Genomic DNA, 254,283 nt, shown 5'->3' with positions numbered 1-254,283 from the left:
GCTCCGAGTAAGCCAACGGCTCTGGCTGAACCCCACCCCACCCCAGAGTTGCATGTGCGCCCCACTGTCTCTCTGTCTCCCAGAGGCTTTTTGGTTATTTGTTTTGTTAGATTTATATGCTGCTCATCTCACCGTTGAGCAACATCGGGAGGCTCACAGTGCTACACGTAGCAAGATAAAACAATTTCAAGTTAAAAGCTTAACCTGAAAGTTAAAACATTAAAATAGGAGGCAGAGCGGATAAAAAGGACTGGTGCGTAGGTGGGGTGTAGGTGGGGTCTCTTCTTAATCTACTAGCTACCTCCAGAATGGGAGGCTCCCAGTGGGGCCCCAAGCCAGTTGTCAGAGCCAGGTTTCCGGACCCTTCCCGAAGGCCAAGCGTTTGCTGCAGGGTAGACCCTACTCCAAACACTTTGGAGGCTGATGGGCCCTGTTTAGAAATCAGGAGATGGTCAATTCTGCTTTAGGAGCAGAAGTCAGTCGCTCTCTCCTGGCCCTAGGAAGAAGGCAAGGGCAAACCGTTTCCAAAAATCTTGCCAAGGAATCACTGGGAGTCTCACTGCAAGGCACCAAAACAAATCAGATAAATGCCCTCGGGATTCATCCTGTCCACCTCTTGTCATCTAAACATAATTTGGCAGCAGCTCTTTACCACATCAAAGGTTGGGCTGCTGGCATTTCTAGGGCCTTTTAATGTTTCCCTTTTAGATCCAGATTTTTCTGCAGTGCGGGGTCCAGGAAGCTTCCCGTCAAAAGTATTTTAACTTATTTTGTTCCAGCCCAAAGGCCCACTGAGGAACAAGGGAATGTTCACGCCATCTCAGGCTTTCCTTACCTGGAGATTCCGCTGTCGTCTTTTACATTGTAATATATGTTTTCTTTAAAATGAAAAAAAATCATTATCAGTAAACAAACCTACCAGCTAATGTACATAAGCAGCAAATTAAGTAGCCCCATGAATTTGTCGGATCTGTCTCACGAAGCACAAAGCCGTCAGCCTGGCCTAGTATCGATTTCTGCAAATATATATTATTTTACACTGTAAGTATCAGGAGCCTGCTGTCATTAATATGACAGTTAAATTTAAAATGCATTAGTTTAATAAAAATGCATAAAGCAGAATAGGACTGCATTAGTTGCCTGGCAAAATTCAATTTCATAAATATTAGCTCATGTTAAGAGGCATTGATTTCCTGGGAAATTGGATTGGTCAAAGGGAATTTATATTTCGTTGGAATGGGAATGTATCCATTTGCATGTGCACAGACACACACACAAACACACATGTGCTTCTAGGTACACACTAACATTTGCATGTGTGCTAGGTTAGTCAAAAGCATTCTCCTATAAAGCTCACGCACAGCAATATGTTATATAGTTAAAGAAGACAGAATGAAGCAAGAGCATTTTGAGGGGAATTACTTCTAGACTGGTTCTCCTAACCTACTCTAAGAAATCAATAGCAAAAAGGGGGGGGAAAGTGCAAGAATTATGCATAAGATATGCCACTCTATGGTGGGGTTTCACGGTAATCATTGCAGATTATGATCACTGTATTTGCCTTCAATGAGATGCACAATTAACCAATTCTGATCGTCTGTATAGGGACCTGATCTCATCCTTGTGAATTACATGACCAACTGGGATCTACTTTGTATGTAATTCCTGCCAGAAAAAAAAATATTGCATATGTATGTGTGCGTGTGTGTGTGTGTGTGTGTGTTTAAATTGTCTTTAACATCAACCACAGCAATAAAGTTAATATCTGGAGAAGCAACCCACCCACAGTGGAGACTGCATTCTCCTCTGGAGTCTCTTCCTTGCTTTAGGATCCCTTGAACTCTGATTCCAGCTGAAGATCCAGATGGAATCAGAGGCTTCCCTCATGCACACAGATGTATACAGAGAGCATAGCAACAGCTGGATTTTTAACAGCATCATCCCATGGTCCAGGAATTGGCAGCTGCAGACCCATCTGGGATCCATGTTGTACCGTTCCTTTTTCAGGACCAAAATGAATTCCGAGAGACAGCAGCTTCTTCCAGGAAATGAGGGTCGGGAATGGGGGACAAGCCGGACTTGGCTGTTATTACCTCTCTCTGGAGAAGCCACAGCTGGCCGCTTGCAAGGGGAGCCTGTTCCACGAGCCAACTCCCAGGAATACGTTTCCCAGGATTTAAACGGAGATTAAGTCAGGCCACATCAGAAGCGTTGTGAAGAGATTCCCAGTTTAGATAAATTCTTTCCACCATCGTGGTTTAAATGGTAAGCTACTTGGGGCAGGGGTCTCTCCCTCCTTTTCCCAAATGCACAATTATTCTGTTCATTAACATCATCCTTATTTGATTTTTCCCACCTGCGTAGGTGAATGCTCGAGGTGACAAGAGGAAAGAAAAATAGCAGGTAGGTCCAGTGGATAAATTCACCCCAAAGTGAGGAGGTAACAGCCCCCCCCCCCGAAATTGCAAAGCTGAACAGGCCCAGCAAGCCCAGCCGAAGAGGCAGGTCACCGAACAACAGAGACACCCAAGTAACAGCAAGAGAGTCAAATACCTCCCTGCTTTATCTGCAGAGGATGCTGTGTTTTACATGAAAAAAAGGCTTTCTAATTAATGGGCCAGCCCTCTTGTAAAAGGTTTGATTAACCCGCTTCCCCCCCCCATCCTCCCCCTCCATTTTGGTGTGTTCTGCTCCTTCCCTCTTTCTTTCTGGCAGGCCCGATAACATTCTTCTCTTTTACAGGAAAAGCGTGATTTATCCCCCCCTGCCACAGGAGAGGGAATTCTGTTATGGAGTCAGCCGGCAGAAAGCTAGCAAGGTTAATTAGTTTGCTTGATTTCCTGTTAATTTATCCACATGAAAGGGCTGACGGCAAGCACAAAAGGGGCCGGGTTTCCCGTTGCATGATAGAAAGCCTGAGAACCAGGGCCAGGCAAACAGAACAGCGGGCCTAGCAAGGGAGGACTCCAGTGTCACCAAACACGGCTTGCATCTCACTAAACACACACACACACACACACACATAGAGTGCCTGTCAGGGCATAAGATCTATGGAAGTGTTGCAACCAAAAGAAATTCACCTGCTTTGAGCAAACCTTGCTCCTCAGCTTCAGAGAAAGACCCCTTTGAACACAAGGCCCTTTCAAAGAGGAAGAGAATCAACCCCAGGGTTACCGAGAACATACGTCCCATCACAAAGCCCAAAGCCAAAAAGGTGGTAGAACTGGCCGTGACTCATTTAACAACAGCTTTGCTTAGAAATGGAAGAAGGGCCCTCTGGATCCCTGAGAACCCTTTTTCCAAGAGGAATTCCTCCAGTTTAGATCGCCAACTCACTGGGATTAGGATCCTTTGACTTGGGCCTTCTGATCAGCAAGGTGTGGACCTCATTTAGCTGCCACTTCAAACTTTCTCATGGTTTGTGGTTCCTTTAAATGTACAAATATAGAAAGTCTGCTGCACTTTGGAAGCTGTTGTGGGTATTTTCAGGCTGACAGGTGAGTTTAGCTGAGTTTAGAATGGAAGGATTGGTAGCTCAACAGGGGCAAAAGTCCAGTAAAGTAGGAAGTTGAAATAAAAACGATATACACATTTCCGTGATGGAATTCTTCCTTCCTTCAACAAGTGTCCCTATTTCAGTTGTCCCACGTTCTTGTAACTTATCTGGTTCCATTGTGGATACTTAAGCACCGTGCAGGTTCAAAAGCAAGGCCAAAGGGCTCCAGCTGAGCTTTTTTTTTTTTTTTATGACAACTCACATTAAGCCATTGCATGTTATTTCCTGGCATTTATAGATTTTTCCTAATGCTGGAAATTAAGATAATTGCACCCAGAGCCAATTAATCTTGCTGAACTCTGGAGGAGAGAAAGAGAAGCAGCCCCCAAAGCTTGATTAAAAGTGAAGGCTCTGGGGCTGTCTCGATCCATGCATTGGGCTAATTTTCCCCTCACTCTGATGATCAAGGAAGGGCCGGGGAGCCATGCAAACAGGAAAAGCAAGGAAGGCTGTGTTTTAACTATTACAATTTATCCTGCATTTTCTTTCTCTTGTATCCTGCATCTCTGATTATTATCGATTTCTAAAGACCCAGAAGCAGATCACTGACAAAGGTTTTAACTTCAAAGCTGAGCACCAGTCACTGAAAGTTAACTCCCTTTCATTTTACACAAAGTAAAGCTGAGAGTTGCTGTTGTTTTTCACAGACAGCATTGGCAGGCAAATGACAGATCTCATCTCCGGCTCCTTTAATGTTCCAGTCTACCAATGAGAAGTCAGAAGCTAAAGCCAGACTCAGAGAAGTGCTCCAGGGTAGTGTGTCTCAACCTTGGGCACTTGAAGATGCCTGGACTTCAGCTCCATCTTTAAGCCACCCAGGTTGAGAAACTCTGCTCCATGGAATCATAGCTCAGCACCAAGGACAGCTCTCCTTGTTACTCTGCTGTTAGTTTTCAGAGTCGACTGATGGCTGCCATAGTTTCTCCAAGCATGGCTGGCTAAGGAATTCTGGGAGCTGAAGTCCACATCTCTTAAAGTTGCCAAGTTTCAAGACCCTTGGTCTAGACCGCAACTACTATTGTGGGATTGATTTCACACAATTTTGTGTTAGAAATTTGAGACTTGGAAGAATTTGCTTTGCCAAAACTGATTACTAGTTCCCAGTTTTTGTGGAAAACTTCAGAGTAGAAATATCAATTCATAAGGACTAAAAATTGATATAAATCTATACCTAAAATGAATTCTGATATGAATACCATATTGCCCCATGATTGGAAAAGTCTCTTCATCAAATTAAGACATCTCTCTCTCTAATTAAAATACTCATTGTTGTAGAAAACTCCATCCAAACTAAGTTACAAATCATCAAACTTCTGTACATCAAGGATACTTGGGAGTCACCTAAAGACTCATGAGCAGCTGCAACATTTTCATAAATGCGTGACGCTGTCAAGTTTGGTGCAGTGAGTGGGTCTTAGATAAAAATTAAAACAGCTGCTTTTTTGACATGGTAAGCCATACAGATCAGATTAAATGCATTTTAAAAATCTAAAAGTGTTATTTCTAAAGCCAGTGCAGTTGAATATACTCCTGGGTATGGCCCTATGGCAGGGCCATAGGCTCTTTTATGACTGGTGGACTTCAACTCCCAGAATTCCCAAGCCAGCCATGCTGAGGGGAAAGGAAAGGTTTCCAAATTGAGCCATGCTGGCTCAGGAATTCTGGGAGTTGAAGTCGATGAGTCATAAAAGAGCCAAGGTTGCCAACTCCTGCCCTATGGTGAGATGAGAAAGAATTATCTTTACGTTGTTGTTGTTTTTTTAATGAGTTTTATTATCAGGTTTCTCCAGAAGAGGGCAGGCAAAGCCCAGACTCCTTTTTCCCTTCTTAAATCACCACACTGTAAATAGAAAATGAAGCAGGCTTGCAAAACTGCCTTATTAGCAACCTCCTTGCCCATGGACGCCTTTTCTATCTACCTTTAATTCACAAGAGGTCCTGAATGGTAGCAGATTTCTGCAGCCTAGTCTACAGTAAAATGTGTTTGTTGTAAACTTGCCATGCAGTTTAATCTGACATTGTTTCTGCTTTAATATATTTGCTGAAGCATCTCAGGGATTTAGAGGTAGTTGCAGGAGAGGGAATGATAATAAAATAATACTACTTTGGAATGAAATTCATGTGGCCATCTCAGAATTCCCTAGCTCATAAAGCATTAATTCCAGTCTAGCATTATCTGGTTGCACCTTTCAAAAATAAGATAGTACAGGTTGGCGATGGGAATGAGAGCCAAAGCTGGACAGTTATGTTTACCGAGGGGATAATCTCATGATGGTGAAGACCTTGCTCATTTTTTCCCACTAGGATCTCTGTATGCAGCCCCCTGCAAACAGACCAGTGGGGCATCACTACAAAAGAATCGTCGGAGATGCGAGAGAGGTACCATCCTCTACTTTCTGTTATCTTTAAGTGTTGGAAATGAAAATGGATGGGGTGATCTGTATACAGGACCACCAGATCACCGATTCACTGGCTCACCCCGCTGAAAAGCCACTGCTGCAGTCTGTCAAATCAGCTACATGGCTTGGCCTGAGTAAGCCATCCGGAAATGTATTCTCGTCCCTCCTTCGTCTTGCATGCTCGGCTTCCCTTTCTATTAAAATCCTTTTTTAAAATGCCTTGGCGCTTCCCCTACCATTGAGCCCCTCTGCTCCAGAAGAGCAGCTTTCCTTCCTTTACTGGAGAGGTGACCCTGCCCGTGTCATATTTTCTTTCTCTGACTTTCTCTCCTTCTCTATCTGCTTGCTGGCAGGAAGGCAAAGCACTACACTTGATAGGTAGGAATCAGCTTTTTGATTACTATTACTATTTTTATTATTTTCGATCCCTTCTAAATTGTTCTTCCTGTTCTGGTTTAAAGTTAAATAGAGCTTCAGCTGAGGAGAGCTGAGGTAGCTTTTTAGGCCTATAAAGCTCTTATGAATTAGCATCGGGCTTCAGGAGAATCCAGACGAAAAAGAATTGCCACTGAATAGGAATGCCTGTTGGGATATTAAAGGCTGCCTTTAAAATGTTAGATTAAACTCTCTTTCTACCACAAAAATAATCTTAAACCTTCCTTTTCATCCTCTGTAGGTTATAACAAGTTTTCAATAAAATCCCTCAATAGTCTGAGTCTTCAGGCCGGGCTTAGCAATGTATGTCCCTAAAATGCAGACGCTTTAAAAACTTTATCAGTTTTCCCCCTTCTTTTTCACTAACTAATTAACCAAGCAAATAAAATCAGAGGGACGAATTGAGGGGAAAAAACTTTGATTTTTACGTGCTAGTAAGGTCACTTATTTCAAAATCTAGATATATATGCAACCTGTGCAAACGATTATCGTAAATACGAGTTTATGCAAAGCAGCCTGCAAATCCCAATTTTTTAAAAGTTCTGGGAATTCTGAAGCTTGCAGGGCCAAGACTCCTTTGGGAAAAGCAACTTTACAGGATAACAATGTAAAGGATGGAACTGGCCTATATATAGATTCCAGCCTATGGGTGGTTGAATAAGAGAATCTATCTTTGTCTGTTTCACAGGGAGATTTAAAGAGTGTGGGGGGGGGATGGACCTCAGTCCAATAGCAGCAGCTGTTCACCCTTGCATCCATTTCCATCGTGTTTGGTTAAGACAGCTGCAGGCAACTGTGAAATATATGGAAGGCATTGTTTGGACTGTGTCATCTTCCCTGTCTGCCCACCCCTTTGTCTAAGTGTATTCCAGTGGGGGGGGAGGAAAAATGCTCAGGAGCAGAGAGCACCGGCTAAAAATACAAGTGCAAAGGAGAGGAAGATGCCTCGCCTGCTGGTCAGCCATAACTGAATCCAGAGAGGCCACTTCGGCCTTGGGACACTCACAGTGGCCTTTCCCCAGAGGGCTAAGATCAGTTTTTAGAAGCTTAGAACTTCGGAATATCTCTTCTCTGCTTGACAAAACAACCCTGCGAGGTAGATAAATCTCCCCTTGAACAGAAGCGGTTTGTTGTTTCTGCCTCTCAGGATTTCGTTCTTGATGATGCTTTTACTTTCCAATCTAGCCTAGAACCTCAGGATCTCCTTGGGGTCTCCCATCCATCCAAGTACTCCCCAGGACTGACTCAGCTTCCCCAAGGTGACTTAGCTCCCCCTCCACTGCTGACATTGAATTCATTGTTTGATTTGACAATCAAAGAAAGGGTTGAGAATGGGGCAGGGGGAATCAGCGCTTGCAGCCAAGTGGGCGTCCTGGAGCCCTAATTGCGAAGATTCAGGCTCCCCCCCATCTGCAGTGCCCCAGTCCTGGGTTCGATGTCTTATTCCCATTATTGTTTGAAGGAACAATCAAAAGGGAGGTCTGTTATATATACATGGAGGCAGAGAATACATTGTTTACCCCCTTGTGGGCTCCCCAACGCACACATTGGAGACCAACTGACACCCACAGGTGTCCGGCTATTCTCTGGCTGCTGGGAGAACGCTGCGTCGACATCTTAAATGGAAAGGCCGTCTGGGCGGCTGGCCTGTCCCTAACCTTGGGGGCCTCTGTTGTTCTGGCATGTCACCACATGACAATGTGGGCTGATATTTAAGAAGGCAGAAGAGAGAATGGAGGGAGGAGAGGATTAACTCACCTATTACAGCCAAAAGAGGAGATGGGTTTATTTATAATCTGGGCTGGGTCTTATTTATTGTCTCCTCGGGCAGAACAACGGGGGCACCCACCGAAGGAACCGTCTCCGAACAGCACCCTGAGCTGCACAATTTGGTCTTAGAAATGGTGAGTAAAAGGAGTGTGGGAGAGACGGAGGGGTCATGAGTTGGAACGGGAAGAAAAGAAACAGGAATTCAAGCATTCCGGATAAAAAATAGGAGGGGGGGGGTTGCCCTTTAGTGAGTGAGGATGTTCCAAACAAAAAGAATTCTAGTATCAGGTGGAATTAGGTTACACGCTGACATCCCTTTAGAAGAAGTGTGGAGAGTAAGTGGTGCACAATAGGCCAGTTAAGTTGGATTTAATTGATAGGACTCGGTTTTAATCACATTTATTCTTTCAAACCTGGGGTTCCAGCGTACTACTACATGTTTATCAATCAGATGATTTTAGTTAGAAGCAATGATTTAATGGCGCCCAAAATTGACTCCATCCATTTTTTCCTTATTGGCTTGACATCGCTGTCAGACCCCTGGTTTGATATCGCCATGTCCCCTTCATGCATTCTATCTCTTTCTGTATTCAAATCCTTTCTTAAAAATCTCCAATTTGTCCTTTTACTTTAAGCACAATTTTTTTACTCCCCAAAATGTCAAAATCTATATATCAGTGCATCTCTTTCTTTTGAGCATCTCTACCTCCACCATCAAATGTGAAATTGTAAACTTCTTGAGTCAGTCAGGGAAACCCCTTCATGGACTTTTTCACGGGGCATTTTCCACAGATGGAAATTCAATAGTCGCTAAATGCAGCCGATCGTGGTCCGATAACCCTCTTGACCAATAAAACAGTAAAAACAGTCTTGTTTTCTGCTTGTGGCTTTGGATAGAAGGCCTGGGACCATTATTTGTCCCAGCAGAAGGTACCTCTAGACCAGGGTTAGGCAACCTCGGCTCTTTTATGACTCGTGGACTTCAACTCTCAGAATTCCTGAGCCAGCCACGCTGAGGGGGAAAGGGAGAGGTTTCCAAGCTGAGCCAAGTTGGCTCAGGAATTCTGGGAGTTGAAGTCCACGAGTCATAAAAGAGCCGAGGTTGCCTACCCCTGCTCCAGACGTTAAGGAGATGCCGCTAATTGTGTTGTGTTTAATCTCCCCAAAGGCACCCAAGAAAGCTAAGAAGAGGACAGATTCTAACGTCTTCTCCATGTTTGAACAGGCACAGATCCAGGAGTTTAAGGAGGTATGTCAACAGAGGTACTAAAATCTTTTGCAAACAGTTTGTATTACAGATCCAAATGAAGCGAATATCTTGACCCAAGAACATGGAAAACGTAGGTAATACACTAACATCCTCTTGGCTTCTGTTCTACCTGCATAATTAAGAGTCCGTATTTGAAGTTCAGTCACGCTACACAATCTAAGGCCTGAGGAATCAAACTCTCAGCCAATCTTTTTTTTTAAGCATGGAAGTCTGTGCTTAAGTCCTAGATGATTCTACATTCTTGTAGATCAAAGGCTGTAATAGCCAATTTAAAAAGACTTTATTGGAGCTTAATCTGAAGCCTGGACTTAGTTCTGGAACCTAGAATGAAATGCCCTAGCTGAATATTGCAGCATAAGGTCTGCCAGATTCCAGCCATGGAAAGTTCATACTGAAATATTATCTCAGTTGTATGTTGGATTGATTTTTATCTTTTCCTAAACCTTATACATTCCCCAACCATCTTGCGGATCCCAGAAAGACCCTGAGTTCACTAATGTATCCTGCATAATTACAGAATAGGGCTGGGAGAATGTTTCAAAAGAGGAATTTGAAAGGCTGGGCACACACTTCTGTGTGAAGACAGCTGGGGGCGACTTCAGAAGCAATTGTGGTAGATCTAACAGTCTGAGATCAGGCACTTCGTACAAGACATGTAGCTTCTCCCCTTTCAGGCTTTCACCATCATGGATCAGAACCGCGATGGTTTCATTGACAAAGCAGATCTGAGAGATACATTTGCAGCACTAGGTAAGCAAAGAAACGCCTTTACATTATGATACCCATCAATGCCCTATGAGTAATTTATACCGGATCTCATGGAGAAAAAAATATTTCAATTATCCTTCCTTGTGTTTGGTTTGGTTTTGCCTGCTTCAGGGCGTCTGAATGTGAAAAATGAAGAGCTTGATGACATGATCAAAGAAGCTCCTGGACCAATTAACTTCACCGTGTTCTTGTCAATGTTTGGAGAAAAGCTTAAAGGTAAGATCGGAGGAGGCTACAACTTGGTTGCAAGCAGTGAGCATCTTTGGTAAGCTGTTTAGGCTCCCATCCACACAGACTTGGTTAGGACCATGAAAAAGTAACGGAAGTGGTCACTATTCATGCAGCAGGATAAACAAACAAGCAAACATATGTTTAAGGTGATGTGGTGCTGGATTCCCAATTCTCCTGGAAAGCTTCCTTGTGTGGCTAAAGGAGGGTTTTATTCTGGTTCACCTGCCCATTTATTTTCTGTGTAGCCTCCATGGTGACACACCTTCCCACAAACATTATAAGAAGGGCCACTTTTACAAAGTATTCAGCTTTCTGAGACTTTCCCTCCATCTCCCCTCCCCTCCCCTCCCCCTTTTATTTCCTTTTAATTTTCCAGGAGCAGATCCAGAGGAAACCATTCTAAATGCATTTAAAGTCTTTGATCCAGAAAGCAAAGGCTTAAAGGCAAACTAGTAAGTATCTTTGGATCTTGTCCGCTTAAAGTGGTCAGAAGATCCTCAGAGCCCTTTCTGCTTCTCTTCACCCTTTTCTTCTCACTCCCTTAATAAACATTCCTTTAGCATCCTCTCTCTTGGGACAAACTGTTGTGATGCAAATGTACAATCAGCCTGGCTGCTTATCCTAAACTGCAATTAAGAACTTGTTGGTCCATCCCCATGTGCTCCAGCCTGGATTTCAGAAATGAGAAAGCTATCGCCTCTATTCTTCACATGGAGTGATGGGTGGAATTGAGACTGATATTCCTTTGCATCTAATCTGGGTTTTTATTTTTCAGCATTAAAGAGATGCTCATGACACAAGGAGAACGGTTTTCAAAGGAAGAGGTAAGAAATTTCTGAATCGCTCAATGGCCTTTCCAGGAAATGCAATTTGGGAGTTGGACTGTCTTCGAAATGAAGATTTGCAATCTTACCAAGAGCCACTGAGGTATAAAACATCAAAAGGAAATTTCCTGGCTTCTTTGTTCTTCCAGGTAGACCAAATGTTTGCAGCCTTCCCTCCAGATGTGACCGGCAACCTTGACTATAAGAATTTGGTGCACATCATCACACATGGAGAAGAAAAAGATTAAGAAATGGTGTGGAGCCACTCGGTGTGTGATGACAGAAGTGATACCTTCTCTGGCCAGCTAAGCTGGGCTGTTGTGTCTCTCCTGTCTGTTGTCATCCTCTTGGCAGTTCCAGCCCTTTGTCTGTCCTATCTGTAGAAAGAATGCAGCCATGTCTGGAGAAACCTATTTCTAAAACTGCCTTTGTATTGAATTATTCAGAAAGTCTGAGCAGCCCTTGATGAATGATTATGGATGAGGGAATGGAATAAGCTGTACTCACAGCAAGCCGTGTGTTTCTTTTCTGATGCCAGAGCAGGGTGCGTTTCTCACTTAACACACAAGGCAAAGAGGTTGTCCAACAACAGTATGTAGAGCTGAACAGGAGGAGGCTTCACCCACAGCTAACATCAAGTAAGGGCCACAAATTTGCCACTCCTGGGTATGGAAATTTGCTAGGAACCCAACACATCTATGGAGGCTTCCTACCTATTATAGCAATAATACTTGGACTTATATATCGCTCCACAGTGCTTTACAGCAGGATTTCTCCCCCTCCCAGTCCCACAATATGGATCTCTTACCCAATGGAGGCACACGGCTGGATCCACACAATTGTCTTTCTGGGTGCATCTAAAGTTGTCCATCATCTGCTCTTTCCAGGTCATGAAGTCAGCTATAACAGACAGGCTCACCCAACATAGATTGAGACCCATCCAAAGTCAGTGACTATGCAGTTTGTGTTGAGGGTCCAGGATTGCAAAACCAAATTTCCAATGTCTACTAGCTTGGTGGTCTACCTTCGTTAGCCTGCCAACCTGAAATGCTCCAGATATATTGGGATTACAACTAGCAGGCGTCTCAAGAGCCACGCACAGGTGCAATCTGTATGGTGTGGCATTTGCTCTGTGTTAACATGCTGTGAGATAACACAGCTCATTCACAGTGGGCTATAAATAGTAAAACTGTCTGGTACCTAGAAAAGCAGGCATTGTTCTTGGATAAATCTGAGTTGTGATCCTACTTCAGTGCACTAATGCATCCTATGTTTCATCCACTCTGCCTATTAGCACTGAAAGGCATTGGACTGAAGGACAGTTTTCCACTTACATATTAAAATATCTTATTGAGATGATCTTCTGTTTTTTAAGATAAAAAAATAAGAAAATTAGAGTTCTCCCAAAGACTTAAAATCTGATAATAACTGGTTTATAATGGAGCCATATTCGTACAATATCAGCCCTATGAAGGACATAAGATAAATCTTGGTTGACACTAGGCCATCTTATGGCTTATTTAGCAGACTGCACTGTGCTGATGAGGATCAAGACGAGAGACCAACATTAATTCAGGCAGGAAGTGGAACTCATGGATTCCATTGCAGGTGCTTCACCTCTTTTCCTACCATCTGGTCTTCGCAGAGTCCTCCTATATGCACAGCCCAAGCACCTTCTTAGAGCTTTGCTTTTTTTTATTGGAAAAAATGAGGTGCCAGAAACACATCCCTGAATCCTCTTTGGCTAATGGAACCTGCCAAACCAGGGAAATGGCTCGACTCTGCAACAGCCACGCAGTAAAAATATAACAACAACAAAATCAATAACTGTGTCAGGTGTTTCAAGGTCAAAGAGGGAGATTCACCCTTCCAGGATGCTCGAGAGAAAATAGCCTTTGCTGAGGCTGGAGGAGCCCTCTTAAGGGTTCTGCAGCCTCTCACACAAAAGTACATCCAAGCAGTTTGTTCTCCTGGAAAGAGGTGAGAGAATGGTTTAACTTCCACAAGATTAAAGCAAAAATCTCATGCAACATAAATGCAGCCCTCATCGAACTGGGATTCTCTGGTTGTGTCAGACTTTCACTTCTGTGTTTCCAAACTTTGATAGCTGGAGGATGATGGGTGATATAGTCCAGTTAGATATTTGAGGGCATACAAAAAAAAAAAAAAACAAGCAGAGAAATTCAGGGTAACCAAAAAGACGACTGCAAGCAAGACAGCGAGCTGTAGAAATTCAAGAGACAAATGCTTTCTTTGTTCATAATTTTTTTATTCTATGCAAAGAAAATCCATCTTGGTATCGCATTTTGTACTGTGGGTATATACGTATATATAAAAGAAGATACATGAGTCTAAGTATATGAAAGAAGCCAATGAGAAAAGATGGTTTCTCGTCCTGCCACCCATTTCTTTCTTAGCCTCTACACCGGTGACAATTTCTTTTTTTCTCTGCCACTCTCCAATCTTTCTGCGATGGAATTCCTTGTGGCTTTTTCCTTCTCCTGGTTTTCCAAGACCATGGCACGCAGATTTTTGTGGTCTAGTGGTTCCACTATTGGGAAAGGAACGAGAAGTTCAACAGGGTTAGTTTGGAGAAGAGGCATTTTCTTCCTTTTTAAAACCACAGTTTCAGTGAACCACATTAACACAGTATGAACACAAGACCTATTTATTTATCAGCTTGGATCAGGGGTTGGATCAGCAACAAACTCTCCCCACCCTTAGGCTCATTTACTGATTAACTTGTTTTTTCTTATTTTACTTGAAATGTCTTTGGGAAAACTCAGGGAAACCAGAAAAAGCTTGGCGGAAAAAAACTTACTGAGACACTGGTCAAACGGACAGCATAAGGGAATTCTCTCTGCCCCTTCAAAAAGCTTCCAAGCCAGGGTTGAATAACCAGACCCTCATTCTTGCTGGCTCCAAATTTTGCATAGCCATCTATTCTTCCTGCAAATACTTACTAGGCTCTGACGTGTCTGCAAAGGGATCCACACTGAGAGAAGGTGGAGTCACTTTAATGGCGTCCATTTTCTTTAGCAGAGCACTCCCACCCAAAAAGGGATTCAGCAAGGGGACGGTGTCCAGCTCCCCTTCGACTTGCTTGTAGCGCAGGAAGGACTCAATCAGCAAAAGGTCGTTGCTTTTCTTTTCTACTAAGCCTGCAGAGAGAGAGAGAGAGAGAGAAGCAAAGGAACCTGTGAGGGAGTGGATGTGCTTCACGTCTCACACAACGCACAAAGAAGGTGGAAGGCAAGGGGACTTCCAGGTCCTGATTTGGTAGGTGTGACTCTTGGCTCTGCAGGGTTTCTTCTCAAATGAGGTTTTCCCAGTAAACTCCGTTGGACACCGATACATTTCTTTGATTAGAAAGGGAATTTCTCATTAAAACTTTACATACAAAGACTACATAAGCTATAAGGCATTGTTTCCCAATGCTGGGACATTTAAGAAGTGCGGACCATAGCTGGCTGGGGAATTCTGGGAGTTGAGGTCCAAGGTTGGGATGAGAGAAATCCCAGATGGAAGCACTAAGACGCCCCTGGAGGACAAATGAGGGAATGTCAGAAGGCTTTACCTGACCGAAGGTCTCCATTAGTCAGTTTGTGTTATTTGCTCTCCCAGCTTGTCACACAAACACAGGAAGCCTCCAGGGCTCTCTAGGAGAAACCCCAAGGTGATCAACTCAACTTGGTGCTTGGTCGTTTCACTCACTGAAATACTGCATCAAATTCTGATCGGTGATCTCTCCAGTCTCTCCCAGATGCTGTGTAATCTTGGTGGCGTCGCAGCCGATCTTCTTGAACAGAAAATCGACTGCGGATTTCAGCTGGTCCAAGATTTTGCTGCTCTCTTTCAGACTGTACGCATAGAGATTGGCGTTTTCGGTGGTCTTCTGCAGTTTTTCCTGTGGGCAGAAAAAGAGGCTGACGGGATTAGAGAGACTGTGAAAGTAAAAGTGTTACCAAGCCCCCCAAAGCTAAGCCCAACTGGCTCTCACCCTGGAGAATCATTTTCTTTTATAAATAAGGGGCAGAGGACACTGCCCTGGTCTCTCTTCCCCCTCTCTCCCCCTCCTCTCACACAAACACACATACACACCAGCTCCACTGCAATACCTCCATGCTTTTCAGACTGCCATGAACTGCAACTTCAGCTGCCTTCTGCTGGGATTTCAGCTGGCTAATTTCATTCTACAAAGTTCAGAAATTCAGAAATCCATCATTTTAGCCTTCAGGCCACTTATGACTTTGCGAGGTGTGTTTCCAAAAAGCACCAGGTTCAGAGGATGCCTGTGAGTATTTATTTATTTAACTTGGAAGGCTGTCTGACTCTCAGATGAACTCTGCCAGTTTTATGTAATAAGAGAGGATTTTTTTTTAAAAAAGCAAAACAGTGAAAGGAGAAAAGGGTAAGCATGCTTGGATAAAATCACCCCCAAAAAGAAAGAAAGAAAGAAAGAAAGAAAGAAAGAAAGAAAGAAAGAAAGAAAGAAAGAAAGAAAGAAAGAAAGAAAGAAAGACACTTCCCATCTCTTAACCCTGAAATGCTTGTAATCAGAAAGTGGAATTCTGATTTATAGAAAAACTTTCTGACTTCTGAACTGTGTTGAACGCAGATCCCAATTGGGAAGACTTCCGACTAGGTTATGCCTTTGCTGGATACGCCCAAGAATGTCTCTGCATGCAGTTAACACCATGCATGAAAAGAAAAGCCTTGACCCCAATTCTGCACCCCAGGGGAAGCCATCATTGGTGGAGACAAAAGGGATCGCTTCCAAGCTGTTTTCAGAGAATTAACCCAGATGGATTTTGCTGCAGTCCCTCCCCAAGCTGTTTGGTGACAACAGTCACCCAGGTTTGCCTATAAAAAAGTGTTTGCTTTTTAAAAATGGTCATTAATATTTTACTGGAAGAATAGCTGACGTGCAGAAGGATTGGACAGCAAAAGCTCAATGTAATGAGGAAACCTCAAAACCTTGAGTAAAAATGAAACTGCCCGGGAGAAGGAGGACCCCACCTGGATGACCTCAATCCTCTTCTGCAGTCTTTCCATGTCATTGTTCAGTTCGGTGACGTAGCTGAAGTAGGCGAAGTTCTTCTCTTCCTTCTCCAGGAAGTCCTCCACCAGCTGCCCAATGTTCCCGTTTTCCGTCAGTTTCAGCAGTCGCATGTAAGCTACCTCGTAGCTCTCAAAGCTCTCCCCTTTCGACTTGGCCCGCTTCCTTGCCTTGAGCGCTGAGAGAAAGTGGGGTGTTTAGGATACAGAGCCAGTCAAGATTTGCTTCCCTACAAAAAAGTGACCCACCCAGACAAAATAGTGCCTATGGTGGTTGTTGTGGTTACTAGACATACACACCCACATCCAATTAAATATGGTAGTAAAGTTGTACTGTGTCTACTGTATAGATTAATAGGTTTTGCACCCAGAACCCTCTTCATATGTGTGGACATCACTTAGAGCACCATACGTGATCGCGCAAAAGTTCATCACTTGCAACACCAGGCAGGACATGTTAGCTTTTTGTGTTTGTGTACATTGGCATGAATCGAGTGACAAAATGGTACCTTCTTCCTTTTTGGCCTGTTCCTCAATTTCAGAGCGATCCACCAGTTTGATGAGCATAAATGCTTTTAGCTTGGTCTCGTGGTTATAGATTCGCTCCAGCTCCCGAAACTCAATGTTGAACTGGGCAATATCCTTGGACCGCCGTTCATTCATGGCAGAGATCCTTGCCAAGGCTTCAACCCTGATAAGAAGCAGAAAAGCAGATAGGAGAGAGAAAGAGAGCGCAAAAATAGGACAAGATGAAGCAGTCCAGGCCAAGATTTTGTCAACTTATTTTGAACCAGCTTATCTCTGAGATATTCCATTCCTAGTCCTGGGACTCATCCATCTAAAACAACTTGTGCAGGATACCTTTCTTCTGAATGATGCTCTTTGCTGACCAATTAAAGAACAAACTAAATCCACAACAGATGGCAGAGTTCTAGAGAGTGGCATTCTATTGCTTTAGATTGCAGCTGATAAATGTCCTTTTTAAAAGCTGCTCTGTTTTGAAAAATTAAGGATGCAGGGAAACCCAGCCCTGTTTGCTTATTCCTGGAAGTAGAATCGGTTTTGTATCTGCAGGGAGCATTTGGGTTGGGCAAAGAAGACATTGGAATTGGAGGTTGCCCTGCCTGGCTTCTGTCATCCCACATTAGCATTTTTCATTGTGTTGCAGAGAAGCACGAGTCCCCTCTTTAAAAAACAAATGTTTACCCAAAGACCCTCCATTAGCAGGGCAGTCTCAAATTTGCCCAAGCAGTCGAAGTTGCAGTCCTGAAAGCGAGCAAAAGGTCACACACTTGGTCCTCCTCCTCACCTCTGCTCGTAGGCTTGTGTAGACTGCTCAATGGATGTATTCATGGTCTTCTTTTGCTGCTCAAGCTTCTTGTGAAGCCGTGAGTAGATGCCTTCAAAGATCGTCTTCTGGCACTGCAGCGTTTCTATTTCTTCACGGAGCATGGCATTTCTGGTCAAGATCGTGTCAAAATGTACCGTGGCCTGGAGGTCAGAGGTAGAATTAGGAAAGGGCCCAGGACATTCTAAAGCAAGATTTTAAAATGTTTCTCAAAGTCATGGAGAAGAGCGACTAATAATGGGGAAAGCCGAAAGAGGGTGGAATTTGCAGAATGCATCACTCTCTTTTTCCTTCTGCAACCCTCCACATCTTTACTCCTTATTGACACACCCAAACTCATGAAGTAGAAGTGATTTATAGGTTTGGGGAAAAAGAGGAGGTCTCAACATCTGAAGCACAAAATTGATGCTGCAGTTACACAAAATTAGGCCAGAGATGTGGTTAATGGATTCCAGTTCTAAATGTATTTTCTGGACTCAGAAGGGAAAGTTCAAAAAAAAGCCACATTACTTTCTATTCACCATCATCCATTATGCCTGATTGTTCTAAATTTGGAGTCTTCTACCCCCTCAACTTTATTTTTAAGGGCTGTCATTGTGGTTCTTATTTCAACTGTTCCCCTCAAGGTGGAGACAGACGCTAATTTCTCCACCACAAGGAAGATGCAAGTCTGCAAACTGCTGCTTACATGATTGAGTTGGTTATCCAGCTTGTGGATTTGCTTCTGAAGCCACTTCCCATCATACTCCTGCCTCAGCTTGACCATCAGATTTTTTTGGGTTTTAATCTTTTTTTCCACCTCTTCTACCTAAAAGCAGAGGGAGAAATATCTCAAAACTCCTTTATACATTGAAAGAAAACGGCTTAAGGAAAACAATGAATAACTGCAGTGCATTTGCTAGTATAAACTCTAAATATTAGATGCTTGTGTGTAGGTAGAGTCCTCGACTTACAACAGTTCATTTAGTGACCGTTCAAAGTTACAGTGGCACTGAAAAAAGTGATTTATGGCCGTTTTTCACACTGCGAATGTAGCCACATCCCCATGGTCACGTGATCAAACTTCAAATGCTTGGCAACTGTCTCATATTTATGATGGTCGCAGGATCCCAGAGTTATGTGATCGGCTTTTGCGACCTTCTGGCAAGCCAAGTCAGAGGGGAAGCCAGATTCACTTAACATTGTTATTAATTTAACAACTGCAACAAATGTCTCGCCTAGAAACAGAAATTTTAGGCCCAGTTGTGGTCTTAAGTCTACACAAGCAGTTCCTGCTCCAAACAAGAACACAGAGCAAAGGAAATGGAGATTGAGAGAGCATCAAGAGAGGAAGAATATTCCCTGAGCAACAGAATTTCCCCAAATGCTTTATTTTTTCCCTAAGGATCTACAGCTGGAAATCCTAGGGTTTATGGTCTCTTAGCTCTTGAACTGGAGACGGTGTTTGCACAGAGATTAGGGCATGCTAAATTAGTTTTGATTCGCATGAAAAGTGCACCGAGAAGTCAAAAGCAGAAGGGAGAGAGGAGCTCGCTGGCAGGCTGTCTATCGTGCTTCACAACCCCCGCTTTGCAAGTCGCACATTCTCCCAAGCACCTTGTCATCAAGTTCTGCGATCAAATTCTTGGTGGCTCTGATCAGAGCATCGTACTCATCTCTGGTCTGCAGAAGGAATCTGAGCTCCATGAAGTTCCGGTCATCTATGTAAAGGTTGCGGGGTGATTTGGTGAGAGTCAGCAGCAAATTAATCTCATCGTATTCTTGTTTCAAGGCCTGGATGTGTCTTCTGTGAAGGAAAAAGAAGGACTCTCTCCAAAGTGCTCAAGCATTCCAAACCAGGGTGGCTGAAAATGTACGGACATAAAGTGTGAAATCCGAAAGCATTGATTACAAGCTAGAGGGGCTTGAATTGGGTATGTCTAGTTTAATGAAAAGAAAGACCAGGGGTGACATGAGGGCAATGTTCCAATATCTGAGGGGCTGCCACAAGGAAGAGGGAGTCAGCCTATCCTCCAAGCCATCTGAGGGCAGGACAAGAAGCAACAGATAAGAGAACCAACCTAGAATGAAGGGGAAATTTTCTGACAGTGAGAACGATCAGCGGAACAGAAGTTGTGGGTACTCCATTACTGGAGGTTTTTAAAAAGAGAGTGGATTCCATTTGTCTGAACGGGGTCTCCTGCTTGAGTACGGGGCTGGACTAGAACAGGGGTCCCCAACCTGTGGGCCGTGGCCCACACCGGTCCATGGCTTATTCACAACCAAGCCGCGTAACTGGCTGGCTGGTGCATGCGTGTGCTCAGGGCCTTGTGTGAGCGTCGAGGGTGCTCTTGGCCCCACTTGCGTGAGCAATGGGTGCGCGTGCATGTGCCCCTCCCACAAACCCATCCCTCTTTCCCCCTCCCCTCTGGGCCGCTAACCCCCAAAATTGGGGAACTCTGGACTTGGAGACCTCTGAGCCTCCTACAATACAGGCCATGGGGAGCATAATGAGGGAACTGACCAATGTGCAAAGGTGACTTAGACAGATTGAAACAGGAGCAGGTATGCCTGCATTCATTTTTCTCAGCTAGCAGAGCATGTATTGGCTGGCATGTATCCACGTTGGTCATGCACATACAGCCCCACGCACCCACGCACTCACGCACACCACAGGGCAGCCCCTCGTTAAATCTCCTTAATCTCCGGCAGACTTACTCCTGATGGAACAATTGCTGCTGCGTTTTGAAACCAAGGGACTTGCGGCTCTCCACCATGATCCGAAACTGTTGCTGCAGCTTCCTCAGTTCGGCTTCTGCCATCATCTCCTTTTCCTTCTCCGTGAAGTCTGAATTTTCGCTCCTGGCATGAGATGCCCTCCGGCGCTGCAGGGCAGATATTTTTTTAAAAGAAAAGGGTGTTTGTGTTTTAACTGGGCTTATGTTTCCTTCAGGATTACAATTTCCCTTTTCCCAAGGGAAGCAGAGTGAAATAAAGAAAAGCTGTTCCACCAGAACGAACTATTAATCTTCCAAAAATCTACCCAAAGGAGGGGCATATTGTTCAACAGTCCTGACGAAGCTAGCAGAAGAATAATTGCACTACCTTAACTTGCAGGGGAGGAGGAGAGGAAGCTGTTCCTAAACGAAATTGAATCCATTCTAGCTTTCATGGATGGAAAATAAAAGTGCACTCTAAAATGTAACCAGCAACCAATAGCATTTCAACACTGCACAATAAGGCAGCTTTCTCCCACATGGTGCCCTTCAGATGCGTGGGATGATAACTCTGTCAAGCCTTTTCCTGCACTGCCTGGAACGATGGGAGTTAAATGCACATCTTGAAGGCAGCGGAGATGGGCCACTTGGCTCACCCATCTAAAATGAGAACCAGGAAGCGGATGGTGGCCACAGGCAGTCAGGCTCCTGTCCCATGGCTAAGCGACTGCAGACGAGGAACAGACTCTACAATTACCCAGGCTTAATGAAAACAAGCATGTTTACCAGCGTCTTCATCTTTGCCTGGATTAAGTCTTGATGCGTCTGTTAAGGAAACCAGGTTAATCCTTCCCAAACCGAAACCTGAAAAAAAAGTTAACAAAAAAGTTTTTATTGCAATAGTTTCTAGCCTCCATTTGCAAGCAAGATCTCTTTCGGGACCTCTTTTCCGCATCAGCGAATTCTCCCTTCTCCTCTCCATTGGTAGGGGCCACATGCCCAGATGGTTTCTGCAGCATATTAAAAGAACACTGACATTATGTCATCAGAGCCATGTTCACTTAAAATTAGGGGGCGGAACAGATGGTTACGCTCCATCCAAACCCATTCAGGACTGGGGTTTCCATAGAGATAACAAGAGAGCACATTGAAACACGGTGCACCCTCTGCTGTCATTTCTCTGGACACCCACACACCAAGTGGACCGGACGGAACATTCTGAGGTGTTCTGGGAACGATGAAGCTCAGCCAGGGTGAGAAAGGAAGATCCGGCTCCAAAGAGAGAATTTGGCAGCTCATTTTAGTCTGCATCTTCCCATCTGATCTGGCACAATCCACACACTTCCCTTAAGACCTTGGTTTAAACTCATAAGGCTCCAGAAACTTTCCTTTTTTACTTTAAAAACCAAACTCCAGTATGTTCTGAAACATGGCTTTAAAGGAAAATTAGTAGATTGAAACGGATGGGACAAATTTGTTCACCAGAAAAAGACGGCAGACTTTAGCAAGGGCCACGGCTGAATGGCAGAGGGCTCAATCTGGACTCAGAAGTTCACAGATTCATCGCTTCTAGTTAGTCCTGAACTGAATTGAAACAGATGATTCAAGAGATCGGAAGTCTAAATAGATCCCTTTCGTTATTTATTAACCTTATTTTGTTTATTCATCAAATTTCTATACTGCCCATCTCACCTACGTGACTCTGGGCAGCTTACAAATAAAAACCATGAAAAGCAACATAGCTAAAAGAGTATTAAAAACAGAGGTCAAAAGTTAAAAGTTACAGAGGTTTAAAAAGTGTCTTCAAGCCACAAACCACACCCAGGGTTGCATGCCACTCTTAGACCCCTCCCCATGCCAGCTGGCAGAGTTGGCTCTTGGTCAAGATATTCCACAGAGCAGGGACATTATGCCTTGCTTCCCTGTAAGGCGGAGCAAACTGGCATTGCAAGGGCATATTTTCCTACCCCGTCCCTTTCTTTTCTCCTCCAACTTTCAGAACTGAGCGCAAACACACTGCTTGGGGCAGAGAACCTGCCTTAAGCCGCTTTGGAAATAAACCGGTGTGCAGTACTAAAGTCCATTAAGGAGCATCAAAGCAGACAGGAATAAGAGAGAAATCGTGGCTAAACCGGAGCTAATGAACACGCGTGCGCCAAGTAACCATCCTAAAACCACCCACAGTATTTGTCCACTATCCCGGCGTCTTTGCGACCTCGAGCTTCTCCCTTTACTTCAGAAAGTCGGATCCAAGCAGGGGACCCCAGCTAAGCTGCAGAGTCTCTCCGGAGCCTCCGGCTCGGCTGAGTGGAACGCGCGGACCGCGGCAAATTCCACGCACAATGCAGGGGCTCTTTGTGAGCCGGCCGCGTCCCATTGGCTGGGCCGGGGGCGTTCCAGGGAGACCCTGTCCGCCCGCCCGCCCGCTCCTTTGTTTTCTGGGCAGGGGCTTAAGCCAGGCTTGGCTCCCGCGCTTGGTTGCTCCTCTCCTTCCCGCAAGGATTCCCGGCATGAATAGCTCCACGAACAAGGGGGGGGGGGCGCGGGAGAGAGGATTTTAGAAATTAAGGATTTGGGGAAAGCCTTGAATAAACACAAAATGAATGGGGTGTCCTAGAGTCGGCGTGAATGAGCACAACACCGGCGGTTCATGAAAACCTTGGGGGTTAAGGAAGAGTTTCTCAACCTTGGCAAGCGTGAAGATGAATGGACCTCAACTCCCAGATGGGAGTTGACCCATCTTCAAGCTTGCCAAGATTGAGAAGCACTAATACTCATGCAACATACGTGTTGTTTTCTGTAGTCGTATTTGTTCTTTGACCGCAACCTGTGGATGCAGGGAGGCTTCGTGGCGCAAAGACAGCAAATGTAAGGTGTTTCAGAGAAGCAGAATTTGCATAAAGGGTGTTCTCCCAATGCTCAAATGAAACATAGTTTTGAGGAAAAACCTTTATTTCTTGGTTGGGCCGTTCTGATGATATTTTGCAGGCGATAAGGGAGTAAGTTCTCCTATCTGCTTCCCCCCAGAAGCAGAAGTTAAGTTGCTTCTGTTTGGTTAAAAAAAACAACAACACCCATCTGTGGCATTCTTCATTGTGTCCAGATTCTATGAGCCCTATTCTCCATTGTTTATCAGCCACGAATAAGCAGTCAATGAAACTGCTGGGAAAGGAACTGATGCAGTCCAGCCTCTTTGTCTGGGTCACAGCACTAGAGAAATATTTGCTTTGACCAACAGAATGATTTTTCTTTTTCTTAAGTCCTGCTTAAAAATGGGTGCGGCTCCATTTCAGTGGGTTTTGGATTGCTACTCAACAAAATAAGAAATGGGCTGTGGAGAGTTTAAAAAAATAATAATCCTGAATAAACCCATGAACCTTGACCCTGTGAGTGCTCCAGCACCGGAGGTTTTCAAGAAGAGACTGGACAGCCAATTGTCCTGAATGCTATAGGGTCTCCTGTTTGAGCAGGGGGTTGGACTAGAAGACCTCTGAGGTCCCTTTCAACCTTGTTATATGGTTAGCACACCATATTGTGGCTTAGTACAAAATGTGGAGTCAGGTTTTTCCCTTTTAGATGAAGAAAGACCTTTTCAAGCAAGGATCAGCACTCTGGGCAGCTCCCACTACTCTCTGCTGCATGCACTCTACAGAAATATTACATATATTATAGCAATAGTCACATATTATAGCAAACTATAGTTTACAGTCCCAATGGTTGTCTGTACATGCACATGCAGGCTGGTTTGCATTCATGCACTACACCCACCCCAAATCAGATAAACCACTTATAACTATGTTACGTGAATCCAGCCGCTGAAGCCCACAATGGAGGACTTATTGTAATGTGAACTACTGGGTCATGGTTTTCAATAAACCACAGGTAAGAAATCCAGTGACTTTGCATAATACATCAAGTTAGCATCTGGGCATTTCTTAAGATCGGGTGTTCTTGGGAAGACTGTGGATTTTCTATTTTGGTAAGCAATCTTATTTCCCTGGCTGTTGAGCTCCGCAGTCCTCTTCTGCATAAATATGTTTAGGATTGGACTATTAAAAGCCCCATGCTACCTGTTAAATTACAGCCTGCCACTAACCACAGATTGTGGAATCCTGCCAGGACAACCAGGTCGAGGCAGAGATTTCTCAATTCAGGAGGCTGCAGTACCACCACTGGTTGCCTAGCAACCTGGATGCAAATTCCCATCCCGTCAGAAAGCATTTGTCTTTCCAGCAACGACTTGGACACGGGAGCTCAAGGGGGGGGGGATTGGGGGTGGGGGGAGCTAATGAGGTGGTTTCAAAAAGGCAACTCCTACGCAACCTTTGGGGAATCTCTTGAAGGCAGGGGATTTGTAGCATACAAAAGAAATGCTTTGTTTGTTTGTTTTTTAAACAGGGCTGAACTAAAAATGGCACAGCGCAAAGATGTTCTCTCACAACAGTTGCAGGATAGCAGTTGATGGGATCGCTGAGTGAAGAATCCTCCAAAATAAATCTTCTGAGGCTCAGTATGGTACGACTAGCTCTCATGAATTGAACTTTAAAAAATATCCTTAATAGTGAAGGCGAATTTGACTTTCTGAAACAAGATGGCAATCTCTCGTGCAGCTTGGAGCAGCAGTGGGCTATCTGCCTTTCCAGTGTATGTCCTATGTCAGTGATGGGGAACCTTTTAGAGACTGAGTGCCCAAAAAATGGCCCCGGCCCTGCTCTGCTGCCTGCCCCCTCTTTGCCCCCACTCCACCCCCCACCCCACCCACCCTGCCAACAGCTGCTCCGCCCCACTCTTTATAAATATAAATATATAAATCCAACAGTTGTGATTTGTTAATCATAGATTGTGGTTGAACACAATGCATACTCCTGGCCATTCTGTCTGTCTTAACAGAGATGGATAAAATGGCAACCTTGCTTAACAAAAGGTGTGAATCTAGCAGGACGTGATGGGGGAAAATGTGCCCAGTCAAAGGGCTATCCAGTCTCTTCCAATGCTTTTGATGGTTCTAAAGACTGGGACAAATTTTGGGAGGATGATAGCACCGTGCTGAGAATCCCTCCTAGCTTGGGCCTAAAATGCAGCTCCTACAAGATTGCTCTGGGAAGAACATCAGATGGTTGACAGTGACTCACTCATTCCCATCTGAAGGGACAGGAGCACCCTGGTGAGCATCTGTTCTGGGGCAGTTTCACATTTTATGCTTGGCCTATTTCATTCCGTTCAGTCTTTTTGGAACAGATGATCTTCTTCGATAATGCCTTTCTGGTCTTTGTGTTTCTGAAGCCCCTGACTGGTTCTTGCTGTTCCATTAATTGAGATTAATGTCTCAATCAGTTTCCTAAAAGTGTAAACGTTACTGGGAGATGAATCTCATGTCCATTGTGGCTCCAGATGTATTTATTTTGTCCTGCAATTAGCTGATTTGTCACAGCAGCTGCCAAAATGAAAGTGCATCAAGAATTGTATTGCTATTGTCAGGACTTGTTTTGGGGGGAAGGATGGATTTTTTTTTTTCATATTTTTGTTAGATCGTTTAACTATTTCAATCCGCCCAATTAGGGCTCAATGAATAATAATTTTTAAAACTACTTGTTACTCTTTCTTTCCTGAAAAGTTTAGTTTGACGACTGAGAGATTAAATATCTTTTCTTAATCTGGGGCTTCCAGATGGAGTTGACTTACATCTTTTATTATTCTTCTAGCATGTTCCCCTAGGTAGGAAAGCTAAAAGATGCCATTCCAGGAACAAGCTGGCCTATATTCTTATTGTGCACTTGGGCCTTTGGGGTACCTTTCATATCAGAAAGTTGCATTGCAAAAAAGAAAACGAATCTTTTAAAATTTAAGTCTCCCAACAGTGTTTTGATTATTTAAAATGTGGTTATGTCACATCTTTCTTTCCTGTAAGAGGGCAGTGCTAGCAGCCGCTTGGGTCCTTGACAACGCCAGATGTAATTCACAGGCACGCTTCATATTTCAAAAGGGGAAAGTTAGGACTGTCACAAACCTTCTTCTCCTTCAGACGGCCACACTGGATGAAGAGGAAAGTTGTCAAGCAGATTGGGGAATAGAACTATTATTTTCTGATTTTAGCAACACCCCAAAAGTGTTATATTTAGCTTCTTAGGATTTATGCAACAGCTCTGACACATAACTTTCAAAACGTACAAGCTGTACAAGCCATACTTCATCTCAAGATTTGATTTGATCAGTTTTATGGCAAGAGAATTTTCTCACAGTCTGGACTCTTCTAACAAGTCATCCTACTCTGTCTAGATTTCCAAAGATCTTCAATATATAACTGACTCTCATTTTTAATGCAAGTTGCAGTACTTGAACAATTAAGCGTCAGAAATATTGTGGAATCCTGACAAAGTTTCTAAAGGCTGCAAGGAAGAAGAAATGATTGCTGAGTGTGGAAATTTCAATAATTTTGAGGGATGTGAAACATCGGTTTAGTAGAAGGAAACCCCTGCTGCTAAAAAGAAAGCTGGACTACAAAAAGAAGGTTATTTGATCCTGAGAGGCTTCAGATAAAAAGCCAGTGTGACAATAGGCCTTTAAAAAGGTGCCAGGAGGAAACAAATAAGGAGTGTTTGTCTCCGGATAATGAAAATACTGTACAGAGTAGGGAGAAAATGCAATGTGCATTTGCACTCTTGTCTTTCTTATTCCTTTATTTCTGGACATTAACAATCCAGGTTGGCAATGCCTTGAGATAATCAGTCTCATCCTGTTAGTAAGCTTTTCAAGAAAGCTCTCAGAGAAGATTTGGAGAGCTGTTTTGATTCCAGCAGGATGGATATCAAAATATTCCCCAACCCCAACAGTTACTCATCCCAACTCATTATGCTTGGCCGCACAGAGTTTAATCTTCATTAGACAAGTGCCTTCCCAAGACTTGCACTTGGCAGAAGATCTTGTGCTTTTTCCAATCAACAGGGTGACTAAATCATTAGCCATAAGAGGCGCCTCTCCTGAACTGATAGTTCTGAGTGCCCAGTTCCACTTAAACTGGAAAGGGGAGGGCAGGAAGGCCTGCTGTGGTGTTTCTGTGAAAAGCATCTACGAATTTTATCTTCCTCACCAATTCAAAGAATCTGTTCTTACATATGCAGTGATGCCAGCGGACCACCCAGGTGCTCTTGTTCCATATCCAGCTGTCAACATCAGATCCCGAGGAAGAGCGGTCTCAGGTCTGGTAATGAATCATGGTTGACTGAGGACTTGAACACCTGTATCCCTTCTGTTGCTGGGCTGGATAAATTGCATATCAAAGCCCAGTTTCAGTGGGTAGACAAAGATAAGGAAAACTGTTTGGAGGAGATCTCAGCTGTGGGCAAAACGGTGTTGCTGTCCTTTTGAAAGAAGAGTGTTTTCTGAGAGTTTTTCTTATCTTTTCTAAATCTACCACTGAAGATACCGGCTGCAAAGGAGGAAAACGGAAAAGGGGAGTTGATCTAGGCAGGTCAAAATCTCCAATTAAATTATCTTTTGTGAGATCAGACATACCACCTCTACCCTCCTACAATTTATTTTCCTTTTACAAATCCTCTATCACAGCAATGAAAACAATCAATACTGGCACACCTGTTTAGACAAGAGAGTCTTCCAAGAGTACAATTGCATAAGGAACCGGGTCCTGCCCACATATTTTCTCTAGTCAGAATCAGTTGGGTGTTTCCAGTTTTTCAGTCTATTTCAACTGCAATGAACATCTATTTAGAGACGTTTGAAATAGGACAGCCTCACTGAACTGGGTGTGTTGCCACATTCTCGGTTAGCCTTAAGTCCTTATTACTTCCAAATTATTGCGACTGATATTGCTGTATTTGGACGACCTGCAGGATCACACACTCCATAAAGGAAAATAGGAATCAAGCTCCCTTGTTTTTTTTTTCTGCTGGAACAGGGAGAAAATGGCACCAGCAAGAATCCTGTGTTCTTCTGGACAGACCTACAGATTGGGGGAGGGGGGCTGGTCACCCTTTCCGATTCTTTTCTACACTCCAATGTCACCAGGGAGGTTACAAAGAGACAAATTTATGAGGGATGTTTAGGATTTACTCTTAGAAGAAGAGCTCACAAATACATAGCTCGAATGCTGGAACTTAGCTGTCAAAAATCAGATAACGAATTGGTGAAAACAGCCCGAGGGAGGGCTATTGTGGGAAAATTAGAGAATTCGGCAAGCATCCCATACAGGGAGAACCGTATGTTGCAAGACACACAGGAGGTTCACAAACCTGTATTTGCCTTCTTATGAAAGGCTGGCAGTTGATTAATTTTCAGAGGAAGGTTAATAAGCAGGTAGAAATCCTACCTTGATTTCCTTCCACATACAGTCGTTCTTAGGGGCCATTACTTTTGCCCTGCCTGGGTGACAAGATTGGACATAAAGTCTGAGGAAGAGAGAGGGGGGCACAGTTCTGCATGGGAGAACAAGGAGGCAGAGGAAGATTAAGATGTTCTGGAGTAACTTCTGGAGGAGGGCAAAGGACTGTCAGGCATTTGCAGAATGTTCAGGAAAAACAGAACCTGCTGGTGTACATCTGGCTGGCTGACACTCCACAACAGAACATTTTGATGCTGTTCTCTCTTGTTTGTGAACCGGGGGATTAGAACCCACCAGCGGCTCGGCTTCGACTGTGATTAGCTTGATGCATTTATTAATACCAACTATTTGTCACAGTGAATTTTGCATTGAAAGGACAGGAGTGGGGAGCTGATTTCCTGCCAAGGACTACATTCCTCCAGGAGCAATCTGTTGGAGTCTGCACATCAGAAGGAGAAAGACAGTGAGCTGCCCAGAGTCACGCATATGAGATGGGCGGCGAAATAAATAAATAAATTGGGTATAGCCGTGACTTTTTTCTTTTATTATCTTTTCTGACACCCCATTTCTTTCCTTCCTGCCATTTCCTTTCCTCCTTCACATTATTTCTCCATCTGTTTAGGCTTTATCTGTTCTTGCTTTCCTTCTCTGCATGTGTTTAGACTGAACCCACAGGTGATTCACTCCTAAAGTGAAACAGCAGGAAGTTTGTACCCGCTGTTAGACTTGCTGAAGTCGGCTAAACCGACAAGAATATATACATACATACATTTATTGGTTATATTTGTTTTGATGAATGCCAATGGCTTTGGCACCGTCTTAGAAAATACATTTTAATTGCCGCTACATATGAAGCTTGAAACTATAATCCCTTATCTGAGTCAGCACAATGTATTAACAGGTTTTTTAAAAAATCAGATGAGGCTCAGCCAGGCTGCTTAGGAAGTATATGTACCACTGAAGAAGGGACAGTGACAGAGCACTTCCTCAGAGCAAACGTGGGATGAGTATTAAAAACACACACCAGGCCAAGCTGTCCTGTTGGCTGGAATAAAGGAGGGAAGGCAGATAGCTCAGGAGCGATGGATGTGCTCGTATTTTCTGTGGAATTGGTTATGCAGCAGAAAGGCAATTCCAAATCTTCCAATGCAGTTATGAAAGAGGCCTAGGGTGAAAAAGCAAAGGAGATGAATAGCTGGCAATATGACAATATCAAGTATCCCAGAGTAGGGCTGAAAATATGCAAATGCAGACTGGAAGTTTCTGTTCTCTAACCACACAGATGCAGCAAAAATGTTAATCCTGAATTGGAGAATGAATTCCACTAAAATAAAAACCTCTTTGCTTTATTTGCTAGACAGGGGCATGAAAGACATTGTGTTATTGTGGTTCAAGCATAGGATCCACGAGTAGGCTAGAAAATCATGCCTCAGGTTTGCACAGGTCTTTTTTCCCTATAGGAAATTACAGGGTGAGAAGGAGGAGCTTAGCACTTTGATAAGTATAGCCAGGAAAGGGAGTGATATGAGAACTTTGTAAGAATGCCCTATGGCATGCAATCATTTGTCTCTTTGCATATGTGTGCAGGAGAGAGAGACTGTATGAGCATATATGAATATTGACATATAGGTATAGAAGAATTTGTTTCACCACAATTCTTCTTTAAAAAATGATATCTACTTTTTTTTCCTTTTGGACAAAAATATCCAATAACATTTAATCTTTGTCATCCTTGATGCTTAACATTGGGTAAACTTAAACATCCATCTTTTATCTGCAAGGAAACTTGGCCAAAGACTGCTAAATTAAATGGATCAGTCAATGTCACTTAAGTGAGATCCTATCTGGGAAAGAAAGGCCAAAATCTATTTACCAAAAAAAGAACACCACCTTGAAGAGAACGACATCTCACAAAGTTTTCTCCACTCTTTATTATAAATACAGTTGTAATTCTGGAGAATTACTTCAAACATTACTAAGTGCACTCAGTAGGACACTGATCCAGCCATGGGCTCTTTTACAATTGTGCCCTTCCAAGCTTTGTATTTGTGAAGACAATTGTAACTTCTTTGGTGTCTTTTAAGGAAACATATTATTAGAAGGCACAAGGGGAAAAAAACAATTTGTTTGTTTTATGACTTATATTTTGTTTGCCGTTTCAGTCTCCAGCTCCTTCTAAATCAAGCTTTTCCAATCTGATGATCCTCAAATGTGTTGGGACTGCAATTCCCAGAATTCCCATCTGGCGGAAACCAGATCACAAGTAAATCATACGCTGCTTGAAAATTCATTGATGGCATCTGTTTGGCTGCAGCTGCAAACAGGAGACAAAGTGGGTTTAAATGGCCATTTTTCTCATCTACTCTTGCTGGTTCTACTGATAGTTCCACATAAGTCAAAATCTATATGATCTGCTGATAGAACTATACCCATTCTTGACGAAAAATAAAAAGTACATCAGTTAGAATGGTTGAAATCTATTGGGAAATTGTCATTTTGAACAGCTTAGACTCTTAATGCAATTCTGAATCAATGAACTAAATGCTGACTCAAACAGAAGAGGAACCTGAATTATCATTGATTTCCCTAGACGATGTTAATCAAAACAAAAAAATGGACAGGAGCTGGCAGAAATTTAAGACAAGCAACATGTCTGCTAGAATTTTAAAATCAAGGGTAGGGCTGAAAGGAAGTCTTTGCCTCAATTATATGATCTGAAGTAATTTTACCTGAAAAATTATTTTCCTTCATGATTGCTCTATGACAATTTTGTGGGGGAGGGAGAAAGCAGTTGTGATGTTTTTAAACAGCGGAGTAGTAAGTTCCAAATTATGGTATCCTAACTTTCACTTTTGAAATGCTGCTGGGGAAAATGTGTTAATTTGCAGGGGGAAAAAAACCAAGCTGGAAAACTTCTCAAAAGCATTTTAAAGCTGAGAAAAATATACGAAATGTATTATGCTTTGATGCAATTTAGTGGTATATAAAATAGGGAATAGGCAAAACACTAAAGTGTTTTTTTCTGAAGAGAGGTCGAACTGGGTGTGATTGCTTTCTTTTTCTAAAAAAAGCACCTGTGCAATGTACAGGGTCACAGTCTGAACTGTGCAACCATTTACAGTATAATATTGCACTACAAAGTATGTTAGCAATTGGAAGTACAATTGTAGAAGTATACTAAAAGTATGAAGTGTGTGTCTCATGCTCAGTTTGTCATGTGCTGTTTCATGAACTTACTGAGCAAGAGTTGGATTTGGGGAACTCTAAGAAGGGAGCTAGCTAGTTATAAGGTTGGCCCCACAGTTATAACTAGCTCACTCCTGGTTGTCCAGAGATTAAGTTAGTATGGATTGTTTGAGACAAGGATAGTAAAATTGACAATTAGGCTTCAAATCTCAGCCAGCTTTCTCACTCATAATACATTCCATTGTCATGACAGTCTAGTCTAAAATATTTTTAAAAAGGGAAATGAAACAACAGTCGATGTATCAAAGGATGATCTAATTCAGAATTCTGTTCAGTCAATAGAATCATATTCTGCACATGGCATATGATTTAACCCAGATGACCTCTATTTTCTTGGTACTGACTCTCTTTTCCTGTCTTATTTCAAGATGAGATGACACTGCAGCTTTTCTCAAGCCCCCTGCCTCAGCTAAAGGACTTACCAGTTCCACCAGTGGTAATGACATAGTTACAGTTAATGTTATTACATAAGCACCTCTGTGTGCCTGTGCCTGTTCCAAAAATAAGTCTTCAGAGGAGAAATATTTACTTTATATTTAAACGCTAGGGCTGACATCTTTTAAGGAAAAATAAAAACATCTTATCCATTCAGGTAGTCCTAAATGCAATAATTAAACCACATTTGGTCTAACATTAAAAACAAAAGCAATCAGAACATTGGACATCCTTTCTCCTTGCCAATGAAATGGAACATATTATTCCCACTTAGTTGATTCTAATTGCTTTGAGGCTTTCCTCTGACAGATTTCTGCTGCATCCCAGCATAAGACTATGAGACCTATTCAGCAGTGGGTCAATTGGAAAGGACATAATTTGTCCTTGACATCTGTCATAATAATAGTACATACTAATAACAAAGTCACTCATGGACTGCCAATCCTTCATCCATGCATCAGAAATAGCATTGGAAAGCCTCCCGGATGCTTGAAGTACCAAAACAAAATAGATTTAGGGAAGAAAAGGTATGGAAGGAAGGGAAAACCTCAAAATAATCCAGGAAAGATTAGGGATGTGTGGTGGCTGCAGAATCTGTGGGTGGGTGTGAAGGGAATACATGATGTGCTATATTAGTGCTGACTTAGAGTTTTTGGATTGAGACTGGCTCTGCTTTCTGTTGCTGATCTCCCATTTGCTCTTAAAATTTTAACCTTCCAAGCCTAGGCGATGCTAGTTTTAGCTGCTTTTAGCCTAGAAATCAGGTACATTTTTGGAAAAAGAGCATGTTTTGTGCTGCAGCTTTCTGGATTCAGGAGCTCTTGATTCGTGTGGAGCTTCATGTAAAAAGATGCAAAGACAAATATTCCTGCTTCAGTGCTAAATACTGCAGATAGGGCCAATTCCAATTACATTATTAAAACGAAATCCTTTACCTTTTGCTAAGTGATTTCTTCTAAAGGAAGAAATGCACAGAAGAGCTTGCATTGCTTGGAGTGGTTCTGTCCCCTGAAAGGAGACAGAACTCTGTGCATTCTCAAGCGTGCTCTTTCCTTTTACCAAGCCTATGAGCAAAACTGTACCTTATCATGAATTTTTTTGAGGGGGGAGGTCACATTTGGGAAAATGGGTTGCAATCCCAGGAGAAAGGAAGGAGGAAAGAGGTTTTCCTTGTCAAGTGGGAAAACCACTTTTTTCTGGAATCTAATATTAATAAATCTTGTCCGTCCATTGATTCACTTAACCAGTTACACTTTTCCCTTGAGCATCTTCCTGCTCCCATTTTGTACAGGGTTGAAACCAGAAATCCTGCAACATGTTTGCATGGGACGTTTGCGGTTGAGGGCTAGAACCTTTTTTTGCAAGAGTTTAATATTTTAGGACCCCAAGACTTCCTGATCCCCCCTTTTCTTTAAGGAAAACCCCCTCCCGGACCTTTGCCACCACGGGGGGAGGGGAGCTTTGGCAGGTGTGGCTATGAGTTCTAATCCTGAGGATTTTTGCACCAACTCACAACTGATTTAATTCAGTGGCCCAGTTCAGCAGCTGGACAGCTTCTCTATTTTTAAGGCTTTCAGAGTTGGTGCATTCTGCCCTTCACTCATCAGGGTGATGGGAGGCAAGTACACCCAGAGAATTTTGCATCTGCTCAAGGGAACTGTTTCCTTTGACCCCCCACTTGATGTATTTTTAAGGCAGGACCCCGAGAGGGTCCTGCCTTAGCCAGAACGCCATTTCCCCTCTCTCCCATCCCTCTTCTTCTCCCTGCATCAGATTGTCATTCCCCCCCCCCCCTTCTTGGGCTTCCCCATCAGAGGCGCCCTGGCAGAGGCAGGGAGAGGGAGAAAAAGAGGGGGAACTCTTTTTTTCCTCCGCTCTCCCCCTCCCTCTTCCTTTCTTTCCATCTCTCCCCAGGCGGAAGGATCGCGGGCGCGCGACTGAGTGAAGGCACCCGGGAGGGAGGGAGAGAGCGAGAGCGCGCGCGCCGCCGAGCGAGGGGGAGAAAACGGGCGAATGCGCGAGGCTGCCTTCCTCAAGCTTCCCGCTCTTGCCCCAGAAAGAAGTCCCGGCTGCCGCTTCCTCCGGTATCCCTGCGCCTCCCACCCCCAGGAGGTAATCGGGAGAGGGGAGGGCCGGGGCGGCCATTTTGTTCGCCGCCGTCGCCGGGGATGCTGCTGCTCGGCTGCTGAGGCGACCGGCGCGGCGGGCAGGGGCGAGAAGGGACCCGAAAGCCCCGCGGGAGGAGGCCGGGCGAGAGGGTCGCGGTGGTGGGCGGAGGCGAGGAAGGCAAGCGCCGGCTCGGGAGCCGGGGGCGGCGGCGGCGAAGGAGGAGGAAGTCGACCCGGCGGGCTCCGGCTTGGCTCCTTCCCCAGCCGCGGAGAGGCGATGGCGGATATTGACAAACTCAACATCGACAGCATCATCCAACGGCTGCTGGAGGGTGAGGAGGGGCGGGGGCGACTGTGAGGGGAGGGGGTCCGCAGCGCAGGGGGGCGCCCGAGGGGCGGGGGGGAAGGGATTTGCGCGCCCTTTTGGAGATGGGGGCGACCCCCAAATTGGGCCCCTTCAGCTGCGCTCCCAGGAGGGGTAAGACCCCCCCCCAAATGATGGTCTTCACTCCCTCGGCGGAGGAGGGGGGTTGAAAATGACACACCCCCAGATATACACCCCATCGGCACCCTCCTCATCGCAGGCCGCCCCCACTTCTCTTCCCCCCCCCCGAAAATCGGGGTTCCCCTCCTACGATCTTGGGGGCGAAGCCTTTGGAGTTGGGGGGATCAGAAGCACTTTGGACAAAGGAAAGCTGGGAAATGGGGGGCAGAGGGCGCGAAGATGACCCTCCCCACTTTAAAGAGAGGGGCTTTGGGGGGGGAAACGCTGTTGGGGGAAACGCTGGTGAAGAGAAGGGGGCTCAATGGGGGGAGGGAAGGCAATACCTGTGTATGGTTTGAATGTAGCCTTGTTGGCGGGGGTGTCTCTCTTTAATGTGTTTTTCTCTGTTCCCCCCCCTTTCTATTATTAAGGATGGATTTTAAGGAAGTCTACTAAGAGGATGGGAGGCTTTGCTGAATGATGTGAGAGGTAGACAGTTCAAGAGGTCTAAATCATCAGCCCAAAGAAGAGTGAGAAAATAAGGGTTGTGTTTGTGTGCGTGTGTGTGCATGTGTCACACCCACACACATTGAGACATATAAATAAATAGGAGTGCTGTATGTAATTAATGAAAAGTTCAAAGTCAGAATGATGCGGGTCTCGTGTGTGTTGCCCATTAGAAGAAAGAGGTCAAGGTACAAATATTGTTACCTTCGCCTCTAATTTTACTGACAAAATAAATGTATTTTGAAATGTTTTTGCAGGTCATGCTTTGCAAGGAAACAGTTTGATGGAAACCGTGGGAATAGGTCTCTGGAGATTCTCAATCATCCAGGTCATGGTTGTCCCAAAGGTGCCTTTTCCAAAAGGCAACTGGACTTTCTTGGGTTTTTTTTCCTTTGAAGCTGCTTCAGATCTGAATTGAAAAGGCACCTTTGGGACAGCCTCGGAATACAGGAGTTTGCTGGTTGGATTGCAGTTTGGGATCTGTTGGATTGCTGGGTTTTGCAACAAAGTGAGAAGCTGCTAAACAAAATTTTATTCGGGTTCTGCCTGGATCTATTTGATTCAAAGCCTGGGTGATGGCACCGTACTTACTTGTGAAAACATAGGCTAAATAGAAAACTTCAATCATTCTCTCTCCGCTCAAGAACCTTACTAAGTTGTTATTATAAGAGAAGAAATTATAGGAGGGAATGCTTTATAGATAGTTTGGTGCTTTTAGGGTGAGATACCACGAAGTAAATATAAATAATGTGGGAGATTATAAGAAGGGTGAGGTGAAAATAGGTCCCTCTGCAGGGAAGGAGAAGCAGAAGAGTAGGAATGGAGGATTTCTGGGGAATGGTGTTGAAATAAATTCCCCTCTTTCCCCATAGGGTGAAAATGCATATGGTTTTGATCTCCTTATCCATGGGCTTCATTGCACTCCTTTGGTGAAGTTGTGAGAGGATGGAAACAAAACCTCCTGGAGGAGTTGCATCCGAGATTGAGAGCCCCAGCATGTCAGTGTCTTTCAAATTGCCCAAAGTTTTTGTACATGACGCATTTTATACTTGGATCGTGGAAATCTTACATGCATCTGTAGCCTGCTCTTTCTTAGAATAGGAGCGTATGTAGTTTGTAGTGTCTGGTAGGGCTCTCATTGTTTTGCCGTCTTAAACATAGGTGGAGTCTTGCTCGGAGGGAAGAAAGAGACTGTTGGTTAGCTTGCCTCCTGACACTGTATGATTGCTGGTCCAGGGAATTATAAGGGCGTAAAAATGTTGCTCACCTGCCTGTGCCTGTCTATTATGGCCATTAACTTTAAAAATAGGCCTGTTTCTTTGAGCTTGAGTGAAAATTTTGCTTGCAAACAAATTAGAGACTTAATCCAAGCATTATGACATCAGTGTGACATTTTGATTACTCGAAACTCTGCTGCTGGGTTCCAGGTGGCTCCTCTCATCTAAATAATTTGGCAGACCGATCCAAGTGCTTCTCTGGGGCATTTCCAAGATGCAACATTCTGTACGTTTGGAGTATTTGTCTCCAGCCTTTGTTGCAGGAGGCTGGCCTTAGGTTAAACTTGAGTTGGGTGAACAGAGCCGATGACCAACATTCCTTCCAGCAACAGGCAAACTTATAAGGCAACTTCTGCGTTGATCCATCCTTATCCAAGTCCATTCTGGATTAATAACTCAATTTGGGAATTTAATTTTCATCAAATGAAAACAACTATCCAAAATAAAATGAACTGGGCCACCTATGTATCCTTTCTATGATGTGCCTTTCTCTAATCCTTCTTTAGGTTTGCTGAAAGACCACTGAAAGAGAATTAGCAATGCAAAAAATGACTGTATTTGTAAATTCAACATGTTTGGTATTAGGCTAGATAGAATTTAAAAAAGGAAACCCTTCCTGTGTTATTAAAGCTGTTCTTGCATGCTTAATAAAAATGGTTGCTTAATCACCTCTCCCATTTGTTTAACAAATTTAAATTTCAGACGTCAACAGCATGAGTTCAATATAGATTAATTTTTGGTGTCCTTTAATGCAACATGAGTTTTAAATTGGCTATGTACACATAACTTGGAGGGATAAACGGCATATTTACACCTCTATTATCTTCTGCTAATAGAACTCTTATTGCTACTTAATGCTTCATCTGTACTAATATATTTTAAATTATGCAGCAATGAGGGATTTTTAAAAAAAATATTGCCTCTTGGAATTGATTAGCTATAAAAAATATCTCATACTCTTTTTCTTCTGTATCGGTCATTTCAACTCCAAATATGAAGTCTTCGAGCTCTAAAATGATTTATCAGCATTTTATTCTAAAATTGCATCTATCAGCACCTTAGAGAACGATTCTTCTTAATTGTGTATTTGCCCTGTTCTTTGAAGAATAGTAATAGGACCAAGCCACACAGTATTCTTAGTTGAGATGCAGTGGGAAACAATGGTTTGTTGCCATAAAAGACCTGCAAAGCTTTAGGCTCTCATGCTTCCTTTCAGATCCAAGAAGACATGAATGAAAATGCTGGTTTTCATTCTACAAGGACAAAGTGCAGTTTCATATAGTTTTTGAACTTTGGAAGGGTGGGATCACTATAAAATATAATTAGAACTGAAACCTCTCTGTTCCGTCTGTACGTTCAAGTTCTTCATATTTGGTTAATGCGGGGAACTCAAACTTTCAACCCCAGGAATACAATAAAAAAGTGGTAGTTTTGCCCTCAGAGCAGCCAGTTTAATTTTCATTTTATAACTGGAAAAACTGCATGTTCTCAGACAAACATTAGTGAGCCTGTTCCAATCTAGATCTTCTGGATTTAGGCTGAGCCTATAGACTATTATAGATCTATCTGATTAGACTGATACCCGGAAAGAAACAGTGTGTACAACCACCTATTTTGTTTGACCAGAAAATCTAGTTATTTACTTGTTTCTCAAGGCTAGTAGATGTTGAATAGCTTAGCCTTTTATCACAAAGCAACATATTTTAATCCTGTCTGGTCCTTTAACAACCCAGATGCAAGTGGAAAATTATGGGCTTCTGGTTAGAAGAACAGGCTTTCATGCTCTCTCACAGTTATACTTCTAAAAATCTAATTTAACCACAGATGACTAATAAAAATGCACACTGCAAACTATTTATGTGGTCTTCTTTGCAAAGATGGACTTGGATTTCCTTTTTCTTCTGCAATTACCGTAACTTGGGCTAAATGTTGTTGCGTGCAAGTTCCACAAACCTGAACTATTGGGTCCCCTGCTTGAACAGGGCTTTGGACATTCACGCTTCCCCTCTGGTGAAGGCCTTTTTTTTCCTATTAGGATTTTTCAGGCCATAATTATAACTATGGTCTGAAAGCACCTAACAGGGAAAAAAAAGCGTAAAGTTGGTGTTCACAGTGCTTAGTGAGTGATGGAAGCAAATTTAAGCCTGCAGAATTAATTAATTTTGATTGTGCGGTTTGTGATTAGTGCTGATCACTAGTAAAAGGACCAGCTATATGCATGTTGCTGATAAATATTTTCCTCTGGAACAAATCACTAATAGGCCACACAGGCCACATCCTATGATATGCGCCAGATGCTTGAAGGAACAAAGCAGGTTTGGCTGGATTCTGCCCACGGGCTCCATCCTTCTCTCCCTGCAGGATAAACAAGTGAAGTTGTAACTAAGGAACAGCTGCAATGTGAAAATATCAATACACGTAGTCCTTGACTTACGACCACAATTGAGCCCAACAACTCTGTTGCTAAGCGAGACATTTGTTAAGCGAATGTTGCTCCATCTCACGACCTTTCTTGCCAAAGTTGTTAAGCGGATCACTGCAGTTGTTAAATGAGTAACACAGTTGAAGTGAATCTGGCTTCCCCCTTGGCTTGGCTTGTCAGAAGGTTGCAAACAGTGAGCCCCAGGACGTGACCCCCAGGACACTGCAGCTGTCATAACTGTGAGTCAGTTGCCACTTTGAATTTTGATCATGTGACCCTGGGATGCCGCAAAGGTCATTAAGGGTGAAAAACGGTCCAAAGTCATTTTTTTCAGTGCTGTTGTAACTTTGAATGGTCACTAAATGAACTGTTGTAAGTCAAGGACTACCTACAGAAAGACAACAACGATCAGATTGAAGCGTGTAGATGTTTTCCTCTTGGCGTGCACAAATGAAACTTGGATTTGATTTGAAGCCAGTGTGGTGCACACAGTACTGACTTGTGCGACTGCACCCTTCACAGCCAAGTTTCACTTGCTCAGCCAGCCAGCTAGCTGTGTCCGTGCCCAGCAGGCCATTCCATTGCCTCCGCCCTCCTCCTCTTGCTGTTTTTCTTTTCCAGCTGATATTCCACATTCTGTGGCACTGATTAAGTTCAGTCCTGGGTGGGCTGCTCTGGAAATTATTTTAAAATATTTTTTGTACTTCTGCAAATGTAATAGTTTCCTAAACAAACTAATGTTACCCATTCATTTCTCCCTGGCTCTGTACAGTATCATTTGTGAAGTTACTCACCACACCACATTGTGCTGGGGAGAATTATAATTTAGACAGATTTTTCCTCCCATCTGATAAATATGAGATCATCTGTTGTTTTTCATATGCCATTTTCTCTGCTGTTTAAATGATTATTAAATCAAAAGTGTCCATGATTAACTTCTGTGTTGTCACTCTTCATAAAGGAAGCCGTGTCCTCCACTAAATTCGGAATATTTTGGTTATGAGTGGTAAGGAAGCTTAAAGAATGGCTTTTATAGAATTTGCCTGGCAAAACAGATATGTGATATTTTTACTCACATGAATTGGAACTAATTCTGAGCACATGCTGTTTCCTCTGTAAAATATTTGGAACAAAGCTTAAGAGATTATTATAGGTTTGAAAGCAACAATAAGTAAGGGTCACTTTCCAGTTATGGGCTTGTCTGTCTATATCTTATCCACTTATCTCACCTTTCAGCTCTCTTTAAGTATAAAATGTTTGCTTGTGCTGTACTAGTTTAAAATGGAAAAAAAATGGAGAGAGAAGTAGATAAGTTAATTAAGGTACCACTTCTTGTACAATGTTATATAAAGGTTACATAACAGCCACCAAAGGACACAACACTGAGAAAGGAGGAATAGGTGATGCAGGATTCTAGCTGAACCCCTAAAAAGGGTCTCTTGGTCTGGCTTCTCTGTCTCTCCTTTTGATGTAGCAAGCTCAGTAACTGCTTATTTATAGAGTTAGGACTGAAGGGATTTTGCCGAGGACGACCGTCTCCTTGACAAACCCAGCCCCAGGAGGCTTGTTTTATATCTCCAACGTTAAAGCACTTCATTTCTGAAAATTGTGGAGGGGATTAGATAAGACAATTTGAATGAAGTCTTGCATACTGCATTAGAGGAACTTGAGAAATTCAGATCAGCTCCTCTGGTACAGTCAAAGCAACAGATAGATGTCAATAGTCTGACATATTAGTTTGCAGGGATAGATGGATAGATGCCTAGTGGAATGATAACAGCTGTTCGAATTTCCAATAGCACATAAATTATGTTGTAGACAGTTGTGAGGACAGTTGTCACTTGGTCATGTTATAAATCAAACTGTAGATCCCTGATTCAACATACACTCCTTTCAGTCTTTGATTGCAAATTTCTCCTAAAGTTTGGTCTTTGGACTTCAACTTAATTTTAAGAATATTTCTTCAACATTTCCTGCCTGGAAAGCTTATTCTTCATTAACACACTTTGCCTAATTCTAATAAAGCATAGGTTAAGAAATACTAATTGTCCTGTTGGCTTTTTGGATTGGTATCTGCTGCTGTTTTGCTGTTAGATACTTGGCAGTTCTGTTAAATACATTTCAGGTTACCTGGTATTAGCTTGGGAGCTGAATTTGAAAAAAATTAGTCACGAATCCCTTCTGCCACAGAGCAGGCATGCTGCAATGCAGAAGGAACTGTTTCCATGAGTTTGTGCTAGGTTATGTGTGTGAGGGATGTTCATTGCTCCTCCAGTATCTAATGTACTGATAATGTCATTGTAAAATGCCAACATGCCTGACAGAATAAGCTAATTATGGGGCAAGTATTGGTCAGGTCACAACTTTTATTTCCTGGGAAATCTGCTGGAAATTTCATCATGATTCTAATATTGACTCAGAGCAAAGCTTATTAAACCTAATCTTTGAACTCTTCAGAACTGTCAGTACAAGTACTTTAAACTGTTTTCTTTTTATTACTGTTACACCTTGTACACAGCTTCGGCTTTGAATATAGCTATGCCTGGATAAAGCACTTTTAAAATATATCCACCTATTGCGTTGCTGGCTGTGGAATTCTGGGAGTTGAAGTCCTCATGCCTTAAAATTGTCAAGTTTGGGAAACACTGACCTATTGCAATGGACTTTACTAATGCATTGGCAGCCGTGGGTTAAATTCACAATTATTCTGAATGGCCATTTTGAATTTAATAAAGTGTGCATTCTTTTTAGAAGGTGCAACTGGAATAAACTGTAAAGTATACTGGATATGTGGTGCTGATTGCAAAAAATATACATCAGCAGCACAAAATACGTTGCCCTCAGCCGGCAGTCACAAAATAACTATGCATATCCTAAATGTTCTGTCAGTGTGAAATGAATTGGCACATGTAATTGAAAGAAGATTTTGGATTAGGATCAAAATCCTTCCTCCTAAAAAAAAAAAGATTGATCAAAATACTTAATTTTCATTTATGTACTATAAATAATCATATTTTTTTCTATGTAGTGAGAGGATCCAAACCTGGTAAAAATGTCCAGCTTCAAGAGAATGAAATAAGAGGATTGTGCCTGAAATCTCGGGAGATTTTTCTCAGTCAACCAATTCTGTTAGAACTTGAAGCACCACTTAAAATATGTGGTAAGCACCATTTTTTTAACGGTCTAATAATGATTCACAGAATTTGTTAGGTAATAACTTTAGGTGATGTATCTGAAGATGCTGAATCTGTTAGAAAATTGCAGTAGTAACCTCTTTCAACCAGGTTGCTTGAGGATAAAACTCTGTCTTTGAATAGACTGCTGAAAGGAACTATTAGATGTAACTAAAAAGAAAGAAATCTCAGGAAGATACTGTACTGACTTGATTTTTGACAACACCGTTGAGGTCTCATAGCTGTTCTGTATATTTAAATAGTATATAATCCCTCTTATTTTGCCCATCCTTGCCATGTCCATGTGAGAGGGGGAAGCAGTAATTTCCTTTTTCAGAAGTATTAGAATATACTTCTTTGATATGAAACTACAGGTGAAATTCACACTTTGATCTAATTTATCTTTAAAAGCACAGCCTTAAATAATGTTCTAAGGTTTGGCATCACGGAAAAAATGATTGAAAACCTGACTGAGGTCTCTGGTTATTTCCTTGATGCTCTTACATAATGCTCCTTTTAATCTGCATATTTAAAATACATTGCTGTGTTCGACTCTGCTTTGCAGTGAGCCAACCTGCCAAACCCAAAGCACTGAAAACTTTTCCTTTGTTTGCTTAAGGCGACATCCACGGACAATACTACGACTTACTGCGGCTCTTCGAATACGGTGGTTTTCCACCGGAGAGCAACTATCTCTTTCTTGGGGACTACGTTGACCGAGGGAAGCAGTCTTTAGAGACCATTTGCCTCTTACTGGCCTACAAGATAAAATACCCAGAGAACTTTTTCCTCCTTAGAGGCAACCACGAGTGTGCTAGCATTAATAGAATTTACGGCTTCTACGATGAATGTAAGTCTGCGTGGGAATGTATTTTAGGGGAGAATGCGCCCTCTTTACCCTCAGAGGGAATTGGGCGTTCATGGGGTGGCAGAGTGGAGAGGCTACTGGAATAAGGTGAGATGTAGCATCTTTGATCTTTTGCATCGCCCTGAAGGCCTCCTGTTTCAAAAGCAGAAAATAAATAATGTTCCTTTCCAGTATGAACCCCATTGTATTCTGAATTTTTAGCAAGGGCTTTTTGTCATGTTCCTTTTTGGTCAAAGTTGTGTAGGGAGTCCTTGACATAATACCACATTTGGGATCAGTATTTCCATTGCTAAGCAAGGGAGCTCTGCCCAATTTTACAACCTTTTTTGCCACATTTGTAAAGCGAATTACCCAGCCGTTAAGCGAATCCACCTTCCCCCTTGACTACACTTGTTAGAAGCTGGTTGGCAAGGTCGCCCACGGTGATCACGTGACCCTGGGACCCCGTTGGGAATAAATGCCGGTTGCCAAGCACAAGTGCAAGATCCGGTTATAAGTCACTTTTTTCAGTGCCACTGTAACATTGAACGGTCACTAAGCAAATGGTTGCAGCAAGTCGAGGACTCTATAGAAATCAAGCCAGTCTTACCTGAAGAAAAGCCAGATCAGGCCTAGGAGTAACTGCGAGACACAGAAAGGAGGGTTTTTTTTTCTGAAACACCCCCCCCCCCCCCGTTCTCTGCCACACTCGATTCTGAAATGACTTCATTGGCTGCTCCACTTCCCCAGGTAAAAGAAGATACAACATCAAGCTGTGGAAAACCTTTACAGATTGCTTCAATTGCTTGCCAATTGCAGCCATTGTGGACGAGAAAATATTTTGCTGCCACGGTGGTAAGTAATTTTGGATGCTATCTTAGGCCGTATAATTGATCAGAATCGAATTTCAAGGTGTGTTTAACACTTGAGATATTTCCAGAGGCAGACTTGACATTTCATCCCTTGTGAGCCCTTTCGATGTTTGGTCTTGCCGTTCCTGCCTTATAATCTAAACATCTGCAGGATGTTTTGAGGCAGAAACCACAAGCTTGCAATGTTGGAGGATGTGAGTGGGAGGCTACAGCTGAACAGGCGTTGAGAGAGAAGAAATGTTTTAGCCCAGCAAGGGCAGGGCACTCTTTAATTTGAGGCAACTGCGCTAAACCAAAGGGATGTCTATTTTTCGAACATTTTATTTGGGCAAAAGGGGATTGTCTTGGAGACAGCTTGCTCTGGAAGGGGCTGGGACTGTGTAGATACATGTGAAATTACACGGTGGTCTTCCTAGCATTGGATCCAGGCTTAGTTTCATTTTAACTACATCCATTTAAATGGGCACAACCCGTGACTTAAGTTTCCAAATTATTCTGCTGAATCCATTTGAAGTCTGAGTGAATCTGGACGCATTATCCAAGAAATGGAACCTCTTAGGGAATTATTTATAATTTCTCGTGTTCTGTCTTACCCTGGTCCTGTATTGGGTCCCTTGGTTGAGCAGCATCTCTCAGATGAAGTTGGCTGGTTGCTCTTCCTCAGAACTGTAGGCGAAACTGCCAGGGCAACAGATCTCATTCTCTCCCCCCCCCCCAGTGTACTTCCCACTGTTTTGCGTTGTGTTTGTGTTATGCATCTCCCAAGTGAGCCAAATTCAAACCAGCTGCCTCTGACTCCTGCCCAGGCTTATCACCAGATCTCCAGTCAATGGAGCAAATCCGACGGATTATGCGGCCCACAGACGTGCCAGACCAAGGCCTCCTTTGTGACCTGCTGTGGTCTGACCCCGACAAGGATGTGCTTGGATGGGGCGAAAATGACCGAGGGGTCTCTTTCACGTTTGGAGCCGAAGTGGTGGCCAAGTTCCTTCATAAACACGATTTGGACCTCATATGCAGAGCTCACCAGGTAGGCGAAGAGTAGAAGTATGAGGAAAAGGATCCCGCCCACCTCTAGCATCCACGTAGCTGCCTGAGTTTAGGACTTGTCTGCTTTCTCTCTCCTGGCTGAACTGAGAGAGGATTTCTTGGGATTTGGTAAAGAAATAGGCTTTCGAGTATGAAAGCACAACCATAGCGAAAATTGGGCAAATCGAGAAGCCGCTGTTTTTTTGTAGCCCTGCATAAAACACCCTATGTTTATGTAGAAGACAGTAGCTGGGGCTCTTTTGCCACCCGTTGGCAGCTTGCATTGTCCCCTTATTGTGAATTGCAGCCATGGTGCCTGGCTGAGTGGCAGTTTCAGTCGGAACCTGTTCACAGTTCTTGCTGTGAAGCCATGACACCAAATGGAACCTTTTGCAGACTTTCAGAAAAGGGGCTGACCGCATTATCCGCAAAGCATTCCATAAAATTTATGCTTTCCTGCCTTGTCATATTTCCCATCCCACCAGTAACAAAAGAACCATCTTTGCCTTTACAGGTAGTTGAAGATGGATATGAGTTCTTTGCAAAAAGACAGCTGGTAACTCTGTTTTCTGCCCCCAATTACTGTGGGGAGTTTGACAATGCAGGTGCTATGATGAGTGTGGATGAGACTCTAATGTGCTCCTTTCAGGTAAAGTATCTTTGAAGGCCCGGGCGCTTTGCTTCCCCTGTTACTTTTTTGTTTTGCTCAGTTACGGGTTTTCTTCCAGTCAGCCTTCTGAGCAGGAGCTATTTGAAGATGCGTTGTGTCTCCTTTACTCTGTGCTGAGCTGCCCGTTGCCATACTAGACCCAGGGTAGCCGTAATAGATTCACCTGAAGAATCCTTTCTCTCCCCGCTGCTTTCTAAAGGGACCTTTGGAGAGGAAGTAGGGTCATCGCAAGCTGTGGCAGGAACACCACAACTGCATCTGAGTTCAGGTTCGTTGGGCTGATCTTGAAAGCCCAAACCGCTCCTGACCTGGGATATCCTCCAGCACCACCACCACCCCCCGGCTGTCTTCTCAACTGAGCCATAGGTGGCTCAGGAATTCTGGGAGTTGAAGTCCACAAGTCATAAAGGGGCCATAGTTGCTGATACCTGGCTTATGGAATTGGAAGGAAATGCATTGATCTTTTAAGAGAGAGAGAGAGAGAGAGAGAGAGAGAGAGAGAGAGAGAGAGAGAGAGAGAGAGAGAGAGAGAGAGATGTGATCCTGGTCCAGTCTGGGTCTCGGATTGAGTAATTTAGCCCTATCATTTCAGGTTTGATCAGACCAGTATAACTCTACCTGTGTGGTTTCTCTGTAGTAGCTGCCTGCAGAACTTGCCGGGCATCACTAAATCAGCAAATTGTCATTCCAGATCTTGAAGCCTGCGGAGAAAAAGAAGCCCAACGCTAGCCGACCGGTAACGCCACCCAGGGGTATGATCACAAAACAAGCAAAGAAATAAGTACTCTCAGGCCTGCCTGGTTGGGACTTGTACTATAGTATATAATCTTCATTTTTTAAAAAAAAAAACAAAAACCGGTAACGTGTATCAGTCAGCTTGCTAAGACTAGATTTAATGTGTTGTGGTTTTTCTTTCTGCTTCATTTTGATGGATGGCATTTGCTGGATGTAGCAGCAAATGAGACGTTCTCCCTTCTCAAGAAGAGCTTTTAAAAAAATAAATAAACAAATAACCGGTATTTGGAAAGAGGAAAAAAAACACAACACCTTTTTCTGTTCTCGATGTTCCGGCTGTACATACTTCACAGCACCTGTCCTGCCATTCTGGGTAATTGTACAACTGACTCCTTGAACCGGTAGAGACCAGGTGATGTGTGACGCCTGTTTTTATTTTAGGAGCTAAGAAGGCACCAGCGTGCCCAGAGACTAGTATGACTGTCAAATTGCATCCTGTCGATACGCTTCACTTGTAAAAAGCTTTTATTTTGTTTCGAAGGGTTTGCATTTTCCTTGTCATGTACACGAGTCCTGTTGTCGACTTTTTCAGCCAACCCTCAACATTTGCCAGCTTCACTAGTGTAATGTTTGTTTTAATTGCAGCGCCCTCCCCTCCCGTATACTTTGAAATCACGATTAAAGCCATGATTTTAAGATTTGTGTCTCTGTAAAAATCAAGGTGTGCAGGGGAAGACCCATCAGCACGGCCCGTAGCGTCTAAGCTGGATTTTTTCCTCTGCAGGAAGGACGACTTGAACTAGCAGAGTAAAGCTGTGATCAGCTGGAGTACAGGATTAAAGACTTTTGATACTTCCCCTATATTCAGTGTCGAAGCGTGCCACTCTGCTCTTTTAGCCAGTTCAGAAAGTTGTAACATGTGAAGAGACTTGCCTGAGAATTAGAATTACTTTAGGTTTTGTTTTATTTGCATCTTGAAGACTTGCTCTCTACAAAGCTTAGAAAACAACCAACTGCGGCAGTGAACCAGTGTTCACCTGTTTCTATGACTCACAGTTTCTTGTGGTTCTTTTTTTTTGTTTTGTTTTTAAAGAAAAACCTGTAATCTTTTTAAACAGATGACAGTGTACAATACAAATGTGGTAAAATGCCTATTAAATGAGTAACTTGTTAAATCTTCTTGGCCTTCATTTTTTTTCAGCATCGCATTCAGGAAAAGTCACGTGAAACTCCCCTCTCCATCCCCCCCCCCCAAAAAAAGTCCTATCTAAAGAGGTGAGAACTTAGTAAAGGGAGGGTCTCTTTTAGAGGCTCACGTGGGGGTCGAGAGGGGCTCAGGCATTTCCCTCTCCTAGGATAAGTAAATTGGGGGCTTTAGGGCTTTGGGTGTTGGGTGGAAGGTGGGGAAGGGTGACCCCTGCCCATCTCTGACCAAGAGGCGATCACAGTGGAGAAGGCCGCCCACTTTTGGAAGCAGCTCCACTGCTGGCTGGAGAGAGGATCCCTCTGGTGTCCCACGGAGGAGGTCTCTTAAAAATGGGATCTTTGCGGACTGCTACCCATACTGGAGCATAACATTGATTCCAAGCCAGTAAAGCCTTCCTACCCCTTAATTTGGGTAATCGGCAGGGATGACCAGGAGGGGCCACCAGGAGGGGCTACCTTGCCGGGCATTTGCAACTGGGAGCAAGGGAGGGTGAAGTTTGGTCTACAGGCAGAGATCCCAGAGATCTTTTAGCTAGTGGCCCTTAACTTGGAGTGGGGTTAGAACTGGGGGGCAGAGGCGGGTTAAGTCAAAACGGGTGGGGAAAAAACCCTCAAGCCGCCCGCTCCACCCCCAGAGCCCTCCCACTTGGGCAGCCCCACGGGGCAGGGAGCCCTGCCGTGGCTTTGGCCCGCGGAGTTGCGGGGCTGGCTGGCCAGCACAACGAAGCCGGCCGCCAGCTGAAGCGACCTTTCTTTCCCCCGGGATCCCCGCACGTCGCTGCTTGGAGCCGCGTCGGCAGCCCCAGCGGGGCTAACGCGGGGCTGGGCGTGCGGGGTGAGCACCGGACGGCGCTTTCTGCACCAATGGGGCGGGGGAGGCGGGGACGGCGGCCGGGAGAGGGAGGGAGGCGGCGGCCCCATCGGCCAGGCGAGGCTCCCGGAGCGGCTCGTGGCCCCGCACGGTACGGCACGGGGGGGCCCGGGAGGGGAGGGGAGGGAGCCGCGTCGGGCAGGGGCAGCCCCGGCGGAGACCCTCCGCGCAGCTTCCCCGCTGCGTGGCAGCCAGGGCCGGGGGGGGGCGGGCGGGGAGGGCTTGGTGGCCAAGGGGGCCGGGCTGCCCCGAACGCTCCGCTTCGGCCCCCCCCCCGAGCAGCCCGGGACGACGCCGAGGTACCCAGCCCCGCGCTTTTGGGGGAGGGGGCGTTTCAGGCGCCCCTGGGACGAGGGGGCGCTTCTCCCGCCCACTCCCCGCTCTGCAGCCGGGGAGCAAAGGGAGCGGGCGGGGCGGGGGGCTCTGCAACAAGCCCGCCAACTCGGCTGGGGGGCCGAAGCCCCCTCCGCTCGGCTCAGCCCAGCCGGACTGACGGACGGAGCCAAGAGCTCCTCCGCCCGCCTGGAAGCGGCTGATGCGGATCTGGAGGCGGGCGGGATGACGACCCGCGCCTGAAAGTAGCTCGGCCAATTCCACCGTCGCATGGTCTACCTCGGGGGTCCCCAAACTTGGTGAACTTCAACTCCCAGAAGTCTCCATCCGACAGCTGGCTGGGGAACTGGAGTCGAAGTCCATCGGTCTTCAAAGTTGCCAAGTCTGGAGACCCCGACTCTTATAGACACGGTGCTACCAGCCAGGACTCCGTTGCAGACGCCGTTGTTCTCCAGGAATGTAGATGCTCTGGCTACACGTTTAAAATGAAGCCCTCCCCAGAGAGGAAAAGTGCCCCCCAAATTTGTTTTTCAAATGAGAGAAAGAGGAACTTTTTTCAACATTAATAAAGAATAAAAAGGCTGCCTTTTGAACTGCGGAAGGGCCTTTCACTAAAAGAAAGAAAAGAAAGGGCAGAGAATATAGATGGAAACTGGGCGATTATTTAGAGATGTTAGTATAAATGACTTCCAACAGGATGTTAGCAAAACTATGAAACAGAGTCGACAAAGGCTTACTTAAGGCTTGGGAAGTATTGCCCAAAAGTGGAATGTTTTGTCATCTGCAACTTTTGATAAAGTGACTTATGTTGAGCCAAAGCAAAAAAAAAAAAAAAAGGAAGAGCCTGGAGAGCAAAGAGTGGCCGAAAGCATAAAAAAAGAGAGGCATTTTAATTGAGGATGGGGGGACAGTTTTCTGGGCAAGCAAGAGGCTCCGCCCCCAAATTCCAGGGAAGAAATGTGAAGAAGGTTGTTGGGGAGGGGTCTTCTAGATCCTAGAAGTTGGGAAAGGTCTTTCTTGGAGGAGGAGCAGACGGATTGCAAGAAAAGTAAATAAATCCCTTGAATTGGTTTCAGTGGAAGACAGAGAATATTTAACTAGGCAGATTTTTCTGCAAGCTTCAGTAAGTTTCCTAGGTGCTTTGGCGTGAACATGTTACGGTCAGCAAAGCTTGGTCAGCAAAACTCACAAGACAGGGGAGATGCCTGCTGGCCTTTGGCTCAGGGTCCCAAATTGGGGAATTCTGGAATGTGGAGGTGCTAGGTTAGGAAGGCAGCACAGGATTGTGACTGTGAGGGACCAAAGATCGTACGATTAGCAATTTGCTTGGGTTCGATAGAGAATTGTGGCTTATTCAACAAATCATAGTTAAACCAGGAGGCAGCATTGCTTGTCAACCAGGTGGCTGCCTGTCTTGGCCTCCCCCTTTTAGCATTGTAGGAGTAGAGCAGCTCTGCCTCTCTTCCCAGGTGAATGAAAGATGGCTAAGTGATGGTTTGTGGGAAGCTAGGATTTCTCCACAATCAACTGGTTTAGTTTGCCAGAAGAATCTTTCTTGAAAATGAAGTCCAGCTTTTCCAGACAGGTGACAGGTGAAACATTCATGGTTTCATGCCTGGAAAGATTCCTTCTTTAGAGTTTGGATGGGGTTAATCTTACAACTTTCCAAGAAAACAAGCAAACCAGAATAGGAGCTTTTTAATGCCCAGGAGACCTCAATGTTCTCCTGCCTCAGCTGTCCCCCCCCCTTCTTTTTTTTTTCCATGGGGCTTAGAGCACTAATTGGAGACTCCCGGAGTAGACAAGGCTGCCACAACATTTTATTCTGAGTTAAGCACCAGCTGTCAACCGAGCCACTGATGTTTGTAATCCATGATTAATGGCTTAGGATGGTTCTTGAACTCAACCACTTTGGGTTTAGTCAAGAAACAGGTATTACTTTCCTTCTTGGAGCTGTCTTATTTTAAGAGCTGGCTGCTATAAATAGGTAAAATCCTGATTTCCGGGGCTGAACTCGGAACTGCTTTCTCTCCTACACAACCGTTTGAGAAGACTGCAGGTTGTGTAAGCTTGTCCTAAGCTGGTGTTCCCACCCATCGGTTTGGTCCAACACGTTCAAGTTCAGGAGGAGGGGGGGGAGGGAAGAACAGGGGCCACTATATGAAGAAAGAACAGACTATTTGCAATTTATTTTGGGAGGAACATCAGAGGTATTTCTTCATGCTTAAAAATAGAACGCCAGCGTTTTGCAATAACCTTGAGTGTTTCAAGAGAATTCCTGGCTGCTTCGGCAGCCCCTGAAGGAAAGGGAGGCTGTTTGTTGCTAGACAGTATTCAGAATAACCCCTTCTGGGCAGCAAATAGATAAGAGGGTTGTAACTCCTGATCCTGTTTAGATTATGATTAGGTCGGAGATCTCTGCATAGCCATGCAAAGCTCTTCTTCCAATCACCTGGAAGCTATTAACCAGCAGGATCATAAACCAGCATTGACTGGAATTTATTTGACTGGTGTGGTACCATAAACAGAGCAAATATTCGTGCCAACTGCTTCTCTCAACCAGAGCTGACTTTGGTCGTAGTAAAACCAATTGGTGGCACTTTGGGCTAGTTTGAGCAAGTCCTGCCCCCTCCCCATGGGTCTTCCTTCTGCAGGAGCTTTCCATCGGGGTTCCTCATGCATCAGGTAGATGCCATCCCAGCCAAGGACAAGGAGAACTGTCCTAGCCATGGTTTGTACCCACAACAAACACAGAGAACTTGTCTAATGGCAGTGATTGGCTAGCCCTGGGTGGGCTTTCCCCTCTCGTTCACCCTCCCAGAGTTTCATCGGCAGAAAAGATTGCGACAGAAATGTCTTATGCAAAATAAAGCAAACAGGAAACGTGGGGGTTTTTTTTTTTGGGTTCTCCTTTGCCTCTCCTACAAGCCGGCAAAGGTCTCTCTAGCAGGGCAGAGGACTCTCTGGGGCGGGCTTCGGGGTCCTCAGGCTTGCTTGAGCTTCCTTGGCAGGAGAGAAACAGGCTGGGCCGGCGGAGAAAGAGAGCTTAAAACACGGTAAGAGGGAGACGGCTTTGGGGGTTCTCTGAGGACCAGGACTGGCTTCCTGTGTGGTTGTGATATTAATTCTCTTCTTCTTGAAGGTAGCATTTTCACACTGCTTCCTCTAAAAGGATCCCTTCTTTTATCTCTCTTCGCAGTGTCTGGAGGACAGGTTGGTTTCTTAATCCTCTTTCCTTTTTTTAAAAAAGGCACATAATTCCAGGGCTTTTTTCAACAGTGATTCAAGGGTAGAATAGTTCGTTAGGGAAGTAGCAAATTTCTTGGTGATGGTGAGGATGATTTGTTAAAACTGTAAGTTATCTGACTGTCAACGACTCTGGGTGGGTGTCTTTGAGCAGAGCCTGGGCTGTTGTTTTCTGCTGGGGAGGTGCCCTACATTTGGTTTTCTACATTGAGTAAGGACCTGGACTCAGTAACCTAAATCAGGGGTCTCCGATCTTGGCCACTTTAAGACCTGTGGACTTCAACTTCCAGAATTCATGCTGGCTGGGGAATTCTGGGAGTTGAAGTCCACAAGTCTTAAAGTGGCCAAGTACGGAGAGCCCTGAAAAACGATCACTTTAGTTGCGTGATTCTTCCTTTCTTCCTCTTTTTATCTGTCCATGAATGCATTTCTAGGAAGGTGACTGACTGAGCCTTGACTAACCAGGATGGCTTGTGATCTGCTTCTGCAGCTGTTCTCTGGGAGGTGATGTACTTTTGAGTGACCACCATGTCGATGTATCTGAAGCACTTCACGGTGGTGGGAGATGACACTGCCCAGTGGAACAACGACTACAAGAAATGGGAGGAGGAAGAGGAAGGAGAAGGGAAGTCACCCGAGGTTGCGGTGAAAGTCGAATCGGCACCCAGGCGTCCAACCTTCAGAGATGTCATGAAGAGGCTGTTCCAGTCCCACAAGTTCCAGGTATGGATGGGGGACTCTTCAGATGACGGTCACCACGGGCTCCCTCATCGGAGTTTGGTTGTCACACGAGCAAAGAGCGATACTGATAATCTTGAGTGCCACCTCGTCGCTTGATTCTGGCGTTGTGTCATTCCACTTGGTCTTAATCATGGATTGTTGGTCAATCTTCACTGGATTGGATCTGCAGAGTTTGTTAACTCATGGACAGTAGTATCCAAATCCCAGGTACGGTTTCTGCCACGTGCTTGTCCAAAACCCCCCAAATCACGTGAACTTAGCCAGTCTTGGTTTATTTAATAAACCGTATAAGTGGCATCCCATGGCTGTGTGCAGATTTTCAATCAGGTTTATCATTGTGGGGTCCTTGCTGCTCTCTGAGGTTGGTTGCTTTCTTGTAGACGTTTCATTACCAAACTAGGTATCATCATCAGTGGTAGTAAAGGAGTAGGGTTTGCTCTCTATAGATTAGTGGTTTGCTCTGTCAGATGAGAGTTGATGGGAGCGGACTTGGTGGTTCCTTGATTGGGTTGTTGTTTATTGTTAGCTTGCTTATCTGAGTTGGGTTATCATTCCTGGTTTTCCAGCCAGGAGTCCAATGCTTTAACCGGCATTTCTCAGTCTGGGCCACTTTAAGATGTGTGGGCTTCAACTCCCAGAATTCCCCAGCCATGACTTGTGTGTTGGACTTCGGTTATATTCACTGCTAACATAAACGGAGCTGACCTCAACCTCTGGTGATGGGTTTCCAGGAACATGTTACTGTTTTTACCCGAATGCTCTCCCTTTTCCTCACAGATTGTGGTGGTTTGCCTGGTGATCTTGGATGCTGTGCTGGTGCTGGGAGAGCTGCTTCTGGATCTGAAGATCATTCATCCCGACAAAGAGGAGATCGCACCAAAGGTGAAAAATGGGTGAACGGAGGAGACTCTCCAGGCAGGAGCGGCCTTAAGCTCAGCCAGAAGGTGGTGTCATCCCCCAAACCCCCCCCCCAGCTGTGTCCTGGGTGGCTTTTTCAGCTACCCACGGCCCCTTCTGTGCCCCCCAGGTGCTTCACTACCTGAGCCTCTCCATCCTGTCCCTCTTCCTGGTGGAAGTCAGCTTCAAGCTCTTCGCCTACCGCCTGGAGTTCTTCCACCACAAGTTCGAAGTCCTAGACGCCCTGGTGGTGGTCGTCTCCTTCATCCTGGACATCGTGGTCCTCTTTCAGGAGCATCAGTTTGAAGCGCTCGGCCTGCTGATCCTGCTCAGGCTGTGGCGAGTGGCCAGGATCATCAACGGTACGTCTTGGAAGCAGGATGGGAATTAAACTCTAAGAACCGTGTCCTCTTTATCCAAGGATGACTGAGACACTTTGAGTGAAAGCTTCCTCCTTCTCCTCTAGAACATTTCCCTTCTTCCCTGTCTACCAAGACTGCCTTTACATAACCCCCCCCCCGCTTTGCCCAAGGCCATTGGTTCAAGGGGTGGGCTCTCAGAGGCCTGATCCTATGGGAGACCCCTGAATAACAGAGCTGGAAGGGACCTTGGGGGTCTTCTAGGGCAAGCCCCTGCTCAAGCAGGAAACCCCATACCATTTCAGACAAATTTATCCAATCTCTTTTTAAAACCTCATGTTGGAACAACCCCCCCCCCCGTTTCTGAAAGAAGCCTTTGCACTGGTTAATTGTTCTCACTGTCAGTAAATTTCTCCTTAGTTCTAAGTTGGTTCTCTCCTGGATTCCTTTCCATCTTTCTGAGAACTGATAAAAGAACTAGAAAGTATTAAGTTAGCCTCCAAGTTTGTCAATGTTTATACCATTCCAGCCCTCCATTCCCCTTTCTGCCATGCCTTCCTAAGCAGGAGGTTTACTGTAAATGTTTTGCAATGCTAATTTTTAAGCAGCCCTCAGGCTTGGCTGATAGTTTTGGAAACTGTTCTGTCCTTCAATTCTCTCTGCAGGAATAATCTTATCAGTGAAGACCCGCTCAGAACAGCAGATCTCCAAACTGAAGCAAGCCAACATACAGCTGAGTGCCAAAGTCCAACAGCTGGAAAGCAGCTCTGCAGAGAAGGTAAGTTTTTAATTTCTTCAAGAGGATTGCCCTGACCCAGCTGAAACAACAAGATTTCTAGCCTACTTGCCACTAAATTTATTCTAATGTAAGGGCACGGCTTTGACTCTGCTCTTAGAAGTGCCCAGAACCCCTCTCTTTTTTTTCATCAAATATAAAATGTAGCCAGGAAGAAATGAAAGGAAAAGAATCAATAATGATAACTGAAAATTCAGATGTCCTATTTTTATTTATTAGATAAGAGATAACTGCTCGTAGGCTTCCTTCAGAACTTTTAAATTCCACTTTCCCTCTTCTGTTCATCTGATTTCCCTCCCCCCCAAATTGGAAAAGGGCTGTTGATAAAAACATGCATCCGAGGCCTGAGGGACACAAGAAACCACCTCATTTCTTTTTCTTCAACAGGAAATAGAGGTTGAAAGGCTGAACAATCTTTTGAAGCAACATGGGTTACTCAGCCAGCCCCAAAAAGATGCCTGAATTGGACCTGGGGTGGCCAATCTCTTCCGTGGATTCTGTTCTGGCCCCGAGAAGTTACTTCACGTTTACAGGGTGACCTTGGTAAAAAAATATCCTTTGGCACATTTCTCAGCACGGGTTCCTGTCCTCCCAGGCTGATGCCCTTCAGATAGGGTGGACGCTGCCTTCTGCCCTCCTCCTAGTCATGCTCAGAGGGGGGGTTGGAGGGCACTTGGCTGGGACTAGATCTCTTTGGGAGACCCAGAGCGGTAGAACAGCTTCAGCGCTATAAAATGACCGGTGCCGTTCTTTCTTGTACGGCCGTACAGTTTCGCAAGACTTGCTGGAAATATTGTAATAAATTCAAATCCATATTCAGAGGTGGCCTCCGATAATTCACAAAAGCTACAGCTGTAGCAGCTGGAAGAGGTTTCTAATGTACAGGGCAGAATCCTTCTCCATCGTCCCCCATTTCAGAATTCTTTATTTTTCTTGTGCCCTTTGAGCAGCTGACATAGGGGCTCCGTTAACTATTGCATTTTACACTCTTGGGCATAGCAAGCAAAGTTCCCCCAATCTGGGGCCCGCTGAATGCATGGATTTCAACTCCCAGCCTTCCCATCTGCGTGTCTCTCTTGCGCAGCAGCACCTGGCAGAATCCGTGCCTCAGTCCGTATTCGCTTATGAACTAGCAGCAGCAGCAAGACAATCTTCCATCAAGCTCTGCCAAGGTCCTCCCAAAGCTGAGGCTGGCAGAAACGGCTTTGGCCTCTGCTCACTTTGATGCAACAGCTGTTTTCAACTTCAGCGTGGATCTGAAGAAAGCTTCCCACTTTTTAAAAAATAAAGCTGGTATCTTTGGATTTTAAACAAACGGGAAGAAAAAATCAAAGGGCAGGTGGGCCTCAATGGTGGGCCAAGCCTTGTATCCTGGCTGGGCAGGGGCAGAGATATCAACAAAGGAAACGGCGCTGAGTATCTGGACGATGCTTTCACTTCCTGAATCGACCTGCAAGAGAGAGAGAGAGAGAGACTCAGTCAGGCCACGGTTTCCCCCTAAATGTGATCTAGACCAATGTTTCTCAGCCTCTGCAACTTTAAGGTGTGTGGACTCCAGTGCCCAGAATTCCCTGGCCAGCCATGCTATAAGGTGCCAAGGTTACCTTTCAGAAGAGAAAGGCAGTTTTATTAGGCACGTGTCTTGACACCCACAGACAGTGCCTTGCGATCACGGAATGAGTGCACCAAGTTAAAAATAAGCTCCCCGCGTTCTTCCATCCCCTCCCTTCACAGAAGATCACCACCCACCTTGGGTAAGGCAGCCGTTGTTATGATCACTGTGAGGCTCTCAATTTTAGCCTGGGGGTTAACCAAGGAGCCGTATTTAGTCCACTTCACTTCCATTTCAAAGGACACGGGGATTTCACAGGTGGCCTGAAACAGTCAGACAGACGTTCGTAGGTCACAAGCCTCTCTTTGCGCAAGGGGGAGGCCCTCCCACCCTGGCTAAGCATGCAGGATGTCACCTACTGCACTTTGTCCCATAAACAGGGCTCGGAGCATCTGAGTCATCTATGAGAGTGCATAAAATTGTTAGATAAGAACGAAAGCTGCACCCAAACTGCTTGGGGACATCAGTAAATTTCCCAGCATCTTTTTGTGCAGTGTTCTGATTTTTATTTTTTTTTACTTTGCCTACATAGGATACATCCTGTTACATAGCCTATTTGCATCCCCCAAAATAGTCTTGGGGTAGTGTTTCTCTCCCAGGACAGTTCTTGGGGTAAAGAAAACATCCATCCAGATGTTAGCCAGGGTTAGTCTGACTTCTTACCGGTTTGGTGGAATTGTAAGAGATTTGGACCCAGTCTGGTCCGTTCTGAGGCAAGGAATCTCCAAAAGAGGCCACATAGTCTGGAAAATTTTGGCCCTTCAACACCCTTAGGAGCTCTGGAGCCAGAAGTGTGCAGTCGACACTGTTGGTAATTCTTCAAGAAAGAAAATTGCCATCAGCAACCCTGGGACGGGTGCCTGTGTAAATTTATATAAATCTGTCTGTGGAAAAGCTAAGCAACAGCAGGCTTGTGTTCTCTGAAAAGTTGGGATGAGGTTACCAATAACTGCCATGACAATGTCTGGACTCAGAAATAAGCAGGGGAAAGATGGAGGGGTCTTCCCCAATGTGGGCAGAGAAGCCCCTCTCCATATCCCTCCACAACCCCCCCCCCCAGCAATTCCTGAGGTCTTCCAGCTATCACATTAGATGGGGTAGCTGTGGCAGTGAACTACACATCTGCCTTCCCAGCATCCAAGTAAGGAGGGGAGACAACGGGTCAGAAAGATAGTAGGCTTAAGCCTTACCGCACTTTGCATCCAGACATCATATTGTACCCAAAGAGTACTGGAGTTCGGCTCCCTTCCGCCCGGAAACAGTCCTGGGCTGTGGTGCTTTTCATCATGGTCAGCTGGCTTCCTTCGTTCAAACTCTGAATGACTCCAGAGGTGGATGCAAGGGAGTGAAGGAAAAACAAGGTTTTGGTGCAGCAGCCGAGCTTAGGCGTGGCCAGAGCTGTGGTTTCGATTACTGAATTAGCCCCCGTTAGTTGGATTTGCACAATATAGAAGTTGTGGCTTGCAAACGCGATGGCAGGACAGGCACAAGAAGGGGCAGAACTGGTCCAGAAACAATACCTGAGCTCAGCTTCGCAATACCAGCTACACAGATCGTCCTCAACTTACAATGATTCATTTAGTGACTGTTCGAAGTTACAACGGCACTGAAAAAAGCGACTGATGATTATTTTCCCACACTTATGACTTTTGCAACACCCATCTTCCAGAGTGAATTTGGCTTAAATAATGGAGGAAAAAAGGATATCCAGTTGATCTAAATCCAGCTCTTATTGGCAACCCAACAAGATAACCTGGGCTTCCACTGAAAGGAACGGGCTGAGTATCTTGCTATTAAAAAAGTAAAAAAAAATCAATGTTGCAAATTAGTGATTTTTTATTCTTTGCATTGAATACAAAGCCACAAATCCCTTAGCACTGTAGGTAAGTAGCTATTATTATGTCAGTGACATATATATATATATATAATTCACATCATTTAGGAGTTACCTGTATGAAACGGATAGCAAAGCTCTGCTGCAGAAAAGCAGCGCTGATAGGAACTGTCCCCAGGACCAGCGAGATGGCTGCCCCCAGGATTTCACCTGCCTCAGTAAAGGTAACGAGGTAACTGGCCTGAAATGCAAGGGTGATTTACTTTATTTGACTTATGTGTTGACCAAACTCCAAATTCACTCGAGGGGGCTCACGGTATAAAAACCAAACCTATTATCAGAATAAAGACCTGAAATGAGAGGGCAAGGGCTGCCTACCTCAAGAACAAGATTGCTGCACGACTGATCATTTAACACAGGGAGCAACACAACATCTGCATTAGCCAGGCGAGTGCGCAGCCCCTCTGGCGTCTGAACTGTGACGGACTGGATGGTGACGTTAACCTGAAAAGATTCATAAGCAACAACCACCTTGTACAAGTTTACTTTGAACACAGGCAGGATTCAGATCCTACGGCTGGTGGTTTAGGCCTAGGATGTAGTTTGTTCAAACTAGTATTAAACCACAGATTGGCATAATGTATGAACTGAACTACATAAACACTAGTGACACAAAAGCCCCAGGAAAGAGAAGGGAAAGTTATTATTCTCCCTTATCCTCTATGTAAACTGACAAGTGTTCAAGGAAAAATTGACATATCCCTTTTAAACAAAACCTCTCTTGGGAAGTGTTTTTTGCTCTGGAATGGGTGAAATGTTTTAAGGTAAATTTTTACTCATCCTGCACTGTAAGAGAAACCTTAATAAGATCAAACACAGGGGTGATTAGTTTCCATTTCCCCCCAGGAAGCAAAGAGAGCAGAGAAGCACCTGCTGCTCTTTCCCCTGTGCCCCATCCAGACGCATCCTTGGTCTGCACCTGCCTGCTTCCAAGGAGAGCAATTCTGCTTTGCAACGGTTTTCAAATTCACCCACAAAAATAGAGATGGCCCTTGGAAGATCCACCTAGCGATAACCGCCCCGTTATTCCTTAATTATAGTGGGAGAGCTGCCATTAAGTATCACTAAGTACAATCTGCCTACAGATGCGTCGCAAGTGGCTCAAAGTCGGAATTAAAATTAAACTTACGGTTCGGCTGGAATTTGGTACCTGATGGGAATAAGGAAAGAAGTCATGCTTCAGGGGAAGCATTGCCACCTATTGTACAAATGACAAGCTGGCCGGCCTTGTCCCAACCTCTCGGCATCCGGGTCAGAAAATCTCTTTTCTCTCCGAGCGACAAATAAACCAGCAGTTCTGACGTCACACCCCTCCCTTCCATTTGTTTTGTGCCTTCTGAAGGCTCCCGAAATAAGTGCTTACTGCCAAAATGCTAAAATTGCTGTAAAACAGCATGCTGAGTTCGGGAAGGGTGGAACATTCATCCATTTTGATCGCCGTGTTGCATTTTTCAGCCTGGGTCATTAAGAAACCTGGAGAAAGCAGCAAAGAAGAGGACTCAGAGGGAAATCTTCAGTTTGGCGAAGACTACGTCCATTTTAGGGATTAAATCAAAAGCCCAGCAATGCTTGCCTTAAGACTGGGCTCCATTGCAACAAGCTGCCTTTTCTAGAACTCTCTCCCTGTGTCCAATATTAATGTACACGTGCTCCCCCTGGTTTACTTAGAAAATGTTCTACTTTTGGGCTCCAGAGGCACCAAAGGAAGTTCAGATTAATTCAGGCTAGAAACTTATGATAAAAAGAAGACTCATTTGACATTGTCTCATCCAAACTTCCGTTCCTCATATCAGGCCTCAGCCCCATCTAGCTGATGGTTGTGGTAAGAAGGATACTCTAACTGGGGGTCAACTTGAGCCAGAGATGAAACGGAGGTGTAGTTTATCAATCCCAGGATCTTCTGCCCACAGCTCAGAAACCTAAGCCCCTGTCTCCTGTTTGTGTCTTATCCATATCCACTAAGTAGGTAGAGATTCAGGTCTGTGTTTCGAAGCAGGCCTGGAACTCTTAGAAACACAAGTCCTTCAAAAATATTGTGCTCTAAAGAAGAAGCTGTTCTCTGACCTGCAGGATTCTCATGAGCACAATGGGAAAAAAGTGGAGCAGGCAGCCTCAGAAAGCCGTTGGTTGTTTGAATGAGATCCTTAAACTGTCAAAGGAAAAGAAAACAAGTTTCATTTTCTACCAGGAAGAAGACACTTGGTCACTGTTCATCCATGGGAAGTTTTTGCTCGGCCCTTCCCAATCCTGAGAATCAGTCTGTGGGAAACTGCTTAGAGCAGGAGTCTTCAAACTCGGCCTGGCTGAGGAATTCTGGGAGTTGAAGTCCATGAGTCATAAAAGGGCCGAGTTTGAAGACCCCTGGCTTAGACGAAGTTTAAGGCCGCTGCATTTGTCCCTTGGACAAAATCTAACGTGGCTTCAAGAGATAGGATGTGCAAAGAGGGTCTCTTTACTTTGTATCTGCTGGTGTCGTTTGCACCAGCCTCCTGCAGGGTCTCAGACTCTGCTTCCGGCACAAGATCCTTTCCAGTAGCAAAGCTGCCCCTGTCAAATTCTTGAAGGAGCCTATCAAAATTCTGCAGAGTGGGTATTTCTGGAGCTTGGAAGGAGAGGCCAGCCTTATCTGGAAAAAGAAAAAGAAGTTTGAGAGGTTTAGTAAATGCATTGGGGCATTTCAACTAGATCCCTGCACATCCTGAGCATTGTGGTCATATGAAAAAAAAAACCTTGCTACCTGTTCAGCATCTTAATTGCTACCCATTGCTACCTTTCTCTCTTCCAAAACGAAAGGCAATACACTGAAACAATAAAGGTTCATCTTTTGGCTTAACTCGAGGCTTCAGGATGGGGGCAGACTATATAGAATTTGTACTGATGTTGCAAGTCATGGACGTGATCAGAACAAAAACCCATTTTATTGGAATTAAATATTTCATATGCTCTCCCAACTTGGTTGGCTGAGGAATTCTGGGAGATGAAGTCCACAAGCTGTAAAGTTGCCAAATTTGGAGACTCCTGATCTAGATGCCCACCTCAACGTGACTGTGTTTTTTCAAACCCTGTGGATTCCCCCCCCCCCAATCCTATCCCAGCAGTCTGCTTATCCTTAGAGGGACTATTCAGCGAGGCTTAATTTTGTTCTACTTACAGTTGGAGGTCTGAAGGCAGAACACAGAAGGGTTGACTTTTTCAACTAGCTGAAATATCCTTTCTGGAGGCTGAGCTGATTGATCTATTGAATAGTGGGCTTCTGGTTGCTTGCAGAAATGCCTGTCACCTCTAGAGAAAAGAGAAGCTTGTCAACGTTTAACCTTTTTTACATACAGGAATGCCTTTTTTCCTACATGGAAGAAAAAAATGGTTGTCGAAACAAGGCACATAAATGATTTTAAAAACCCTCTGAAATCCAACCGCCATGTGCAAACAGTCAGTAGCACAAAAGGGCTTTGAAAAATATTTTAGACAATGTAAAAAGAAAGTGCCAAATATTCAGCTGCATCTTCCAGAAACCTATGCATGCAACCAACCTGTGCCTCTCTATTGATAGGGTGGGTATTTGATTTCATAGGTAAAAATTCATCTAGAGATCGGCTTTAAATCTGGCACATCTGTTCTCAAAATACTGTGTGTAGATGGCAATCCTGGCAAGTAGGAGCCAGGATTAATCCCTGGGGTGGCACAATTCTTGTTTCAAAGAGCAGAGGACAATTTTCTGCAAGGAGACAAGGTGAGGTGTTGTGAGGGAAAAGAAAGCAGTTGGATAAATGAAGCCGGTGGTTTGGACAGACCTGTAAAATAGAGATGGGTCTGTAGAAAAGGCTACAAAATCTGTGTTGGGAGGCTGCAACAGGAAACTCGCTGGCAAATTGGTATTTAAAGAGGACATTGCTAATCCGCAAAGGTTTAATTTGGTTGTCAAATTCACAATGCATAAGAACAACAGAGGTGGAAGAAGCTGTGGAAAGTAGAGCGGGTAGGCTGCCAAAAAGGAAATGGCCTACAGAACAAGTAACAATAAAGCAGGATGCAGATTGTAATGGGTTACTAATAGTGCACACAGTATTCAAAATGCACCCCTAAAAATATCTTGGTAGCCATGGAGGCATTGTTCTAATGTGGAGAACTAGCAAAAATACATTGCCACTGTTGTTTCTGAAACCAGGGACATTAAATTGGGCACAGAAATGCAAGCAAGTGGCAATTCTGTTATGTAAAGAGCTAATGCAGAACTTAGAAAATTTGCATAGTGTTCAAATGGTCGAATTCCGCTTTATACCTAGCTGCAAAAACCTCTCTGCAAGCAAGCCTCACAGGTTAAGAAAAGCTTTTTCCCAGCATGCTGTTTTTCCACTTCACAGGCTCTGCGACTCAGTAAAGCTTTTAATGAAACACCTCTGCCCTCTGTATTCTGCACTGAGACCATTTTGTGAGAAGACTGTCACTTCAAAAGCTGCTTATTTGAACCACATCCTATTTTCATTCTATTAATATACATTTTTTTAATCTCGAGAGGGCGGCATCCTCAATTTGCTATTCTGATGTGGCAAGTTCAAACAGAGTGCATTAGAGATCTCTGTGGAAATATCTAAATGCATATTTGCGTCAGTCTATACTAGCATGTGCACTTACGTGACAACGGGAACGGAACATGCAGTAAAAACACTGAAATCCGCAGCCGTGCAAACAGGATCGCAACAACAGTTTATGTCACATTGATCCTCCAGCAGGTCACAGACGCATAGCTCAGTCACTGAAAAACAGATTTGACAACAATGGTAGTGAATAGTTAAGTAATAATAATAACCTTGAATGCAATTTCAAAACATCTGGAGCACCCCTTGAATGCCATCAGCACCAACAAATCTCATCAATCAATTGCAAAAGGCAGATTGACTCGGAACAGCTGACATCCCATGATGATACCTTTGACACCATCAAAAAACATCTGCTTATTCCAGGTCCTCGAAAGGACTCGATAGATGGATACAAATGCCACATTTAGGCTGAACATCTGGCTGACTGTGCGATGAACCATAATTTATTAAATATACACGCCCCACCTCCCGACTGCCAAAAACAGTAAAAATCATTTTGCATGAACTACTTTAATTCAGAGCAATTGAACGAAAAGAATTTCAGATCAAGGGTCCTTTTCTTATAGCCGTGTAAATCTGGGATTTACCAAGGAGAAAAACTATAGAAATAGGGCCATAGATGAGGCTGCTCTGGCAGAGCTCCAGATGTCAATGACCGACAACTAAGTTTTTTTTTCTTTTTTAAAAATGTCGTATTATTGTACTTCCATTGTTTATTTTTTATTCCTTTGCTATCGTTATCTTTACACTTTTTATCATTTTTCCGTTTTATTCTTATAAGCCGCCTAGAGTAGCCCCATAACAACATAGGCAGCCAATGAATTTAACAAATAAATAAAATAAATAAACTCCCATAATCCTTAGGGCTCGCTTCCTATGGCCTACGATGCTGGGAACTGTAGTCTGACCTGCTACCCTATGAAGGGACAGCAGTCAGACCCTTCCGCTCCTTCCGCCTTTCTGCCGGAAGCGCCCAATCCGGGACTTCGGCATGACTGCTCCTGTCCATGGAGGCTCCATCAGTCCACAGCAGACCCACCCTTGGTCACGGGCGCCGGCCACGAGCCGACATGAGGCGGCGTTTGGGAAGACGTGAGAGGCGGACTGGATGCCTCGACGGGGCCCGGCGTCGAGATCGCCCGGTTCAGGGGCGAAGGAGGAGGGGGCTCTGTCGTTGATCCCGCCACGGTGGCTCCGCCCGGACTGGTGGACGGCTTCGGAGGGGCTTCGCTCGTAGGCCCGGCCGTGGACGGGCAAACCCCTGGCAGCAGCAACAGGAAGAAAGCGGAGCGCCTCAGCAGAAGCGGCGATGCCGGTCCGCCCGATCGCCTCATTTCGCCTGCCAGGCCGCAGCGGCCTAGGCCTCAGTTGGACGCCCTGCGCTGGTAACCATGGAGACGCGCAAGGTACGCTGGGAGCCTTCGGAGCTCTAGGAGGCCATGAACTGCGCTCGAAGCATGTCGGGAAGGCGTTGCCAGGGAACGGCTTGACGTTATAGCCCCCCTCTCCAGAAGTATTTTTCTTCCTTGTTAGGAATTCTGGGACTTGTAGTCTCAGCAGCTTTTGGTCCACTTCCCACAAGGAACCCAGTAATTCTGGTTTATGTTATTCAACTGACAGCACCAGGCTTCGTGTTAGCCAGTCTGGGGGACATGATGGGGCTGCGAGAGGCTTCAACAAGAATGGAGGAGTTACAGGCAGAGATGTTGTTAAAAAACAGTCATTGCTCACTCAAAAGGCTAAGTTGGGGTGTCCAATCTTGGCCAGCCCAAGATTAAGACCTTCCCCAGACAACATGGGACTTAAAGTTGTGATCCTTATAGAAGGGAATATTTGTAGCTCAGAGTTGAAATGAGTCCATGCACTGATGTTGTTACCTAGTTTGGTAATGAAACATCTGCAAGAAAACAACCAAACTCAGAGCCCTCAGGACCCCTTAAAGTTGTGTTTTGGTTTTTGGAAAGCTCAATTAACCCGAGTGGCTGGACTTGAAGAGCACCTGCTGTCTGGAGCAGTGTCCTCTGAACAGTTCCCATCCTAATGTTCAGAAAATGGCTAAAAACACAGCTATTCTCCCAAGTCTTGGGATACAGTAGTTTGAGTTGTTTGAGTTGTCATGGATTGTTTTAGCTGGATATCTCTGACTTTCTTGGTTGTTCTTGCTTTTAAAACTATAAGCCATCCAGAATCTTGTGCAGCCAGGGGCTTCTACATTGTAAAATTAAATTAAATGTTTATCTGGTTATTAAATGAAAAATGCCCTTTGTCGATCAAGGTCCCTGTAGCTTCACCGTTTGAACAGCAGAGGGAGTATGGGACCAGAAGGTATTTTGACAGGCATTAAGGAAGCTAGCAAATACCCGCTGCATAGGAACAAAATGAAGAAACTTTAAAAAAAAAAGTTTCAGCTTATGTACAAATGTCAAATTTTCCACAGCTTCCAAGTCTGGCACCAGTGTGAGCTGATGACTCATTCCTAACCAAGCAAGAATTTATCTATAATAAACCCCAAACTTCTCATTTGAAAAAAAAACACTTTTTGATCTCACATCAATTTTTGGCATTATTTAACGTGCAACTTTTGCACATTTTACAGAAGTACACTTAACTGCTTGCATTTGGTCAGGTTTGAGACACACACACAAACACACACACACCCATGTGCATAGCTGGTCCTGTTGTGAGTCTAATGACTAACAAGCTCAGTATGTGGTTATGTAAATCAGCCTTAGACTTTCCAAAATCTCACAAAATGAGTATGAACCAAGCAGAACTTATATTATTAGGAACAGCAGATCCCCATGGAGCAGGCTGTTCTTAATCAAGTAAATTTCATTCCTATAAGAAGTTCAGGCAAATATCTTCACTGCTAGTACCCCCCTCCTCCCAGATTTTCAGATGTTTTGTTGTGTGACAAAATCACAAACTCGATGACCTGCAATTAAAATGAAGATAAGGTGGATGAAGGACTGCGGAGGGCTGTTGGCAAGCACAGCCATATAAAAACTTTAGGCTGTGTGGACTTCCACTCCCAGAATGCCCGACTCCCCAAGGAGACTGGGGAATTCTGGGAAGTACACATCTTAAAGCTGCTGAGGTTGAGACACTTTGCTCTAGAAAGTAGCAGAAAAGAGGGCGGTTGTGCTTGTGTAACACTTGTGGGTTTATCAGGAATGTGCACTGGGGAATGATGGCATTGTAGTCCCACACCATCTGGAGAGAGTTGATTTATGCAATTCATGTCATTGCAAATTGCCTGGTATCTTAGGAGTGGATGATTTATAAGTTTACATTCAGTGATTCACTGAACACAACTAGGGCAAGAAAAGTCTTAAAATGGGGCAAAACTCACAAATGTTTCACTTAGCAAAAATAAATTTTGGACTCAACTGTGGTCATAATTCAAGCTCATGTATACAAAGAGTAATACTCCTCTGTCAAACAAATTGGCCTGAAATGTTCTCTGATCCTCCCCAATTGCCCCCCCCCAAGGAGCAAAGGGCACGTCTGCAGGAGGGCAACCCTCCCCATTCAAAGTCCACATTGCAGGTTGGAAAACAACATTTTGCTTTGCTAGGAATGTTACATATCGGAGCTGCACTGGGCTTTTTTTAAAAAAAAAAACACACCACAATTTGATTGCAGCCCATAGTACAGGGTGGTCCACAAGAAATTTGAAGCAGGCCAGGCTTGCCTTTGATTCAGCGTTTAAGGAAGAGAAAAAGAAAGTTCAAGCCTCTAAAACAAGGTTTCCTAACCTGGGCAATTTTAAGACATGTGGACTTCAACTCAGTGGGTGCTGGGGAATTCTGGGAATCGAAGTCCACACGTCTGAACGGTTGCTAAGGTTGGGAAATGCTGAAGATAATAAGATTGGTATAGTCAACTCCCAGACCTCTGTGCTTAGGCCTGAAAAAGCTGTAGTGAAAATTGTGCTTATTTTTATAATGGTTTGCAAATGAAGAACAGAGGGCGTCTTCATGCAGCGATCGTTCCATTGTGAGCGAAAGAATCCAGAAACCATTCGAGGCGAGCATTGCAATTAGAGAACGGCAGGAGCGGCTATTAAGGCTGAAGAAGAATGCTGAGACGGATCTGATTAAATATCTGTGGGGGTTAGAAAAGGGTGAGGCGGGATTACAATCTTGCTTCCAAGTCCTCTGGCTTGCAAGTGGCATGCAAAGGAGGAGGAAGGCCACACCTGAATGGAAACAGATGAAGTATGGTGAAATCTCTTCTTGGGTAAAAATTTTATCGACTTCCAGATGCTACTTTGCAAAATGAGGAGGAGGAGATTGGCACTGTGACTGCTCTCCTGTATTGCCCCGTCCTGCCAAAAGAAATCTGGGCACTCATCGCCTCCATTAAGCATCTGGCCCCTCTTACCTTTTGGAGAAATCTGTGCTGTTTTGGTGGCTTTCCTGAGCCAATTAAACCGTCATCCCTTCTTCCGAAATCTGCGAAATCGCACAATCTTTGGGTGCCACCGAGAATTCCCCCGCCTTCTTAAATGAAGGCAAAGCAAAGCATGTGTCATTCTTCCATTTACTCAGCCGGTTTGTTCCGTCTGTCCAGATTTTCTGTACTTGGTCCCTGGCAGATCTTGCCATGCTTTTGTTTATGTCTGTGTTTTAAAAGGAAGATAATTTAGCAATGCCCGATGAGAAATTTAACAGGTTGGCACATCTGCCCTCGTCAGAGTTCCCTTCTATCTCATTTCCTTCTCCCCCCCCGCCATCATGCAAAGAGGCATACGTTGCAATAAACCACAGTTTCTTGAACAAGGCAGTGTAACAACTAGCATTTCTACATTCTGCCAAGCCACAACAAGCAAACCAGTTTATCATTTAGTTCTCCAGCATCTTGGTTGCAAGAATTTGACGCAATTATACTTCTGGAATTCTTCCCGTTTGTTTCCCTCCTGCAAAAGATGTAAGAAACCTCAAAGGAGCCCCTCATTGATTTCCAAGCATCTTTAAAAAACTATATATAGAAAAATTAGATTGAAATGCCATGTTTAATTAATGTGGCGTCTTTTGAAACAGAGAGTAAGAGTCCCTTAGGGACAGAAATGCAGGCATGGTAGAGAGGGCAGCTTTCAACGTACAGCAGCAATCTTTACAAGTGTTACCTGACGAAAGCTAACTGAATCTAGCGGGATTACTTTTGAGTAAATATGCATAAGATCAATGGGCCAGAAATCAACAGGACAGGGTTTCCTTGCTTTTCCTTTTGAAAGCTTGAATTTTTTTACAAGGGAGGAAAACGCCCCTCACTGACCACCTCTTGTGCAGTGTGTCCCAATCTCAGCACCTTTTAAGATCTATATGGACTTCAACTCCCAGAATTCCCCAGCTAGCATTGCTCTTGCTTGGCAGGGAAGAAGGTGACCCGCTCGGAGCCGCGCACGTGCTCCGCTCAGGAAGAAACACCACTTCCCGGCAAGCCTTGCGCCGCCCGAACACGGGGGAAGCCGGCCGCTCCTCGGCCGCGCAGCATGCCGGGACCGGTAGTCCTAGACGCGAATGGCAGGCCGCGAGAGCGACACCCGAGCCGGGCGAATCATTGCCCATCCTGGGGCAGCGTATGTAAATATGTGGGACGCGCCACCAATGAGGGCCTCGCGGGGCGGTGTCCTTCGAAGCCCGGATGTTGAGCGCAGACGGGCCCCGGGCCGGCGCGGAGGCGGAGCTGACCTCGCTCGCCTCTCCTTTCCCTGAAGAGCCGGTGGTGGCAGCGGCGTCGGCTGCGAGGCGGGCGATGGCGGCGGGGCTCCCCCGAGCCGGCGCGCCGGCTGTGAGCGCCTGAGGAAGGGCGAGCCCGGCGAGCGAGGGAGCGCTAGGCCGCGCAGAGCCCCCCCCGGCTCCCCCCTCGGAGAGCGGCGCCTTTGGGGAGGGGGCTCGCGGGCCCCTCCCCCACTCTGGCGGGGGGGCGGCGCGGGCAGGGGCGCCCCCCGGGCCCGGGCCGCGGAGGAGGGGGCTGCCTGCCGGAGGAGGCGGCGGAGGAGGGGGCGCGCCCCCCCCGCCCGTCCTCGGCGGGGCGGCCCAGCCATGTTCTCGGTGCTCTCCTACGGGCGGCTGGTGGCCCGCGCCGTCCTGGGCGGCCTCTCGCAGACCGACTCCCGCGACTACAGCCTGGTGACGGCCAGCTGCGGCTTCGGCAAGGACTTCCGCAAGGGCATCCTGAAGAAGGGCATGTGCTACGGCGACGACGCCTGCTTCGTGGCCCGGCACCGCACGGCCGATGTGCTGGGTGAGTGGGGTGGGAAGCTCTGGGGGGGGGTTGGAAGGGGCCCCCGGACTACCTTTGCTTTTCCTTCCCTCCCTCCCTCCCTCCCTCCCTCCCCATTCCTTCCTTCCCTCCCTCCCTCCCCATTCCTTCCTTCCTTCCCTCCCTCCCCATTCCTTCCCTCCCTCCCTCCCTCCCCATTCCTTCCTTCCCTCCCTCCCTCCCCATTCCTTTCTTCCTTTCCTCCCTCCCCATTCCTCCCCTCCCTCCCTCCCTCCCTCCTTCCTTCCTTCCTTCCTCCCATTCCCCCTCGACTCCCGCCTTTGGAAAGAGCAGCCCCAGGTAGCAGTTGCTGGGCCGTCCAGATTACATATCTAGAGGCGCTGGGAAGAGCCGCCTAATTGCTGATCCAGGCTGCCGCCGCCGCTTGCCTCACTGCTGAAGCTCAGCCTGGTGCCCAGCCACGGCACCCTCCAAGCACCCCTCTCTTTGCTCCCTGGCAGAGCCTGAAGAGGAGCAGGAGCAAAACGGCGATGCCTTCCATTATTCCAAGGCCGCATTGCCCAGTCCTGCCTTCTCTTGCCTGTCTGAAGCACAGTGAGGGGGGGGGTTCCCCCTTAACCTTGAGCCCCAGGCCAGCCCTGTGCGGAAGAGGCTGCCCATCCCTCTGCCCTGGGGTCCTGGCCAGGGGCAAAGGTGAAGAGACGCCCCCGTGACATTGGGTGGGGTGCCAGAGGTCAAACGGGGCCGGCCAGGCCTGCAGGAACTTCCAGGGCTCGCTCCAGATGGGTAGCCGCAGCAAGAGAAACTGCAGCTCCTCTGGGAGGGAGGGGCTTTCCGGGACCCCCTCCAGGCATTTCTGAGACCACCGGATTCCAGGTTGCAGTGTTGGGAGGTATGTTTAATGGCAGCCATTCCTCCTGTGTCTGAAATGTATTTGGTTAACATCACTCTGGTAGCCTTTAGTGAGTAAACACTAAAGAAAGGCACCCATTGCTCTCAGCTGGGGTTTCCAGCCCATGCAGGAGGAGAGAAACGCTGCAGAATCTCCAGTGTGGTGCTCACAGAGGTATCAAAGAGAGCAAAGGTCTACAAGGCAGGTTGCTGCTTCGGTTTATTATTATTTTTTCTTTTATCATCTCTGGGTTTGGGCTAGAAGGCCCCAGGACGCGGAGACCTTGACCTGTGACCTGGATGTCCTTAATTCGGCTGAAACCGAGTAGGCTGTGTGTGCAGTGCTTGCTTTCTGCAGAGGCAACTGGGCCGTGTGTGTGATGGGAAGGCGGGAGGAACCCGGAGTGAACTTGGTGTGATTCATCCTGGTTCTGCACTGCGTTTGAGGGCTGCACCTCACCAGCTCCTTCCCTGCCAGCCCACCTGCCCTGATTAATGGCGATTCCTCTTTAAACCCTTTGATGCCTTGTGACACCCACCCCAATGATTTTCTCCTTTTCAGCCAGGAGGCGCTGCAGATGGAATTGGGGGGTGGGTTGAGGTAAAGGTGGCAATTTCTTGATTCCAGCCCAAAGCCCACAGTAAGGAGGATTCAGGTTGCTGCTGTGATTTCTCGCTTAGATCTTTTTTTTTTTTTTTTTTTTTGTGGGGAGGGTACCTCATGGCATCCTTCCACCCCCTTCTGCTTTTCCTGGTGTCCTGGCTTGACCTCTTTCCTTCCCTACTTCCCATCAGCTCCATGTTTTCCTATTTCAGATGTCTTTAATTTATGCTTCTCAAATGCAGCTGATGACACATCGTTTATTTTGGCACCCTGGACATTTTGATCCTTTCGGAGTGTCTTCAGCCAAAAAGTTGCCTTATTTTGCCTGTTTCTTTTTCCATCTAGGCCCAGTTGCCTAGATGTTTCTCTCTTTCTCTCTCCTTCGGTGGTAGGAATGAGGCAAAAATTCTTTGGCTTTCTCCTTAGAAAGCCTCTGTTAGCTAGGAAAGGCTATGGAAAAGTCAGATGAGCTACTTCTAGGGGGAAGACCTGCATGGACACCTGGAGTTAGCTCAACTTCCAAGCCGTGACCTCATTTGACCAGCAGTTAAAAAAGTACACACAACTTTTGCCTGTTGTGTAATCAGTGTGACCTGTAAAATACGCTCCTCAAGGAGTTGCACTATGCAGGAGACTGAACCAAGGCCCAAATCCTTTTACTTGCAAAGTGGCCCGGTCCGTCTCTGCAGCCAAAAGTCCTGGAGACATGAAGTCCTAAAATTCTTATCCGGGATTTTGAAAGGAGTGGTAGGCTGGCTTTAGATAAGCCATCAGGCTCTTTGAGTTTCAGGCCTCAACTGCAGTGTAGTAGCCTCTGTAACGGACTGGCAGATTAAGTCACCCTGCATATTAAGGCAAACATCATATCTGGGTATCTGGGGAAATCCTTAAAATTTCTCTACGCTCTTGAGCTGCTCTAACTTCTGAGTCCATCCTCGGTATACTTGGTGGCCAAATAAAGGCTTTGCAGGTTAAAACCAACACACATTTGTATGCATAATACCTTCACTCATCTTTGCAAATATGTGGATTTAGGAATTGTATTGTCTCAATCTTTGATTGTCAAAGGCAAATCAATTTCTAGGTGAGAGGGGAAAGCCTGTTCACCCTAGATTTTTCTGCATGTTTTTTTCCTGTCATCACCAGGAACACATTTTTAAAATGCTGCAAGGTGATCCTTCCATGGGGGACAGAATCCCCAAAGGTTAGGGTTACAACGACAAGCATGGACCAGGTCTGGCTGCTTCTCCTCCTGAGTCTTATCTCCTGAGTTAAATTCTAGAACGTCCGTTTAAAAAAAAAACAAAAACTACATGCCGGATCAGTTAGCAATCTGAATCGGGTGGGCCCACCTGGAAAGATAACACATTTTGGAGGAAGTGCCTGATTCATGAGAACAAATGAGGAAGTTGTCGAGCATAAGCATCTTCTGAGAATCTTGGTTGCCCAAGAGGAATCGCTCATGTTAAATAATCAGAAATATTTACTTGAAGGACATTTCCTTTAGCCAGGGAGATGTCCTGAGTTCATGCTTTTCAACTTGGGCACCTTTAAGATGGGTGGATTTCAATTCCCAGAATTCCCCAGCCAGCATAGGGAAATTCACCCTCCTTAAAGGTGCCAAAGTTGAGACCCGCTGATCTAAGGAGACCTTGTCTTCTTCAAGTCTCTTCAGGTAGACCGAGTTGAAGCATAGAGAGTGATGGTTGCAGTGTGGTGGAGGCTGTTAGTGTGTGTTTGCCCTTGAATTGTTGCTGCTCCCAAGTCAGCAAATTAGAAGCTGAAATAAGTCCCTGGCTTTGGATTCTGGGAACTCCTAGCTCTGATTAGAAATAGCAGAAGGTGACTTTGTCCGTTGAACCCAAACAATTTCCTGTTGGCACACGCCTGTTTAGAAGTCCGCGCCATTGTCTTAACACACCTTCAAGGAGGTCTCTCTCCACAATTTCATTGCCGGTTTCATCAGGGCGACCTTGCTTAATGAAAAAAGGAAGACTCTTGCTGATGCAAGCCTGGCCAATTTACTTTGCAAATTAGGAAGTCTCCTTTGAAGGACAGCCCTTGACAAATTAGGGGACTATTCCAGTAGGCTGAAAGGCAAATCACCCAGGGATGCCTTTGAACTTTGCCACTGTGTCAATTATTCAGCCTGGCTGACCTTTGTATTCGGCCTCAGATCTGCTTTCTTATCCTTGAGAAATTGTAGGCCATTTAGTTGATGGAGGCTGCTGGCTGATGCTGGAACAGAGAGTAAATCTTAATAACCCGTTGCCATTTCTAGGCGTCACTGCAGTGTTCCATAAAAAGGTTTCGTGTCCTTCTTGTTCTTAGTCATCAGCGGCTTTTGCAAATGGGAATTAAAAAGCTCTCACCAGTTTGGGGGCGCTGGGAGCTTTCTGCCGATTCCCCAACGCTTCTCTCTTCCTTCGCCTTCGGTTGCTCAGCGCTCTCGTCCTCTGCAGCTGGCCACGTCATTATAATCCACGTATATAACGTGCCAAAAGCAGTAACTCTGGGGACCACGCTGGCCGCCTTCTCTGCAGATTGCAGAAACATGGAAACCGAACAGGAGACAGACAGCAAAAATCCACTAGGCGTATTTCCCTGTTCTTGGGAAATCGGTGACTTCCCACTCTGTGCATTCATAAGTCTGAGAGGCTTTGGGTCAGCCAAGAGGCAGAGATTCTTCCTGGCTTGTAGTTTGGAGGTTTGGCTTGGCTTTTGAGTTCCAAGTTCAACACATACGTGTTTCCTTGGTGCAGAAGGAAGGGAGGGAAGGAAAAGAGAAGGAGGAAAGGAAGAGAAGGAAAAAATAAAAGGGAAAAAAGGAGAGGGAAGGAAGAAAGAAAAGGGAGGGAGGGAAGGAAGGAAGGCATTGCAATTGTGTTTCGTGCTGTCTGGTATAGAGAAGGGGGTCCTATGTTGTGCTGATGGGAATACTAGAAAAGAAATAAACTTTGCACAGCCACACTGCGACTATTTTTGGGGTCAGTTTGATGGTGGTTAGCTGCAACATGTTGGCAGATCACATGGGTCATGCCACCGTTCAGCTTTAATTGCTGTTTCAGCCGGGAACATAAATAAAGGGCAGTTTACAGATTAGTAGGCTTCATTTTATGTAACAAATCAGTTTTAACTTTTTGGCCAGAGATTAGTGGCTTTTTGTTCCAAAGGAGATATGCCCTAAGCAGATTTCCTGATTAGTGACTCATGCAGCCTGCTGAACGATGCTGTATGATGATCTTCATAACTGCAGCAAAAGATTGAATTTTTCGTCCTGTGTTAAATCGGTCAGCTGGCTTTTCCAAAAAGTGTTGCCTTCCATCTTCCCGTATCTGTCTGGTCGTTATTTCTTATAAGCATTTTCATTTTCTGGGACACAAAATATCCTTATTTCAGTTTGGTACTGAAACTGTGTAGTGTCTATTCCTGCAATTATTTCAAAATTACCTTTGGGACTAGGACATTCTCTCCCCTAATGTATCTGTTGTCCCTTTATTCTGCATCTCGTAAACGTGTGGCCATAGAGAAATGGGAATGTCTTTGTGGAAATAATGCCAGAAAAAGAGTTAACGGGGGCTGTCCTTGGTCCTGCTGAGAACTGCTCTGCTTTTTGATTTCTGTGGTCCTTACACCACTGCATCAGTTCCTCCTTTGGGCGTTTGCAATAAAAACTGGTGCTTGTTGCAGTGTTGGCTGGGGAATTCTGGAAGCTGAAGTCCACATATCTTAAAGTTGTGTGGTTGAGAAACACTGCTCTGTTGCATTCATAGAATGACAAGGCTGGAAGGGACCCTGGAGGTCTTCTAGTCCAACCCCCAAGGCAGGAGCCCTCATCCCATCTCAGACAAATGGTGGCCAATCTTTTCTTGAAAACCTCCAGAGGTGGAGCACCCACAACTTCGGGAGGCAAGGCCCGTTCCATTGGTTGTCCTCAATGTCAAGAAATCCCTCCTTATTTCCAGATTGGCTCTCCCTCTCCTGATCTTCTGCCCATTGCTCCTTGTCCTGCCTTCTGATGCTTTGGAGAATAAAGTGAGGCTCTTTTCTTGGGACAGCTCTTCAGGCTTTGGAAGATGGCCATCGTGTTGCTCCTAAGTCCTCTCTTCACTCCGCTAAATGCACCCTAGTACCTTCAGCTATTCCTCCTTATGTAGCAGGGGTCTTCAGATTTGCCAACGTTAAGACTGGTGAACTTCCACTCCCAGAATTCCCCAGCCAGCACTGAATTCTGGGAGTTGAACTCCGCAAGTCTTAAAGTTGCCAAGTTTGGAGACTGCCGCTGTGTGGCGCCAACTCGGAGAGCAGCTAGACAGTGCCTTTTAGAAGGGTTTCTTTGTTTAGCATATGGCCTCTACAGAGGTCGTGCAATCACTGATACACAAACTCAGCTTGAGTTAGAGATGGTGATAAAGCCAGAATAGGCCAGTATTTGAAGGGCTGACATTTTTCTCTCTCTCTCTCTCTCTCTCTCTTCCGAAGGGGTGGCCGACGGCGTCGGAGGCTGGCGAGACTACGGCGTTGACCCGTCTCAGTTCTCAGGGACTCTGATGCGCACTTGTGAACGTTTGGTAAAGGAAGGACGGTTCGTGCCCAGCCACCCTGTGGGGATCCTCACCACAAGCTACTGTGAGCTGCTGCAGCACAAAGCCCCTCTGCTCGGTAAGAAGGCCCTTTGAGATCCGGTGTTCTCTGCTTCTGCCTTGTGGACCTCTGCACATGTTCCATTCCCCCCAGCTTTGTCTCTCTTAGAAATCAACGTCTTCCCATTTTATCTCGAGTGCCGAGGGAAACGGGGAACCTTTGGCCCAGTAACGGCTTTGCTCGCTGTTCACCTGACGCGAGGCTGCTTTGCCAAGAAACCTCTCTCTCTTAATGTGGGTTATTTTTAAGCGCCCTCAGCTAAACCCAAGAGGAGACGTTGCCCTTCCCGTGACACGTCTCACAAACAGCCCCGGCCGGAGAATTGTCTCCTTGGCTCCATTCAGACCCTGGATCCCATGCCGTCCAGCGGGTCTGGGGGCCCAGCTCCTCCTTTAAAGGGCCCCTGGCCAGGAATGGTCCTCTCGAGGAGAAAGCCTGCTCCGATCTGCACCCTCTTTTCCTCCTCCGCGATGGCCACCGAGGCTGTCCTTGGAGAGATGTGCCTTAGCGCCATTTCATTAGAAACGTTCCACTCCTTAATCCCTCGGGATTTCATGGCGGTCTCCAAACACCTGTTCCTGCCTGGGTCCTGCACGGATGGTGCTGCTTCTGTTGTCCGAGGGTTTATCTCGCTTGGTGTGGGTTGAAGGCCGGGAAGAAGACCCCTTCGCTCTCGTTGGAATGGGGTGGGGGGTCCTCCATCTTTGCAGACCCTCAATAAAGGGAGGCTGGGACCGGCGCTGCAAGGAATTCGGCTGGCGGTTTGTCAGTTTGGGGGAGAATTCTGCTCCTGCCTTTGAGGGGCTTCACATCCCAGCTTTTAACCAGAGCGGAAGGAGGAAACAAAGTCTGTTCCCTCAGAACGGCAGGTAGCAGCGGATTAAAACTCAGCTGGAAGCAACTGGCCCAAATTCTCAATTTAGGGCATTTTTTGCCTAATTTGTGCCTCATTCCGGCTTTTGTTCCAAGGTGGTTGGGGTAACCAGGGGTATTTCAGAAGCTGGACTGTGAGCCTGGCCTTTACAGGTAGTCCTTAACCTACAACCACAACAGAGCCCCTAATTTCTGTGGCCAAGTGAGACCTTTGTTAAGCGAGTCTTGCCCCCTTTTACAACCTTCCTCGCCACGGTTCTTAAGTGAATCACTGCCGTTAAGTTAGTAACACGGCTGTTAAGTGAATCCGTTGACTCGGCTTGTCTGAAGGCCACAAAGGGATCGTGTGTCCTCGGGACCCTGTGACCGTTACAAACAGGAGCCAGTTGGCAAGCCTCCAAATTTTAATCACCATGGGGATATTGTATGCTGTTGTAACTTTGAACGGTCCCTGAAGGAGTGAGGGTTGCAGGGGACTCCCTGCCTCAGCTGCCCAGGTAAGAGCAGCCGGAGCGGCGTTCCTCCCAGGTGAACGTCCAACCCTCCTTCCTAGGGAGCAGCACAGCCTGCATCGTGGTCCTGGATCGGAGCACTCGGCGTCTGCACACCGCCAACCTGGGCGACTCGGGCTTCCTGGTGGTCCGGGGGGGCCGCGTGGTGCACCGCTCTGACGAGCAGCAGCACTACTTCAATACTCCGTTCCAGCTCTCGATAGCACCGCCCGAAGCCGAGGGGGTCGTCTTCAGCGACAGGTGAGGCTCTCCGTGGGGCGTGGCGGGCAGGGGAGGCAGCCTGCCCCACCCGGGGTGGGTCTGTCGGGAACGCTCAGGAGAAGCTGCATCTTCAGCTCAGCTTCCCTCTGGCTGGAGTTGACACTCCTGAGAGGTTTAGCTGCTGGTTTTTCTTTCCGTTATGTTTTTTTGTCCTTCCAGTGATGGCAGATGCCGTTTGGTTACTTGTGGCATGGGAACCAGTGTTGGTCAGCCTCGGGAGCTTCCAGATGGGTGGACGTCAACTCCTTGCTGGCTGGGGAGTTCTGGGAGTTGTAGTTTACCCATCTGGAAGTACCCGAGGCTGACAAACACTGGTTTAAGTAGATTGATTTCTTTTGCTAGTGTTGGGGGGGGGGCTATATTCTCAGGCAATACTCCTCACTTCCCTTCCTGTGGCTGATCATCAGTTCGTGGAACTAAGGAGTCAAACGCAAAGCATGGTGCTATTTTTATGCGCTCGGGCCTTGCCTGATGCTTTCTCTCCACAACGGCTGAGGCATCGGATTCAGTCTTTCCTATTTCCCCCCGGGCGACTTGTTTGTAAAACAAAACCACCGTTACGTGTTATGAAGGGAAATATTGACATGACGGCAGGGAGTGTGTTTGGCTTTAAAACCTCGCCGGGTACATACCGTATTGTCCCGGGAGGGCGTAGCTGAGTTACAGGGATGGGAGGTGCAGGAATGTGAGAGAAAAACATTACAAAATGTTGAGGGTTGCTGACTTGCTGATGGAGATGGGGGTGCCAAATAGGTTGTCGGAATAATAGAGATGGAAGGGACCTTGGAGGTCTTCTAGTCCAACCCCCTGCTCAAGCTGGAAACCCGGTATCATTTGAGACAAATGGTTATTCAATCTCTTCTTATACCTCCAGTGTTGGAGCACCCACAGCTTCTGGAGGCAAGCTGTTGCATCCCTCCCTCCATCTGTCTTATGTTTCTTTCTGTCTGTCTATCTATCTATCTCAGAACCATACAATCCTAGGCCTGGAAGGGACCTTTGAGGTCTTCTAGTCCAACCCCTATCCCTTTTCAGACAAATGGTCCTCCAGTCTCTTCTTAAAAACCTCCAAGGATGGAGCATCCACAACTTCTGATAAATTGTTCTCCTCCTTAGTTCTATGTTGGATCTTTCTTGGATAAGTTTTCATCCATTGTTTCTTGTCCTGCTTTCAGAGGCTTTGGGGAAATAGGTCGACCCCCCCCCCCAAATACGGCTGTCATGTGGTGCTGCCTGGTTCTGTCAGGGACCTTCTCTTCATCTCGGATTTTGGAAAGGGTTCTGCTGCTGCTGCTGCTTACATACTCCAGCAGTGAGACGGCACCTCCTGACAGCCAGAAAAGGGAGGCACATGACTACCGCTTGTCTTTCAGACCCCTTGAAAGTTTCCAGCTGTGCTGGACTCCCGTGAACTCCCACTTGGCAGAACCCCAAGCTCTGACAGGGGAGCCGTGGAAAAGCACATTTTGTCCAACAGGAGCCCTGGCTGCAAAGGGCACAGACACCAGGCAGAGAACTGGAGCAAGAGGGAAGAAATGTAGTGATGAACTGATCAAGGGGGAGCCTTTTGGATGCCTTTTGGGGACCCTCATCGGGGTCCTTGCAAAGTGTTGAGCTGGGCAAAGCGCCCTCCTTGGCCCCGGGTGCTTTAAAGCCTCCATCAGTGGCTCAGTCTGGTTCATCACCTTCAGGCGTTTGTCTTTCTCTTTGAGGGCCCTTCAAAACAGGGCTTTGGTCATGGCAGACGTAAAGCCTGTTTCCTGAGAGTGAGCTGCCCTGGGTTCAGCAGACTGGCGTAGGGAGAACTGCCCCTCTTGCACAGCTTAAGCCTTAGACCCCTCAGCATTTCACATCTCTCTCTCCTTTCTTGGCGTCTCCTCAGCCCGGATGCTGCCGACAGCAGCACCTTCGATGTTCAGCTGGGGGACATCATCCTGACGGCCACAGACGGACTCTTCGACAACATGCCGGACTACATGATCCTCCAGGAACTGAAAAAACTAAAGGTCAGAGCTTTCAGTGGGTGCCACCGCAGAAAAATTAAAAATGCAGCAAGATCCCTGACAGATAACATTTGTTCTCCTCCCATAGTTGCAGTGTTGCCTTGGCAGCCTGTTGGCGTTAAAGGGCAGGGTGCAACTTTGGGGCAAATCTTGGTGGGTTTTCTCCCCTGGCAGAATTTTCTGGTCCTCTGCTCCGTGAGTCTGTGGCCTTCTGAATCTTTTCTCCGGGTTCAAAGGTGCAAGCGGGAGCTGAGTAAGAGTTTAAAGTTGAGGGCAGCTTTATCTTTTAATCTGCTCTTGTCCTTCCCCTATAATTCCAAAAGCAGACGGACGGTTATCGGAGAGCTGAAAATCTGCTTTTCAGAATCTGATCCACTCAAATCTGCAGCCTTAGAAAGAGGGGGATTTGTGCTTGGCCTTTTGACTCGAGAAGACACAGTTGCTTTGTGTTAACGGTCCTGTTACACCGCATGCTTGCGATAGGTGAAACAGGCAAAGGCTCTTTAAACGTTCACCATTTCTTTTTGCTGCCTTCCACCCAGAACTCAAATTACGAAAGCATCCAGCAGACGGCAAGCAGTATTGCTGAACAAGCCCACGAGCTGGCCTACGATCCAAATTACATGTCTCCCTTTGCACAGTTCGCGTGCGACAATGGACTGAATGTAAGAGGTAAGAGCGGCTGAGCGGGAAGAAGAGGTCAACCCTCCCGCGTGTTTGCTCTAGAAGGCAATGTTGGCTAGAATTAAGTTTGCAGAAGTGCACGAAACGAGAGAACCTGTTAATGCGGGTGCTAATTTGGTGCAAGACCTTGACCTGTGCATGCATATTTTTATACCTGCCACCGTATCAAATGGTTCAGTTTTATTTTATTTTTTGGTGTGTGCAGATTTGTCTCAATTTCTTGGCAGGTTTGAACTGCTGGAGCACTTAAAGACATTTCCCAAAGAACTTAGAGGAGGCTGTAGATAATTTTGATCCCTTTTGGGGTTAAATTTCCTTTTTCCGACTATGTGTTTAGGGGGTAGGATTGTTTAATTTTGCTCCTCCTGTTTTATAGCACCACATCTTCTAGTCCAACTCCCTGCTTTTTTATAATACTTTAAAAACTTCTCCATGTCTTGCTTTTTAGGTGGGAAACCCGATGACATCACTGTTCTTCTCTCTATAGTAGCTGAATACACAGACTGACCGGCTGTAATGCTCAGCTTTTAAAGACTGGTGTGTCTCCCACTGTACTCAGCTTCACATGGACTATTTTCCTGCGGGCAGGAATTTCTCTCTCTCTCTCTCTTTCTCTCTCTCTGTGCATCTGACCTCAGTGGCTAATCACACCTTACGTCCATTGCCTGTTTTAAGATGCAGTCAAAACCCCTGGCCCCAAACCTCAGCTGGAGGACACCTGGGGATACCTCCAAGCAAGAAATGAAGAATTTTTCAATACTTGAAGCCTGTCTTTCAAAATTGACTCGTAGTTATTGCATAGAAAGCAGGGTGGAGAGGGGACTGGAGAGGGAATAATCTTACTTACAGCTCTGAAGAAAAGGTGAGCAAACAAGAACGCCAGATCGGCTCTGCATAGTTTAATTGGGGGGGGGAGGGGTTGTTTCAAATCAGCAAAGACAACCTCTGCGAGGTCCTGAGAGGGCATGGCTAGAAAAAGGCCAATTCTCACTGGTGGAAGGTCAGTACATCCTGCCCTTGGCTTAACGTGTTGGGAAGCTTGTGTTTGTAGCTGAAGTCTCTGTAGGCTTTCCAAGTGCAGTGAGCCTTTTGGTCTCTCTCTATACATTTCCACCTGGGCAACTTGGAAGATGTGCCAGCTGTGGCGTCCTGGGAGTTGAAGTCCGCACAACTTCCAAGTTGCTCTGGTTGAAAAATATCGGTCTGTATGGTATTAGCCAGGAGCTTTGTTACTCAATTTGAAACACACAACCCGTCGTGAATTGTGGTATGCACGTGTGCGAGAGTGTTTGTGAAGGTGCTAAACTGTTATAGCAGTGGGAATGTTGGCCTGCGGGGGCCCTTTCGTAGCTGGGTTTTTCTCCCAGGTCGTTGCAGAGAAGCCTAAAGATGAAAGAGGGAGATGGAGGAGCGATGCTGAGTGGGCTTCCGGCAGCCGTCATGCTGCATAAGTGGGCAGCGCTTGGTGGTGGTGAGTTTGCGTACAGGATTCCCCAAGAAAACAAATGTTTACGGGCTCTTAACTGCTAATTGGCAATATCGCAGATTTTATTTTTTGGCAGTGACAAAACACTGCAGTCCAATTTCTCAGTAGCTATAATTTCCCCTGCCCCATTTTTCTAAGCTTGTGTAAAAATATATATATATATATAAATAGCTGTTTTTATTTATACATAACGCCTAAGAAGTATGTATAAAAATCTCGGTCAGTTTTTCATAATTTTTTCTTTTTGTGTTTGCAGTAGGAAAAACAAAAGTCCTTTGCAACGAAAAGCCATGTTTTATAGAGCAAGTTGGGTCACGTTGATGTTTAGTTGATAATCTTGGCGAGTAAAAGCAACAGTCCCTTTTTTAAAAAAACAAACAAACTCACAAAAAGGGTTTTTTTTTTTTACTGCCAGGTTACCTCAGCCTGTTTTAAATATTATTTTTGGTGGTTGTACTGTATATTTGCATAATTGTGTCCGGCTTTTATTTATAATGAACATGTACCGTGTACATGTGGCTGTTTCAATGCATCCTGCTTTTAACAGGCATTTCATTTGCGACGATCACGGGCAAAACAATTTCATTTTTAGAAGCTGTTCCAACCAATTTTTCCAGTGTTTTTTTTAAATCACCTGTTTGTTTGTTTTTTGTCCAGATGCCTTAACAACGTAGCTTGATAAAACGGATCGGTTTGGGGGGGTACGGATACAGGGTGGCATACAGTGAAATGACGAAAATCGTATAATATGAAAACACGGCCCATTGTAACGTTGTACAAACCATTTCAACCCCTCCTGTTCCTGATGCTGAACCAGCTGGACCTAAGTATCTTCTGCTAGAAATTGTATATTAATGTGTCTTTATGCAACCTCTTTCTTGCTTCGTCGGAGGAGTAGGTAGCTCTTAATGGGGAGTTTGTGTTTTGCAGGTGCCATCTCTTATTTCGAGCAAACCCCGAGGAGCTACCAACTCTCTCACCATTTTTTCCATTGTCCTGGGTCTCTAGCGATCTTGAAGCAGGCGTTATTGTTGCTGCCCTCTCTTCAGCCTTTCTGTAACTGTTGGCTAACTATAGAGGGGAAGATGATTTAAACACTGTTTGTCAACCTCGGCAGCTTTAAGATGGGTGGACTTCAACTCCCAGAATTCTATGCTGGCTGGGGAATTCTGGGAGTTGTCCACTCATCTTAAAGCTGCGGAGGTGGAGAAATGCTGCTTTCGAAGTAGCCGTGAATTCCTAAGCCTTGGTGGGCTATTCTTGGTTTTGTTTCATTTAAAGCAATTTCTACTCTTAGCCGTATCTGCCAAGCCATTTGTTCCTTAGGACTATTTTTTTTTAGCCATGGTCAAATTGAACTTTTAAACTTGCATTTTCCCCTTCCTCCCCTCCCCTCTGGGACACCAAAGACTCCCGTCCAGTTTGTAGCTTTTGGCCATCTGTTTTTCAAAAGCAATACTGTATGATAAACAAATTCTGTTGCATGCTTCAGATCTCTCCCTCCCCCCTTTTAAGGTGAGCCTTCAAACCCAAAAGGCTCCGGTTTCTTCCTGGGAACTTAAAGCTGTCTGCGCACAAGAATTTTATTTTTTTACAAATAAAAAATAAAAAAAAAAAATTAAAAAGGAAAAGGCGAGTCTCCTGCCCTTGGCAGCAACGACCTTCCCGCTGGCCCCCCAAGCCGTGGGTGCGTTTTCTCGGGGCGCCCTCCGGGGTTAGGATTTGGCCACATTCCATTTTCCCTTCTCTTCAGTCGGGGGATACCTGGACGGACGGAGGAGACCTAGACCCCCAACCTGCTTTGGGGGAAGGGGCACGTGTGAGAACCTCCCCAATTCATTGGAGCAGCTTCAGGGCCCACCTTTGCGTTTTCAGGTGTGAAGAGGGAGGAGGGGGCTCTGCTGCTCCTTAATGAGAAGGGGGCGCTCGTCTTGGGCTCCGTTTTCTTTGCTCAGGGTGGGGGGATGAAAGATCGCCAGCGGGATCCAAAGCGACCTGGAAGGCAGCAAACTGACTTCTCGAGGGTGGGGTGGGCAAAGACCAGGTTTTCCCAGCGCCCCCCCCTTCTCTTTTGCACCTCTGCCCTCAAAATCTGCTGCATTGCAGAGGTGAGACTGCCCCCCCCCCAAAGCTGGGAGTGGGAGCCTGGACATCGTTGCCCACCTCTTCCTTGAAGCGGGGGGGGGGGCTTGGCAGCTTCCTAGTGCCCCCCCCCTTCTGCAGAAGGTTCCCTTCTGCTTTCTTAGGAGCCCCTCCGTATCCTGCTTGATTCCCCATCCGAATAGGGGAAAAAAAAAAAAAGCAACTGGGAGAGAAGGACATCGCGATTTAAAAACCGTCCACAGTGGAAGCAAAGAGAATAAATTACGGGAATGTTCTTTCCCGCGGAAAACCGGACTCAATCCAGACCTGGGGTTTTTTTGGGGGGGGGGGTTGCATTTTTATTTTGTTTTATTTTTCCTTCTCCTGAGACAAGGATAGCTTATCTAATGAGGATGCCGTTTTCTTGTTAAATGAGACTATCGTGACCTGTAACTTGCCTAAAAAAAAGGAAATTTAAATTATGTGAATTGAATGTCTGGAGTATAATTTGTGCAAGAATAGGATCTGTAAATACATTTAAATGAATTGTAAAGATATTTAATAAATATAGTATTTATACAATATATGCTTGAATTGTGACTTGAAGACAAGATCATGGTGCTCTGTTGCAATTATATATATTTTTTCCTATTTTGATCAGTGCTTCCCAATCTTGGCAGTTTGAAGATGCGTGGACTTCAACTCCCAGAATTCCCAGTTATGCTGGCTGGGGAATTCTGGGAGTCAAAGTCCACACATCTTCAAGTTGGCAAGGTTGTGAAATACAGATTTAGATCATCAAGCCTCAAACTGACCTCTCTAACAGTCAAGAAAGAGCTATTCCAAGCATATACATTACATCTACCTTTTCATTTCTTTCACGAAGCAAATTCCTAAAAATGTGTTTAACTGCTCAAGCAGGCCACGTTGAGCGGCAATATAAAAGGAACATATTGATCTTTTGTCCAATATCTGCTTGTTTCACAATGTTTAGCCAATAGTTCCTGGCAGGTCATGACCTCAGCAACAGCGGGCCACTAAAATTAAAATTTTAAAAATCTGTGTACAATGAGGAATTCAGTGGAAGGAGCAAAGGAACATATGTCTTTCTCAAAAAAAAAAAAAACCAATCACATTTTGTGGATGTTTGGGGGAGTATAATAAAGAGAAATTGTTTTTCATTTTATGTTCCTGGTTTCAGTTTGCTTTCAAAAGCAGCCTCCTGTTTCTCTTTCTTCTTCTCTGGAGCAGATCTTAAAGAAGCTGCCCAGGCAGCAGCAGTGTGTGATTAATTGCCTTTTGTTAGGTTGCTGTGGGCAACTGCCAGCGAGAAAGGCTAAAACTGCCAAATGCATCTTGACAACCAAATGCTGAACACGCTTCTGAAACATTCCATCTGGTTGCTGTGGGCAAGCATCCTGAAATGCTTTCAAGTTGATTGTAATATACAGTACTAACCCTGGTTTTTGAACAACCTACACAACGGATAGCCCAGGTTTTCCCACATTGAAGGAAGCTCACTGAATATTATACACAGCTAGACCTTTTAATCACATCTAAAGGATTCTGGAAAAAGCTACAATATCCATAGGTGGAAGGTAAAACAACATTTAGGAAGCAGGAGCATCCATTTGGGTAACTCAAGCCGCTAAAATACGGTAAGCAAAAATTACATTTTCCTGCAAGCCAAACTCGGCTCCTCCTCCTTGCCTGCTTCGCCAACAGACCATTTCCTGCGATTAAAACGTGGGCGAGAGCTGCCCACGGGCGCAGTCCTCTTCTGGGTCGCTCACTGTGGCCAGATTGTGAAGTAAATTGGCGTTGCTTTGCTCATTAGGGGAAACGGCTCCGAAGAACAAGGAATGAAACTGGAAAAAAGAAAAAAAAAATGAACCATCGCTGGGACCTTGAGCCAAACCTAGAAATTCTGCACATCGGGAGGCCGAATTGCAAGCAGCAGTAGCAAAGTGGGACCAAAAAACTGGACCGCGTTGAATTTCGGGATGACTTTTAAGTCCCAGAAAGCCAGCCCCACCTCAGTTCTTGGCAACTTTCTTTTCCAACCCATGTCAGCCAATTAATTGGGATGAGAGAAGCAGTGGATCAAATTCACTAAGGCAATCTGATTCTTCTCCCTTCTTTCACTGGCGGCTTTTAGGTGGCTTTTTTTTTTTTTTTTTACCTTATTATAGCTGGGATCAGTTGGTTCCTCTCCTGTGGAAAAGCCCTCCGAGGGAGCTGTGGATGCGTTTCTCCTGCAACTGACGATGTCTCGATTACGTCTCTCTAAGGCAGAGGCCCTAAAGTGCCATAAAGATGGATCTGTGTTATGATTTTCCCTCCCAGTGGTGGTTTTCAGAAGCTTCAGCCTGGAGCTTCCTCCTGGAGGACCTCAAAGGGCTCCTTGGGGCCTTGTTCTAAGATTATTTTCTTCCCGTCCAGTGGAGGCTCTGCAGATACGTGGCATGCACTATATTTGGGCAGGAAGTTGGCATGATCTGACAGCCACCTTTAATTTTAAGCAGGGAAGAGATTTGTAAAGACAAATCTTGTTTAGCTTTGGAAACAGAGAAATGGAGGCAGGGCTACATATGCCTCTTGGTTGCTTTGCTAAGCAAGTTGCTGATAAAGCGCTGGGTATTTCCTTATTTACAAACTGCACTTGCTCTTTTGGGGGGTCTCCCTTGCCTTAAGCCCCATCTAGCCTGGCTGAACAATACGAGGAGCAGTTTATGATTATTTGTAATTGTGTTTGACCAGACGAAACAAGTCATTGGCCCCAAAGGTCACCGTGAGTGACTTCTCTCATTTAACTTCGGCTCTGGCATGTGGAGAGACCTGCCAAAGGCATGACTTGACTTGGCTGCCTGCATGGCTGCTTGGGATACTCTTCAGATGAAGACAAAAATATCTTTCTAGGAATTTCATTCCCGAGAACGTGACTTTTTCTCTCCTCTCTCCATGCTGAGAGAGACCCTTATCTAAAATGGAGCGTTTTACGAGAAATCTTGCCTGAAAATTATATTACCTGTTTTGGCCTTGTTCAAGGCATGTTGGTTTACTAGCCGTTGTGCAGCTTTCGTTATCGGATAAAGTGGCCAGCACAAAGAGGGCTTCTATTACCGTATCCTCAATGCTGAAGGCAACAGGCCTTGAAATGCAAAAATAAGATATCGTCAGAGAGAGGACTAGAATCTGCATTTACACAGGGGCTGCTTTGCCTCACACACACAGATGCAGAAACGGAATAGTTCCTTAAATTGCATCCATATTTCAACTCCCCCAATCCCTGACGAAAGTATAGCTTGCCAATCCATCTTAGCCCGATATAACAATGTTCCTTGCTAACCTTCAATTTTTCATTCACCAACTGCAAGCCTCAAGATGGCAGAATAATGAAATAAAGCTGTAAATTCTCCCCCACCAATTCAGCAGAATATTTGTATCTTCCCCCATCCTTTTGCCTCTCTTTCTCTCCCCTCCATTCTGTCTCTCTTATCTCCTCTCTTTCCTGCTCCCCTATTTGCCTATCCAAAATAGGATTGGCCTCAGGCTGCACCAGGACCCAAGAGCGATCATGTTCCCTGTTCCTGGCAATGAACAGAGTTGTTCTCAGCCTATGTTCCTTTCTTCTGAAAAAATCCCACACCTTAATCGGGTGCCGTCATGTTATTAGCGCAGGTGCTTCTCTCTTATTATATATGGTTCTTGTATGGTACGTGTAGGGCAGGGGTAGGCAACCTTGGCTCTTTTATGACTTCTGGACTTCAACTCCCAGAATTCCTGAGCCAGTCATAAAAGAGCCAAGGTTGCCTACCCCTGGTGTAGGGTAATCCTTAGAAGTGTGTCTTTCTATACTGTAAGTTCCGCATGCGTACAAATGCATTTGTGGACACTTGAGGTGATTTTAAATCTATTCTCGCTAAGCTTTCAGAGTGTTAAAACGAGGCCGTAAAATATGGCTGCGCTTTCTTAAAAGGAAAAAGATCTACCTACTTTCCAGAAACATCAAAATGAATGGAGACTGGGGCACTGAGAGCCTCTGCAAACACCAGAAGACCCTAAACACAAGGGAAAGAGGGGTGGTTAACTCAGCTCTCCAAAGGAAGAAGGTATGAATTCTACTGCTTATCACTGTAGTGCAGTGTTTCCCAAACTTGACAATTTTAAGGCATGAGGACTTCAACTCCCAGAATTCCACAGCCAGGAACACAACATTTGGCCAGCCATGGCTGCATATTAAATGCTGGATTCTACTGGATATTGGGCTTTGATACAAGAAGAACATCAAAAGAATATCTGAGTAACATTTGCTCCCTTATTCCTCCTTTCCTAATGCTGCTATCCAAATGAGTCACTCCAGCTGGTATTTTATGGGAGGGTACCACTCATCACTTTGAAGTAGGCCCTGCAACCAAGACAATATAATTAACCATATTACCCGCAGCTCTTTAAGGCAAAATGTGACTTCCGAATCCACTCCGACTTGAATATATTCAAATTCGTCAGGACTGAGATGAATTTCCGTATGCGTTGCCTTTGCAAATTCTGTTGAAATAAAAATGGTACAAGATTAAAATGACTTTAAAAAATACAGGTTTGTTGAGAATTCTTGGAATGGTTAATAAAAGTTTGATTAGCATATTAACACGGCTGGCGACCATTTCCATCCCATGGTCACAGGTGAGCTTTCAGCTACCATATGCCTTAAAATGATATATGTGAAGTCAATGCAGAACCATTCCAAATATCAGAAAAAAAGTACAGACCACGACAATGTGTATTCCATAGCTTCCTACTTATAAGCTCTATCAATTTGTAGTAAATTTGACCACCATTATCAGGGTAATTTTGAACGTCTGTTTCATTGTGGCTATTCTTTATTAAAAAATGAATAGGAACAAAATATATTTCACTCTTTACTGTTTTTTTAAAAGCGGTTTTGAGTTCTCTGTACTTTGAATATTTAAAAGACATTTTTTGATTGTATAATAAACTATGTCATGGACATACAGATACATTTTTCTTACAGTAACTTCTTGCATTCAAGATGTAGCAAATTCAAAATTGTATCTTTAATCCCACCACGGAAGCATAATCCTCACCCATCTCATCCTCTAGATAAGTCCTGAAGCAAACTTTCATTGGTGTTACACCTAAAGTTATTTCTTCTTGGTACATCGGAAAATGGATCAAGATGTCAGACAGTTGCCTGAAATGAACAAAAACCTGGATAATTAATTCAGCTTACAAATTGGGCAGCTCCTATTAAATTCTCTTTTTGTCTCTGAATTAATAAGGCTGAGATCTCTTGGGTGACAACCTACCATTCGCATTTAATTCAACACACATGATCAGCCACAACAAAACAGGCCAATTGCTAATATGCCTACTATGTTACCTGGACTGGACTTTCAGTACATTGGTGCACAAATGTTTTGCAAACACAGCTTGAAGAGGTTCACATTCCTGGAAAGCTAAGCTATGAGTTTTCACGACACCTGATGGAAAAGGATACAATTATCAAATCAAAGTCTCTCTGCAGACTACCACAAACAAATGTGAAATGAATTGACTGTCGTATTTTATTTCAGCATGATTAAATAGGAAGTATGCTAATATTATCACTGATGGTGTTACCTAGTTTGGGTCATAAAGCCTCTGCAAGAAAACAGCCGAACACCAAGGCCCCCGTATTTCAACAAATACTCTCCTTTATCGGAAGAGTGCTAAATATCTTATCTACCATGTAAGTGGAGGAGAAAAGGGGGAACCATCTGCGCTCATGAAAGCAAGATTTGGGAATGGCCTTGAGAATTTCTCTCCATGAGCCCATCATCTCCAAAGCAAAAAGTGATGGATGCAGAAGCTTGCTGAATTTAACAGCTGCCCTAGGAACCCACTTAATAACATGGTGATTTTTTTTAATGTACTACCTCTTCATATAGCAAAATCAATCATCTGTTTTTTATAACAGTGGCTACCCAGCTCCATGGCAGACCTGTGCTGATTAAACAGGTCAGCTGTTGCTCTCTGGTGGACAACATGCAAAATAGTTTAAATGTTTCGAAAGGGCTAGGATTTTTTCCCCTAGCAATGGCTTCCATAGCATGCAAACTTAATTAAAAATATAGTGCCAGCTGACCCATCTGTAGCATATTCAATAACTGAAGCAAATGCTAATTATTGATTTAATCCCAGAGTGTTAAGCTGTAAGCGCGCCATCTTTGTAAACTTCCCAATGGTGGGATTCAAATATGTGAACAGCCAGTTCTCTGTGTGGATGCCACTTCCAGAAGTCCACTCTGGGCCTGGGCAACAAAAAATTAGCTACCGGTTCTGCCGAACTGGTGCAAACTGGCTAAATCCCACCACTGAAGCTACCCCATTTTTATCTTGAAAGTTTTTCAGAGGATTCAAATCCAGCAGACAATTTCATTTTCCTATTCGTTAATTTGAGGCAAAACCCACATGCTCCCTTCAGGTACTCAATAATTTTTGGGGACAGCACAGGGACTTCCTTGGAAAATTCCACAGTCAAAATATCTCAAACCCAAAGCAAAGGCATGGTGGAGTTCTTTAGATCCTGACAGATAACATTTTTAATATTGTCTTTCAGGTTATGTAAGATTGACAAGATCATATACTTACCGTGTTTGCAGAATAGCTTAAAAACAATATGGCAATTGCTAACGTCTGTATAAATGTTGCACTCTTCCACATTTCTTTCCAGCGTGTGCAAGCATCGAAACAAAGGCAGAATGGCCTGAAATGAAAAACTGTATTAATGCAGGGATTTCCTGATGAAAAATGATGATTATATTTTTTTCCCAAAGAAAAGTACACATTGATCAAAGATATATTTGAATAAAGTATACATTTGATCACGCATAGCTTCTCTTCGTATTTCACTAAATAGAACTGTATTTTTCTAGCAATGAAACAGCTTTTGGTCCAGTTGGTTGAAACTTACTTTTATTATTAATTTGCATGCGAGTTGAACAGTGTTCCCATTCAGACTCAGTTCAGAGGCATTTCCATAGGAATAATTTTGGAAGAAGGAAGATGAAAAGAAGACACAGGCATAGGCTGATCTAGAATTATTTACCGTCCTCAGGAAAAGCTGTGGATAAGAAGAAATGACTACTAATAAGCAAAAAAAAATTAGAAAAAAAGCACAATCTGGTAACATTGGAAGGTGTTTGTTTGCTTCCAGCCTAACTCTAACCACACAAAATCAGCTGTTAACTTTGTTATACTGTGCTAGGATTTCCCAGATGGTGTGGGGAAAAACACTAGATTTTGCAATATGCGTCTCTCGTTACTTCATGGTGGAAATCCTCGTACACTTTGCACCAATATCAAGTGCGTGTTTGTACATTGCACATCGAATTCTAGGCAACATTTAAGCACAACTGAGCTTGTGCTCTTGGTACAGAGGCTCCCATCCAAGTGAGGCCCTTTGGGGCAAAACAGTGGTTTTCCTTAATGAACAACGGATGCTTGGTTAGCCTCGCCCTTGTGTGGCAATATAGAATGCATTTCTCTGGAACCCATTACTCAATTCGGAAGTTATTTTCTCCTGGATCCAGGATCTACTCACTCCTTTTTCCTTGGGGTCAATCCAAAATTCATCGCTGATTCTCGCAATGGCGTGCAGAGCCCTCCCAAACACTGCAGGGAAGATTGGGGAAGAGGCGTTAATGTTGCACGATGGAAACCATTTTGGAAGGTAACGGGAGAGCTACGTTTAGCTGCAAATCGTGCAAGGAATTTAATTATATGGTTTAGGCTTCCCAACCAAGGTTTCTATTAATTTCTGAATTCAACTCAGCAGAAATTTTGTTCCTTTCAACAGATTCCCTTAAAATAGATGTCATAATCTAAGTTGATTTCACAATCATGTAATAAAATGTGTTTCTCCCCCTCCCCCAAGATTTTATTAGCATGACTGTCCTTTGGGTTGCACTTTATTCTGATTCTTATACTTACAGATAAATTTGTTTAATTGTTGCTAATTTTAATGCTTGGATATTTTATGATTTAATGCTACTGTAAGCTGCACCACAGTTTTATGTGTATGTGTGTGTATATATACATACATACGCACACATATATATGGGGGATCTGGTAGGATTAAACTGCTTTTTTTTCTTAAAGCATTGGGGTGCTATACCTCTGACACGGGCGCCCCCAATGACACACTTCATAATGAAAAGAAGACCGATGCCCCTCCCCAACACGCGTGTCTGGAGAACGTCTGAAAGGTCCCCGTCTCAAGACAAAAACGATAAATATCGCCTGGAGGATATATCGCGAGAACTCAGGGAGGTCATAGAGGGTGAGAATGATGGGGAAAAGAGCTTTCTTCGGTAGAGCTACCACTTCCGGCTCTTTTGCAATGCCGCCATATGCGGGGCAGTTGATAACCCCGCTCCGCCTAACCACTCTTTCCCAGCCCCGATTAGAGTTCCCATCATCTCCTTCTTGGCTAAGCGGCGTGCGATGAAGGCATTCTGAACACTGTCATGCTCAGCCTTTATTTCTTCCACCCTTGCTGGGCTTCCATCCTTCACTCAGCTACCCAACAGCGCCGCTAATGTAGGGTTGCAATCGAAGAACTCTAGGAGCCCCGCCCCCTCAGCCTGCGGTCTGGCTGACAGGCGCCTCCCGCTGCAGTGAGCACTTTTGCCTCCTTTCGGCTTCCGTAGTCGGCACTTCCGGAGTTTTGGGTTGGGCTCACCGGAAGCGGCGAAAAACGGAGCCCGGAGGAGCGGCGCTGAAGATACCGACATGGTGAGTCGTTCTGGGAGGGGGGGCGATGAGGAGCCCCCCAAAAGGGCCGGGGGCTGACTTGGAAACCCAGTCTCGGTCTGTAATGGCCGCGCTGCCTGGGACAACAGCTCCCGTCGTCTCCACCCAACATGAAGGGGTCGCAGCATGGCAGTGGTCCCTTCTTCGTGGGGGGGGGGGGCGCCCCGGTTTGACTCTGTCTCCTGCCATGAACTCAGCACCCCAAATTCAGACAGGCCGTTAATTGGGGAGGGGGAAGCCTTCCTCCCTGGGAAGAGAGAGAGAGAGAAATATGTATATATATTTATATTTATAAAAAACCTTTACATTTCTCCTGTGGGGAAAGTTTTCCCCCTTGGGTGTGCTGGTGCTTCTTCAGAAAAACAAATGAGGGAAGAGGTTAGACCTTTGACCTCTAACCAATTACACATTAATTTTTTAATTCTGAAGTTTTCCCTTCAGTGTTGCTTACTGTACTTAGATTTTGCAGGCAGTCCACTTCTGGGCGTCATTTGCAATTGTTTCACATTTTAAAGTAACATGTCATTTTGTGCTATTTTGTTGTCAAGTTAATATCTCAGTGAATTTTGAGCTCCAGAGGTTTCTCTTTTGTCTTCTGACTCTCCTGCATGACTCCCCTTCCCAGTAGTTCTGACGATCTGCCTGCATGACATACAGGTAGTCCTCAACTTATGACCACAATTGAGCCCCAAATTTCTGTCGCTAAGTGAAACATTGGTTAAGTGAATTTTGCCCCATTTTTCGCCCTTTCTTGCCACGGCTGTTAAGTGAATCACTGCAATTGTTAAGCAAAACTGGCTTCCCCCCATTGACTTTGCTTTGTCAAAGGTCGCAAAAGGGGACCACGTGGCCCCGGGATGCTGCGACCGCCATAAATACGAACCAGTTGCCAAGCGTCCAAATTTTGATCACAGGGATGCTGCAACGGTGGTAAGTGTTAAAAACAGTCATAAGTCCCTTTTTTTTCAGTGCCGTTGTAATTTGGAACGGTCACTAAATGAACTGTTGTAAGTTGAGGATTACCTGTAACTCACCTGCTTTCATGATATGTAAGGCAACGGCGTATCTATCACGATGGTGCTTAGCTAACCCTGGGAAGTCTTACGATCTACCTGTGAAATGAGCCACCATGTGTAACATCCTAGTAGGAAATTCTCTGTAATGTTGAGAAGAAGTGAGAACAAGTGCTAGTAAATCCCAAAAGGAGTGAAATAGCAATCAAACTAAAATCCAAGAATCCAGGTTTTAGAAAACATGATTCAAACTGATATCCATGGTTATTCATGGTTTAATATCCCAGGCTTGGTTTTACACTGGACAACTATATGGAAATCATAAGCTTTTTTCATGATATTTGTTTAGGATATTTTGGTTTGTCTCCATCCCAGGCTTTCCTACCCCCAAAAAGTCTGTTGCTAAAATAAGCAGAATCCACATTGGACCTTGCGTACCGGCTCTGTTCTAATGGATTGTAAAATACACGTGCGAGGTTTCGCTGGTTTATAAACTAACAATAGGTTAAAAAAGGAAACTGCTGGGAAAGTTGATTGGATAATCCATGTAGTATCACTTGCATAAATCAGATTTATTTTTAACCTTTCCTTTGCTAACATTCAGATTTCATTGATGATTTGCCTATTAATTTGGCTTGAGATGTTTTCTTTTTCTGTTGCTTCCTTTTAATTTAACACTGTTCATGTCTCACCCCTATTTTTTTTCCATCCCCATCTTCACCCCTGCTGCCCCTCCACCCTTTGCTCTTGTCTGCAATCAACCTCTTCATCCAATAAGGCTGGGCACAGAGTAAGTTGGTTCATCTTGGCCTCTTGCTGACGGTGGTGGTGGTAGGTGACAAATTCTTTTAGCAGCTTTAAAGAGTAGAATCCCCTTTAAAGGATGGCAATCTGGTCAGTAGCTGATGGAGTGAAAGCTTTGCCCTGTTTCAGCCACTTAGCTTTAACTCATTCTTTTCCAGTTTGGTGCCTTCCAGCATTTCTGCTGGAACCTCAGCTTATGTTGAGTAAAACTTCCTGGAGTTGCCATCTCAACACAACTGGAGGGCACCACGCTGGCTGGGGAATTCTGGGAGTTGAAGTCCATAGAGCTTAAACTTGCCAAAGTTGATAAGCACCACCCTAGATCCTCAAGGCACAGTCTCCGCTCCCTCAGTGAAATCAACTGTAGAGGAAGTGCCACCTTGAGAAGTCAGAAAGTTGGCAATTGCCAATCTGTCCGGTAGTGGCACAGCCAGCAATACCCTTTGGGATCCTGCCTTTCTTCACCAGAGGCCAACCAAGGACAGATGTGGGGCCTAGAGCCAATTTTCAAGCCTTATTGGCCTTGGGTGTAAACGGCATCTATTTAAAACAAAATACTTCAAAGGATGGGATATTTTTTTTTTCTGAAAAAGTAGCTCTGTATAATCCCTGCAACTTTCTACTTGCAATTGTCTCAAACTTTATGGCCTGTTCAAACTGTTGTACGTGGGGGGAAGAAAACTGGAGCAAGTTGCCTGTATTTTTTACAATTCAAAGAAACCATTTGGATCAAGTCATTATTTTTTACTTTCCTCCAGTCTAATATATCCTCACCCTCGTGGTTTTATCCGCAGTGGAATCCAAGTAGCTTATGCTTTAAAAAAAAAAAAATACCCAATTGCAACAGGATTTCCATTTCTTCTAGAAGCTAGCAGGTCTGACGGGCATTTATTTCTCTCCACTGCTGGAAAGTTGGTTGATGCATTGCTAGAATCTTAACTGTCTCTTCTCTCTTGCCCTAAGTTGGTGTTAGTGTTGGGTGACCTTCATATTCCTCACCGCTGTAACAGCCTGCCGGCTAAATTCAAAAAGTTGCTGGTTCCGGGCAAAATCCAGCACATTCTTTGCACAGGGAACCTTTGCACGAAGGAGAGCTATGACTACCTGAAGACCTTGGCTGGCGACGTTCACGTCGTGAGAGGAGATTTTGACGAGGTAACGTTTGATGAGGCTGCTGCGAGCTGGGATTTCTGCCTGGATATTTTATCAACCTGTTCCTGTATCCTTGAGAGCTAGTTTTTTTTTTTAAAGGGTTTACCCTGCAAGCCTCTGTGTATGGAGATTTGTGTTACTGTTCTATCATGTATTGTCTTATTAGTGTTTCTCAGCCTTGGCTGCTTGAAAATGGGTGGACTTCAACTGAGAATTGTGCTGTTCTTTGAAGATTTGTCCTCAAAAAAGAGAGGCCATTTTTCTCTGGAAGGGTTAAAAGAGGATAACGCCAAAGGTCTTTTTTGTTTGTCTCATTTTCACGCTCTGCCTTCAATCCTAGAATCTGAATTATCCTGAACAGAAAGTGGTCACTGTGGGGCAGTTTAAGATTGGGCTGATCCATGGCCATCAAGTCATTCCCTGGGGTGACGTGGCCAGCCTCGCTCTTCTGCAGCGGCAGTTCGACGTCGACATCCTGATTTCGGGCCACACAAACAAATTCGAGGCATTTGAACATGAAAACAAGTTCTACATTAACCCAGGTTCAGCAACAGGAGCCTACAGCGCTTTGGAAAAGTAAGTGATACCTCACAAGAAACTGCTTACCTGGGGATAGGCAGCCCCGATGCCCTGCAAATATGTTGAGCTTGAATCCCTAGTAGGTAAAGGCATCTGGTTTGGAAATGCTGCATTACAGCTTGAATAAATACGACATTTACACAGCTCTTCGTTCCTGGCAATGAGAGATTTACTGCTGCAGGAATTCTCGTCTTCACCTGAGCTGCCTTATGTTAGGACTCTGGATGTCCTCAGCAAAATAATGGGTTGCTTTTTTCCTTCCTTCCCTTTCCCAGCAACATCATCCCTTCGTTTGTGCTGATGGACATCCAGGCCTCTACGGTTGTTACCTACGTTTATCAGCTGATTGGCGATGACGTGAAAGTAGAAAGAATCGAATACAAGAAGTCTTAAAAGCAAGGGGTCCTCACCTAAGTCATTCCAGTCTTTTTTTTTTTTTTTACAATACACACCCAACACTGCAGAGTTTGCAGCCTCGAGAATTGACAAGGTGATTTCTCTTATCCTGTTGTAGGCAACTAAGTTTATCTGACCTCTGACAAAATCTGGCTTGGTTTAGCTTGTTTCCCCCCCCCCCTTTTGGCCTCCCAAAACAGCTCCTGCTTGTAAATACTACTCAAAGTGTGCAGCAGAATTGTACCTGTTCGTGTGAACTGTCTTATTCAACTGTCCTATAATAAATACTACTTCGGTTTGATAAAGATTATTATTAAGATTATTTATGGCAACCGTCCAGATGCGTTCATCTACAGCTTATTTCATCTCCAAGCCACTTGGCCCCGGAGGATATTAATTTAACATGCTCAGGTGCCTTAAACTTCAGTGAAAGAGCAGGAGAGCCATGTTTTCACAGATTTATTTATTTACATTTATTTATTAAATCATGGAGAACCTTTGCATCTCTCCTTAGATAAAAACATTCAGTATTATAATGTTGTCCTGTAGAAAAGGAAGGGAAAAAGGAACACCATCTTTGGAGAAGTTACAGCAGACTTTCTGCCAGCTCACTGAAGTACATCTGGAAGGAAATAAAAAGGGCTGAGGTAAGATTTCTTCCAAGGATCAGATAAAGATAAGTGGAATTGAGTTCTGAAGCCAGAGCAAAGTCTGCATCACCTGATCCTTGCTTTTCCAGGTCATGGAAGTATTCTTTATTAGAGGCTTCTCATATCCTAAGGTAAATAGTTCACCAATTCCTGAATTGGAGGACGAGGGCAGGGGTAGGCAACCTTGGCTCTTTTATGACTCATGGACTTCAACTCCCAGAATTCCTGAGCCTTCTGGGAGTTGGAAGTCCATGAGTCATAAAAGAGCCAAGGTTGCCTACCCCTGGACTAGGGCTATGACTTGGCCTAAGAAATTTCAGCTGGTGGAAGGTGTTTTTGGGAGAAAAACAGAATAGCATACTTCTTTTTTTCCCAAATAGGCCTTTCAGGACGATTTAAAACACACAATGGAGTACCTTCACAATCTTGGAAGCCGCCTGGTTTGGCGGGAGAGACATTGCAGGCTTTTGAAGATATTCCGTTATTAGAGACGCTGCCTCCTCTATCCTGCACAGCCAGAAAAGAAGACGGCGAGGGTTCAGGGGCAGACCTCTTAACTTTGCACGGGCAAAGACACATTTGCATAAAAGAGTCCTCTGTTTTCCTTAAGATATAATTTAGGGGTTATTGGAAAGCTGAGCTTCCCAGGGAAACTTCCCCAGGCGGTTCCGAAGGAGCACTTGACGGCTTCCCCAAGTTCCTGATGGAAAGTGTGATATAAATCTATTAAAGAACTGGGGATTCAGAGGCGTCTTTCCCTCTTCTGTACGGAAATCCAGACCTACCTGTTCTGAGCCACAAGTTTTTCAACCAGGCCTTTCACTTGGCCGGGACGCCTTTCCTGTAACTTCAGTAACGGGAAATATTTGACATCCACCAAGTCCTTTGCCTCGCCTTCGTGTAGAATGTAGTCCAGGATTAAACTCCTGATCTGCAAAGCAGTGGGAAAGTTATTTATTTGTTAGGAAATTTATTCGCTGCCCATCTCGTATCCAACGACTCAAGCAAGCTCTGGACGACGAGCAGGCGAGCCTCTGGCCAGGTACTCTTTAGCCTGACTTTGAAGCCGGGATCCCACCTGTGAAGCCACACTGGCAGCCTCGCCCAGGCTCAGGTGCTCTTCCGTCTGCTGCAGCAGCTGCTCGAGGTCGGACGAGGACAGGAAGGCCTGTCGTGGGAAAACAGGGCCAGCTTGTGAAATCCCATCAGAAACGGCAGGAATATTCCTGGATCTCCTCACCCGAAGAGCATCCAGACTCTGGGAATTGCGATCACCGCACATCGGGAGAGGCACTAGGTGGGGAAGACGGGCGCCTTCGCTCACCTGAATCTGCTGGGCTCTTTTCTCCGGGTAAGGAATCAGCACCAGGCATCCGAGAGCCAAGCCCACCAGGTCTAACTGGGCGTATCGCTTGGAAATCCCAATTAAATCCAGGTCTGGCAGGACGGGACACCTTTGCGAAGTCGGAAAATGGTTACGTTGGCCATAAAAAACCAAACAGCCAGACATCTGGATTGATAAGCCCTAAAACTCAGTTCTTGAAATACACGTCGAGAGGGTGGAGAAATTAGATTGGGGTATTTTTTGTTTTTTTAAATGTTCCCATATATTAACAACTCTTGGTAGATATAGATACAGAGTTATCTGGCTGAGAACAACTCCGTTGCTATTACTGATAGGAAAAAGAACTGATTCCACCCCCCCCCCCACGTTACATGTTCTTTATACAGGAAGTCCTCGACTTAACAAGTTCATTTAGTGACCATTCAGTTACGACAGCACTGAAAAGATCGTCTTTCACACGACGGTTGCAGCATCCGCATAGTTTTGTTCCTCTACTTACATCAGAAGCATCTTGAAACTCCTGCAACAGACTTCTAGTTGGTCGGGATTTGGTGGACATAAAGCTTTAAAAGCAAAAGACAAAGAGAAAAGATTCCTGCAGGTGAGAATTCACTCCCCTCTTGAGACGTTGCTGAATTTCTGCCGTCTGTTCCAAAGACTGGTTCTCCATAGGATGGTTAGTGGCACGAAGGGAACAAAAAAACCAAAATGACAACACTCACCTGAAAGAACCGGTGCCAGAATGACGCTGTGCCAGGCTCGGCTGTAATTTGGGATCTGCAGAAAGTCGGAAAGATTTTAAAATGCCACGGAACAAACTAGAAAATGGATCAGCCCATTATGAAACATGACAACCCCTTTCTGTTGGCGAATCTATGATTATTTCATTAAAATAAGAGAGTTGGTAGAAAGCATTTGTGCCGGACATGGTAAAAATCTACGCACCAGCCATAAGGAATAAATGCCAGAGGTCTCTACTAGAACTTTCCTCAAATAGTGGACCTGAAAAGCAACAGAGTAAAACATGTGAACAGCATCTTATTGAACAGTGACGAAAACCTGAGTTATTTCCCCTCTCCCTTTGCGTAGAATTTAGACTGCTTGGCAACAGTGGAGAGCAAGTCATTAAGCAAGTAAAAAAAAAAAATTAGTAACTGAGGTTTGATTGCCATGATCCTACAGGCAAACCCACCTAACTTGCAATCGGTAGAAGAAATCAGTAAAACACAATACAACAAGAAAGGCAAGGAAAACAAAAACGCTCTTAATGTTAGAAAGATCTCAAAATAAGTGACAATAACCAGCTAATGGTTATAAGGGAGAAAACACGGATCGTTTTTAACCTTTCTCAGCTAAGCGGATGCCAAGACTATCTAAATAATCCTTTTCCTAAAAAAAAGCACACCTCCGCTGATCTTAATGGCTTTTTTTTTTAACTTCTCCCCCCCCCCCAAACATACCAGAGTGAAGCCAATGCTGAAAAAAAAAAAAGGGCCTTACCATTTTGAACCCCATTAGCTTCTGTAGCAAACCGTTCCAAAGCACAGGATCGTGTACTTTGTATTCCAGGCAAAGTTCCGCCACCAGTTTGACTGCCTGAAAATGGAAGTTTTGTGGGAGAGCACTGATTGAACACTGATTCTATATCGGTGCTTCTCAACCTCAGCCCCTTTGAGCTGCGTGGACTTCAACTCCCAGAATTCCCCAGCCAGCGTCGTCACCTTGGGTTCATGACTGTGGTTCTTCCACAGCCCTTTAATCAAGCCTTCCTTTGGTGCCCTCTGGAAGGACTCATAGGTGTAAGGGATGTTCAGAACTTCCAGCTCTGCCAGGTAAATTAAGCACTTCATGAAGTTCCTGGTAGAAAGCAGAAAAGCAGAACGTCCGTGTGTATGGCGAGAAAGATTTATGAGACTCTTACCTTGGCCAGTTAATGTAAAACAGATGACGGTTTTGATTTCGGCAGAGAGACAGACGTGAGCAAGGAGGAAGAGGCAGAGAGGAGCTGGGAAAAGTTATGAGCAGCTACACAATCGTAGAAGTTGGACTGAGGTAGGGAAAGACCAGAATTTGCACTGGGTGGCCTATAAAAGTGATTATCCTTCCTGCTGTATGGACAGGCTCACATTCAGGGGAAGATACTCTGCCACAATTAAATTCCCTTTAATATAATTCAATAAACTCATTTATTTGGAAGTCTAAGGCTAAGTAGAGTTAGAACTAGCATTCGTACCGCCAGTTTGTTAGGTACCAACTAACCAACTTTCCCCACTGCCCAAAAAACCCAGTTTACAGCTGAATTCTCACTTGGTGCCTGAGCGCAGCCTAGGTGTGTGTGTTGTTTTGTTGTTGTTTTTTGGGAAAATGTCACTAAGACCACCCCAAATGGGAGAGGACCCTCACCTGACTTTGTTCATGGGGATTTTGAAGAGCGATTCAACAGCAGCAGGATCGGCCAGGAAGAGCAGACACCGCAACGCTCGGCTCCGGTGAGCGAAGGTCAGCTGGTTGACCCCTATGGGCTGAAACAAGGAGAGACAATGGGTCTTTGGGGGTTTGCGATGGTGGCGAATATCTGCAGCTCAGGTGTTGGATGAGGGTGGAGGTTCATTCTCCGAGCTTTGGGGTTATCGAACGTTTCGTTACCATGCTAGGTAGCCTCTTCAGCTGATGAAGAGGGGATGTCTGTGTTGATATTCTGTTTTAATAAAGGCATCATACTCCATTGATTTACTGTTAAAGTTTCCTTGCAAACTTTGTATGTTCATGGAAAATATACTATTTCAAAAGGGGAATTAGTGTTTTTCAACTTTGGCCATTTTAAGATGGGTGGACTCCCAATTCCCAGAATACCCCAGCCAGCTCTGCTGGCTGGGGTATTCTGGGAAATGGAGTCCACCCAATCTTAAAATGGCTAAGGTTGAGAAACACTGAATTACAGTATAGGAATTAATTATAGGGACTTACAGAGGTGGTAGACATGGCACATTCATAAAGAATCCTTAGCTGATTATCCACTGGGTAAAGTTGAAGAAGGTATATAATTCTGCAGAAACAAAAAAAAAACAAAACCATTTTCTTTCTCAACAATCTTGATTGTTTTCTCTGCGTAGAATAGGAGGTGCTAAACCACTTCCTCAAGGGGGTAAATTTGGAGTAAGCCCAGTTGCCTCATGTCTTGAAACCCTGACGAATGGAACCCTTCCTTTTTCCTCGTGTGATTTTAAATCAGTTTTTTTTTTAAAAAAAAATACAAGCACACAAATGACAATTGTTTTCAAAACTGTGGTCTGGAGATTGCTAAGATCTCTCTTTTTTCCCACCCCTCATAAAACAGCCTATTTCCGTTGAAAGGAAACACACACACACACACGCAACCTTGCGCTAGCTGGCCATTGCTTACCGCTTCAAATCTTCATCCTCTTGGACATTTTCGGAACCCCCAGAGGCCTCCTTTTAAAAAAGCAAAAAAAAAAAAAAACATTCTGGTTTTGGGAAGCTGAATTATGGTGACAAAGCTAATTAAATGAAGGATGTTCTGCCTTGGAAGACCGAGGACCGTTTGCTTCCTCTATGCCAGGTCAGAATTCTCTCCCTAAGCACTTGTATGCAAGTTTTCTAATTTAATTAAGCTTTGCTCCATGTTAAAATGCCTTTTCAAGGATTTATTCCCTAGCTTTTATTGTTTCCCTGGAGCTCGGGATTTAATGCTTTTGAGCAACGATTGCTATTCAGTAGATGAAGACCGTTGTAATAGCCTTACTGACGCTTTCTGCCTGGGTGTGAGCTACAGAATGAAAGCAGGTGCCTTTTAAATGAAATGTGTTAGTCTGAAAAGGTGCTAGCAGGATCCAGACATTTTAGCAAAGGACAGATGATCCCAGCAACTGCTAATCCTGAAGGCCAGGAGGAACTGTCTCTGGTGCCACCTCAGAACACCTGGCTAGCCAGGCAGAAGAGGCCGGACTTACCCCTGTCAGGAGGACGTTCGGACACAGCCACCTCTCCAGCAGCGTGTCCCAGATTTTCTTCAGATCCAGGTTGTTAATTTGTGCAATTTCTCTAGCAGCAGCGTGGATGTCTACCCAGAGAAGAGGACAAGTTGGTGAAGGGCAAAATCTTCCTTTGTCTCAGACCTGTCTCAGCTCAAACCTCAAACTTACCAAGTAAGAAAGGGTCCTTAACACCATTTGGGTGAGAAAGGCACGGTTTAAATAGAAGTAAAGTTCAAGTTGAGACAGGTCTGCCACTTGGCTCACGTCTGTTCTACTCCCCTCGAAGGTCGTTCTTGCCAAGAGGCAGAGGTTGAGCTCACCTGGATAGTCTCTCCCAGTTGGATTTTGGATTCTCTCAGCGATGCTGCTGTGCTGATAAAGCAGAATGATCAGGTTGGCGGGCTTGCCGAGGAGCTTCTGATGGTCCTCCGAGTTCAGTTTCTGGGCTGCCAACACAGCTTCTGTGGCCGCCTTCTTGTGCTGCCCCTGCAGCTTCTTCAGATGTACCTGGGCCTTCTCACGAGAGTCGTCCTTGGAGAAGCAGGTAGAACATCCTTTGCATCCCTCTGCAATCGGGATTCCATCTCCCTCTGCCAATATGCGCCTTTGCACCGGATTTTCTCAGACATTCAGAGGGAAGAGTGGCTTGGGAGGGACCAGCTGTAATCTCTGAATTGTCTTCCTCATTAACCATGAAACACTGGAAGAGTCTAAAACCACAGGTCTATCCTTGTTTACCCCTCTCCCCCATTATGAGTCTGTGGGAAGAGGCCACTGGTTACCATCAAACAGGAACTACCCATCTGCCTAAAAATGAACTACTAAATTTGTTGCGAAAGAAAACGGCAGCAAATGAGTGACTGTGTAGAGCCTGTGACGAAGACTCGCTCTGTAACGCCCTGAGTGTCCGATGATGGAGGGGTGTGTTTGTGTGTATGTGTGCACGACTGAGGGAGTGCAGCAAAGCCTCAGTGGCAGAGTGATACAATGCACTTGAAGCAGCTAAACTGCCAAAGCAATCTGTAGGAGAGGAAGTTAAATTCACCATTGCTCCCAGGGAAGGAACCACAGGTCTGCTAGAATTCCCAGCGCCCTGTTCTTCAGCACGGGCTAGGACGCCGATAGTTAGCAGTTTATATTATGCATCTCTGGATGCAACTCTAACCTGTTCTCTGAAAATATGGAAAGGTTTCACCGTACCGTTACTGTGGGATTCCTCAGCCATTTTTCTGCTAAGCCGAGGCATACTGTCAGAGTCTGGACCTTGGTGGGCCCTGGAAGTAAAGCGAAGAAAAGAACCAGGTTCATAGTCTCCAGCCTGTCCAGACACAAAACCCACCAGATGAGGCAAAAGACCTTCACTGCAGGACCCAAGAGACCTGCGATAGAGAATAGCTGGCTTCATAAGGATCTATAGTTGAGAGGATGGATCTCATGGGAAGCCAAAAAGGGATTTTGGTTTGGCTTGGTCTGCTGAAGAACGTCTGCCAATGGTAGGTTATTTAATAAAGAGCAAACCATGGCTTAACCCGGTTTTAAAGGATAAGGTTCCCCTGTCCAGTCGTGTCCAGTTCCAGGGAACAGTGCTCATCCCCATTTCCTGGCTGAGGGAACCAGCGTTGTCCAAAGACACTTCTGTGGTCATGTGGCCAGCATGACTAGACGCCGAGCTGCACAGGATGCCGTTATCTTCCCACTGAGGTGGTACCCATTTATCTACTCGCATTTGCATGCTTTCAAACTGCTGGAGCAAGGAGTGGGAGTTCACCCCATCAAGCGGTGCTTGGGTCTCAAACTGCCAACCTTAACCGCTAGCATCCCTCTGGAACCAACCTGTTGGAAGCTCTTGAGCTATCTGGTGGGCGAGGGCTGTGGCCCATTCTGGCTTCGTGATGGCCAGCAAGTACGACTGCACAGCTTGCATGGTTTCCTCCGTCCTCTTGTCCACTGGCCATATCTGACCACTGCTTGCTGCTGCTAACAGTTTTGGCTTCAGCTGTTCTTGGAAAATGTGGTTCACAGCAGACACGTAGAGGTTATCCAAGGAAACCTGGGCAGAAATAAACAAACTGGCACCTGTAAGCAGGGCTGACCCCTCCATCCACAACCTCCTCTTTCAGCAAACTTCATTTTGCATCTTTCGCTGATGGACTGAAGCACCAGCCTCAGCTGGGAAGTTGTAGCCAAAGCAGGGTTTTTCCACCTTTTCATTGAAAGCTTTTGTGTTTTCCTCCTTCAGGGACTTTAAAGAAGAACAAAAGGTACCACCTCCTTACCTTCATGACTTTGCATATCAAAAGCAGCTTTGGGAAGGATTCCTGATTGATTTCTGCAGCTGTAGGAGGAAAAAATTATGCTGCTCTTAAATCTGAAGACTTTTTTTTTTTTTTAAAAAAAACCCTTATGAATAACTTTTTTTTTTTTTTTAACAAACGTGTACTCACAAATGATCTTCCAGAAGCACTGGGATGTTTTAAAGAAGATCAGATGGAAAGGCAGCCGGGTTTGAGCAGCTGAGGACAGACAAAGCCCCTGATCAAAGACGAATTGATGCTCCAGATCACCCGGAGGAGAAAGTCTCTTATAGGACTTTAGGTGTCTCAGGAGCATGTTGGCCTGAAAGGAACAGACAAAACAAGGTGAGTTTCTTCTCTGATTTTTTTTTAGAAGCTATAGGTACACAATACACACCACTGAATAACATGACACTCAATATTTACACAGCGTAGCGTTCTAATGGAACACACAGACCAGCATTCCTGGGACAAAACACGGTTTTCAAATATTGGCAGCCTTGTAAGGAAGAAAGAAAAGAAAAGAAAAAAGGAAAGAAAGAAAGAAAACCAGATCGGCTGCCACAATAGGTTCTTGAAAGCTGATGGTCTCCTTATAGAGTCGAATGGATCAGGCGAGGGTCTGCTTCAGCCTTTTCCAAGGTTCTTGCATTGTGGAATTTAAAAACCGTTCAGCCCCTTTCGCTTAGGGAAGGGCTCCTGCGTGTTTGCCTCAAAATGCGTCTTCCTGACTCTACAGCACTGTTTCTGACCCTTGGGAGCCTGTGGTCGTCAACTCCCAGAATCCCCCAGGCAGTCCACAATAATCTAGCCTTTTCTTACCCAGTTCAGTGGGAGGCCTGTGGCGTGCCCCCCACTTCTTTCAATCACGGTCAAAAGAGTTTCAATGGCTTCATAGTTATACGGATCCACCTGTTTCCCCAACCAAAAGCAAAGGAGAATGATCAAAAATGTTGTGATTACAGAGCTTCTCCAAGCAGTTCATCCCTTAATTGCGGTTAGGGGATCCTCTGTCCTACCCCCTCAGCACCCCCATCCTCAGCCTCGAATCAATCCTGTCCTTCCTCTGTGGGCCTTTATCACCCATTGTATTAACCGGATAACTAGGACTGGGAAATTTTAAACCGCGGCTTAAATCAAACCAGCATCGTTCTTTCCGGCAAAACAACATTACGTTACTTTGTGGAGCATTGTGCTGAGGCTGGTCACCAAGCCGGTGGTGCTGCCAAGCAGCGGGATAGTCTCTAGGGCTCTGGCCACCACCAAGGCATGAGGCTCTTCCTTGGCGCCCTGTTCCAATTCCCCTTTCACACGGCTGGCCTGCTGGAGTTGGGTTTCAATGTAGACCTGCAGGGCGGCATCCGTGTCTAAGTGGAAGGCTCTGAAAAGCAGAATAAACCAAAAGGGAGAAAGGAGTTAGGGAGGGAGGGAGGGAGGGAGGGAGGGAGGGAAGGGAAAGGAAGGAAGGGAGACATGAGAAAAGGAAGAAAGAAAGAAAGGAGACATAAGGGAAGGAAGGCAGGGAGGAAGCCAACCCTAACTATCCTAATTGTATCAAGTATTTTGTGACGTGCAATGATTTCTATATAAAAAAGTTATCAGGAAATAGGCCATGTAACTCCAGGGTTTTTTTTTCTTAGTTGTCTGAATCTGGCTTAAACTTCTTGTCTTCGAGGTACAGAACGGCAGGGCATTTTCCGTGCCCCTGTGGACTTCAGCTTCCTTACCGGCAGAATTTCAGGATGAGGCTGGTATCTGCATTTGGGTGTTGCACCAAGGTCCTCAGAAGCTCCTTCTTCCTTATTGACGGCATCCTGAATATATTCTGGAAAGAGATCTTAAACACGAAACACCCATCTCAGCATTCAGTTTAGTAAAAGGGCCTTTACGGAGTCCTGTTTTCTGACCGGTAATTTCAGGTCTTCAATTCTTGATGCGGTGATCGATTGTGAGCTGAGGTTCATCCTGCCTCCTCTGTTTCTTGGGCTCAAAGAACAGAGCCGCACAACAATCTATTTTATTTTTAGCGCCCGTAAAGCAGTTTCTGCAGAATCCTGGGGCGAACAGAAGTGGCTAGAATTCCACCCTGACCTTTTATTCCAAACTTGAATATTTCAGCAAAAGGGACTCACCCCGAGCTTTCCGAGCGTGAGGCCCCACTCGGCGTCCGTGACCAAGTCCTCAAAAGCTTGCTTCTCCTGGGGGTCTTCGTAGTGAAGAGCTAGCTGGCTTCCCACAACAGCCACAGCCTGGGGGGGGGGAGGAAAACAGCCTGGGGGGGGTGGCCTTCCAGGGGTGCCCCCGAGGAGAGGCCCACCAGCTCCAAAGTCCTGCCTTGGGCATCTTTTCCCGGACAAAACAAGCTTCACGACTTACCAGGATCTTTTTGTAGTTCTGTGACGTTTGGTTGATGATGTCCCAAAGTTTTCCAAATATCATCGCTCTGGGCAAGAGGGTGCAGTAGCCAAAGGCCAACTGGTGGTCCACCTGATGGCTGTTGAACACCTAGGAAGAAAGAGGCTTGGTTCCAAAGCCCCCCGATTAACTGAAACGATCCCCCCCATCTTTCTTGCTCCCCGATGGGCACAGACTCACCTTGTGCAACAAAGCCGTCGTGATGCTCTGGATCACCGAGGCCGAATTCTGCCTCATGGCCAGGAGGAACGAGCGAGCTTCCTCCAGCGTTTTCTGGTCGTGCAGCTGATGGACACAAAACCAGAAGGAGGAACCAAATAGACATTTTTTAAAAAATTATATCCTGCCTTTTTATTTTGACCAATTGCACAAGGCGGCAAACATATCCAACACATCTTCCTCCTCCTCCTTTCCCTGCAACAACAGATCTGTGAGGTAGGGTGGGCTGAGAGGGAGGGACTGGCCCAAAACTACCCAGTTGGCTTTTGTGCCTAAAGCGGGACTAGAACTCACGTCTCCTGGTGATTGATTGACTCCAAGTCACCCAGCTGGCTTGCGTGCCTAAGGGGGGGGGGGACTAGAGCTCGTAATTCTCTGCTTTCCAGCCTTAATGGCTAGACCAAACTGGCTTTCTTACTTTTCTACTTAGAGTGAGATCCATGTTGTTGGAGATCATGTGCTGAAGCAGGGACCAGAAAGAGTAGGAGACCAGCCCTAAAGCCAGCTCGTACTGGCTACCTTCTTGGAGGCTGCTAAGCAGAGCAAAGATGGTGTTCTCGCACAAATGGTAACGGTTTTGTCCTACAACAACAACAAAAAAACCATGCTATAACACTAAAGGTTGGGTTTATATACTGGACCATTGGCCTTTGGAGGTTGACAACCAATTGAAACAGCCTGCTGAAAGACATTTCAACAATCAGTAGACTCCGGGAAATCAAAGACAGTGACAGAAGACATAAGCGTGGCTGGCTGAGGAATTCTGGGAGTTGAAGTCCATGTGCCTTAAAGGTGCTGAGATTGAGACATACCGCACAAGAGGAGCCCTCGGCTGTCACTGAGGGCTTGCTTTCCACCCACCGTTGCAGAAATGTTCAAGTTTTCAAAAAGGAAAAGCAAGAAGGTAGGAAAACCTATCCCTCCACTGCTGTCTTGCCCAAACCTCACAAAGATAGCTCGGTCTACGTAATCCTGGAGTTACCTTGTTCAAACGAACAGTACGCCAGGCTGGAAGATTCCAGAGGAGCAGCTTCCCATTCTGCAAGAGAAGAGAATTTCGTCCAGAATGAGGCCAAAAGCTTTCTGTGTTAAATTTTAAATGGGCTTAAAGTGAGTGAAACTCAAAGGAAAGGTGGAGGAGGTTGAAGCTACCTGCCAGAGGCACAAGAGAGGAAGCAATTTTGTATGTGACAGGAACCACGGCGGGGGTGTCGAGAACGGCCCCATCTTCGGTAAAGAAATCCTCAAATGTCCAGTCTGCATAAGGGTCTTTACTGGGGTCAAGAGAGGTTGCCTAAACAGAGGAGAACATCACGTGGGCGAAAGAGGCTGCACTTTCCTTTTTTTCCAGTTATAAAAAACAAAGTTGAAATCCTCTCGGACACAGCCCACCAGGGACAATTTCTTAGTAAATGCAGTGAAACCGAATATTCGCTACTTTACCTGTGGTATAAAGCCAAAATCTTCCATTTGGCATTTTGCATAAATTTCACGGGCAAATGAAGTGTATTTACAAAACTCCGAGATATCTAGAAGAAGATCTGGGAAAGTTGGAGAAAAATAAAGGTGTTTTTAAAAGGAAAACGTTTTCTATTGTCACCCGACAGATTAAATTTCATCCTGAGGCAAATATAGTTTTAGGAGACACTGAGTCGGCACGTAGTACGCAATCGCATCCCTCAGATTCCAGCACGTTTTATTTCTGTACTCCAAAAATCAGCCGAGAGAACTGGCCAATATAATATGCGCTAGATTAAAATGTTCTCAGCAAATTAACAGATCCAGAAAACCTGCATGCAGATTTAAATGGCGAAGGACCATGGGGCTTCTGACTCCAGAGAGACCAAGGTTTTGCTACTAAATTATGTTTTTAATCCTGCCTAATGAGGAACCTTATCCAAGATAACAAATGGGATTTAGAAAAGCTTGTAGAAAAGCTGTATTCAATATACTTCCCTAAAACAGCTTTCTTTTTGAGACATTTTACTGTGCCAAATATATTTTAACGTGAAATATCCCTATACTGGTCCTTCAATTAAAATAAAGGAGAGAAAGCCATCAACTTTGCAGCAGGCCAATTTTTAAAAGTAATTAAAATGGGAACCATGATGTAATTATTTACAGAGGTTTTTTTTTTATTTTTTTTTTTTTTAAGTCAGCAGTCAACAAGCAGAGGCATTTCTAATTACTTACCAGGACTGCAGAGTGTAGCTGCTTGGGAAGCCATTGTGTAGATCACATCTGGAAGATCTTGTCCTCCTGGCAACACCGTAGGAATATTGGACTTCAACATATGACAAAGCTTTTGAGACACCAGGAACAACAGGCGTCCTGTCTCTTCGTTTTGATGGGATTCATAAAAGTAACTTAAGGGAATTGGGGGGGGGGGAAAGGAAGGAGTTGTGCATCAGAAGACAAGAGAAGAAACGAGGGAGGGAAACTAATCAAGCAGAGAAGCAACCTAGAACTAAGGAGAAATTTCTTAACAGTGAAAACAATGGAATAGTTTAGTTCCAGAAGGGGGGGCTGCTCCCTTGCTGGAGGTCTTCTAGAAGAAATTGGACTAGCATTTGTCTTATAGGATCTCCCGCATGAGTAGAGGGCTGGACTAGAAGACCTCCAGGGTCTTAACCAGTGGAAGGGCTTGCCTGCAGAAGTTGTGGGTGCTCCATCACTGGAGGCTTTTAAGAGGTTGGACAACTATTTGTCTGAAATGGTAGAAGGTTTCCTGTTTGTTCGATATTCTGTGTTCTAAATCCCAGGGCAATCAAGAGGATTAACAACAGGCAAGCATCCAGATGCATCGATAATTATCAAGACATCGACTGCAACCCAAATTTTATTTTTTTGTTCACCTGCATATCTGCAGTGCCTCTTCGACCTTTCCGTCCTCTAATGCGTGGAGAGCCAACTCTGCCCCCATTTCAGCGTCTGACTTTTGCAGGAGGAACCCCAATCTGTACAGCCTCGTTTGGGTCAACTCCTCCTTCATGCTGGGGTCTCCCGGCTTGGTGTCCCCTCCCTCCTGATTTTTGTGTCTCCTTGCTCTTTTGTAGGCTTCAAGGTGGTCTTCCAGGAGCTGAACCGTCTGTGAGGGATCGCAATAATCTTTGTGGGAAATACAGATATCGAAACTCTCCTGAAGGCGGAAAAAAAAAATGACGGAAGAATGGAAGTCGGGCAAGGACGACCTTCAGCAATTACATTTTGCAAGGAAAGCTCCTTGCAAAGTTTTTTCCACCCCACATTCGTCTCACCTGCAGAGTTACCAGAATTTTAAAGGTTTCTAAATCTTTCTCACGCTCTTCTTTCTGCAAATGGTTTTCTGTCCAAAATAGGAAGAGGAAAAAAAAAGAAGGAGATGGGAAGAATAAGAAAGATTACTGAATTGTTCCCTGTTTTATTTTATTTTTTTAAAGAAAAACATGAATCATGCAACATTTACCTTTCTGGAGACTAAGCAGGAATTTGAGAATTTCTACCAAAGCCTTTTTCACCTGCAGGTGTGTTTTCTGTGGGTGATACAAATCGAAGCAAAATAAGAAACGAAAGACATTGGAATCCAGATTCTCTCCACAGGAAAAAGACCTCACAACAAAATTCTGTTCTCAGCAAAATAAACCTTTTCTTCAACGGTGTCCACATCTTCCTCCAATTTGATTTTCCCCCAAATCAAGGTTCTCTCAGCAATTTCCACGGCTTCGGATGGAGGCAGAGACTTCAGTAGATCAAGGACGTCTTCTCCCTGTAAGCACATCCCAGGATTATGTTCAACCCTAGCAATACAGAGGAATATTAAACACGGATATTAAAGGCTTCTAGTCTTGAGCGAGTCTCTCTTGAAAGAAACATTTCTACTGCTGGTGGTTAAGAAATAGGATGATTGAAGTGGAGTCCGCAGAATGTTAATTTCTCACACTGAGTCCACTTTGAGCCGGTCAGGATCGAACTGCCGGCAGTGGGCAGAGTCAGCTTGCAATCCTGCATTCTAAGTGCTGTGCCACCGCGGCTTTTCAAGCCCTCTTTGAAAACCTAGGGACTTCCTACTGACCCTGTTCTGTGTGGCCTGTTTGCACCTGTGTTGTGTGTTTTAACTGACAAACCGTGATGAAGCAGTCTGTTGCTTCGCACCGCGTCTGGGCTTAGAGAAAGGGTACACCTCTTTCCCCTTAAGCTGAATATTGTTCTCACCACGAGGTGCTGGAGGGCAAAACATTTGCGTTTCCTCTGCTTACTGCACTTCGATGTTGGAACACGTGAGCCTTTTGGGACCCGATCCGCACCTTTCCTTTGTCGATGAGGTCCGCAATCTTCCAGACGTAGACTTCGGCAGTGGGCAGCATGTACGTCTTTATGAGCTTCAGGGCGTCTTCCAAAGCAGAAGGCAAGTTCTGTTTCAGGATGTATTTGGCCATCATCTGGGGGGGAGGAACCAAGCATCGGGTTAACAGAGCCCCTTCTTCGTTTTTGGGTTTGGGTCAAACCTGTGGGATGTTTCTGAGCTTTTATCAAGAGCGTGTGTGTATGTGTGTGTGTTGTGTCCTTACCAAAATCATCTGCTTATCGTTTAAAAGGTTGGTGTCTCGTATTCCGTAGCTCCGCAGAATCTTCTTCATCTCCATCAGCCGGTGACCCTCCTCCAGCAGCTTCACCCTGCCAGGAAAAGACGGCTCCTTTTCCACGGCTGCTGTGCACTATGGAGATGATTGTCCTGGCTGGCAGGCAGGTCTGGCCCAAAACTCCCACCAAGGAAGGCAACTCCAGAGCTTTTGAATGACGCAGGACCGCCAGCGGGGTCCAGTGGGATGCTGAGCCAATACAGGCAGTCCTCGACTTACGACCACAACTGAGAACCCAATATTTCTCTTGCTAAGTGAGACATTTGTGAAGTGAGCTTTGCCCTGTTTTACGACCTTTCCTGCCACGGTTAAGTGAATCAGTGCTGTTGAGAAGTGAGTCACCCGGTCGTTAAGTGACTCTGACTTCCCCCCATTGACTTCGCTTGTCAGGTCGCAAAAGGGGATCTTGTGACGCCAGGACGCTGCGACCGTCATAAACGTGAACCAATTTGAGTAGGCAAACCTCTCAAGGCTGCAGAACTCTTTCCTTGAGTGGTCTCAGCCTCGTAAGTGGACTTTTGCCCACCCCTCTCTTACTTGGCATGCCCCATGCCCAGGTAGCGCTGCACTAGGTCTTCCACACCTGGGCTCCAAGGAACCACAGCGCTGTGCATCAGGGCCAACACCCCGTCAAAGATCAACTGGAAAGAAAAACCTGATCATTACCCAACTCAACACATTTCCCATCCTCCAGTTTGAAGTGGTAATTCCGACTTGCCTCACCTCTAAGCTGGACATGCAGCCCAAGAGCGCTATGGCTTTGGCTTCCCACGTTGTGTCAAAAATGGACGACGATTGTGTGCATTGGCATAGCAGCAGGTCCTGGGTGCGGTGAAGGATTCAGAAAGAGGCAAGGGAGTTTGGGAGCAAAAAAACCCCCAACCCAACCAAGTCAACCGGAATCGGGGGCTTTCCTCTACCTTTATGTACTGCAGGAGAATTTCATCTTTTTCTAGGTGATGGCGACACATGTACGGTTCAATATACTTCTCTAAAGCTCTAGGAAGGAGTTCGGCTGCCAGGATTTTGTCAAGCATACAGAACACAATTGTGTTTGCGGTTTTCTAGCGGATAGGGGGGAAAACCAAGACTGATCATTTTCAGAAGAGAAGTGGATCCACACAATATGGGCAGCTGAGCACAAGTCTTCTCCACAATGCTCTATTTTTAGATATCCCACTCTCAAGGATTTGGGGATGGCGTAAATATCATGTTATATCCTGAGAGCCACCCGTGAGGGCACCGTTGCTTTAAGGGCCAACAGAGGTTAAAATCTTACGTGTGAGCCCAAAGAAAGGGTTACGCTTGTCGCCCCAACTGCAAAAGCTTTTGACACCCCCAGACTCTCTCCTTACAAATGTCAGCATCGTGTGGGCTTATTTTTTCCTCCTACCTTTTCAAAGTCACAGAGAGCCAGCCTACAGTTATATTTCCTGTGCAGATCTATCAAATTCTGTAAGGCGCTGACCAGATCCACCAGGCTCTGGATCTCCTTATCTTCACTGTCCTTCTGAAAAACCAAACACAACCAAGTCTGGTTTTCTCGAGGCAAAACATGACTTTTGTTCTTGGTTTGCCATCTGCATTGCTTAGATCGGCGTTTCTCAAGCTTTGCAGCTTTTAAGCTCTGTGCGCTTCACTTCCCAGAATTTCCCCAGCCAGCCAAAAAGACTTACCAAAAAATCCCAGTGGGAGAAAGATGTCAGTCCAATATCACTGACATCTGTGCTGGTAAAAAACACCTGTGCCAGCTCAAGGCCGTTTTCTGGCCAGTTGGCCTGTTTGGGAAGCCAAAAGGATAGCATTAGTCACTTTTGGGGTGAAGGATATAGTTGCCTCTGAAGACTTGGGGCAATTAAAATGTGCTTACTTTGTCGGTCAATTCGAGGCTTCGAGCACGATCTTCCAACCACTTTGCTACTGTTTTCTGGAGGAAAAAAAAAGGTTACCGATCTAGGCTACGTATTCATCTTATACCCAGAGGCTGGACTGGACCAACTAGACCACAAGCAAGCCCATAATTTCTGTTGCTAAGCAAGGCAGTTTTGGGGTGACCTTTGCTCCATTTTACCACCTCGTTGTTAAGCGAATCGCTGCATTGTTAAGTTAGTCACATGGGTGTGAAGTCACAGGGGCTTCCCTGGATCTTACCTGCCCGTGAGGTAGAACCCGCCTTACGAAAGGAAGAACCACCTCCTTAAGCCACAGACCCAGCTCTTTGAGAGAAAGAGTCCCAGAGATTGAACTGAGCAGGTCATCCAGCGTTTCGTGGCTAAAGCTTCTTTCCAACTCTGCCTGGTGGAGAAAGAGAGACGTTCTCACAACCGAGGGGTTAAGGTGCTTGTGAATGGCTTAAATATGGGCTGGAAAAGCTGTGCTGGAGGAGACTGGGCAGCTGCTGGCTTAGAGCCTCTTGGGACGAAGGAAAGGTTCAGAAACACACCCTCCTATAAATCAGAGAGAGCCACCAGCCTCCAATATGGAAGACATTCTAGTTAACTCCAACACGGAAGAAGCACACCTGGAGGCCACTTACCTGATGCCTTAACCAGAGATACTGGGCAGAAGAGAGCTTTCCTCCTCTGAGCTGTGAAAGGATGTAGCTGAAGACGTTCTTATTGTTGACAAACTCTAACCACGCCGTTCCACTGGGAAGAAAAAACGCACAATCAATATTCTGTCATAGAGAGACCTGCAAATCCCGATATGAAAAGGGGAGGGTTATTTACAACCAGACACACAAACCCCACCTGTATCTCTCTGGCCCAAAAGCCTCATAAAAGGTAATCAGTTTTGCTTGCGTTCGCAGCACCTGCAAAAAAAAGCAGAAAATCCTTCAACGTTAAAACACCGCGAAAAGCAAAACGCTCCTGAGAAAATGCAGCAACAGGTTCCAAAATTAAAAAAACAGAACTGAACTTAAGACGACTCTCTCTGATCTCAACCACATGGAAAGCACAGATTTGTGATGCGGTTGGCTTCTCCTTACCTCTGTAAGGAGTGAGGCAGGATCCACATTCATGAAATGGGTCACAGCTACATCTTCTTTCTTTTGGGTCTGGGATAGATCAGGAAAATGCTGTCTTTATGTCTTGTTTGGTGCCCCAAAATCTTAAAGACCCTAAAAATTGAGGACCCCGCCCCCGATTCTGCAAACGCACCAACCTAAACCTACCCTCATCCGAGCATAATTCAGCATTTCCTGAGCTGTTTCATAGGTCAGCCAAGGAGTATTTATGCAATACTCAACCACAAATGAGTTGTCCTGGGGAGAAGGGAATTTAACGTTTTTAAAGAGCTCCACCTTCCAAATATTTGTACTTACTATGCACATAGGAAATAGTTACCTTTATTTTATCCAAGGTTTCTTTCGCTTGAAGTACAAGGTTTAGCCAGGCTGGTTGATCCTCACTGCCAGCAGAAACCAGTCCTTCCAAAATAGCATTCGCCTTCACTTTGTAGACAAGCTGTATTTGTTAAAAGAATGGGGCAGGGTGTGAAAAGGGACTTTAGTTGTCCCTTCAAGCTATTCCTTTCCCAGTGTTCAGCTAGCCTAATATCCCCTAAATGGGATGCTGATTAGTTTTAACAAACCTGGCAAGAAACATCGTAAAATGGGGCAAAACTCACCCGACAAATTTCTAACTTGGTGATATAAATTTTGGGCTCAACTGTGGTCATAAGTCAAGGACTGCCTGTACATTACACGATTTGCACAATGTCACAGCGTGCATGACGGGAAGCGAAGGAGAATTATTAGCGGCCCATTACCTCAACTTCCAGTCCAAACTGAAGAGCGAAACTCTCGGCCTCGGCAAACTTGTGCTTGTGGAGTAAACGGCTCAGTCTAAGGAGAAAAACACCGATTCCCAGTCAGAAAAGGCCTCCTTTAGCTCTGTGGTTCTTCGCAGCCTTGGCAATGTTCAGTGGGTGGACTTCAAATCCCAGAATTCTAGTCAGCATAGCCATTGATGTGAACTCTGGGAACTGAAGTCCCACTGCCTGGAAATGGCCCTAGTTGAGAAATACCCCTTTAGCCGTTATTTGGCTGTGCAGTTGCAGGATAAAAGCTGACTTGTTCTGGCTGGGATAAAATTCTGTCTTTGAGAAGGAAAGTCTCAAATCTAAAGGTCAGAGAGGATTTTACTGTACATTCCGGGTTACTACTTGCTTTTCTGCCAAATAAAACAGCCCAGGACCTTCGATCCTATTGGTTTCAAAAGGAAGAATGCGGCATGAATAGGAAGTCTCCCCAAGTGAAAACAACAGGAGTAAAAAGTTGCTTGCTTTTGCCTACTTATGTCCCATCTGGAGTTTGGGTGGGGCCAACAGCCAAAACACACCCCTCACCTGTTCTCAGGTAAGGCTTCCGTCAAGCTTCTCATTAGCAGAAATGAGACCGGATCAGCCGAAGATCTAAAAACAAACACATGGTTCAAAACAGCTGTAAGGACAATGGGGAAGCAACTCTCCTCCCATCTTGATCTAATTCAAGGGCAAACTTACTTTTGATTGTTTTCGTACATTCCCTCCATAAAGTAAATTGTGTCCTGTGGGATAAAGAAGATTTAGAAAGCAATTAGTGGTTCCTTCAATAATCAACAGCTAAGGGGTTATACCTTATTTCATCGTTTGGCTTGAGGTCACCATCTTTTAATTGCGGCTTATTCCCAAATCACCAACACACACACCGTAGGGTAGCATGAAATGAGAATTCAGAAGCCACGAATTGGGATTCCTTCCAGATAGGCCGATTTGAAAGCAAGCCAATTTGGCTTGGATAAAAAAAAGATTGAACTTCCTTTCAAATCCAATGCAGGCTCCCCAAAGAAAGCATTTCCCGTTCATATTTTCCCACTCAATTTAGCATCAAAGACCAGAGAGGTGCCTACCGTATTTATGACACTCTGCACCAGCGAGGAAACGGGGGTGATTTCCAGAGCATACAGCTGCTGCATGGCTGGCAGTGAAAAAATCACAATGCTCTTCATCTAACAAGACAGGAAGATCAAAAGGGGGGAAAAAAGCCCTTCCTGAAATAAGTTTTGTTATTAGTCGGAGACCCAATTTTATAGTCAAAGTCAACCAGGTTCAACTGAAGACAACGTCTTTAATAAAATTTAAAAGTGAATACCTGTTCAACATGATCCGGTGTTGTCAGAGCAACCAGCTTAAGATTGGCAGTTCCCAGTCTTGAGAAAAGAAAGAAAGAAAAAGAAAAGAAGGAAGGAAGGAAGGAAGGAAGGAAGGAAGGAAGGAAGGAAGGAAGGAAGGGCATTCAATGACTCAAATGTTTCATGTCCCTTTGATTTAAAACTATTTCCTTCTTACTGACAAATGATCACTGTAATGAGATAAACTTCCACCCAGGGAAGGCTGACATTTTGAGCCTCTAAAGGTGCTTTTTTATTCCTCCCCATTGCAATTTACGGCCTGTAGGAGAAAGGAGGCCTAAAGATGAACCGGTTTTTCCTACACTTCTCAAGTGTTTGTGCTTTAAGGGGAGACATTACCCTCCTCCTGCTGAAAAATCCGATTCGGAGGTCAAAAGAAATTCTTCAATGTGAACGGAAGGGCAGACCCAAGTCAGAATCAACAACTGGAGGTCCCACAAGGAGAGCACATCCTGCAAAAAAGAAGAAAAACACCTTTTTTGACATTTCATGTGATCCGTTAAGGACTACTTGTTGCAAGTATCTGGGTGTGGATTCCAGGGGGTTCCCCATGTGGGACCAGAATGGAGCTTGGAAAATACTGGCTCCTCTGTCAAAGTATTTCTAAAATAAATGCAAACGTACGTGCCTTGTCATCTAAGACAAACAGCAAGTTCTCCACGGCTTGAAGCTTCCTTGCAGCTGGAGAAGAGAACAAAACACATCGAAACACAAAAGATAAAATTTCCAACTTAGAAAGCCAGGGATTCGAAAAGTGAACCGTCAGGGTCCCAAGGACGGTATTGAAAATAACCCTCATGCTTATTGAGAAGATCTTTAGAAGGACCAGTAAATCTATCCAAAGTTAAAGAAAAAGATTTGGGGCAGGGCAAGGAAAGACTGTTAGCAACGAAAAAATATAAATCGTACCTTAGCCTTTCTTTAAAATTCCCAGGCTTAAACAGAAACCCTTCCATGATCATTAAACTTTCAAAAGCCAAAGAAAAATAAACCAAAGTAACAGCATATGATCATCTGCGTGATGGTAAACAGCCCTGTAAAAATCCGTAACTCTGCAAACGCCAGGAGCCCCTACCTTGAATCAAGCTTGAATCAGCAAAGTTTTGAATAGAAACCAGCTTTTTATTGGGGTTCACTTCCCACACAGACATCACACAGTTGCCGACCCCCTTTAAGAGAGGAAATGTTGGTATCAGAAACCTCAAGGCAGAAGTTTGCCAATCAACCCAACTCCTGTTTCTTCTCAGGTAAGCATCTACAAAGCTGTTTACTTAGACCCGGGAACCTCGAGGCAGATAGATCCAAGACAAATGGAAAGTTTTGCCAACTTTCCCTCTCCTGAATTCAGAGCCAAATGCAGCGTACCGTATGATCATTTCCATGCTTTTGAACAAAGCCAGTTGAAATTGTACCTTAAGCAGCATTCAAATAATGTTTGTGTTACCCCTATTATCAGCGCAAAGGTGTTGGCGGTGTCCATTGTCGCAGAAGTGAAGCAGCCAGCCGTGTGGTAATCTTCCACTGCAATGAAACAGGTTTCCACTTGACTTTGTAACTGTTAAGACAAGACAGCCGTTCAGATAGTCTAGCAATAGTAATCCAGACTTTAGGTAAAATCTGGGATAATTAAAAGAATTCAAGCACAACACACACAAACACATACACTTCCTCAAATCATTTATTAGATTTAGATGCATGTCATTTATTTTTGACGCAAGAGGCCTGCCCAGCTGGGCCTGAACAAAGCATGTCTGAGCTTCAGCAGGTGGCACCATGTGAAAAGAATGCCTATTAAACTGGCATTGGGCATCTGCTATTTTTAGGCAACCCTCCCTTGGCAGCACCTGGCAGATCTTGCACAAATCATTTTTGTATTGTTGCCCCCAGAACAGCCAGAAATAGACCTCACCTTGAAGGAGATACTATATTTTAAAATGATACAACTGGCTTTCTGCCTCGTGAATAGACACATCCATCAGCAAAGCAGAAAAGGGAGATCTAAATTTGGAAAACGCGTGCACGCCTGGCTCCGAGTCCCGCTCAGATTTTTTTTAAAAGCAACATTTGCAATAATATTGATCAAGCACCTCAGATACCTTCTTGACAGCATTGATGTCCATTTCGATAATGGCTGCATAAAGAAAAACATTCATATTTTATCAGAAATACTTTAGAAAAGTTTTTTATAAAGTCCAGTCACCGTACATCTGTTCAATATCTCGTTTTTCAGAAATACGTATTCCTCATACAGCAGTGACATGTTGCTGTGTAGCATTTCAGATTCACAGGCAAAGAACAAACAAAACACTTGATAGCTGAGACAATGTAGAATGACTTATGGAAAAACCCAACAGTTACCGTTTCCCAAGAAAATGACAATTTGGCTCAAATCTGGAAGAATCTGAATTGTGCCTGTGGTTGTCAAACTTCACAAAACACCCAGGAAAAACAAAGTCGGGCTGAAATACACAACAGCTGTGACATGGCGGCTAAGGATATATGAATGAAACTGCCACCAGCCGTATCTGCAAAATTCAGATATCGGTGTCCTTAGAACTCTACAGGAAGTATGAAAAGTTTCATCTCTTGATGTCTTGGCTTACCTTTCTGAATGTTGGCAAGTGGAATATGCATAATACAGAAAAAGCCTCTGCTGGTCAGAATAAATGCATGATAAATACCTATAAATTAAGCAGAGCACATTATCAAGCAGCATTCCCAGCCTAGATACTCCATCTAATCTCTTATCTAATCTCTTAAGTATGAACAAGGAATAAAAACAACTCTCCTTCCTCTGAACGCTGAATGAAGGCCAAAGAATTACATTGGGTATATAAACAGAAACCCAATGTTAAGATTTGCAGAAGAAACCACAAGGCAACAAAATGCTCCTGGTTTTCTTCATGGGCCAAATTCTGAGACTGACCACCACGACTTGCAAAATATATTTTCAAAGGTATCAATCTTACCTTCCACAGAACTGTCCATTTTTAGAATGAGATCCAAAAAGGCCTTTTCATCGAAAGAACTTTGAACTAACGCCTAGAAGTGATTTCACCAAAAAGAAAAAAGAAAAAAAAAGCATCATTGTAATTACAGGTGGAGTTAATGATGTTATGTATTTTCATATATTGATGGAGACTGAATCTTCCAAAGGTATCTGGTTTGGCTTGAATGAAAAAGTGAAAAAAGCTTCAGAGAGGGCACAAATACGAGTGTTCATATTTTCTACTCCATCAGCACACGAGTGTGAAAAAAGTAGAAGCCCTTAATTCCATTTTCAACTTAATTATTATGGCTGTGGTTAAAGTTAATTGTATTTCGGAGGAAAACGTTTGCTGCAAAATTAGCGACCAACTTTTTCTTATAATTAGTTTTCGTAAGGAAAACCCCCCACAAAACTTTCAGCCTATGCACAGACCTTTGCTAAAAGAGAAACCGGACTAAGGAATGGGTGAACTTAGAACTTCCTTGCCCTGTGCTAAAACTGTAGCTTAGCATCCTGCACCTTGAATTCTCAAATACAAGCGACATTTTTACAAGAATGGGCAAGAAATAAGTCACATGCCTTCGTTAGCAAGGTCTGTTTTGAAGAGACGTGAATCAGGTGCAAGTTCCCACTTCTTTCACCTGCGACAAGGAACTGTCCTTCTTGACACAAGCCAACAATGTCCACCTTCGTTTCTGAAAGGTTCATAAAGCCAGCCATGTGTTATTGCGAGTGATGATGAGGACCCCCAAAACAAAACACTTAGTTCCTGCCCCCAGCTGGAAACTCACCAAAATGGATAAACATTTGAAGAGTCTGACAAATATTGTCAAGTGCCACCACCGTCCTGTCAGCCACCAGCACGCAGCCATCATTCAAACAGCAGGCATTTAATTCCGGGTTAGATAAAACCTGATCAGTTAAATATATATATATAATAAAAGTCCACGTAGACAGATTGATTTAAAAAAAAGCTCACCAAGAACCAATGAGCTTTGCGTTCTTGGCATATCTGTCAACAGATTAAAGCAAAAGAATTAGTGCAGCCATCAACAACTAATGCACATTGCAGCTAGACATCAATATGTAAGTAGTCCTCAAGTTACAACCATAATGGAGTCTGGAACTTCAAATCTGGGTTGTAAATCCCCTTTTTCAGGTTGGTCGTAACTCTGAAGTCACTAAGTGACTGGTCATAACTCAAGGACGGTTTACTATTATAATAGAGTTGTAGGCCTGCTCATTTCTTTTTTATAGTTACTAGATCTTTGGATTGAAAATCAAAAGGGATCTCACAGCAGCCTTCCCACAAAAACACAAAGGTGTGTTTTTCTGGGTCAGGAACCCAGGGAAGACACAGCAGCATTGGGTGCTTATCCTGGTTTGAGCCCTTGTGGTTTCCCACTGCACCCAGAGCCACTGAGATGGGTCCTTAAGGCTGTGCTACCTTTTGGGATGAGGTCATTTTCAGCAGCGTGTTCATCTGGTAGAGCGCGCTTCCACACTCCTGCCTGGAACTTATGCTCAGCTGCCCACTGCCCGTATCTTCGCTCATCAGGAGCTCGACGTTGTCCCACATCTTTACTCCTAAAATGCAATATCTTTCCTGCATTATCTGATTATAAGATTCTCTGGCAAACATTTTTAATACTAGGTCCTTCATTCATTGACATTGTCCCACATCATCGGAGGACAGTGTTCTGTCCGGCGAAAGTCAGAAGACAAACAACGAAGCCATCATGTGCATTAAAGCAAAGGAAGCCTTTAAATGGCGATCTGAGTTGGCAATATTGCAGGATCCAATCTGGGTCGATCACGGGGACCGGGTAATTGACCCAGATTGGATCCTTCCTGGGTCACATTCATTCATGAGTTTGCAACGTCACGGATTTATCTATCGGTAGAACCTTTCTTCCTCAAGGCAAGAAAGTTAGGATTTTTTGTTTTTTACAATCAGCCTGCCTGAATTTCTAAATCTCATCTCGCTTCAAAAAAGGTGTGTGCACTTTTAACAGCAGAATCAGTATTTTTCACTCAGTCTCTCTAAAAATATCTTCCCCTTTAACCCACCAATAAGCACCCGCACAAACGCCCAGTGGTAATAATGTCATTTTTCTGGATTGCATCTCCTTGACCTTAAAAGTCTGTTTAAGCTGTTTGATGACTTTTTTTTTAGATCAAAGCAACTAGACCGTTGTAACTACACTGTATTGTCTCTGCGTCACATGTGTGTGTATATATGTATTATATTTATATTTACGTGGTTGCCCTTTGAGAGTTGTATGCAACGAGATCTCATTTTAATGGAATAATGTACCTTTAAAGTGACAATAAAGTTGTTATTCTATTCTAGTCTCTATTCTAAGAGAAGCTACGAAGCAAAACATGCATGCACATCCCAAACTAAAGCTTCACCGGGTGAACTCCCATCGGCGGGCTGCTTCTTACCGACTGACACCGATCCCGGCTGGGCAGGAGGCGAGGAAACCGCGCAGCGACCGAACCGCCGAAGTTCGAGCGCAACTTTTTGTTTGGCGGGAGTTTTCCCAGCTGATCGGGGGCGGGGCCTAGCCGGCTACGGCGCTCCGCAAGGGCCAATCTTCCTCAAGAGAACGGCGGGCCAAGCCGGGGAGATAGAAAAAGTATAGAAGTGTCTCGTCGTTGTGACCCTCGTTTTCTGATGGGAGGGACGCTTGGGTGGCCTTTCTAGGCTTTCTCCTGGTCATTCAGCTCCCAATGCATCCAAGGACTAAACTGAGGAGGATTGGGCGCATCCGAGAAAATTAGCCCAACGTATCTTCTCTTTATTGAAGAAAAATGGGAAGAGAGGGATCACATCATATTTCTGTTTAAATGTTACAACTCTTTACTCGTTGTTCTTTGGGGAAAGTGTATCGCCCCAGCAGGAGAGCCTTAAAAAGAGCCAAAGCAGGGAAAGAAACAGCAGCCGCCCCACTCTAGAAGATATAGCTCTATGCTGCCTCGCCCGCCGCGGCGTCCGCGCAGGCGCAGCGCCGCTCTTCTGCCTCCCGCCGCTCCCATCCGGGCATCTCCCAGGCAGGGGGCGGGGCCGAGCGGAGAGGGCTGCTCGCCCAGTCAGTTGCGGAGGCGCTCGCTGAGGGGCCGGAGGCGCGGAGGAGCCGCAGGTCCCGCTGGGCGCCCGCTTCCCCTCCCCTGCACCCCGGCATGGCGGTGAGACTCCCGACGGCTTCCCGGGCGGGCGGAGGGCGAGGCCCAGGCGGCGGGCGGAGCCGCCTCGGGTGGAAGGCGCCAGACAAGATGGCGCCCGGCCGCCATGATGGGCCTCCGGGAGGGGGGGAGGAGGAGGAGGAGGGAGGCGGTACCCCCCATAGCGCGGCTTCTCGAAGCTTCTCTCCTGGCACCTTCGTGGGGAGGCGAGTGTGTATCCCCACGTTGTGCTGACATGCCTCATACACGTGTAGGTGGTGATGGTGGGGAAGGGCTTTTTGTAGAGTTAAAGCGGGCAGAGCCTCCCTCTGAGTGTGTGTGTGTGTCTTGTGTATGTATATATTTCCTATTTATATATGTGTGTGTATACGTATATAGATGTACCTATATACAGCCCCAATATATGTATGGATCTGAAGCCTTTTTTAAAGCAAATTTTATTAGAGGATGTATCCTAAAAGAACAGGATGTGTCTATTGGTACAAAGGCTTGGGGGATGTCTAGGGCTTATTATGGGATGGGGAGAGAAGACCAGGCCCATTTGCTGCTCTTTTACAAATATAACCTTAAGAAAAGAAGCCGGTAGGCTGGGCATGTGTGAATCTTTCACATTTACGTTGACTCACATACATATGCCTGTATACGGTATGGGTGGCAGAGATGGGCGGTTGCTAAAAAAGGGGGCCAGTAGGACAGTTTGGCTTCTGCCCTCTGTAGCTGCTCCCAATTGAAGAGGAAGATGCTGAGTGTAAAGCTGTGTTAATTGTTTTAAGGTATTTTTTAGTGGCTTCAGGTTTCTGTCTTCTCAGGGGGAGAGGAAAGGGGGGGGGAAACCCGACCTCTCTTCCCTTTATTTGTATTTCTTCATGCTATATTTTCCCTTTGACTGTTTTGAATGTAATTTGTGAAAAAGATAACTCTTCATCACTGGATAACCAACGTGGGATCAGTAAAACTCCAATTTGCAATTGAATGAATGGAATCAAGTTCTAATAGCTTTGTGGGTGGGGGTCTATTAACTTCAGAGGGGCTTGTATTCTGAGTAAATATTTTAACTTGGACATCAAGGACTTTGGAATAAACACAAACATAAATGTTGCATAAAGCTTATAGGGGCTTATAGCTCCTTAGCATTTATTTAGCATCAAGGCTTTTTATATTTTTATTGATTGGTTGATAATGCCATTGTAATTGGTACATAATGCTATTATTAGTTGCCAATGTTAAATGTTGTTTGTGACCTGGTTTTAAAGCCCTTAGGGTTGTACAGCTCCAGTTCTGCTATACTCTCAGCTGGGGTTTAATTTGTTTGGAATATTCCTAAAATATAAACAGGTATTCATCCCAAGTAAAGCACTGCAATCATAAAATTCTTGACATTTTTTCTATCTAGTTTTTCACACCTATCTAGTTATTCAGCCTGATAAGAAATTATTTAATGACAAAATTGTGTTATTCAGATTTGCTGGAATAGTCAAGTGAGGAGGGTAATTTAGTTTCTAGAGAAAGCTATTAAAATGTGTAGTGTAAAGGAAGTCAGATGTATTAAGTGTATATCATAGTTAACATAATATGTGCTGTAGATTGAGTAATTTAAAGAACTTGAGGTAGTGTTCTACTCTGGATATCAGAAGAGTAGTAGACAGTCACTATACTGCAAATATTAAAAGTGATTTCATTTTAAATTAGACTAGTGATTCCGAGCGAGAGGCAAATCCCCCAGAGAAATCCTCTCCCGAGAGAGAAAAGAAGAAGGAACGATCAGATGCATCCAGTTCACCTAGAACTTCAAAACACCATTATTCAAGGTCACGTTCCCGATCAAGAGAAAGAAAACGAAAATCCGGTATGAAAGTCTCTAGCTGTTTCGATTATTACATTTTGCTAGTGAATATCCTTGTAGTTTAATGGTTACCTTAATTAAGGTAGTAATTTGTTACAATCTCTGTAACTTTAAAATAAATGTTTTTATTCAAAATGTAACTTCTTGGAACGTACTTCATAAGTGATAGCATTCTATATTCAAGGTAGAATGGTGAATTGATTAAATAGTTCAGACCTCAGAATTATGTTGAGCCTTGTATCAGGGAAGGGGGTTGGGAATATTAAGTTTTCCAACTATTTTAAATCAGTAGCTTAAACATTAATATCATGTACAGATGATTTTTTAAAAACTATGTTGGATTACTAACAGATGCTTTCTTCTTTAGATAATGACGGGAAAAAATACAGAAGTCGGAGCAGAAGCAAAGAGGTAATTAATACTTTGTAGTGCTTGGGTATTTGTGCAGGACATATTTACAAGTATGTCATAGCATGTATAAATCTTAAGATATAATTGTCTAAATGGTAAGTACCAAAAAAAAAAAAGTAAAATTCAGAAAGTGCTTGGAGTGAGAAGCATGAATGAAGCCATCCTTATAACAAAAAGGTAATAATTTTAATTGACCAAAATAATTCATGTGGAGATTTATTGTGGAAAATACCATGATAAAATTTTTAATATAATTGATTCCCACAGAGCTTCCATTCCTCAGAGTTCAGCTAAGCACTTGCAAAATTCTTTGTCCTCTCATTCCACCTTGACCCTGAATTTTTTTGTCACCCTTTGGGTGAGGACATAGTTGGAGTTTTCCTGTGGTGGGGTTTGCCTGTACAACAGGAGCCAAGAGATGAAAATGGTTTTGAGGCCAAAGCGAGGGGACTGAGATGAGGAAGCCATTGTGGAAGTATTGCTAAGGGAACCCCCGGCCTCTGGTGCAGAGGTGGTTTCAGTTCAGGAGCATCAGCAGTAGCTAGAAAATTCTGCTAGACAAGAGCTTTAGGTGAAATTTCTTTATGTGGGACCAGAAGCTTTCCCCCCCCCCCTTTGCAATGGAAGCTCTGTTTTAAAAAAAAGTAGGAGAGTATTTGTGAAATTGACTATATTGTTTAGCTCACATGATAACATTTCTATAATAAATCATACTCAGCGTGCTAATGCGCGAAGAGACTGAACTGAAGACGCTCCAGACTCAGATAGCAAAATTATAAGCCTACTTCATGATAAGGTAACTATTAGTCATTCAAACTCATATTTCCCTTGCAAAGAAATTTAAATCAGTTATTGGATATAATGGTGTTTTTAAAGTACATGCTATATGTTTAGAAGACTATTCCATTATGTTTTCAAAAAGTATTTCCCTCATAATGTAGAAACCGTTCAAACTAGTTAAGAACTGTACTGTTTCTTATTTTAAATTCCAGGGGAATAACTGCTGTTAGAATTTGATTTTTCTATTGATGTTTGACCCAATATTTTTAGGTAATTGTCCTAATCTGTAATGCTTAAAGGCTGATTAAGTAAAGAGTTATTCCTAGTTCTCCTAGTAATTTTACACGATCCAAAAAGGAGGAGGACAGAAATAATATGGACATCACACATATTGGAAAAGCACCACCTTCCATAAAATACCTCTGTCTTGGCAGTTGGGTTTATTTCACCTTTGTGAGCTTTTTCCATTTTTGATATGCAACAAGTACACTTTACACTCCCTTTTTTTAATCTTCAGTGGGCGCCCCAATAGTTTCATATTAAAAATTTAGCCATAAAAGTTAAAATACTAGTAATTGTGGTGGCTTAACATTTAGAATAAATTGGTGTAATGAATGAATGGTTGAATTATATATATGCAATACTGGTTTTAAGTGAGGTTACTAGGACCTGGAAGGCATAAAGAATTACATGAGAATGCTAAGGATTACCTGTGCAATTGCTTCCGAGTATCGCTTCCAATACAATTCATAGAGAAAAATGTATCTGTGTAGTAAAAGTACAGAAAAGGAAAGTTGCAGAGAATCTTCATCCAAATTTTAGAGAACCAAACACTGGTAAAGTGTCTTACTACAGAAAAAGCCCAGATTGTTGCAAATTCAAATCACGATCTTGCTTGAACACTGGTTACCCGACAGACAAGGTTTTAGGCTGGGGTCCATTGTACCACCAAACCTCAGAAAGATGGCCTATAAATCTCCTGCCACGTTGCTGGACGAGCTTTTTAAAGATTTCTCTGGGGTTCCTTTTGTGGACGAGGCCCCTCAAACACTCAGAACAGCTCTTCTGTCTCATGATGTAAAGCCGGCTGTGGCAGGAGATGTTTTAACATCTTGTGGAGCAAGATTTAAGTCAGCGGTGGGGGGGAGTGATAGTGTCATCTCTGCAACGTTGCATAGTTGGTGGTGTGAAAGGCATCTCAGTTGACTGGGGCCACGCTCCTAAGGTTACTAATGTTGCATCATCACAACGTATCATTCTTGATCTTCTAATGCCCACACTAACTCTTTTTGTTGCACTATTTTCCTGAAAGAACCAACTTCTTCTTAAAACAGGCACGAAGACATGGGTCCAAGGAGAAGTCCTCCAAGAAGCACAGGCCTGAAGACCACAACGATAAAGAGCCCCCTTCCGATAAAGGCAGAGAGAGCCTGAACTCTTCGGAGAATGGCGAGGAGCGGCACAAGCGCAAGGAGAGGAAGTCCTCCAGAGGACGTAGCCACTCACGGTCTCGATCTCGGGAAAGGTGGGCTCATAGTTTCCCCATGTGGTCGGTTTGCAGAGGCTTCGGGAGATTGCTGAGCCCGCTCCCAAAAGAATGGGAATGCGACCTACTGACAAGTCAATAGGGAAACCAGGTTCACTTAACAACTGGGTTGTTAACAACTGCAGGGAGTCACTTAACGTGGCAAAAAAGTCGTAAAATGGGGCAAAGCTCACTTAAACATCTCACTGAGCAACAGAAATGCTGGGCTCAATTGTGGTCGTAAGTTGAGGACCAGCCATATTTGTTTCTTCAACCCAGATCCAAATTTTTATACTTAACTACATTGGGGATATCTTGGATTGTTTTTCTTACAATAGTTACGCCGAGTCCTTTTGCCACTGGTTTCTCTGTAGAAAGGCAGTGCTGACTAGTGTTTTTGCACTCATTCCAGGGGCCATCTGTTAAGTAATAAGCCTAAAAACTTTCTCAATTATGGTTTTTTAAAAAAATAATAATAAACAAACAGAACACAATGCAAATAATACTTTCCTTTGCTTGTGATTAAGCGGGATAGTCAAGCTTGGAAAGGTTAATAGGGGTTTGGATGTGATTCCAGGCGACACCGTAGTCGAAGCCGCGATAGAAAAAAGTCCCGCTCCCGCAGTCGGGATAAAAAGCGGCGCCCAAGATCCAGATCTCGATCCAGATCCAGACACAGGCATAGAAGTCGCAGCAGAAGCCGAACCAGGAGCCGGAGCAGGTATGTTGACGCTTCTTATTGAGCCTTAAAAGGGCAAATGTGGAGAGAGTGACAGCGAACGGGAGAATGTGCTGTTCAGGTTCATTTGTGGTCTGATAAGTATTTTTGAAGACAAGAAAAATGGAACTCTGCTTCTGAACAGGGAGAGAAAGAAGAGACCTGAAAAACCACGAAAGTTCAGCCGAAGTCACAGCCGAACTCCCAGCCCCCCACCTTTCAGGGGGCGAAACACGGCGATGGATGCTCAGGAAGCCTTGGCCAGACGGTAAGAGACTCTCCTCCCAAATGTTCATCTATTTTGATTGTAGGTTTATTTGATTTTTTTTCTTAGGTGGTTTTCATGATTCCCCCTCCTCCGTTCATAATCTCTATGAACCTGGAAGTGGGAAAATACTTCAGCCCCTTTGTCTTTGCCATCGAATGTTATCTCTCGAAACAGAATTAAGAAGCCGCAGCAGAGAAAAGTACTAGGGAATCTAGTACTAGACTTGTGTGTAGCTTTTTCAGCTTGTCTTTGCTGTTTTGTTTCTAAAGGGACAGAAATGAGAAAACCCCTTTTGACATCTTTTCTTCATTGTTATTCTTAGGTTGGAAAGAGCAAAAAAATTGCAAGAACAGAGAGAAAAAGAACTGGTTGAAAAGCAGAAGCAACAGGAAATTGTTGCCGGTAATTGAACTTCCCTTTAAAATAAATAGAGATAATAACACTTCACTGCTTTATTTTGTTTTGATCTATATCTCTAGAGACTTTCTACTCTTCTACCATTTTTAAAAATACAAAGACCAGGAAAGTAGGATGTTATGTATTTGGTCAAAAGCTGGTAAAGATCATCTGCAAAAGAGTTTGTACAATGTTGATGACTTGTAAAGCTGGGCTATTAGACAGCTGGTGCCTTTTGAAGAATCCTGTTTTGTCGGTTTCAGCGGCAGCTGCCACCGGCGGGTCAGTCATCAACGTCGCAGCTCTCCTGGCCTCCGGGACGCAGGTCACTCCCCAAATAGCCATGGCAGCTCAGATGGCAGCCCTGCAAGCCAAGGCTCTGGCCGAGACGGGAATAGCCGTTCCCAGCTACTATAACCCAGCAGCTGTGAACCCCATGAAGTTCGCCGAGCAAGAAAAGAAGAGGAAAATGCTTTGGCAGGGCAAGAAAGAAGGGGTAATTCCGCCGGTTTACCTTCCGTTGGTTGCCTGTGGGGAGTCTGCATGGGGAAGTTTTCGGAGGCAGATCAGGGCTACCCCTGGCTGTGCAGCTCGTGACACTTTGCAGCTTTTGAAATTCTTTAAGTTGGAAACAGCTTTGAAGGGCTCATTCGCAGGGCCACGCTGATACAGGAACTAGGCGCTAAGCGAGTCCTCGTACTGAACGTTTGAGTGGGGGACCATGGGGGTGTGTGAATGGGTTAGGGGAATGGTGAAAAGGAGAAAATTACGTTTGTACACGAGAAATCTTTTGCCAGTGGCCACATGTTGATTTTTTTTTTATAGTACGAACTATATGTAACCTATTAAAAACTCACTACTTTCTGTTTTTATAGGATAAATCACAATCTGCGGAAATCTGGGAGAAACTGAATTTCGGAAACAAGGACCAAAATGTCAAGTTTAGAAAGTTGATGGGCATTAAGGTAGGTGTTTCTAAAATTAGTTTTGCCTTGACCCCAGAATGATCAGATCTGTGTGCTCTCGGAAGGCCTACAGGCTATGAAACAAAACTTCAGAGCAGCACATGGAATGAAGTCAGATTCTTTGAGTAGCTGGATGAGTTAAGAGATAAACTCAGACACTGGGAAATACAGATTGGGATTAAAATGATCTCCTGGGGATCTGCTTTCCTCCTGTATACACTGCAAGAATCCCACCAACTTTTCAGAGCAGATCTGGAGACGCTCAGGTGGGGAAAGACTGCTTGTGCTCCACTACTTGGTAACCGGTGAAAATTATGGGAACCTTAGTGGAGACTTCTAGCAAAGCTTTGGATCTGAATCTTCGCTGTGTGCTGCTGTGGATGCCGTGTATCAGAGCAGAAGAGTTGAGTTTGGTGATCCTTTGGTGGTTGATGGCTTTCTTTCTGTTTCTCCTAGAGTGAGGAGGAAGCCGGGGCTAGCAGCTCGGTGGACGAGGAGAGTTATAAGACTTTGAAACAGCAAGAAGAAGTCTTCCGCAATCTGGACGCACAGTACGAAATGGCCAGGTCACAAACACACACCCAAAGAGGAATGGGATTGGGCTTTACGTCTTCGATGCGAGGAATGGATGCCGTTTGAGGAAATGCCTTTGGACAGCTTGAGACTTCTCCGACTGAGATTCTTGTTGAGATGTTGGCTCCACGTTCACCGAAAGCTGGCATCCTAGCTTGCATGGGTGTTAACATTGACTTTAATTTATTGACATTACAAATTTTTTGTAAATACCAGATCAGTGATAACTGGTGTTCCATGTTGTAATCAGGTTATACTCACTTCCATTATACACAGCAGAGCTCTAGAAGGACGCTTCTACTTCTGTGGTTTTCAAACAGAACAGCCGAGGGTGAACTCACCACATGGATATTTTGTGCCCACCGTCTCTTGTGTACTTTTTGTACTTTAAACTTGTACAGTTATTTTCAACTCTTGGACATGAAACACATTGTATTGGTGTTAAAAACTAGCAGATCGGGCCAATGGGTACGTAAATGCAGTGCAACAACCTGGTTAATAAAACTTTTTTTTCTCAAGTAATACTGTATTTTAAGTTTAGTAGATAAATTATTTCAAGCTTAATTTCAAGGAATATATTTTTTAGAAAAATGCTCATCCCGATGAAGAGGATAGGATTAAAGTTGCTAGAGGATAAAGAATACTGCAGGTTTTAGCGTGTTACGTATTTGTTAGCTATATCAAAATACATCTTAATAGATTATGTTCATCTTTCTTATCCAACCGTTGTTTCCCCCATAGTCCCTGCTTTTAAGTAGTTTTGTTCTGTGAAAGGACTAATTGAATACTGTAGAGACAAACCCCTCAAAGATACTATGTTTTAATAGCCATTGGCCGATTAGGAAGTATTTAACAGAATGTAAAAAGTGAAATGTAAACTCCCATAGAAATTATAAATGTAAGATGAGAGATGGTGAATCGCTGTTGCAGAGGAAAGGACCTCAGATGTGTGAAAACCGTTTCTTAAAGAAAACCAAAATTTGATACTAGCTCTGAGCCCCCACCGTTAATTTGTGCATTGCACATCATCCATTATATTAATCCTCCATATTTATCTCCCCATGCCCAACTGAGGCAGATTGAGAATAGGGATGGTGGACGGTTTAAAATTCAAACCTATTTGAGGATCACAAGTGTTCAGAATTAAAGCTTTATTTGGAATTGGGGACACAAAACAAACCCGAAAGTGGGTGCTGTGATTGATGGTATCTGCAGAGGCAGTTTTATATCAGAGTAGCAGGTATTGATAATATTCCAATTAAACCATTAAAAATATAACATGTATGGTCTGTTCTTAAATACGTTTTTGGACATTTTTGCATGCCTTTCCTGATAGAGAATGATTCATCTTAATTACTGGCACCGTCTCCCATCATCCTGGGCTGGAACAAACACCAAGCAGCCACAGCTGTTCCCAACCTCGCAGCGGAAATACTCCGCTCCCAACATGCACCGCGGCCTAGTCCCAACTACAACTTCCGACATCCTCAAGCTCCCTTTTCGAGCGAGCCAATGGGCAGTCAGCTTAACCGTCGCCCCGTTGCATGCCGGGTGCCGTAGTCTTCCAATGCTGAGAGGCGGAAAAGGCCTCGGCTGAAGCCCGAGCCTGGCTTGAACGGCGACACCTGGTCCTGAACGCCTTCTACGGCCTCCCGGCGGCGACGACGACGGCGGCGGCGGCCTTCGCCTCCTCCTCTCCCTCGTCCATCGAGCCTCGCCAAGATGGCGGCCGAGGTGGACTTCGGCGACCGCGAGCTTTTCCAGCAGCTGGAGGCCGACGAAGAGACGCCCAGCGCGGGGCCCGGCCCGGCGGAAGAGGCGGCGGAGCTCCGCGAGCGGCTGAGAGACTCGGAGGAGACCGTTAGGCAGCTGCGGGCGGAGAATATCCTGCAGCGAGCGGAAAGGCCGCCTCCGCCCCGCTGGGAGCGCCTGGCAGGCCGGGCGGGGAGCGGCCCATAGCATCTCTGGGTGGTTTACAATTAAAAACTTAGCCATGTATTCATATTATATCTCGGTAGAAGGTGTTTAAGCATATTATAGGAGGCAGTTGAAACAAGGACGGAATTTTAAAGCTAGATAGGTGGAGGGAAGAGCTTTCAATCCGCCAATTTATAAAGTAATAATAGTGGGATAGTAAACTAACCCATGATTGTGTGCTCCTCCGCAAGCCCAGGGCAAGTAGCAGAACCAGGTCTTCAAATTCTTTTCAAAGGCCAGGAGGAATTAGGTGTTTTCTCTGCCTTGAGTAGTATGTAAAAAAAGATGGGGAAAAATAATAATTAAGGAGGCCTGGAGAGAGGAGGCTGCAGGGATTCCCCTGGTTTCACTCCCTGTTATCATGCCCTGAAATTCCTTAATCATTTTCACATCAGGAACTCAGAAGAAAACTGAACATCCTGACTCGACCAAGGTAGGTTGCAGCCTCTCAATTATTTGCAATGTTTTGGCCAAGCAGAGGGCCTTCAGGTAGATTTGTAATCGTTTATCAAGGGTTTCTGGCTCCCTGGCTATGAAATACATTGCAAAGAGATTTATGTGAGAGATCTGGGGACAAAACCAGATCTGATGTCTCTCCAAGCCCTCAAAATTATCTTCTTACTGTAAAAATAACAGAAGTTAAATAGAAAATGAAAGACTTGTAAATCTGATGAATTGACAGTAAAGTCATTTTTTAAAGGTCAGGAAACGACTTTCATATTGTAAAATTAGCTTTATGGTTTCCTTTTTAGTGGACTAACAGTGGATGACTATAAACTTGATGGGCCTTTGTTACAGATCTTGTTCATGAATAATACTGTTTCAAAGTGAGTACCTTTCTTGTGTTGGCTGAGTTCATTTTCAGAATGGATGGCTATTGTATGCATCTTAGGCTAGAAGACTTGTGGATTTAGATTTACAAGTGTGCTGAATCCCTGCTAAGAGATTTTTCATTAGCAGCTGCCCCATGTTTGATAGATTCGTGATTTTTTATTTTTTAAGAAAAAAAATGGAAGAGACTTTGTAGTAAGTCTTTGCAATAAAGGAGAAAAGACGTTAAAAAATAATTTATGCGTATCCACAATTTTAAATGTTTAAGATTTGTTTCTTTATGCAATATGGAAACAAATCTGAATTTGTTCAATGCTAGCAGAAATCTATCAAAAAAATTAAAGTTATCTGTATATCTTTCTTGATGAGACTTCAATCCACCCATTCTTTTGTAGTAGAGAAGTTTGCAGAACAAAAACTACAGCGTTCATTATAAATACAATATCAGAAATCCTTAATCTTGTCCTGTTGGCTTTAAAAAGCTAAAGATAGCAATTGATCCATTCTGTTTTCTGATTATCTGTTATATAGGCAATATCATCAAGAAATAGAAGAGTTTGTATCCAATTTAATTCAGAGATACGAGGAGCGACAGAGGAGCGAATTGGACAAGGCCTGCTTCAGTGTTAAACCACAGGTATTTATCTCTGGATGGGTGTATTTTATAAAGTTCTTTTCATCGTGTGATGAAAGATAACTTGTATTGCTGCCTTTATAGATTACCCATTTCTGTTCATGGGATGGTCCTTTACAAACCCCCCACTGTGATGATGATGATGATGCTGAACTTGATTGAAGAACATTGATTTAACTTTGTAAACTTGATTTTCATTTTGTTAGCCTTCTAGCTTTGTCCTGGAAGAAGATCATAAAGTAACAAGCTCAAATCTGTCCAAAAAAGTCAAAGAGGCTTTTAGTGTAAGTTCCTTTTCATTTTTGTGTTATGAGTGGTTTGAGTTTTTCCAGTTTATGGCATTAGGAAATGATTGGTAACTGATAAAAACATTTTCATTTTTTATTGTTCTTAGTCCTGTAACTTTGTTTTTTCATTAATTGGTTGAACGTATAACTACCACTTGCGAATCTTCATATTCTCAAACCATTTATTTAATGTACTTAATTATATCAGAACTTAATATTTGTGAAATATTTAAGTACATTTTTAGTGTGATATTTTAGTCTGATTAAAATACTGACACTTTTTGACTCTTTCTGCAGGTTGTAGGAAGTGTTCTCTATTTTACCAATTTTTGTGTTGATAAACTGGGGCAGCCTATATTAAATGAAAATCCTCAGCTCACAGATGGATGGGAAATACCCAAGTATCCTATTTAGTTAACTGTCGTTCCCTTTTCCTGTTAACGCAATAAGTCTAAAACAAATTGGGTTCCACTTACATATTTTCAGTTCCTGTTAATGCAATAAGTCTAAAACAGATTGGTTTCCACTTACATATAGTCAGCATCTTAGTGCCCTAAGTCTTTCCTCATTTGTTTCAATAAAACATTTCCACAGGGTGCATTTCCTGCTCTTGATTTAAACTGCTGTCACACCTTAACGGTGCATTTCTAGAAAGGCAGGGGACGGGCATAAACAGAATGGAAGAGACCCTGGAGGTGTTCTAGCCCAACCCCCTACTCCAGCAAGAGACTCTATAGTATTTAATATAAATGATCGTCCAGTCTCTTTTGAAAAACTCCAGTGATGGAGCATCCACAACTTCTGGAGGCAAGCCCTTCCACTGATTAATTGTTCTCACTGTCAGGAAATTTCTCCTTGGTTCTAGGTTGCTTTTCTCCTTGATTAGTTTCCATCCATTGATGATTCCTTTAATCAGACAAACTTTGCAGAAAAAGAAAACATCCAACCTTCAGAGTGGCAAGCTGATAATAATTCTGATCATGCCCTGTTCTGAAAAGCAATTTGTGCTTCTTGGGTGGTGGCTAATATTATCTAGACAGGCATACAAACACTACGATTGCATTTTGCTTGATACGATGGCAATTCCTTATTGAATTCTTAAGATACCAGCAAGTTTTCACGCAGATTCTTTGTCTAGATGGACAAGAGATACAAGTAAAGTCTAAAAGGTTTGTATTTCTTTAAATCTACAAATGTTTCTGGTTTTATTTTAAAAAGCATGCCTTGTGATAGGTTAGTAGTAGATATGATTAGGGAGGGAAGGAAAAGCACAGTTTACTTCGTAATGTTAATTTTTCAGTTGGACTTTAAAGGCATAGGTAATATTTGTATCCTCAAATCTCCATAGAGGTATATAAACGGGAGTTTTGATGGCCACCTGCCTCTTTCAAGAGAATCAGAATCTTGGAAACTTGGCCTATAGAATCAATTTTTTAATCCCAGTTATAGGTTCTATCTCCCAGCTCAAAGCTCTGATAAAATGCTTTTTTTTCTTTGGTTTACTGGAAAGACTTGTTGAAAAAACACAGCTGTGAATATTTCTTGGCAGCAATGCAAAAGCAGTGTGGCTTTCTTCCCTTCTCATTATCCATGTTGGCAGAGATTGCTAAGAGTTGCGGTGCAACACTTAAGAGCCACCCAGTTCCTTGTCTACCTGCCTCACGGTCTGCTTAGAATTTGTACTGGCATCCAGTGTCTTACTATCATTTATTCATTTGACATCAAATTTTGTTTGGTCGTTCATATATCCAGTTCCATTTCATCGCCACGCTGGTGCAACTTTTTTCAACTTTAAAGTTGTAATTGTGCATTAGCTGATTTGCTCCTCTTGTGCTGTTGCAGCTAACGACGCACCAAGAAAATTAGAGGGTTTTTTTTTGTTTTTTTTAAAAAGATCACTGAGAGTGTCAATAGCTCTAAGTGTGTGACTGTATATGTGTGTTTTTAATAAAGCAGGCCCAAATCTCACTGTTTCAACTGCGGTTCCGAAGATCACCAGATAAAAGATTGCCCTCAGGTAAAGACCCATTTCAGTCCGTGTTTTGCTCACCCTTACCGGTGGTTGTCACGTTTGGTATCGTTTTGACGGTCTTTGTTTTTCCCTCTTAATTTTCATTTTAGCCACGAAACTCTGCTCGCATAAGTGAAAAAAGGAAAGAGTTCATGGAAGCCTACGGGGAAACGGGCAGCTCAAATTTCCAGCAGAGATATCACGTAGACGAGGTGGAAGAACGGTTTGGACGCTTCAAACCAGGAATAATCAGGTACTTACTTACGACCCCAAATTTCCCTTGCCACAAGTGTGAAAAATAGTCACAAGCCCCTTTTTCCAGTGTCATCGTAACTTAGAACGGTCACTAAGTGAGCTGTTGTGAAACGAGGATTACCTGTACTTTTTCTCCCAGGTCAGTTATTTGTAGCAACTGGAATGGCAAATAATTCTATAAAAAGAGTACAAGTTGAAAGTCTGCCTTCCCAAAGTCCACCCACGATGAGCGGTGCTACCAACCCTTTACTTTGGACTCACCGACACATTGGGGAACTCCAGAGTAAAAACCTTTCCGGTCAGAAAGCTAGAATTTACAAAGCTCTCCTAATCGACGCTCAGGGAACGGCAGCTTTTGAGGGTGGCAAATTGCAAATTCACAAAAAAGGGACACGATTACAGAATAACGGACCCAGCACTTTCTTGACCTAACTCTAACCTCTGTGATCCTTGCCTTTTCTCAATTGGCAGTCTGAAATTGCCAAAACTGCGGCTCAATTTCGTTGTGTTTTTAACCAGACCTCCTCCTTTCCCACCCCCCCAACCCCACCCCCTGCAGCGAGGAACTCCAGGATGCCCTCGGGGTCACTGAGAAGACGCTTCCTCCCTTCATCTACCGCATGCGGCAACTGGGTTATCCGCCAGGCTGGCTCAAAGAGGCAGAAATGGAGAAATCGGGCTTAACACTCTACGATGGAAAAGGTAAAAAAAAAAAAAAAAAAAGGAGTGAAGACTCTCTGTTGACTTGTACAAGCCGGCATTTGGGGAGTTGGCCCAACATCTTGCCTAGGTTGAAAGACATTGATACATTGTTTAGAATAATAGAGTTGGAAGGGACCTTGGAGGTCTTCTAGTCCAACCCCCTGCTCAGGCGGAATAGTCTGCTGCGGTAGACTGTTGCTTGGCGTGACATGTTGATTGGACAGCCTGAGCTTTCTCAGCATAGGGACTAATTAGCTGGCCAGGGCAGAGATGGGGAGCTTGTTCCTTGCAGCCCGTTAGGCCTTGTTCAATTAATTAAAAGTGTTCACGCATCCCAACTTTCAGCGTCCAAACGGCCAGGAGCAAGAGAGCAGCTGGATGATGCATTTTGCCAGTAATATCTTCAAGGGCTGATGTTGCTTTTTTACAGTGTCGCCCAGCAGTGAGACAGAGGAGGAATTCCACCAGCAGAATCCATGTGTCACTTACGATACTTCCAAGTTGATCACCTACCCAGGTTTTAACATGTCCACTCCAAGTGGAGTCACAGATGTAAGCGCCCGTTTCCTTTTGCTGCTGTTATCCTGCCCCTCCACCTACAGGGTGCCGTGCCAGCCCACATTTATGCCTTTGGCAGGGTCCCAGCCTTTCAGGGTCACAATTTACAACTTTTTTAGCTGGAAAACTTTCAGTTCTTTTACTTTCATTTTCCAGCAAAAAAAAACCCCAAACCGGTCTTTGCAGACAATGGTTTCACTTAACTGCTGCAAGGAAGGCTGTAAAAATCAGTCGTGGTCATGTGGCGGCCTACTTAACAACCTGCACAATGTACGGCCATAATTACGGTTGTAAGTCAAGGATTACCTGTAGCTGTCTATATTGTCTTAAATGCCCTTGTGAAGGGCTGCCGGAAAGACAATCTGTATGTTTATCCCGGCAATACATTTGATTACAGTTCATTCTTTTTTGCCTCTGTTCTTTCTGTTAAAGATATATAGCAATGTGTATATAAGCCTTGGACATTTATTCTTTGATTTCCTAATAGTTTCTTTTCTTTTCTTTTTTTTTGGAGACAGGAATGGAGGATGTTTGGCTCGGTACCTCTTCAGCCATCCCAGCAGAAAGAAATTTTTGCTCATTATCTTTCCACTTACCATTCGGTGAATATTTTTAAGCACACTGGTCTTATTTGCCCTGAACAAAACTTTTGTTCGTTCATTCATTCATTCATTCAGATTTCCCTCTGGGGTTCTTACTTTCTCTCCTTTGTTTCTGACCCTCCTCAGGCCAGTCTCAAATCCAGGCACAAACGGCCTCCCTCTCGCCACAGCTCCCATCATGTAAAACGGCAGAAAGGAACCAGCGCCGAAGTCTCGCCAGCTGACATGGAGATCGACTCTGGTATAACTTTCCTCTTAAAAATCCATTTAAAAATTCACCCCCGTTTTCTTTTTTCCTTTGATTCCATGAGCTCCCAGTAGAATCCACCGTCCTTCCTTTGAAGCACCAGCCATTTTAGCTCTGACTTGAGGCCGGCGAGTGATTAAAGACGGTGCTCTTTTCCTCCTTTCAGATCTAGAAATGCCCTATAGCTCTCCCGCTTACGATGGCTTCCTCTTCCAACCTCCGTTGCCTCCGGGGTCTCCGCTGAAGGCCACTCCCCCCCCTCTGCCACAGGGCACCCCTCCAGGTACTCCCCCCAGGCTGACTCCTCAACCGCTGTCTTGTGTGCCAGCAGCCCTGCCTCGCGACACCCCCCCTTTGACGCCGTCTGCCCTGCGGCCAGAGGACTCGGCCATGGATGAAGACACCTTGACCCTGGAGGAGCTGGAGGAGCAACAGCGGCTGATTTGGGCAGCCCTCGAGCAGGCGGAGAGCACCAACAGCGACTCGGACCTCCCCGCCAGGACTCCCAGGGCCGGCAACTCCGGGACGTCGTCGCCTTCCAGGACGGAGCCCTCCATTCCCTTGGAGGAAGCAGCCCCCAAACAGTTGGAGGTCCCCAAAGCTGAGCCCGAGGATCCCCCTGAGCAGATGCCCCAAGCCGAACAGCCTGGCCCTCAGCGGGCCTCAGCCGTTGAACTGGTGGATTTAACCACAGAGGTAGGACTTCTTCCCACAGACTCTGAAGGCCAAGCCCAGTCCTGTTCCTCGGAGCCTGCCGGCTGCGTGAATCATAGCGACGCTCCTGCGCTTCCCAACGCCTCCGAGCTGCCCTCTGGAGCCCCTAGCCTCGTTCCCGACATGAGCAAGTTTGCTGCTGGGATCACCCCTTTCGAATACGACAACATGTCCGAGTCCACTGGGACTTACCTCCGAATAAGGAGCGTGCTGAAAAAATACCCCAGGAGCCAGCTGAAGAATAAGAAGCTTTCCCTTTAATGGCCCGACTCGGGCCACGGACAAAAAAAAAAAAAAAAAGGATTTGCGCACTTAAAGCACAAATCAAGAGCAAGAGACAAAGCAGGGGTTGCAATCTTCCTAAAACCAAGTAATTTTGTTTTTTGAAAAAGTCTGGTGGATGGGCTTCCATTTCGACTTAGAACCAGGAGTGATACTTCCACAAATACACAAAGGATCCGTGAATCTTCTCCGGTCCTGCTTTATAGATAGATACCTCTGAATTTTTTGCCAACGTGGAGTCAAATATGTTCTTGCCTCTCTACCAACTGAGGCTTTTGTCTCTGCAAGGCCCGTGCTTTCCATATGGAGCTGAGAGTTCTTTAAATACATTTACTGTCCGTGGCTTTTGAAAGGACCTCAGTTTTTTTTAATGCTTCCCCTGGATTCTGAGGAGGCCGAGTTGTGGTGGCGATCCGATGGGAATAATCAAGGACGAATCAACTGTTCTTTCCATCCTTTTTGAAAAGTTTTATAAGTGATTTAGGGGATTTAATTTTTTTTAATGCCACCAGCTTTCTGTTTTGGTAACATCATCATCATCTTTGAACTTGCTGTACATATATTTGTGCTTGTGTACAGGAGTTTAATAAAAATATTTTTTTTCCATAAGTTTATGTGTGCATGTAAGCCTTGAGATAAGGTTTAGAAAACCTACTCTTGGAAAATCAAACTTGACAGCTTTATTGGGGATGAATATTGTGTTCTTTTTACTATTTTTTTCCCTCCATGCCTTTTTAAGGGAGTTATTGCAAAGAAAATTTTGTAATCGAAAATATTGACATAAAGCCGTAAATAACACACCGGCCTAATTTAATCCTGCATGGATAGAGGACTTAGCTGTTTATTCAGAGTAGTTGTTTCCAATGTTTCTTTCACTGCAGGTTTCTTGCAGGATATTTAGGCGGCCTTCTCTCCAATCTCCCAAATGTGTTTAGATCCAGAAAAAGGTGTGTATAATTATCCCCCCCCCAGTTACCTTGGGTGACTGCTCCTGATACCAAAGACCCTGTACATAACTGTGAATTATCTCCCGTTCTTGAAGACCTGATAATCCAAAACAGGCCCCATGGGTTGGGAAAAAAAAAAAGTTCACATCCTCACTTTCCAGCGATGAATATCTTGATGCATAAACCGATGCCAAATATTTTATTGTGGATTCAAATGTCTGGTTTTAATTAAATGTTAAAGGCAGGTAGGGTGGAGTTGAAGCAAAGTGCCTCGGCCTGAAGGGTGGCTGTCTTTAATGACCGGAGTTTTTAACTTCGTTGAAACTCGCCCAGCCTGCGACTGGCTTGCCTGGACGGGAGAGAGCCCCGTTTGTGGTTTATTTGGTTTCCTACGTTTATTTGGGGCACCTTCTCCTTTGCACCAAATTTGCACAATGGGATTCTCCAAAGCAAACGTCCCCCTACTTTGCTTAGTCCAGGGCTCTCCGAACTTGGCAACTTTAAGGCTGGTGGGCTTCAGCTCCCAGAATTCCCCAGCCAGCATGGCTCCCGCTCAAGTGGGAGAGGGGGACCTGGGAAAAATCAGACCTCTCCAGGAGGGAAGAAGAAATAATGGGGGAGGAAGAAAGGAGAGGAGGAAGGGAGGCAGATGGGAGAGGAAGGAAAAAGGGAAGGGAGGAAGAAGGAAACAAGAAAGATGGAAGGAAGGAAAAGAGGGAGAAGAGGAAATGGTCAAAGAAGAGAAGGAAATGGAGGAAGAAGTAATAAAAGGGGGAGGAAGAGGCGGAGAGGCAGGAAGAGGAGGAGGAAGAAGAAGTGCAGAAGCGGGAGGAAGAGGAAGAAGACAGGAGGAGGAAGCGGTGGGAGAAGGAGAAGGGGAAGGAAAGGGGAGGAGGGCACCTTCCGCAGTCCCCGCCCGGCGCCCGCCCCTGCCGCCCGTCTGGAGGGAGGGAGCCGCCAGCAGCGCCGCCGCGCCTCGCCTGGCCTGACCGGAGGACGCCGCCGCCGAGGAGGAAGCAGGCAAGGCGGGCGGGCGAGGGAGCCGGAGCCGGCTTCGCAGCAGCCGAGGAGAAGAAGGGTGAGGGGCGCGGGGGGCGCCTTTGTCGGCTCCTCCGGCGCGCGCGGGTGGGCTGTCGGGCGGCGTCCCCCGCCCAATCCCTGGGCCCTGCAGCCCCCTCCCCAGTTTGGGGGCTGCTTCCCCCCCCTTTGTTTCTGAGCGGGTGGGCTGTGCGTGGGGCTGGGGCTGGAAGACGTCTGGATCCTGCCCCCCCCCGCCGCCTCCTTTGGCAAGGGGACGCCCCCGGGCTGAAGAGGGGGCTCCCTTTTCCTTCTGGGGACCCCTTTGACCCCCCCCCAGCCTTGGAGAGGAGCTGCCGGGCCCCAGCCAGGAGAGTGGGGGAGAGCAGCCCTCCGTGGGGCTGGGGGGGCCACGAGGAGCCCCGGGGCTGGCTGGCGATTGTTCACGGAGGGCTGCTTGGGGGGCAGCTGGAGGGGATTTTATTATTGTTGTTCCCCAATTTGCCATAGCTGCCCTCCCCCCATCGGGGGGTGCGAAAGAGATGAGCTCTGGTTTGAGGTGGGAGGGTCGTTTGGGGGCGTCTGGGGGGGGCCTGAAGATTTGCCCCCCTCTCTGGGGGCTCTTCCCCCGAGGACGAGGGGAGCTGATGGTGCCCTTTGGCTTGGAGGCTCTTGACTTTGGTTGTCATTTGGGGGGGGGCTTGGGAATTGCCCCAAGTTGTGGTCTGAATCTTTTCAGGCAGGAAATAAAATGAAACCTGGTCGTTTGGGGGTCCCTTCCGAGATCAGCCCATTTTATTAAAAGGGGCGACTCGATTTCTTTGGCTTTTTTGAGGTGGTAAACGAGGGTTTCTCAACTTTGGCGAGTCGGAACGGGGTGGACTTCAACTCCCAGAATTCCCACGGCTGACTGGGAATTGTGGGAGTTGAAGTCCACTTCTCTGGGAAGCAAGGCCTGTCAGGACCCCCATCTCCCCAAATTAGGAGCAAATGGAGGGGGCGTTGTGGGCGGAGAGGCCAGGGGGATGCAGACCAGGGAAGCACAGGCAGAATCCAAGGGTGCCCTTCCTCCTTTCAAGGGGTCCCATTGGGGAGTAGGGTAAAAGAAAAACTCGGGATCCCCACATTTCATTTAACCCCTTGACTTGTGGGAAGATTGTGCTGGGCCATCTGATCTGGATGGCAGCTGTGCTGGGATGGATGGATGGATGGATGGGAGGAAGGAAGGAAGGAAGGAAGGAAGGAAGGAAGGAAGGAAGGAAGGAAAAACCCAGGTCCCCTTTTCCTGGCTTCACCTGGCCAGCTGCCGCAATCCACTGGTGGGCAAGTTTGTGGATGACATCAGTGGTTGGGTGGAAGCCTCATTGGCCGAAGGCGGCAGGCTAAAGGGTGCTTAAATGCCAACATGCATTTTGCGTTGTCTTTCTTCTGACTTCACTTTATTCTGTCACTCTGGGGGATATACAAACACGGTTTCACTGATATTTTGCAACACTAGATGAAATTGTTCTCTTTATGCTCAGTAGAAGCTGGCTTATTGTTTATTTTTTTCTCCCTATAGCTCATGTGGACTTTGTATGTTAGTCAAAAGTAGGAAAGGCTATAGCTTTCTTTCTTTCAAAATAGATTTTATGTCTTCTACAGCGTGAGGGTGCGTTTTGTGCAGAAGGTACATATGACCAAAAGCTATAGGATAGCTTCGTTAATAATATTTAGGCTCTTGTGATGTCATCTCCACAACACATACCCTTCAGGTTAAAATCCAAAATTAGTTCTATTTTAAGAAATATAAGCAGAGAAATTGATTTTAAATAAAAGGCTAAGCAATTCCTGTGTTATATCATTTTTAACCTCATAGATCTAGAGACTTACAATGCTAAGTGTGCATGTGTCTTTGTGTGATGCAATAAAAGTAGTATGTTTGTTTCCTGTTGCACTTTGAAATGGAGGTTTATCCATTATCAATGTTGTGCCAGGTTTATCTGGCTTTGTCATTTTTTTGGCAATTTGGGTGGCAATTTCTTTAGCTCCGTAAAAGAGAGAAGGCGTGAGAAATTTCATTTTCCTAAGGGAAGTTAGGTAAGAAAATCTAAATAAAAATTAGTATTTGAAAGCTGCAATTCACCTTGTAGTTGAACTGTTTTAAGTTTTGCCTTTAACCCCAACCATTTTGAAGGACGAAGAATGACCAGAAACACCTTTATTCTCATTTTCCCTCTATTCCACTTAGGAAACGTCTTGCGTGCTCATGCTTGCAGGATTCATATCTTTAACGGAGTTGTCCAGGTTTGCACCAATGATTCGTAGCTTTAAAAACTGCTAGGCTGAATTCTGTGGGGCGAACCTAGTTTTGAGCTCCTGATGCATAGGTGACTCCACACCCTTCTTTATTAGTGTCGATGAAATCAAAATACAGGTTTTGTAACTCATGAGGTTGCCATTATGAAACACAACGTGGAGGTGGTGAAGGTATTTCTGCTCCGTGATTCATGGTTTTATTGCACGGCCTCTTTTTCAGCAGAACAGGCAAAGTGGTCGTGATCCCTGATACAGCTGGTCCTTGACTTACGACGGAAGCCAGAATTTCCAATGCTACTCCGAGCAGTTCTTAAGTGCCTGATTTTGCCGTGGTGGTTAAGCAAAACTACTGCGGTTATTAACTGAACCATGAGGTTGTTAAGTGAATACGGCTTCCCTCTTTGACTTTCCCTGTCCCAAACGACAGTCACGTAATCCTGGAATGCCGCAACCATCATAAATACACATGCTGGTTGCCAAATGCCCGGAATCTGACTGCCAGAATGCTGCAAATGGTTGTAAGTGTGAGGACCGGACATACGTCACTTTTTTCAGTGCTGTTGTGACTTTGAACAGTTGTTACCAAGCTTCTCGCCAGTTTTGCAGTCTTTCTTTCGAACCCGGCTTGACTTGAAATACGGGTGAAAAATTGCAGAATTCACAGAGACAGTGGAGACGGTACTCTTCTGAGCTGCTGCTACTCAGAGGTGTATCTCCTCCTTCGGTCAATTGCAGTTCTGAAAATTAGCAAAGGAAGGAGCCCAGCTCGGTCGACACCTTTGGCGTTCCCGCCCTTTGGAATGGAGTCGGTTTAACTGGTTTTTTTACGAGCTGGGCCTAGATGAGAGGCTTTTGGTATTCAGATGAAATGCCTGTTCTTAGGAAGTTGGCGATGATCTCAGTTTGCTGTAGCATATTTTCACCAGCTGGGGAAACAGAAAGAAAAGAGCTGTGAAGTTCATTCTTGGATCGTCTCCTAAATAGAAAACATCTTGGGAGCCTGACTTATTCTCCGTCCTGATCTTCATCGGTTTCAGAGCAAAGAGAAGGAATTCTGGAAGGCAGGTAGACGAACCTCTGGCTCATTACATTTCTTTCTCCCTTTTCTTCCCTTTTTGTCAACTTGAAGAGAAGGACGAGGGGAGACAGGATAGCAGCTTTCCAAGTGTTTGTTGGGCTGCCACAAAGAAGGGGGGGAGGGTTTCAACCTATTTTCCATAGCACCTGAATTTGCAGGACAAATTTGCAACGGATGGAAACTTATCAAGCAGAGAAACAATCTAAAACTCAGGAGAAATTTCCTAACAGTGAGAACAATTAAATCAGAAGATGTGGATGTTGCATCACTGTTTGAAATGGTATAGGGTCTCCTGCTTGATCAGGGGTTTGGACTAGAAGACCTTTCAGGTCCCTTCCAAATCTGCTACTCTGTTAGTCTTTTCAGTCTGTGATTGCTGCGCTTTTGAGCAGTTCCAAACATTTCTACAGAAACGTCACAGGAAGGTTGCAAGAGAAATTGCACACCGAACAGCCGCCTGAATAATTGAATGAAGCAACAACTTCTAAAACATTCTTAATATTTACAGATTTCTTCCCCCGGGGGGGGCGCATTAACGGAGAGAAACTGACTAACAAGAAGAATCTTAAATTCTTAAATTACAGTCCTCGACTTACAGTCAAACATTCCTAATTAAGCAAGGCGGTTGTTAAATGGGTTGTGCCCAAGTTTACAACCGTTTTGCCAGGGTCGTTAAGCAAATCACTGCAGTTGTTTTAAGTGAAACAATGATCGACTTGCAACAGCTCATTTAGTGACAGCACTGAAAAAATGACTTGTAGCTGTATTTCACATATCACTCACTACCTGTCCTTCTTTGCGGGCATAATGAAGTATTAGGCTAAAGTATCTGAGGAGGCTAGATAGCCATGCCGTCACTGATAAGCATTAAATAGACCTAGACAAATTGATTCAAAGTGTTAGCAGCTCACACCTTCCCTGGCTCCTTAGACTTCTATCTGTTATTCTGATTTCTCTGTTAATTAAAGGTGGGACTTTTTGTCAGTTTGTCAGTTACCCTTTTGAAATAGTGTCTGCATTCACACGCAAAATTAGCACTTTGTTTTATTATTTACACAAGAAACTGTTCTCAAACTCCGATTATTGTCTGGTGTCTTTGGACTCTTTGAAACCTGTTTATTTAGGTCCTCCGGCAGATTGTCTCCGATGGCCCTGTCAAACACCACTTGTCTATTTTTAAAAAGCTCCAGGAGAACAAGAGTTGTGTAAAAACAAGCTGTATTTTTCTATTAATAGCAAGCTCGGTGAGATATAGCCTCAAAGAAGTCAAGTTAGTCCAGATGCTTGGGGGGGGGGTGTTTTTTGTTGCTGTTGTTTTTATGCTTGGAAGTGCATAGAAATTTGCTTTTTTTTTTTCCTTCAAAGAGAAAAAAAAAGACTAACTAAATACATAAGCTTTCCCAGAAAAAGGACTCTTCCCATTAACCTGTTGCTGTAGCAACAATTAGAATCCATTTCAGGGCTGATTTGCTTAAGCCAAAAATTAAAATGGTGATTTAAAGCGGGGGTCTCCCAACTTGCCAATTTTAAGACTTGTGGACTTCAACACCCAGAATTCCCCAGCCAGGAAACGACCTGATAAGGCTTCGTGATCTTTGCGTGAGATCCATGTCATTTGTGGCTACGCAAGGATGCTAAGCTAGGCCCTCGCTTGTCTCCTCCTTCCAGTCTAGCAGGCAGTTTCCCAGCACAACACTTCTGAGTGTCCACTTGGGAACTCTCCAGTTAGGGTTATCCTTCCTCTTTTTCCTTGCCTTACACCTGAATCCCCAAGGCCATCCCTTCCTTCTTTGCTTCAAGGCACCTCTCCAAACTCAACTCTTAGACGAAGTGGGTGCTGTCTACTAAAGCTAAGCTTAGGATACTTGTAGTTGAACTGAAATATTTCCTTCGTTACTCTTGCTTTTGTTTCCTCCTCTTCCTTGGCCATTCCTGGTAATAATAGAAGAGCTAAGTCTGTTTCTGTTCTCCCTTGATGGTGTGGAGAACAAGCATCCATCAGGAGCATCCATTCTTCCAAGGGATGCAGTTAACAAAGCCAGTATTGTTGGGTGGCAGTGCCCGTCTTTCTGTGGTGGCATTCCAAGGGACCTGTGGTGGCATTCCTGAATGCCTGGTGGATGATGTCAGAGCCAGTGAGGTCATAATACAAAAGGGAGGAAGGGGGGGAGAATCAGGCTGAACTGTGCGTTCTGGTGTTATTAATTAAAGAGCGCCAGCTGAGGGAATTCTAGGTTGTAGCCATCAAAGCTCTCCTGAACTGTTCAAGAATCCAGTTCCCTGGATGTCTTCTTAGATATCAGCCCTGCCTGACATATCAATGCGGGAAGAACTTCTTTGTGGTTTGGATAGGTAATGTTCAGCACTATCTGATCTTTATTTAGACTTTGAGTGGAGAATCTTGGAAAATCTGCAAGTCCTCAACTTACAGTGGTTTGTTTAGTGACTGTTCAGCATTACAACATCACAGAAAAAAGATGACTTAGGAGATGCTACAACTTAACAACTCTTGTAGCATCCCCAGGGTCATTTGATCAGAATTCAGACATTTGGCAATTGACTCGTAGTTATGACCGTTGCAGTGTCATACGATCCCCTTTTGCGACCGTCTGACAAGCGAAGTCCTTGGGGGAAGCCAGATTGACAGATTTACTTAATTTAACAATTGGGCTCAGTTGTAAGTTGAGGACTGCCTGTGTTGCTTGATGTGGTTTCCACAAAACGTCATCTTGGGCTCAACATCTGGAGATGGTGACTTTTCAGTTGGATGAAGAGGTTGGGGCCCTTCAACTTCACACCCCCCCCTCCCAAAAGATGCTGAACTCGCCTTTTAATGTTCCGTGATCACACAGTTCTTTGTTCTTGGCTTGCTTGCGAACGTTGGATGGTTGGCCTGCTCACGGACTTGGCCCACAAGCTGCTGGATAACCTGGTTAGATCTTTGGAGGCTTCATTCCAACCTTGCTCGCATGGCCTTCTCCCAGATTTCGGACAAGGCAGGGAGGCCTGTATATGAAGAAGGAAGGATATGCCTGTGCTGAAATAAATGAGAAGTGTCTCTCCCTAATAGATACGGAGGAGATTACAGAAACTGCAAGGACAATCATTTAAGACAGCTGGTGGCCTTGAATGGTGCGACATAAATCAAATTAAATAAGGAAGGCGGCACAGAGCTTAAAGCATCAACAGACAAAGAGATTGTGGAACACGGCAGGGAGATTGGATGGAATTGAGCTCGGCTGGCTGAGGAATTCTGGGAGTTGAAGTCCAACCAGTCTTAAAAGTTGCCAAGTGTGCAGACCTTGATCTATGTAACATAAGGGTGTGCAAAACCTCGGGTCAGCTTTGAACAATAGAGCTGACCAAGCCAATCTTTTCTTTCCATATATTCAAATCGTCTTCTCTTCCTTTTGGAAGGCGCACTGCTTGTCAGTAAGTGATTTAATTGCTCTTTTTCCAGTGCGTCACCACCCACGATGGGTCCTTCCCAGGCTCTGCCTGTTTTTCAAATACCTCTTGGCTCCAGTGCAAATAATCCAGTTACTTGGAGCTCCTTGATCAGGAGATGTTATTGTTGTTGCTATATAGTTTGGGTTGAAAATAATCCCTACCTTTCTCGCTGCGATTATAGCAAGTCCGCCCCAAGAGTTCTTGCAAGAAAAAATAAATAGCATAAAACCCATCCTATCTGACTTACGGTTTCTCTTTGAGAAGCCTGCAACGGGGGCCTCTGATCAACCCAAATTATTCTGCGTTTTTTTTCCCCCCATCCTAGCAACTTGAAAGAGAAGGAAGAAAACCTCATTTTTATCTTCAAGGATCTGAAGAGGGGCACTGCACGGGGACTCTACAATATGCTAAGCCATCTCGTGATCTTCAGCAAGGAATTCTAGCCTGGCCTCACCGAGGTGGGTGTGAAGTTGTGAGTTGCCAAGGGGTCACAATGCTTCTCTGCTCTGCCTTCTTTGTACATGCACAAGACTTGCTGGGAGGCTAAAATGTGATTTTTTTTTTTCTAGTGATGCTATGGAGAAGGAAGTGGGCGGGTTATTGGCTTCCTGGCTGTCTTGCCTGCTCTCTTGAGGATTTAATTGAATTGAATTGAATTTTTTGAACCAGCGTATTTTAAAACGTAACTTAATAGATAGCTTCTCGAATTTCTTCTATCTTGCAAAAGGTATATTCTTACTGTGAGTTCTTTTCATGCATCTCTGCTGCCGCTATCTGTGCATTTCATGCCCTACATTAAATAATTAAATAAATCTTGGGGATGTCCCAGCACCACTGAAGTCCGCCAGACCATTTTAGTCCCCCGTAAGGCTTTCAAGACCCAGCTTCTCTCCCCAGACATAGGGAGAAGACTAGACACGCATTTGAGCTGAATGGCGCCAGGTTTTTTATTTCAGTTTTAATGTTTTTATTAGTTGGGTTTTATAGTTTTCAGTGATTTTAAATGGGAGGGGTCAGATTTTTGATTGGGAGCTGAGGTGTTTGAAAGATGGGCGGCTTAAATCAGCACAAATGAAATAAATGTTAGCACACTTAATATCTTTACGAAGAAGTGAATAGCTTCTGGGGTGAGATTACTTACCCGAAACAGCCATTTAAACAACAGACTCTTACTCTTGTTTTTAAGAAAAAAACTCCTATTCTCTTTAAGTAAAAGGGAAAAAAACCAAAAAGAAGCGAATAGTTTAGTTTTTTTAAATAGGAGAGGATTTCTGGTATGTGCAATTGGCAAGCTGACTGCAAAAATGTGTCGTCGTCTCCTCCTCCCCCCCCCCCCCCGCTTAGGAGGCCTGGATGGAGAGCAGAATTTCTTTGCAAGTTGGTTTCGGAGCAACAGAAGTTAACGTCTCTCCTCTCTTTGCCCTTGATTGGCAGGTTTAACCCAGAGGCAAGCCAAAGAGAGATCCATATGTTTGGGGGAAGATAGTGATTGCCTTCAAACTGACCGACCATGAGTATGTTGAAACCCAGCGGGCTGAAAGCCCCCAGCAAGATCAGCAAACCGGGAAGCGTGCTGGTGAAAACAGGAGCTGCACCTGCAGCTGCAGGTAATCTGTGGTTCGCTGTGGGCCAGTTTTACAAAGGAAATGGTCGTAAGTGGAGGACAGCGCTCGTTACTATCCGTGACGCTCTCCCCCTCTTTCCGTTTCAGCCTCTCCAGAAAAGACCCCGGCCGCTGAGAAGCCCCCCGCCACTGAAGGTCCGGATGAGTTTGTGGACGACTTCCGCATCGGGGAGCGTATTTGGGTCAATGGGAATAAACCCGGCTTCATCCAGTTCTTGGGAGAGACCCAGTTCGCTCCGGGTCAGTGGGCAGGAATCGTGCTGGACGAAGCCATTGGGAAGAACGACGGCTCCGTGGCCGGGGTGCGGTACTTTCAGTGTGAGCCCTTGCGTGGCATCTTCACGAGGCCTTCCAAGCTCGCGCGGAAGGCCATGCCTGAGGATGAAGCCAACGGGACCCAGGCCTCTCGGGCCACCTCGCCCACCAGCCTGGTGTCTTCTCCTTCGGCGGCAGCCCACCTGCCTCCCACCGGCATCCCTCAGAAGACCCCCGTGTCTCAAGCGAGCAACCTCTCCAAGACCCCCAGCGAGTCCATTTCGAACCTGTCTGAAGCCGGGTCCTTGAAGAAGGGCGAAAGGGAACTCAAAATGGGAGACCGAGTGCTGGTAAGGAGAGACGCTGAGTTGCCCTCTCAGCTGAGTGAAGGGGAGAGGGCTGAAAATGTCCTGGATTTTGTGTATTTAAAGTATTTGTGTGTTTATAGAGAAGGAAGGCTGAAATGTCTTACATGTAGAACAGGATTCCTCAACCTTAACATCTCTTAAGACTTGTGGACTTCCAGAACTCCCCATCTTAAAGCTGCTAAGTTGGAGAATGCCGTTCTAGATGCCTTTAAACTGTCTAATCTGATCAGGAAGGGTTTTTGTTTTTTTTTAAGTATAATGTCAACAAAAAAGGGAAAAAAATCTATTTCTCTTCTGTTTTTATTTTAATTTACCAGTGGACTTTGATTCATCCTTTTAGCCATAATCATGATGTAAACCTTTTTTTTTTTCCCCTTCTACTCACATCCTATTCGAGGTCTGGGGAAAAAATATATATATATGTAAACGTCTGGTGATCTCAATCAGCTGCTTTGGCTCGTTACGGCTTTGCATCCTCCCTTCTGAGTTACTCGGTGTCGTCATGCTTTACTAAAAAAAGATTTTGCAAAAGCTCTCACTGCTCTTTCATTTTTTTAACACTTTTCCCGGATGTGAGCGAAAGTCACCAGGATAGCAATTTTCTACATGGGCTCAGGATGCCCTCATCTGGGGGGTAAATTTACTAAGCTGGGTTTTTTTTCCCCCCAGAAAAGAGAGGAAACCACCCCTTCCATCTGTGCGTTTAACCTGGCGATGGAAGGAAATGTGAATTTAACTTGGCAGGGTTTATTATTTTGGAATATAATTATTTTGGGGTGGAGTGTGACTCCTTCACCTCCATTTGCCCTGTTTCTGCAGTCAGTGAAAAGAGCATTTTTAATCCATCCATTCAGATATATTTTTTTTTTGTAAAAAAAACCAAAACAAAACAGATTAAGTTTCTCTAAAGACACCCAGCTTGAGGAATGACTTCATTTGTTGGACGGGCTTTGCTTGTCTCCAGGTAGGATAAAAACTGCTGTGTCTGCAAATCTCATGTGCCAACACGTTGCTGCCTTTTGGGCACGGTAGGTAAAAAAGGACAGTCAAGGTGAGATCATTCTTTTGGCAAGGTTAGTGAAGATAAAATCGTCCTGCACCACGAGATATTATCAAAACATGAAAGGATTTGTTTTCTCTTTGCTGAACCAGGACAAATGATTTTGAAGTTAACTGCATAGAGCGGTGTTTCTCCAGCTTGGCGCCTTCAAGATGGGTGAACTTCAACTCCCAGAATTCCCAGCCAGTTTACCCATTTTTCAAGTTGCCAAGCTGGAGAAACAGAGATAAGGGTTATGGGAATCCAGCTGTGCTTGTGACTATATGCTGGAGGCAAAGAAAGATCCAAACTACAACATAAAATATAATAAAATCAAATAAAAATAATAAAAGCTTCATACTTCGGGTTAATGTCATTGTGTCCTCATTTGCTCTCCTAGCAAGGTGAAACTGTCTGAACCGTTCTTGGCAAACGTAGCCGGTTATTTCACTGGCTTCAAATCAAATACAGTTTCAAAATAACCCCATTTGTGCGGAAGAGGAAATCCTGAAGAACTAGCTATTATTTTACGTTTGGTCTTTATTAGAGTTGGCTAAAGTTTGCAGTCTTTATTTTTCTCAAGGTTTTGTCCTCAGCAGTGGAAAAGCCTAGAAGTCGGCTGTGTTTCTGATTTAACTGGAGGATTGTTTTGAAAGATGGTGCAAAATTCTTTTCTGCTCTTCCTTTCCCATTTTCTTTCTTACCCACTTTTTACCTTTCTTTTCAACTTTTTTCTTTTTATTCTCTTTCTTTTTAACTTTCTTTTCAACTCACTTCCCCCCCCACACACACACACACTTTTTGATCAACTGTTTTTCTTTTCAACTTTCTTTCCAGGTGGGGGGAACGAAAGCTGGCGTGGTGCGTTTTTTGGGAGAGACGGATTTCGCCAAGGGGGAGTGGTGCGGCGTTGAATTGGACGAACCCCTGGGCAAGAACGATGGGGCCGTGGCAGGGACAAGGTGAGATCCTGTCCAGTTGAGAATCGGGGTACCCCGCTTTCAGATCAACTCTGGCTGTGTTTTCATTTGAGTTTCATTGAACGTCCTGTGGGGGAGGGAGCTCTCTCTGGGTTCTCCTTTGGGCGTTTCTCTCTCCTGTTTTCCAAACCAGGGGGATCTTTAAAAATGGCAACTGTGAGAAAATTCCTCCGGTGCTTTGGTTAAAGCACAAGGAAAGGGAACCCATAAGCTTCAGCAAACTTTTTACACTCCTGCTGCAAAAACAGGCCTAACTGTGAATGCACGCCTGCATTCTTTGTCTCTAGTAGAGGAAAGTTTTCTTTTAAAAAATATTTATCTCATAAGACACAAGAAATCCCTGGAAAAGAAGGCACCGTGCTGGTTTTCTGGATTGTCTGACTTGCATAGACATCCTGAAACCTCTGTTTCCGTACATTTGACCCGCTGAAGATACGTGGACTTCAGCTCCCAGAATTCCCCAGTGTTCCTTAAGCGTGGCAACTTGAAGATGTGTGGACTTCGGGGAATTGAAGTCCCCCTGTTTTCCAAGTTGCCAAAGTTGAGAAACACTAGTATAAAGTCTCTCTACTAAATCTTCCGCAAACAGATAAAGATCAAACGTGGTGGGCAACAATCCCTAGATAACACTACCGTTTCTTCAGAGAGACTTATAATTCGCCAAGACAGCTCTCCTTCCGACGCAGAGCATCAATGCCTTGATCTAAAGTCAGGTGTGTCTACGCAAGATTTTTCTCTGCAGTCTGTTTTCATGGCTGGGTCTCCCCTTCTTCTCTCCGTCTCAGGTATTTCCAGTGCCAGTCCAAATACGGCCTCTTTGCTCCAGTGCACAAAGTGACCAAGATCGGCTTCCCCTCCACCACCCCGGCCAAAGCCAAGCCCGCCGTCCGGAAAGTCCTCCCCACACCCACCAGTCTGAAGCGCAGCCCCAGCGCCTCATCCCTCAGTTCTCTCAGCTCGGTGGCCTCTTCTGTAAGCAGCAAGCCGAGTCGCGCAGGACTAGTAAGTTTCTTTTCGTATTGCGTGCTTGACGATCCTAGAGCAGAAATGGGCACTTTTGTGGGTCATATACACACCTCCACACGCGCACACCCTGGCCGTTTTGCACTGCTCATTGGCCTCGTAGTGGTGCCGATCTCTGCAAGCATGCATGAAAAAAAACTTGGCTAGCCCTGACAAATAGAAGCGTTCGTGTTTAAGATGTGATCCTAACCTTTAATTCAAACTAACCACGGTTTCTTAAAACAAGAAAGAGGTTATGTTTTGGATTGTTAAGGGAAGGGGGTCGGGCTTATTCTCTGCAACACACACATGCAGAGTAATATTTCTGCAAGAAATGCATGCAAACACACACAGGCATACATATACCTGCAGTAACGCATCTGTAATAAATACGTGTATACAGATGTGCACTCACTTGCAAAGGTATTCTCAGAGTATCATATGTTAGAAAGTGGAAAATCCAAAAGCGCTGAATTGAAAAACCACTGGGTTTTTTAAATATATATATAGGGAGATTGAATGATGGTACACGGGGTTGCATTTTTCAAACTGTACTATGGGTTTACGTTTCCCTTTTGATTGAAGACAAAAATGCAAACATATGGATGCTCAAATACACCAATATGAGTGAGAGAGGGAAGGGATGGCAGTAGGTGGTTTTAATTAATTTATTTATTTTTGCCCACATGTTGATTTTGAGCATTGTGGTTTTGCTCCAGAATCATGGCTAAATTTAGTTGAGGACGACCTTTATTGTCTAAATAGAAGCAATGCCTTACACCCAAAAAAAGCCTCTTTCTTTACTCTTCAGGTGTGAACCATAAACATACCTGGTTACCTTGCAAATTGTATATTTTACTAACTTCATCACTCACTGTATATTAACGCTTAGCCTTAACTTAAATGGCTTAATCTTAAGTCACCTGCAGGAAATCTCAGTTTGCAAGTCTTCCCCACTGAGAGATGGCTTAAAATTGGGAATTAGCAAAGTTCTTTTCTCCCCGATAGTTTTTTTCCGCCAAATTTGGCAAGCCCCTTTGTTTTTGCTGCATGTGATGCCAGGTTTGTGCCTTGGATAAGGGAGCGAATTCTGGGGTTAAACTGAAGGATGGGCGCCCTTGTTGGAGAATGCTTAGCGGCTTAACCAGCTAATCTGCTCTAGGCTCCCTCTGCTTAGGTTGAGGCCATCAGCCCTTTGTTTCTCTTTGAACTCTTCTGTTTCCTATTCTCCCGAATGCTGCATTAAGAGTCTTGCTATGCAGGTACGTTCACTTCCTTTCTTGTTTACTAGGCGGGTGGAAGTGCAGAATACGAAAGCAAAATTTGTCTTTTTCATTTGTTTCCTCCCCCTCACGGAGGTCTTGGCCTCACCCTATTTTTTTGCCCTGAGTTTTGCTCTCGTCAGATCAGAACTGAATTCTGAGAGAAAGCATCCTGCAGAAATATGCCCTTAACCCTCTTCCAACAGAAGAGAATCGCCTCTGTTCCAGGAAGCTAAAATCAGTCTCTTTGCATTATTGTATATCCACCTATTGAGATCCTCCTGTTTCAGAGCCTGCTGGCTCTTCCTTTCCCCTTATTTGAGGGGTCCTGGGTGTTCTCTGAGCTGGGTTGTTTCCTTGAAGACGTTTCATGACCCAACCAGGTAACGTCATCAGTGCTAGGACTGTACCACTGAGGATGTGACCTAGTTAGGTAATGAAACGTCTGCCAGAGAACAACCAAGCTCAGAGAGCCCCAGTCCTCCTCCTCCTCTTCCTCTTCACAAACCCCACTCCCTTGTAGCACTGATGATATTACCTAGTTAGGTAATGAAACGTCTACAAGAAAACCACCAGGCTTAGGGAGCACCCAAGACCCTTCATTTAAACCCTGAGCTACAAATATACTTTATTTCCACTGCTGAATATCTCGTCCTATCTGGGCAGATCTGCTGGCCAACAACTGTAAAGCTGCTCTGGTCCAATCCAAATTCAAGACGCCGGTGGTGTTTGCAACACCAGTGTGTGGTTTTGGACCTTTCCAGCACTGGCTGGTCTGCTCAAAACCCCTCTCTCATTTCTGTAGTTGACAGAGACGTCCTCTCGGTACGCACGGAAAATCTCAGGCACCACCGCCCTGCAAGAGGCACTGAAGGAGAAGCAGCAGCACATTGAACAGCTCCTGACTGAGCGGGATTTGGAGAGGGCGGAGTTGGCCAAGGCCACCAGCCACGTTGGGGAGATAGAGCAGCAGCTTGCCTTGGCACGGGATGGACACGATCAGGTGAGCTGAGGGGTTTAGCCTTTGAAAGTCACTCTGGTAAGTCCAAATCTGCAACTTTATTGCCTTCTGCTCACACTACAAGAACTGCTTGTCTTCCCCTGGGAACGACCAGATAAACTAGAGTGGAACTTAAAGAGGGTCAGGCTGATGCCCCTTGCAGCTGCGTAAGAACTCAAGACTAGTTCCCTGCTTGACCCCTCCTTCCTGCCTAGCTGAGAATTTCCCGACATCAGGCAGCAGTTGGGGAAGATCAAATCTCTCTTCTGTACAAAAGATTCTTCCGTTTTTATGACCCTTAATTTGGGGTAGAGTCAGGGTTACTGGATGTTGTTCCTGACACCACTTTTCTGTACAAAAGATTAAGGAAGGAAAAAGATTCCATGTTACCAAGACCATTTTACTCATCATTTTTTGGGAGTCCATTTGCTAAATTCATTGCTCGTCCTTTCCACTCCATAAGCTCTTAAAAAGTTGCCAGATAAAACATGGCATTAGCTAAATTTCTGATGAAAAGCGACCTAATATTTGGGGGACGAAGTTGAGACCTTGGGAGAAGCGAATAGCTTGGGTTGGATTGAGGATCAGTATATATCTGATATACTGTAGCTGTTTCACCGGAGCCTCATTTAAATCAAAGAGACATTTTTCTCACCTACATCTCTGTTAACCCAGCGAATACTGGAAACGGAAGCCAAGATGGACCAGCTGCGAGCCTTGGTGGAAGCTGCTGATAGAGAAAAAGTGGAATTGCTGAACCAGTTGGAGGAGGAGAAGAGGTAAAAACAAAGATGCAAACAAGCCAAAAAAAAAATAAATTGAAAAAATTATGTACAGGTAGCTCTGCAGCCAACGTGCTCTTCTTCACTGGAATTGTAATCCAGGAATGGCTGGAGAATTCTGAGAAAAATTAGCAGTGAACTGTGCTCCATGCATTCCATCCTCTGCCTATAAGAGGTTACTCCAGACCGTGGTGGATCAAAAGGGATCATGCAGCTGTTTTTTTAATCTTCTGCATGGATCTTTTAATAACAATCCAGACAGAATTAACAACCGTTTTCCTCAACGGGGGCAGGGAAACGGTGTCTTATCCATAGGCGGCTGGTTTGAATCTTACGAGATTTCAAATCTTTGTTAAAAAAATCAGAACTATTGCGCTAGGATGCTTATGGGAGGTGAGCTGGACCGCTTGTCTCATCTTCCTTGTCTTGCTTTTCAAAATTGTTCACAGGAAGGTTGAGGATCTGCAGTTCCGCGTAGAGGAAGAATCTATTACCAAGGGCGACTTAGAGGTAAAAATGTCTCCGATTCTGTTAAACCGGCTACACGAAAAAGAAAGCGCTTATACCCTAGCAGAGTCCCAAGCGAATAAAGAAAAGTGGTGGCAACTTACCACGTCTGAAAGGATCCGTGATGTGACTTAAACCTTGCTAGCTGAGCGTTCTCACATTTGACCAGATTTTCTTTCTAATTCTTTGTCTCCGCTGTGAGTAAGTAACCTTTTCAATTCTTGTATTTGACTTCTGTGTTGCTCCATAACCTTTCTGGATGCTTCCCAAATCCCTAATTAAAACTGTTCGTTAAAAACCACCCACTGGAAATTAGCGCCAAAGCTTTAAAACTCACAGCGGGTGACTTCTTCTTTACCGAAGGCCTGAAGGTCAATAAAATTAAGGCTGAGAACCCCAGCACGATTGAGATTGATGCTAAATATCATCTTGTACTTCTTTGGTGAGACTTTCAAAGAATGCAAGGCTTCAGCAGTCAGATGGCTACCCGAACGTCTGAACTGCGTTCCCAGCCGACTTCAACAAAATTGCAGGCCTACGCAACACTTGGCAAGTTGGGCTTCAGCAATGAAACCCACAGAGGTTGCTGGTTTTGCACGCTAAATTCACACGGCCGGGTGCTAAATTCACATCCTCTTTAGCATGCTTGATTTCAGAAATGAAACCTCTTGGGATGTTCAATAAATGCTTTTTCCTAATCTCATGTACGATGCAAAATTGGAAACTGACATGTTGAGCTGCAGATAATCCAGACTGAAAGCAGGAGCCTTGAACTTAATATTTCATATTAATATCATCTTTAGTTCAACTTTTTTTGTTCCCCGCCCATCCATTTTATCTGGACTTTTGAAGGAATGCTCATTTTCAGTCTGTGGTTCTTTGTTTGTGTTTATGTGTGCGTGTTTGTGTGTGTATGCCTGTGATCAATAAACAGAAAAACTGTATATTATTATTAGTTTGAGAGTGTCTTTCTGCACCAGTACATACAATTCTTCTTTAGCGACTGTTTGCAGTTAGGACAGTGATGAAAAAGCCACTTTGTGACCAAACCACCAGGTCGGTGAAGCAAAGGAATGCTGAAGTCAGATCATAAGCATAATCATGGTTTCATTTAGCAACTGTTTTGCTTAACAACCAAGTTCCCAGTTGCTGAAGAAGGACACCTGTAGCCAGGTCTTCTTTATTCCTAAGACTGCTGGCTCATGAACATCAGGATTGCTAAATCTTTCCCCTTAACCACAAAGAACTCACCATGTTATCCTTGTGGAACATGCGTCCATTAGACCGTTGAGTGGTTTCAAAAATTAGGTCCATGAGAAGATCCGAGGGCTATATAACTAGTCCCAAACTTGCATATTCTGGTCATTTCACACAGTGGCTTGACTAGAGATCACCTGCTAGCCCAGCCCGTCACACTCACTTATGTGCACGCAGGCACTCTGCAGCCACAAGGACACAAGAGAGATGGTAGGCGCTGTATCCCGGTCCTGCAGCCTACCAAGCAGGACCAATAATTTATGTTTGATTGAGAGCAGCCACTGGTGTACATTTCCTTAGCCACAACTCGCGGTGTGGTTTGCTTCTTTTTTTAACTTGTATTTTGAACTCTCACGTTGAATGTTCTGGTGAACTCATTTTGTCTTAATTTTTGCTGATAGCCAAAGAGAAAAATATCTGAAGACCCTGAAAATGTAAGAGGACCTCTGAATGTGTGGAGACACCCCTTCCTTCTCCCGGTCTTAACACCCGATACTTTCCCAATAAAGCGTTTGTCGCTGGTGCTCTTTAACCACTAACACCACAGTTCGTTCTCGGGACATGCTCCCAGCTGTGTCTGCATGGAACTGAAGAACCTTTGTAGGTTTTAAAAATGTAGGACCTTGATCAGAAGCAGAGAATGAGGAGGGAAGCAGGATTCATAAAAGTTGTGCTTTCATACAAACCTTCAAACTTAGCACCGTGTCCTTAATGCTTAAACCTTGCAAGTTCTTGTGGGAGATTTGCTTCAAAACTTTGAATCGGTTCACTTAAGATCCAGGCCAAGTTGAGTAATTTCCTAGAGTGGGTTTTATTCCATAATTTAATAAGAGAAAGTGAAAAATCAGAATGGAGAAACCATTATTTTTCTTCATTTCCCCCCCCCCCCAGCTTTATTCTCTAGTGAAAGATCTTCCCTTTTACAGAATGTTTAATAGTCCATTCCCTGTATTGTGCATTGCACGTGTGTAGTGTGACTCCTAGGAAGAACTGAAGACTCCCTTTAGACCCTTTTCCTACACACACAAAAATCAGCGTCGTTTCCCAGAAGGTCTCTGAAGGGTCCTGTCTGCTTTTTTTCCCCCTGTGCAAAATCGAATCCTACCTTGTGCATTCTGATTGCACAGCGAAGTATTGTGATTTTTGTTTTGCTCTTCTTAAATCAAGCTAGTGGCGTAGCTGAATGAAATTTGCATGTGACGTATTCTTTTTTTTTTTTTCCCTTTTTGTGAATGCTTTCTTTCTGCACCCAAATCTTTTCTAAGCAGGGTACGGACGCTGTCTTTTTTCTATTCCCCCCCCAACTGAAATCCTTTGCTTTTGAATATTGATTTAATTGAGCGTTTGCAAAAAGGTTACAATCCCCTTCTCTGAGCCCCCTCCCATTTTAACCCAGTTGCCAACTCTTGGAAGAAACAAGGACCTTGTGACATCTAAGACCCCTGCTAGATCTGAAGAAGATTCAAGCCCATGTACAACAGTAGAGTTCTCCATTAATTGGAGCAAGGTCTGGTCGAGTAATATCTTCAGTTCTCCTGGATTACAAGGTCTGTAATTCCTAAAGCACAGGCCATGCTGGTTGGAGGCCACCTAATTGCCTCTCTTCACCTTCAGGGTTTGTTAGCAAAAATGGGACATTGACCATTTTATAGGTTAGTTCCCCCTTACTGAATCCATCTAGTGTGTTTCTGGAGCAGGAGGATGAAAGGCCAATTAAATTTGAGATGCCGCTAAGGTTGCTCCCATCTTCTTCACAGCCTGTTCGACAACAACCAGATGTTCTAGTGAAAAACACCATGCTTAACGGTAGACCTGATTGGAGAATGATATATTTTAAGGATCATCATAATGACCGGTAGTATAGAGGAGGGGGAAGCCTCTCTGCCAGTTGATCTTGAGGACCGTTAGCAGTTTGGACTTGTAACCTAAAGGATGCCCTTGACTGACGTGATGAACTCAGTGGAGGAGTCTTGCACCGCTTTTGAAGTCCTTGATGGACCCAGGAGGGTCTCTGCTTCATACGCCTCCATGATATTTGTGTGCAGACCTCTCAGACCTGACGTCCTTTTGCAAATCTGGACCAAGTTTAAGCTGTTGACGTTGAGGAAGTTTTGCCCCAATGATCCTTTCGATCATCCCTTTTGTGAAATCTTAACGCGTAAAATATGGCTAAGAAACTTCTAGTAAAACCTTTGAGGGGAATCTGTTCAGTTTAGTTGAGCTCTTTTCATCCAAGGAGGTGTGTGAAGGAGGCTGGGCTGAGGGAACTTGCTCCAGAGTCATCTGGCTCATGTTGGGGTCATCTAATCTAACGCCCGGTTCAACACTCAAGAGGCATGTCACCCCCAACATCTGGCTTGCCAGCTTCTCCTTGAAGACCTGAGAGAGGGATTGATCACCCTCTTCACGATGAGCTCCGATCCTGGCAGAGTCTTCTCCAAATGCTCCCCTTACCCAGAAGCTTCTCCTTCTCCTCAAAGTTCTTCTCCTCCTCCAACGTAAGCGAATCACCTTCCTGCCCCCAGGGAAACGAGTCCTCTTCTAGTGAAGGCCCACCAGGAGCAAAAATCGTGACTGACACAGCATTAACTTCTCCTAATTTGTGTTGATAAGCGTCACATTGATCAGTAACTTTGGCTGCATGGTTTTGTCGCTTTTTGTCTGTGTGTTGTGCTCCTTCATACATCCAACCCTTGACGCTCGGCGTGCCAGCCCTGAGTTGCACCTTCCGAGTCCGTCTTTTACCTGATTCATTTTTATTTTTTCATTTTTGTCACCCTCTCCCTCCTCCTCCTCCTTCTTCCACCCTCCCATCTTCTGCTGCTCACCACTGGTAGAAGACAGCTGGTGGCACCTCCTGCATGTCGCTTCTCTTTCTTCTCATGCTGGCATGTGATGGTGGCACTGTTGTGTTCTCTTCCTTTCCCTTTTTACTAACAGACGCAGACCAAACTGGAACATGCCCGCCTTAAGGAGCTTGAGCAGAGTCTTCTCTTTGAAAAGACCAAAGCTGACAAACTCCAGAGGGAGTTAGAAGACACTAGGGTAATGGACGTCGCTATGTTTCAATCTAGGTGGCCGTGGGGTGTGCATGTCTGCATGGAAGCGATTGAGAGTTTTCAGTGGGGAAGGTTTATGGTGTTGGAGCTAGGTGGCTGGTTGTATTTTGGAAAACTTGAGCGGTCTACCAGAGGCCACAAATGTTCTCTTCTATTGCTACCACTTGATTTTGTCTTCCCGTGTCTCTAAAACATTCAGTCTTGCTAAACTTAAAATCCCTTTTTCTGGACTAGCTTTCAGGCTGCTGTGAAGTCCCGGTAAGATAATTTCATAGAAGGGAATAAGAAATAATACATATAAAACAAGTCTAAGAGATGCTAGAACCTCAAGAGTAAGGTAACCAGGCTTGAGGAGCTGATGAACGTTCAGCTGTCCTTCATCTACACAGTGAGGACCATCTTAGCTTCCTGGTTAAGCTTGAAGGTCTAGAGCTCTTCAAAAAGAGTTGTCTGACATGATACAGGTTCTCCAGCTCAAGCAGGGGGTTGGACCAGAAGACCCCCAAGGTCCCTTCCAACTATATTATCCAATCTTCTAAAAGTCACGTGAAGAAAGCCTTGGTGGTTAATTGTTCACAGAACTGGTTTGGAGATGGGCTGAAATGTCGTGGCTCTCAATTTTCTGCAGTCGTGGAATTAACATTTCCTTAGAGTTTTACTTTTTAAGGAACCCTTCAAGGTGTTCTGCAAACTTCTGATAATGTGCAAGCTGCAGCTGTAAGCTTTTGATCTTAACAGCCTACATATCACTAATTTCTAATGGTTGGGATCGAGATTTACTTCTAACGCACAAAACAAAAAAGCACACAAATACATTTTGTGTGAGTTGAAAGTTCCTATTTTATAATAGTACGTGGGATTTCACTAACAGCGTCCCTTAGAGAAAATAGAGAAACGTAGATTATCAGTATGTTCTACTGGTCTCTTTTGAAGCACTGAAGATGCCATGTTAGTGCTCTGAAGTATTTAGAATATCTCAGTGCCCCCTTTAATATGTTCTTTTATAATATTCTCCTTTTTAATGCTGCTTTTTCCGCAGGTCGCCACTGTGTCTGAAAAGTCTCGTATCATGGAACTGGAACGAGATCTCGTATTGCGGGAGAAGGAAGTCGCTGACCTTCGGTCAAGATTGGAGTCTAGTAAAGTGACCAGCAATGTGGACACGTCTCTCTCACTGCTCCAGGAAATCAGCGCTCTGCAGGAGAAGATGGCATCGACGAACAAGGAACATCAGGAGGAGATGAAGTCAGTGCGGGAAAAACTTGGGGTCAGTGAAGAATCCTACCAGAAGGAAATCAAGGCCTTGTTGTCCTCTAATGAAAAGATGGCGAAAGAAAACAACTCCTTGAAAGGCAAGCTGGACACGGCCCACAAAGAGAATTTAGAGGTGATCGAATCGTGGAAATCGAAGCTGGAAGCTGTGATGGCTTCTCATCAGCAAGCCATGGAAGAGCTGAAGACCTCTTTCAGCAAAGGAGCTGGGATCCAGGCAGCGGAGTTTGCAGAGCTCAAGGTGGAGATTGAGAAGATGAAAGAGCAACATCAGAACGAAGCATCTAACTTGAAGCTGAAGCAAGAAGGTGAGAGGTTGTGTCTCACGAAGGAGATCGAAGCCCTGAAGACCAAGCTGCTGGAGGTCACGGAGGAGAAGGAGAGAAGTTTAGAAGTGCTGAAAACCCAACTGGAAAGCGCAGAAGATCAGCACCTGGTGGAAATGGAGGACACGCTTAACAAGTTGCACGAATCCGAAATAAAGGTAAAGGAGTTAGAAGGAATACAGGAGAAGTATGTGGAGCAAACCAAGGCCATTGATACCTTTAAGACAAAGATCAAAGCTGCTGAAGCAAAGCTCATGAAACTTGATGGCCTTCAGAGGGCCCTTTCTGAAGGTAAACTGGAGTTGGAAAAACTCAGTGAGGAACACGAAGCCGCCCAAAAAAAGATACAGAGTTTAGAGAATGACAGAAATAATGAAAGTAGCCAGGTTTGTACCAACATCCATTTTGTGCTATTTTGCTTTAATGTTTGTCATTTTTTTCTTCTTCATTCCATTGATTTCATTTTGTGTTGGCTTGAGGGAGTCTGTTGTTCACACATTTGAAAACTTACATCAAGCTTTCTGAACGAATTAATAGATCCCAAATTCTGAACAAATTAATGGACTTCCTGTGATAGTTACAGGATGACAAAAGGAACTATTTAAAGCAGCATAATCAAATCCTTGATGGAATTGGCAACAAGCTGCAGAGAGGTCCGTCAAGTTGGAAGGGTTTTAACTGGAATTTAGACCAATTTGTGGAATATAAAATAAGCTTCCAAATGGCCATTAATTATCCATGGAGAGAGAGAAGATCTTGGTTGAAAGAGGTCTTCAATTTTAACTTCTGTAGAAGACTGTTCAGGATGACACCTTGATTGTGGAATAATATTGAACAGGGGTCTCCACCCTTGGCAACTTTTAAGACTTGTGGACTTCAACTCCCAGACTTCCCCAGCCAGCTATGAATTCTGGGAGTCGAAGTCCGCAAGTCTTAAAGTTGCCAAGTTCCTGATACTGAGCATAGTTCCGGACTAGGAATTCCAACTAGAAAGGTGGTTTGGATTTCCTCTGTGATACCGAAGGCCTTAAGGCAGAGTAAGCTTCAACCTTTCTTTGAGGAGAAGACAATCAGTGTCTCTCTTTCAACTCAAGAAGCCTAGTCCTTCTTTCAAAAGCAAGTTAGGGGTTTCAGAACTTAGAAATGGAGCTTAGAATGAAAAACAAAATTGTTTAAGAGTTGCTATCTTCCTAAAGTTCTCCTGATGCTATCATTGTCATGTCTGAATGCCATTCCAGTGCATTAACCGCCCCCTTTCCCTTTCATTTCCCGTTCATGAAAGTGTTTGTTTTTGCCTGCATTTCAACTTGTCCTTCTCGCAGATGCCTTGGTTTGCTTCTCTTGTTTCCTTTGGGTAACTTTTCATTTTTACATCCACCCTTGGTCCACCTGGCTAGGCTGCGAGTCTAGTCAAAGAACTGCAAGCGAGAGAGAAAAAGCTGATTGATCTGGAACATCACTTAGGCACAGTCAACCAACTTAAAGATTCTCTGGAGAAGGAGCTGGAGGACTTGGTGAGTAACCGCTGGGCTGTGGGGCCGATCCACTCCAGAGCTTTGCTTCAGGGCTTTGAGGGGGCCGTTGGCAGCTCCTCCAGAGGCATTTAGGCCTTCCAAGGTAAGACAGTAAAAAAAAGGCCGCTTTTGCAGTGATGTGATCAGAGCACACTGCGTCTGGGAGATTTGCAGTTGTCAAATAATGTTCTTAGACTTGCTTTAATTCTAAAAGACTAGCCAAATGTTGCAAAGAATTCAAGTAGCATTTTTGGCATCTGGCTTAAAGCTGCTTTGGGCTGTTGCATCTTAAAGTGTAGCGTTGTGACTCGCTGTCACAACGCTACACAACATAAGCACATAAAGTGTGCTTATGTTGTTCTGTTCAGAAAAATGTGTTCCTCTTCTCTTCTAGAAGGAAAAATTTACGAAGGGTGCTGATGAGGCAAAAAGCTTACAAAAATCTATGCAAGGTAGGTTTCTCACGAACGCAACCTTCCTTTAATTTTTTTTTTTAGATGGGGCAGGAGGAACAAGGAATGAAATCTTTTTTAAAAAAAATAATAAAACAGCTTGCTCAATTTAAGAAAAATCTCTCTTTGAGAAGCTGAACCAAACTCTGACTAGCCCTGTCTTTTGCTCCTTTTTAGAAACTCTTGAAAAGCTAAACCAAAAAGAGCTGCAGTTTGCAGGAATGTCAGGCGAACTCGATCAGCTAAGATCTCATTTCACGGGTAAGAAGAAGAAGCTGCAGACTTTTTTTCACCGCAGTTGAATTCAGAAATGACGCAGCTTCAGCCTTTTGCTCGCAGCATTTGCAGCCACCGTTACAAAACCATTCCAACCTAAAATCGAAAGTGTGAATAGCGGTCATTTCTTGTGGGAAGGAGGGTGACCTCCCACCTTCGTAAGACCGCCTGCCTTTCTTGTCTCATCGTGCAGCCATGGAGAAGATGCTGGGAGAAAGAGAACTCAGAGAGCAGCAGCTGCTGGAGGCCAAAGCCAAGCTGGAAAACGAGGTGGCCGAAATCATGAGGTCTTCGGGCGACAGCTCTTCCCAGCTGACCAAAATGAACGACGCTCTGCGGCTCAAAGAGAAGTAAATCCACCCCCTGCCCCACCCCATCTGAAGTAACTTCTCCAGGCTTTAGCCGTCCTGAATAAATAACTTGGGGAGATTGTCCGTATTTTTAAAAATTATATATTTTTTTGTTTTGAAAAAAAAAAAAAAAGCTTCTCAGTTCTGGTTTTTTATGGTCTCCAGCTCCTGAATGATAATCTGAGCATCGGTTTCTCAACCTTGGCCTCTCTAAAATGTGTGGACTTCAACTCCCAGCATTCCCCAGCCAGCAATTTTGGAAGTTGAAGTCCACACCTTTTAGAATTCTGGGAGTTGAAATCCACACACCTTAGAATTCTGGGAGTAGAAGTCCACACATCTGGGAGTGGAACTCTGTACATCTTCCCCATGTTGCTCTAGGTCAGGGGTAGGCAACCTTGGCTCTTTTATGACTCGTGGACTTCAACTCCCAGAATTCCTGAGCCAGCATAGCTCAGCTTGGAAACCTCTCCCTTTCCCCTCAGCATGGCTGGCTCAGGAATTCTGGGAGTTGAAGTCCACGAGTCATAAAAGAGCCAAGGTTGCCTATCCCTGCTCTAGGTGAAAGAATTAAGCCAAAACCTTGCCCATAAAATGCAGACCTTGGAAGAGCTTCGCCATCGTCCAGGCCTGCTTATTCTCAAACCCACCCTCTGGGACTGAATGGCTGTTGTCAATTTTAGGCAACTGGAAGAGCTGCAGGCCCAGCTTAGCAAAGCCAACACAGGCACAGCTCAGCTGCAGGAGGATTTGGTGCAGGCGGCCCGCCAGGCTGAAAAAAAGCAGGAAGAAATGTCTGCACGGCATCAGGAGGAGCAGCAAAAAATGCAGAACAAATTGGGCACCCTGGTAAGAACGTGGGGAGGGGGGACAGAAATCTGGTGGGCTATTAGGAATCTGCAGAGACATTTCCACCTAAGTGGATCTGCAATGCTCTGTGGATTATAAAACAGGGAGGCTGCAAACTCCTGCCTTCAATCGGATGTTCCTCTTCCTGTTTTGTTTTTGTTTTTGTTTTGTTTTGTTTTTTGTTTTGCAGGAGAAGAAAATAGCAGCTCACCAAGAGGAGCAGAAACACCTGCAAGCCGCCAGTGAAAAATTGCGATCGGAAATGGCTGCCCAGCATGAAGCAGCCCTCAAGGAAGTCCAGCAGGAGCTCCAGAAAAAGGAGCAGCTGCTCGCGAAGATCCAGAAGACCAACAGCGAGTTGGAGAAACAGGCCAAGGAACTGAAGAAGGACGCTGAGCATGCAAAGGTGCACATCTGTCTTTGGCAATGCCGGCAGGGGGATTCTGGGAGTTGAGGTCTGCCCTTCTTAAAGTTGCCACAGTTGAGAATCCCTGCTCTAGGCCTCCAAGTCCTTCCTGATTTTGCTCTTCTTCAGTTTGCTAGCATTTTATAGGTTTGGGAGGGGGTGCTTAAAAAGCTCCTGATTCTGCTCAAAAAGAGAACCTGTGCTACCGTAGAAATGCAGTTAACCTCCGACAGCAATTAGTCATGTTCCTTACTGACTTTGAGCAGTTTCAGTTCTAACTGTTTTTTATTTTGCCTCTCCTTGAAAATGATTCCTGACATTTCATTTCCCATTATATCTCCACTCTGCTTTAAGCTTTGTGTTTTGCAAGTCCTGTATCTGAATACATGGTATATATAATGACACACAGATTAGAGGGAAGGTTCGTATCCACGAGGAAGGCGGGATAAAAACTTGAAAAAATTATAAATCCTCACCTCTCAAAGGAGGAACGTAAGCTAAAATCTGGGATTAACATGCTGTTTTCTGTTTTGGAATTAGTGTGACCTGTAATGCCTCCGTAGCAATCCTTTAATTTGGGATCAGGTACACAGGTAGTCCTCGACTTATGAGCCCAAAATTTCTGTCACTAAGTGAGACATTTGTTAATTGAGTTCTGCCGCATTTTACGTCCTTTCTTGCCACAGTTGTTAAGCAAATCAGTGCAGTTTTTTAGTAACACAGTTGTTAAGTGAAACTGGCTTACCCAGTGACTTTGCTTGTCAGAAAGTCATAAAAAGGGATCACATGATCCTGGGACACTGCAATCGTCATAAATGTGAGATAATTGCCAGCCTGCTGAATTTTGATCATGTGACCATGGGGGTGTTACGACGGTTCTGTGAAAAAGGGCCATAAGCCACTTTTTCTGGTGATGCTGTGTAACTTTGAAAACGGTCACTAAATAAACTTTTGTAAGGTGAGGACCACCTGTATTTCATGCCGGTATTCCCTGCAACATCTCCAGCGACTTGGGTAGCCTCAAGCAGGCCTCTCTGTGTGTCAGTATATAAACCTGCTTAATCTTGTTTTGGAATAGTCGTGCTATTTATTAATCCATCCTCGCCTGCTCGACTTCATTCTCTTTGTGTTTTGTCTCCCTGTCCTTTTGTTCATGTAGTCTTTAACCTCTATGTTAGCAACAGCCAGCAAGGAGATTGAACTAATGTCAGAGGAGATGAGGGCCTTGATAGCAGAGAAGGAAGTCTTGGCACAGGAAGGGAATGCTTTAAAGTTAGAAAAAGGTTCCTTGTTATCCAAGCTGGTAGACTTGGAGTCCAAGATTGGGCTGTTGAAACAAGATCAGGAGAAACTGTGGACCGTTAACGAGGAGCTCAATCTGGAGAACAAAAAAACGGCCAAGGAGAAACAAGAAGCTGAGAACAAAACCCAACAAGAGAAGGAGAAGAACGACGAGCTGATCTCCGAAAAGGGAAGGTTGCTCCTGGAGATTGAGGCTGCCCAAGATGACCTCCTTAAGATCACGAGAGAGAATGACGCTCTACGTACATCGAAGGCAGCTCTCCTCGGTCAGGTGGAGAAGCTCCAAGCCCACAATCAGACCCTGGCCGAAGAATGTCAGAAGCACGTCAGCCAGCGGGAAGAACTGGAGGATTGTCAGAGGAAGCTTTCGGAGGAGAACGCCGCTCTTCTCAAAGATAAGGACGATGTCATTCAGAAGCTGAAGAGCTCGTACGAAGACATGGCCAGAGACCAAAAAGAGCTGCTTCAGGAAGTGACCACCTTGGCTGCTGAGAGGGACTCGCTCTTGGGCAAGCATTTGGATCTAGAAAACAAGCACGTCGCTTTGAAGAGGGAACGGGATAGTCTCCTGCAGACCAGCCAGGACCTGCAGTCTGACAAGGAGACCCTCTTGAAGACTCAGGAGGAGAGACGCAAGAGCTTAGAGCAAGCTCTAGAGGGAAAACAGGAGCTTCAGTTGAAAAGCGAAGGCCTTCAGTCCAAACTGGAATTATCAGATAAAGAGCTTAAAAAGGTCACCAAAGACAAGAGCCAACTGGAGGCCTCTCATGCTAGTCTTTCAAAACTCCTGGAAGAGATTAAGGCCAGTCGGGCATTGACAGACACCGAGCTGATTCAGCTCCTGCAGGAGAAGGAAGCCTTGGTCTGCTCCGAGAGAAGACTTGCAGCTGAAAGGGAGGAACTTTGGAACGAAAACAAGAACCTTTCAGAAAAGCTGGCCCAGATCTCTGAAGAAGCTGCCCTGATTGAGAAAGCCTTGAATGAGAAGCTGAGCCAGTTGAGCGCGGAGAAGGAGGTGGCATCACAGAAGTCTTTGAAGCTCAAGAAGCAGAACGAGAGCCTCCTCAAGGAGAAGGCCTCCTTGGAAGCCAAATGTGCCGAGCTCCTGGCTGAGAAGCAGTCTGCCACCAAAGCTGTGTGTGAATTGAAAAAGAAGCATGAGTTGGACATTTCTGCCAAAAGGATGCTGGTCCAAGACAAGGCCAAGCTGCAGGGTAGTGCTGAAACCCTGAAGCGAGAGCTCGACCAGAAGATAGAAGAAAACCAAGATCTTGTCCGGTATAAAGCTGAACTATCCAAAATCTTAAAAGAGACCCAAAGTGCCAAAACAGTGTTGGAAAACGAATACTCTGCCTTGCTTCATGCTAAGCAACTCCTAGCTGCTTCCTTTAAGAGCAGTTCTTCGGAGAAGGAACTGCTGAACAAAGAGAAGGTCCACTTGCAAGAAGAATGCCAGAAGCTGAGCAAAGAGCTCAAAACCATCTACAATAACCTGACGATAGAGCGTGAAGGGCGTATGCTGGAGAAGGAGTCCTTTCTGGTAGAGAACACCCAGCTCCACAACTCCATTAGTCACTTAGAGACAGAGAAGGAACAGCTGATGCTAAAGAATAAGGAGTTGTTGGTAGAAAGGGACCGGCTGAAACAGGAGAAGTTGAAGAGCGAGTCCAGGCTGGAAGAAATTATGAAGGAGAAAGAGGCCCTCAGTGCCGAGACGGACCAGTTGGCCTCCAGCATTGAGAAGCTGAAGAAGGAGTTTGCGGCTCTGACCAAGTCCAAAGCGGAGCTGCAGGAACTTCACAGCAGCGTCTCCAAGATCCTAGAAGACCTCCGTTCCAGCCACCAAACCAGTGAGCTGGAACGGGCTAGACTGCTTCAAGAGAACGAGACGTTGCTTCTGGAGCAGAAGCACCTCGTCGCCATCAAGGAAGAGATCTTGAAGGAGAAGGAGAAGTTCTCCGAGGACTACTACAAACTGCACGAGGAGATCACCCTTCTAGCCCAGGCCAACAGTGAGATGTCCGCCAGCCTTTTGGCGGCTCAGAGCAAAATGCAGACCCTTCAGGAGGAGCGAGATGAACTGGTCTTGAAACTGGAGGGCATTGAGAGTCTGCAGGCCCAGGCGGTAATGCAAAGATTTGAGGTATCGAAACTGCTAAACCAGTCCAGTCACACAGTTACTAACACCAATCACTAACGGTTCCTGTGTCTGCACTTAATTTTGCACGATCGAGCACCCTTGGAACACCCTTCTTAATTCTCTTACGGATAGCAAATTAAGTTGATTTGTTTTGTGGGCTGAGGTTCACCTCTCTTCAACAGTTGAAGTGATGTGATGGAGGAGTGGAAGAGGGTTCTTTTGGGGTCTCACCATGGCTGAATATTCAAATCGGCTTTTCAAATTGTGAATAAAAAGGCACGTAGGTGTGAATTGAATATTGACCCATGATTGGAAGTGGACTTATTTTAAATTGGTGTCTTGGAACTGAGGGTTACGCCTCCCTCTATCCCTTGTCTAGGTGGAGCAAAAAGACAATTTCTAAGCAGAATTGTTTCCAAAATGAAAGTTGCAAAGCCTGTTCCCTTTTTATTCACAATAATAGGGTTTCACCACCAAGAGAAGACAAATTAGAAGGCTGAACCGTCCTATCTCCATTTCGTAGAACCTGAAGGTTCATTTCAACCGCTATTCTGTCTTAACTCGACTGATCTTAAAGCTCAGAAGGCTTTATTGAAACGTTTCGATGATCTCTTCTTGTCCCCCAAATTTAGAGGCATGGTTGTTGCTCCTCTGATTTTTCAATAATCTTTAAAAAAAGAGTAGAAATCTATTGGTGGTGAAGCTCTCTCTTGAATTATTAAGAGTAATTTAAAAAAAAAATAATTCACAAAGATAATTGAATTGGGGCCCACGATTTCACTTGAATGATACTAGCATGGGATTGTAATTTAATTTCTGCATGGAACAGTAGATTTAATTGTGCTTCTGGCACGGAAACGCTGGAAGCAGAGAGGTTGGTTTGGCACACCAGTGGCAGCTGGATTTTAGCATAAGGATTTGCTGCTTACTCGAGAGAAATACTATTGACTAGAGCAGCGTTTTCCCCAACCTTGGGAACTTCAAGAAGGGTGGACTTCAACTCCCAGAATTCTCCAGCCTCTTATGAATTCTGGGAGTTGAAGTCCGCCCTTCTTCCACGTTACCAAAGTTGAAAAACGCTGTGTTATAGGTAGGCAGTCAGAGGCAGGCAAAGTGGAAACCTGCAGAGAGCTTGGATTACAGCTCTCATAATCCTTAGCCACCATCAAAGTGGCTCAACTTATGGAAGAGAGAGCTCTGAAGGACACCAGGTTGTCCTCTGATGGTAAGCCCACCACCATCTTCACCATCTTTTGCCCAGGACTTAACCTGGGGGGTGGGGTTTGTTTGTTTTTTTAAAAAGACTTTATTTTTTTTAAAATCGTTTAGACTGCAAAAACAGCAGAAGATGCTTTGCAGATAGTGGAGCAAGTGACCAAAGAGAAAGACATCCTTCAAAAGGAGAAGATGGAAATATTGGCCTCCTTTGAAGATTCCAAGCAGGTCAATCACAAGTTGAAAAAAGAGGTAAATAAAAATTAAATCTCTGCTTTTTCATCCTTCCTTCAATGACATGCTTCCAAACTGAACACCCCAAATGCATGAGGGATTCCCGCTTTGGATCCCAAGTCCAATCCTCAGAATTTCCAATGAAGAGAAAGACTCGGATGACAAAGGATGGGGAGGATAGGGTTAGGGAGGATCCACTTGGAGTAATGGGCAGAGATCCAGGGCACAGCCAGTGGCTACCATTAGCAGGGAGATCCCTGTAGATTCCAGAAAAAGGATCTCTCGTTTCTCCCCTTGCTCTGTTAAGAAAACGAGAGTCCCAATGAAAGAAAAGTTGTTGTATTTATCAAATCCACTACGTGGCTTCCAGGCAGATGGCTAAATCCATCCCCACGTCCCACCCCTTTCTAATTCTTCCAGAGTAGGCAGAGATTATCTGTTATGAAATAAAATATATCTCCCACCCCCCACCCCACCCCTGTTTATGGACAGAGGAGACTGAGAGGCCGATGACAAGACCTCGCCGGGAAAAATGAAAATATGGGGACCCCAAACCTTGCTTTGGACTTTGCAGACCCCCTAAGGAGATACTATTTTTTTTCAGAATTAGCTTGTTCCCCACTAAGTAGGCTGTCCTAGATCCTCACACAGAGGCCTTGGCCCACATCTGACACAGCTGCTTTAGCAGAAATGAAAAAAGGGTCAAGACAAGACTCGGTCAGCGTTCTTCACTCCTGGGAGTTAATTCCCCCCCCCTTTTTTTTTTTTAATTTCCTTTTCCCCTCTCAAGTTGGACACTCTTAAAGAAAGCCAGCGAAAGAATCAAGAGGAGCTGACAAAGTCTCAGGAACGTCTGAACACCGAGAGCCAAAACCTGGAAGAACTTAGAAAAGAACTGTGAGTCTTTGTTCTAACTTGGGGGAGACTTTCGTTCTGGGGGGGCAGGGGGGGGGGAAACGTTTATTCGTGGAATGGGAAGGAGAGGAAATGAAGAGAAAAAAGCCAGCATTCCTAAAGCTCTGGGTAGAACAAAAATAGCCAGAATTTGCAGCTGCTTCTGGGTGTAAGAGACAAAACGGGGCTGCATTTGAAACAGAGGTTGCTATTTTGGTCTCAACTGGCTGAAGAGGGCACATTTTCTGCCAGTGTTCCTTTGTTTTTCCCCTGTGTATTTTCTCCATCATGAACAAAATGTCAAGGAAATGCCAAACATGCTTTTTTATTATTATTATTATTATTATTATTATTATTATTATTATTATTATTATTATTATTATTATTATTAATGGCAGATTTTATGCAAGAAGTCCACCAGCACGGGACTTTCCAAATTACGTATAATTAAACCACGTTCATTGTGCGTTTTTGTTATTTTGCGGGTCAAATCAAAAATGTTCATCGCAAGTCGTAGGAGAAATGGGCTGTTTGATGCTTATTCTAAGATTATTATGGGTGTTTTACCTCTCGATTCGTGGAAGCGGAAAACTCACATTTTCGTAGATGGATATGAGATTTATAGACGAAACTAACTTTTTTTTACACTGCAGTAGAAGCGGTCCTTGACTTAACGACCAGAACTTCTGTTGTTAACCGAGACAATTACACAAGTAAATTTTCAGTACTGTTGCACTGAAAGTTACAACAGTACTGAAAAAGACTAGAATTACAGCCCACGCAATGTCTTTTTTCTTAATGAACTCAGCTGTGGCTCTCCCATTATGGTTTACACTATACAAAATACAGTTTTAGTCTCAGGTGTGTGTGGGCAGCCTGTGCAAAAAAAAAATATCTTTTTTTCTCCCAACATATGCTGCGCTGCTTGAAAAGCCTCACCAACTAAAATCTCTTCTAAAAATAGATAGCTTGACGGATGCGCGCATGCAATTCTTGCACACAGCAGGCAGGAAAGCAGATGGTAATCCCTGCTGGCCTTCTTTTATTAGGTTTTAGCGCAGGCTTTTCAAATCAAACGGTTCCCGTACGCTCGCGCTGGCCAATCTGGAGAGGAAGAAATCTAATTTTGCAGCGGATTAATTCACTTACAGGAATGTAGGACACCGCGATGCAGCCGGCAGGACCCAGGGAGACGTTTGTCTCGAAAAAATATCCGAGCTTTCCCACCTTGCCTATCGGGCGGGAGATTCTCAGGGACCCCAGGTCCTATTCACACAGTTTTTGTACAAGTCAGTGACTTTTTGTCTTCCACAAGAGGAACGCTCCCTCCAAAGCGTTGGGGAGGGGTTCACCAGGCTCAGCCGGGACTCTGTGGTTGCGTCCGTGAGCCTGTGTGAACGGGATGTTTCGTGAATGGAGCTTTTATGAACCAGCCCCCCTGCCTGCTTGGCAGAATTGATGCCTGCCAGCCAAGACAGCGGGCACCGCCAGATTGTCTTCAGATCCAGAAGCCATCACAGGGAGCTTCCTGTCCATCTGATAACGGAGACTTGCAAGAGCATTTAGGATTTCCTGGGATGGCTGCTTCGTGGTCTGTTTCCAAGGGGGGCAACCCGGGCAACGGAAAGAATGAGCAAGCCCTGATCCCTTGGTGATCGATACTAGACCGAGGAAACGGAGGGAGGGTGGGCGGGCTGTTTCTCTATCAGCCGTCTCATCAAACCGTGACAAACCGTGACGCGGTTTGCAAGCCGGTCTCTCTTCCCCCGTCTCGCCCCCTTCCCTTCCATCCTCCTTGTTCCTATGGTAACCCTGCTGCCTTCCCCGTCTCTTCCAGAGAGGTGCTCAAACTGGCAGAAGAGGAGAAGTCCCACCAGCTCGCCGTCTTCCAGGAAGAGAACCTCAAACTTGCTAAAGAGCTGGGAAAAGGAGACCTCGCCAGTCACCAGAAGGTAGGCAGATTTTTCGGCCTCGGGCTTCCCACTTGGGTGGGGAAGGGGGGGCAGAGAGTCTAGAGGGGTCCCTGAGATACTGGGCACGTGGATGTGGGAGAGAGGAAGAGGAGGGCAGGGTTCAGAGATGGTGCCCTCTGCGGGGCCAATTCCAGGGCAGAACTTGTGTTGTTAGGAGGAATCTCACTCGTGAAGCTTCTGGGGAGGCGACTACATTCACAGCAAGGGGAGATTAATTTTGGCTGTGCAAAGCAAGCCCTTTGTTTTGAGAGACGGGGACGGGCTGTGTGTGTTTGCAGGACCCCCTGCCTGCATCTCCTAAATATTTGAAGACGTTAGCATCCAGAATTCCCACCATAAATAGATTTTCGATGGAGTGGGGTTTTTTTTACCTGGAGCATCTTTGCAAACCAAGCTCATTTTCTGAAGTACACCCAGAATCACTGTTAATTTGCACCGGAAGGAAATGGCTTTTTAGGAAGATTATGTTGAAAAAGTGGAGGGAAAAAATCCCTGCAGCTGCGCTGTGAGTCTTGCTTTGGGGACAATTAATGAGTGTTTTATTCAACCTCGGCGCCTCGAAGATGTGTGGACTTCAACTCCCAGAATTCCGCAGCCAGCAGTTTAACTGGTACTTAATATGTGGCCCTGATTCTTTGCGCCTGACAAGAGGGTTTATTTTAGATTCTGGCACGTTCTAGGTCTAATAAGATAGAGGTTTCAGATCTTTAAATTGTTCATTATCTTTTATTTTGGTATTTTTACACGAGCGATAGACGTCTCATGGGGCTTAAAGTTTGAAGATGCCCCCTGCAAGGGTGGAAGAAACAAGATTTAAAAAGGGCCTTCTAAAGCTAGTTTTTAGTAATAAAAAAGTGTATGACAATTAAGGAGTAAGGCAGTATTTTATTCCTTCGTTTGTGTGTTGTGTTGTTATTGCTGTGGTTGTTGAGTTTAGTCAGGGCCACCATGTCTTGTTTCATGCTTTTAACTCTATTTTTGGATATTTTAACCTGCTGGAATCTTGTGGAGTGGGCGGCATTATAAATACGAAATTAATAATGAATGAAATTATAAGAAGGAAATGCTGGTTGTTCAACAAGGTTGCAAAAAGCCTTAGAAGTAGCTAAATAAAATCCTCCCCCCCCCCCAAAGATATGGAATAGATTCAAGAGCCCAAGAAATTTCCAAAAAAGATACATAGTCTGAAAGGGAAGCCTTAATGGGCAGAGTAAAAATCCTCTTTTTTTTTTTTCTTCCTTCCTCTTTTGGTCTTCCAGCTGGAAGAAGAGAGATCGGTCCTCAATAACCAGCTCTTGGAGATGAAAAAGAGGTGAGTTTATTTGCACAGCTCTGGGGCGTGCAAGCAGTTAGAAAAAAAGAAAAAAATAAGAGAACATAAATCTCAAATAGAATTCTTTGATCCCGGCTACTATTAAAAGAATCTTAGCATTGCACCTTGGCTGTTCAAAACATTTTTGGCAGGTGGACTATTACATTAAAAATACATCAAAGCAGTTCAGCCCTACCCATCCCTAAAATGTGGATGGAAACGTGAATTTCTGGAAACTCAATACAATTTAGCTCATCCTCAGTACTTAGTGGATCTCTTCACTTCTCTGCACTTAACTCTGAGCCATTTTTAGCATTCCCGGGGAGGGGGGGATTTCCATGGAGACGTGTCAAATCCTCAAAGCTCTCTCTGTGTCCTCTTCTAAATTCTTCATGGAGAGTTTCTCTTCCGCCCCCCCCCCCCAAAATTGGTAAACTTAGAAGCTTGAAAAGGAAACCCCCCCCCCAAGGACATTGTCATTCAGGAAGACCCACTTCCCTCAGGAAAGGGCCCCCAATTATTGGGGGTCCTTATTGCTGTCTGAAAGCAGGCGGCTGTGAGTTCTAGTTCTTTCTTAGACACGGTGCCGACTGGGTGCCCTTGGGCCTGTCCGTCCCTCTCAACCCTAGGAAGGGGAAGGGAGTGGCAGCCCCCTTCTGTAAAAACTTTGCCAGGAAAATTGCAGTGATTTGTCAACTCAAAAATCAGCTGAAAGCACCAAACATATATTTGCTGTACCAAATACAGGGAGTCCTCGGGTTACAACAGTCCGTTTAGTGACCATTCAAAGTTACAACAGGACTGGAAAACGGGACTCAGGACCGTTTTTCACACTTACGACCGTTGCAGCACCCCTGTGGTCACGTGATCAAAATCCAGGCGCTTGGCAGGCCGAGGACTTACCTGTATTCTATTCTTTCAAACTTCTTTATTCGACCACAGTTTGATGTGTAGGCTAGGAAGAAACTGTTGACTGAAGTTGTTGCACCTCAGATATCCGCCTCTGAGGACCTTCTTGGGGGTCTTGTCCTATAGGGTCCCCTGCTCGCGCAGGGAGGTGGACTAGATGACCTCCAAGATCCCTTCCAACTCTGTCATTCTAGGATTCTAAGCTCTTGGTCTGGCCTTGACAGGCAACAGGCAACCTTTGCAAACAGAGGAGGGGTGTCACGCTGCCCCCTCTTCCCCATCACCCTCCCTACCATAAGGACACACCACACACACACACACACACACACACACACACACACACACACACACACTTTCTCTCTCAGCCCCTGGGTTGATCCTTTGGAAGGTGGAGGTAAGAAGCTGAGGGGGAATTCGGTGTTATTTCGGCTCCTTAGACTCGCTGTGGGTTTGCTGACTGTCTGACTTGGCTCTGCGCTTTTTTCTGAATCTTTTTCTTCCCTTCCTACCTTTTTGCTTCCTTGCTCTATCTGTGTGTCTTTAATGGTAAGACTAAAGAAAGTCTATCCACGTTACAATAAATAACTTTTTTTTTCCTCCAATGAAATCGTTGTATATATTTTTTGGCTGCCTTTTGTTACCTCCGTGTCTTGCTCTTTTTTTTTTTTTGGTTGTTTCTGGTTTTGAATTTATTTATTTATTTATTTTTGAGTTTTGGTTTTATAAAATACTCGGCAGTGTTAAATTTTTATAGATCTCTATTTTAATAACAACAAGCAGAATCGACCTTGGGTGCAAATTTAGTTCTTCCTTTACTGTATCTCGCATTTCTCTGCCATGTTTCTAACATGTGGTTCTTGTTATCTTGCATTTTTAAAGCTTGCCCAGTATTACTTTAAGGTACTTGCTTCGTTATTGCAATTTCTTTTATTTCCTTTTTGTGGCAAGGGGAAAATCTGGGTGGTGTTTTCTAGCAGGAGATTTTTGGAATTAACTCTTGAGATTGTGCCCAGAGTTAGTTGCCAAACTAATAATCTACAGAAATGAAGCACACACCAAATCCTTTTGGTGGAGTGAAATTTACTCCTTGTAAGAGACCTATTCCAGAGATTCTCCTGGTGGGCTGAGCCCTAGCTGTCCTTCAATTAATACAAAACTTGACATAACTTTCTAAAATTAATATTTCCCAAAATGATACAGCACTGATGATGTTACCCAGCTGGGTCATGAGATGTCTGCAGGAAAGCAATCCACCTCAGAGAGCACTCAGGACTCCACAGTTCAATCCTGAGCAACAGAGATTTTCTTCTGTTAGAGTTACTTTTTTTAAAAATTCTAATTTTAAACCTCAGCTAAGGCTCAAAACGGCCCCCAAAATGGAAGTTTTAAATTAACAGAATTTAGGGAGGGCCAGCCAATAATTCCAGCACAATCCCTGCTTTGCATGACAACTGTGTGTGTTTGAGCTTTGCATGCATTTTTGTGGCTTGTTCAGTACTGTTCTGAGAAATGACCAATGTAGGCTCAACCCTCCTTTCCTCCCTTTTCAATTCTCTATCTCCCAACCCTATTAACATCTTTCTTTTAAAAATAAAAATAAAAAATCTGAAATGGATACGATGATATGCAGATTCTGGCATGAATCTCCATAGGTAAACCTTCTCCCTTTGTTTCCCTGTCGTAAAATTCCCCCATCATTAAGGCCAACTGTAAAACTTTGCTTAGCTAAATAAAAGGATATTTAAGTTTCCAGAAAGCCCTGTTGCTGCTAATCCTTTTTTTTAAAGATGTGATTTTTAAACAAGATTAATGCAACAACTCTTCTGAAATTATCTGACCTTCTCTTTTAGAGAAGCCAAGTTAATAAAAGAGAATGATGAAGAGAGAGCTTCATTGCAGAAATCCATCAGTGTTACTAGTGCCTTGATTACAGAGAGAGACGAAGAGCTGGAGAAACTCAGAAATGAGGTACAAACATCCAAATATGTGAACTGTCGCAGCCTCTCATATCTGGGTAGCCCATAAAATATTATTCTTCCTTCTTCCCTCCCTTCTTCCTTTTTCTGTCCCTCCCTTGCTTCCTCCTTCCTTCGGGCTCACTTAGCAATAGAAATGTTGGGGTCAATTATGGTTGTAAGTCAGGGACTACCTGTTTACCCTTCATTTCTTTCCTTCCATGACATTATTAAATTCACGTGGCGTGTCCTTTTTCTGTTTGGACTTTTGCAGGTCTCGGTGCTCCGTGGAGAGAACGCCACGGCAAGGAATTTGCACTTGGTCGTTCAGTCCCTGGAGTCCGATAAGGTTAAACTTGAGATCAAAGTAAAGAATCTGGAGCAGAAGCTCAAAGAGAGCCAAAAAAGCTCTTCAGGTAAAGCCAGCTCTGAAATGTAGGTTACCTGCAGGATCCCTTCAGGTAGCCCAGTTTCCCCCAAGGGGACAGAGCCAACTTCCAATCCCAGAATTCAAGGAGGGGGCATTTGGGAAAAATCCAACCAATCAGTGTTTCTCAACCTTGACCACTTTAAGAGGGGTGGACTTCAACTCCCAGAATTCCCCAGCCCGCTGTTCTGTGTCCATTGGCTTAAACTGTTGCTTAAAACAACCCATAGAGTTTGTTCTTTAGAGAAGCCAGAGGGAATTCTGGGAGTTGAAGTCCACCTATCTTTAGCTAGCCCCGGTTGAAAAACCGTGCATTACTCCCAGCAGTCTGATTTTATCCAAACGTGGAGAAGCACATCCATATGTGGCCTCCTGAGACCAAGTCAACTGAACGCTCCCCAAGAGCCCAGAATCCCACCTGTCTCTGAGGAAGGTCATGTAAAATCCGATAGCCTTTACTTCGTGTCTTTCTAACATGTTTTTCCTCCTGTCTTGTCCAAGATGTTTCATCTGGGGGTGACCTCCAAAAGGAAGAAGCCCTCGAGAGCCAGGTAGGCTTCCGTCCTCTGGGCCGTATCATTCCATCATTGGAAAAAACTTGTCCAGAGATGGATTTTGCTTGAGATTGTGTTTATCCTGTCCTTAACATGCTAATATTTGCTTTCTTTGTTTTTTCCCCCCTTCCTTCCTTCCTTCCTTCCTTCCTTCCTTCCTTCCTTCTTCCCTCCCCCTTCGCTTTCCTTTTTGCCCCTTGCGTTGCTCTGCGGCTGGGGATAATCTTCTGGCATCAGCAAATGGTTGGTTTTAGCTTTCTTTGCTTTTTTTTAAAAAAATAAGTCTTCTCAATTATAACAACCTTGGGGTCCTTCTGCCAGGTAGCTGCTGTTCTCCTCAGCCTCCGAGAGAAGGCGCCCTTGTTCTTTCGGGTGACAAAACGGAGGAAGAGGAGAGGAGAGACAATAAGCGGGTGGCTGCATTATCCCCTGGGGTTTAGGGGCCTGCTGGGGGTGTCCCTCGGTCTGTTTCCTCCCTGCTCTCTTTGTCCCCTTCCAAGGAGATGGAGCTGTTGAGCTGCTGGGGGGAGTCACATTGTACAAATCAAGATAATAAGATGGGTTCCCTATTTTTTTGTACAGCGTTTTTGTTTTCAAGACAAGGCTACAGGTAGTTGTTGACTTACAACTGGAATTGAGCCTGGGATTGTGGTTGTAACTGGTTCAGGTTGTTAGGTGTCCATGCTTGATGTTACGACCTTTTCTGCACCGTCATTAAGCAAACACAAATACCGTAAAGAATGCAGGACACCACAAACAGCCGTAAATGTGAACTCGTTGCCAGGTACCCAAAAAACGATCAGGAGACCTTGAGGGGAGCATGATTGTCAGAATTTCAAATCCCTTGGGAGGTCAGCCGTAACTTCCAGCAGAGGGAGGTCAGCTGTAACTTCCAGCAGCTGCTAAGCAACCAGTTGTAAATCAAGGACTGTCTGTAATGCTTTTAGTTTCAAGCTTTTAGGAGCTTTTAGTTTCAAGCGATGAAGTTGAACTGAGCGCAGCCCATCGCAGGGGTTAGAGGTCATGTAGTCGATCCAGTTTGCCTCCTGTGGTGAGACTCACTTCTCGTTCTTCTTATCCTGAACCTTTCAGATTGACTTCCTAAATTCGGTCATTGTGGATCTTCAAAGTAAAAATGATGAACTGAAATCAAAATTGAACAAGATGTCCGAGGCAGCTCTCAACGGCGATGAGGAAGAAGTTATAAACTATGACAGGTTGGTGGTCAGAAAAATTGGGCATTTGGGTGGCTGTTTTCCTTGGAGTGGCTGATGGTGGACCCAGCTGGTTGGCCCAGAGCTGTGTTCCTCAACCTGGGAGTTGAAGTCCACATCTCTTTAAAGGGTCAAGGTTGAGAAACATTGGCTTCAAGCATTGGATAAACCGATCCGCTGAGCTCCAGGCAACATAGAGTCTCCTCCCTAGAGAGGCCAGACCATGGGGAATTCTGGGAGTTGAAGTCCAGACTTCTTAAAGTGGCCAAGGTTGAGGAACATTGGCATGGAGAATTGAAAAACCAAAAGCCAACTTCTTGCTGACTCCTGTTTCTCAGCAAAGTTCCTCAAGGAATGCCCATGAAGTCTACCAAGGTGGCAGGTGGGAGGCCATCAGCTTTTCTAAACTATTTCTGTCTCGACAGCGAGGGAGACAACCAAGTCAAGAGGAAACCTCGCCTCTTCTGCGATATTTGCGATTGTTTCGACCTCCACGAGACCGAAGATTGTCCTACGCAGGCCCAGGCGCCCGAGGAACCCCTCCACTCCACGTACCACGGCAGTCGGAAAGAGGAACGTCCGTACTGCGACATTTGTGAAATGTTTGGTCACTGGACCGCCAACTGCAACGACGACGAGACCTTCTGACGCAGGACGGGGCTGGAGAAGATGAACGTTGCTTTGAGCGCTAGTTGGACCTTGTCCTCCCCCCACCAACCTTCAAGGGTGGGGCCCGCAGGAGAGAAGAGAGAGGGGACCGGCACTTTTTCCTCCCAGAATTCCTTGCAGCAGCCACCCAGCTTAGAAAGACGTAGTGTGTCTCGTCTTCCACAAGAAAGATAATTTATTCTGCCCTTCTTAAAATGAAATTAAAATAAAGAATTTAACAGGGGCTGCCAATTTTCATTTAGAAATTTCATTTCCTGGGTTTGCCCCAAGAAACTTCCCCTCTGGTCGCCTCGCTTACTTTGGGGGAAAGGGGTGGGGGAGGAAATAAGAGGAGGTGGGGTGTCAAACCAACAAGCACTTAGTTCTATTTTAGCTAATTTAAAGCTCTTTGAAATTATGCTGTTAATTTTCCTATTTGCACTAAGCTCCTCCAAGCTGCGGTTGTACGTTTTTTTAGCGTTTGTAACGTTCTGACACTGGAATGGGTTTAAGAGGTGAACTCTTTTTGTTTTGTTTTTTTCTTTTTCCAACATTTGGGTTTTTCTCCCCCCCCCCAGCTTTGTGACCTCTCGTTCAACTGACACGCGTGAGCAAGCCTTCATGCGTGTGCTACTGGTGCAAGACCTTGAAGTAGTGCCTTCCTTTCCGTGAGATTTCTTTAACGCTGTGAGATTTTTGTCACGGCAAAAATACCACAAAGCAGGTCAGCCACTGCGGGGAACTTTTTTTTTTTCACCCTAACAAAACCTCTCCAGCTGTGCATTTGGGAAAATCTCTCCCTGTTTTTTCAGCTTCTGTAGAGTTGTACATAAGTACATATATAAATATATTTAAGAAAAACAAAGATTTATATTTTGGAAAACAATCTGATTGTCTTTAGCGCTTCTGTTATTCTGAATTCAGAGGGCTTTTGTGTACCGTAACTTGATTTACTGACTTTAAATAGCCTCAAATGTCGGAGATTTTTTTTATTTCTGACTGGGGTGGCATTTTGGGGGATAAGCGGGCTAGTTTGCATGTACCAAAAAAGGACAAAAAAAATATTCCAGCTACAGTTTATCAAAAAATCTGTCCTGAAATCAAGACCTTTTTTTAAAAACCAATTAATATGTAATTTATTTATTTTCCCCTGGGTTGGAATTTTGTTCCAGATGAATGTAAAATAGAAAACTCAATGTTGAAATAAGGTGAAGTTTCTAAGAAGCCGATACCTTACAAGAACATTTTAGGAAGTATAAAACCGAGCACACTTCTGAGTGAAACTGTGTCATGCTAACTTAATGCACGTGGCATTCCTGTGTAGTTAATCCGTCACGGAGTAAATGCCATGTACTCTTAAGAGAGACAAAGATGACGCCATGCTGTTTTTGCTCTTATTTTGAATGTCACAAAAAGAAATGTAAAGCAAATACACCATCAGCCTTCCTTGCTTTCTCTACACATGATGGAAGACTTTAACTCTTCTATAGTTGTGTTTGGGTTCATGTGTGTTTCTTTTTACACGCACACACAGACATATAGACAGGCACATATCTGTGCTAGTGGTTAATTATTCCCAGATTACAATCAGTATTTGGCCTATGAGGTGTTTTTTTTAAAATCAATGTAATTGTTTGAACTTTGGAGTAAAGAATGTATTATAGGGATAGTCATTAAAAAAGCAGGGAAATCAGTATTAAACTAAACCAATTGTACTGTATCTTTAATAAAGGGATTATTCTCTACTCATCGGCCTGGCCTCCTTCTTTTCACAACTGTTATATGAGTGGAGCTTTAGTATCCTGGGTAGCAGATGCTGTCCAAGCAACAATGCTGGCTTATGTTGGCCAGCCTGATGATTTGCCGGAATAAGTTATTTAAAGGCACATCAACTTTGAAAGTGTTAAGCTGTTACATTTATTTATTTATTTATTTAGCATATGGCATCTACAGAGGTCATGCAATCACTGATATACAACACTAATAAAACACATTTGTACAAACACAAAGTTTAAATAAAACATCAGTATGTGGATAGAAAAAGATGAAAAGGATAAATAAAAAGAAGACTAGGTAGATAGATAGATAGATAGATAGATAGATAGATAGATAGATAGATAGATAGATAGATAGATAGATAGATAGATAGATGATAGATAGATAGATAGAGTCTATGGAGATTCTCAGTCGTCCAGGTCATGGTTGTCCCAAAGATGCTTTTTCAAAAGGCAACTGGACTTTTTTTGTTTTTCCTTGAAGACGTTTCGCTTCTCATCCAAGACGCTTCTTCGGCTCTGACTGGATGGTGGGGAATGGAAGGATCCACCATCCAGTCAGAGCTGAAGAAGCTTGGATGAGAAGCAAAACATCTTCAAAGAAAAACAAAGTCCAGTTGCTTCCTGAAAACATAGGAATAAGGGACATAGAGGAAGGAAGAACGGAAGGATAGAAAAAAAAAGAAAAGAAAGAAAGAAAGAAAGAAAGAAAAAGAAAAGTACTTGGTCAATACAATATACAATTTAAAATAATAATATGGCATCACAGAATTACAATAGTATAGATACTATAACTCAATATCTAAGGGAGGGGTTGTGAAAGATGGGGATGGGACCCAAAAATCCCGGGGCGCCTCCGCCGAGAGCCTCACCTGGACGCCCAGGTAAGCGCCCTGACTCGGAGGGGGCGTGGCAGTGCCGAGGGCCCGCCTCCTCCACCTCGGCCGCCTCACGTGACCGTCGGGGGCGTGGCCAGCGCAGCGGCCATGGCGGCGCACCTTAGCTCAGGCCGCGTCCCGCTGACGGCGCTCAGGGAAGCCGGTCGCCGCGAGCTGCGCGCCTTCCTCGACAAATGCGCCGGATCCAAGGTCGGCGCGGCCCCGCCGGGGGCCCATACTCCACCGCCGGCCGGGAAGGATGGGTCCCCGAGTCCCCCCGCCCCTCCCTAACCCGCAGCCTGGATCCTCATCCTATTTCTAATTATCCTCCTCATTGGTGGATATTTCTCATGCATTGATGCCCTTCTGCATTGATCTTTTTAATTATCGTTATTATGCATTGATATCATTTCCCATTGATATTTATTCTGCATTGATATTCTCAAGTATTATTATCATCCTTCGTTACTCATTGATATTATTGTGCAGTGATTTTATTCTGCGGTGTATATTTATTGCATATTGGTGTTTTTAATTTGCATTTGTTCATCGGTATTATGCACTAATACTGCACACTGATATTTATTATGCATTGACACTTTAAAGTATCGTTATTTGTCATTCATTTATATTAATCTACATTGATATTATGTACTGTTATAAATTATCATTTGTTATTCGATGATATTATTATTCTGTTGCTTTGCATGTATACTGAGAGCTACCACACCAGAGACAAATTTCTTGTGTATCTAATCACACTTGGCCAAATGAAGTATTCTGTATTATTCTATATTGTTGCGTGTTTATATTTTTATGCATATTTTTATTGTTACTCATCAGTGTTCAGTTTTTATTATACATTGATTTATTTTATTTTATTTTATTTTTAAAATTTATAAGCCGCCCCACTCCCAAAGGACTCTGGGCGGCTAACAATAAAAAACACATAAAACATAACAAAACAAACAATGCAAAGACATTATTATTAGTCGTCAATATTTTGGATTCATTGTTGTTACTTATTGATATTTGTTATACATTGATATATTTATATGTCTTCCAAAATGTTGCTTTTAATTCTGTTTCTTTTTCCTTAGGCCATTGTGTGGGATGAGTATCTTACTGGGCCCTTTGGATTGATTGCACAATATTCTCTTCTGAAGGTAAGATACACTAGTTCTTTCATTTTAAAAGTATGCATATCTTGTTCTCTTCCTCTGGAAAAATAAAAAAAAACACACATTTGGCACATCTGGAGCAATACAGAGAGCGGCAAGCTTCTATTTCAAAGAAGACTTGCTGTTACCTCTATCGGCAAGCTGGTCCTCAAACCCCTTCTCTTTCTCAAATACTCAAACAAAATTGAATATTTTCATATTTGTTTTGATTGTTTCCCTCCAGGAACATGAGGTGGAGAAAATGTTCACCCTTAAAGGAGGTCTCCTTCCACCGGCTGATGTCAAGAACATTATTTTCTTTGTCAGGCCCAGATTAGAGCTCATGGACATAATTGCCGACAATGTGCTCAGGTAATGTCTCTGGGGTTGGCTGTGGCCTTTCTCACGAGGACAAACGCTACTGTTTATGTTGGCAGAGGAAGGGCAGAATATATGTTTCCCCCCCCCAGTTACGCTTATTCAGTTCTGAATTGGGGGGGGGGTATTAATCTAAATCAGGGATGTCTAATCTTGGCAACTTCAGGATTTATAGACTTCAACTCCCAGAATTCCCAAGCCAGCCATGACTCATGAATTTCTGACTCACGAATTCTAGGAGTAGATGTCCATAAATCTTAAAGTTGCCAAGGTTGGACGCTGCTGATTTAGTGATAACTTAATATTTAATAAATTAGAGTGCTCTATATACATTGAATGAATGAATAAATGAATGAATGAATGAATGAATGATGGTCATTTGAACTGGTCCAGGGACTATTAAAATTCAGCTGGCTAAGGCTTGATTGGATAAACTTCTCTTTTTCCAGCGAAGATAAAATCCGCTGTCCACAGCGCGATTTCCATATCTTGTTTGTGCCGCGTCGCAGTTTGTTATGCGAGCAGCGCCTCAGAGAACTGGACGTGTTGCACTGTTTTGTTCACCGAGAGGAGTACAGCCTGGACCTCATTCCCTTTGATGGAGACCTCTTGTCCATGGAGTCAGAAAACGCCTTTAAGGTCAGAACCTGCACAGGACTAAGGAGGCCACTCCCAAGACGGGAACCTGGAGCTCTCCAGGCCTCGTTTCTGATTGCGGGAAAATTGAGAGCGACTTTCCTTTCTCATAGGAGTGCTACTTAGAAAATGACCAGACCAGCCTCTACCATGCGGCAAAAGGTCTCATGACGCTCCAGGCTCTCTACGGAACCATCCCACTCATCTTTGGAAAAGGGGAATGTGCCAGGGTAAAAATAAGCTGGAAAGCCTTTCCTAATTTATAGCTCAGTTTAACTTCCAGCCAGCCTCTTTTGCAATGAGGGCCCCTTGGTTTAGATCAGGGGTAGTCAACCTTGGCTCTTTTATGACTCGTGGACTTCAGTTCCCAGAATTCAGCTGGCTCAGGAATTCTGGGAGTTGAAGTCCACGAGTCATAAAAGAGCCAAGGTTGACTACCCCCGGTTTAGATCATTTAAACTAGCAGGGTAACTTTAAGACTGGTGGACTTCAACTCCCAGAATTCCCCAGCCACGTGTGTGTGTCTCCTCTGTTGTTCTCAGGAAGGACAAAAGAATACTTTATCCCTCTTCTCTTAGATTCCATCTATGTTGTAACCAACCCAGTACACAAATTTTGGCTGGCTGGGAAATTCTGGGAGTTGAAGTCCAGAAGTCTTAAAGTTCTCGAAGTTGGATGCCTCTGATTTAGATGCTAAACGGAGGCTGTGGAAGGTTTGTTGCTGATGAAAAGCAGCTCAGCAGAAGATCCTAACTGCAGAGGATCAAACCACAGGAACAGTAGAATGTCTGCCACCTAATTTGGGCAATGTCTGAAATAGGCAGAGATGGTGGAAACCAGGATGGCTTGCTGGGTTGGGAGGGTCTTCTGCTTGGCTTGGATGTCTAGGAATTCAGCCAGCAGAGCAGAGCGTGGGAAAGGTAGTTTTAAAGTCTCCTGGTCTTTGCGAGGTTCATCTCTGTTGGCAGCCTGGGCCGTAACCTGCTGGATTCTCTGGATTGCAGCATGTGGCAAACATGATGATCCGCATGAAGAGGGAGTTTTCGGGGATCCAGAACCCCATTCTGCCCGTTTTCGATACCCTTCTGCTGCTGGACCGCAACGTGGATTTGATATCTCCTCTGGCTACCCAGCTGACCTACGAGGGCCTGATTGATGAAATATACGGAATTCAGAACAGTAAGTAAGAGCACGACCGGGAAGGTAGGAGCTTTGTCCATTCCTCTCAGCCTGGCCTGCCTCACACGGTTGTTGGGGGGGAAAGTGGAGGAAGCAGGCTCCCCAGACCACTTTGAGCTCCTCAAACCGAGTCACAGACAGACCTCGAGTTACAACAGTTCATTTAGTGGCTGTTCCAAGTTACAATCGCACTGAAAAAAAGGACTTAGAACTGTTTTTCACAATTCTCACCTTTCCAGTCTCCCCAGGGTCACGTGATCAGAATTCAGCTGCTTGGCAACTGGTTCATATTTATGACGGTCGCAGTGTCCCTGGGTCACGTGATCCTCTTTTGTGATCTTCTAAGAAGTAAAGTCAATGGGAGAAGCTGCATTGACTTGACATCCGGGTTACTAACTTACCAACTGCAGTGAGGCAAGAAAGGTTGTAAAATGGGGTAAAACTCAGTATGTATCTTGCTTAACAACATAAGTCAAGGACTACCTGTATATCTTCAGTGTGTGTCTCCTGGGGCTTCCTTCAAAACATCTGCCTCGTATTTTTTTAAATGATGTTTGGCAGCCTACGTGAAACTTCCCCCCGAAAAGTTTGCCCCCAAGAAGCAGGGAGAGGCCGCTAAGGAGCTCCCCACCGAGGCCAAGAAGCTGCAGCTGAACTCCGCGGAGGAGCTGTACGCAGAGATCCGCGACAAAAACTTCAACGCCGTGGGCAGCGTCTTGAGCAAGAAAGCCAAAGTCATCTCGGCTGCTTTTGAGGTAATAAAGCGACACCCGCCTTAGATCGTGAAATGGGAGGAAAGCTCACTTAACAACATAAATTGTGGTGGTCGTAAGTCAAGGACTACCTGGACTTCATCCCTCTTCTCTTAGATTCCAAATTTTGTACGGCTGCTTTGAAGAAGTTGGTCTCTTGAGCCAGGGGTTGTGTTCAGATCTGAGTTCTGTAATTGATACAACAGGGATATTCGCATTTTTGCACTGGGACGAAGGAAGGAGGAAAAGGGGATGTTGCATTGTCAGATCTAATAGGTGATAATGAAACAGGAGCTTACACGTAGCAGAAGAAGCCTGTTAATGGCCAGCTTCATTACGGTCTCCCTGCCTGGGCTTGCCATTCGTGTCATTGTCACTTCCCTCCGTTTTTGCACTTGTCAGCAAGCGTGTGGGATTTGCGTAGGTTTTTTTTTCCCCTCTTACTTTGCCCTGAAAAAGCTGGGTAGATTAATTAATAGATCGTTATATTTCGTGGATATCCGGTCCTTAGAGTTATACTCTCTGCTTTTCATTGCTATGGAGATAATTCCACTAATCCTGCTTTGGAAAAGCCACCTGAGATTTGACAAATGATGACCTCTCAGACAATGATGGGGGGCGGGGGGGGGGTTAGAAAGCTGCTGTGCAAAAGTGGTAGAAATCCAAATAAGATTAATGGGGCTGGGAGGAAGGAGAGCTGGTTTAATAAGGGGATTAAGGCATGAAGCTAGAAAGTGGGAGACGGTGAATTCTAGTTCCACCTTAGCCTTTAAAAACCAGCTGGGTGATTTTGGGCCAATCACCAGGAGACGGTGAGTTCTAGTTCCACCATAGGCATGAAAGCCAGCCAGTCTGTCTCTGAGCCCAACTCACCTCACTGGGCTGTTGTGGAAAAATAGGAGAAGGAAGCTGCGTCGGATATGTTATTTGTAAAAATGATAAAGGGGGGATATAAATGAAATGAATGGCTCCGGATTCTGATTTACGTTCTTAGGAAAGGCACCATGCCAAAACGGTGGGGGAGATCAAGCAGTTCGTCTCACAGCTGCCACACATGCAGGCCGCGAGAAGCTCTTTGGCGAACCACACCTCCATCGCTGAGCTCATCAAAGACATCACCAGTGAGTAACTCGAGAGTATCTTTTGGGGGGGACGGGCGTAAGGGAGGGTAGGTGTCCCCTCTTGAATGAGGATAAGACCGAACTGGTTTCAATCTCTTCCCTCGGTTTTGACCGCTGGCCAGATCTCAGCAGCATCCCTGCTATTAAAATATCTCAGGATTCCACTAAGTCCCTTCTTTACAACGTGTTTCGTTTTTGTATTGTAAGCCTCTGAAGACTTCTTCGATAATTTAACAGTGGAACAAGAATTTATGTCCGGCATAGATACCGATAAGGTAGGCCAATGTTTTCTCAAATAGCTGATGTGTTTTGCGTAATTTTGGCTAAAAATTTAATTGGATTTTTTTCTGCGCAGGTCAACAGTTACATAGAAGATTGTATTGCCCAAAAGTATCCCTTGATTAAGATACTGAGGCTCGTTTGCCTGCAGTCGGTGTGCAACAGTGGCTTAAAGCAAAAGATGCTAGACCATTACAAGAGAGAAATCCTCCAGGTGAGGCTTTCGTAAAGGCAAATGTTGATACAGCTTGGGGAAGACCATAAACCATTTGGAGAGTTTTGTAGAATTAAAAGAGTCACAGATAAGGAAAGAAAAAAATCAACCAAAAGATCAAGATGTTTTATCCTGCCTTACTGTTTATTTTACTTGACTATGCAGTAGTTAGCCAGGCTTCCTTTTTTTTTTTCTTATTTGAATAGTCATTATAATTCTATATTTCCTCTGAAAATTGTTTGCAGACTAAAACGCAGACATGAAATGGTGAGAGGTTTTTTTAATGTTAAAGCTGGACTTTCAAATCCTTGAAAAGAAAGCTAAAATGAATTCATAGATTTGAAAATCCTTTTTTTTTTCTCCTTTCCTTTCAACCAGGCAGGTAGATAGCTTCAAGTCTCAGTGGGTGAACTCACCGTCTCATAAATAATGTATAAAATGAATATACTGACACTAAAAGGCCATTGTGCTCGTTACAGACTTACGGCTACGAACACATCCTGACCTTAAATAACCTAGAAAAGGCTGGACTTTTGAAGCCTCAGCTGGGCAGCCGGAATAACTACCCCACCATCCGGAAAACTTTGCGTTTATGGATGGACGACGTCAACGAACAGGCAAGCTCCCCTCCGCCTCTTGCCGCTTTCAAGAGACGGCTTGCAAAGGGGTCCTAAGTTATCCTGCTGTTCCTCTTCACCTCCGCCCCTTCTTTGCTCTCTGCAGAACCCGAACGACATCTCTTACGTCTACAGCGGTTACGCGCCTCTCAGCGTGCGCCTGGCACAGCTGCTTGCCCGGCCAGGTTGGCGAAGCATCGAGGAAGTCCTAAAATTACTTCCGGGCCCACACTTTGAGGAGAGGCAGCAGCTGCCAACCGGGCTCCAGAAGAAGCGTAAGTCTCTCTGGGTCTCCTGTTCAACCCGGGACGCGTATTCTAAGTGCATCCGGGACTCCCAGCCCAATCCAGTTGCCTCTTGTAGACTTGGGGGTTCCAATGTGGCCACACAAATGGGGTGATAGGTAGGCATCCAGTTGCTTCCAAAATGTTACAATATCCAAAGAATCTTGATTAGGTTTAATTCTGCCTTGCACTTCGTACCTCCTGTATGGCGAATGTTCCGGGACGGTATTACAGGGAATCCTTGACTTACAACCATTTGTTTAGCGGCCGTTCACAGTTACAATGACACTGAAAGAAAAAGTGGGTTAAGACATCCTCATGCTTATGACTGTGATTCCCAGGGTCATGTGATCAAATTCGGTCCTGCCTTCATGACGACCTTCCCAGCCACTTCTGACCAGCAAAGTCAGTGGGGGAAGGCATGTGATTCACTTAACAACTGTGGCAAATAAAGGTTGTAAAATGAGACGAGTCTCTCAGCAACCACTTGCCTAGCGACAGACATTATCCCAGTTCTGGTCGTAAGTTGAGGACTCCCTGTATACACATGTTTGTTCACACTCAAATAATAGCATATTGTTTCACTGTGACCGAACTGCTCTGAACTGCATCACAAGTTGAGTGGATGGAAATGAGCGGCAAAGCACAAAAGAGAATTTTGAAGGCAGTTTTCAGTTTTTTCTCTCTGAATTCCAGGTCAGCACGGAGAAAACCGCGTGACTCTCGTCTTCTTTCTGGGAGGCGTGACCTATGCCGAAATCGCAGCCTTCCGCTTCCTCTCTCAGATGGAGGACGGGGGCACCGAATACGTCATCGCCACCACCAAGCTGATCAACGGAACAAGCTGGGTCAAGTCTCTGATGGAGAAGCTGGAGCCCCTACCCTTTTAGGAGAAGCAGGAACGGGCCCAGCAGGACTCGACCGACGTGGGATCAGAGTCCCAGAGAAGAAGAAGTGGACTGAAGTGCAGCAAGGAAGATGGCTTCTCAAACTGCTTTCTAACAAATACGGACCCGGGAGGGAAGCTCAGCCTGGCGATCTGCGTTTGCTTTGCTTCTGTGCGTCCTTCACAAGTGTCATTCCTGGACTTTTTCTTATGGTTTCTAAACCCTACTTTTTTAGTGTGCATTCCACAGACTTTCGGGACGTTTTTCCTTAATATTTCCTCCTCCTTCCCATTCTGTACTTCACTTGGTTTTTCTTCTTTCAGTCCACTGATAATCTTAATTTTTCTCCCCAGACAGTTAATCATGTTGGTAGATGATGCTCTAACCATATTCCCTCTTGGGCTGCCCTTCTAAAGCTTGAAAGCCTGTAAATCTGTAACAGATCTGCCACTTAGGTTACACAGCTCTACCCCAACCCTTCTATTTTGATGGAATTGGTTTCCTTGTTTCTCACCGTTTTCTATGGCAATCCTGGAAATATGGCTTTGCTGCCTATTTTGAAAAATCCTGCTCTCCTCATTAATATCTCTTTAAATGCTTACAGGTCCTCAATACTGAACAAACTCTTTTGCACTGAACATTGTTGTAAATAGTGGGAGAAAAACACGAGAGTTATTGTTTAATCAAACCTCATTCAGTTGCAAACAAAGAAGCATGTTTAAAAAGTGCTGGAACATTGCATTTGAAAACCGAGAAGATAAATGTTATAAAGACGCAAACACAGGCATTTTCCAGCCTGAATGTGTGTGTGACTGCTTTATTGAACATGTGCAGTTTCTACCATAGTGGCAGTAGACTTTCTCCTTATCATTGTAAAAATATGATTCGCATTAAACATCATTATTGCAATAGCTGCGTTACTCCCCATTCTCCAGAGTGCCACAGCCCCACGAACACAAAACCTTAGAATCAGGAAAGTAAGTCTGTTTCTGGACAATGTTGACTGAGTCTCAGGGGAGATAATTATACTGTAACAGCTTCCTGCGTAGTTTGATTTTGATCTACTTTTGATGAAGGCCTGGATGATCACAAGGCTAATAATTTGATAATAAGATCTCCTGATTAAATTTAGAGTCCATTTGTCAAGCTGTGATGTCTAAGCCAAATGGTGGGGGGTGGGGGGAAAGATAATTGAGACCTTTTAGGGTGTAATAGCTAGGAGGAGCCAGGTAAACAGAAGGGGAAAATAAAACTTTAAATAGAGCAGTAACATGCTTTTCAGGTTAGAGATAAAGAGAGGCGTAATGCAAGGTTTCTGCTGCAAAATAGGTAAACATAAAAAATAGATTATAAGCAGAAGTCAGGTTTTTTTCTAAAGTGCCAAACAGCCTGTGTGCCTTATGCCATTTTCCTGCCTTCCATTTCTCCCCTCATGTTATTTTCAGCACCTCTGAATTTGGCTTTTTTTTTTTTTACATTTTAAACAAGAGGGAACCAACATTCATTTAATAATTTTTCTCAGGATACTCAAGTAGCCAAGAGAGAAAATTATCCCTAAATAAGAGACATTGCAAAATGTCACCAAAGGACAGAGATCCAAGCCCCAAATGACGTTGGCTGCTTGTTATCAGTTGAGAGATTTAAAGCAGATGTTGAATTTGAAAACGTGCTGTTTTTAGCTCTATCCATTTATGTTTAGCTGTTTTCATAAATTCACTTTGTGTTCAACAGCCACACATCTTTTAATAAGCGTGACGTATTTTAGTGAAGACTGCAGCTTAGCATGTAAACCTGCCTCCATTTCATAGTAAAAGTTTACATTGCAACACTCAGGAGAAAGTTTATTCTCACACTCTCGACAATGGATCCTTAGATTTATACTACCCGGTGGCTAGACATAAAAACCTACCCTGTACTATTGGAAAAATAGAAAACTCCAGTGGTACCTTAAACATTTATTATACTGCAAGTACTGAACTATCTTTAAAAACCACTTTCCTTATTACTTACTTTCTATTTTCATTTTTAAAAAGGCTTGGGATATGTTTTGTACTGTGCAGCGGAGAACAAAGAAGATCTGTGTATCCCATTGCAGAATTACTCTCTGGCCACACCTATTAGTGTTTCACTCGTCCGGCGTATATATAGAGAGCATCGCTGTGCTGCCTCTTCAGATGAACAGACGGTCCACTCACGTCCTGAAGCCGCTCGCTCAAGACGAGCACCAGAAACAGCCACAAAAAGAATCCTCAAACTTCATTATTCAGAAAAGGTGAGCAATCTATCCGCATCGAAGTATTAATTAACTTTTATTTCATAGAAGAGGTGTCGAGGTTTAATTATAAGAACTACAATCTTATGCAAGATAATGTTCACATCCAAACATGCATTGCTGCTGAAAATCATACGATTGGGGATTTTAAGGAAATTCTCTGAAAGTAGTTTTTTTAAAGAAAATACATTGCAGGTCCTTGGTTTGCTGGCTGTCTAATTTGTACGTTGATGGGAAGAAAAACAATCTCAATTAGTAGTATGCGGATCTCGGCTTGTTTTTTTCCACCTTTGGGAATAAAGTGAGATTAATTATTAGCTGTCCTGTTAGTACGTTTCTCTTAGTAAAAGGAAAATTTACTATAATTAACATGCTCAAAGCAAAATATATCAAAATCGTTGTAAAGATATGGCAGCATCTTTAAGACATTTATTAGATCCCCAACCGCACATTTCTAAAAATTGGAGATTGAAAATGAAATTTTTATAAAATTTAGGCACTATCAAATTATTACAGTGTTGCAGAACAATTGATCATCTTGATGGGGAGATTAATTTTAAATCTGCCCTCCCCCTATTTTAGGTGGATGGAAAGATGCAGGCCAAACTATTTGTAGATAATCGCCAAACCAGAAACATTATTTTCCCGGCAGCCTGTCCATTAGATGCAATTATAACATTAAATATTAAAGTGGGCTCCCTCTGGAAGAATTGACTGCTTTGATGACTGGATTTAGTTGGTACTAATGGACCATTAGCTATATATCTTGAGGTTCTGTGGCTGCACAACCTTGGAATCCTCTCAGGCCGGCCGCTAGGATCAGCTTTCCTAAAAATTATGGTCAAATCTTGCAAAATTATCTTCCAGTTCAAAGACAGGGACCTCACTCCCAAGCAGACACCTATTTTAATCCAATTTACTCACCAACCAGAACACTATACCCCATAAAGCTTCTTTCTCACTAGTTCTGTCTGATATGCACTGCTTTAAGTCCCTGCCGTAGATCACGAACCAGCTCCTATTTTGTGGCATCTTTAATTTTGCCGTTCTCTTTTCACTCCTTCCCTTCCTCTTCCAGAGCCAGCTGTTCCCATGCAGTTCTCCCCACCAACTTTGAAATCCAGGATGATGCAAGACTCCTTTACTCTTCATTTTCTGAAAGTGCTGAAGGAACTCCTGGCTTTTGTGCTGTTCAGTTACACCGTCTTGTTTGGAGCGCTGTTGTTGGCTGGATGGACGACTTACTTCCTTGTGCTAAAGTGACAACACCCTGTTGCAGTTCTGGAGCCCGGAGACCTCAGCTGGACAAGACATCCTTTCCTGTTCCAGCGTTTTTCCAGACTTAAATTTTGTTTCGTGATAATTCTGATGCTTTTTAAAGAACCCTTTGGTTTCAATCTAAGGTTTCTTTTTTAAAATCTATTTATCAAGTATCAGAATCTCGAAGAGTGATTAATGCACTTCATCTCTCCAATCCATTTTTTTTAATATATAATCTCGCAGGAATATCCATCTCAAAAGCTGGATGCGGCTGAGCAAGTTATAACATGCCTTTTATTTCCTGATATTCTTAAACGCTTCAGGGTCAATTTTTTTTCTCACTTTGATTGAACTCTGAAATTAACTCCCAATCTGCACTTTTGAATTTTTTTTTAATGAGGTTTTTATATTTCCTGCACCAGACAGCTTCCTCTTCAAAAAACGGCTCAATAAAATTACTTGCAAGTCTAAGATTGTCTGTGTTAAATGTTCAAAAATTTAAGCATAACAATTCACATTGCTACATCTTATAATGTGTAAACTTTTGAAAAAAAAAGAAAATACTGTCCTACATATTCTGAATGATTGATAAATGTTTAGGTAAAAGTTAAGTAACAACAAAGCTGCTTTTTATTGTTCTCCATTTCTTATTAATAAAATTTAACATAACATAATTTAACTCCAACCCTTTAATGTACGTGACAAAAATATGCTGTACAAGTACGGGAATTTTGTCTGAAGCTCCTGAATGCTTCAGTTTCTCTTAAGGGGAAATTAATTACCCAATAATTTGAGTCAGACTGAAAGATTTAGCAGAGGTTCCCATCCAGCTTGCTGACTTAACATTAATGCCTGTTTTGTGCAAAGCAGCCTGCTTGAAGTGTGTGAATATGTGTAAAATAATAGGATTCAGAAGCGCTTAATTCTGACCTCAGTATTAACAATGATTAAAGTTAGTTTTTAATCACATACAAACATATACACTAATTAGACCTTGCAAGCCAATTAAAAATGTAATGAATGAAATGCCCGGAACCCCTTATATTTTGATGAAGAAATAACAGAAAGAAATAAAAATTATTAAAAGTAATTTTAAAATATTCTGAAAATTCATTTTATGATGCTGTTCACTGCTTAACTCCTTTGAAAAGTTTATCAGATGTTCGCAAACATCTAGGAAAATTTTATTTTAGCATTAGAGGACCAAATTAGTAACATTAAAAGTATTGCACAAAACTTATCAAGTGACAGGTAAAGGGGCGCATGCGCCCTCTTCAATGAATCAAATTATCTTTAGGGCGCATGCGCGTGATCCCCCTTTCTTCATTAGAACTAGGCTTTTCTGTTTCGGGGAAAGAATAACAACCGACTGTGGTCTGGCGATCTAGGCTTCGCTGGCTCTATGGTGCAGACCTTTGCTTTCCGTTGGAAGTTGAAGGAAACTCGTTCCGTCCTAGAGTGGAACAGAAAAGAAACGATGACATCACAATAAAGTGTGCGTGGGCAGAAAGAGAGGAGGAGCCAGGGAAGGAAAAGAAACCCGGAACTGATGTAATTGCAGGCACATGGAGCAGGAAGGCTACATCGTCTCTCTGGGGTGACGGGGCGTTGTAAGAATACGTCATTTCCTGCGCGCCTTGTTGCTATTGAGAGGGAGAGCCAAGATGGCGTCGGCGAGGAGCCGTTGGCTGTGGCGCTGCTGCGCCTTTTTCGGGTATTTAGAAATGGCGGCTTCTGTTTTTTCCCTCCGCTTTCCAGAGCTCCTGGCCGGGGCTCGTCTTCCCTGGGAGATCCCGGCACTTTCCAGCCTCCCCAGGCTCTCCCTCCTCGGGCCCTTACACCGCTGGACGAGCGGCCTCTGCGGGTTGGGGGTCCCGGGGAGCCTGGAACCTCAGTTCCCATCATCCGCAGCCGTCCCTTGCGTGGGTCTCCTGTTGTGCTGCTGTGCTGTTAGTCAGCGAGGCCTCCCGGTTTGGTGTCCACGAAATGCGGGTTGCCTTCGGCACATCCAAAAACCTGGTTTCGGTTTCTGAAAAGGGTTTTTTTCACGTGGATCTCGGGGGGGGGTCCATGAGGGGGGAACTGCCCCCTGTTGCCCACCCTGGAGGATGAAACCGGAGGCATCGGCTATTCGTTGCATAAATGGCCGGTACTGTTGCAAGGAGAAAGGCTGGACCTGCTTCGCCTCTGTTGCTAAAGGCAGCCGGTTTTCCCATTTTGTCATTTATTTTGTGCTTTTAAACTCCGTTGTGGATTCCACTGAGGAGGGAGGGGCCCCCACTTTCCTAATGGAGCCATTTGAAATTAGTTTATTAAACCCTCGTTTCCTTACATGATGCTGCAGCAAGGCTAGTTTAAACATGCTGGATTCAGGCTGTGTGGCTTGCGTTTTGTTGTTTTTTGGCTTGCTGCTCTTTTACTTGGATGGGTGTCGTTTTCTAGACGGAACTTTCCTCTCTTCTCCAATGTGAGGACACAGTGCGTACCTGGATTGAGGGCACCGTGGAAGAAAATGGCCACTCTGGGATTTGGAATGACCTTGGCTGCTATTCCTATTGCACAGGTAGTTTCCCAGAAAGTCCCGTGTTATTCTAATGCCAGAATAGGAGCTTTCCTTAGTTTTAGTTTTACTGTCGTCTTTAGGTAAATCTGTCACTATATGCTAAGTCTTCATTAGTTTCTTCCCTTCTCCAACTCTTGACAGCTTTTGCAGAGCCCAGTAGAAATCAGTTCCAGCAATAGCCAAGTTGTTTTCAATAGTTTACCTGAAATTATGCCCTTAAAATATATGTTAATCCATCACTTAATCTTAGGCAAGAGGCTAAAAAGCAATAAGGACACCCAGATTTATTGCCATTTCTTTTGCCAACGGTTGCTCTATTTTTCCAGTAAAACCTTTCAATTTCTTGTGTTCTTATGTTTATGTTTACAAGTTGACTTGTAGGGACACAAGTTTCCAGTTGTATGACAGTTCCTAGCTTTTTTTTCTTTTTAATGAAAACACACATTATTTCCTTCTCTGCCAGTTTTGAAAAGTCGTTCTGTTTTTGAAGGAGCAACTAATGTTTGTCTTTCAGAAACACGATCCGGGTTCTCTAAGCAATGAAGCCTTGATCCGAAGAGCGGTCTCTTTAGTAACTGACAGCACCGGGACTCTCCTTTCTCAAACCACTTACGCATTAATTGATGCTCTAACGGAATATACAACGGTAAGACACCTGCCTTCAGGATGCCACGTCTGGCGGTGTGGTGCACATACAGCTCCATGTTAAGCCACTCTAGGAAAGCTTGGTTCCAAGAAGTGCCCTATAATTGCCAAATATAAAGTAAAAAGTAAATGTTAAACTCCAGACAAGCACAGCCTTAACAGGCTGCGTTTATTTACAGGCAGTTTACACACTGGTGTCCCTGTACCAGAAATACACGCATCTCCTGGGGAAAATGAATTCCAAAGAAGAGGATGCGGTTTGGCAAGTGATCATCGGGGCCCGAGTGGAAGTAAGCAACCTGATCTTGGTGCCTTTTTGCCCTTCAGGGACTCAGGAGGTCTCCACCATCTTGACAGTGTTGTGTGTGGACCCAAGAGGGTCAGATCCTTAGTCGTTTCTAATGGGTGACCATAAATAAGGAACCTCAGGTGAGAGCGATCTGTAAGCTGTGCAAAAAATGTGCCAGATTTCATTGTTTTAATTCTGGCTTTGCTTAGATGACGACAAAACAGCAAGAATATCTCAAATTGGAATCCAGGTGGATGACCGCTCTGAGACTTTCAGAGATGGCCGCAGAAGCAGCATATCAGTCAGGTGAGAGATGGGCAAGCCTCTTAATCTTAACCCACCCCCCTTTCAAACTGTTGACAGAATCAAATAGCTTCTTCATTTTTCCACCTGTCGGAAAAATGTTTTAGCAAGAAATGTTACATTTCACTGAACAGTGTCTGAAAGGGTGGAACAGCACTGAAGTTACTTAACTCCCTTCAGACCTTCTTCAGAATATGCCTTTAACCCTTCAGTAACTCCTAAATGCATAATAGGAACTCCAGTTGACCTGGTGGTCTTGAGGAGGAGCTCGTGCGTGATATAAAGGGGGGGGGTGTATTCATTCTAAAACGTTTGACCAATTACTGGAGAAACCAGGGCCTTTCTAGCTTTGCCAACAAGAAAATTATATATCGTGGGTTAAATCCAGAGGTAGAATCAGTGGGAGTTGTTAATCATGTTGGCTTTAGTTAAGTCTACCATGTCTGGATCCCAGTCCTAGTATGACTTGGGTTGTCCTTAATCTGAGTGGCCTTGAAAATGCACAAACTCTTTGCAGGCTTCCTCTGCAAAAACAAAAGACATTGCATCCTTCTTTTTCCAGGGGCTGACCAGGCCTCAGTGTCAACCCATAGCCACATCCAGCTAGTGAAGACCCAAGTCCAAGAAGCGCGGCAGCTGTCCCAGAAGGCCGAAACCAAGTTGGCTGAGGCGCAGACGGAGGAGCTCCTGAAGCTGAAGGAAGAGGATCCGTTGCTACCAACCTCTCAGCAGGCCGTCAGGGAAGAGACAGAGGAAGCCTACCTTCGTGAAGATTGAGGATTGCTAGCATGGACACGATCCTGCTTGGTGGGAAGGGATGGCACAGAAGTGGAGGAATAGGTGCCGCTCCGTCTCTCTGGCTTCCCCAGCCTGGTTGGCCCTCAGCTTTGAGCTGTGGGTGTTCTGTTGCCTGTGTGTTTAAATTCACAGCTATGCAAATGCGAAGTAATCCTACAAAGGGGTGATTTTTCTGGCGCCGGAGGACTGATTTGAGATGATCCCTCCTCAGCCAGAATCTATAGAGATAATCGCACATTGTAATCACTAAGGGCTGTGTCTTGTGTTGCTGTTTTTTCAAAAAAAAAGCGAAAGGTGCTGGTGTTGTGAAGGACAAATGCTCTACCTGAAATTTCAAACATTAGTTGTGGAAAATTTAACAGTTTGGAGGCTAAATGTCATTTTTGTGTTGTTTTTCTACCGATGTACTTGGGATCATTCTCCCTGAGCCAATTTTTAAAATAAAAGCCTGAGGAACACAACTCGACTCCTTTGTTAACAGCGAGATTGAAAGTGTGATGGAAAAAAACATCTGTTGTTATGGTTGAGGAATTTGGCAGACCAAGCTTAGCTGCAGCCTCGGGGTCATCTAGGACAAACCCCCTCTTTGAAGCACCACATTCAGAACTCACACGGGGAGCTGTGTGAAACAGACAACATCTGGAGTGTTGTTAAGCAGATAAGACTTCTCTCTTAGTTATTTTCAGTTTATTGACTTTGCTCTTGATGCCAAGTTTTTAGACCCACTTTAGCTAAGTTTGTGTTTAGCTAAAACCAGTGCATTGCATCTGCTTTTAGTTTGCTGATTCCGGCATATGTTTTATCATTTAATGTATGCAATGTCCTTGTGCAGTCACACATAAATCTGGGTGTTGATTGGAGCGTGTTGATTGGAAAGTGTTGCTGTTGTCTGTTAACTTCTAGGTTATTCCTCTTTGCTCTTACGTGGCGATTCCCAATCTTGCCAGCTGTTAAGATGGGTAGATTTCAACCCCCAGAATTCCCCAACCAGCAGAAACTCTGGTCTAAAGGAGGAGTCTATACATTGCACAAAGCAGCGAAGAGCCACATCACTCAGGAAAGGACCAGCCTCAGAATGTGCACCCAGAGCCTCCTCTTCTCTTAAGAGCCAAACGGGTCTTGCTCTCTGCAAGCCTATTCTGAGGCTTCCTGCATTTTTAAGATGGGGGAAGCCGATTCCCACTTGATGTGTTGCATCTGAAACTCCACAGTCAAAGGCACGGGCTGGCTGAGTTGCGAATCGGGTCCCTCCGGAGAGTCCTTCTTCCGCCCCTTTCCTGCAAAGGAAAAATAAAATCAGAAATAAATCGCTCTGCTAGCAGCTGTGAAGGTTCATCGCTTCCTTTCTGAACCTGATTGTCTCTCGTGTGAACTTTCCAACATTTACAAAACCACGTGGACACCTTCAAGGTACCCTCCGACCGGCTTGGGTAGGCTGAGGTTCGCCCGAAGTTGAAATCCAGTCAAAGTCAAGGATACCGTTGGGAGAAAGCCAGCACCAGTGTTTCTCAACCATGGCCACTTGAAGAGGAGTGGACTTCAACTCCCAGAATTCCCTGGCCAGCCAGCATGCTGGGAATTGGAGTCCAACCATCTTCAAGTGGCCACGATTCAGAAACGGTCATTACAATCCTAGAACCTGGAGGTGTAATGAGCCCCTCAAGCCATGGAGCTCAGGTCACTGTGGTTTGCCAATCGTTTTTCTTTTTTAAAAAGTTCCTAGTCCATATGAGGGCAGCGAAACCTTGCCATTGAGATCTTGCACACCACTAGGGGCTCAAGATGGAAGGACAGGTGTTAAATACAAAAATAAAGACAACCACTTTTGAATACACTTAACGTTTTAGTATTAGATGAGAGCCTGTTTGCAATCCAAGAAACTTGGAGAGTCGTCATCCAGATGGTTAAAATACGCTCGCAGTTGCAGATACTCCGGAAGCTGAGCTGTCTAGCTTACCTCTGGTAGGGGAGGGGGTTGGGGGTGGGGGTGTTTTTCGAGAGATTGCGATGTCGATCCCAGATTTGGCTTTGGCATCTTTTTTTGCACCCTTCTTGCTCTCCTGCAAAGTAGAAGATAAAGATTTCTGCATTTCACCCAGTGGCAGAAACATCCCTTGTTACTTTTAATTCAGACTGGTTTTTATATTTCTTCCATATCATTTTTTTTATTTACTGCTTTCTATCTGATATTGCTTTTATTTTTATTTAATATTGGTCTTTTCGTTTTTATTTAATATAGCTCACCATCACTTGTTGAGATGAGCAACTATACAAACTGGTTAAATAAATATCTTTCCACACATTCAGTGCAGCCAGATTTTGAAAAGAACTCTGCTTCTCAGCGGGTACCTTGTCTTTGGGCGATGGCAGGGAGACGCTCCGCTCGGTTATCTGTACCCCAAAATCACAGGTGGTCTCCAGCAACGATGCCCCGGCTAGCAGTTTCTCTAAGCTGACATGAAGGGAGCCCAGGATCCTCACGATGGGGGGGTCGTTTCGGAGCTCTGGGGAAGGGGCTTTCTTTTTCTTTTTGTTCCCACCCTGGTTGGACACAGAAAGGAATCTGACTGCAGGGCTACGGCCACCATATTGACTTTTTTGACCCCCATAAACACACTGTGGATGTGATTGCATGGATCTGTTTTTCTCTCTATCCTCCAATCTTGGAAGTGACACAAAACACGAGGTTTGGCTTCCCACAATTCTCAACGGGGCCTTGAATAAAGCCTTACCTTTCCAGTGTCTTTCTCCTTCCCTTTCTCCTTCCCTTTGTCTGCCTTCCCCGAATCGGCTTTTCCTTTCTCTCCTTTCCCCTTCCCTTTCTTGCTTGTTTTTTCTTCAGGAGTCAGGACCACAGGCCAGGAGACAACCTGGAAAAGGTGTGTTTCATTGCTCTGGGTGAAAGAGAAAGTTGGAGAGAACAGGAAAAGGGGAGGGGAGGGGAGGGGAGGGGAGGGAAGGAAGGAAGGAAGGAAGGAAGGAAGGAAGGAAGGAAGGAAGGAAGGAAGACTTGCAAAAAAAATGTCTTTATTGCAGACAAGGAGAAAAACTTCGTCCAAGTTGGGAAAACCAAGTTTAAAAAAACACAAAGGGTTGAGCTCTGCTGAACTGCTCGAATGGCACGATGTACTTAAGAGAAGACAGGCTCACACCAGTCCAAGGAGAAGTTTTTATGAACCAAAGCTTAACAAAAAGGACTGCACCTTTTCCTCAACAACGGAGATGGTGGTTCCAGCAAGAAGATAAGCCTTGAGAGCCCCCAGATCCTGGGTGAGATGCTCTTTTCGGTAATCGCAGTCAATGGCCTCTGCCCAGCCCTTCTTGGGAGTCGAGTGCATGTTTGCTACGTGGGCGAGAAAGGAAAAAAAAATTGCCATTTAACAAATTAAAAGTTACCAACTTTCCATTCCGTCAACCATCGCTCCCACTTGGTTGCAGACACATTTTGTAAAAGAGAGCTGAAGCCACAAATCAGGGATTCATCACCCTCATCCTCGTGGTCCAAATTTTTCAGTTACCCAGAAGTCCTCAACACATAGACTGAAAATCGGATGTTTTTCTCTGCAAAGGACAGGAACTGGCTATCCATTATAGGCGTAAAAACACAGAAAGAAAATAGGGGAAATGTGAGCTTGTGCTGCATTCCTGCAGCATGCTTTTAAAATTATTTTTAATCTAGTCCTCCCCACAGCCATGCTAAGCTCAGTTGGCCCTAACTTTGCTTCATTCTCGTGGCCTGGCTTGCTGGCTAAACCTTGCTCATTTGGTGACAGTCAACGTATCGTGTATCTCCAGTGGCCTGCTTAAGCCACAGTGAGGATTCTCAAAAGCTGGGCGCCTCACACCCCAAGCAGGGCAAGGAGCAGAGCCTTTCTTTCTACCTGCTGTGTTTAATCGTAGGAAGAAACTTACACACCTCCTGGCTCAGGCTGCAGGTCCAGCTTGGGCGAAGGCTGAGAAGACAGGGGCTCAGTTGTCTCTCCATCCACCGCCACTAAAGGTGAGCTCGCCACGTCCCCTGCGGTCAATGCTCCCCTGTGCTGGAACACAAACACACCTGTGATGCCCCCAAACGCTTTATCCTGCTTTTGATCCCCAATTTGGTCTTTTTTAAATCATGCACCCCGATATAATTTAGAAACAAATGACTAAAAAGCTCCACCCCTACCTTGCTGACTGCCTTCTCCCCTTTTTCTTCACCTGTGGCAAATTCATACGTCACGTAGTAGCTGTGAGTGACGATTGGGGAGTCAGGACTGCCCTCCAGTTCCTCTGGGTTGAGCGGGTTGGGGAGGCCTCGCATTTTGCCAATGGCGACGATCAGTTTGACATCCGACAGTAAGGCCTCTGGAAAAGCAGGGGAGGAAAAAAAAATCTGAATTTCTCCAAGCTCCAGACAGGAGACATCGTGTGAAACTGTTTAGCAAACTGGGGAGCGAGTTGACGTGATAGTGTTTCCATATTTGAGGGGCTGCCCCAAAGAAGAGGGGGGTCAAGCTATTCTCCAAAGCACCCGAAGGCAGGACAGGAAGCAACGGATGGAAACCGATCAAGGAGAGAATCAACCTGGAACTAAGGAGAAACTTCCTGACAGTTGGAACAGTTAATCAATGGAACAGAAGTTGCCTCCAGGTCAGGACTGGAGGAAGACTCACCTGGGAAGGTGGACAGTTTGAGGAAACGGTGCCTCTCCTCCGGGGTGATGATGATGTCATCGAAGACAGAGATGTGGGGCAGGCTGTCGATGGTAAAACCTCGGTAACCCGGAAGGAGGGCAAAGGGGTTTCCCTGCAGGACGAGGATCCGGAGCTTTTTCAAGCTGGAGAGCGTGGGAAGGAGGCTCAGCAGGTCGGTGAAGTTGTTGTAGCTCAAGTCCAGAGAGACCAGGTTGGGCCTAAGAGGGGGCAACAGACGCAGGCACAACAGGGAATATTGGCAGCCCGGGATTGAAAGGAAGGCTCCTTTGTGCTCTCTGACCATTTTTGCAGACTTTTCATGACCCAGTTAAGTAACATCATCCCTGCTGCGCTGATGACGTTACCTAGATGGGTAATGAGACGGCTGCAAGAAAACCACCAAGCTCAGAGAGCAGCAAGCTCCCCATCCCGGAAAGAGAGTTTAGGCTAGGCTTAAAACTCTCCTTTGTTCTCGTCTCAAACCCTTTGAATGTTCATCGCTTGGAGAAAACTAAGAGGCCATTTTTTCCACCCTCCATTTTTGGAGCAAGGCAGGACAGCCATGGCTTCTCTTCACCTCTGGGTGCCTGGAGGGGGATTTCAACCTGGGGGTGAGACACGGCTCATCTCGTCTGAGAGGTTCCTTTGCTCTCTCCATCCTGTGTGAAGCCCCCTGCCCTGCTCTCCTTTCTCCAGGGCAACTAGGAGGAGCAGATTTGCGGTGTGGGAAGGGAAACAGCCCCTTTTTAAAAGGGGGGGGGAATCTCTTGGCTGGACAGGTTACCCTGCCTGTAACTGGCTCCCTTGGTGCTTACCAGAAAGCAGCTGCCAAATATTGTTCCTCCGAGGAACCGAGCTGGCAGTTGTGGCTGAGACCCAGATGCTGCAGTCCAGCTGGGGGGGATGTGCACAGGTCTTTTAAACTCTGCACCTCATTGCCACAAAGCTCCAGCACCTGATGAGGGAGGCAGGGATAGGATAGACTAGAGCTGGAAGGACCTTGGAGGTCTTCTAGTCCAGCCCCCTGCTCAAGCAGGAGACCGTATACCATCTCAGGCAAGTGCCTGTCCAGACTCTTCTTAAAAGTCTCCAGTGATGAAGCACCACAACTTCTGGAGGCAAGCAGTTCCACTGGTGAACTGCTCTCACCGTTAGGAGAACAAAAACACTGCTGGGCTTGATTTGCTGGCCATGAGTTGTACTTCAGCCGCAAGATAAGGCTGGCGGGTGAGGGATACATGCAGCCAGCGATAACAGCCATTTTATCTTTCTTCTTCAGCCGACAGGAAAGCCACTTCACCACATGCCCAAATACGGTGAGGTGACAGAGCGATGGCCACAGGAGGGAGACTCCCAAGGGGGGTTTCGATCCTCTGGACTCCGTGTTCACTTTCTTATCATTTTCCACCCATGAGAGAAAACTGATTTATCCTTGGAAGATCTTTCAAAGGGTTTTTACCTATTTTCCTCGTGAGGATCTCGTCAGCCATCCAGGAATGAATCAGGCCCAGTTTTGTTAAAGTTTGGGCTGCCCCACTCACCCACCCACCCACCCAAGTTGGGATTTTCTAAAATTTATCTTATTCACGTGTCTCTCACCTTTATTACACTCTTTGGATAAGATCCTTTTACGTCATGGGTTTTGTGCCGTTTTCTCCCCCTACGTAAATAGGGCCAGGCTTACGCGAGGGGAGGGGGGGGGCAAATAAGGAGCAGGACTTTATTTACGTGCCTGCCCATCTCACTCTGCAAAGCGAATCTGGGGGGGTTTAATCTGCTTATGATCTGATATAGGTTCTCACCTATCTCTTCCCCCCCAAAAAAAACCATCTGATGCTTCCAATTCAAATGCAGATATTCGACTTATACCACACGTTGTTGAGTGAGTTGTATCCCGTTTTGCGACCTCTTTTGCTGTAGTTAAGAGAACCACTGCAGTTCTTAAGTGAATCGTGAGGTCGTTAAATGAATCCGGCTTTCGCCATTGACTTTTTGGGTCAAAGGTCAGCTGACCACATGACCCCGGGACTCTACAACAGTCGTAAGTCCATGCCAGTTGCTGAGCATCCGAATTTTGATCACATGACCAAGGGGATGCTGCAACAAACATTAAGTGTGAAAAACGGTCATAAATCTCTTTTTTCAGTGCTGTTGTAACTTCAAATGGTCACTGAACAAATGACGGTTATAAACTGAGGACTACCAGTAATTCAGATGAAATAAAAGTGACAAATACCCTTGTTTTTCAGTTTGCTTTTTGTTCCTTAGAGGAGAAGGTAATTGGGCCCATATAATTGACTAATGGTAAAGGTCAGCCTTGTGCTCTCTCCACTAGGAGTCACAGCCAGTGTGCCCTGCTTTATAGAAACACCACAGAGGGGGAAATTGTTCCTTTGATTTACCTTGAGGCCCGGAGGGAGATTGGCAGCCGGGATGGTGCTGATATGGTTTGCTGTTAAGATCAGCTCTTCCAAATTGGGGAACTTTAACAAACCCCCATCGATTTCGGTCACCTGAAAAGGGAGTCAAGAGAATGTGCCTTGAGGCACCCAGAGGTCATTTGGATTAATCCATATTCACACAGACAACCCTCTAGACCAGCTTTCCAATTCAAGCTGTGTGAGGTTGACGATCCGGGGTGATGAGATTGAATCTAACCTAAATCTAACCAGCATTTCTCATTTGGCAGCCTGTACACTTAAGGAAGAAGACCCTCCCAGCCATCAGTCCAGTGTTTGAACCTATTGGCACATTAGACCCATTTTACAGAGGGGGAATATTAATCCCAAAGGTCTGGGGGCCAGCAGAGCCCCCCCCATACACACTCACCCCTTTGTTCACGATCCGGAGCGACCTGAAGTAGGAGCAGACGAAGCTGGTCCGGACGATCTGGGGGTGCTGCACGGCCAGCTCCCGCAGCTGCTGCTCAGGGGGGCTGCAGTCGGGGGGCAAGGCCCAGGGGGAGTCTGGGCAGCGCAGGAACTCTGTCAGGGCCTCCGCCGTTTCTTCGTTGGGCGACAGGAGGCCATTGCGTCGGGGCAGAGTGGCCAGTCGGAGGGCAGGCAGGCCGTGGAGACGGAGGGGCAGGCGAGGGGGGAACCGGGATTTATTCTGGGGGGGGGGGACACAGAAGGAGGGAAACCATTGAAGGACAGAGCATGGAAGATGCCCAGAGTTGCTCCAGATAATAGGCATCTCCCCCCTGGTGCTAAGCCCTAAGGGGGTCTCTCTTTGGAGTGGGCCTGGCTAACCATGGTTTGGGCAATAAGCCACGATTAGCCATATCTTGGCTGGCCTGAAGCCTCAGAGAGCTTGGCTGTGGATGATGGGCAGTGAGACCCCCAGTGTGGAGACCTCAGAATAGAATTTTTATAGAACAGAATTCTTTATTGGCCAAGTGTAATAGGACACACACGGAATTTGTCTCCGGTGCAGAAGCCCTCTTGTGTCCATACAAGCAACAAGTGATAAACCATGATCATAATCATAAAAAAAACACCACCATAAAACACTCAGTGATAGTCATGGGATATTAAGTAAGCAGTCGACATAAATCATAAGATACAAAGAACAAAGTTAAGAGTCATAAAAAGTTAAGGAAATAGGCAATAGGGAAAAGTGAAAAGGATAGCAGCTAATAGCCCCCCCCGTCCCTGCCCTAGCTAGCCTTCTCCCTGGGGGAGACCCAAAGGGCTGCCCCCCCTTACCCAGCTCCCCACCCCGCAAGGAAACTGGTCCAGGCACAGCTGGCGAAGGTGATCCCAGAAAGCCGCCGAGGCGCTCAGCCCTTCCATGGCATGGTGGCTGCAGCAGGTCCAGGCCGCGACTTCCGTTGCTAGGATACGGGATCTGGTTGCTAGGGGCGCCCACCGACGCCAGGGGAGGGAGATGCTGCCGGCTCTCCAAGGGGGCGGAGTCTCCTCTGTGTTCACCCGCAGGTGGTTAACCTGTGTTTTAAACACTCACAATAGGCACCAACGTTACCTAAGTTGGCCTCTTACAGAGACTACAGCATCCATCGTCCCCCAGCACCTGGCTGGCGGGAAAGGTTGCTAGAGATGAACACCAACAGTTGCAGTTCTCCTCCTCACTGCACTTCCCACGGATAAGATTTTATTTTAATTTTGATTTTCATAAAACAATTTTGTTGTGTTCTTTCCGTTTCAAACCCTTCTGGAAATGACTTGAGCGGCGGAAGGAATCTGACTGATATAACACAATGTCCTTCTCAGGAATCTGCTCTCCCTCTCTGGGTGCAAGGAGGAGCAAAAAAAATGCCTTGAAAAATAAAATTTTGGGGTTTGGAGGCAGAACAATTAAGTTCAAACAATAATAAGCTTAAATATTTAAGTTTATCTTAATTAAGTTTATATTAATTTCTCTGCCTCAAAACTCCAGGGGTTTTGTCCTTTTTTAAAAATCTTATGAGCACATACAGCAGGGAGAGGGAAAGAGGACTGCAACCCCATCAAGCCATGGAGAGACATCAAATCATGATTAGAGATCTAAACACTATACAGATGACCAAAATCGACTTTCTGTTGCTAAGTGAGAAATTTGTTGAATCTTGCCCCATCTTATGACCTCCCTTGCCCCAGTTGAATCTGGCTTCCCCATTGACCTTGCCTGTCAGAAGGTCGCAAAAGAGGATCACGTGATCCCGGGATGCTGTGACCGTCATAAGTATGAATCAATTGTCTGAATTTTGATCACGTGACCAGGGGAGTGCTGCAATGGTCGTTAAGTGTGAAAAATGGTTGTAAGTCCCTTCTTCCAGTGCCGTTGTAACTTCGAACAGTCACCAAATGAACTTTGTAAGTCGAGGACTGCCTGTAAAACATCCCTAGATGGCAATTAGAAGCAGAAACGCTGCAATCAACATTGATCTTAAAAACGGGTAAAAATGTAATCGTGGAATATTCAAAATGCAGCCTCACTCATTCTAAGCCTCAGTTTTGGCTCTTCAAGAACCTTTGAATTTCGCTGCTTCCTTTAGTGGCAGAAATGCAAAAATCCCCATACACACACTCACACCTTGTAATGGACAAAATTAACCACCTTCTCTCTTCCTTTTGCTCTTTCTGCAGACTAACCTCCCCTCCCCCTCCCTTCCCCAGGTATCCACGTTTGAAAGATGAAGAGGTGTGACTAACATTTCCCAAGTTCAAAAACTGGAGAAAGTGAAAGTGAGTCAAATGCTTTCCACGAGATAACATGACTGGTGCTTTTAATAATAGTAATAATAATAATAAAAAAAAACCCCAGAAGCATTTCCTTCATTCTTTGGGCTTTTCCACACCGTATTCGGGTGGTAGAGATGTGAACAGTTTTTTCAGTTTTGAGGAAAGAAAGAAAGAAAGAAAGAAAGAAAGAAAGAAAGAAAGAAAGAAAGAAAGAAAGAAAGAAAGAAAGAAAGAAAAGAAAAGAACCAAAGTGATAAAAAGGGAGAAGTCACAGAGGTGCAAATTAATCTACTAAAAAAAAAAACTTTACCTGCCTTTAAAAACAGCCAGTCTCCACTCCACAAAATGCTTTAAAATCCACTGACTGCTGAGGAGAGAAGCATGTTTCTATTCTGTGATAATCAAGTTTGTTTTGGGTCTAGAACTGTAATTCCCACACAAAGAAAAAAAGAGTACTAACCCTCTACTGGGCAATGCTGGTTGCTCCCTGAGCTGTTTTCTTGCTAGGTGCTGATGATGTTACCTTGTTGGGTCATGAAATGTCTGCAAGAAAACCACCCAGCACCAAGGCCTTCCAATTCAACCCTGAGCTACAAATATTATTTTCTCTCAGCAGCCCTAAGATGTTTTTTTTTTTTTGAAAAAGAGGGAAAATGGAATTCAGTAGGTGCCATCATTAGATCAAAAGGTCCGACTGTTTGCTTAATTGCACGATCCAAGGTTTGTAATAGGGAGCATTTTTTTCAATCCTAGCAGGGTCGATGTAAGGGCTACATCTGGCCTTGGACAAAGAAACCGACCTTTGACCCTCTATTATAATAGGAGAAGGAGAAGGTTTGAGGGTCTGCCACATCCAGCTTCTCGGAGCTTTTCCGGCACTAGAAAGGAAAATGGAATTTTTCAAATGGAAATAAAATGAAATGAAAGCATCAAAAAAAATACGCAGAGCTGATTACAACAAGGCTGACTGATTTCTCACGTTATCAGTATATCTTTAGGTAATTTCCAGAGAGAGAGGGCCTTAAAAAAAAAAAAGATGAATTGTCTGTTTAGAGCCCGAACTGATACTATTATAAACCTTCAATGTCCAAAGATCAGTTCAGCCAACTTGGGATGGCCAAAACCTGTTCCCAGTGTAAGCCTACACAACACCCCTTCTTCATAAAATGGACATTAGGCTCTATTTATCTGATCAATCAGATCACATAAATGCCCTTCTCTAAGGCAGGGTCAGCAGAATCCAAGGTTGAGGGTCTCTGTAGGGAAAGGTCAACCCAAGCAAGATGGCGGACAGAACCATCCAAGGGCCTTTTGCGCAGTAGGCCCATCACAACTGGACCCATCTTGAAATATCGGACGAGTGGAAACTGGACTTCCAGGAACTTTTTCAGATCGACAGCATCACGGCAACTGCCCCCAGACACAAAGACACACCATGTGGGAAATCAATCACGGATTATCTTAGGAAACTGATCGCAATCACTTGTGGGCGCTTCGTCAGGGTAGGAAACAAGATAATCATCTTCCCCAGGAGCAGCTTAAATACGGTGCGACCAACAGCCAAAGCAGAGAAGCAAAGTCAGAAGAGACAAGCAAACTTTGAAGGCGACTTCCGACTCTCAGCGCTTCATTCACCATGCTTAAAGGTAGGCACACTTCAAGTTCTCGGGTGGGTTTTGGGTTAGGGTTTTCGCAATGCAAAATGCCCAGGGGCGCACACCTGCCCCACTGCTAAGGGGCTCTCTAGGCCCCCTTTGCTTGTATGCCAGGGTTAGACCTCTTCCAAAATCAATCCAAAATCAGTGCAGAAGCCGAGATGATTTGAGGGAAGGTGCTAGGGCACGGGGATCCAACCATGGCCACTTTAAGACTAGGGGACTTCAACCTCTGGAATGCTGGCTGGGGAAAAGTTGAAGTCCCCAAGTCTTAAAGTTGCCAAGATGGGACACTTCTATGCTAGGGGACAACGTGGGAAATCAGAAAAGTTTTATCATCAATCAAAATATAAATATTCATAGGTCTGGGGTACCAAGAGGGTCTTTCCTTCAAGTGCCTTGGTTTGGGTTGGGTTGTTTTTGTTTTTTTTTAAAGCAAAAGATTGCAGTGAAAATTAAGGTGGACAAACGTATCTGGAGAGTTTCAGAACTGGGAAGGCCAGGTGATAAACAGGCCGGGATGCTCCATTCAGTCTTCTAATGCTGATCATCGGCTATAAGGAATGGACGTAGTTCTAACTGGACTTGATCCCTTCATCGCCGGTGACCCAGCCTTGCAGTGATGGAGATGGAGGGGGAGGAACTATTTTCAGAGGAAACTTTTCTTAGAAAGGCGCGTGTTTCCTACGGAATCCACAGAATTTCTGGCCCCCCTGGAAGACGAAAGGAGAAAGCCACTGTTTTAAATCACAGCCCAGTTTCCCAGGACTCATAATCTATTTATTTGCTTTCCTGACAGAAATGACCATGTTGGCGATTGTCCTGTGGGGCACCCAGGGAATGCCAACTACACCTTCCCCAGCTAATCAGAGCTTGAGGGAACTGTATTGTCAAGCAGAATCGTTACTTGAAAAATATGAATCTGTAAGTATGCTGAACCGATGCCCCCTACTCCAGTTGACTATTAGACCAGGAGTCCCTAAACCCTAAATTTTGCACATGTTTCTGCTTAGTAGGCTAGATCAAGATATTTGTCTTCCCATCCCTTTTTCTCAAGCGAGACCAGAGCTCCTTATTTCTTAAGAATGGCATTCAAGACAATAAAAATCAGAATAGAGCTGGAAGGGACATTGGAGGTCTTCTAGTCCAATCTCTTGCTCAAGCAGGAGAGTCTGTACCCTTTCAGATGGGTGGCTGTCCAGTCTCTTCTCAAAAGCCTCCAGTGATGGAGCACCCACAACTTCTGGAGGCAATTCTGTTCCACTGGTTGTTTGCCCTCACTGTTAGGAAGTTTCTCCTTAGTTTTAGGTTGCTTCTCTCCTTGATTAGTTTCCTTCCGTTGCTTCTTGTCCTTTCAGTTGCCTCGGAAAATAAGTTGACCCCCCTCCTCTTTGTGGCAGCCACTCAAATACTGGAATGCTGCTATCATGTCCCTCCTAGTCCTTTTTTTCTCTAAACTGGCCATACCCAAATCCTGCAACCGTTCTTCACACGTTTTAGTCTCCAGGCCCTTCGTCATCTTAGTTGCTCTTCTTTGCACTTTTTCCCAAAGTCTCACTTATTTATAATTTGGTTCAGAGGACAGAGAGAAAGCCCAGGGCAGCATCTGGAGAGACCATTCTGTAGAGGTTCACTTTTATCAGGAGAATAAAATGTAGGATAGTGTTGGGTGGGAAGCCAACTTTAACTGACGCAGATCTTTTGATTCCATTTTTGTAGATCGGTAGCAAATATTTGTCTCCTGAAATGAGGTCAAAAATGGAATTTGAATTTTCCCAATCCTACAATTTCACCAAATCAGCAGAAGAATGTCAAATTCTCCGGGAATTCAAAGAGCTGTTTATTTGGCTGAAGAACACCTATCAGCAAGATAAATGCTTGAAATCCGTGATGAACCCCTTCACGTTCCTCGCTGAGCTTCAGGAACGCTACATGAACCAGACCTGTTCGGAAGGAGCATCAGACGAAGTACCAGCGTTCAACGGCCCGAAGTACAGCACAGAGAGCAAATGGCCCTCAACACAGAACGTGCTTCACTACGTTTTTGAACTATATAAAGGTCACGTACAGAAGCTTCTGAGTTCAAAATTAAAGCTGGAACAGAAAACCATAAGGAAAATGTGTAGCGCTAAGGATCGTTAGAAAAACTGCAACTAAAATTTACCAAATTAAGGAATGCAATTTATTTATTATATTTATTTTATTTTATATAACTTCATATAATATATATTATATAACTTAAATTAAAAATTAAATTATAGTTAATAATGTTCATTGACTGATTATTTCTTAGAGAAACAGTTCCACTGGTTATTTTATTATATTTAAATCTATTTAAAGTATTTGAATCATCAACTGAAGGAATGTATTCTTATTTTAATTTAAGGAATGCTACTAAGGTGCTACTGAAGATTTAAGTTTAGTGTTTTAAATTGACATGGATTAATTCTAAGTGAGTCATGTCTTAAATGCAATATGTACTAAACAAATAAATAAACAGATATACAAAAACTAAATGGTTTCTTCTTGAGATTTGGAAACTACATTTCAGTTATTTTATTTGTGCCTTCCAGGTTTTTAGTTATTCTGCTCAATTAAGATGCCAAACCCTTTCAAATTGGATTCTGGGTTCAAATTCCATCTTCTTGAAAATCATTCTAGAAGCTTGGAATCCACTAATTCTGACACGGAGTTTGAGGGACAAAAATACAGGCAGTTCTCGAATTACGATGTAGAATTAAGCCCAAAACATTTCTGTGACTAAGCAAGGCTGTTGTTTGGAGAGTTGCACTCCATTTTACGCCCCATTTCTTGGCAGTTGTTAAGCGACTCACACGGTCATTAAGCAAGCTTTGCTTGTCAGAAGGTTGCAAAAGGTGATAAATGATCCCCGGGACGCTGCAGCCGTCCTAAGTACATGTCAGTTGCCAAGCATCTGAATTCTGATCACGTGACCCTGGGGATGCTGCAAAGTGTGAACACCAGTCACAAATCCCTTTTTTTTTTTAGCGGTGTTGTAACTGCAAACATCCAGACAATTGATTTGTAGCAAACCGAGGGTGAGGCAAAGCTCTGCCCACAGGCATCTGATGCCGTTCTTGCTGTCAAAAATCATGTCAACAGATCCGCTTGTATAGATTACACCTCCGTCTATGGAGATTCTCCATCATCCAGGTCCTGGTTGTCCCCAAGGGGCTTTTTCAGGAGGCAACTGGACACCCTTGTTTTACTTTGAAGAGGTTGCGTTTCTCCTCCGAGAAGCTTCTTCAGTTCTGACGGGATGGTGGGGACTGGAAGGATTTATACTCATTTATACAAACGACCAGCGGTCTGCAAGGTGTATAAATCCTTGCATTCCCCACCATCCCAAGAAGCTTCTTGGATGAGAAGCGAAACGTCTTCGGAGAAAAACAAGGAAGCCCAGTTGTCCCGTGGGAGAAAAGCATCTTTGGGATGACACCTCCCTGTGCTTCAACGCCTAAAGAAAACTCATCAAAAGATTTTATCCACCTGGCCCAAGTCTACTTACAAGTCTGAAGAGAAGGAAAAGGAGCTTCAAGGCCTCCAAACAAGCTCCATTTTCATAACCAGCCTAGCAATCAAAACAGAGGACTCTACAGCCATCTGCCATGAGGACTAGCAGGGTGGATTTTGGGGCGCATCTTACAAGGCTGAGAAATTCGGCAGCCAGCAAGTCACACCTCGCCAGTTTGGAGCGTCTGAACCACACCAAATTGTCTTCTTGCTACTTGGCAACCTCTGAAACTCTGAGCTGATCTAAACAGGATGTGTTTCTCTACCACATGAATGCAACAAAGCTCACAGGTCCCCAAATCTCTTGTGTGGAATCCTGGTGGAAGGGGAAAAAATGGCTTTTTTAAAAAAAATTATAATAATGGGAGAGAGGGAAATGGCTCAGGTGTCAAAGCTAAGGCACCCCTTTGCTGTCTGATCTCCCCACCCCGGGGGGCTTAAATGGGTGATGGTCCCAGATGCTTCTGTCGCACAGTTCCAATGTTGCACACATATGGACCTGATCATCTCGAATTCTAAGGCAGGTGATCTGACGGAAAAAAAATTACATATTTAAAGCTCCTCAAAAATAGCATTTTATTTCTGTTGTCTCATAAAAAAAATGCAGTGATGTTATCGGAAGATCGAAACGCAAGCAAATTGCCACAGAATTGGGAGTTTCATGCATCAGAAATCTAGATAACAAAGGCAGCGGCTTAATTCTGCAGCCTTCCAAAAAGGCTATTGATAAAACAAGAAAAAAAAAACACGTACAAACTTCATCTTTTTTTGCTTGCAAATTGCCCAATGATTTCAGACATTATACAGGTAAAATATCTCCCCCGAGGCTAAAAATCCCAATTGCATTGCTAAAAAGACATGCATCTTTTTTTGGCTGCCTGTTGCAGATTAAAATCAGCCCCAACCCCCCTGAACAATATTGAAACTGCATTAGCAATAACTGTTCCAAAAGCACGCCAGCTTATCACCCCTGCTCCATCCAGGTGATCAAAGTGTTTGTGGAGTTTGCAGAAGAAGAACAAAGAGGGGAAGCTGAGCCAATGCATCGCATACCCAGATCCTGCTTTCTGGGTGGAGAGCACCCAAACAGCAGAGATGGACTTCAACTCCCAGAATTCAACAGCCAGCCTGGGCAGACTTCAACTCCCAGAAATCCCCAGGGTTGGGGATTCTGGGAGTTGAAGTCCATGCATCTTAAAGCTTCCAAGTTCAAGGAAGACTGTTCTAGAGCATAAAAGTTGCCCAGATGAACCAGTTCTAAGGTAGAACATTGCTCTCTATTGGTGCCTAGAGATGGGGTGGATTTCAGTTTGCCTGAGAGCCATTTTTGAGCTCAAATCACAATCTGAACCCAGACACCCCTTTCCAAGAGGTCTGAAGGACTAGAGAGCCTGCTATCTATCATACAAAGAGCCAGCTTATCTTACCCGTGAGATAATCTGTCTCCATAAAGTTCAGAAGTCTGGGTCAACGGCAACCCTCACTGCTATCAAGATTTCTTTACCAGCCTTGTCCTACTCTGTGGATGGCAGTGTTTTGGCCTGCACTGCTGCATTCTAACCACTGCACCACTTACGGCTGAGGTCAGGTTGGAGAAAAAGCTGATTCCTACTGCATATATTTAAGAGAGGTTGCATTGAAGGGGGCGTCTATTGCTGGAAACGGTTTCCCTGAGTTGCATTTTCACATTGGACCAAAGCGTTGGAGAACCTCAACTCTCTGCTCTTCCCAGCATAACGCTCGGTTGGATGATGCCTCTTGTCCCTGATGGTGAGTCAACACAAGGAAGCTTCTGGGGCCTCCTTCTACAGCTGGACGCCCTCCACATTGTGGGGAAATGCAAGCCTTGTATTCTCGGCTAGCAGGTGGGCTGAGAAATACAAGGGAAGCTTGTTACTATACCTCTGGAGGAAGTCCCAGACTGGGGAAGCTGATAAAGTCTCTGTTGAGTCCGGGATATCCACCGTGAGTTGAGCGTGTCTTCTGTTACGTTTCCCCCGGGGTTTTGTGGAGTTTGCTCAAGGCCTGGCTGGCTTGCTCTTGCAAGAGGGACGGGTCGGAGAGGATGGAGGTGGTAGTGCTTAAGTGCCGGAGACTGTTCAGGACCACTAGGAGAGAGGAGGATGCAAAAGAAACCATCCAGCCCGGTTAATTAAGACAGCATCCCAAACAGAAATTTTACAGGATCTCAGGAGCAAACTTACTGGGCCTCAGGACGGGGAGCGAGCAGTGCTTGTCCAGCCACATCAAGGCTGTCCGGTTCAGCTCCTGCAGGCTGGTGGTGGACACCATCTCATTGAAGGTTTCAAACAGAGGCTGGATGAGGACACTGAACTGGAGAAGGGGGGGTTGAGTTAAGGTGCAAACACACAGCTGGAGATTTCTGGACACTAAGGGACACTCAGGGGAGGGGAGGGGCTGGAAGGCAAGGGCACCTCTGGGGAAATGTAGCAGGTTAATTCGAGGCAGAGGTCCAACCAGCTTTGTTGGTTTATGAAGCTCCCGGGTCTTTCTCCAGAAGTATGAGAAGTTGGAGAGCGCTGTCAGTCAAGAAGACAAGAAGGGGGTTCTACAGAAACGATTGCTTTTTCCAGTTCCATCCCTCATTCCATCCTCATTCCATTCCATTATTCCTTCCTTCCTTCCTTCCTTCCTTCCTTCCTTCCTTCCTTCCTTCCTTCCTTCCTTCCTTCCTTCCTTCCTTCCTTCCTTCCTTCCTTCTTGAAGTGATCCTGAATCCCCCTTTTTTTAACCACTCTAAAAAGATCTTCAGGACGTTTGGAATAAAACCTGTAAAATTCACGACTTGAAAACCCAGCAAGGATCCAGCCAGCTGTAAACATGGGTTAAAAATGACACCAGGGAAGGCAGCTGAGGGAAGGAGGGACGCCCCAGCAGCCTAGCAGAGATTCCAGGTTCAGGTGCCTCCAAAGGACCAATCCTCTCTCCTTCCCCCTTCTCCTGTGTGGTCTCAAGGGCCCTCCTGCCTGGCTAAAACCACTTCCTAGTTCTCTTCTTCCCATGTTCGACCTTCGGGCCTTCCCTGGTTTCACATACACCAAAGCAGGATACAATCCAGAATTTCAAGTTTTGCTGGCTCCGGTTTTGGATGTAGTCTTCAAACATGTTCCTCATCTGGTCAAACCGCTGCCTCGTGATGGGCACCCCGGTGGCAGGCAACTGTTGCTGGCAGGAACTAGAGAAGGAAAAAGGAAAAAGAAAGAAAAAGAAGAAGGAGGGAGGGAGGGAGGGAGGGAGGGAGTTGTTTACAAATAGTCCTTGACTTACAAACGTTTGGTTGGTGACTGTTCAAAGCTATAAGGCCACTGAACAAAGTGGCTTTACAACCATTCCTCCCACTTACGGCCACTGAAGGACCCCCACAGTCCCCTGATCAAAATCTGGAGGTGCTTGGCAACCAGCATGTACTTATGACCTATTCTGGGCTCCGGGTAATAATTTTTTAGCCTTTCTTTTCGGCATTTTTATGAGACGGCTGGCCGTTTAAACCAATTAAGCCAAGATACAAAGGAGAGAGAAAACATCTGTGTAGCTACTCTGGGTCTGAGTCCTCACATGATGGCCGCGTTCAGCTCAACCGTCTCTTCCCGAAGGCGCTGGGCTTCCTTCTGCATTTGCGAGCGCTCCTGCTGCAGCTTGGCAATGTACTCGACAGTCTTCTGGAGGGTGAGGGCGTGGCTGATCTGCAGGGGGGAGGGCAAACAGAGGGTCCGGATGGGGGGAGCTATGCGACACCACCCTGGGCCTGAAATCTGGCATGGAGGAGGAGGAGGAGGAGGAAAACTCTTTGGGGATCCCCCCCCTCCGAAAGCCACTTACCGATTTAGAGTTTGGGGAGACCAGACTGTTGAGGTTGCCAAAGCCAATCTTGATGTTGAATCTCCGTTTCTGCTCCGCTGAGATGTGCTTCATTCTGTGACTCTGCGCCCATCCAAACAAAACCATCACCCCACCCCCCCATTACTTTAACCGTGTTACCTGAAGCTCAGGGGTTCTCCCCCCGTCCGTCCCCAACCTCGATGGGCCGTGAAGGGCGAGGGGCTCTCTCTGGGCCGGATCCCAAATCGTTGGAATCCGAAACCCTGGAGAACTTGGTGAGGTTTCCAGATTTCAACCCACCTTGAAAAGCGGCTCCGGAGTGCCTTTCCTGGAGCGGCTGCTCTGCGGGGACTGAGGGCCGAGGCCCTGCTCGGACGGGTGGGGAGAGGCCTGTCTCGACGGCTGGCAGTCCCGGACTTGGGGAGAGAAGAAACACCAACACACACACACACACACACACACACACACACACACACACACACACACAGAGCCCATCAGCGAAAGAGGGACAGTCTCTTTTCACTGAACTATAAAACCAGACCTCGACTTACGATGCTTCGTTTAGGGATTGCTCGAACTGAACAAAGGGATTTAGGATCCTTTTCCACACCTACGGCCGTTGCAGCGTCCCCGGGGTCAGGAGATCAAAATTCAGAGGCTTGGCAACTGGTTCCTATTTACGACGGTCCCCTTTTGCTACCTTCTGACGAGCAAAGTCCCCAGGGGGAGCCATATTCGCTCAACGACCGCCTTACTAACTTAACCACAGTGATTCGCTTAACAACCATGGCAAAGGCAGGTCATAAAGTGGGGCCAACTCACTGAACCGACGTCTCACTGAGCAACAGAAATTGTGGTCATTAAGTCGAGGACTACCCATACGCTGCCCAGAGCCCCTCCCCAAGGCAGCCCCTCACCTGGGGAGAGGAAGGCACTGTTCAGCATCAAAGGCACGGGCTCCGCCGGGGCGGGCGCGATCTGCTGGGGTTTCCTGGGCCGCAGCCCCGGGCCCGCCAGGGGGAGGACGAAGGGCGTCGGCGGCTGCAGGAGGCCGTGGGGATGCACCACCGCCGTCTGGAGTGTGGCCAAGAGTCCCGCCGGGCCGTGGCTGAAGGTGGTGGCCGGCGCGTTCTGCGTGGGGGTGGCCGAGGCGGTGTGGGTGATGACTGAAGGCTTGCCGGGCCCGAACTTTGGAGCCTCGGCGGGGGTGAAGAGGGGCACCTGCAAGGCCAGGTCCGGGTTCAAGGAGAGGAGGGTCTGCTGCGGCGGTTGGGAAGGCACCTCCCCCTGGAGAGGCAGCCCCAGAGTCGGGAAGCGAGGCAGGAAGTGGGGCTGGCCGGTCAGGGGCAGCTCTGGGGGGAAGCTGGGCGTCTGCAGGCAAGGCTCCTCGCTCCTCAGCCCCAGGCACTGGTCGGGGGGGAGGATGGAGTCAGGCCCCGGAGGGGCCACCAGCTCTTCCCCCAGGTTCACCGTCGGAAGCGGGCTGCGTAAAGAGGTCGAGGAGAGGCTTGAGGTCTGAAAAGGGAACGGAGGCCTGTTACATGTCTTATAAAAATAGCATCTCTTTATTATTTGACTGGTAATAAAAGTGCAACCAATCAGTGTTTCTCAAGCTTGAGCCCTTTAAGGGAGGTGGACTTCAGCTGTGCTGGCTGGGGAATTCTGGGAGTTGAAGTCCAGCCTTCCTAATGTGGCCGAGGTTGAAAAATACCGCAAGAAATAAAGGATGGAATTTTTTAAAGCGGGGCTTGAAAATTCACGCAGCATGATGGGGAAAACATGGGCTACCCAGTCAACTCAGATGCCCTGTACCGCCTCACTGTCCCACTTCAGCATCACCCCTTCCCTCTCTCACCTGGGCACAATGGTCCGTGGCCCCTGGCAAAGAGGCACTGGGTGTCAGGCTGGAGGTAATGCTTGCAGGAAAGGCAAAAATATCTGGCCAAGACAGAAGGAAAGGAAGCAGATCCTCGTTATATTTCCTCAGCTCTTTTAGAACAAGGCAGCCCTGCTTCATTATCTAACTACGTTACCTAGTTGGGTAAATGTCTGCAAGAAAACCACCGAGGGGAGGACTTCCGGTGGTTAAAGCGGTGGAGATGGCGGCTACTTTGTAGCCGTCCTCCTGAGAAGGTGTCAGATCCGCGGAGCACAGCGTTTATCAGCTGGCCCGCGGCTCGCAATCCCCTTCCCGGGCGAAGGGAAGGGGTAGAGATCGCATGAATAGAGGTAGAACCTCTTAACTCTCCCTGGATTTTTATTTTTAGGGGGGTAGAAAGAGGGTTCCCTCGGAGTTCATTGCCTTCTCCGCCTCTCAGCTGTCTTTGTTTCTTCGGAAACAAAGCGAGACGCCGCTACCATCTCCGTACTTAAAGAAACCGTGAGTAATCTTAAACCGGACAGAACTGTTTAAAGGATTTTATTTATAGTTTAGCTTTATTTTATTTTTTTTAGTTTATTTAGTTTATTTAGTATCTGCTGATTTTTTTTTATTTTTTTTGAGCTTTCTCTTTTTTTTTTTTTTTTTTGGGCGGAAAAGTGAGAGTGAAAGTAAAATGGCGTTTTGAAAGTTTTTTTTTCCTTTAAAAGACGGATCGGCTGAATTGTTGTTTAATATTGCTTTTTTTTTACTTTTTTTACTTTTTTATTCTTGGGGACTTTTAGATTGATCTTATCTTATTCTATTTTATCTTATTTTTAATTTTTTTTTGGATTACTTATTTTTATTGGTATTTTTAAGAAGAAAGGAAGATAAATTAAAATGGCTTCAAAACGACAACCAGCTACTGCAGCTTCTAAAGTAACTTCTTCTCCTGCTACTTCTACTGTGCAACAACAACTTAAAATAATACCCTCAGTGCAGCAACCTAAATCTACTCCACCTTCACCTCCCCCATCTGGCACATCAGCACAAGACATTAAAGAAATAATGGTAAGTGCTGTCTCACAGTTTAGGGAGGAAATGAAACAACTTTTGGATCAGAATAAATCTGAAACTAAGGAGGAAATGAAGAAAGAGATGAAGGAGCTTTTAGAACAGAATAATGCTATTTTGAGGGATGATATACTTCTAGCTCTATCTGGAATGGCCTCAGTGGTTGTGAAGCTGGACTCCAGAGTAGAGGAAATTGAAGAAACAGTTGAACTTTTGGATTATAAATTTCAAGATATGGAGAAAAAAGTGGAGACTTCACAAGATGATATTCTTATGTTCCAGTATAGACAGATGGAATATGCTTTGAGAATAAGGGGTCTGAAAGAAGATAAAACTCAAGATTTGATGGAAATGGTGATTAATGACTTGGCTGTTATTTTGAATATTGATAAAGAAGAGTTACGTGGGGATGTGGAAAGAATTTATAGAGTTAATTCTTGGATTGCAAAACAGAGGAATTTGCCTAGAGATGTGGTGATATATTTTGCTAAGAAGTCTTTGCGAAATCAGATTCTACAAACTTTTTATAATAAAAGATTTCAGATTGCTGCCCAAGATATTATTATTTTAAAGGAAATTCCACCTAAAATTTTAAGAAGCAGAAAAGATTTTGCTTTTTTAGTAAATGAACTTAAAGCAAGACAAATGCCATTTAGATGGGAGATTCCGATGGGCATTGTTTTGAGCCATGCGGGGACACGTTATAGACTTAATACAGTTGCTAAAGCTAAGGAATTTTATAAAACGGTCCTGGGAGCAGGCTCTCCTTTGCCCATGATGCATAAAGTCTTGAGTGACAAAGAGATGGAACAGAAATCTGAAGGTACAGGGATGATGACTGCTGGACAGGTGGTATGGATGTCTCAACCAGAGGTTAAAGAACAGAGAATGACCCGTGCAGCACATAAACGTAAAGAAAAAGAACAACAGAAAAAAGAAAAAGAAAAAGAAATTGAAGAATCTACTCAGCAAATTGCTTCAGTGCCGGTGGGAGGAGCAAGACCCAAAAGCTCTGCTACATATTCATCAGCAGCAGAATTTGAGCGGATCTTCTCCAGGCTGAAGGCCAAGGGAGATGGCAAAGCTCCTGTCCTGGAATGTTAATGGATTAAACATTCCTCAAAAGAGAAAAAAAATTTACCACTATTTGAAACAACATAACAATGATATTATTTGCTTGCAAGAAACTCATATTACAGCTAAAGATCAAAAATATTTAAATAATCCTCGCTTGGGATCTCATTTTGTATCTCCCGCCCCTGGGAAGAAAGGGGGTGTGGTAATCTATGTTAAACAGAATTTATCTGCTACCTTGTTAGAATCAGATCCTTATGGAAGATATGTTATGCTTGAACTTGGTTTATATGGCAAGAAAATTCTTATTGTGGGGTTGTATGCACCAAACCAGCAACAGGAGCAATTTTATAGGTTACTACATCAGAAAATAACTTTGTTGGACTATAGATCCGTGATTTTAATGGGAGACTGGAATGGTGTCTTAGATATACAAATGGACAAAAAAGGCTCTTCTACCTTTTTTAAACAGGCTAAATTACCTAAAGCCTTTTTTGACATGAAAGAAGATTGGGAATTGAGAGACTATTGGCGTGAACGTAATCAAGAAGAAAAGGATTTTACGTTTTTCTCAGATAGACACCAATCTTTCTCAAGAATTGATTTCTTTTTGATCACAACAGATTTATACAACAGGGTGAAGAATGTAAAAATTTTTCCTAGGACATTGTCCGATCATAGTCCAGTTTGGATGGAACTGTTTGTAGAGAAGGAAGATAGGAGATCCTGGAGGGTGAATGAGAATTTATTTAAACAAGAAAAAAATGTTCATAAATTAAAGGAATGTTTAAAGGAATATTTTACTTTAAATATGAACAAGGGAACATCAATGTCAATGGTCTGGGATGCAAGTAAAGCTTTTATGCGTGGTATTTTGATAAAAATGAATAATTTGCATAGACAGAAACAGATTCAGAAACGGAAAGACTTGGAAGAGGAGATTAAATTAAAAGAGAAACTTTTAATTTCAAATCCCTTAGATGAAAAGATTAAAGGAGCTTTAAAATTGTTAAAAACACAATTTAACATGCTGATGGCTGATCAAGCTGCAACTAATTTGCTATTTATGAAACAAAATACATTTTGTAATGCTAATAAACCAGGGAGATGGTTGGCTTATCAGTTAAGAAAAAAACAGAAACAGAGGAATATAGATAAAATAAATTATAATGGTAAATTGGTTTATCAGAAAGAATTGATTAAGAAATCTTTTTTAGAATACTATCAAAAATTATATAAGGGTACCAATATTCAAATTACAGATATAAATAATTATTTAGGCAAAGTCAACTTTCCTAAATTAACAGAAGATCAGGAAAAAAAGATTAACGGTTTAATTACTAAGGAAGAAATTGTTACAGCTATTAAACAATTGAAATTGGGCAAAGCGCCGGGTACGGATGGGTTGACATCTATTTATTATAAAGCTTTAGTAGAAGAGATGATCCAACCGTTGTGTGAACTGTTTAATAATTTATTACAGGGGTTAGAGATCCCTCCATCCTGGCGTAATGCATTTATATCATTGATTCCAAAAGATAGTCAAGATCTTACTTTGCCTAAAAATTATAGGCCTATATCTCTTTTAAATGTGGATTATAAAATTTTTGCAAAAATTTTAGCTAACAGGCTTATGGGGATCTTGCAGCAGTTTATACATAGGGATCAATCGGGTTTTATAACTGGAAGGTATATGAAGAATAACGTTAGACAAATTATTAATTTATTAGAGTATTTAGAAAAGAATAACCAAGTCTCTGCAGGCTTGATATTTTTGGATGCTGAAAAAGCCTTTGATCAAGTGAATTGGCAGTTTATGCTGTGTTTAATCAAGGAGATGAATTTTGGACAAAATATATTACAAGTATTATCCAATATATATCAAAAACAGACTGCTCAAATTATTGTAAATGGGGGTTTGTCAGAGGCTTTTGTAATAGAAAAAGGAACAAGACAGGGATGCCCGTTGTCTCCGTTATTGTTTGTTTTAACACTGGAAATTTTGTTGATTAAAATTCGGGAGTCTCAAGAAATAAAAGGAATAGAAATTAATAAAAAAGAATATAAATTAAGAGCCTTTGCAGATGACTTGGTTGTTACTTTGTCTCAACCTGTTTCTTCGGTGGTGAAATTATTACAATTGATTCAACAATATGGACGTGTTTCTGGCTTTAAAATTAATAATAATAAGACCAAAATATTAGCTAAAAACATGACTAATGGTGATAAACAGGCTCTAGTTAACTTAACAGACTTTGAAATTGTTGATAAGGTAAAATATTTGGGGGTTACATTATCTGCTTCTAATGTAAAATTGTATAAAAATAATTATGAAAAGCTGTGGATGGAGGTACAGAAGGATTTAAAAAACTGGAATAATTTACAGTTATCCCTTATGGGCAGAATTGCAGTTATTAAAATGAATGTCCTGCCAAAGTTTATTTTTTTGTTCCAAATGTTACCTATCTTAAAGAACGAACGTAATTTAGATGAATGGCAAAAAGGTATTAATAAATTTGTTTGGGCAGGGAAAAAACCAAGGGTGAAACTTAAAATAATGCAAGATTTTCGTGAGAGAGGTGGACTCAAGGTACCAAATATGAAATTGTATTATGATGCTGTAGTATTGACATTGATTAGCGATTGGGTGAATTTAACAAATACAGAAATACTTCATTTGGAAGGCTGGGACCTATTTTTTGGATGGCATGCCTATTTAATATTTAATAAAAAAGTGGATTGGGTTTTTAAGTCTCATATTATAAGAAACTCTTTGCTAAGAGTGTGGAGAAAGTATTATAAAAGTGACTTCAAAATACCATTATGGGCTATACCTCGGCATGCCATAGAAGGTATAAGGAAAGGGGTAAATATGGACAAGGTCTCTTACGTACAGTTATTAAGATGGGATGGCCAAGACTGGCAGTTAAAATCTTTGGAAGAATTAACACATGAAAACTTAACTTATTCATGGTTCCAATATAGACAAATAGTGGATAGATGGAAGATGGATTGTAAAATGGGCTGGCTTAGAGAAGATGAAATTTTTTTAAAACAAGTAAGAGATCAAAGGCCAACCCATATTAAGAGAGTTTATGGGGTTTTAGTGGAATTAGATTCAGAACTTGAACTAGTTAAAGATTGTATGATTAAATGGGCACAGAATATTGGTGAAACGATTTCAATGGATACTTGGGAACTTATTTGGATAAGAAATGTTAAATTCACACAAGCGCAAAATTTAAGAGAGAATTTTTATAAGATGTTTTATAGATGGCACCTTGACCCAAAGAAAATGTCCATTATGTACCCTAATCTACAGCCGAAATGCTGGAGATGTGGATATTTGGATGCTACCTATTACCATATTTGGTGGACGTGTAAGCATATAAAAGCTTTTTGGATTAAGATATGGTGGAATATTCAAAGAATTTTTAAAAGAAGGGTAAAATTTACTCCGCAATTATTTTTACTAGGTATTGTTATTGACTGTGATGCTAAGGAGGTTATATTGATGTTAAATTTGATTACAGCCGCTAGGTTGTTAATAGGACAATATTGGAAGAAGGAATCTTTGCCTACTTTACAAGAATGGTTTCATAAAGTTTCGTATTTGGCAGAAATGGCAAAGATTTCGGCTTTCTTAAAGGAGCAATCTCAAGAAAAATTTTTTGCGGTATGGGAAAAATGGATAAATTTTATACAACATAATTTGGATATGGAAAAATATTATTTAGCCTTTTTATAATTTGTAATGATTGTTTTTTCTTTCTTTCTTTCTTCTTTTTCTTTTTTATATATATACATTTTTAATGTATTATTATTCATATATTTTTTTTTTTTATATATATATATGCTTTATTTTTCGTCTACTTTCTTCTTTCTTCTTTCTCTCTCTCTCTTCTCTTTTTATTTTTTATTTTTTTTCTTTTTTAGTATATATTATTCATTTTAAAGTTTATGTTATATATATTATTTTTATATATATTATTACTGTGATTTTTATTATTATTATTAATTATTTTATAAATTGCAAATGTTATTTTTAAAATATTTGTTAAATAATCCTATATTCAGTTCTGGGAAGTCGGGGGGGGGTGGGGTGGTTGGGGAGGGGGGGGTGGATTTTTATTTGTAAAACTTTTGAAAAATTTCAATAAAAAAAAAAAAAAAAAAGAAAACCACCGAGGGGAGAGAACACCAAGGACCCCACAATCCTCCTCCACTCTACCAACCCCTCCCTTCTAACACTGATGACGTTACCTAGTTGGGTCATGAAACGTCTGCCAGAAAACCACCAAGCTCAGAGAACACCCACCACCCCGTCATCCTTTGTGATTTCACACACATATCCCTACAGCTGGAGACAACATTTCGGCCCCTTCCAATTCCACGGGGACTCTTTCTGTCTAAGGGTTGCCGCTGCTGGCTGAGATTGGCGCTTTGGAACCGGTCATGCTTACCTGGGAAAAATTCCAAAGTCTCCATCCAGTTGGGCTGCAGAGGGTAGAGTCCCGGCTGGATCATGTCAGCGTTGCCCATGTGTGCTGGAAAGAGGTGAAAAACCAGAGCATCTGTCACACAGGCTTCTAGAGAGGAAGAGCTCCCGCAGAAGCGAAGGAAGGTGAAGAAGGAGGTGAGCCGTAAGGAGGAACAAAGCAAGAGACATCCTTCTACAATGAATTCAGTTTGGAAGTTGTGGAGAGAATGGGAGAAGGATTCCAACTTCAGATCCCAACAGATCCCAACCATTAGGAACCGGTCCCCATCTCTGCTGAGGTTTTGGGAGTGAAGGTGCCTGACATCCCCCGAGGGGCAGCAGATCGGGGCCCTCTGGCTGTTCGTCGGAAGGATGCACTGTGGGAGCTTTGGATACCACCCGATCCTAACAGGGGCAGCCACAGGAAGTCCTTGACTTACGGCCATAATTCAGCCCCAAATTTATGTGGCTAAGCGAGACATTTGTTGTGAATTTTGCCCCATTTTACAACCTCTTACTGTGCTGTTCACTTAGCAACGTGGTTGTTAAGTGATCTGGCTTCCCCCACTGACTCGGCTTCTCCGAAGGTCGCAAAAGGGGATCACGTGAGCCCCGGGATGCTGCAACCGTTATAAATGTGAGTCAGCTGACAAGTGTCTCAATTTTGATCATGTGACCGTGGGGTAGCTGTGACCGTCCTAAGCATAAAAACAGTCCTAAGTCTTTTTTTTTTTAAAGTGCAGTTGTCCCTTCAAACGGTCACTAGACGAACTGTTGTAAGTTGAGGACTGCCTAGAAGGGGAGGCAGACTTGGGAGATATTTGGGGGCTAGTTTTGTGGGCTGGGGTGGGGGCAATTAGACTGGGAATTAGCAGCCGCGAGGCCTGATGGAGGGGAAAGCAAAGTCCTACCTCTCTCCTTCGGATTCGGCCAGGTGAGCAGCTGGTGACTGGACAGCGTAGAGAACAGGGTGTCTGAAGATCCCGACATGTAATCGTCTGTGGTGAAGAACTCTTCCAGTTCCATGGGGCTCTCTTTCCTGAAGAAGCCATCATCCTGGGGGGGAGGGGGGGAGAAGGACAGGAAAAGGTGAAGCAGAGAAACTTGGGATCCTGCAGGATTCTTCAGACGAGAAAATGCATATAGCTCTGAAACTGATGTTATTCCTTTAAGACAGGGGTGTCCAACCTTGGCCATTTTAAGACTTGTGGACTTCAACTGCCAGAATTCCCCTGCCAGCATTGGATTATTGTGCTCATTGTAGTAGACTTCACCCCCACCCCGCTTCTTCTCTTCTATAAAATTTCCAACTTCAGAAGTGCTCAGTTGGAGCAGATCCTCTATTCAATCAATCAAACATATAATCTGGATTTGTTTCAGTCATTCATTTGTTGGAAAAACTTAAGGAGGTCTCTCCTGAACTGACAAAAAAAAAACCCAATAATCAAAATAATGTTTACCTGGACCAAACTGGACAGGTCTTCATCTTTGTGCTTTTGTAACTGGGGAACAAAGAGGAAGGAAATTGAAATAATTGAAAGCAAAACTGAAATAGGAAGGAAGGAAGGAAGGAAGGAAGGAAGGAAGGAAGGAAGGAAGGAAGGAAGGAAGGAAGGAAGGGCAGACAATTTTCCAACTTGGAGCAGAATTTGAGTCACCCACTTTATGGGATCCAAATCAGTTTAACACGTGGTTAGAAACACAGCCGATACCCCAAATTTATGAAGACAAGATACAAAAGAAGACCAGCCATTATTATGCCTTAAAGACACTCCCCAAAATATTATCTCATTATCTCTGCTGTTTGACTAAGCTGCCTGATTTGAGCCTGGCCTATTTGCTTGACAAGAGAATCATCTCAGTTATTGGGGCCTCTAACTGGGAATTCTGCAATCTGAATTGCAGCAGAAAGGGGAGAGTTGGAACATGCTATGTTAGAAGGTTAAGTTGTGTTGTCATAAGCCAGTTGCCGTTGGACCCACACAGTTAAGTTTACTAACTCTGTCCAGCTCCTTGACAAGCTGAGCTCAGGAGGCAACTCCCTGGCAAAATGGAATTATTTTTACCCAAAATATCAGCCATTAAAAAAAAAAGACATACTCTTTTCTTGAAGTAAGTTCGCCACTTGTGATACTCTCGGATGACTATGTCAATCCGCCGCCTCCAATATTTCTCATTCGTTCGACTACTACCCTAAAAGGAAATGAAATGTGATAGGAACAGGAGAGATCAAAGGAATTTCAGACAAGCCAACTCAACTCAACTCAACCCAACCCAACCCAACCCAACCCAACCCAACTCTTTACCAGCGTAAGTTGGAAATCCAAGGTCACTATTACCGTCCATGGATGTCTCCCCACAAACCCCTCCAGGAAGTTCCAAATAGCACAGTCTCAGGAAGGAATCAGCTAAAGGCCAGGAAGCTGATCTACAAGAAAGGGGAGCTGGGACAAGTGGCTTCAATGCACCCACCTGGTCTACCTCAGGAACATCCACAGAACCATCCAGGGGGGTCACAAAATTGCACACGGGGTTCTTCCTCTTCTCTAGATCTGAAAGAGAGCAAGAGGCTTTGCCAGATGGGTTCCTGATGTGCATGTTTGATGTTTCCAACTTCAGACGTTGTCTTTTAGATTATTTAATGATGCATGCCTCTCCTAGTCATTGTGCTTTCCTACGAATCCTTCACAGGATTCTGACAATAGGTTAAAATCCAGTTCCTTTAGGGAATATTAAGGGGTGATACTTTGCCACACCTCCCCTTTTCTGTTTGCAAAAAACAGATTTAAAAATTCCCTTCTCTTGCAGGAGAGATCTTGTGAAGAAGCAAATTATAGCTGTTTTGAAATAACTGGTCCTAACTGAGATGTGAATTTCTCTTTTTAAGAGCTCTTTGGGGACAATGTTTGTGTGTTACTCACACTGAATGTACCAAGCCCTCCAGATGGCATTGTTGAGTCGGATTTTGTCTCGACACAATAACTTCAACCCTTTGAAGTTCTTCCACTTGGGGGAAACCAAGGTCCCACTGTAACAAAGCAGAGCAGATTTGCATGAAGACGAAGACAAATCACCAGCTCTGGAGTCTGCCGTGCCTTTCCTAAACCTTTGGAAGGAATCGCAAGGGTTTTTTTTTTTCCGTGCCAGTTCCCAGCTTTGGAGCATCCCAAAATGGTTAACTTTTAGAATTTGTCACACTTTCTTCAACGGGAACCATCGGGAGTTTCCGGGAAGGTATTCTAAAGGCTGGGCCAGTTCTAAGGAGGGAGGGGGAAAAAAAATGTGTTTATGGTTTGGAAACGAAGAGAACCTGCAGCTTCCACCAAGAAAAAAGAACTGTGCTACTGGGTTGTTTAAAGTAGACAGCAATTATTTTCAGAAGGATTGGTTTGAGCCAAACTGGAAGTGTTTCTCACCTGAAGAGGTGTGAACTTCAACTCCCAGAATTCCCCAGCCAGCATGCTGGCTAGAAATCTACCCATGTTGGCTAGAAAATTCTGGGAGCTGAAGTCCACCCCTCTTCAAGTTGCTGAGGGCGAGAAACACTGTTCCAGATCCTGAAAAATCAGGAAGGTACTTCTCTTTCCAAGCTTTCATCCACCAGGTAGGCTGGAAAAGCAACCCCCAAGATTCTCCAGGTAAAATGACCAAAGGAATTCCGAGCTAAAGTTCCACAAGATGGGAACCTGCATGTTTGGGAAACACTGCAACGTCCCTTCTCCCTCTACCTAACAGACCTCTTCAATTCCCACTTTTAATTCAACGCTCCTGATTTCTCTGGCCGTCTCTGAGTTGACCAGCTTCCCCAACCGATGCTAGCTAACCCCACCCCACTGCTCTCTTCTGGGTTCTGCTCCATCCATCGCCCGCCTGCTCCTCTCTTTGATGACATTATTCCTGAAATAATCCTGTAAGGGCCCACAGCCGTGAGGGACTTAAGTCTAGACAGGACAGCCGTGACAGCTGCCTCCCCTTCTGTTCCATCACTGGGGAAAAAATCTCCTTTGAAGCTTTCCGGGCGGAATAGCCAAGGGCCTTGATGCCAGCCAGGGGTGCTCAACCCTCGCCAGGCTTTGGAAAGCAATAAGCAATCATAAAGAAACCTCATGCATGCAGGCGCCAGTTTTTACTTCAAAGGCTGCAGCTCCTTCATTTTCCCTCTGGACTGTAAACAGCAGTTGCTAGAAATCTTTCCCAGGGTCAAGGCCAAAACCAAAAGCAGTGTATGGTCTCCATTCCCAAAATAAACAATATATTTTTGGCTCCTATTCACAGTTCCTCCTAAGGATAATGTGTGTGATGCATATGTGGTATAGGTTAGAGAAATCAATTTTCTCTTACAGGGAAGCACACGTGTTAATTCCGCTCTCCTTAAGTCAAGACTAACAACCTTTCTTCAAGCAAACGTTCATTCAATAAAAGGTGAAAGGGACCTTGGAGGTCTTCTAGTCCAACCCCCCTCTACGCGGAGTTCCTGAGAAACTGAGTTGGCTCGAGCTGAACCATATCCTGGGCAAGATTTAACAGCAAGAGACAAATCATTAAGCCTTTTGGGGACCTTATAAATGTCCACCTCTGTGCCAACATTTAGGATAGGTGGCAATTCTGGGTTGATTCCACATTTCAAGATGGTCTGTGTGCAGCTCTTCAAAACAATCATGAATCCAATATTTCATGGGGGGCATCTCCAACTGGAGGAAACGGAGCTGGACAAGGCCCCCAACTTCAAGACAGAGCGGTTTCTGACATGCAACAGGTGGAGGAACCTGAAACCTGCTTCTGTCAACTGCATCATATTCTCTAAACAACCCAAGGGACTATAAATACATCAAAGGCAAGTGAGGATCTGGTTCAAATGGTCTGGAACAGAAGCAGCTCACCTCTCATACACTGAGAGACACGGCAGAAAAACCTCTGCAAAGTGTTTCTCGGTTGACCAAGAGGCCAATATGGTGGCAATTAATGGAGAGAGGATTTTGCTGCTTCCTTCGCCATCTTTGCCCAGACCGTAAACAAAAACCTTTAATGCAGAGATGGACAACTATGGGCCCTTTACGACCTGTGGACTTCAACTCCCAGAATTCATGAGATGGGAATTTTGGGAGCTGAAGTTGACAGATTGTGCTGTAACCGATTTTAATCTGTTAAATTAATTAACAGATCTCATCTGTTCCACTACTTTTTATTATTGGTATCATTATTATGATTATTACTTTACTATTATTATTATATCTTTGCTATGTTGCATGTACACTGAGTGGTTATGCACCGGAGACAAATTCCTTGTGCCTAATCATATTGGCCAATAAAAGTACTCTTTCTCTCTCTCTCTCTCTCTCTTTCTCCCTCTCCCTCTATCTATCTGAGTTGGGAGGGACCTTAGAGGTCTTCTAGTCCAACCCCTGCCCAAGAAGGAGACCCTATACCATTCTGGACAAATGATTGTCCAATCTGTTAATTTCTCCTCCAGCAATGGATCTCTGCTGAAAGCTACACTTGTATCTGGCGGCGAAGGGACAGTGGCTGACCCACCCCATCAAGCTTCTGCTCTAGGACAAAATCCAGATTTCTGGCTGGCCCTTATCAGGAGAAGACAAGCTGGAGTGGTTTACAAGGAAGTCAGGCTGGCCCAACCAGTGCCAGAGAAATGTCCCAACTGGAGGCGGTTTTGCCTCTCAGGGACAGCGTCAAGCGATGAGATGGTCGAGCAGCCTCCACTTAGCACTCTGCAGTGGCTGCCTTATCAAGTGGCACTTTGTTATCCTATAATGCAGCGAGTGTCCGGTGAGAGGTGCGTCCAGGGAAGGGCTCCCCTGCAAAGGGACACAACACAAGCTCTTGACAAGCACGACAAAATGAGCAACATCTTCTTCTGAACGAAGGGCACATCACTGAATTAAAGAGGGCATTTCGCCCCGGCGTACTTATTTTCCGAGCACGGCTTTTCCAATGCCAAAAAAGACAGACTGGGTGTGGAAATGAAAAAGAGAGGATGCTTCGGGAAAAATCTGCCATCGAGAGCAAAGCAGACAGAGCGCAGAGATTTTGTTTTGACCCACAAAGGAAGGTGACAGACCCCTTCCACACAAGAGGGACGAGAAGCTCTCCAAAAAATCCAAGTGAGCCAAGTGAAATAGGGAGAAGGAAGGAAGGGGGGGGGAAATGATTTGACATTGAATTCTAGCCCAAATGCCAAGATGTTTCCCCACGTGGGAAGCCGTAAAAGCACCTGAACTCTTTCACGCTTCGTTTATTTGCACCAAGAATAAAACAATCTCACGAACCCTCAGCCTGTTTGTTTAGGTGTGGCATGAAACCTACTTTTAGCACACCCAGAACTACTTTCTTCCACACTCTCAAAGAAGCTAAAGCAGCTCCGTTTGCAGGCAGGGAGGCATTTCCCAAGCACCGTTTTAAGACCGTTTGAACCCTGCAGGGTTCCTAGATTTAAACTTAAGCCTGCTTGCAGTTCTCCTACCTGAATATCACAGCCAAGATTCAAGCATCGGAAAGAAGTTGGCTATCGTGCTCAGGAAGAGCAACATTCTTCTCTTTCTTCTGTTAGGAAGAAAAAGGCAGCTCTTCCCAAGGGGAAACCACAACACAGGCAGTCCTCGACTTACTTTGGACGGTCACAGTTCATTTAGTGACCGTCCAAAGTTACAACGGCACTAAGAAAAGTGACTTACGATCGTTTTTCACGCTTACGACCATTGCAGCAGTCCCAGGATCACATGATCAAGATTCAGACGCTTGGCAACTGGCATGTACTTACGACAGTTTCGGTGTCCCGGGATCACATGATCCCCTTTGGCGACCTTCCGACAAGCAAAGCTAACAGGGAAGCCAGATTCACTTAACAACCATGTTACTCGTTTAACAACTGCAGTGATTCCCGTAACAACGGTGGGAAGAAAGGTAGTTAAATGGGGCAAAAATCACTCAACAAATGTCTTGCTTAACCACATAAATCTTGGGCTCAATTGGGGCCGTAACTTGACAACCTGTAATTCATCCTTACTCCGTTTCAGGACACGACAAGAAATTCCAAGATTACTTTTTTCCCTCCCCCCCCCAAATGTTTCCTTGACTTGTATGTAAATTTAGCCACTGCGGTTAATAAACCAAGCACCATTTGTGTCTGTAATTGCAAGAGCACTCATGGCCCAAAGCATCTATTTCACACCTGGGTTTAGGGAAAGTGTTCTTTTTTCACTACTAGTCTCATAAGGGGCTGCTCCTTCTTGTCTAGCTGAGAAAAGAGCAGTGGTACAAGGGAAATTAGTCTGACTCCTGTTCTAGTAGGAATCAGCTACAGAGCAACAAGGGTGCCTCATATTTCACAACAGGCCAAAACTCTTTCTATAAACAGGAAATGAAGTGGGCCACAAAGAGCTTCCACTGAGAAGTAAATTAGTAACACAAAACAAAACTCAGGAATAGCACAGGTCACACCTCACAGTCCCTGCATTGTTCCTCCAGGAAAGCGTTCACACATTATCTCCTGGAAGATCTCACTCTCCCGCAGCACAGCTCTCCCATGGAGAGAGGAAGAGGGAGGGAAAGAGTGGGAGAAGGAAGGAGGGGGAGGGAAGGAGAGGGAGAGGAAGAGAGAGAAAGAAAGGGGGAGAGAGAAGGAGAGGGAGAGGGAAGGAAAGGGAGAAAGAGTGGGAGAGAGAGGAGAGAGGGAGAGAAAGAGGGAGAGAGGAGGGTAGGGAGAGGGAGAGAAAGAGAGAAAGAGAAAGGGAGAGAGAAAAAAAGAGGAGAGAAATCTGTAGAAATAGGTGACATCCAGATAAGACTAGAACTTCTAGAAGTGACAAAAATTAAATATATGAAAATATAAGCAGGCAGAAGGCGAATAAGCCATCTAGAATTGCTTCTAGGAGAGATGGACAACATATAAATTTAATGTAAAGAATAATAATAATCACATCCCATATTGCATTTTTCATATGTGCTGAACCGTCCCAACCTCTGCACCTGCGGTGATTCACACGCCAGAGAGGGACAACTTTCCACTTCCCTGTAATAACCATTTTTCCAAGGCACTTAAAATGAGGAAACTCCAGCTACATCTGAGTCATAAAACGGACTCTCCTATCAGCAGGAAAACAGACCAGTTTGGGAATGTGCTTTAGCACACGGGAGCAAACAGCAAATTTCAGCTGATAAGGCAGCTTTTCAGGAAGACAGTTCCATCCAGGGAAACCACTTCTTACCAGAATACAAGTATTCCTCAACTTGGAAGTTGAGGACTATCTGTAAACATAAGGTCCGGGACAAGGAACCCAATCCAATAGCAGAACTGGGCAAGCATTATTTTTATCCAGGGAAAACATTCCCTGTAGATCAGTTGACGAAACTCCAAAAATATATTTATAGTAGGAAAAAAACAGACCACCAAACAGTATCGACTTTGCAAAATTGCAGTTTGCTGTAATTTTTGCTAACAGTTACAATATATTGTTTGGTCTTACCAGCCACAGGAGGACTGGCTTCGAGTCAGATCCAGGAAGCTTATTCCTCCGCATATACTTTCACCCTATTTCCTCACCATTATTCAAAAAAGTAAACACTCTGCAAACAAATTGCTGAAGCATAAACATTTCTTGCAACCAGGCAAGCACAGTGCTCCTTGGAATAAGTTCCACATTATAAATACGCTTTTCAAGTTCGTTCCGTGAAGACCTTAGGTTGATTGCACTTCCTAATATGGGATCAGCTTCAAACCAGAGCAGAATACTGTACATACAGCTGTTACTGGGTGAAACTAGACACAACTTCAGGATAGTTACAACCCCAGAGTGGGTTTTTTTTTTTCAAAAAAAGAGACTTCATTTGTAATCTTTACATTGCATTTACAGGTATGGTTAAAACATTTTTAGTGCATACAAATGCTTTGCTTGGATTTACTGTACTTGTGAACGTGAACTAAATGTAAACATGTCCTTAACTCCCGGCTAGGCAGGCAACATCCAACTCCTCAAGCAGGAGGAACAGAAACCACAGAAATTAGAAAGCAACAAAACCCAGAAATGTTAAAAACGAACAAAGGAAGGAAAAAAACCCACAAGGTGCCAGATTCAAGTCCTGTTCTTTCTTTCAGAAATACAAATAGTCCTCACGACTGTGGCAACTATCCACAATTACGACAGACCCCGCCCCAGAGCGACTGATGACCCAGTTCCAGCCTTCTGACAGCTGCAGAGACCCCTGAGGTCACTTGACCACATTTTGGGCACTTGCAAATCGGCTCACCTTTGCAGTCAGTTGCAGCCTTCCACAATCACCGAATCATGGGGGGGGGGGAAGACCCCTGCCCCTCAAAGGGTCTTTTTTCTTGATTTATCTGTGGGTCCCTCTCCTCCAAGGAGCCCCAATATTCCCAGCTAGCATCGTTGCTATAGCCCAGCAGCTGCCCCCTCGCCCCCCCTGGCCTTCTGACCTCTGGGCCTTTTGCACCCCCTTTTACACCAGGTCCCCTCCTGAGACCCTCCCCCCGGCCCCTCCCTCCTCAGCCCCCCCTGCTCCAAAGCCCCTCACCCCCCTCCCCAGCCTCTCCCCACGCCCCCCCCCCGCCCACCTGTAGGCCAGGCTCATGCACTCGAAGAGCTTGGTCAGCGAGGCGTCGATGCTGAGGCGGCCGTCGCGGGCCCCGCCGGCGCCCCCCTCGGCCGCCGCTTCCCTGCGGGCCCAGCCGCCGAAGCGGTACGTCTGGCAGGTCTGCTCGTTGACCGTGTCGAAGTCGTAGCCCTTCTTGGGCGGGTGCTCGCTGTGCGGCGACGACACCATGAAGTGGCCCGAGTGGATGATCTGGCCCGAGGACGAGGAGCCGGCGCCGGACCCGCCAGACCCCGCCGGGCCCCCGGCCGCCGCCGCCCCGCCCGCCGCCTCGTCCTCCTCGCTGCCGCCCGACGACGACGACGACGAGGACGGCCGGGCCGCCGCCACGGGCCGCCGCCGCCGGGGAAGAGGGGCCGCCGGCCCGGCCCGGAGAGACACGCCGGAGGCCATCGCCGTCCGCCGCCGCCGCCCCGGCCCTCGCGGGTGGGCGGGGCCTGGCCGGGAACACCCCCGCGGGCCACGCCCCGCGGTCGGACTTCCTCGCATGCGGGGCGAGGGCTTCCCCTCTGGCTCCGCCCACTCGCCCTTGCCACGCATAGACACGCGCGCTGGGATGAAAGGGAGAGACATGCAGACAGAAACACAGAGACACCCAACTACACACGCAGAGGCAAGAGAGATACAGACACACACAAGCACGCACAGACACACAAGAGAAAGAGACACAACGACACCCGCAGCCAGGGTCGCACAAGGGATCCAGATCGGGCTCTCCAGAATCCCCTGCTGGGCCCACACTTGGAGGCGAAGCCCCCCCCCCCAAAGGCCAGTCCAGGGGCCAAGCTCAGCCTCCCCCCCCTGGGCGGATAAAGGACCCCAAAGCCCACGTCAACCTCTCTGGAGCCCAGCTGGGAGTGAGTCCTGGGGAGGGGGTTGCAGAGCTGAAGCTTCACTCTGGGGGATCTTTAGCTCTGAAGGCCCCCCCTCCCCAAACTCAGCCGGTGTCTATGGAGGGGAAGCAGCGGTTTGCAAAACATGCTCCTGGGGTGCCCAAGACTCTTTCAGGGCCTCCGCAAGGTCAAAAAACAGAAATCTTTAAACATTTCTCAACCTTTATTTCTCACGCAGTATGTACTGATAGAACCCAGATCAAAACTCTTGGGGGTCCTCCCTCATTCTCAAGAACGTAAAGGGGTCCTTGGATCAAAGAGGGGGAGAACTGCTGGTCTAAAATTTTCTACAGGATGGTTTCCCCCACCTGCCCCTGGATGGGCTCCCCCCCTTGCCTCAAGCCCCCCTGTGCAAAAGGGGATCCTGACTAGGTTTCCAGACAAGCCCTCGTGCAGCCCCCCCCCACTTCAAAAGTTCTATAAATTTAAGAGCAAACAGAGTGAGATATTTTATATAAAACTATATTTTGGCTGAACAGTCACTCTGTGAGCGATGGGCGGCTTCTAAATTTCACAAATAAAATAATTTACGATATTCAAGGGCAAAAATTTATCGGCCAGGCCACCAGATAGATGATCCTAGATAATGCTAAGAAAACGTTGGCCCACGGGACACTCCATCACCAAAAAGGACCGGGCCTTTTCAAGCTCGACATGGAACTGAACCCAGCAATGATTGTAATGAAAAGCGTCACAAGCTGCAGTGTCGCAATTTTAATTTTAATTTTTTTTCTAAATGAAACCATTGTACATTGTACAAACCATAGCTACTGATGGAATAAATAAGTGGAAAAATTATACTGCTGTACAACACACACAAAATCATTGAAGGTGGGGAAAAAAAACCAATTAGGTGTTTTCTTTACAAAAAAAAACATCAACAAAAAAAGAAAAAAAAGATAAAACCCACAAAATTCTTTACACCTCGCTAGCAGGCCTTTAGATACTGTATAAAGAACATTTCAAAACATATCCATGTTTCAGGGTGAAGAAGGCTAGCCCCTCACAGTTCCCATCTCCCACCCACCCATCAAGCCACTAATTGTTATGCTGCCTCATTAATTGGTGTTCTTAAAAGCGCCCGCACTTTTTTGGAATGTTTAACTCTTTCCCCAAGCATTTGAATTTCAGAAATGAACGGTTCGGCTATAAAAAAAATCTGCCTTTTCATATAGCTTCCATCTCAATCAAAGTCAGTTAATTACCTTGCTAGCTTATGTCTACTTGCTTGGAGGGCCAAATAACCCAACTGTAGATTAGGAAGCACTTCTGAACTCTTGTACTATTTCTGACTAATGTTGGATACGGCCCATCACTGCTAGGGCTGCACAATTCCCTTCCCCGCAGGCCTGGTGAATGACTCTTATTAATTCACACGAGAATTTCCAGTCACTGTGATGCAAAATTTAAATTCTCCTCCCCCCTTAGGATCTGCAATCAAACCAGTTGCTGAACCCGAGTCCCAGTAAAGCCAGACCCAAACTGGATCTGGGACCAGATCTGAAGAGATGGAGACACCTCCCCCCCCACACACACACATCCTGAACAGCTGGTTCTCAACCCTAAACTTTCCAACAGTTTAAAGTGTAACAAGCTTGCACGACCAAAGGGCCTATCCATGTTATTAGGCACTTCGAAAAAAGACACAAAGCGCAATCTAGACACCATTGTACAATTCTGCATATCTGCTCTGTATGATTCCACACACACACACACCCCACCTGTTCAAATGGTGCACACAGACATTAACAGGAATTTGTACAACTCAGTTGTCTCAGCTCTGCCCAGCTGCCTGCGTTGGAGATGAAGATTCCAATCATCAATTAAGGACTATGAGGATGCTGGTTTTTGCTGGTTTTTCTGAGCCATGGAAGGACAAAATGACCGCTACTCTTCAAAGTTAACTCCTGAGCATTTTTCCCGCTGCAGAATTCATCTAAAGTTCATGGAAAATCAGCCACATAGGCCACAGGAGAGATTAAGAAGCCAGCTTTATCACTAAACTTATCACGTCAGTAATGCCAATAGATCTTTTCTACCAAATGAAACAGTTGAGGTATTTTAGTGCTATATATATATATATATATATATATATATACATACATACTTTATCAGTTTAAGTACAGGATTCAGCTTTGAACTTAAAAAAAAACTTTAAAAAAGAAGCCTATTTATTTCCTTGGAAACTTTGTAAAAAAAACCATAAAAGCACAACCACAAAAACTGAACCTTCTATAGACAATTGGACAGGGTGGTTTTAGAGCCATGGACCGTTTGAGTGATCAATTAAAAGCTACATAATCACGATTTTTTTAAACTTCAAAAAATATATTTGTCTATTTCATAGATCAGCCAACATGTCCCCCCAAGAAAACCCCACAAACCCTGGTTAAAGATGGATGTCATGTCCATACTAACCAATCATTGCCATGTCTGAAGCAGATACACCAATGAGAGGAAAAAAAAAATATCACTTTAGCATTTAATTCTGTATATTGTGCAAATACGTCTCTTTCTGTGAATTCTGTGAATGTGATCCAAGCACAAAGAGACCTTCTAAGGAGCACACTGCTGTCATGAATAATTTTCAAGAAAATTTAATTTTGATGAGATGTAAATATTTATTTCAACACAAAAATGAGAAGATCTTCTCAAATTTAAATGCAGGCCTCTTCTTGCAGTTAACGCCTCTATAAACATTTGATGGATGGTCAGAATTGACACCTTCACTTCACCCAACCATTTTTTTCATAATTAATTGCAAATGCAACACAGCAGTCAAAACTAAAGCCATTTTCACTGTTGGAGAAATCAGAAATATGTATTTTTTAAACAAGCAATTATTAAGGGAAGTGTCTGGATTGGAAGCTTTTTTTTTAAAGGCCACCTACTAATTCCATAGCAAACTAGGCGTAACTGTTTTATAGTTGCTGTGACAAAATGCATTTGTTCTCCTTTGCTGTCTTCTGCTTTTTATAAGCATTTCTCCTACAGAGAATATTCCCACCTACTCAAAGGAGCTGTAGGAGCTTATCCAGTCCTTAAGTGCACAAAAAATGAGCGTAATCTAGCAAGTCCAACCGCAACATAGCCCCACTGGAAAATGACAAAGTGCAAATCTGTTGCGACTGAAGCTGTGTTGATTTCACTAAATTTTGCCCCCAGCAACTGGCATAAAAGCACCCCAAATGTGTAAGTCACTCTGCCCTTTGCAGCTTCTATTAAATCAACTTCTGTGGCCAAGTCAAGCGTGCACGGGACACAGCTGTCTGAACGAGAGATTCCAAAAATCACGAAGCTGTATTTACAGGCAAATCTTGAAACAAAGGAGTCTCAAGTACACAAATGTTGGACAACAGTCAACATCTCATGAAAGAACAAAACGGTAAAAATCCAGTTGAATCTTTAAAAATGATTGGAGAATAGATCTATTCAAACTTTACACCGGCCATTCAGCGTGCATCCATTTGTAACGAAGCCACAAGAAAGCTCAAAGACGGATTTCCAGCTTCAAGTACTTAAAACGCATAATTGCTTTTGTAACCAGATAAACCCTAATTTAAGTGAACGTCAGAAACCAATCAATCAATTTTAAGAAGGCTATGTGGGGCAGCCTAAAAGATGCATTATTCCGCTATGAAAGTCTGTAAAGCAAGGAGGTTTGGGGGGCACACAAGGCAGTGCAGGAGAGGTTTACTTATTTAAGAAAATTTATACTTGAACACGGTGCATTTCAAAAAGGAAGCGAGCCCTGGAGGTACAGGAAAATCAAGCGTGGATCCGCCCGCCCTCCAATTGTGAAAATGGCTTCTTAATTTCTCTCATGTTATCTCTTATCAGGACAGTAAGCACCAGAGTATTTTTTTTAAAAAAAACAACAACAACGGAACATATTTTATATGGCATTGTACTAACAGGCTACTTTGCAAAAGAGAAGTTGCAGAATTAGCCCTGTTTTGTTTGTTTGTTTGTTTTTCGTTTTGGGACACAAGGCACAAAGAAAGAAAAAAAAAAACAAAACAAGAAAGAGACATCACACCAGAACAGTGAACTTCACATGTGAAGAGAATACCTGACCTGTACCATTCTTAAATATCTTATAATGTTAAATAGAGAATGGGGAAAAAAAAAAATACATCAGCAGCATAATTGTAATTCTGAAATTAGAAACAGTGCGTAGACCCCTCCTGAGTGTTTCCTCTAACCATTTCAGAGACAGTAACTTAAATGCTCAACAGTTTTGCTTCACAGGAACAAAAAAAAAAAAAAAAAAAAAAAGTTTTCAGTGTCTGAAGGGATTAAACGTTTGCTTGGTTTTCCTTGGGTTTTCGCCTGGTAGCTTGGAAAGTTTATAGGAGTTTTCTCCTGGTCCAAGAGAAGATGCTTATGTACGGTTGTTCGATCATTTAGCCCATTGATGTACCTTTACATAAAAACCGGCCATGGAAAATCTAAAGTTTATATTTCATCCATGTTTTCTTGAGAGGGAGCCTCTACTTTCATCTTTTTAGGAGGTGGCACTCCTTCAGAGTCCTTCATGCAGGGATAAAGGGAGAAAGAGAGGGGGGGGGGAGAATTAGCGTTAGCAATGAATAAAATCAACCCGTTATTCTTTTTGTATTTGAGGATAAAGAAGTAGATAACACCACTATTAAAGGAGACTCTTCAGTCCGACTCTTCAGTTAATTGTATAATTTTCCAAATCGCAGGATTTATTTCTGTGCAACATTACCCCGGAAGGTCATTGTGCGTGGCTATTTATGTGGCTCTTTTCTACATCACGATGAGTATTTAAAGAAATCTTTGACAATTCTCCAAAGTATATCAAAAGGACACCCTTGAAGCTTACACTCCATGCGGGCTATAAACAATCCAAAGGGTTAGACATTTATTGTGCTACAGAATATGCTGGCACCATATTAAAGATTTGGAAGAAAAAAAAATACTTCATTCCTATCCGTAACCCAATCTTCATGTTTTCTTATTAGAATTTTAAAATGAAGAAAACTGGCAGCACTGGCTTATCAAAATTGGTCCTCTTCCAGATGACTAATCTTTCCAGTTTTTTAACACTCAGTTTTAGGAAATGGAGCATGCTCTAATCCAGTGTTTCTCAACCTTGGCTACTTTAAGATGGGTGGACTCCCAGCTCCCAGAATTCCTCAGCCAGCAGATTGTTCTTCAACCTGATAGCTAAGGAATTGTCAGAGGGGCAACAAATACTCGCGCTCAGTCGGTGGGTCAAGAAAGCCAGATTTTATTTCAGGCAGCTGACTAGCTAAGTGGTTGTCTCAGGCTTCCATGAATTTTAAAGTTTAACTTTAAAGCAAGAGATGCAGAAAAGCACGATAAAAGCAAGGAGGGATCTTTTTCCCATTACCTGAGAGTTTTTAGATGTCTCTGTGGTTGTGTCGTTTTCCGCTGAAGGCTCTGTTTCAACTTTCTCCGAACTATTGATGGAATTCTCCATCGAAGACTGTGAATTCTGTTCATCAGATGCATCTGGGGGGAAAAATGACAAGAAAACAGCTCTCAAAAATCATCCGACCGTATGTTGCTTTCAATTTGCTTCTATCACCATATTAAAGAGAAATTAAAGAGAAGCTGGTTGAGTTTTATTGCCACTGGAGTTCTGAAGACAGGCGCTTTTGCTTTGTTCTTGAAGATTGTACATACTTATTCTAGGAAAATTTCTTTTCTACAGGAAAGCAAGGGAGAAAAAAAAATTGCCAATGGCGAGCACTGAGCACTTTAAAAAGAGATTTTAATTTTAAAAACTTGAAACTGAAAGGCTGAAACTGTACTTTTCATCTAATTATACAAATGGATAAAAAAAAGCAGAACTATATAGAATTCATTAACTCAGCAGCTGACTAGGATACTTTTGAGTCACCACTAGAGGGAAGCATAGTATTTTAGGCAATGCAGAAGATAACCAATGTGATTTAAAACCCTTTGGAAATATTTGGACAGTGTTTGTGGGACACAGATAATTTATGGGGAGAGGGAGAGATGCAAGGTGTGAATGCATCTCCTTTTCAAGCCTTCACAAGCTTGAAAGTGGGGGCTGTTTTTAAACAGTAGAGAGTTAACACCAAGAGGTGATCATCTACAAAACATGGAAGCGCTTGTACCATACATCCCGTCTACCATCTCTGTGCCGGGAAACAGTCCCAGGAAGCCCATTGTTACCTTCTGACCCAGCTTCTTCTTTTGCATCCGTCGGAGTATCGTCCGACTTTGAGCCAGGACCATCTACCTGCCCTGTCGAGTTCTGCTCGGGCAAGGGACTCGAGTTGCTGCTGTTCTCCTGCTTTATAGGGGAAGCATCAGCTATAGAACTCTGGTTGCTATTGTCATCTGCAAACAAAAGAGATTGGCTTGGTGAAACAGGCTGAAGATCAGCACTCACACAATCCGGGGGATGAGAGTTCGACCCCACGCTTGCCAAAATAAACATCTGGTTGAGCGCCACACGAATCTGCATTTCACAAATTCACTTAACTAAAGCAGAAACGCAGTGCCAGTTCAGACATCCAGTACCCAGAGTGCTTGGTTACAGAAGCTGAAGTCCAACAGGTTGGCCTAATGAGAAAATTGTCCAGGGCACAACTGCTGACATCACAGTATCCACTCAGGCACTTGCTGAACGATGCTAAGAAAAGCTACCACTTCACCCATTTATCCTCTCAGAATGGGAAAATTACAGATTCAACTGAGGGTAACCATGGCAACATGTAATGACTCACTTTAAATGTTAAACACGTGCTTCTGGAGAGAAAAAAAATCTTAATTTTTCAGGTTCAACTTTATCAGGCTGAGGCTTCCAAGGGACGCAGCTACCCCGTGTTTCAAAACCTCTTCTTAGAATAGATGAGAATTTGGAAAACTTTATTTAAAAGGCCACAAAATTTGAGGTATATTTTTTATGAATTAGATAAACAGCCTTTTGGATTACAGCACTATGGAAAAATAAAGTGCCACAATTCTCAGCAGGAGACTTGTTAGCCTGAATGGCGCCTTTTTATTCCGCACTTGTCAATTGTTACTCTTCAAAGCTAAATCTAAAATTGCTCCTAAGGAAGACTTAGCGTTCCCCATGCTGGCTGGCATCAGCAGTCCCCCTCCTCCCGTGGCCCCACTCACCGTGCATATCCATCATCCCAGGAGACGAACTGTTTTCTGGGGTCGTCACCTCAGAACCACACTTTTCATCTTTGCCTTTTTTCTTGTTCTTGGCTTTCTGGGAGAAAGGAGAATAAGATGGTAAGTTTGTGTGTGGCTAGCTTGAAAGTTAGGCTTTCCCAGTGAAGTCTGAATCTCAAAATTGCCACTCTTGTGCTGATCCCTTGTTCTAAGCCACTTTGTTGCTGGGTAGTTTGTCTGTCTTTTTAAATTTGATTGGAAACAGAAAGGTGGAACCTTTTTTTAAAGGAATATTGTCTATGATCATTACACAGCTTCAAAAAGTCTACTTATGTTTTGGCTTCTTCTTTCTACATGTTCGTGACATTAGCATGTTTTTATACATGGCAATACAATCCAAAAGACGGGCTTTGGTCTGAATTTGTGTTAAATCTGGTCTACTGTTACCAATTTTCAATACTACTTATTCATATCCATACTAGTTGCGATAGTAACTGGGTCAATAAGGAACCACAAAGCTTGTTGGGTGCGTAAGGGCTGGGTTCTGTCCCCCCCCCCCCAGCACCATTACAAAAGATAAAGCAGCAGAGAAAGACAATAGCATCCGTTGTGTGAAAAAAACATGCATGAAAAAGGATGCGGCACTTTCAATTAGAAGGTGACGTAACTGGTCTCCTAGGAGAAAGTGCCAGCTGCACCACTCTGCTCTCAATACACCGAGCCTGCTGAGCGAAAGAAAACCCAGATGATCGGAAGGGAGCCTCGCACAGAAATAAGAGCGTGAGGGTCGGGTCGGGCAATACAATCAAAATCAGAGGCAGATGGCAAAAGGACAGCCCCAGGCCGCAGAAGGCCCTGACTTAATATTGACGATGTCTGTTTTGAGTGGCACTGCTGCAGGCCAGATGGGTGGAAATACAACAGCTGCGCCTAGGTGCAGAGTAACAGCTACGGTTCTAAGGTAGCTACAAAGACAGGCGGTGTGGACCTCTTTTATATGATGCAATCAGCAACTCCTAAGAGGCTGAGGGTGAGCTGAAAAGTGTGGCTTCCCACAAAGAGGGAGGAAATCTTTTCATAAGACCTTTGCTATCAAGAAAACTGAGACATAAGACAAAGGTTTTAGGAAAGGACACTTAACATTCAATATAATGTCATTTATGCTGCCAAGAGAGTCCTTTTCTCTAAACTTTCAAATGAATGGGGTACCATGAAATACTTACATCATCTGTTTTGGGCTCTGTTATTGGCACCCATTTGTAAATCCTAAGGGATGTGTCACCAACTGTCACCCATTTCTTCTCCCTAGAAAGAGGCAAAATTATAAATATTTAGTCACATGTATGGTCTCAAAGCCCCTGTGCAAAACCCAGGCAACAAAGAGAAGGCATACAATAAGCCTAACTTCTACAGTGGGAGGCAAACAGGACATAAAGCAGAAGGAATTTAAATTTCAAATTCATATAGTAAGGATAGGGAGTCTTTGATTTATGACCCCACCAGACCAGAATTTCCATTGCTAAGCAAGGTAGTCGTTAAGCAAGTCTTGCCAATTTCACTACCTTTTTTTGCAGTTGTTAAGCAAACCACGGTAGTTGTCAGATGAATCCCCTTTATTTATTCACTGATACATTCATTTTTCTCCACTATCCCCAGTTCTTTATACATTTTTTTGCTGTTTAAATCTGCCAGTTACATCTCTTTTTAAATTACCTTTCTCTTTCCTTACTATTTGGTTTTGTCAAAGATCTATAAATGAGACTCAAGGACATTTCTTTGGTCCAAAAAAATGAAGGGAGCAACAAAAAGTGAATCAGGGACTTCTGAGTCTACAGCAGTACCGTTGAAATAGTAATTCAGGGATTAGAGGTGCATTAATGCAAGTAGATCTGCTTTATAAAAACCATTTTCTCTGAATATCTGGCACAAGGTGAATCATGGTAAACATCTCTTATGCAAACATGTTAACCAGACAATGCTAAGAATTTCTAATTTCCTGGATCAGACTACCACTCACATCAATATTATTTAATCAGATACTAAGTATGGCCTTTTAATAGGATTTAAATACACAGCTTCCCCAGTACAGAGTTGGGTTTGCAGGTGAAATAAAGGTATATTATCACTTACATGCTTCAAAATATACCCCATCAGCATCTATGCTGGGTTAAAATAAATATTTGCAAGACAGAACTTTACATTCCCATTTCACTATATGCTTAAGCAGATAAATCTAATAAAGGGGGAAAGAACCATCTGGTAAACAGAAGGCTGTACAGCACCACCCTGCCCCCCCCCCAAACCTGGCTCCAAAAATGCACACTGATCCAGCAGAAATCTGTACAGAATGCCTTCCAAGATAAAAGGATTCAAAACCTTCATCTAACCAAGCCACAAGCAAACACCCCAACAAGCCCCATGGAGATGACATTGTAAATCTATAGGACTCAATCAGAGGTTGAGTCTTTAACTGGTGTTTCTTTAACTAGTGTTAAAGAAACCATTTTGCTGAAAGCCTTCTTAATTCTCACAACAGCAGAAACTCGAGAAAGAAAGCAACATGTCTGCTCTCAACTGCTGACCTAAAGCAAACCCAGCAAGCCATTCAACATTACAAAGAATCATTGGCTGCTGAGTCTTCTGGGTATCCAAATTTGCCAGCATTCACTATGTTTTCCAGTCACCATGGAAGAACATTAACACATTCAATCACTTCACTTTTTGGGTCTTCAGAAATTCCCTAGATCACCACTGTTAACTTGTAAAGTCCTGGCTTAAATATTTCATGCTTCTGGGCTATACATACAAAGCAACGCTTGCATCATCTTTGACTGAGATGATTCCAAACAAAATCATGTCATCATGACCAGCCCATAGTTCATTTTAATTTCCCCTGTTGATGGAATAATGTGTTAGGTATTACACAAATCGCCTATAACTTAATGGAAGAGGACAAAATAAGCATAAGGGTTTTCTTCTTTAAACTGGATTTCTGCATTACATAGGATACACATTGTAGTGTTTTACACATCACTGTAAAATGCACTGTTTATTTCTCTGCTGTACATTATCTAACTTGCAGGAATGAGAGAAATGGTTGTTAGTGGCTAAAAGTGGCTTTTTTGTTATTTATCAGAAATGAAGCCAAACTGTCTATTTTTAAATTATCTGTTTTTATCAGGAATATTCAATCACATATTTTATTTCAAAATGCACTATAGATGAGTATTTAAAGTAAGCATCTAAAATGAATTTCTAGAAGGTCTGTTCAATAAGAGTTTAAAGAATGATCTTGATACACCATAAGTAACAAAACCACATGCTTTGTCAATCAGCGTATAGAAGGATACTGGCAAAAAAAAAAAAAATACATGAGAAAATTTATGGTTTGTTGGTTCCCAAGTTTTCAGATAAGTGAACTGTTGCCAGCTATAAAAATTTCCCATGAATGCTGTCTGTTATACAGTATTGTGTCTCAAAATCACTGCCTTTAACTTTTCCCCTGAGAATGACTGGAATTATTAAACAATAATCTTATTTTGGATCTGTAAAGCCCAGGCCCTGGAGCTATGAAACGTCTTGGATTGCCAAACTCTAGCTATACTAATTAGGAAGTCCCAAGGATTCCCCCCCCACCAAAGGAACATACACACAATCCCAAACTATTTTATTTTGCCACCCAGTTGATCAAAATAATTGAAGGGGGAACAAGAGCTACCCATAAATTCATCACTCCACCTGTAATTGTAAAAAAAATATTTTTCTAATTATTACAGATGGAAAATTCACCACCTACAAAAAAATAGACTCAAGCACTCGACACTTTTAACTGCACCTAAATACAGCTTTGATCTAAGCAGTTCTGAACCTACCATACAGCCCCTCACGAATTGTACACATTGACTTATATTACTCTTATAGAAATGTCAAAGCACACATAAATCAAGTGGATGAAAGCCCCACCACAGGAAACACTTAAAATTCACCATGTCCAGTAAGAAAACAAAGTGATGCCATATCAAAGTTGTTCACAATTTTGTGTTTGAATTTCTGTGTTACCTGAAGGATGGGTTTCTTCGGTTCTGAATTAATCATATTTTGTATTGCCTGGAATACTTGGTACAAGTTGGCTTCTATTGTGCTACTTAACACAATGACACTTATCTATAGCCAGCTTTAACTTTCAACATTCAATGGTGAAGTTTTAATGTCATGCCAAAATTTCCACTTAAAAAATACCGAAATCGGAACACTGATGTTCTCATCAATTCACCATTATACATTTACGAGCAGATAATTGGTCTTTTGTCCCCCAAGAGAACAAGCTGAACAGTTTTGTTAACTTATGAGGAAGAAATAAGCCCAATGTCCCTGCACAGAGAGACAAATTACTGGCATGAACCACTTTTTCAAATGTCAGGAACATCAACAATCTCCTTTTGAAGGATTGAGCTACTGTAATAGGATCACCTGCTCACAGTTACTATAGCAACTGAAAACACTAGTCAAAAGTTTTCCAGTTTTGTTTGTTAAGCAGTTAAGAAAGATTGGTATTTTCTTCTTCCCTTTATCATGGGAATCAAGTACCATGCAAAACCAGCAAAGCATCAAGCACTGTCAATTCTCTTCTAAATGAACTCATTGACTTTCTGTTTTTCAGCATCTTTAAGTTTCTAGTATGAAATTGCTGTGTGGGAGGGGGGAAAGCACCTTGATTGCTTGCACAACACAAGACTGCTCTCTCAGTTAAATTATATTTTTTTAAAAAACTAATCAATTGTTCTGTAAGAGAAAGTGTTTCTCTTAAAATCTGCTTGTTTTTAACAATCACCTACAAAAATTGTGATTTAAGAACTGGAATCAATTGTGGAAGGGCATAATGCAACTCAATGAAATTGTTTAAATTTTTCTTGAAGAACATTTTAAGATGTCATCTGATCCAAAGATACCAAGCTGCACAATGATTGCTTATTGTGTCTGAATAACCATTTCACTGTTATGTTTAATTATGCCATAGAAAACTCCACAATAAAAGTCATACCACATTTCTCAAAAGAATACAATCATTACATGCTGCAAACATTCAATAAAACAGGATGGATTTACCAAGGTTACAAAAATCTAATTATATCAAATTCAAATAGCAATAATGCACCTCTTTCTGGTTTTGTTCAGAATTTAAATCAATAGAACAATACAAACAAGCAGTTTTGACTTGAGGCATAAATTTAAAAGAACAAAGCACTTCTCAAAAGAATATTGTATCATAATACTTTGGACATTTTAAAGAACATCCTACTAATAACTATACAAAAAAATGGAACAGGACAGATCAGAGAAACGCACCCTGAAGATAGTAGGACAACTCAGTAGAGAAGTCGCACCTTAGCGACAAAGTATGTCTTGTCTGGTGGAAACCCCATATTCACTATTCAGCATAGGCAGCAGAAGATCCCAATAATACCTCCCCCAAAACAACTGAAGAGTGGGGATCCGGGTGCTTTCTAGTTGTTGTTTTGCGGACATTTCATGACCCAACTAGGGAACATCACCAGTGCAGGAGAGAGCAAAGTGATGTTCTCTCGCACTGATGATGTTCCCTAGTTGGACAATGGAACGTCTGCAAGAAAACCACCCAGCTCAGGGAGCTCCCAGGACCCCCACGAGTCAACCCTGAGCTACAAATCTTCTCTCCCACTGGGACAGCTGACTATCCTTCAGATGCCCACCGTGCTCGGGGTAGGAGGGCCATCCCACTGCTGTCCAGCACCTTCAGGAAGGACCCAAGAGGCAAAGATACCGGACTGGCATCTCAAGCCAGCCTCGGACCGCCGCTGAGCCCCCAGCTGGGCAGGAGAGAGGGCCAAGAGGAGGGCAGGGAGGGAGGGAGGGGAGGGGCAGGGACCCCCACCAGAGGGAAGCCACGCGGACTCGTGGCCGGGTGGAGGGGGGCGCAGGCCACGAGGGGGGCCGGCTCAGAAAGGGGCCAGGAGCCCGGGAGGAGCCGAGGAGAGAAACCTCCACCCCCAAATGGAGGAGGAACCCCGACTTCCAAAGCGGGGAGAAGACAGGAAAAGAGGTCCCGGACTTCCACTCCCATCAGCCCCCGCAGCCGGCCAAGGCCCGATGGGAGTTGTAGTCCAGAGCCTCGGCTCGCCGCTCCCGAGGCCCACAAGAGCCGCTGCGAGGGAGGGGCGGGGGGGGCAAAGCCGGGGCGGGGTCTCGAAGGGGAGAGGGGTGTCTCCGAGGGTGGGGGTCCCCGCCTCCCCCCGAGCCCCCTCCTCACCATTTGCGCACTTTCTCGATGGCCGCCATCACCCGCTTGATATCATCCTTGGCGCGGCTGCGGGTCTCGGCCCGCACCGACCGGCCCGACATGCTGCTGAGGTGGCGGCGGAGGGACTCGGACTGAGGCGCCGGCGCCGTTCGGAAGCTGGGGGCGAGGAAGGGCAGCGGCAGCAGCCGGAGGAGGAGGAGAGGGAGGCCCGGCCTGGCTGGCGGCGGCGGCGCCCGGACGCACAATGAAGCCTCCCGGCCGGCTCCGCCCCGCCTCGAAGGAGGGAAGAAAGGCCCGAGGCCGCCAGGGAGGCCAGCCGAGGCGGTGGGCGGGAGAGGCGGGCGGAGCTCACTGCGCAGGCGCGGGGCACGCCGCGCAAGCGCAGATCCCCGCCCGGCTCGCACTGGTGGGGGCGGAGGAGGGGAGGGGCCGGCGTGTTCCCGCCCTTTTCTGTCCGCGCGGTCGGCGCCGCTCATCCTCGAGGCGTCGAATGAAGGAGCGGAGTGGAGCATGGGCTTCTTGGTCCCTCTGCGTGGTTGTTCTCCTGAGCCTTTTCCTTGGCCACGGTCTTTCTTCAAAAGGAGATATAAGTTTAACAAATAAAAGTAAAATAAAAATAATAAAATAAATAAAATAAAAACCTGGGCTCTTTAATTTATATAAAAGATATAAAATGGGTGGACTTCAACTCCCAGAATTCCCCAGCCAGCCATGGATTCTAGGGCTAAGGCAGGTGGTTGTTAAGTGAAATCCTGCCTGAATTTACAACCTTGTTTTGCCCTGGTCGGTAAATGAAACACTGCAGCTGTTCAATGATCCATGCACATCTGGCTTCCCCCTTCTTGGAAGCCTGCAGGGAAGGTTGCAAATGGCAATCCCATGATCCTCGGACACTGGATGCTGAGCGTCCAGATTTTGACCCGTGGGGATGCCCTGTTGGTTGTAACTGAGGATGGGTCACAAGCCACTTTTTTCAGCATCACTGTAACTTTGAACGGTCACTAAAGGAATGATTGCAAGTTGAGGACCAGCTGTCAAAAGATCTGGAATCCTGCTTCTGCACGTCTCACTTTGGATGAGGGATGAGGACTTTCCCAGCTTTATACATACGGAGTCTACAACTGACTTTTTTTTTAAAAAAAAAAACACCCCCACATCTTTATTTTCCATCACATTGAAACTAATCATTTCTGAACATTTGTTTTTCAAAAATAGTTAAGTTGTAAATCTGGGGACAGAAGATGACCCAAGGCAAAAAAGACCAAGAGTGTAAATCATGAATTCTTCATGGACAAGAAACTGCCATTCGTGGCCTCGTCGGAAGTTCGCATCTCCGTCGCCACGTCCGTCGGTTCTGGCATCGGTAAACCCAGGATGTCCTTCGTGAAGTAAGCTGCCGTCACTTCCTCGGGGATTTCTTCCTGAATTATGTCTTCTGAACCTGGGAAAGAGAATGGATGCTAGGACTTGGTGCAAGGAATCTACAAGATCACTTTATCCACAAGCTACACTGAACTGATTTTTGCCCTTTAATTGCAATGCAGCTCTTTTCATGTTCCTGCCGTTTTTTCCCTAGGATGGGAGACCACTAAGCGATCCCAGGGCTCTAAGTTGAGTTAGAAATTAGACAAAGAATCCCAAAGAAAACAGTAGCAAACCATTATTTAACGGTCCCAAGAAAATGGGATACTTTCATCAGAGGGGGTTGCAGTTCAGCACCTGTGGGATCATAGCTGCCGACCTCCACACGTCCCCCCTCGGGGTTGAAGCCCAGAAGTGTGGTGAGATACTCTGCCAACTCTTCTTCGGTAAAATGCTCTCCTGCTCAAGGAAAACGAGAAAGCACACAGTCACCTAACCCGAGCAGAACCACAGCATACCACCAATTTTCAAAGGTTTTGCATGCTCAACGCTCACACCTTTGTGTTGCAGCAACAATAGCAGGTCATCTCGGTTGATGGCGGCTTCATGGTCCTCGTTCTCGTAGCCCAACACTTCGAAGGCCTGCTGAATTTCCCTCGAGGCCAGCCCAAACGCAGGCCGATGGTTCACGTAGAGTTTGATGAAGTCCCCTAAATTAATATGGGTGACTTGCTTCCCAGTATCCAGAAACTCACTAAATTTGACTTCATTCAGCATGTCTTCAATCTAAAAAGAGATCCCGCCTCCATCAGATCTGAGAAAGCTTTCAAAACCTGGCCTAACCCTAACCCTATTCTTAGGCTATGTATCTCTTTTTGTATTGTTTTATTCCTTTTAATGTTGTAAGCCAACCAAGTTCAGCTCCTGGTGAGATGGGTGGCAAATAAATTTAATCAATCAATAAAAATAAAGTTTTCTTCAGGAGTTATCTTTTCCTGATGCATCAGGTTTCGTCTGGGATTGGCTTTTATTGTTTTAACATTAGGCAGTTGGGCAGCCTCTCAATCAGGGCTGTCCAATCTTAGCAACTTGAAGTCCGCAGGTCTTGGACACCCCCAGTCTAATCAAATAAATAAACAAACAAACACAAATGATTTTCAATCGTGTTGCCGCAGGAATGCTTTGACAAGCAGAAAGAAAAGTGTCTTCTTCAGTCATCTCTGAAACCCAGTTTGCAGAATAGTATCATTTTCCTCTTCCTCTGATTTACAAAGCTGGCCAGACTGAAAAACCATGATTCCCACAAGTTCCAAACTGTGATTGGAAACATCCTTCCAAAGAAGGATTGAGGAACAAGGGTTGAGGAAGAAATCACTGGGTTTCGGAAGTCAGATGAGGTGCTTAAGGACCCTCCCCACCCGCCCCCTCCCCTGAAAACCCACTGACCTGATCCTCCGAAGGGTAAAACCCCATTGCACGCATCAGAAAGGAGACCTGATCCAAGGGGATGTGTGTAGACACCTTCCTGGGTTCCATGGTGTCGATGCCCTGGTGGACCAGCTGAGCGTAGTAAAAATAGTCTTCCAGCTCCTGAACGTGCACAAAGCATCTTGAGTGTGCAA

The 254,283-nt window shown here is 44.5% G+C and overlaps 17 protein-coding genes across 64 annotated transcripts; 10 read left to right on the top strand and 7 right to left on the bottom strand.

The window, feature by feature from the left end:
- Positions 1-2,774: 2,774 nt before the first annotated feature.
- MYL2 (myosin light chain 2) lies at positions 2,775-11,675 on the top strand. Its single transcript, XM_039362632.1, has 9 exons — positions 2,775-2,818; positions 5,861-5,935; positions 8,222-8,294; positions 9,329-9,409; positions 10,105-10,180; positions 10,310-10,414; positions 10,806-10,881; positions 11,205-11,253; positions 11,403-11,675. The coding sequence occupies exons 1-9, from the start codon at positions 2,790-2,792 to the stop codon at positions 11,499-11,501; spliced, it is 663 nt and encodes a 220-aa protein (XP_039218566.1). The 5' UTR covers positions 2,775-2,789; the 3' UTR covers positions 11,502-11,675.
- Positions 11,676-13,091: 1,416 nt separating this feature from the next.
- On the bottom strand, positions 13,092-22,643 carry CCDC63 (coiled-coil domain containing 63). 2 transcript variants are annotated; one of them, XM_039362747.1, is made up of 12 exons: positions 22,538-22,643; positions 21,142-21,219; positions 20,357-20,523; positions 19,256-19,445; positions 18,348-18,467; positions 17,621-17,802; positions 16,821-17,002; positions 16,273-16,490; positions 15,372-15,446; positions 14,968-15,160; positions 14,217-14,414; positions 13,092-13,804 (listed from the first exon to the last, which is right to left on the bottom strand). In XM_039362747.1, the coding sequence occupies exons 2-12, from the start codon at positions 21,151-21,153 to the stop codon at positions 13,674-13,676; spliced, it is 1,668 nt and encodes a 555-aa protein (XP_039218681.1). In that variant the 5' UTR covers positions 21,154-21,219; positions 22,538-22,643; the 3' UTR covers positions 13,092-13,673. The 2 variants fall into 2 exon arrangements, with proteins under 2 accessions (XP_039218681.1, XP_039218682.1); XM_039362748.1 differs by lacking the exon at positions 15,372-15,446.
- Positions 22,644-34,501: 11,858 nt separating this feature from the next.
- PPP1CC (protein phosphatase 1 catalytic subunit gamma) lies at positions 34,502-47,670 on the top strand. Of its 2 annotated transcripts, XM_039362568.1 has the most exons (8): positions 34,502-34,811; positions 42,198-42,329; positions 42,962-43,192; positions 43,940-44,044; positions 44,868-45,091; positions 45,605-45,739; positions 46,452-46,512; positions 47,280-47,670. In XM_039362568.1, exons 1-8 carry the CDS (start codon positions 34,757-34,759, stop codon positions 47,291-47,293), a joined length of 957 nt encoding a protein of 318 aa, XP_039218502.1. In that variant the 5' UTR covers positions 34,502-34,756; the 3' UTR covers positions 47,294-47,670. The 2 variants fall into 2 exon arrangements, with proteins under 2 accessions (XP_039218502.1, XP_039218501.1); XM_039362567.1 differs by having other exon boundaries at positions 46,452-47,670.
- Positions 47,671-47,804: 134 nt separating this feature from the next.
- On the top strand, positions 47,805-55,763 carry HVCN1 (hydrogen voltage gated channel 1). 8 transcript variants are annotated; one of them, XM_039362570.1, is made up of 6 exons: positions 47,805-48,536; positions 52,642-52,874; positions 53,670-53,774; positions 53,920-54,151; positions 54,814-54,926; positions 55,332-55,763. In XM_039362570.1, the coding sequence occupies exons 2-6, from the start codon at positions 52,680-52,682 to the stop codon at positions 55,404-55,406; spliced, it is 720 nt and encodes a 239-aa protein (XP_039218504.1). In that variant the 5' UTR covers positions 47,805-48,536; positions 52,642-52,679; the 3' UTR covers positions 55,407-55,763. The 8 variants fall into 8 exon arrangements, with proteins under 8 accessions (XP_039218504.1, XP_039218503.1, XP_039218511.1 ...); XM_039362569.1 differs by having other exon boundaries at positions 47,806-48,536; positions 52,586-52,874; XM_039362577.1 differs by lacking the exon at positions 47,805-48,536 and adding an exon at positions 48,583-48,663.
- Positions 55,764-55,910: 147 nt separating this feature from the next.
- TCTN1 (tectonic family member 1) lies at positions 55,911-65,530 on the bottom strand. Its single transcript, XM_039362565.1, has 14 exons — positions 64,088-65,530; positions 63,083-63,203; positions 61,602-61,732; positions 60,907-61,076; positions 60,515-60,599; positions 59,814-59,923; positions 59,580-59,600; positions 58,769-58,894; positions 58,506-58,631; positions 58,264-58,346; positions 57,747-57,887; positions 57,220-57,373; positions 56,694-56,819; positions 55,911-56,394 (listed from the first exon to the last, which is right to left on the bottom strand). The coding sequence occupies exons 1-14, from the start codon at positions 64,380-64,382 to the stop codon at positions 56,251-56,253; spliced, it is 1,833 nt and encodes a 610-aa protein (XP_039218499.1). The 5' UTR covers positions 64,383-65,530; the 3' UTR covers positions 55,911-56,250.
- A 3,174-nt stretch (positions 65,531-68,704) lies between these two features.
- On the top strand, positions 68,705-83,901 carry PPTC7 (protein phosphatase targeting COQ7). Its single transcript, XM_039362562.1, has 6 exons — positions 68,705-69,300; positions 75,257-75,436; positions 76,845-77,043; positions 78,947-79,070; positions 79,610-79,739; positions 80,200-83,901. Exons 1-6 carry the CDS (start codon positions 69,099-69,101, stop codon positions 80,256-80,258), a joined length of 894 nt encoding a protein of 297 aa, XP_039218496.1. The 5' UTR covers positions 68,705-69,098; the 3' UTR covers positions 80,259-83,901.
- On the bottom strand, positions 83,526-91,891 carry RAD9B (RAD9 checkpoint clamp component B). The gene is made up of 11 exons (XM_039362561.1): positions 91,496-91,891; positions 90,923-90,993; positions 90,293-90,442; positions 89,971-90,085; positions 88,721-88,820; positions 88,425-88,531; positions 87,761-87,867; positions 87,316-87,380; positions 86,348-86,470; positions 85,502-85,619; positions 83,526-85,187 (listed from the first exon to the last, which is right to left on the bottom strand). The coding sequence occupies exons 1-11, from the start codon at positions 91,527-91,529 to the stop codon at positions 85,059-85,061; spliced, it is 1,119 nt and encodes a 372-aa protein (XP_039218495.1). The 5' UTR covers positions 91,530-91,891; the 3' UTR covers positions 83,526-85,058.
- Positions 91,892-91,987: 96 nt separating this feature from the next.
- Positions 91,988-96,378, top strand: VPS29 (VPS29 retromer complex component). Of its 2 annotated transcripts, XM_039362563.1 has the most exons (5): positions 92,007-92,115; positions 93,925-93,936; positions 94,914-95,105; positions 95,443-95,678; positions 95,957-96,378. In XM_039362563.1, exons 1-5 carry the CDS (start codon positions 92,113-92,115, stop codon positions 96,072-96,074), a joined length of 561 nt encoding a protein of 186 aa, XP_039218497.1. In that variant the 5' UTR covers positions 92,007-92,112; the 3' UTR covers positions 96,075-96,378. The 2 variants fall into 2 exon arrangements, with proteins under 2 accessions (XP_039218498.1, XP_039218497.1); XM_039362564.1 differs by lacking the exon at positions 93,925-93,936 and having other exon boundaries at positions 91,988-92,115.
- On the bottom strand, positions 96,108-122,301 carry KNTC1 (kinetochore associated 1). 6 transcript variants are annotated; one of them, XM_039362556.1, is made up of 63 exons: positions 122,226-122,301; positions 121,225-121,364; positions 120,569-120,689; positions 120,357-120,472; positions 119,758-119,830; positions 119,392-119,469; positions 118,876-118,919; positions 118,233-118,343; positions 117,864-117,957; positions 117,417-117,469; positions 117,128-117,240; positions 116,749-116,806; positions 116,507-116,605; positions 116,121-116,164; positions 115,965-116,030; positions 115,386-115,461; positions 114,962-115,081; positions 114,790-114,879; positions 114,604-114,672; positions 114,365-114,426; positions 114,151-114,262; positions 113,766-113,909; positions 113,485-113,541; positions 113,291-113,392; positions 113,008-113,124; positions 112,535-112,678; positions 112,338-112,436; positions 112,152-112,255; positions 111,543-111,648; positions 111,279-111,413; positions 110,618-110,740; positions 110,441-110,507; positions 110,253-110,320; positions 109,851-110,134; positions 109,189-109,361; positions 108,439-108,536; positions 108,148-108,289; positions 107,978-108,034; positions 107,414-107,577; positions 106,957-107,061; positions 106,738-106,866; positions 106,494-106,610; positions 106,089-106,198; positions 105,541-105,742; positions 105,184-105,273; positions 104,512-104,683; positions 104,344-104,402; positions 103,901-104,117; positions 103,268-103,341; positions 102,388-102,598; positions 102,044-102,153; positions 101,476-101,525; positions 101,040-101,118; positions 100,476-100,594; positions 99,794-99,929; positions 99,573-99,668; positions 99,018-99,074; positions 98,795-98,849; positions 98,572-98,635; positions 97,806-98,181; positions 97,513-97,658; positions 97,144-97,234; positions 96,108-96,699 (listed from the first exon to the last, which is right to left on the bottom strand). In XM_039362556.1, exons 2-63 carry the CDS (start codon positions 121,354-121,356, stop codon positions 96,664-96,666), a joined length of 6,816 nt encoding a protein of 2,271 aa, XP_039218490.1. In that variant the 5' UTR covers positions 121,357-121,364; positions 122,226-122,301; the 3' UTR covers positions 96,108-96,663. The 6 variants fall into 6 exon arrangements, with proteins under 6 accessions (XP_039218490.1, XP_039218492.1, XP_039218494.1 ...); XM_039362558.1 differs by lacking the exon at positions 122,226-122,301 and having other exon boundaries at positions 97,806-97,895; positions 98,052-98,181; positions 121,225-121,575; XM_039362560.1 differs by lacking the exon at positions 122,226-122,301 and having other exon boundaries at positions 97,806-97,895; positions 98,052-98,181; positions 118,885-118,919; positions 121,225-121,575.
- A 509-nt stretch (positions 122,302-122,810) lies between these two features.
- Positions 122,811-130,967, top strand: RSRC2 (arginine and serine rich coiled-coil 2). 4 transcript variants are annotated; one of them, XM_039362605.1, is made up of 10 exons: positions 122,811-122,969; positions 124,656-124,812; positions 125,177-125,220; positions 127,335-127,525; positions 128,103-128,246; positions 128,389-128,511; positions 128,834-128,913; positions 129,171-129,403; positions 129,783-129,872; positions 130,329-130,967. In XM_039362605.1, the coding sequence occupies exons 1-10, from the start codon at positions 122,964-122,966 to the stop codon at positions 130,509-130,511; spliced, it is 1,251 nt and encodes a 416-aa protein (XP_039218539.1). In that variant the 5' UTR covers positions 122,811-122,963; the 3' UTR covers positions 130,512-130,967. The 4 variants fall into 4 exon arrangements, with proteins under 4 accessions (XP_039218539.1, XP_039218541.1, XP_039218540.1 ...); XM_039362607.1 differs by lacking the exon at positions 122,811-122,969 and adding an exon at positions 125,939-126,016 and having other exon boundaries at positions 124,715-124,812; positions 127,313-127,525; XM_039362606.1 differs by lacking the exon at positions 122,811-122,969 and having other exon boundaries at positions 124,726-124,812; positions 127,313-127,525.
- An 886-nt stretch (positions 130,968-131,853) lies between these two features.
- Positions 131,854-140,154, top strand: ZCCHC8 (zinc finger CCHC-type containing 8). 4 transcript variants are annotated; one of them, XM_039362602.1, is made up of 14 exons: positions 131,854-132,327; positions 132,813-132,855; positions 133,175-133,249; positions 133,785-133,890; positions 134,094-134,171; positions 134,472-134,575; positions 135,278-135,343; positions 136,131-136,191; positions 136,296-136,438; positions 137,000-137,142; positions 137,573-137,694; positions 138,219-138,302; positions 138,429-138,543; positions 138,716-140,154. In XM_039362602.1, the coding sequence occupies exons 1-14, from the start codon at positions 132,168-132,170 to the stop codon at positions 139,522-139,524; spliced, it is 2,109 nt and encodes a 702-aa protein (XP_039218536.1). In that variant the 5' UTR covers positions 131,854-132,167; the 3' UTR covers positions 139,525-140,154. The 4 variants fall into 4 exon arrangements, with proteins under 4 accessions (XP_039218536.1, XP_039218538.1, XP_039218537.1 ...); XM_039362604.1 differs by having other exon boundaries at positions 136,128-136,191; positions 138,881-140,154; XM_039362603.1 differs by having other exon boundaries at positions 136,128-136,191; positions 138,878-140,154.
- Positions 140,155-141,391: 1,237 nt separating this feature from the next.
- CLIP1 (CAP-Gly domain containing linker protein 1) lies at positions 141,392-183,439 on the top strand. 22 transcript variants are annotated; one of them, XM_039362548.1, is made up of 31 exons: positions 141,392-141,570; positions 148,661-148,793; positions 149,770-149,942; positions 150,047-150,564; positions 152,459-152,583; positions 153,387-153,603; positions 154,851-154,865; positions 155,671-155,868; positions 156,541-156,644; positions 157,097-157,157; positions 158,813-158,845; positions 161,352-161,456; positions 162,510-163,226; positions 164,466-164,582; positions 164,977-165,034; positions 165,212-165,295; positions 165,504-165,660; positions 166,344-166,509; positions 166,700-166,915; positions 168,075-170,360; positions 171,687-171,824; positions 172,597-172,703; positions 174,538-174,652; positions 175,933-175,985; positions 177,774-177,794; positions 178,745-178,862; positions 179,124-179,265; positions 179,778-179,827; positions 180,068-180,073; positions 180,923-181,047; positions 181,470-183,439. In XM_039362548.1, exons 3-31 carry the CDS (start codon positions 149,846-149,848, stop codon positions 181,690-181,692), a joined length of 6,372 nt encoding a protein of 2,123 aa, XP_039218482.1. In that variant the 5' UTR covers positions 141,392-141,570; positions 148,661-148,793; positions 149,770-149,845; the 3' UTR covers positions 181,693-183,439. The 22 variants fall into 22 exon arrangements, with proteins under 22 accessions (XP_039218482.1, XP_039218472.1, XP_039218464.1 ...); XM_039362538.1 differs by having other exon boundaries at positions 141,393-141,570; positions 153,387-153,573; positions 162,510-163,454; XM_039362530.1 differs by having other exon boundaries at positions 141,393-141,570; positions 162,510-163,454.
- A 966-nt stretch (positions 183,440-184,405) lies between these two features.
- Positions 184,406-192,763, top strand: VPS33A (VPS33A core subunit of CORVET and HOPS complexes). Its single transcript, XM_039362691.1, has 13 exons — positions 184,406-184,555; positions 185,446-185,511; positions 185,750-185,877; positions 186,333-186,522; positions 186,633-186,749; positions 187,524-187,698; positions 188,260-188,453; positions 189,445-189,571; positions 189,779-189,846; positions 189,927-190,064; positions 190,544-190,681; positions 190,788-190,956; positions 191,662-192,763. Exons 1-13 carry the CDS (start codon positions 184,454-184,456, stop codon positions 191,853-191,855), a joined length of 1,806 nt encoding a protein of 601 aa, XP_039218625.1. The 5' UTR covers positions 184,406-184,453; the 3' UTR covers positions 191,856-192,763.
- Positions 192,764-196,704: 3,941 nt separating this feature from the next.
- On the top strand, positions 196,705-200,443 carry DIABLO (diablo IAP-binding mitochondrial protein). The gene is made up of 6 exons (XM_039362695.1): positions 196,705-197,098; positions 197,827-197,947; positions 198,462-198,593; positions 198,772-198,882; positions 199,091-199,187; positions 199,747-200,443. Exons 1-6 carry the CDS (start codon positions 197,049-197,051, stop codon positions 199,959-199,961), a joined length of 726 nt encoding a protein of 241 aa, XP_039218629.1. The 5' UTR covers positions 196,705-197,048; the 3' UTR covers positions 199,962-200,443.
- A 211-nt stretch (positions 200,444-200,654) lies between these two features.
- On the bottom strand, positions 200,655-208,490 carry LRRC43 (leucine rich repeat containing 43). Of its 2 annotated transcripts, none has more exons than XM_039362689.1 (12): positions 208,366-208,490; positions 207,488-207,769; positions 207,061-207,171; positions 205,474-205,613; positions 204,638-204,876; positions 204,151-204,329; positions 203,899-204,022; positions 203,186-203,325; positions 202,715-202,852; positions 202,332-202,523; positions 201,940-202,042; positions 200,655-201,259 (listed from the first exon to the last, which is right to left on the bottom strand). In XM_039362689.1, exons 1-12 carry the CDS (start codon positions 208,450-208,452, stop codon positions 201,117-201,119), a joined length of 1,878 nt encoding a protein of 625 aa, XP_039218623.1. In that variant the 5' UTR covers positions 208,453-208,490; the 3' UTR covers positions 200,655-201,116. The 2 variants fall into 2 exon arrangements, with proteins under 2 accessions (XP_039218623.1, XP_039218624.1); XM_039362690.1 differs by having other exon boundaries at positions 208,378-208,480.
- Positions 208,479-237,413, bottom strand: LOC120316743 (MLX interacting protein). Of its 5 annotated transcripts, none has more exons than XR_005559044.1 (16): positions 236,946-237,413; positions 230,281-230,387; positions 229,832-229,911; positions 229,460-229,552; positions 228,820-228,861; positions 228,271-228,415; positions 227,343-227,426; positions 220,726-220,808; positions 219,788-220,385; positions 219,171-219,286; positions 218,871-218,972; positions 218,607-218,734; positions 218,103-218,226; positions 217,235-217,364; positions 216,933-217,138; positions 208,479-208,605 (listed from the first exon to the last, which is right to left on the bottom strand). XR_005559044.1 is itself a non-coding variant. In XM_039362687.1 (15 exons), the coding sequence occupies exons 1-15, from the start codon at positions 237,374-237,376 to the stop codon at positions 217,017-217,019; spliced, it is 2,385 nt and encodes a 794-aa protein (XP_039218621.1). In that variant the 5' UTR covers positions 237,377-237,413; the 3' UTR covers positions 215,582-217,016. The 5 variants fall into 5 exon arrangements, 1 of the variants encoding a protein (XP_039218621.1); XR_005559042.1 differs by lacking the exon at positions 208,479-208,605 and adding an exon at positions 210,731-212,209; XR_005559043.1 differs by lacking the exon at positions 208,479-208,605 and adding an exon at positions 213,614-215,559.
- Positions 237,414-238,575: 1,162 nt separating this feature from the next.
- On the bottom strand, positions 238,576-252,546 carry BCL7A (BAF chromatin remodeling complex subunit BCL7A). The gene is made up of 6 exons (XM_039362693.1): positions 251,309-252,546; positions 246,246-246,327; positions 245,023-245,119; positions 244,069-244,236; positions 243,257-243,378; positions 238,576-242,409 (listed from the first exon to the last, which is right to left on the bottom strand). The coding sequence occupies exons 1-6, from the start codon at positions 251,809-251,811 to the stop codon at positions 242,335-242,337; spliced, it is 1,047 nt and encodes a 348-aa protein (XP_039218627.1). The 5' UTR covers positions 251,812-252,546; the 3' UTR covers positions 238,576-242,334.
- Between the last annotated feature and the right edge of the window lie 1,737 nt (positions 252,547-254,283).

Source organism: Crotalus tigris, unplaced genomic scaffold (assembly GCF_016545835.1).
Source record: "Crotalus tigris isolate CLP2741 ecotype Arizona unplaced genomic scaffold, ASM1654583v1 scf7180000019478.12717781048:2074007, whole genome shotgun sequence".
Classification (NCBI taxonomy): Eukaryota; Metazoa; Chordata; class Lepidosauria; order Squamata; family Viperidae; genus Crotalus; species Crotalus tigris.
The sequence above is the reverse complement of the archived record's forward strand: the minus strand, read 5'-3'. Positions and strand labels throughout refer to the sequence as shown.

What these genes read in the sequence shown, in the direction of transcription:
- MYL2 (XM_039362632.1), top strand. Translation starts at nt 2,790, where the DNA reads ATGGAGTCAGCCGGCAGAAAGCTAGCAAG. An exon ending in ACAATTTGGTCTTAGAAATG is followed by an intron (nt 8,295 to 9,328) that starts GTGAGTAAAAGG and finishes ATCTCCCCAAAG; the next exon opens with GCACCCAAGAAAGCTAAGAA. An exon ending in AACGGTTTTCAAAGGAAGAG is followed by an intron (nt 11,254 to 11,402) that starts GTAAGAAATTTC and finishes TTGTTCTTCCAG; the next exon opens with GTAGACCAAATGTTTGCAGC.
- CCDC63 (XM_039362747.1), bottom strand. An exon ending in ACACAAGCCTACGAGCAGAG is followed by an intron (nt 17,003 to 17,620) that starts GTGAGGAGGAGG and finishes GCTTCTTATCAG; the next exon opens with GGTTGAAGCCTTGGCAAGGA. An exon ending in GAATTTGATGCAGTATTTCA is followed by an intron (nt 14,415 to 14,967) that starts GTGAGTGAAACG and finishes CTCTCTCTGCAG; the next exon opens with GCTTAGTAGAAAAGAAAAGC.
- PPP1CC (XM_039362567.1), top strand. Translation starts at nt 34,757, where the DNA reads ATGGCGGATATTGACAAACTCAACATCGACAGCATCATCCAACGGCTG. An exon ending in CATCCAACGGCTGCTGGAGG is followed by an intron (nt 34,812 to 42,197) that starts GTGAGGAGGGGC and finishes TTTTCTATGTAG; the next exon opens with TGAGAGGATCCAAACCTGGT. An exon ending in TCATATGCAGAGCTCACCAG is followed by an intron (nt 45,092 to 45,604) that starts GTAGGCGAAGAG and finishes TTGCCTTTACAG; the next exon opens with GTAGTTGAAGATGGATATGA.
- HVCN1 (XM_039362570.1), top strand. Translation starts at nt 52,680, where the DNA reads ATGTCGATGTATCTGAAGCACTTCACGGTGGTGGGAGATGACACTGCC. An exon ending in TCCAGTCCCACAAGTTCCAG is followed by an intron (nt 52,875 to 53,669) that starts GTATGGATGGGG and finishes TTTTCCTCACAG; the next exon opens with ATTGTGGTGGTTTGCCTGGT. An exon ending in AAAGCAGCTCTGCAGAGAAG is followed by an intron (nt 54,927 to 55,331) that starts GTAAGTTTTTAA and finishes TTTCTTCAACAG; the next exon opens with GAAATAGAGGTTGAAAGGCT.
- TCTN1 (XM_039362565.1), bottom strand. Translation starts at nt 64,382, where the DNA reads ATGAGGCGATCGGGCGGACCGGCATCGCCGCTTCTGCTGAGGCGCTCC. An exon ending in TGCTCATGAGAATCCTGCAG is followed by an intron (nt 59,924 to 60,514) that starts GTCAGAGAACAG and finishes TGCTTTCTCCAG; the next exon opens with GTTTCTTAATGACCCAGGCT. An exon ending in CTTACAATTCCACCAAACCG is followed by an intron (nt 56,820 to 57,219) that starts GTAAGAAGTCAG and finishes TGACTGTTTCAG; the next exon opens with GCCACCTGTGAAATCCCCGT.
- PPTC7 (XM_039362562.1), top strand. Translation starts at nt 69,099, where the DNA reads ATGTTCTCGGTGCTCTCCTACGGGCGGCTGGTGGCCCGCGCCGTCCTG. An exon ending in GCACAAAGCCCCTCTGCTCG is followed by an intron (nt 75,437 to 76,844) that starts GTAAGAAGGCCC and finishes CCTCCTTCCTAG; the next exon opens with GGAGCAGCACAGCCTGCATC. An exon ending in GGGGTCGTCTTCAGCGACAG is followed by an intron (nt 77,044 to 78,946) that starts GTGAGGCTCTCC and finishes GCGTCTCCTCAG; the next exon opens with CCCGGATGCTGCCGACAGCA.
- RAD9B (XM_039362561.1), bottom strand. Translation starts at nt 91,529, where the DNA reads ATGAAGTGTGTCATTGGGGGCGCCCGTGTCAGAG. An exon ending in TAAGCTATTCTGCAAACACG is followed by an intron (nt 88,821 to 89,970) that starts GTAAGTATATGA and finishes CTTTTCCATCAG; the next exon opens with GTGTCGTGAAAACTCATAGC. An exon ending in TTTGCCTTAAAGAGCTGCGG is followed by an intron (nt 87,381 to 87,760) that starts GTAATATGGTTA and finishes CCTTGTGTTTAG; the next exon opens with GGTCTTCTGGTGTTTGCAGA.
- VPS29 (XM_039362563.1), top strand. An exon ending in TGAGAGGAGATTTTGACGAG is followed by an intron (nt 95,106 to 95,442) that starts GTAACGTTTGAT and finishes CTTCAATCCTAG; the next exon opens with AATCTGAATTATCCTGAACA. An exon ending in GCCTACAGCGCTTTGGAAAA is followed by an intron (nt 95,679 to 95,956) that starts GTAAGTGATACC and finishes TCCCTTTCCCAG; the next exon opens with CAACATCATCCCTTCGTTTG.
- KNTC1 (XM_039362554.1), bottom strand. Translation starts at nt 121,440, where the DNA reads ATGAAGGACCTAGTATTAAAAATGTTTGCCAGAGAATCTTATAATCAG. An exon ending in CCTGCTTAGTCTCCAGAAAG is followed by an intron (nt 110,321 to 110,440) that starts GTAAATGTTGCA and finishes TATTTTGGACAG; the next exon opens with AAAACCATTTGCAGAAAGAA. An exon ending in AAACTTGTGGCTCAGAACAG is followed by an intron (nt 97,235 to 97,512) that starts GTAGGTCTGGAT and finishes CTGGCTGTGCAG; the next exon opens with GATAGAGGAGGCAGCGTCTC.
- RSRC2 (XM_039362605.1), top strand. An exon ending in CGGTCTCGATCTCGGGAAAG is followed by an intron (nt 127,526 to 128,102) that starts GTGGGCTCATAG and finishes ATGTGATTCCAG; the next exon opens with GCGACACCGTAGTCGAAGCC. An exon ending in GAAAGTTGATGGGCATTAAG is followed by an intron (nt 129,873 to 130,328) that starts GTAGGTGTTTCT and finishes TGTTTCTCCTAG; the next exon opens with AGTGAGGAGGAAGCCGGGGC.
- ZCCHC8 (XM_039362601.1), top strand. Translation starts at nt 132,168, where the DNA reads ATGGCGGCCGAGGTGGACTTCGGCGACCGCGAGCTTTTCCAGCAGCTG. An exon ending in ATACAAGTAAAGTCTAAAAG is followed by an intron (nt 135,344 to 136,127) that starts GTTTGTATTTCT and finishes TTTTTAATAAAG; the next exon opens with CAGGCCCAAATCTCACTGTT. An exon ending in AACACTCTACGATGGAAAAG is followed by an intron (nt 137,143 to 137,572) that starts GTAAAAAAAAAA and finishes GCTTTTTTACAG; the next exon opens with TGTCGCCCAGCAGTGAGACA.
- CLIP1 (XM_039362533.1), top strand. Translation starts at nt 149,846, where the DNA reads ATGAGTATGTTGAAACCCAGCGGGCTGAAAGCCCCCAGCAAGATCAGC. An exon ending in GAAGAACTTAGAAAAGAACT is followed by an intron (nt 172,704 to 174,537) that starts GTGAGTCTTTGT and finishes CGTCTCTTCCAG; the next exon opens with AGAGGTGCTCAAACTGGCAG. An exon ending in TGGAGAAACTCAGAAATGAG is followed by an intron (nt 178,863 to 179,123) that starts GTACAAACATCC and finishes GGACTTTTGCAG; the next exon opens with GTCTCGGTGCTCCGTGGAGA.
- VPS33A (XM_039362691.1), top strand. Translation starts at nt 184,454, where the DNA reads ATGGCGGCGCACCTTAGCTCAGGCCGCGTCCCGCTGACGGCGCTCAGG. An exon ending in CACAATATTCTCTTCTGAAG is followed by an intron (nt 185,512 to 185,749) that starts GTAAGATACACT and finishes GTTTCCCTCCAG; the next exon opens with GAACATGAGGTGGAGAAAAT. An exon ending in AGTCAGAAAACGCCTTTAAG is followed by an intron (nt 186,523 to 186,632) that starts GTCAGAACCTGC and finishes CCTTTCTCATAG; the next exon opens with GAGTGCTACTTAGAAAATGA.
- DIABLO (XM_039362695.1), top strand. Translation starts at nt 197,049, where the DNA reads ATGGCGTCGGCGAGGAGCCGTTGGCTGTGGCGCTGCTGCGCCTTTTTC. An exon ending in CTGCTATTCCTATTGCACAG is followed by an intron (nt 197,948 to 198,461) that starts GTAGTTTCCCAG and finishes TTTGTCTTTCAG; the next exon opens with AAACACGATCCGGGTTCTCT. An exon ending in CTCTAACGGAATATACAACG is followed by an intron (nt 198,594 to 198,771) that starts GTAAGACACCTG and finishes GTTTATTTACAG; the next exon opens with GCAGTTTACACACTGGTGTC.
- LRRC43 (XM_039362689.1), bottom strand. Translation starts at nt 208,452, where the DNA reads ATGGAAGGGCTGAGCGCCTCGGCGGCTTTCTGGGATCACCTTCGCCAG. An exon ending in TCTCCGTTGTTGAGGAAAAG is followed by an intron (nt 202,853 to 203,185) that starts GTGCAGTCCTTT and finishes CACCTTTTCCAG; the next exon opens with GTTGTCTCCTGGCCTGTGGT. An exon ending in AGGAGAAAGACACTGGAAAG is followed by an intron (nt 202,524 to 202,714) that starts GTAAGGCTTTAT and finishes GTGTCCAACCAG; the next exon opens with GGTGGGAACAAAAAGAAAAA.
- LOC120316743 (XM_039362687.1), bottom strand. Translation starts at nt 237,376, where the DNA reads ATGGCCTCCGGCGTGTCTCTCCGGGCCGGGCCGGCGGCCCCTCTTCCC. An exon ending in GAGCTGAACGCGGCCATCAT is followed by an intron (nt 218,227 to 218,606) that starts GTGAGGACTCAG and finishes TTCCTTCTCTAG; the next exon opens with TTCCTGCCAGCAACAGTTGC. An exon ending in AAAACTTGAAATTCTGGATT is followed by an intron (nt 217,365 to 218,102) that starts GTATCCTGCTTT and finishes CCCCTTCTCCAG; the next exon opens with TTCAGTGTCCTCATCCAGCC.
- BCL7A (XM_039362693.1), bottom strand. Translation starts at nt 251,811, where the DNA reads ATGCTCCACTCCGCTCCTTCATTCGACGCCTCGAGGATGAGCGGCGCC. An exon ending in ATCGAGAAAGTGCGCAAATG is followed by an intron (nt 246,328 to 251,308) that starts GTGAGGAGGGGG and finishes GCCTCTTTCTAG; the next exon opens with GGAGAAGAAATGGGTGACAG. An exon ending in AGAAGAAGCTGGGTCAGAAG is followed by an intron (nt 243,379 to 244,068) that starts GTAACAATGGGC and finishes TTTTCCCCCCAG; the next exon opens with ATGCATCTGATGAACAGAAT.